The 230,472-nt window shown below is 40.6% G+C and overlaps 7 protein-coding genes and 1 long non-coding RNA gene across 19 annotated transcripts; 4 read left to right on the forward strand and 4 right to left on the reverse strand.

The window, feature by feature from the left end:
• Positions 1–2,176: 2,176 nt before the first annotated feature.
• MAPK12 (mitogen-activated protein kinase 12) lies at positions 2,177–40,605 on the forward strand. 4 transcript variants are annotated; one of them, XR_003527128.1, is made up of 13 exons: positions 2,177–2,378; positions 3,141–3,270; positions 13,344–13,402; positions 17,025–17,136; positions 25,829–25,858; positions 27,458–27,505; positions 31,620–31,734; positions 32,384–32,455; positions 34,492–34,571; positions 35,349–35,427; positions 36,967–37,140; positions 37,945–38,292; positions 40,575–40,605. XR_003527128.1 is itself a non-coding variant. In XM_027639923.1 (12 exons), the coding sequence occupies exons 1-12, from the start codon at positions 2,263–2,265 to the stop codon at positions 38,013–38,015; spliced, it is 1,086 nt and encodes a 361-aa protein (XP_027495724.1). In that variant the 5' UTR covers positions 2,177–2,262; the 3' UTR covers positions 38,016–38,614. The 4 variants fall into 4 exon arrangements, 3 of the variants coding, with proteins under 3 accessions (XP_027495724.1, XP_027495725.1, XP_027495727.1); XM_027639923.1 differs by lacking the exon at positions 40,575–40,605 and having other exon boundaries at positions 37,945–38,614; XM_027639926.1 differs by lacking the exons at positions 2,177–2,378; positions 40,575–40,605 and adding an exon at positions 2,969–2,986 and having other exon boundaries at positions 37,945–38,614.
• Positions 40,606–57,218: 16,613 nt separating this feature from the next.
• Positions 57,219–60,570, forward strand: LOC113945563 (secreted frizzled-related protein 5-like). The gene is made up of 4 exons (XM_027639886.1): positions 57,219–57,505; positions 58,013–58,182; positions 59,072–59,164; positions 60,260–60,570. The coding sequence occupies exons 1-4, from the start codon at positions 57,219–57,221 to the stop codon at positions 60,568–60,570; spliced, it is 861 nt and encodes a 286-aa protein (XP_027495687.1).
• A 1,664-nt stretch (positions 60,571–62,234) lies between these two features.
• TUBGCP6 (tubulin gamma complex associated protein 6) lies at positions 62,235–105,356 on the forward strand. The gene is given in 45 exon segments (XM_027639655.1): positions 62,235–62,464; positions 62,892–62,958; positions 63,783–63,917; positions 66,100–66,196; positions 66,866–66,963; positions 67,044–67,148; positions 67,331–67,399; positions 68,045–68,171; positions 68,657–68,722; positions 69,078–69,137; positions 69,442–69,531; positions 70,752–70,858; positions 72,330–72,397; positions 72,875–73,145; positions 73,781–73,871; positions 75,462–75,547; positions 76,522–76,575; positions 77,197–77,281; positions 77,728–77,913; positions 79,697–79,860; positions 82,564–83,371; positions 84,842–85,005; positions 86,359–86,569; positions 87,056–87,229; positions 88,290–88,411; positions 88,731–88,806; positions 89,250–89,359; positions 91,177–91,268; positions 91,361–91,500; positions 93,192–93,341; positions 93,963–94,044; positions 94,121–94,209; positions 94,392–94,507; positions 95,118–95,256; positions 95,349–95,465; positions 95,712–97,020; positions 97,426–97,481; positions 97,740–97,932; positions 98,193–98,361; positions 99,681–99,822; positions 100,766–100,960; positions 101,209–101,341; positions 101,576–101,789; positions 102,894–103,093; positions 104,873–105,356. Coding segments are annotated over 45 exon segments (7,401 nt in total). The 5' UTR covers positions 62,235–62,382; the 3' UTR covers positions 104,965–105,356.
• A 753-nt stretch (positions 105,357–106,109) lies between these two features.
• Positions 106,110–109,151, reverse strand: LOC113945474. Its single transcript, XR_003527099.1, has 3 exons — positions 109,081–109,151; positions 108,304–108,391; positions 106,110–106,250 (listed from the first exon to the last, which is right to left on the reverse strand). It is a non-coding gene; the product is annotated as an uncharacterized LOC113945474 (long non-coding RNA).
• A 1,864-nt stretch (positions 109,152–111,015) lies between these two features.
• SELENOO (selenoprotein O) lies at positions 111,016–124,715 on the reverse strand. Its single transcript, XM_027639881.1, has 9 exons — positions 124,166–124,715; positions 122,578–122,781; positions 121,459–121,639; positions 118,581–118,711; positions 117,955–118,235; positions 117,463–117,613; positions 115,641–115,826; positions 114,448–114,604; positions 111,016–113,538 (listed from the first exon to the last, which is right to left on the reverse strand). The coding sequence occupies exons 1-9, from the start codon at positions 124,708–124,710 to the stop codon at positions 113,344–113,346; spliced, it is 2,031 nt and encodes a 676-aa protein (XP_027495682.1). The 5' UTR covers positions 124,711–124,715; the 3' UTR covers positions 111,016–113,343.
• A 9,212-nt stretch (positions 124,716–133,927) lies between these two features.
• Positions 133,928–166,108, reverse strand: TRABD (TraB domain containing). 4 transcript variants are annotated; one of them, XM_027639736.1, is made up of 10 exons: positions 166,046–166,108; positions 153,716–153,778; positions 151,489–151,567; positions 148,634–148,800; positions 147,687–147,827; positions 142,606–142,716; positions 141,088–141,227; positions 139,174–139,346; positions 138,257–138,368; positions 133,928–137,166 (listed from the first exon to the last, which is right to left on the reverse strand). In XM_027639736.1, the coding sequence occupies exons 2-10, from the start codon at positions 153,737–153,739 to the stop codon at positions 136,992–136,994; spliced, it is 1,122 nt and encodes a 373-aa protein (XP_027495537.1). In that variant the 5' UTR covers positions 153,740–153,778; positions 166,046–166,108; the 3' UTR covers positions 133,928–136,991. The 4 variants fall into 4 exon arrangements, with proteins under 4 accessions (XP_027495537.1, XP_027495536.1, XP_027495539.1 ...); XM_027639735.1 differs by lacking the exon at positions 166,046–166,108 and adding an exon at positions 165,367–165,537; XM_027639738.1 differs by lacking the exons at positions 153,716–153,778; positions 166,046–166,108 and adding an exon at positions 148,935–149,071 and having other exon boundaries at positions 151,489–151,526.
• Positions 166,109–179,588: 13,480 nt separating this feature from the next.
• On the forward strand, positions 179,589–184,259 carry LOC113945638 (tetraspanin-7-like). The gene is made up of 2 exons (XM_027640038.1): positions 179,589–181,300; positions 181,675–184,259. The coding sequence occupies exon 1, from the start codon at positions 179,680–179,682 to the stop codon at positions 180,394–180,396; it is 717 nt and encodes a 238-aa protein (XP_027495839.1). The 5' UTR covers positions 179,589–179,679; the 3' UTR covers positions 180,397–181,300; positions 181,675–184,259.
• Positions 184,260–208,417: 24,158 nt separating this feature from the next.
• PANX2 (pannexin 2) lies at positions 208,418–230,404 on the reverse strand. Of its 6 annotated transcripts, XM_027639697.1 has the most exons (5): positions 229,973–230,404; positions 229,352–229,653; positions 212,128–213,579; positions 211,103–211,176; positions 210,159–210,266 (listed from the first exon to the last, which is right to left on the reverse strand). In XM_027639697.1, exons 2-4 carry the CDS (start codon positions 229,575–229,577, stop codon positions 211,145–211,147), a joined length of 1,710 nt encoding a protein of 569 aa, XP_027495498.1. In that variant the 5' UTR covers positions 229,578–229,653; positions 229,973–230,404; the 3' UTR covers positions 210,159–210,266; positions 211,103–211,144. The 6 variants fall into 6 exon arrangements, 5 of the variants coding, with proteins under 5 accessions (XP_027495494.1, XP_027495495.1, XP_027495496.1 ...); XM_027639693.1 differs by lacking the exon at positions 211,103–211,176 and having other exon boundaries at positions 208,418–210,266; XM_027639694.1 differs by lacking the exons at positions 211,103–211,176; positions 229,352–229,653; positions 229,973–230,404 and adding exons at positions 214,076–215,977; positions 216,035–216,815 and having other exon boundaries at positions 208,418–210,266; positions 212,128–213,632.
• Positions 230,405–230,472: the final 68 nt, after the last annotated feature.

Consider the following 230,472-nt stretch of genomic DNA (forward strand, 5'->3'; position numbering starts at 1 on the left):
TAAAAAAAAAAAAAAAAAAAAAAACAAACCAAAAAAACAAACATGTTCTGATACCTCTCAAGGCTTCCCTTTATGGAATGAGCATTGGAAAAGTGGGATTTTTGGACCATTAATGCATTTTTTATCTTTTATTTATGATGTCTGAAGAAGGTCCTTTCTTCTTCTACTAACTTTACAATAAACATATGCCAAAAGCAGAAACATCTGATGGCATTCCTTTCTTAATTTATCCTTTCAAGCACATGTTGCTCAGGAGAAGATATGGCCACAGTATCTTATTGGTCTCCTTGCAACAGACTGTCTTTGGGGAAACACATCTCCATATCTCCATGTATCCAGCTGACCCTAGCAGCATGCAGAGGCTCATGGGGTTTGTGACACTGCTGTAGGATCTAGCAGCTGCAGATGGATCCAAGTTTCTCATCTCAATCTATTCATAGGCACTTCGAACAGTTCATTAGACAAAGCTTCCCTTGTTATAACAGTGATGATTTCCTAATCTTTTCAGTAAGCTTATCAGTTCATCTCCCGTATGTGTGACGCAATGGGAAAAAGTGGTCTTTTGTTTGATGTACGCTGCTACCTCATCTATCTCTAGCTGTGTATACCTAAATAGTTACATTAAGTAATAACATGGGAAAACCAGCATTGGCTAACTTCATCAATGAATTTAAAATATCTTACAAAATTTGCTCTGCAATATTCTTAACTTCTGCACAAGAGTGATCTTGTCTTGGTGCTCCCTTAGTACTTTCATCTACTGTATCAAAATCTTTCTGCCCTGATAAAAAACAAGCAGTAAGAAAGTATCTCTTTGCCACAACTGAGTAAAGGAAAAGTAGGCAAGGGATCAAAAGCAGAACTAATCCTCACTGTATTAGAAATACATATATTTGTCATTAAAAGTAATTTAACTAGTGGACTGGCTCAAAACTGAGTGGAAGCTGCTCTATCCTTCACCTTACCTACACCACATTTCACTCCAGCCATCATCTGAATAGCAAACATAGCATTAAAGGGATGTCAGAAAATCTGGGGCAGCAGATTTTTAAAAGTAAACATCTACCATTGATCTAACACTTGTTAGACACAAGCTTTATGTTAACTGCCAAATGTCAGAAGGTTGCTCTCCATTCTCACTAAACCAGGGAGTCGAATAGGTCAATGGTCAGCAGAGAGCAGTGCTGGAACACAAGGCTGTTGGCTGAAAGATGTGTTCCTCCTCTATCCTGGGAGGAGAGAGGGCAGGGTGGCTCTTCCACATTCAGTAGTCAGGCACAAGAAGGGCTGGGCCCATGGCATCTACCAAAAAAAGCAAAGGGAACCAGGAAACTTGGCCAGATTGTCCCTTTATAGCTAAACCACAAACTGAACTCTATCAACAGCAAGTCAGAACTATCTAACCTCAGGGGCATTGCTCAGGGGTGAAGTCAGACAAAACAAAGGCTTGTCCTCCTTTGTTGAAGGACAAGAGTTTTAATTACATTCACGCAGAGAACACACAAAACACATTTTAAAACAGGTCTTTGCCTTACACATGGTGCCAGCCGAGGCCCATTTACTACTGAGCTACTGAGAAGGTCGCTGTTGTCCACACTTCAGCACTGCATTTGTTTCAAGCCACTGCTTGAGCAGTTCCATATCACTCCAGCCACGCGTGGGACCACTTGCTCTGAGCAGCTGAACCAAGTGTCTGCTTGTTTCTATTTAACTCTATGAAACACTGTTGTAATTTGGGGTCTGACCCCGGGATAATCTGGGGAGCCCCCAGCTGTTCGCCCCAGTGCAGAGGCCATACAAAAGCTTGCTTTTGTACTCCCAGGTCTACTAGCTGCAGCCTCTCGCACTCCTTAACGCTTTGATGCACCAGCCAGTAGCACCTCACCAGATCCTGATCACAAGCCTAAAACCGGCACCGGGTGAAAGAGGAGGAAGAGACGACCGGGATGGGTTTGCTCCCTACTGCGAGGACTCGTGCAGCCAGCGAGAGCCTCGGCACCTGCCTCCCTGCCCGGGCACCCTCGGCGCCGTCCGCTCTCAACCTCGGCAGAGCACAGCCCCAGGTGCCTGGGCTGGAGGGGAGGAAGGGCACAGCCGGTCCCAGCCGCGGCGGGAGTGATCCGAGGCGAGTGCGCGGGGCGGGGCTGTGCCGCTCGCCCAAGCCCAGCCCCTCTCCGCAGCCCGACTCGGCGGCGCTGGCCGCTCCCGCTCCCCCCCGCCCGGGCTCTTTGTCGGCGGGTGCCGGTGGGGGCCCGCAGCGCCATGTCCTCCCCCAAGAACGGCTTCTACCGGCAGGAGATCACTAAGACCCTCTGGGAAGTGCGAGACCGCTACCGGGACCTGCAGCCGGTGGGGTCGGGCGCCTACGGAGCCGTCTGGTGAGCGGGGCGGCGGGGGTAGCCCTGGGACAGGCGGCGGGGGCGGTGACCTCTGCCCCGGCCCGGGGGACGCGGCCCGGCCCGGCCCGGCCCTCTGGCGTGTTGCTCCCTGACAACTTTCCCCGGTTGTTGCGCCGGCCCCGGGCCGGCCCCGCGGGGGCTGAGGGCCGGCCCCGCTGCTCACCTGGCCGCCCGGGCCGGGCTCTGCCGCCGGGGAGCGCGGCCCGTCGTGGGGACCGACAGGCGCTCCGGGCTCCGACCCGCGGTGTTCTCGTCCCCGGAGCGAGCAGAGCCCCGGGCGCTGCCCCGGCCCTGCCCAGCCCTGCCCGGGGAGCGCTGTCCGCGGCTGCTGACCCTGGCCCGCGGCACCCCGGAGCGGCAGCGACCCCGAAGCCTGGGGTGTTGTAGCCCTTGAGGCGGGACGCGTGGTGTGGGTCAGTGTTGGTGGTGGGTTTGGGGGTTTGTGGGATTTTTTGTCTTTTTTTTGCCCTTTTTTTTTTTTTTTCCCCTTCCCAGATGTTCCTCTTTAAAGCTTTTGAAAATTTCTAAGTTTCATCACAGGGTCCGGCAGCCTTTTAAACGAATGAAACGAGACGGCTGCTACCGAGGTGCTTTGGGGAGGTGATCTCCCCCCATGGCACGGGGGGTTCCGAGCCAAGGGCCAGGCAGCATGGGGCAGAATGAAGCCGCTCCCCAGTGCCGGCCGGGTTTGCAGGCTTGCTTCGGTCCTCGCTCACAAAACACTTTGCTTCTCCCTTAAAGCTCAGCCGTCGATGGAAGAAGTGGTACTAAAGTGGCCATTAAGAAATTGTACCGCCCGTTTCAGTCTGAACTCTTTGCCAAGCGAGCTTACCGAGAACTGCGTCTCTTGAAACACATGAAGCACGAAAACGTGAGTTAGGTCGTTAGCAGATATCCTTCCCCAAACTCGCAGCTTAAGCATCCTAAAAACAAAGAAAATATGTAGATTTGGACAGGGCGGATGTGTAGCTGAATGGAATTTGGGAATCTTTCAGCCTGTCTTTTGTCTGTCTGTCCTACAAACATCAGTTCACACAAAGTAGAATATCCTGTGGGAAACACCACTTAATTTCCACCTGGGAAAGATTGGGTGGGAAAGGTTAGGACCACAGTGTTTATGCTCAGAGCTAGTGAGAGATTAAAGACCAGAAATTACAGTCACCATCACTACATTCCTGTGAGGTGCAGGAGAATGTAGAGCATGGGTCTGTGTGTCTCAAGTTGCCAGCATATATGTTTTGGTTTGTTTTTTATTTTTCTGAACTTGAATGAAGATGCACACACGTGTGCCTTTAAGAAAGGGGAGGGGTTTTGTCTTTTTTTTATTGTTCATGAACCATTTGAAAGTTTTGGGCTTATACTAATGTGAAACAGGAAAAGTTCATGAATGACCAAACAAATTGCTTTACTGGGAGGCAGAGAATAAGATATAGAGTTCTGCATGTAATTCCCATGTAACAGGAAAGAAGAATAGCTATAGAAAGCAGTGTTGGAAGTGTACTTGAGAGAAAGATACTTAGTCCCAAAAGTGTTTAGTGGTTTAAGAAAATAAAGGAGAAAAAGTTTTTGTGGAGTCAAACCATGGATTCTGTGTGAGAAGGGTCCCAGGGATGTGGGAGATAAGACCATAGATTGGGAGCATGTGGGAGATTCAGAGCACCTTCACAGAAAACTGAGAGATTGAAAGAAATTATGAGAGAAACTGGTAATAACAATAACTAGTCATTGCCATTTAACATTATAGTATTAATGTTGTGAGTACCAACAATATCTAGATTTGTTTGAAGAATAATCTGTGGGATATCCTGACTGTCCAGAAAGAAAACAGAGCTTTCTGTAGGCTTAAGAACCTATCTGCTTGTAACATTTTTATCTGAATCTTTTACTCTGATTACTTCAAAGTAACTGCCTCATAACCACTGCTATATATGTTAAAGAGTTAATGTTTGCAGGGAACTTCTGTCTCATGTGTGGGCTTTAATACTCTCAGCATTTTCTTTACTGAACATTTGGGAGCAGAGCAGCCTGTGCAGTTGCCAAGCTCATAACTATGTCCAGAATTTTGAGAATATTTTTCTTCCATTTCCCAGAATAATCTGTTGGGTAGCATTTTCCACTCCTAGGAAGTTTGATGTGGTGTATACCCTTCAGGATAATACTCTGAAACTCCACCATGGACTCATTTGGCAATTAAAGGGTCTAGAAGAAAATGGTCACTGGGGAACATGAGCACAATCTATACAAGTTACAAATTAATATTTTTGAAGGAAGGGAATGGTTTACAGTCTTAAACAGTTTGGGCCACAGAAAGAAGAGTCTGGCCTAAGGAAAAGGTTTACCTTGAATAAACCATCTAGTCATTAGAGAACAAAGACTGAATAAATGAGCCTTCAGGGATCCACAGCAACATGGAGGCGGAGGCTGGCTACTCCACCCATCCGCAGTGAGACCGACATGGCTGTACAGCCCATCAAGACAACATCTGTCCACCATCCCAGTCTCACATCCTTCTGTCAGTTGTGTTGCCCACGGTGAATTAGGAGCAGCAACAATGCCTTTTAGGAGTTTTAGTCCCTGAGATGATCTCAGGATACTCCTTTAGCCATTCCACCCACCCAAAATTAAACCAGAATGGCAGTATTGCTCATAATCAGGATTTTCAGCCCCACTCCTTTGGCCTACCACCACTCTGCCAGAGACTCTCTTTTTACATATTTCATAGAATCATAGAACCATAGAATGGTTTGATTGAAAGGGACCTGAAAGATCATCTAGTTCCAACTCCCCTTGCCATGGGCAGGGACACCTTTCACTAGATCAGGTTGCTCAGAGCCCCATCCAACCTGGCCTTGAACACTCCAGGGATGCAGCATCCACCAGTTCTCTGGACAGCATGTTCCAGTGCCTGACCACCCTCGCAGGGAAAAATTTATTCTGAATACGTAATCTAAACCTACTCTCTTTCAGTGTTAAGACATTTCCCCTTGTCCTATTCAATACATGTTCTTGTAAGTAGTCTCCGTCTTTCTTGTTTCCATAAAAGGATGGATTTACAGGCAGAAGGCAAGGTCCTTTCCTGTTCACAGCAGCAGTTCACACTGTGCTGTGCACACCTTTAATGACATGTAGAGTAGTGGCAGGAGAGCTGCCTGTTTTCTATCATCACCATTGTCGCTTCCATGGGTTGGGCTATGGAGTTTTACATGGGCTCCACTCAGATGGGCACCTATCTCTAATCCAAAATCTAATTCCTTATAATAGGAATTAGTAGAATAGAACAGTGATTGAAGAATCTTTCTTGATTTTTTTTTTTTTTTTTGCTAGCTAACATGTTATAGTATGCTTCTATAGATAGCAGTTATCTAGCTTTCTGGCTGTACTATAAATACAACTGTTATTAAAACATTTAATAAAACTGAAGTAATTTTTTTAAAGACTTCAGTAAAATAGCGATGTCACGGTTATCTCTGTCTTGGGTGTTAATAATCTAAGTATGTAGAGGATGTGGTACGTGATAGCCAGTCTAATGGTATTGCCACTATGGATTAGACTTGGAATAGTTTTCCAATGTCACATTAATCTGACAGTGCAAATCCTCATCTCACTTTTTTCCTACTTCAGCATATAAAATGTTTCAAGGTTATGTTTACTTGATAGTTAAAATTACATTACATCCAATTCTCTCTTCTTGTTGGTTTTTCTTTCAAAATTACTTCTGTAATCATGAGGAATTTGATGTTGGCTTTTATGAAAAGTGTGATATTTTGTTTGTTTCATTGTGATTATCTCTCAATAGACTATCTCTGCCCTTCATGGCTTTCAGGGAAGTGTTGAGTTAAGCATGTAGCAATACATTATCATAATTTGTTTAACCTTATGCTGTATTCAGAATGATGGAAGAAATTGTAATGGTCTGACACATTGTGTTAAAAATAGCACCTCTGATCCTCCATTAAGGTAGCAGAAGATACCATTAAACCCATACCACAGTGATATAATTCATTAGTGTGTTGTGCTTCAGGGAAGAAAAAAGGAGGAAAACTTCTGCTTAGTAGCTTAGATGACCTCCATTATAGACCCTTTGAGGAATACGCTCATCTCTTTAATGTGGAAGGGTTGTAGGATGACCAGGAGTCCTGTAAAAGCAAATATAGGAGTCATTCTACTGAATTTTATTGGAATTGTATTTCACTTTCTAAGGAAGCTAATTCACAGGTCAATTTGCTTGTCTATTTAGACATTTTTCAGGAGAAGGTGATTGGTTGCTGGCATGACCATCTTTCATTAGACCTTTGCTCTCCCTAATGTTTCTCAAGTAAATGCAGTGAGGAATATTTCTATATAAACCATGCAGACTTGATAGCATGGGACTTCTCATCAACACTTTGCAAACAAATCCAGAGGAGCAATGGTGTTGAGGGCTCAGGGACAGAGGCTGTCTACGAAGAGGATGAGACCTTGCTGTTAGGAGAAAAATCAGTCTGTAATGGCACTGACATCCATATTTTTTCCGGTAGGCCTTTTAATTCAAGAGGTTCTGAGATGTTTCCCAAACTTTATAAGCTACTTCTACTACCAAGAAGTAGTCTAGCCCAGACCAATTCCTAAGACACTGCCAAAAAGAAAAGTTCATTTCCAGTGATCCAGTTCACTCTGAAGCTGCATAAACAGCTGGCACAAGGGAGGGAATGGTATGAAAATGAGGAATAAACACAGCTAAGGCAGAATGAAGAATGCATTTCTTGGGGTTGTTTTTCTCATTCATTTAATCATGCTAGTTTGTAGTATTCATCCCACTACAGCCTTAGCAGCTCTTGATTATTTCTTTAATGTCTGCTGAATCTTGTATAGAAGAACAGACTTTTTACCTTTAGAAAGTTTCTTTTCCCAGTAATACTGCTTTTGTTCCCTGTTTCTTTCCATTTTGAGTTCATTTAAAGGGAGGACCTTTAGGACCTACCTATTATGGCTCTTAAAACCAAAAGCAGTGAGAATATGGCCAGCATTCCAACTTTGGCCCTGGCTTTAGCTCTCAACCATTTGCATAGCTCTGTATTTATGTATTCTTCTGAAGTTAAGAGATATGTTTGTGCATGCAAAGCTAAACCCAGGCAAGTAAGTAGAGGTGCAGGGCCTTTAGTTTCATTTGGCAAATAATTTTATTATGCATTTGGACTGGAAGTGATACCTTAATACCCACTTCAGTTGAAACAACTGCAAGTTGCTTGTAGCGGTCCAGCCCTGCCTTGCTCACCTCCCAGTTTGCTAACAGAAGTTTTCAAGTCGCCAGCAGGAGTGCAGAATAGCTGGTGAGGGGAGATGGCACTGGAAAGAGGAGGAAAAGAGCAGCAGCTCATGCTGGTGGCTCATGTCAGAACAGAGCGTGGATTTTAGCAAAGTGTTGTACGTGCGTGTGTGTACATGTGTTTATACCTACATGTACATATAGGCACCCACGGGAATTCTGACGCAATTCTACCAATTAAATTCTGAATGTGTTTCTGGCATAAAATTTCTGACAAATGCCCGTTAAACGTTTCTTGGGTCAGTTAATATTCTACAGATGTTTTCCCTTCCTGGAAACCCTGTGTGTAGGAGGCCACTGCAGTATTTGTTCAAAGGTACTCTATATTATGCTCTCATTCATTGCTCTGAGTGAAAATTATTCTCTGGTGTATTCCCATATCTAAAGACCAGTCTGTGTTTTGCATTAAGAGAAGCATGTAGTTTTTTCCCCTTTTTGGAAGGAATTGGATATCCAACAGACACCAAATTGTCTGTCTCTCTACAGTTACATTTTTGAGGATGATGCACTTTTAGGTTGGCTGTTTTTTAATTATTTATTTTGAAAAGAATTTTTACTTATACCTACGCAGTGTCAACCAGGGGAAGAATTGGTTCCAGAAAAAGTAGTGGGTCACTCTATGTTCCTGCCTGAGAAAATCTTAAATCTGTCACCTTTTGCAGTTCGTGTAGCCTGACATAAGCATTGGAAGAGCAACAGCGTCTGCCTTGTCAGACAAACAAGGGAGTTGCAGATGAGTGGTGACTTAACAGATGAGAGCTCACTGTGTTAGAAGAGGTTTCCCGCAGTAAGTCCTCCAGAACTGCACCAGCTAAAAATTCACATCCTTTGGGTACACATATGCTAGTAAAGTGCAATTCAGGAATTCTGTCTGGAGATGGCAAATTTCTTTATGGGTCCTTATGAAAGCAACAATACAGTTATTACTGGATAATTTATTGCTATCAAAATTTTGGAAGGAAGAAACACTCCTGTCTGCTTCTCTGAAGGCTGAAAGCTTAGCACAGGTAGGAAGATAACAGGACACCAGAGTCCTTTTATTTTGGTACTCAAAAGCCAATAAATCAGTGTAGGGGTATCTGTTGTAATTTCTGCTTGTTTTCACAAACCTAGTGAATAGGTGTTTTACGTGGGTTGGACTTCAGCTGATAGCCATTTGTTTGCACCCCAGCCTTGGGTACTAATAAAGCAGACTGACTTAGCTTATTTCATGAAATGAAAATAAGGAAAGCAGCACTGAAACCCAAACCTTCTCTTTGGTTTGCCATTCAATCCAGAGATAAAGATGAGTGTCTACAGGATTTGAACCTGTCTGGTATTATATATGAGTCCTTTGAAAGAAGAGTGTGCTGATGCTTGTGGGTACAGCTTGTGACTGCCAGTGTGCTGGCTGACTGCTGGTGTGTGGCTGCTGTACTTTCCTTTCAGAAAAGGAAAGGAGGTCTTGGTCCATCAGCAGGAGTCTTTCATGTCATGTATCAGTAATCTGTGAAGAAAAGATGGTGACTGTGATGCAAGCTTTGGCATGGATAGTTAAAATTTTAAAAAGTTTGAGAGTTCTTAATGTAGTAAAAGGAAGCAGGTGCCCATGATGTAGAACGCTGCAGGAACATGAAGTTGAAGCTAATCCTGCAGAAAATTTTATGCAGCTTAATATGTAGTACAGTGCACCCTAGCAAGGTTCTCTCTCAAATATCTACTTGCATGTGTAGCCTGAGTGCTAAAGCCACTCAACTTCACTGGGTTTTCATGCATAATATGTGCAAGAGAAAGCAGCACTTACTGTACGAGAGACATAACCTACACTGAGAGACATAACCTATCTTACTTATTAATTTATACAAGACTGGAGTCTTTTCTTGATGTAGTGCTGCTTACATCAGAAACTTTTGTTTGCAGAAATGTAGTAGCTCAGTCCTTGAACACAAGTAATCCAACACATGAAAGTACGAGGGGAGACAGAGATGAGGAGCTCTTCACCATTGCGCAATTGGAATAGTATTTGGAAAAGTAGGCAGCTGAGAAGGGAAGGGCAGAAACCACCTTGCCTTATTGCTGTTTGTTTGTTGACAGTAGTTAGAGTTGGTCAGGGTGGTCAGAGGACACACATATAAGCACAGTAGGTTAAAGAAAGGCTGAAGATGCTGCCACCCACCCTCCACTGTCTTCAAAGCAAATATATTGAGTAAAAGCATACCTGAGGAAAACAAGTTAGACTAGTAGGTAGGTAGTTTTGTGGTTTTGCATTTCAGGAACATGGAGCATCTCTCCTATGAAGAAAGGCTGAGAGGGTTGGAGTTGTTGAGCCTAGAGAAGAGGAGGCTCTGGGGAGACATAAGGAAGAAATTCTTTACTGTTAGGGTGGTGAGGCGCTTGAACAGGTTGCCCAGAGAAGCTGCAGATGCTCCATCCCTGGAAGTGTTCAACACCAGGTTGGATGGGGCTTTGAGCAACCTGATCTAGTGAAAGGTGTCCCTGCCCATGGCAGGGAATTAAAACTAAATAAGGTTTAACATCTCTTGCAGTCCAAGTTCTGTGATTCTGTGGGAGACACCCTCTTCTTCAGACAAAAGCGAGTAAGATACTTCAGTGCAGGCTGAAGAAATCCAGGTTATTTTTCAGTCAAATTTACAGTAGGAAATAAGATGCATTTCTGTGGTCTTACTTACTTGAGAAATTGCCTTCTGGCAGAGTTAATGGGGGTAAAAATAAGACCCTGAAAAAGCAGTGCTGCTGCTGGTTTCCACAAGTGCTTTTCATGCATTGGTTCCTCAGCTGGGCTTCCATCTCTGATGCTGTCAGTTACTGTGCTTATAAACACCAAAAATACATCAATAGAAGGTTTTGCAGGTATCTCTGTTACATTTCATATAGGTAACACTATGAAATATTATTGATTCTTGTAATTGTTTATGGTGGCTTACTTTTGTGCTGGGACATTATCTTTAAGTATCATAAAGTTTCTTTACAAATACTGTCTTTGAGAGCATTTCAGACACAGGATTTTCCATGATATCATAAAGGAGGGAGTTGCCTACTCTTTGTCCAGTTCTTTCCCTTTTCCTGAATAACTAGCTGCAGTTGTATCTTCCTCAGCGGATTTATTTTATCCTGTACCTCCTTGTGCTTAATATAGCTCCAGAAATCTCTGGCCTAAATGGAAATATAAATGACTCTGTTCCAGTATAGGAAAATAATCCCAAAACACAGCTATTAAATAAAGATCACTGAGGAAAAGGAAATGGGTCCTTTGCTTTTATTTTGGAATTGATTAACTATTAATATGTCTTACCATTTTGGATACTAAAATCTATCTCAGGATTTTAAGAAAACTTGCTTTGTAAAGCAAGGAAAGAAGTCTTGTGAAATCCTCGTCATGTTAAAAGTGCTTTCTTGTTCATTATTTAAAATTCCCTTCAGCAGGAGCTGAGCATTCATCTCAGTGGCATCCTTCACTGCAGAGGATTTGCAGCAATGATAAGTTTGTATCCATAAGTTTGCAACCCTACCTCGGAAATAAAAGTGTATCAGGCACCATTAAGTAACTACTGGAAACTCTGTTTACTTGAGTGGATACGCAGTAGGATGTTAGTGAACTTCATTAGTGTATTTGAGGGGTGTTTTGTTCTTTATGGAAACATATTCTTCATCTCTTGTGTTTCACAGAGGATACCTCATAATACCTTAGTGTGCCGATGGATGTGATACAGCAGCCACACTATTTTATCCTCTTCTGGGTCCCTTCTTTATATTGTGGTGTCCAAGTGTCTTTCACTGCTACATTCAGATGTGATGGGAGTTATTTTCTGATGGTTCTTGCTTAGTTATATGAGGGCATGGAAATATCTGCTTAAGGAGAACAAGCAGAACTTCTGAGAAAATGGGACTTGATAAGGAAAGATACATATTGGATAAGATTACTGCTAAAATGTTAACTTCCTTCTTTGTAATACCTAAATATGTGGAGAGAACACAACTTTTCTGGCTGTGTATGCTCTGTGTGTACACATGCTGCCTCAGGAAATGCCCATAGAGCTGCATTATGCTCTATTGTTGTCATGTACATCTTTGTAGTCCTGCCCCCCTCTTTTTTCTCCCTGCCTCCACAGAGAAATGGAAAACCTTATGTAAAATTGTCATTAAAAAAAAAAATGTTATTGTAATGTTAGCACTAAAGATATTACTTCAAATAATAACTACATCCTCTGTGGGTTTAATTATTGTTTTATGGTAGATATTCTTCTTTAATTGGTTTCATATAACAGTCCTCAGGAAAACATTATTAGTGACTATTTTCAGGGATATATGCGGCTACAAAGAAAGGGAGTTGTACTTTTCCGCCTTCATCTTTATTAGCTTTTCTGCCTTGTTCATCATTATGACATTTTGATAATATCCAGGTTAACTGTAGTACTTTGTCCTGAATGTGGAAAGACTAAAAATATGTGCAATACAAATTTCATCACAGTTGGGATTTTTATTTAAAGTTTTGCTTTAATGAAATATTATAAAAACTTTTCATTTCTTCCCTTCATTTCTGCTCATGCTTCTCTTTACTTTCACATTCTTTTTTATAAAGATATCTGTTTTGGACAATAGTTCTTGATGTATAATCTGATGTCAGTATGCCATGGAGAAAGGGCTGAACAAGATTATAAAGGTTGTTCATCTCTTAGCTTGCCTTCTAGCAAACCCCTGCACAACCTCACTGGCACAGCAGCCTGCACCATGAGCGCTCTGGGGCTTGGGAGGCTTCCTCTGAGCACACAGAAATGGTCATGAATTAGGGGCAGAGGTAGAAAAGAAGCAGCTCTAAAAGTCTCTGCTATTTAGGTACTGCCTGGATTAAGCAGCATGTAAAACTGAAGTCTGGCTTTAGACAATTCCAACTACTTCTTTTGGAGCATTGAGTTCTGTATATTTAATTTTCTAGTATTTAATGGGTTTGAAAGAAGCATTGGCAGCCAGAGTAATGCACTTAGTCAGTTTGTATAGTTTGTCTGAAAACCATAGTAATAGGAAAAGCTGTGGTGAAAAATCTGTTTTACTAGACTGTTATTTCTCTGTTGAGTGATGGAATGCTTTTGTTTGACAAAAAAAGCTCTTAAGGAGAACCTAAGGTATAAGCCACAGTAAATCTTGCTAATTTTTACCCCCTATAAAAGAAATTTAGTTCTAATTTTTTCTTCATACTCAATTATATATTGTAGTCTATGTACTAAATTACCCTGTTACTGAAATTAGATGATGTTTAAAGTGTTATTCATTGATAAGCAGCAGGCCCAGGTAGGTGAAGAGCACTTATGGGTGCTTCATGTTAGGGTCTGATTTGTCTGGTTTGTTTTCAACACTTCAGTAGTAAAAGTGCTAAGAATGCTGTCTCCCCTTACATAAAACTGTTAGCCTCTGAACTTTTTAATTTTTGTGTCACAGGGTCAAGCAGCCTGCAGAGTTATAAAATTTAACACATAACAAATCTTGGTGTTGCTAGGCACTACTTTAGGTATTATTTCTGCCATGTTTACACCTGTAGCTAATGTTTCACTGTGGAAATGTTTTTGGTTATATTTTTTCACTTATTAGATGATTCAGGATTTATTATGTTAAATCAGTTATTAATTTTTTTTCTGTCATTTTAGGTCATTGGAATATTGGATGTGTTCACACCAGATGTAACACTGGAGAAATTTAATGACTTGTAAGTTCTGAGTTGTTTGTATTTTGAAGCAGGGCATTGTTGCCTGTGTGTGAGGAAGGGTTGTTACTTTTTTAAACAGAGAATTTCAAAATTGTTGCTTCATGGACTTTTTTTCTGAATTTCATCTTAATATGACTCTTACATGCAACTTCCAAATTGGTAGGCTGGGATTTTCAGGGTGTTATTAGAACCAGTTTCCTGTCTTACAGGGTGTATACTTGTTTCAGCCCTTAGTAAATGGCAGATTGGTGTGTTTCCTAATCTACCTTTCAAGTATTGATTTTTTTACCCTAAGACCCAGGTTGCTCAAATGATAGGACAATTCTTAACCCAAACAGGTAGGCTGAAAGTGATGCCTATGACATTACATATCTCAGTGGGGTCTGTCTTAATTCAAGGATTAATTAAAAACTGCTGATGCTGCTCAATTTTTTAGTGATTATCTGCACTGTGTTGTGCTCTCTGAATGTTTTCCCAGTCCAGTGGTCCAAACAACAAGAGATATAGATTGCTTCTACCACATCTCCCTGATTTTTAGCAGCATCTCAGACACAAGACGCTTAGCAAGTCTGCCATTTTACTTGTGGATCCTGCTGCAATTCTTATAAATTAGAGTCATTAGAGAAACAGCACTCAGAAGTCCTGTTAGGTTTAGTGTAGATTTCCTGTGGAACTGTTCTGGATTTCATCTAATGTAGCTATGTTTCCAAAACAACCTTGCATATTTATATCTTAGCAAAGAATCTATCTGACAGAAAAATGTAGAAAATTAAGTACAGAAAACATAGAGCATGTGTTCATATTGATCATTGAGCCAAAAGGAATGTTGTCCATATTGCCTATTGTGCTAGCATTTTATGTAACATGTGTAATAGAATACACATTTATGGATTAGCGTTGAAGCACTGTGTTTTAAATGAGGTCCTAAAATCATCTTCCAAATTTTGGAGGTGCAAGTCAAGTAGAAAAGATATATTCATTACTGAAATTGCAACAAATGAGCCTATGGCAAAATTTGCTTTCAGGCCCATGGGCAAACTGTTAGAGGTGAACCAGAGGTAAATGCGTGTACATTTAAAACAAAAGTGAAGAAACAGCTTTTGTGATAAAGGTCAAATAGGGCATTTGAGGGATACCCTCTTTTTGATGACTAGTCACGAGATGTTCGTGGCTTCTTCTATAAAAATCAAATTCAAGTGGGTTTGCGTGTGGAAGCAGCAGAAACAAGGTCTGTGGTTTCACAGAGCCAGTCACTAAGGTTGATCTTGTCTGACGCTTGAGGTTTCTTAGCTGACTTCTAGTCCTCCTATCTAGAGGCGAGCATGTTCCTCCTTAATCTGCCACTCTTCTCTCCTGCTCCTCTGCTCTACCAGTCAATGTATTAACAAAGACTGGTTAACAAAGTCTTGCTTACTTTATGAAGAAACAGTCCTTTCCCTGCTCATGTTTGTGTTGAAATTCCTTCAGGTTTAAGTGTTCGGTTTATTGAAATGGTGTACTGAATCAGAAATGCATAAATCATTACCAATTTAAGTCCTTTTCTACCAGCTGCTGTTCACCCCCTTCATTGCTATTCCTTACATTGTCCATGCAATGAATATCATACACATTGTGCCAGAACGGGTTGCTGCTCCTCATTTTGTAAGAATTCGAGCTTTAAATGAAACTTACAGAAACATAAATGCATTAGGCATCAATTTCTCGTTGAAGTGAACTACTTATCATGTGCCTAACCTCCTCAGATTATTCAAGGACTCCAACTGTGGATTGTAAATATATTTTTAATAATAATAAAAATAAGATTGCGAAATTTTAAGTAATAGACAAAATGTTGAAAGGGAGTTTGTAGTGTTTGATCCCATTGTTGTCCTATTCCAATATGGTGCTTATAAATTATTACTATAGTTTGAACTTTCAAACTCAAAAAGTCAAGTGGATTTTTCCTCTCTTACATTTTGGTTATTTTTCCACCCACCTAGACTTCTCTCTATTTGACTGTAAGAGATTTGAAGTCATCACTTTGTAAACATAACAAATTGTGCATATGTAAAACTGCAGTCTTATTTCTTCTTCTCTTCCTGGTCTTTACAGTGCCTAATGATTATATATTGGTTTAAACTTCGTCTATTCACACAAATCACAACCCTTAGCCCTGCACAGGACCATTCTCAGGTGTCACACCATGTGCCTGAGAGTATCATCCAAATGCTTCTTGAACTCTGCCAGGCTTGGTGCTGTGACCACTTCCCTGGGGAGCCTGTTCCAGTGCCCAACCATCCTCTGGAACCTTTTTCTAATATCTAATCTATATCTCCCCTGAGACATTCCCTTGGGTCCTGTCACTGATCACCACAGAGAACAGATCAGAGTCTGCTCCTCCTCTTCTCCTCACAAGGAAGTTGTAGACTGCAATGAGGTCTCCCCTCAATCTCCTCCAGGCTGAACAGACAGGAACATGAACAAAGAAGTTGAACTCCATTTTCCAAGGCACTTGGTTTGTTGATGGGAAACATTTTGTGTGTTATTCTGGGAGAGAGATAAGAAATGTTCCCTTCTCTATGTTTGTGCTGCCCTTATATAGTCACAGAATTAAATTGCTCATCCTTTGTATTCAAAGGTTAGTGAACTTGTCAGTGAATGCTGGGGCTGGGAGCCTGAGTCCTGATCCCCAAAGTTGTGGGAAAAAAATGCTTGGTACCTAGGACATGACTAAATCAGTGTCTTTATAGTCAATCTCTATTTTGTTTTATAGATGCATTTCTAGTAGAATAAATGCACTTTTCATACAGGTTTAATAGTAGAAATCAGAATTATAATTTGCATGTTTTAACCAGAAGAAACCCATTTAAATCTAAATAATAAAATCTGTAGCTATGAAACAACAATCACATCTAATTCTCTTCATGAAAATACATCTGCTTGTCCTCATCAGAAGAAAACTGATTACTGTATCCTCAAGTACCAAATGTGATTGGTTCTACCTGTGTTCAGAAACTCTGAAGGATGAGTTTATTACATGCAAGGTCTGGATCTTAAGTGAAGATTAGATATGAAATATCAGCTTGGCATTCTGGAGCTTTCTGTTGCTGGTGTCCCTTACCATTATGAAGTATTGAAGATCCCAGTTTATGATCTGAGATGAAAATTAATGACAGTTATTGTTGCCTCCTAATTTGATCAACTTTATTTCTGTTACATCTGGCCTTGTCTGTTTGAATGAACCACCTAGGCACCTTGGTTACTGCGAATTCAAGGCTATGATCTTGATTGTGAGAGACATGGTGTTGCATGAATGTCTGTTTTCTGTGTAGCTGTCTTTGAAATATCCGAAGGCTGTTGTTAGTTTCTTGCTAAGCTAGTTCAGAGTCTGCACTCTTCTGATAACTAGCAACTTTCTGTAATTGGTGACAGGGTTGGGCAATACCTTTTCATGACAATCAGATAAAGGTGGAGAAACTTGGAGGGCAGGGGGATGATAAAGGAACTGTTTGGTAAATGGAACAATCTATAATTTAATATTGTCATTGAACTATAACATACAATTATGTTTCAATTTATATGACAAAATAATCAAGTTTGGTTTTGTTTGGTTTTGTTTTCTTTTTCTGTGTTCTGTTTTAAGCTACCTCGTCATGCCATTTATGGGAACAGACTTGAGTAAGATAATGAAGCATGAGAAACTAACTGAAGACCGAATCCAGTTCCTGGTATATCAGATGTTGAAAGGCTTAAAGGTTTGCCACTTCTACTGTTATTTTGATGTTCAAAATCTTTTTTCCTAGCAAACCATTATGGAAAGCTATAAATAGTTATCATTTGATAGCAGGATAAAATTTTTCTCACCTTATATAGGAAAAGAATACATAGAAAATATGATTTTTTAGCTAAACAATCCTGGCTGTCTCAGTTTATTCTCTTAATGGGATAACGAGGCATAATTTTCCCTTTTGTAAACCCATGCTGACTACTGTTGCTCAGCTTTTTATCCTTCTAACTATTGGAAATGGTTTCCAGAATTACTTGCTTATTACATTCCCAGATAATGAAGTGTGGCTGACTGATCCTCTTCTTCCTTACCCTCTTGAAGACATGAGCAATATTTGCTTTCTTACCATCATAAGGAGCATCTCCTAATCACCATATTAAGTGGCCTCACAATGACATTGTCCAACTTGTCTTAGACTTCATGAGTGCATCCCATCAGGGTATTTAAATGTTAAATTTGTGTGTGTTTAGATGTTCCCTAATCTGATCCTCCTCCACTGAGTGTGAGTTTTCCTTACTCCAGACTTTGCCAAATCATAGGTCCCCGAAATCACTGGAAAATATTACTAGTAAAGATGAATGGAAAGGAGACATATTGAGTACCTTAGGGTTTTTTTCCATGCCCCTTGTGCCATTGCCTGTGTTTCATTGGGGTTTTTTTCCTCCTGATTTGCATGTAGAAGCCCTTCATGTTAACCTTCAGGTCCCTTACCAAGTTCAGGACCAAGTGGACTTTACTTTTCCAAATTCCGTCTCTGCGCACTTGGACAGTGTCTCCACATTCCAGCTGGATGACCTGATTCTGCTTCCACCTCATGTACACTTCTTTTTCATGTTTTCAGTTTCCCTAGCAATTCTGCATTCATCATGCAGGCCTCCTGCCATCTTTGTTTGATCTTGCCTTCTGGAACCTGTTTTTGTTATGTGCTGACATTTTACACCCTGAAATTAGGAAAAATTCATAAAAGACTGTAAGTGACCATTCAGATTTGTCTAGTTTTGAACTGTGTAGGAACACTTCATCTTGTAGCTCTTCCAGTAAGTCTTGACTTAGCTGCAGCATGGTATCTTGGGAAGAATAATAATAATTTCAATATATCATTTTCTTATACTTGAACAAAAAGTACAACCAGACATAATCTCTAAGGTATCTTTTACCTTAGATCTCTTTTTTTTTCTTTTTTTTTCCAGATAATGATCCTGACTGTAAGCCTGTTAATCCCCTACTCCTTCTCAGAAATAATGTTTATGTTCATCTCTCTTATACTTTTGTGGACTGCAGAGCTTACAGCTATAGCAAAACAACAAAATCTTGAATTTCACTGACTCTCACAAGAACAATTCTAAAAATATTAGCTGTTGTCTACTTTGTATGTTTTTCTTCCTCATGATTTCCTAAATACTGTTTATTAATGCTACTCCTTTTTTCCTCTGTTTGACTTTTAAAAATTTGGCTGTGATTATTGAAGTTCATATCATACAACACAAAAAGAAGATATCTTGAAGCTCCCTGTTTTTATCTATAATGTATATTAATGTGATGTGAAAATGATTGTGGGTCTAAATTAGTACTATAGTTCTTAAATTACAGGTTTGCTTTTTGTGTGTACACAGCGGTTGATTGTGAAAAGGCTACTACTTCCTTATTACTTTTTTTTTCTTTTGGTGACACAATCCAAGAGAAGAAAAACCTTGACCTGGTTCTGCAGGCTTCAGCCAGGCTCTCCTTCAGTGATGGCTACTTAATTCACTTTGCTCTCTAAAGACACAGGGTGTAAGGAGGCTGTGGAACAGCACTGTTTGAAACGGAATGTCATTTCTTGGCTGCTGCTGGCACAATTTTGGTCTTAAGGTCCTCTGCCTGCAACAAACAACATAAGGGTGGGCTTTCCTCTGTGCTCATACAGAGATAAGTGAGGTCAGCATAGAGATGTGCTTGTGCAGTGGAAATACAGAACTGATTTTGGTACAGGAAAGTCTGGCACATCCATCAGAATGCTGATTCATCCAGATCTATATTTGCATTATATTAATAATATTAATATTAAAATATTATTAATATAGCAGGACAGCGTGCTATGCCTGGACAGGAACATCAGGAGCAGCAAGCCCATGATTCCGTTGTCTCTCAGTACTTAAAAGATCCAGAAGGTCACGTAAATTTTTTTACTCCTATCACAAAACTTTAAATATACTTTGTTGTTGAGTCCTGCATTATTGATTTCTCTTTGACCCTACCTTGGATTTTGTGTTCTTACTTTAGTAGATTTTTACTCACATAGCCTTTTACATACACTAAGTAATTTTCCTTTGTATTCTACAGTTGTGCGTTTAAGTGGTCCAATTCCCATTTTACAAATGCAGAAACTGAAGGCAGGTTTGAGGAAATTGATTTTATTTAAACTAGTGGGAATTCACCTCCAATCTGGACTTTGAATGTGGAGTTATGATTTCAGTTTTGTAATTAGTTCCCTGGTTACAAACTATGTCCTAGAAAGTGTTCTCTCAAGGACCATATAAGTGGAGTGGTCTGTTTAGTTACAGGTAACTGTCTGGGAAGCAGATTTCCAGGAGAGGCATGCTACTCACCAAAGATGAAAAACATCATTTGCAGTAACGTTACAGGCAAGAAATATATGAACTGTAAGTAATTAGCTTAAGTTGAGTGTAGTGGAAAGGATGAATAATTAATTTAATTTCAGTGAAATGGCTTAGAAACATAGTTTGGTCCTAGTGACGTACATTATCTGACAGAGGTTAACAAAACGGAGCTTGTGAGCCTCAAAGGCTGACACTGAAGTCTGTTGGATCAGTAAATATGGAAAGAAAGTGGAGCAACTGTGCATGGTTGACACACATAGGAAGAAAACAGAGCAGAAATTTAAGAGGATGTATTGGGTTTGTGTGGTAGGGTTTGTTTGTTAGTGGAGTGGAGACTGCAGGCATGGCTTCAGTGAGAAGACAGCAGGAACTGCCTCCATGTTGAACAGTCAGTTCCAGAGGGCTCCACAACAGTCCTGCTGATGCCTAAAGCTGAGCCCATTGGGAATGTTCATGGCACCACTGTGGTAACGGATTTAAGGAGGGGTAAAAAAATGCTGTGCAGCAGCTGTGGGAGGGGAGCGAGAAAATGAGAAATGGCCCTACAGACACCAAGGTCAGTGAGGAAAGAGGAGAAGATGCTCCAGGTGCTAGAACAGAGATTCCCCAGCCAATGGCGAAGACTGTGGTGGCACAGGTTGCTCCCCTGCAACCCATGGAGGACCATGACAGAACAGATGGAGCAACAGCCTACAGAGGATCCCGCTGGGACACAGGGATGTACCCTAAATGAAGCTGTAGCCCACAGAAAGCCTGTGTTGGAGCAGGCTCCTGGCAGGTTTTGTGGCAAGATCTGTGGCCCACAGGGGAGCCATGGTGGAGCAGTTCGTGAAGGACTGTCTCCTGTGGGAGGAATTCCACACTAGAGCAGGGGAAGGCTGAGAAGGAAAGAACATCAGAGACAACACATGATGGACTGACCATAGTCCCCATTCCCTGTCTCTCTCTGCTGCTTGGGAGGAAGAGGGAGAGATATCAGGAGTGAACTTGAGTCTGGGAGGAAAGGAGGAGGGAGGGGGAAGGTGTTTTAGTTTTGGTGTTGTTTCAAACTATTCTATTCTGTTATTAATAGGCAATAAGTTTAATTAATTTTTCCCAAACCGAGTCTGTTTTGCCCATGGTGGTAATTGGTGAGTGGTTTCCCTGTCATTGTCTCAGCCCATGAGCTTTTCCACTGTATTTTCTTCCCCCTGTTCTGCTGAGAGTGGAAAATGAAAGAGCAGCTTGGTGGGCACCTGGTGACCAGCCAAAGTCCACCCAGCACAGAGGAGAGGAGCAGGAAGTTCTTGATGTTCCCTGTTATTCCCTAGATTTAATAAAAATAAAGGCAGTGCTCATTGCAGTTACATGACAACCAGAGGGGATGCTGAGATAATCTTAGAAAATTTGTATCTCTGATCTCTGTAACTGTGTTACATCTTCTATAGGAAGTGGTTTGCCTGAATATTTTGTCTCTTCCCACATATTTTTTGAGAGCTTGTACTTTCCTCAAAATCACCCGTAGGAGATATTATTCAGCTACTAGCCTCTGTTTTGTCATTTCTTATTGCACAGCAAACATTGGAGAACAGTCTTTACTGTATCTGTTCCATTAAATTTTGGATTCTTCTTGAACCAGTTAATCCAGCCAGAAATATACACCTACCTGGAAATAATTTTAAGAAATAGGAGTGGTCCAGTACTTGAGGAACATTCTTGTATCTCTGTCTGTGCTAGGAATTGTGTTAAACTGAAAGCAGTGTTCCTGGCATGCAGAGAAAAAAGAGAATGAGAATGAGTCAGTAATTTGTTTACTCTTTTACAGGTATCTGTAAATAAACTGTTTTAGAAAGGGTTTGCCAAGCTTTGAGTGAAAAATCTTGTACTTTTTAAGGTCTACCATATCTGGATTAAAGACAGCCCATCTTTGTTTACTTTGATTGCTTTCTTGGCAGGGCAGGGAGAACAAACATACACTTAGACAGAGCTTAGTTGAAGCATTGTAAGGGAAAAATGCTTGCAACACCTGAGAAGGAGTATGCTACCCTGTAGATCTTTGTGGTAAAACTCTTTCAGCTTCCCAAGCTTAAGCTTGCATTTGTAAAATGCTTTTTTTTTTCCACCTTTTAACTTTGATGGACTCTGTTTTGGTGGGGTTTTTTGTGTTACGGATGTAACCTGCAATATGCATTTGTCCTTAGTGTAAAATATAAAGAAATTTATGGTATCTCTATTTATGTCTGGTTAAGGCAAGAAGGCAGTTCGTCACTTTTGTCACATTGCATATTCTACTGTAACAGCCTATTTACATGTGACAGTTAAATGCATGTAAAGAAAACTCTGCGTGACTGATGCATTGTAAAGAGATTTTTGCTAAGCCCATGGGTTGGTTCCTCACAGGCTTTGTTTCTGCATTCTACCTGTAGTCTGGTTCTGGGCTGATTGTATACCAAAATGCTCAACAGGATTGATTTAAAAAAATATGTATAGATTGAGGTCAATAGAAAGTTCATGCTGAGTTCAGGAAGATTTGTATCAAGCCCTCAACCTTTGCTCTGCAAACCTGTAGAGGTCTTTGTTTATCAGTTCTTACCATTTTACTGTCTTCTTTCTACAGAGAATGAAATATTCATTTCCTTTCTTCAGCGAGCTTTGTAATTTATCACAGTTTACCACTTAGAAACAGTGACATGCTTCTCCTTTGTCTGTTTACTAGTCAGACTCTACTCTGGCATTAAATTTTATATAAGTATGAGCTTGCAACTTGGAAGGACTTAAATTTCTTTGTTTGTTTGTTTCTTTGACAGAAAAGCTGTGTATTGTCAAAGAGTACAGAAGGCAAGCTAAACATAAGTGTCTGTGTGTAGGTGGAAAGCAGCTGGAGGTTCCAGCACTTTCAGTCTTGGGTCCCTTTTCTGCAGGAATGCCAGCTGTGTTCCTGTTTATAGGGATCTGGGGAGGTGGCTGTCAGTCCTCTTGCTTTATTCGTACAGAGTTTGAGAAGGAACAGACAATTCTTGGGCCATAAAAATACCTGTTTGAGCTTCCCTTGCCATACTTAATGATAAGATTTACCTGCTCCAGTTCTTTTCTCATCAATATTTACTGCCTTTTGTTCACATTTATGCTGGTCTTTTTCTGCTTCTCTCTTTTCCCTTCCCCCTCTCCCTCATTTCCTCTTCTGTTTTTCTTTCCCTGCCAAGTTGCTCTTCATTTTCATTTTGCATGTTGCCTAGAACACTTTCTCCTGAGTCTTTTCTAATTCCCTTTTGATTAGCTTTTTATTTTGTGTAGAGATTACATATACAGACAAGAATGCTTAAAATTTAGATGACTGTGCTTCCTAGCACAATCTGAAACTTGCATGCCAGGATTTATGCATACTACCAAAAATTGTCTTTAGGATAATGCATAGTGCTCCAAGGGACTTCCCTCATGTTAACTGGGTTCTTGAATCAAATATTTTTCATGTGAAGTGGTAATAACATTGTGAAGGGCATGTCTGCTCTGGTCTGGATCTTTTTGCCATGTTAAGAATGAAAAAGCTGTCAATAAATGGCTAGTTTAATGAGGAGAATCAGTAAGAACAGGATCCCATTTCAGAAGGTTATTGAACAGAAATGGAAAATTTTCTGAATGAAGTCTGGTATAGTTCCAGTGCTGCTACCTGCCAGGAGACAGTAAAACGCAGTTACAAAAATACTGCTGTTGTTAAAGAAATGCTGCAACACAGCATCAGTATTTCAGCTTACAGAAAGGCTGATGTGTACATTAGCATCAGGAATAAATGCTGTTTCATGTAATCTCAGTAGTGCTGTATTAAGAGAAGTGTTTAGAAAACAGGAACCCTCCCCAAAGTGCTAATGTGATTTTGGTGCTGTGAAGACACATAAAACCTTCAGTGGGGTAAGAACGCCAGCAAAATCACGTTCTTCCCCCCAAACAAGTGAGATGTACTTTAAAACTCTGAAGGGTTCAGACCTTTGAATTCCTGTTTCTATGTGCCACGTTCTTAGGTGCAGAATAACCAGCTATTTCCTACTGTGTACAATTTTATCAGAGAAAACAGCCTATAGAATATTTTAAGCATCTGCACTGGAAAATAAAGAGGCTTCAGTTAGAAGACATTGGAATAATTTAGAATGCAAGGAGATATTGTGATATCCTTGATCAAGACAGCAGAAGACAGAAGACTTCTTTTTCTTAGTTTCTTGGGAATCAATCTAGCTACTTACAGGTACATTTCTTAAAAAAAAAAAAAACATGTATCCTCTCTGGTCTCCGTGTACCATTGACAGACTTCCTCTTCCTCCTATCCCAGTCCACTTTTTTGCACATCCATGACAGATACAACATTTTGTAGTTTTTTGTTTGCTGTAGTGTTTTTATAGACTACATTATTGGGAGCAGCCATGTGCCCTCAGCTCCTTGTGTCTGCCTCAGGAAATCCTGGGAAGGGCTTTGGCATTTCCTATGGGTTATGTTAAACCATGCCTAATCTGCAAGTAATATGTAGCAGGAACTGTTCTACCACAGATGCCAAGACCTGCCTGGGCTCTGGCACAGCAATCAGTGTGACTGTGCAGCAACAGGGCCTTACCACGTTCTGGGCTGGATTGGTAAAGTTGTAGCCACAGGGTTAAGGGAATTGGTTTTGATTTCTTTTCCCCCCTCTTTTCAGAACCTATGAGACCACATTTGGTGCATCGTGTCAAGTGTAAGAGAGGAAAAAGAAACTGTCAGAGGTTTTAGTTTTTTCAGTCACTGCTTTAAAAACTTGGCACCTTAAACACAGATCTTGTGTTGCTTAGGTTGTATGGGTTTTGTTTAAGTTCAGAAATCTAAGTCTGAAATGCACATTGGATCTGACTGTAGAAGTTGGCTTTGTAGCTTTGATTTCTTTTCCCTGGTCCCCTCATCAGTTGGATTACAAGGACCCCTTTGCAGAGGGACTGTTGCATTCACAAGGTTAATTGCCTTTTTTGAGGGCTGTTGGGAAGGAAGATGGTCATTGCTGGGGCTATGGCTGCTTTGCGGTTATCCTGCAAAGTTCCTTCCTTCTGTGCATTTCCGTGATGCCATGCTGACTGTCCATGACTGGTCTTTCCTGACTCTGACAGTTGGTTCCCAGTAATTCTTTTCCCAGTTGTTGTCCCATTCTCCAGGGTGGAATAAAATGAAAATTCTCCAGGTGCACCTCATCCGTCTTTTCTGGAGTCTTTTTATTTAAAAGCTTTTTTTGTTCTTATGTTGATTAGTGTCAGTATTATGAGCTGCCAGCAGCTCATAATGTGTGGTCTGCAGGGTTTTCAGATCAGTTTCCCACACCTGAAGTGAACAGTAATAGCACCTCACAGATCGCCCTTGGAAAGCACGTCCTCAGTTCAGGACAACTTGCTGCATTGGTGATAATCATGCATTCCAACATCATGTAGTTGATCAGGTGTCTTCCCAGAACTAGTCCTGGGAGTCCAGTTTGTTGGTTTGGCTTTTGTGAGCCCTTAAATGGGTCACTGGAAGGATGATGAAAGAATTCAAGTAAAGGAGACAGTCTTGTACCTTGACCTTTCCATGTTTCATTGAGGAAATATTGAAGCATGTAGTGAGAATTCTCAGATAAGGCCTTGACTGGCCTTAATCCCGGTCTTAACGATCTCTTAAAAGTCAGTGCTGCTGAAGCATATGAATCTAAACTACAATGGCACAGTAGAGACATCTATTGCAAGAGATCATTTCTGATATATAAAACAACAGATTTTATTCTGATACATATATATATATATATGCCAAAAAATTAACTGAAAATGGCATTTTATGTATGGGAGGACTTAGAAAAAGCTATATGATCTATTGCAGTACTCAAACTGATTTAGTAGTTTCTTGTTATTGGGGGAGGGAAAGGGCAAAATGCTAGTTTAATTATGTGAACATTAAAACCATAGCTAAAAAGATCTGTGCAATAGGTAAATATTTTATAATTTCAATTTACTTTAGCAATGTGAAAAAGTACTTTCTCCTATACCCTAGGCAACTTCTTAAAGTTGGGACTTCATGAATAACTAATACTTTCTCTTTTTTCAGTATATTCACTCATCAGGCATAATTCACAGGGTAAGTGGAAACAACACTACAGATGTTTATATTTTGATAATGTGAGTGATATTTGTGTATAAGCTTTTGGTTTCTTCTTCAGTAAGAACAAAAGATGGCATGGCTACATCAGTGTAAGCTGGGCACTCAAACTGCACTGAATACAGCTTAAATTTGGACTTCTAAAGTTACTTTGTGAAGTTGAGTTGTAAGTCCCCACAAGTGTCTAAATTGAGATGGATAAGAGCTTTTTCTGTTTGTTTGTTTTAATGAAGATTAAACTTCTAAAAACAATATTTAGATTTTCTTTAAACATCATGTTAGTGTTCAAAGATGAGAGGGGAGGAACCATAGCAACTGAAAAAATTGTCCAAACTTTTAAAGCCTTGAGAACCTCAAATTTTTATTGCAATAAATTAGACATTTGAATATTTCTGAATTCTTTCTTTGTCCAAAGTCCGCTTAAAATCATTTTGCACTGTGAAGGAGTTCTGAATGATGCTCACGTGGTACCAAGTAGCATGTCTTCCCCCAAAACTGCATCAGAATAGTAGAAACTATTTGTTTCTACTATTGTCCATTTGTAATAAAATATCAGGAGCACCATAGGAAGTGTACATTGTAAAGCACCTTTAAGCTGGACATGGAAACTATGCAAACTGACAAAATAAAGTAATATAATTATATTTTTATTTTTGCAACTACTGTGATCATAGTCCAAATTTACCATTGCTTAGTCTTTTTCTAAGCTCCCTCTTGAAGGCCTTTGAACTTGTTGATTTCACTAGGTTCTTCACACCAAATTTCACTCTCAGGCCCCTCTGATCTTAAAACATCTTTGTATAAAACAGGCGGATGCCTGTTAAAAAGTTTAGAGATAAGATACTTTTAAACATCTTGTGCTATAGTGTATCAAACAAAGGTTTGAAAAAGCTGAAGGAAAATTTCTTTCTAAGTCCGTATGTCTGAGTCACTGCTGTTGCAATATCATCTTAGTCATTGCCAATACTCTTCCCTTTTGCTAAACTGAACAACTTTTGAAGATCATTAGAAGTCCCTACGGTAGCTAAAGAGACTTAAGGGAATACTTTTTAAATGTTGCAGTTCAATAGACTTCGTTAGGAACTTGATTTTCCCACAGAAGAGAGCATAGGATTTTGCATAAAATCTCATTTGATTCTTTCAGTAATCCTTCTAAGCCTATCAGGGTATGCAAACTTTATAAAGTATATATTGATATGCAATACGTACAATCCAGAAATATATACGTGAATTGTTAACTTTGTGGTGTTAGTATTAAATGCAGCAAATTTATGGCCAAACCCCACTCATAGAAAGAAAGATGAGTGACCTCCTTCACTGGCAAGTATTTTCCTGACTTATAGCAAACAAAATAGTTGATTTTTCTGGGGAAGGAAATATACTAGAAAAAAGCAAAATATATGCAAATTTGTCTCCTTGTTGATGTGATTTGTTATGACATTGTTTTACCTGTTGCTGTGTTACATGAAAGCTATAAAACCAGAAAGAAAGAAAGACAGAAAGAAAGCAGGAAAGAGTGCTTTATTGTGCTTGCTGTAAAATAAAAAAAAATAACATCCATTTGAAATCTGGTTACAGGATCTAAAGCCTGGAAACTTGGCAGTAAATGAAGACTGTGAATTGAAGGTAAGGTATGTTTATTTGAAAAAGCAGTCAGATGTATTAGAAGACAGAAGACATCAGCTGTAGACATGCTAACTGGTCTCAGTAATGGGCCAGGCTTTTAGTGCATAGGCTTTGAGGAGTCATCGAGAAACAGGGGAACACGGGAAAAAGAAATGGAAAATGATTAGATGGGCAATGGTAACTAACTTGGAAAAAAAATTACAAAACACTTCTCCACACAAGTATTTTTCCCATCTGTCTGACTTGCAATGTATTATCACCATAATAATTAAATACTTGTTTAAGAAAAAAAAACCCTAAATAGTGAGAATCTATTTATCCCCCATTTGTATGTCCTTGACTGACACAAATGTGCAATTCATGATAACAGCAGAGGTGATTATCAATTTCTGAGATCATTCTGGAATCAAGCACAAGAAATGGCTGTACCTGAAGCTAGAGGCTTTGCCCAGGATGTCTCAGCTGAAAACATCTAATCCAGACAGGATGTTCCAGGAAGCTTGTACCCAGTGCTAGCAGGGGAGAGATCAGGGTCATCTCCAGGATGTAGAGGATTTCTGATAAGGAAATCAGTGCCACAGTTTATTACATTCATGGCATCATTAGAGTGTTTGCTGACTTGAGTCTCTCCAGGGGGGTGACAGGCAGTGTAAGAACTGAAACTGCTCCTGTGGGTTTGGTGTTGACAGCAGACCATGCCACAGCTGTTTGCCCACACCAAGGCAAGGTGCATGTCAGTAATAGTAACCCTTTTCCTGTATAATGTGTATGTTGCAATGCATACTGGTATATTTTTTATGCAGTCACTCAACTAAACATACTTTTCAGCAAAAAATCATTGATGGTTGCAGTCAGATAAGAACTGTAATGGAGAACAGTGTTTATGATATGTTGCAGCTAATCACTTCAGGGAAGCATGAAAGGAATCACATACTGCTCACTGTGAACAAGAATATCTTATTTCTTTGAAAGTGTTTTCTTCTACATTGTTACAACTATCAGCAGTATCAATTGCATGTAGGCTTCAGTGTATTTTGTAGCAGGAATATATAATTTCTGCTTCATTTTTGCTCTTAACTGAAGTAGTAAGAAAAAAATTAATTAAAGGGAGACAATTCTGAATTCAGTCTCTTGTAGTTCACCTATTAGCTGTTTCTGCTGCTACACTGCAAAGAGGTGCCTTGGATGGCATTTTTCGTCTTACCTGATTGTTGCTTCTCTGGAGTAGGACAAGTATTGGTATGCAGCATGGCTCCCTTTGTCCTACCCATCAGGGCTTTCCTCCAAAGATGGGTTAGAAGGACAGTGCACACCCACACCCCTTTCCAGTATGGAAACTGGGCTTAGCAGGCATGCACCCTTGGAGACCAGGGCTGTAACACCTGTTGCAGGAAGTTATCTGTTTTGAAGTGTAGGTGTTGCCACTTCCTTGGAAATGTTGTCAGTAGAGTCCATCTGCAGTAGTAATTCTTCACCTTTGCAATATTTGTCACACCAAGCCTCATCCTGAATCGTTGAACTGAAATACTAAACCTGACCAGTTTTGGTTGCAGTTTCTGCCATGTACTGGAAATCTTCCAAAGCCTGATAGAAAGGATAATATTTGTACTTCAGAAATAAGTATGCAATGTACCCTGACCTAGCAAAAATGCATCTATTTGACTGTGTAGAATGACTTTGTTATAAAAAAACCCAAATATTTATTACAAAGTAGGATTCTGTAGTACTCAACACTGTGTATTTTAGGAATATAACTTATTCTGGTGAGTGTAACTGTAGTAGCCTCAGACTGCTTCCAGTCCCCAGTTAATTCTATTCTTGTATTTTAATTTTTTATTAATTTTCAGAATTGCTTTTGTCACCTATCTTCTCTCAGCTCTAGCAATCTCAAAGGCGAGTCAGGGATTTCATTTAATTACAAAATTGAGCCATATCTTCCATCCTGTACTTGAATTGAATCAGGATTGGCCTATACATCCTCACAAAACAACCATGAATTGGAATGGGTGCTTTTGTGTCTAGATGTGTAATTACATTTAGATCTTATGGCCAAGGTTTCTTCCCTAAAAAAGACACAAGACTTTATGGGAGTGGTTCAGTTATGTGAGAATTTCAGCTTTGAATAAAGATATGGGAAAAGTGATAGTAAAGGGTGCATGAGGAGAAATCACTGCCCTTTCTGTAGTCTCAAAGTTACAAGTTATTTTTGTTATGGTTACTGAAGAAAGTTAGGAAAATTAAGTTTGCAGAGTTGAAGGGGAGCTATCCTTGAGGAGCTGAGAGGGATTTGCTCTTTCTTTCATCATTCACTGATTATAAAAAGGATTTTCTATCTTGTTCTGAAAATTGCTATGTGAAGATAGTTGTTGAAGTGATACCATGTTAATATTAAGTACAAATAAGATATACTTGTTCCTGAGCTTAATGAATATGTAAATGAAAATAAAACATGAAGTTAAAACAGAGCACACAAAAATTCTTGCTGTGTTTTCTACTTTTATGAAATTACAAAACCAAATTATATTTTAGCTGTTTCCAGCTCTACATGTCATAAGCCTTGGTAGAGAAAATGCCTAAAAAACTGTGATAGAATAGATGGTACCACATCTGGGTTTTGATCTGTTATGTAAAACTTCTAATTTTTTTTCCACCCTCCCTGCCATGTTCCTGGGTAAATAATATGTGCTGAATATGTAGAATAAATTGGAAAGTCATATATAAAAGTGTATTTTGACAGTGCAAATATTTTGAGTCCAGTAAACTTTCAGCATCTAAAGAATCAGCCGTAATCAAATATATTTTATTGGTACGGTAAAAATGTCTCCCTTTGCATCCTATTCCTGGTTTTGAATGGATTGGTAATCAGCAGTTATAGGGAAAATATAGAAATGATATTTCAAGTATGGCAATGAAGATAAGCCATAACATTTTGTACTTTTAATCTATGAATGAAAATATAATTTTCCTTTCTGTTAGTGCCTGGGAATGATGAAATCATCCTGAAATATTTTAAAATGTTTGTCAGGGAATGATGAAACTATCCTGAAATATTTTAGAATATTTAATTGTAGAGAGCATTACAAAAACATCACTCTTGGTATAGTAATACCCAGGTGCTCCTAGTAAAAACTTCTGCCCCGTCTATATACATGTGACACCTGAAACACATGGCAACTAAGGGCTGTTCATGCAAAGCTGCATATTCTGTTGTCTGTGGGTGACAGTGATTTATTTTGAACAGACTTTACTTGCTCAAGCCCCATGCTTCTTGTTAGAAGCATGAATTTTCTGATAAATACAAACTGATTGTCTTTCTAGGAGTGGAATTTGCTTGCTACTGGCTCCATCTTTTGGCACCATCTCTTAGTGGTCCATGCAGGTGGGCTTTCTTAAGGCAAACTTGGTAGCAGTTGACAAAAGGCCATAACATTCACTTTTAATCTTGCTGCTGTACACGTTGCTGTATCTAGAGATAAATATCTGAGAATCTTAGAAATAAGCTGAATTGTACATAACCCTATAAAAAATTGCACTGATCTTGCATTTCTTACAAAAGTTTTTCTGTAGTTGACACTGGAGATTGGGAAAACTTGGTGGGACTAAATGATGATAACTCCCTACTCTTCTTGCAGATTTTCAGTGTGACCTAGAGGAAGTCTTCCCTTTGTATGATTTACTCATAGAATAGAAATAACAATACCTCCTTACTTCAGAATACTAGTGGAACATACCCTTGAATAATTGTGCCACCTGGGATATGAGAGCAATGGATACCATCTTAGACAGGCGCTGTTCTGTGGTCAGAGAATTTTTTGCATTGAATGTGTCCATTACCTTTTTAATTAATAATTGATTAATTTATTATTTTCTTTGCTGGATTTGCAGCTTTTGGTGTTGCTATAGGAGTATGTAACTTTAAAAAAAAACTGTGCAAAGCTCCTTTCTACCTCTGTCTTGATTTTTAAAGAAAGGACAAGACTCTTCAAAGATACAAAAATAAACCAATCTCTGCAGATTGCTCCAGTTTGTTTTTTTTTATTTTCTACAGTTGTAAAGTCTGGCTGAACTAGATAACTAGTGTCTGATCAGGATATTCTTTGTGCTTTCACTACAGATTCTGGATTTTGGATTGGCAAGGCATACAGACAGTGAGATGACTGGTTATGTGGTTACAAGGTGGTACAGAGCTCCAGAGGTCATACTTAACTGGATGCATTATACTCAAACAGGTCAGCATCTCTTCAGAAGTGTCTTAACAGAGCTAAAGCATTTGCTGAATCAGACAATATATAAACAACCACTTGTTTCTGAAATGAGTGGGAAAATAGAGGTGAAAATGATGATACAATTACGCAAAATTTCCTCGTAGATAAATTTCAGGTAATCATGTGGTGGTTGTGAGTTTGTGGTTTTATATATATATATATATATCTTCTGAGAGTAACAGAAAGTGCCAAGGTAATTGGAAAAAAGCTATTTAAATGTATACAGATATAACAGTTTGGTCACTGTTCTTGTGTTCCTGCAAAGATGTGCCGACTGTCACTCAGAGGAAAGTGGCAGACGGAGGGAATTCAAATAACACTGGGATAACTGTGGAAGTTTTTGAAAGCGTTGAAAATTTACTTCCCACATGCATCTGCCTGTTACTGAGAGACTCACTCTGCATATTATGAGATTATCTCCAGTTTGCTCATTAGAAAGTCTGGTAGTTCTACCTTTGCTGTTCATCATACTTGGCAAGGCACACATTTATTTTATAACAGGCTGTAAAGGTAATTTTTATACTTCTTTAAAATATGTTTTAAATTAAACTTTATGTACATTTAAAGGAACAAACATTCTGCAATTTAATGTACCTCTTGGTCTTTTTTTCAGTTGACATCTGGTCAGTGGGCTGTATAATGGCTGAGATGATAACAGGGAGGCCTCTGTTCAAAGGAAATGATCGTATCCTTCACTGAATTTATGATACTAATGTAAGAAAATTATGAGAGGTTCTTGTGTGACACAGTAAGTCTGTTAAAAAATTGATAAGTATAAATTGAAATTAATAGTAAAATGGTTTGCACCTTTCTCATTAAATGATTATTTCATATCTGTACCACTTTTGCACTTCTGTAAATTAAAATTTGTATTACTGGGTTTTTCAATAGAGAGGATCTTTGAATCACATCTCAAATCATCAGGTAAAAGGTTCCACGGTAGTAGAAAGGCCATATTTATTTTTTTAGCAACAGATTCTAGAACACTCACAGAAGATTCTGCTGTAGTATTTGGCTTATGTGCACAAGGTAGTCCATTTCATGCTTTTTGAGGCTTTCATCAAAAGTGTTATGTAAGTAACACCTAGTAAAATGTATATTTACAGAAAACATTTAATCTATCATTTCATTGCTGAGCAACGAAGAAAATTGTTAAGATTAAGCCATATTTCATCTTCAAGTGATACTTCATTGACAGTAGTAGTTGTAATACTTAATAGAAGACAGCAATAATTTTTGATCTTTTCTTTTGTTTGACAGCTCAGCCTAATCATTTTGCACTGCTTTCTCCCTTGTGGAATTGCAGTCAATAAATCACTTACCTGCAAATACTTGCAAATTGTTTACAGAATCAAAATTGCTTAATTTTAGTTATATTTGTATTTAAGTACTTACATGTAATATTGGGTCTTCACTGAATGGATCATATTATTCTCATTTTGTAAAGAAAAACATTTTGTGTTCACCAAAAAAATGGCAGGGACTATGGAAAAGTAGAATACATCAGATTTTTTTAGGCTGTACAGGTTTTAAGTATGCATTAGTTCTTAACAAGAAAATACTAAAATGCCTGTCAAAGAACAGCTGTTGGCTAACACAGCATTTCTCAACTGATGCAAACCTTGTGCATTCTGATATATAAATAAGAAAACAAATGAGTCAGAATTTTCATGGTGCACCATAAACATGACAGTGGAAGAGCTAGTATTTTAATCATACTGGGTTCTGGAGATTTCAGAACTACTGGCTGAAGTTCTGTGCTCTATATTACAAAGGAAATTATCCCAGTATAATAGTCATTGCTGGCCTTTGAGTATATGATTCAGTATTACCTATTGTCAGGGAAATGCTGCCGCGGGTTCAGCTGTGGGTAGGTGAATAAGAAAACACCTAACTTAGAGGATTTTTGTTTTAGAATTCTGAATAGGTTATCCTGCCAACTTGGTACAGATTTTATTTATTTAATTTCATTAGTGTTATCCACCATTGCCTTTTTCTGCAGAGGCTGGTGGAATCCTCATGTGCTCTGAGCTCTGATCTAGCTTCTATCTTCTCATCTGCTGTTCTTACCAGAGCAGCAAGCAAATCATATAGCTCTTCTCTGCAGCATTACCGTCCTGTAAATATAGTGTTTCTTCTTTGAACCAGCTAAAACTGTTGCTGACGAATCTGTGCTGGGTTAGGACACAGAAGGTTAGGGAGTCTTCTGATACCTCACCCCAATGTCTCCAACATCTCAGCATCAAGCTAAGTATGTGGGAAATAAGGAATAATTTTTTTCTTCTTGCTGTTTCTCAGTGTGGAGAAGAAATAATGCAGACCGATTTCCTCTGATTTTTGTTGGTTATCACACCACCTTATGTTCCCCGTGACTTTTCCTACCTCTATGTCACCTAAGTATTGGATAGACCAGAGCAGTGTGTGCAATACATGTGTTGATTGTTCACATCCTCTATTACTTTTGGACTGATTTCTGTCAAAATTATAGAAGAGACTTGATAACATTACAAAATTTTGAAGATTATTCAACTATGTGTTCCCAAATTATAGTATTATAGTATTTATTTCAGGTGCTTTCAGTGCCTTTGCCTTTTGCAAGAAAAATGGAGGACTTTCATATTTTATAAATCTTCTGTTGAGATTTTTTTTTTTACTCCAACAGCAAAGAAAAGCATTAATTTTGCAGGGTGAAAGGATTTGTTCCTTATTGCTGGTATTCAGATCTGGACCAACTCACAGAAATAATGAAAATCACAGGTACACCAACTCAAGATTTTGTTCAAAAATTGCACAGTCAAGATGTGAGTATTCTGCTTCATGCATTGGTTTTACTCGTCTTAATTTTACTTAAGCCATGTTCAGTTCTTAAACTGGTGGAGATAATATATACTGACTACTGAAATACCCCTGAAGGTACCTCTCTGCCTTGAAATGCTTTACACACCCACAATAGCTACTGGAGATGGGGGTAACACAACAAAAAATTATCAGAACAGCTGAAAAATCTGTATATATAAATACTTCTCCAGTGTGTACCATATAAACAGTTGAGCTGATAACTTACTGCTTTTATTGGAAAGGTACTGAAAGCATAAAGATATTCAGAAAACCCAGTTTTTGCAAATGTCTCTGACTGTCTTTCTTGTTCTTATGTGGGTGTCCTTCTAGAATCCTCAAGCCCTTACTACAAAGAATCTATAATTATTCTTAGACTAACTGTACAATTTAAATACTAATGAATTACTGTATAAGGTTCACTTCTAGAGATTCCCGTAAACTCACTATGACATTCTTTAAAATTATTCATACATATTTATTCTATTAATATATTAAATATAAATATTTATATTTATATTAAATATAAATAATTAAAGCTTTACATTATAATTTCTAATGGTTTTAAGGCTTGATTTTTTTTTTTAAAGTTCTGTTCAGCAAGTAGGTGAATATCATTAGAAAAAATGCATGCATACAGTGTGCTATCAAAGCATTATTGAGTTACCTATTAAGCATATAGTTGATGTTGTCACATTACAAAGGTGGCAATGGTCTAATTTAATATTCATGTTTCTTTTGAGGCAAAAAACTATATCAAAAGCCTCCCAAAAGTCCAGAAGAAGGATTTTGCGTCCATCTTGAAGTATGCAAATCCTTTGGGTAAGACAGTTTGTTCGGATGTGTACAATTTTGTCTTGTGTTTCCATTGGAGGCAGCAGCAGTATCAGTCCTGTGATAGATGATGGAATGGTTCTCGTGCTATTCTATCTCTTGCTTTCCATTATTTATAGTTTTGATTGTAGTGGCTGAACTTTGTGAAGTTTAAACCTTGCCAGGAATCAGTTTCTTAGAAGCACCAAAAAAAGAAGTATCTTGGGATTTAAGTTTCAATCCAGCACCTGCTTATTGGTTTTACTTGAGCAGCTTTCCAAGAGCCCTGGTAGATTAAAAAATTTTCTCTGTATTGTATTTTCCCTGTATTGTTTCTGAAATACAATTCTGAAAGCTCAATAGGATCTACAGTTGAAATACAAGGAAATAGAAAGCTGAGATTTTAGTAGTGGAATTAATACATCCCAAGAAACATCTGTGCATTCCTGAGAAGCACTGGCTTGGATTTGATATATATATATAAACAACCAGAAGAACATACCAAGTGTGCATAACTGTGATATGACCCGAGGCAGCCAGAGCTCTGAGATGACTCTACCCAAATCTTATCGATTTCCCAGTGACCTTAATACTCACAAAGCCAGTTTTATTAGAATATGAATTAGGATAATTGAATCTTTGCAATTTAAGAAGTAAAAATTTTAGTTTCAGATACTGTAGAAATAAACTTGATTAATAAACAGCTGCATGGTTAGCTCACTGACATTTTCAGCTACAGCAAGCTACACATTTCCATTTAGTTTTTAGGATGTCTCTTCTTATCACTGCTGTGGCCATCTGGCTGCTTCTGATCTGGAAGAGAAGGTTGGAGAGAATACACAACATGGCAAGCAGCAGTTGAAGCATTCTGTCCCACACTGCTGTCTCTACTTCCTTTCAGCTGCTCCACCCAAATCGGGAAAATCCTGTGAGGATAGAAAAACAGAAAATAAATCATTCATCATACCTGTTTACACTAGCCCATTTTGACAGTCTAACAATGGACCTGATCCAAAATTCCCTGGAGGGGAACACACAAGATTTTAATGGATTATTTTGGCTGAGATCAAAACCACATAGCAGATAAGGTCTGAAATTCTGTGCATGGACAACTGACTTGTCTTAGTGAACTTCAAAGTGTGCTTGGGCTTGGATTTGGTCACATATGGGGCAGTTCTCATTAGCTGTTTACCTGTTCATTCTGCTGTTCTCAGGTGGTGATGTATCTTAGAACCACAACATGGTGGCAGTGATGAAAGACACCTGGGAAAGCCCCAAGCTCAGTGGTCCTGGAGCCAGAAGCTGAGATATTATATATGTATTGCATGCAGAAGCAAGGGAGCACCTCTGCATTGCATCAGGCTTTGTACACATCCCAGCTTGCTCAAAGAACTATTTGTCATGCAGATGGGCCCCACTGGCTATAGAATGGACACCTCTGCTTTATAACTCCATGTATTTATTTGAAATACCTCCAGGGCGATGTTACTGTGTACAAGTGGAATCAGTTGCGTGATTTGAATACACTGTTTGTTTTCTGTGCAACAGCTGTAAACCTTTTGGAGAAAATGCTGGTGCTGGATGCAGAGAAGCGAATCACAGCAGCTGAGGCTTTGATGCATCCTTATTTTGAACCAATTCATGATCCTGAAGAAGAAATTGAAGCTGAGAAATACGACGACACATTTGATAACATGGATCTTCCGCTAGATGAGTGGAAGCGTGAGTTTAGTTTTGTGATGTTTTCAAAAATAACCAGATTGAAAGACCATCCAGCAATAGGAATGTTCCCCTTTACAAATTACCTCCTCTACTTTTGATTGAACAGAGTAAATAGACAGCATTAAGGTAGAGAAACACTACTTATTGAGTTCTGGTAAGTACCAAGTTCTCCTGGGATGATCCCCAAAGGTTTCTTCTCTGCCTCCTAACATAGGCTTTCCTCCTTCTCCTCCTTCTTCATGCATCTGTCCTCCCATCTTCTGCAACATAGAAAAGAACCTATTTCTGTAACATGCCTTCCAGTGGATAGGACAGGCAAACAGATTCTTTGACTGTTGGCTCTATTGGACTGCGATGGTTGCTGGCCTTAAAGTTAGGTTCTCTGAGGGAGAGAAAATGTATCTATGTCAGCAAAGATTTAAGTCTGAATCTTGTTTTCTTCTAATGCCTGATGTTTGTATTTTGCCTTTTAAGTGAGGACCTGACTTTTAAAGCTGATGTGCTCAGTAGGTCTTCCTGATGATATTGCCCACTATACTCTAAAGTCAATGCTCGCATCCCTTTGAAAGCATCTATACCATTTCAGTATGAGGCTGCTTCTTCAAATCTGAAATGGTGAAAAAATGATCCTTGATTCCCTTACTTTTTGTACTCTTTCTCTCTTTTTGCCTGAAGAGGTCTCTCTCTTCCTGAACTAGATCAGAGCCCAGTCATGCCTGGGGGTTGTACCTTGCTCATTCACTTTTGTACAGCTCCTTTTCTGATTGGACCAGCAACACTATCGTCTATTCTATTGTTTTCCAGGTATTACACATAAAGAGATACTGAACTTCAAGCCACCACAGACATCGGACTCAAAGGAGACAGCAGTGTAATTGTATGACTCAATCTTTTCAAAACTCTGAAGAAAGCAGGAAAGTTGTAAATGTTTCTGACATTTCAGGTGTATAAAACTTTATAAATAAACTGTACGTAATCTGTTTCATCTACACTGTAAGAAAGAGCAATGTTTTTTACTCTGCAAATGGAAGTCGGTGCCTTTTGGAGTAGCATTTCAAAAATATCGAGAAACTTATTCCTGCCTACAACTTCTTCCTTCTGCACAAAAGGATTCAGACTGCAATAAGCTCAGTGTTGTCCTCAAGAGAGCAGGTAGGACTAATTCTTCAACTCAGAGACCACAAGAGCACAAGTTACGCCCCCAAGCAAGCTAAGACACAGAGTGTGTCAGAGATGTGCTGTGATTGCTCTCCAAGGGCACTGAACCATCTTAAATGCAAGAAGTATTCATGTGATTTCCTCTGGAATATTTCACTCTCTTAAGAAGCCTGGGAATGCTAATCATCTTCTGCTACCTCAGCAACTGCAGCAACTGCAGTGGGTAGCAGAGACACAGCCCAAATTAATGCCTGTGTCCCCTGTCCTATGTGAGTGGAAGAGAACCTGATCTCCAGACAGATCTGGGCAGGAGGCAGAAAAAGCGGGGAAGTGTCAATGTGGATATAGTGTATCTGGACTTCAACAAACCCTTTGACACAATTTCTCACAGCATACTCCTGGATAAGCTGACAGCTCACGGCTTGGACAGGGGCACTTTGTGCTGGGTTAGGAACTGGCTGGAGGGCCGGGCCCAGAGAGTGCTGGTGAACGGTGCTGCATCCAGTTGGCAACCGGTCACTAGTGATGTCCCCCAGGGATCAGTGTTGGGCCCAGTTCTGTTTAATATCTTTATTGATGATCTGGATGAGGGGATTGAGTCCATCATCAGCAAATTTGCAGATGACACCAAGTTAGAGGGGAGTGTCGATCTACTGGAGGGTAGGAGGGCTCTGCAGAGGGACTTGGACAGGCTAGAGAGATGGACTGAATCCGGTGGTATGATGCTTGACAAGACCAATTGCTGGGTCCTGCTCTTTGGCCACAACAACCCCCATGCAGCACTACAGGCTGGGGACAGAGTGGCAGGAGAGCGAACAAGCAAAAAGGGACCTGATTGACAGGAAGCTGAACATGAGCCAGCAGTGTGCCCAGGTGGCCAAAAAGGCCAGTGGCATCCTGGCCTGTATCAAGACCAGTGTGGCCAACAGGTCCAGGGAAGTAATTCTTCCCCTGTACTTGGCACTGGTTAGGCTGCACCTCAAGCTCTGTGTCCAGTTCTGGGCCCCTCAGTTTAGGAAGAATATGGAGGTGCTTGAGCATGTCCAAAGAAAGGTAACAAAGCTGGTGAAGGGACTGGAGCACAAGTCCTATGAGGAGAAGCTGAGGGAGCTGGGGCTGTTTAGCCTGGAGAAGAGGAAGCTCAGGGGAGACCTCATCACTCTATACAATTACCTGAAAGGAGATTGGAGCGAGGTGAGGGTCGATCTCTTCTCCCAGGCAACCAGCAGCAGGACGAGAGGGCACAGCCTTAAGTTGTGCCAGGGGAGGTTTAGATTAGACATTAGGAAGAAATTCTTTACAGAGAGAGTGATCAGACATTAGAATGGGCTGCCCAGGGAGGATGTGAATTTGTGGTCCCTGGAGGTATTTAAGAAGAGACTGGATGTGGCACTCAGTGCCATGGTCTAGTTGACAAGATGGCATTGGGTCATAGGTTGGACTCAATGATCTCAAAGGTCTTTTCCGACCTAGTTGATTCCGTGATTCTGTGATTCAATGTCCTAGATTTTTTTTAAAGTAACCAGTGTAGCAGGACAAGATTTTACAAACACAGTAGGTAGTCACAGCATATACACTCATTGTCAAGGTATATCATAATTTTCTCTAAATACAGTGCAGTCTGTATAACAGACTAGGGATCAAGGATTTCCAGGGAGAAATTCTTCAGACTTTCTAAAATTTTGTAAGCTCTAGCATTTTTGTATTGAAATTATCATCTGGAAAATACATATTCCCAGAGTACGCACTGGTTACATAATCAGCAGTGCTGATTTTAGAAATAAAGCTGCATACAGGTCACATTATAGAAAATTAAATGAGGACCAAAATGCTGCACTGCACCTGTTCATTGGGAATACCTGTGCCAAATGGTTTTGGTCACAGTGTACAAAGCTGTTACCAGGTGCAGAGTAACAATTATTCTTTTTTTTAGCCTTTTGAACTCATCTTACTTGGAAAAACCTTCAGACCTTCTATTGTGAGGTACCTTACCAGAAGGAGTCAGCTTCCCGATGGGATAGATCAGTTACATGCTTCATGAATTCCTCGTTACTGTTCTCTTACTGTATTTTCCTAGGTGCTTAGTTCATAAAGGTCTCTGAGAGGTAGGAAAAAGCAACTGGAAAACCTTTCTGAAGAATTTCTATGAGAAATTTCTTGTCTTTCTTAAAGGAAATGTCTTTACAATTGACTGTTTGGATGTGGGTTATTCCCCATGTAATATGCTGGGGTGCACATCCACTGGTCAGATTATGTGAGCAATATGTCTGTTCTAGAACAAGCAGCAGTCACAAGTATTGAGGTCATGTTGCTGAGAACACAGCTGCTCTGGGCAGGACACGTCTCAAGGATAAAGGACCACCACCTCCCTAAGATCTTGCTTTATGGTGAACTTGCCACCGGCTGCTGCAAGAGAGGAGCCCCGAAGAGAAGATACAAGGACGCCCTGAAACAACGTCTCAGCCTCAGCCATATTGATCAACATAACTGGTCTACTCTGGCCTCCAATCAGGAGGTCTGGAGACACACCTTCTACAACGCTGCTGCTTCTTTTGAGAACGTGCACAGGATCACTCTTGAGGAGAAAAGACAACGCAGAAAGAATCATGCCTTGCCAATACCACCTAAGGAGTCTTTCTGCTGTGCCTTTTGCAATTGGACATGTCTATCTCGTATTGGCCTCTTTAGCCACCAATGCGCTTGTAACAAACGTGGGTAGAGCCCTTCCCAAATCTTCGTTCGCGAAGCCCAGCCATGATGATGAGCTGGGGTGTGTTACTACTAAGTGAAACATATGTGAAGGAAGACATTTGACCTTAGCAGGTAGTAAATGGAAAAGAAGTAAGAAATTACTTGGAATTTTTTGCTTTAATATCCAATATAAAACATAAGTTTAATCAAGGCATAGTTATTCTGTTTCTTTCAATGAATGTTTAAGTTAAACACCTGTAAATACTAGTATTTGTTTAAAAATTGTGATGAGCATTGATTAGCTGAGATGGATACCTAGAGAGACTAAATAGTAACAGAAACCCTGAATTCATGTATTTGACAAGTCATTAAAAACTACAGTTTCAGGAATGCATGAAAAAAGAACAATCATAGAATGTAAATTGAATCAAAACATTTTTCCACGCTACAGAACGTGGAGGAGGGCACCCTTAAGAGCCATACCCCATTTTGCCCTATGGACTTTCTGCTTGGTCTACACTTCTATTTTAAATAGGAGCTTTATTTTTTACAGAATATATGTGCTCTCAGGATTGTGGTCTGGGCTCCTCTTAAAAGTCATGGGAGAAAAATACCTATTGAAATTAGTGGGCTGGATAGAGCCTGCCAATGGAAAATATCAAAAACTTATTTGAAAATGTTGCCCCTATATTTTAAATGGAATTCAGTGTCCTAAATTCTAGCAAATGCCTTGAGTCTGGAGTTGATGCAGATGGCTCAAATGTTAGTCAGACTTGGAGGGAGCATTTTTTAATTGAAAAACTCCTTTGCTTTGTCTTCCTAAATGTCAGTGTTTCAGTGGGCATTTTCACTTCCCCACCTTCACTTTACTAAAGTCAAGCCCTAAAATCCTCTATTGGCTGAGGCGAACTTTTCCCTCTCTTAACTTCACATTGTAGAGGCAGCTAGCATGCATGAAAAAGACATAAGAAGGAAATGTTAGTTTTTCTAGATACTGGAGAAATACAGAACTCTTAAAATAACTGAAGAGAACACCTTGATCCATATGTCAGCAAAGCTGGAAGCACTGCTGTGCTGTCTTGTCAGCAAACAGTCCGGAAGGTAAAATAACAAATGTGGAAAGTTTGTCACATCATGACAAGAAGTTTCTGTGAAGAGATTGAAATCTGCAGAAATGTCTCCAAATGGCAATAGAGATTATCGGTATAAATAGCTCATTAAAAGAACTGGGAAGTGAAAGCAGAAATATTTTGCATGGGAAGCAGCTGCTACTCCAAAGGGAGAGACAACATTTCCTAAGTTCCTATTTGCTATTTCTACTGGTGCTAAGCAACTCAGGAGTAAGAATCCAATTTCTGTTTGCCTTATAGAGAAATGTAAATACATTCTGCATGGACTTGAAATATATTGTGACAAATAAAGTTGGGGAGTTTGGTTTTTGCATAATAATGGTCTTATTTTCCTCATATGTATTCCCAAATGTATAATCAGTCCTAAAAATATTGTTTTCTGTAAAGGGAACTGTATGAAACTAATATTGTAGGTACATTTCATGTAATATGAACTGCTGATGTAGGTTCTTTTGGCAGTCAGTCATATGCTAACCTTTCTTCCATTTTCAAAACTTGAAGGCAACCACAGAGCTGATCTGACTGTACTACTGCCATCTAATTATATCTTACAGCATCTTGGATTTTACCAGACATCTCTTTATTCTGAAGGTTGGGATTTCAGTCCTCAAATGCAGTTGTATTTCTCAGCCTGATTTTAAAAGACAAAGTCAGATTGATAGTCATCCAGCATATACATCTTTGAGTGGGAAGTTTGAGTTAACAGAGTTCCAGCAGGATATATGGGACCCACGTGCCCCCTGACTGTTATAGAGCACTTAAGTATTAGTCTCTATTGCACTGAAGATTTGTCATTCATGTTGAATTTCAATAATGTGTTATTATGGGTCAGATGTGGCTCACAACTTCACTTCTTGTTTTGTTTTGTTTTAATAAGATAAGACAAATGTGCTAATGTGTCCTGCAAAACATGCTCTGAAGATGTACTTTTTTCTTCATTTGGCATTACTGGGCACATGAGCTGGGTGGGATTCTTTGAGTTTCCTACTTTCTGATCCGCTCCTCAAATACAAATACCATTTGCTCCTGGTCTGCTTCAGCTAAGGTTATCAGAGAATAAAGCATCTGTTAGATGCTGTCATTCACTGAATCTTGGTATGACATACCATTGTATTTTGATGGTCCCTGCAGGTGCCACAGAAAAGAACAGAGGCTCAAAACACCTGCTGTCTCTCTGCTGATTAATTCTCCATCTCCTGCATGCACTGAAGGCAACTGGTTGTATAAGTCAAACAATAACAGAAGCGGTTTTGTGCACAGCAGCACCTAAAATCTCCTCCTAAGTCTTCTTAAGAATTCAGAAGTCTGAGTCGGATAAAGGGAGAAGGACTTCTATCATAGACACTCCTTGAAACTGCATGAATTACCACTTAATAAGCAGCTCTTGTGCACAGATTATTTGCAGCCTGTGGGATAGTAACATAATGGTCTGAAAACTTCATCTTCACCTAACAACCACCTGCAGCGCTGTGGCATGGGAGTGATGCATGTTTTTTAGCTACCAGGATCAGCATCCCACTGTAAGGAGTAAATGAGGACAAGGAAAGTGTTTTAAGGATTCAGAATTTTTGTCTGCTACTATCGTGCTCTGTAATGGGAGTTTCTCTATGTTTATCTTCATTATATTTCCAAGCTAGAGTTTTCTAGTTCTCTCCATGGTCTGCTTCATCAGTAATATAAAATAAATAAATATTTAATAAGCAGTGAGGTGCATTTCCCAGCTAAGTTAGAGTGATCAAGGCATGTGGCTCTTACACCTTACATTGAAGCATTTTTAATGTGCTGTTATCTTTGAGAAGTGAAAGAGGCAGCTGGTGAAGCAAACAAATGAAATGTAGGCAAAGAAATTGCTTGGGTCCTGTTTGAGAATGCTCTCAGTTTTGCTATAGAGTCCTGGGAGCACGCGCTCCTAGGGGGTAGGTGAAACCTCTTGCTGTGTTTGTGTGGTGCCTGCAGCCATGAGGCTCTTGTCGGAGTGACACAACACAGCTAAAGTGATACCAACACAGCTAAAGGCTGCTACCTAATCCAATTCAGCCTGATATTAATGAGCAATTAATTATTACTATAATGGTAATATTACCACAGGTTGTAACAATAAAATTATGCTGCTCAGAAAGCCACAGGCTTTTTGTCCACTGGGGACCCTGGGCTAAAGCAGCTTTTTTTCAGGCATTTTAAAAGGCCCATTTGTACACAACAGAGTTCCTGTTGCCAATTAGTACCACTTTGGCATGTGTCCTGCCATTTTGCTGTTCCTAGGGAAACCTCTTACATTTTTGGTTTTGAGTCATGTTTGAGTTTCCTTTTTCATAAAAACTTTAGTGTGCTACTGTAAAGAGAAAAAATACGGCCAAGAAACGTAATCAGCAAACCTCAAGTTTTCTCCAAAGCAATAGATGCAGCAAAGTGCTGCAGGCATGGTTCATTTACTAGCACTAGCACGGCCACAGAGCCAACAGTGCCTGGAAAATTGTGCTCAGCCCAAACTGGTGGATGCAGATGACAGTTGTTTCTTTGTCTGTTGTGCTCTAGCCATAAAAGAATTACAACGCAGCTTTTGTGAAGTAGTTGTTTGGGAAAGCGTGATGGTGATGGTGAGCTCTGTTGTAAGGGTTATGAGAGCATCCCCAGGGGCTCATGGAGGTTTGGCTGCTGTGGCTGGAGGCCAGCTCAGAGCTGGTGCAGCCAAGGGTAGCCCCTTCCCCATGGTGACTCTGGGGAGAGGCTCTCAGGCGCTGTGGGGCCAGACCCTGATGGGAGGAGCTGCTTCCAGCTGAGGCTCTCACCTTGGCCCTGCCTGAGCTGCAGCTCCTCACCACCCCACAGCCGTGTGACTGGCCATGGGTCCCACCAAGCCACCTCCACTCGCAGATGGATGTCTCAGCCTGGCCTGTCCTCATCCCCAGGGAGGTCCCCCAAACCCAGGGCTGGGGCTGTCCCTAGATGTCCTCTGCCATCTGTCTCAACATAGGTATTGTGGTTTACATTAAAATAGGATCAAGTTGAAAAGATTTATTGCCAGTGTTCCATAATAAATAGAATTAACTGTTGCCTAAAAGACAGAGGGGAAAAAAAACCCTCCAGGCCCAGTTAGGTGGGAGATAAGATAAGAAAGTAGAAGTTTTAATGAGCCACCAGGCTCTGGGAATACAACTGTCACACGTGCGCTTTCAATCCAGGTGCTACAATTTTATAACGATGTCTATCCGATCCCCACTTGTCCAGCCCCCAGTTCTGACCTGTTCTGCCCCTCAGCACACCACTTTGGGAATTGAGTCTGGGGGAGTTTGGAACCCCTCTTTCATCCTCTCCCTCTTCATCACAGCACGTACAGTCTTTGGAGGCCCTCCAAAGTCCTGGGTTTGAAGGTCGTTGTCTGTGTGATATCTTATTGTCCAGGCCAGGGTACAGATGTTCTTAAACAGAATGAAGGCCTGCCTTGAGGGAAGTCTAAACAAGCTAACGGAATTAACGGAATTTTGAGGGAGTGATGTGCAATGGGGCAACAGTGTTGAGAAAATGTGTAAACTACTGTGCTAAAGGGTGAGGGATATAATATGGCTACTTTAAAATCTACATTCACTACATAACTACTTCTAAAGTCTATAAAACTTTAAAAAATCAAAAACTCTAAGCCAAAAAATATATATTTCCCTGCAATTGGCAGATCTACTGTAAGTTGCTTTGAGTCTCTCATTTGGACCAAGTAAGTGTCATGACAATATCATTAATAAAATTTTTCATCCCTGATCTATTTGTAAAAAGATAATGATGAGCTAGAAAAGCAAATTACTGCAAGAGAACACAGATTTGCTGTAAGAAAAGAAAAGACAACACAGAAGGATTTTTTGAAGGCATTACTAATATTTTAAATAAACAGATACATCAGAGAAGTAAAACCACAGCAGTGAGAATGTTATGGATGCTGAGATCAAGTCCTGCCTGCTGGCAGAGTGGGAGGGCTAAGTCATCAGGGGTACAAATAACCCCCAAGTCTCATGTCACATTATAGACTTCAAGCATGACTCCCCTTATGGCTTCCAAACACTCTGGTAATGCTTTACATTCAGGTTGTTGAATTATCAGAACAGGTGGGAAACTATGGCCATATGAAAATTATATTAATATTATATTTAGATAAAATATTTGGAGACTCTGTAAAATTAGTGTGATTCTCTTCAGAAACAGCTCCTTTTAACTATCAATTTCTATAGCTACTCAGTACCATTGCAAGGCTTTAAAACAGAATATTAACTACTTAGGTTTCTCAATGGGTTTTATAGCCTTTTATACCTTATGGCTGGATTAGTGGTTTTGATCACCCGGATTCGATATGATTAAAGTTATTAACTTGCTGCATGTCTTCTAGCTCTTGAATTGCTTTCCGTAGCTAGTGTTTGGTACCATTAATTATTTATATAAAGGGAAAATTCACTTTATGCTGTAACTTCAGATCTCAGGAGTGGGGTAGAGCATGACCTCCCATGTGAAAGTGCTCAGGAAAGGCTGAAAAGCTGAGCCTAGCAAGCAGATAGCATCACTGTGTCCCAAACACTGGCTTGCCTTAATGTGCAAACTCATACCAGTGGATGCCTTAGTGCTCCCTTAGGGTTAATAAAATTTTCTCTAATATGTTGATATGACATCATCAGTTGGTTCATACATCTTTGCAGATCAATTAGTAGTTTTAAAGGTGGCTAAATCTCTTTCTTCTTGTCCTGGAATGTCAGGCCTTAAAAAACATGGGCATGACAATAAGGCTGGTTGTGAAGAGCCTGTGCCAGAAATGGTCCTTTTCTCTTGGAAAGGAGAAAAATGAAAACTTGGATGCAGGCAGAATTTGAAGCACTAATTCCCCTCTTTTTTTTTTTTTGTTTGTTTGTTTGTTTGTATGTTTGTTTGTTTTTTTTTTGTTAGTGTTGTCTACTCAAGTAGTGTTATTACCAAGCAAATCAAATGCCACTAATCCTCAGAGAAAGGAATAGCCAAGTGAATGTTCTCACATGTGTGGACATGGACTCAAGCTGGCTTCTCCCACTGGAGTGCTGGGACAGAAGTGTTGTGTAAGGACTCCAGTAAGCACAGGGACAAAAGTTGTTTGTTCTCTTTAAAGATTGGCATATGATTCTTTGCTGGAGCCAAGATAATAGGACGAGGTTGCTCTATTCAGCTAACCCTATGGCAGGGAAAGCACTTGCCATACTGAACCATTTTTAATATCATAGACCAAACCCAAACATTTTATAGAACATCCTGAAAGATAATTGACCAAAAGGAATGGAATGAGTGGCCTGGTGACCACTTTTGTCAGTCTTGCTTACATCGAGGTATGCCATGAGAACTGCACTGACATCAGTAAGATATATTCTAATACTGAGTATAAGCAAAACAGGTAGAATCTTGGCTTCCAGGGTATAGTAATGGGTTATGGAAACGGTCATTGCCTTCCTTGGGTACAGGATCAGTCTGCCAGTAACTCCAGTACTTCTGTTTCATTTTCCTAGAATATCAGGAAGAAAAATGTTACTCAGCATGAAGAGAAATACATAGCATTTTCTCTGGATGTTTCTAAAAATATTTTTCTCTCTCAGCAAGCAAAACAAAGGTCTCCTGGCCTATTACAATTAACATTAGTAATGCTGTAGTAGAGATGTAGATGTAACAAGGCAAGGTTTATGGGGAGTGGCAATAGCTTTTATCAGACAGACATAAGAGCAGAGGAAAAAAGGCTAAGGAAGCTGTCAGGCGAGCATGCTCCTTTTAAGGTCTGAAACGAGGACTGCAATCACAAATTCATCATTGGATGCCTCACAGCCCAATTTCAAAACACCTTCCCCTCTAAACTATTTGCTCGTCTGTGGTTTCCATAATGAAAAGAGCCTCCTGTGGATAGAGTTATCAATCTTTGATCACTGCAACCAGCATGAAACCCTTAATGCTATTTAGAGAATGAAAATGGATCCTAAGACTAAAAATAAATCAGCTTGTCCTCTCTAACCTTAAATTTAATTATTTCTCTGGTTGTGCCTCCCTGAGCTTCATAAACTAATTAGAAGTAAACCATTCAGGTACTGTTTGATTTTGAGCCATTTCTAAATGATTGCTCTACAGTTTTTCCTTATTTATTCAACCCTTTGTGTTGTGTAGCTATTTAGGCTGGATTAATCTCTGTTTCATTTCCCAGTAGCTCCACTGGGAGAAAATTATTGCCCGGGGATGAAAGTAAAGGGCTGTGAAAGTCAGGTGACCTAATGTTATGCAGGCAGGCCAGCATGGTCTGCATCCAGATTAGCAAATGGGTGCTGGAGTCAGGAACCTTCTAATCCTGGCCTGCTGGCTGAAGAGCTCTGCCCAGGTATTGAAATCCAAATAGGGTTTAATCATTGGGGTGGAGACTCCCTTATCAGCGAATTTCTCTTTGAGATAGGATAATAGAAACCAAATGTCTTTGATGTCAACAGAGGCGATGTGTGCAATACAAAGCAGCAAAGCACTGAGAAAGGAAAGGACCCTGCCGTCTGCCCAAAGGCCTAAAGAGAGAGTCTAGCTTTCTGTTCGAAGACTGATTTGTGGTTTGTTTTGGTTTGGTGGGGGTTTTTTTAATTGAATTCCCCCCCTTTGCAGAGGATTTAAAGTCTGTCATGAATACCGATGAGGCTGTCCCACATAAAGGAGCGGTGGGGATGAAGTGGTTGATTCCGTGACTGTCAGGCCTGCTGTGGGAATGATTGTGGCTACATGAATGTTCTCTATAGGAGCAATTGCTGAGGTTTTGCACATTTTGAAGGCCCAGCATCACAGTGTTACGAGAAGGCACTACGTAACCCTATTAGGTGCATATAAAAAGACTTGCTTTTACGTAACTGTTCTAACTTCTAACTGTTCTAACTGTTCTAACGTACAGACTATTTATAGAGATACCATCCCTGTATGACAACACAGAGAAAATCATAAAAGTTCAATTCAAAAAGTAGTGTCTGTGAAGCCATTATCACATTTGAAGTCTAGAGCTGCCCATGATGATCCAGCTAATGCTTAGCATGGTCCTGCCAGTTGCCTGCTACAGTACTGTGCTCCTGCTCTCTCTGACTTCCTTTATACAGAGGTCTGATTTGGCTAAGCATTTGTAATCAAAACAAAAGGCTGTTTGTGGCTTCATTTATTTAACCTTGAAAAATGTTTTGAGTTCCTCAATACACAAGAAATACTGGAGAAAAGTAGATTAGTGACAGCTGCAACAGCGTCTTTTTGCAGAATAAGAAGGTGCTTTAAAGGCTCCAAAGGGCTCTCTTTTGTGGTCCTATTTGTCCAGATGATGTGTATAAGGGAATACCTAAAGCAGGGAGAGTGAAAAAAAAAAGTATTCACATCTTCAGTGAGTACTCTTTACCCTTCGAGCTCATAGTTTATGGCACAGAACATAAAACAATTATTCCCATCAAATATTTGTATGGCAGTCAGGTAAAAATTATATACCATACCCCTATGAATAAACACACTAATTTGTAAAGCAATTACTCTTATAAATAATTTGTAATTGTCACAATTAAAAATATATTTTCTCATATTTTCTCAGAATTCCAACAAGTTTTGGAATATTGACTATACACACATTTGAGTTCAGGACACAATTACTACTTTTAATTAAAGTTTAATATGCACATTTGTACTTGAGTGAAGAAGTCTGCAAATGCTTTTGGGTAAAAAAAAAAACAAAATAATAAATCTCTTCACAAAACTATACTAACATAGAAACTTAAAAAGAAAGGTTAGGATTTAACCAGAAAATATATTTTCATTTTAAATTTTTTTGTCCTTAAAAACAAGATGAGTCATGGTTTGGAAAGCAATTTATAACCAAAAAAACCTGCCAGGATTCTAATGATCAGAATCTCAAATTCATGTCCAGGGTGTAACTTTGACTATTTCTTGACAAATATTCAGTTTTGTCTCAGTTCACCAAAAACATTTGCAACAGGAACATTTGCTTTGATTATTTAGATTTAGATACATTTTCAGTGCCTGGAAAGAGATTACATTCTACCATCAACTTTCACCATGGTAGGTTTACATTGGATATTATGAAATATTTCTTCGCAGAAAGGGTTATCACACGTTGGAACAGGCTGCCCAGGGAAGCTGTTGAGTCATCATCCCTGCAAGTATTTAAAAGATATGTAGATATGGCACTTAGGGACATGGTCTAGTGGGACTTTGCAGTGTAAGGTTTATGGCTGGACTTGATGATCTTGAGGGTCTTTTCCAACCTGAATGATTTTATGATTCTATGTTCATTATTCAAGAAAAAAACCCTGCTAATGCCAGGGGGAATTTTGCTTAAAGAAGATTTGGCCATAATGTCTAATTCAGATATTTGAAGCACATCTATGTATTTGTGAAACTTTACAGACATTATTTAATTTTGCTTATTTAACAAATTATTTAGGCCGACCTTTGCCTTTTAAACAGAGGCTTCAGGTTCGCTGATTCCCATGATGTTAAAGAGAAGAAAGCCTGGCCTGCTTTGTGCTATTAAAACCTCAGATGCCTAAGCATGTCCGCCGGGTGGCTGAGGTACATAGAAGCTGGATGCACAATACTGCCAAGTGACTTAAAAGGAACGGGCTCCAGGCATGCTGGAGTCAGCGGAGCACTCACACGGGGTTTTACTTGCTTAACTGATAGAGCTATCTCCAGTGGCAGCCAGAAGCCAGACATAATTTTCAAGACTTAATGTGTTTCCGTCTTATCTTGATGATGGGTAGCTGGCTACAGACCACAGACAAAGAAAGAATCGGGGAGGCGAGGGGGAGGGGGATGTAGGCAAGATGACCCTGTTTACTTTCTCAATGGACTACAAATAGTTGGTATGTGCTTGCTATTTACTTATAGCCCGAACGGCTGTTCCTCTGTCTCCCGGTGAAACAGTTAGAGCCGACTTGTACTCCCTTTTGTTAACAGAGATTTGGAAACATTCGGTGAGCTCTCTGTTTAACCTCACTTTTATTTCATTTGGAGCTACTTGTGACGGAAAATACATAAGAGGAGATTCAGCTATGATAAAAATTTGATAGAAAACCAGCATCAGCCCAGTTGCCAAAAGACTGCAAAAACTGTTCAAGTTTAAAAGAAAGGGGAGGAATTGTGCCTGAAACACATGAAATTACATTTGTCAAATGGTCCTTCTTCCACAGAATTAAATCAGAGCAAAATTAAATTGAAACAAAGTAAAACTGACTGAAAAGAAAAAAGAAAAATAGACAGTATTAGCCAAAGCAGCAGACCAGTACCAATCAAGGGGAAAAAGAAGCTGTAAGAAGTTTAATTTTTTACCTGGGGAAAGACAGAGAAGAGTGGTTGTTACTACTGCCTCTGTGGAAGGTGCTCATCTGGTACATGATCAGTAGTGTAAACCCCTAAATTCAGAATGTATTTTGCTCTCAACTGAAAGTTATCATTTGGAATTTGCTTACCCATGGAGCAAAAACAACGATGTTATTGATGCTGCCACACTTTTTATGAAGCAGAATTCCACTTTTTTAACAATAACCATGCCAGCACTTCACTTCTTCTTCTTTCAGCCACCTTGAAAGCAAACAGCTTCACACAGCATTTAACCAACGCACTGTTTACTGTGAGGCCCTTACTTGCAGCACACACGGGACATGGCCTAAATGCAATTTCATAAGTGTGCCACCAGTAAGTCATTACAGGATTTCAGTTCTTCCCCTAAAATCACTTTAGGCAATTTGTCCTGCTCTGCAGTGACAAGAATACTGCTGTGCAGGACCTCCAAATGCTGAAAGGGTCAATGAACAATGGCAAAGCCCAGAGTTGTATGCCTGCATTAGCTGCCAGCCGATTAGCAAGTCATCTTATTTTCCTGTGCCCTTTTTACATCCCTGACTGACTCGGCCTACTTAGGAAATGCTACTTACCCAGTGTTTGTAGAGTATTCAGCACTCCAGTGCCTTTGAGTGATACTGTTGGAATCTGTGTAGGTATTTACATGCCTCCTCCCTGCTCTTGCAACATCTGAACACTTGCAGGAGTACAGTGCAGCAGGGTTAAAGCTTCCACAGGAAACGTGGCAGAGTCAGAAACTAAGTTTGGGTCACCCAACGTATTGACTTTCTCTTTCATTATTTAAACAAACTTTTCTCTCAGTTAATCAACTGATAGTAAAAGGGCCAGAGCTCAACATGCCAGAGCAGTGAGCCTGTAACAATTTGCATTACAGATTTATAAGGACAGCATTTCTCTCCTTTAAAAATTAAAGCAATGCTAAAGTATTGTGACAAATAAATTAATGAGGTCTTTTCAAAGGCATCTATGACTCTCTGCTGTTTTACAGATACCATATGTGGCCTAATTATTTTTTTCACAAAGCAAGGGAAACATTATGGAATAAATCCTGCCCTGCAGAGTAAGGACGCTGGTCCAGCAAAGCTTTCATCAGAGTGCGGAACGTCTCTCTGCAGCCTCCTTTGGTGACTCAGGGTGCACAGTTACTAGCTTTGATCTCTGTCTGGAAGCCTCACATCTCTGTAATTGACTCCAGATAAAAATGACTCCAGCCAAATATTGCAACAAATGTTTAGATTAAAACCAAAAATCCCTTCATCTGCGAGTTTGCTCTCAAACCCCTACTTCCTTTGAAGAAAATTTCAATCCTGTTTCTTACTGGGCTTTTGTGGATGTCTCCTGGTTAATGTCTGTCTGTCTCCCTGGTAACAGTCAAAGGAGAAGACACAGAGGTGAGCAGGGACCGAACTCCGGCCACAGTTCCTCTTATCAGAGTCCATCAGCAGGTGTCCCCTGCTCGTATCCAGGAACAATAAATACAGCCTGTGGAATCACCACACAGCTTTCTTCAGAAGTCTCAAAGGGCATTAGCTGGACTCCAGATTTCGAGACATAAATCTCTCTAAACCCTCAGGTCCTCTATTTTATGCTGCCCCCTCTAAGAGTATCCAGGCACTGCAATTGTCATGATAGTTTGCTAAACTAATTTTATTTTTTTTTTAACTTTAGCCAGTCTTTATTCAAGCACCCTCTACAGACATATATCACTACAATTAGAAATACCATGCCCCTGCCAGTTTTTGTATAATCTGAATGTTAACTCGTGTGGCAACAGTAAATCACAGTTTACTGAGTTCACAAAAGCAATCTGTGTGTATATTTGCCTGATTTTTTTCCATGACATGTAAATGAGCAACTGAGTGTTTGCAAAAAAGGAGAATCAATGGCACAGCAATGTGAGTGCTGCAGCTTATGCTTCTGCTGAGGAGCCAACATCTGGCTAATCTGAAACTCTCCAAGCAATGCCAATCTACTCTGCATGGTTATTTTTATTATATCCTGCAAGACTCTTGCTAAAAATTATAAATTATAATGACTTGCTGTCAAACCAAGTTCAAAGGTAGCACCTGCTCATGAAGAACATCAAAATAATCGAGCCTGAACAGAAGCACAAAGTCTTTCCCTTGCTTAAAAGTGTCTTGTGAGTGTAGTGAAAAGGATGTCAAACTGATAAATTCCTTAGTAAATGATGACACTTAAAATGGCACAGGATAAGGAATTTGACCCCGCTAACATCATGAACCAAGTGATTTTCTAAAGAGAGAGAAATCAGAAGCTCCTGTAAATGATTCTCTTTCCTGACAGAAGATGGCTATAAAAAATTACTGAATTACGGATAATGCTCTGGCTTCAGATACAGCCCAGTCATAGGTACCCAGTAAAGGCATTTATGCACACTTTTCTCTTGGAACTGGTGACAGTTCTTCAGCCCTTGAGCGAGTTTCATCAATCCTGACAAATGCATAATGTCTTGCTACCTCATGGGTGAATGGCTACTTCAGTCTAAACAGCAAGAAATCAAGAAGAAACAGAAGCAAAGCATATGTCTCACCATTATTCTGGTGGCAAAACCATAGAGCTTCCTCCACATTCCTGAATCTTCCAGGTTCTCCACTGAAGCACCATGCCAGATGAGGCCAAGCAGTAGCGTGTAGCTCCTTTCTGACCCTCCTACATGGCTGGGCTCTCCACCTCCAAAGCTACCTCTGTACTCACATGGGGAAAAGTTATTTTCTTTAGCATTACAAAATGATGATCTACCAAAAGTTGGTTCTCCAAAAGATATCAAAAGATATCCAAAAGATATCCAAAAGATCATCGAAAGATATAGCCTTTGAGGCACAGCTGAGGCTAAAAGAAACCTTAAGGCACCGTCTGCTCCGGCTCAAAAATTACCTACCTACTGCAAAGCCCTGGCAGGAAACTGACTCAGAGGTACACGATTATTTATTTCAAAGACAGTTCCTATGGAGACTAAGTTTGCCAGGATAGGTATTAGCTCTTATTAGATCATCTTGGTATCACACATTCTCATTATGCCTGACTCTGTTTTGTCAATCAGTGGTGGCTCAGGGGGACCTCTCAAAATCAGACCCACTGACTCACAAGCCAGCACACATGGTCTTGGGTACAGCCAGAGCTTGGTCTGGCACAGGCCTGGCACTGGGCAGTTGTAAGGCATTCCAGTGGGAAGGGGCACAGCAACCCTCCTCCTGCAGAGCAGCACCAAGGGCACTGCTAGAGACACAGTAAACCCTTATTATCTGGAGTAACAGGGTTAAGTCAGGTTTTAGGATCAGTCAGGTTTTCTTCTAGGTTGTGAGACAGTCACAGAGAAAAACAAAGAGAAAAGTGTCTAAATATCTGAGAGACCAAATGCTCTTTCTTACTCTACATTCTATATTGCGAAATGTGCATGTAATACCATGCCCCACATGTAACAGGTTTCCTTCACCAGAGATCTTACCACCTACTTTCAGACCACAATTGGATGAGAGAAGTATTACAGAAGAATACTATTATACACAGAGAGGAATTTGATTAATTTCACAAAGTTATGACTTAGTAAAGACATCAGCAATATGGATAGGTGCAGAAGCCTGCTGGATAAGGGTGGCACTCATACACGGAGTCCAATTTCACTCCCATTGCTGAACGCCAAAGAGACACGTCGAGGAGAGAGATGTCGAGGTGTCTGCAAGACATGTCAGCTGAGCTCTGTGGATGGGGTAGAGGTGCCTCTGTATGGCAGGTGAAGCCTATGGTTTTGCTCTGAGCACATGTGGAAGCCAGATGGCACTGGGAATGTTCAAAGGGGCTGCACAGTTGGTTTGTCCTGCAGACTTGCCCTCTCCTGGTGCTGAGCAGCTTTGTGCTGTCATTTCATTGCGAAATGGTGGCAATGGCAGATCTGTGCAAGTGTGGCCCCCAGAGATACCTGAATAGATTTAGCAAGAATGTTACTTTTACTGACTTTTAGTAATGCTTTTTAACTTCTTAAGGAATACACGGAGCACCTGGCAAAAGGATGTTAATTTCAGGCCTAAATCAGCCTGCTTAGGTGTTCGGTTCTTTTGCTTTGAGGTAAGATAATGGATACAGAGAAACCACATTTACTGGAAAAAACCCCACCAATCTGGCAACAAAATATGACAAGAAAAAACTCACATTTCTTTTAAATACATTTTTAGTTCCTGGGCCTTTGCATGCTGTAATTTTTTTCCTCACTTATTTAAACAGATACTATAATTTTCCCAGTAGCTTAGAGTAAAGAAGATTTCTAAGGAGGAATCAGTGGGGAGTTGTCATTGGTTTCAAAGATATGAAGATTAATTAGCCTAAAATTTAGGTATAAACATGTAAATTATATGTAATATATTGTTTAACCTTGCTGCATCTCAGTAAAAGCACAAAAAGCTACTGTTTCTGAAAAACATGTTTCAATCAAGGATCAGTAATAATAGATGATACACTACTATGAACATACCTTTTTTAGCCTTATAATGAAGCCAGATATTTTGCAATAGATATTATTAGTTGCTCAGAATTTATGCTAAAAAATCATGTAATCAGATGTGGAAATAAAAATTAACATTCACTAGTTGGAAAAACTCTTTTAATCAAATTAAAAATTTCCACAAAAATGTTTTTTTTTAGATCTTTAACTTTTAACACTACTCTGACTTTCCTGTTCATAATAGGTAAGCTACACGTTACTCAGACTGGTTCCCAGCTTCTCTATAATGAAGAGCTGTCTATCACTACTATACCAACAGTAATGAGGTGCTCAGCAGTAATTCTGTTACTTTTAACGTAGTGAATTTAATACCTTTTTTTTGTGCTATGAACAGGAAAAGTACACATCTGGCATAATTTGCTTTCATACGCCATAATGTAATTATAATTTATTAATAAACAGATTAAATGACTCATTATTTGAGCAGTTTTAAAAGTGTAACCAGCTTCATTTGAAATAATAAAAATGTTTCTCTGTATGTGTACTGCCTTTTCACTCTGAATAAATACTGATGGCCAGCAAATTCCTACCCATACTGATGGTCCTACAAATTCAATTCTGTATTTTCAGGTGCCTATTAAAATTAATAGAAGTTAGGACCTTTAGCATAGAACAGGGATCGAAATTTCCAGGCAAAATACTTGCCTTAAGCGGAAGACTGTTTCTTTTTTAGTGCTTGACCAAAGAAAGTACCTCTTCTACGTTGTGAAACAGCGAAAGAGACATGGGCAATTAGCACAAGCAAAATATTTTCACTTGATAAGTCAATCTGGGCTGTTTTTTTCTACCATGTCAACAGTGTCTGAAAACAAAGGAGACACAGCAGCCCCAGGAGACAGCTTGTCTGCCCAACTCTTTTTCTGGATGATCTCTTAATTTGTTTTAGAAAGTGCATAGCAAGCCTTACAGGTGTCAAAATTTAATATGCTACATAGCATGCTGCAGCCACTGACGCCGTGGGACATGTGAAAGGCTCTACCAAATCAGCGTACTTAGGGAACATACTTCTATACTTTGTGTCCACCTCCCTGCCTGTCACAACAATCTCTTGATTAGGCAATAAGACCTGGTCTTGTCTCAAGTGATTTGATAAGCAGTTGATAACCAACAGTTCATTAAGCTCTTGGGATATATAAGCCACTAGGTTTTCAGCGTGCCTCTGCACTTGGGGGGTTTGACAACTCCCTGCTCAGCAGCCCAGGAGTCACTGGAAGATGTTATTGACTGCAAAAATATTTGTTTTTGCTGTGAATGGTTTCCTAAGAGTGGCAACAGGTTTTGACATTGGATTATCCACAAAATGTGTAGTGATACCCAAGGAGATGGGCATGTGCCACAAGATTGGATACTCTGAAATGAGGCTTCCCAACCTGATGGGACACACAAGCATGGCAGAGGTTATCCTAAAATCCACCACCTGGCAGCACCTTGTACACACAGACTGTCACTCTCACGTGAGGATGTTCCTGTGCTCCCTGTTTGCACCCATCTGTTTAGATACGTAAGTACCACAGCACAGTACAATACAGGGATGAAATGAAGTGCATGTTTATCATAATCTAAAAGCAATCTCCACGTTTTCTGAAGTAATTCTATTAGCTTTTTTATATTCATCAGAAAAAAGGTACTGAAATCTTGTACCACTTCCAACTTTGGGAACATGAATGCTGTTGTCAAAGGATACCATGTTTTATTTTGTTACAGCTGAAATTTATTCTTATTCATTTAGGGTTGAAGCACCTATTGTGAATAGAATCAGGTTCATATTGAAGCTTTTCTCAGGTTGTCATAAAGACATTTTAAAAATCATAACTTAATGCTCAGTCCAGTCCATATACAGACAACTTACTTGCATAGTTTGCACAGCTGCTGCTTCTGGAATTACATTATTATTAAAGGATGTTAAATATCAGTGAAGATGATGTATTTTGCACAGGAATCACTGTTGCAACGTTTTCTGTTATCACTGTGTGAGTTTGACTTAGCCTGGTATTTCCTCTGGCGACAGGTTTATCCATCCTTGTAGGAGTATGTGTGTTGCTGTCCGTGACAGCTGTGCCCTCGTCCTCCTCTGCCATGGACACCCCTGGCCTGACAGTCTGGACTGCGATCGATTCCCTGCCGATGAGGACATGTGCCTGGCCTCTGTTACTAAGGAATATAAACACTTGCACAAAGGTAGTTTGAAGATGGCAGAGGGAAGGGTGGCCTCCCTCTGTTCTGGGAATCAAGGAGATACAAGGGACACTGTTACCAGACAATCTGTGATTTTTTAAATGGAATTGTGTCTACCTCTGCTGCTTCACCTGTTCATGCAGATGGACAGGGAAGTGCTGGTATTTGCAGTGTAAGCTGCAGCAGATCTCAGATGATGGAAATCAGCATTACTTCAAAAAAGAAAAGTACAGTAGACCATGCTTAGATAGAGGAGGAAGGCAATTATGACCCTGCACACCTATGGGCAGTAACATACCCACTGCAGCCCACTGTGTTTGAATTATTTTAAGGTCTCTTTATAGACTTATCAATGGCCCTTATCACAGACAAATTTATGTATACAATGAGTTGGTTCTCAGATCAGCTTAGAAAAATTGGGAATACTCAGGGAAACCTGAGTTATCATTGCATTAATGTTCAAATCTTCAAATGCATTAGGGTTTTATTAACTTCTATGGAAAACAATAGGAATCAGTTGCTGCTAGGACACCCAAATTCATACATTCACAACCCTAGCACAGCTGCACCCAGTCACTGATAGAATCAGCCACCTAAACCCTTTCCCACCCACTCTAGCTGTGTTAAAAATAATTCTGTATTTGTTACTTTATCTGTTGCTGATAATTGAGCTTGTCAGTCTGAAAAATGACTGAATATGCATGGAAAATGAAACTCCATTTCATCTCTAGCCATGTTTTCAGAGAAGTGTGTTGATTTTTACCTATTATCACTGGTCAGTTGTGTATTTTGTCTGTCATCCCTGTGGTTAAACAGTGGGCTCTCAGCTTTGACAGCAGAAAACTAAAATTATTCTAAAATATAACAATGAGAATTTGTAATTTCATACCAGTCTTACCAAGGCCTGCCTGTCAGACCTGCCCAGCAGTGGAAGAATTCTTTACTCACAGAGGAGTTCTTGAAGTTTTCTGTGACAGTAACTTTGGTAAGTCCTTGCTAATACAGCTGCTGTTAAAAAGACTAACAACCTTTCTTCCGAATGCTTTAAAAGTAGGATTAAAATAAGTAACAGTTTCTGCTGGGATTTCAAAGGATTAAGAGTTTGGCTGCAGATTTAACTTTAGGTTGTTTTTCAGAATATGCTCCTTCTCATCAAAATACAAGGAGGATTTATTTTGCATGAAAGATTTATTAATGATCTAGTTTGCAACCAAATATCTCTTCTATTCTGGTTTAGTTGGCTACATTGCAGTACAACGTGTTTTATGGAAAGTATTTCTGTCAAAAGCAGACAAATAAGTAAGTTTGCCTTTTATTACTGGTTAAATTCAAAGTAAATCTTTGGTGTTTTACATGCGAACAGTGTATCCTCATTACTTGTGTGCATGAGTTTTTTGTGATACATAGCTTACTGAAAAGGAGACTCAGGAAATCACATCAGTAAAAGAAATTCTTACTGCATGTTGTCTTATTGGAGTGACAAGTGAGTGGAGTTTCCCCTAGAGACTTCCTGCAAAACCCTTTATGTCAGTGCAGAGACCCTCAGTGACTTTGGCTGGCATTAGATCAAGCAGTGTAGAGAAATTTCATATTAAAAAGTGTTAGTGGAGCCAAATGAGGTAGGTAGATGCCTATAATGAAAAGGGAATATCTAAAAGGGTGGCATCAGCAATCATTACTAGCTTTTTGCCAAGCGGTTTCCAACCTGGACAAAGTGAGTTTCAGGAGAATTGCTTGAGCAAACTGGACAGCCTTGTGATACAAGAACAACACCAACAGCTTAGAATATGTAATTACACAAAAAGTCTGACACACGGTGATAGTAAAAACACATTACTTACTTTCATGAAAATATTTTTTTCCTAGTTACTTAATTCAATGTAAAAAACTCATTTACTACATACTCTTTATTTTTCAAAAATGTTTTAAACTTTATACTGCTGATGGAGAAGGACTCACCATAGTCTATCAGCATAAATTATGATTCTATTTTTAAGTAATCATCCTTCTTTCATTGACAATGTTTCCTTCTGCATTTGAGAGATGGAATGACTCATGTTTCCTTTTCTTTTTTCCTTAGCAGTGAAAGTAAAGCTGTCCAAGAGGAGAACAGTATTTGACGACCAAGAGTATAACATTGAATGCCAAGTGGAATTCATTACCCAGGGCTCACTCTTGCCTTATGAAACTCAGAGTATGATACGACAGTGGCTGCTAATTAATGAAAAATGCACACAGAGGATGACTCCAACCCATCGGTCCATGGTGTATCTCCTTGTGGGGAATATTGAAGAGGGCATCATCTTAGTAAATCAGGTTTATCATTGGCAGAGGAAGGACTCCCAGCTGACTTTGGCCACTCAGAAGTGGAGATACCATAAATGCTTGTAAATATTTATCATATTATTTGTAAAAAGATTATTATAATTCTCATGCTAAACCTATCTTGTAAATAGGAGTGTATTATAAGTGGAATGTAAAGCTTTAATTTCCTTTTAAATTGTATTATAAGTTGAACTTTAACTCCAGTTAAAGGCTTCCTTTCTTCAGAATTACAGCCACTCACATCAAGTTTGAACTTGGACAGCCATGCATAAATGTTTCTTTGAGTTATGGTAAAAAAAATCATAATGTGTGCAAAACTGGCATAAACTAGTTTTAATCCAGCTGACTAATTTTCATGTATTTTTCCATACTACCCACTCTAACATTTTCTCTAGTTATCTAAACTTTCTCTTGCTTAACGTTTCATGAGTCCATCTCATTTTCTCCCGTTGGAGTATTTTGAAAGGAGGCAGCCCCCTGCTGGTCGCCTTTGCCGGATGGAATAAAGAGGAATATGTAAATACGGTATGATTGGTCCCAGTCACAAGAAGATTTGGTTACTGGGCATCACTTCAGAATGACAGAGCTGACAGCATCCCAGAGGTAACACCTGAGAGCATAGGATAAATGCAGATTATGAAACATTTTTATTCTTGTGTGACCATCTTGAACATAACATGCTTCAACTGGAATAAATCAGATCCTCACTACTGAAAAGTCCCTTTCATTTTCAGACACATAACAGAAGTCAATGTATAAATTTTACCGGTTGGCCAGGTGGTCTGCAGGGAACTAATGAAGTGACAATATTAAAAAAAAAAAGTGAAATACTGCAGCGGCCACATGATTATCAGAGCAATACACTAACATTGGAAGCTACACGAAGATGGACAGAATTTTACTTAGTTTTATAGATGTGTATAATAAACACAATAACATGTAATTGATAATACATGAATTAGAAACTATTTCAGTAATACAGCATCTATTATGGCCATATTTTCTTGAAACACATACAGGGAAAGTTTACAGGCAATAAATTTTTAGAAGTCGCACCTGTAATGATCTGGGTTCCCAATGTGTTCCCCAGAAGTTCAGGTTTGTATCAGGTTATCAGGTCTGACGACACCTGTTCCATCACTTTCTACCGGGAACTGGGAAACCAGTAGAAACCGAGGAAGAAGGCGGTCAGTGCTTACAGGAGGCTCTCGCTGCAGTACACACCCGTGCCGGCTCGGATGGCCTGGGGGGGCACCAGAGCCGGGCCCGGGCGTGCGGGAGGCGGAGCTCGGGCTGACCACGTTCCCGTCACTCTGCCGAAATGGAGCAGTAAATCCCTTTCGTTCAGGTTCTTACTTTATTTCTCCCTACGTCAGGAGACACCACACAGCCAGGGGCTGTGGGATGTTTAGTTCTTGGCTCAGTTCCACACTAAAACCCTTAGAGCGGTCGGACTCCCCCGGCCACGACCCGCCCGACCCCGCAGGCACCTCCGGCCGCGCCAGGCCCACGTCCCGCTGTGCAGGAGTGACGCGCACGGCGGCGCCGGCGGAAATCCCACACCGGGATTTAAAGTGCGCTCCCGGCACACCCGGGCGGCCGCGGGGCGGGGGCTCCCACAGCCGATCCCACCGCCGGGCTGCGGCCGCGTGCCTGGGACGCGCCGCCCTCTCGCTTTTGGAAGCCACAGGTCGGCCGCGAGTAGCGGAGCGGGCCCCTGGCCCAGGGAACTGCGGCCTCCGGGGCTCGGGTGCGGCGGCCCCGCCGCCGGCACTGCCCTCGCACCCGCTGTCCGCTCGTCGGCCTCTTCATCTCTCTTCAGTGCCTCGCTTCGGTTTTAAACGGGGCAGATCCGTGTAGTTGTTCTGTCCGTGGTGTATGAGGTCTGTTGTTCGTACTCTGTGGCTTTGTAACGCGAGCTTTCACACGCAGCTGTTTGGCTTCGCCCCAGCCGAGACAGGTAAGTCGGTGTGCGATGGGGGGAGGAGGCCTGTGTTCAGAGCCCCACCTGACTTGTGAGGCTCTCAGTGGGTAGGGGGGCTTGGCAGGTGGCCTGTACTCCCTTCACCCGCACCAGGAATGCCAGCGCCGAGTTCTTGAGCGCTCGGGTAATGGTGAATCCTGCCTGCCTGCATCCAATTTCCAGGTCGATGCCATCAGCTTTGCACTGCTGCCTTGCTCCTCAGTTGTGTCAAAATCTGAGTCCTAAATGTTTTTCTTTGATTTCGTTCTGTAAGTGCAAAGTCTAAAGTGCCAAATTGTCATGTAAGCAGATATGCTCTGTACTTACATTCTCACTAACTAGTATAATACTAACTGTTTTAAGATTAAGTTTACTTCTGGGCTGAAATATGTGTCTTGGGATTTTTGTTTTGCTCAGTCTGTAGCAATGGCTTCAGGAACAGTGCTGATTTATGATGAGGAGATGACCACTCACAAACTACTTTGGAGCGAGTAAGTCAATGCTGTTCTTTTTATGAATAGATTCCTACTAGGACTTGTGAGAAAAGTACCAACTAAATGCATTTTTTGTAAACGTAATAGGGAGTACCTAGTGATAGGTATTCTCCTTTTGGAGAAGAAAATTTATTTTACTCGCAATTTGTATCTAGATAATGTAATGATAATCTGAAGCTGGATTTGAAAAGCTGTAGCCTCCAGTCTGGGAGGCCTTAATAAGAAGCGTTAGCGTGAGGCATCTGAGTAGGCCCCTAAATTAAGTATTTTAAACTAATTAAATTGTTTATAAAGCTAAAGTATTATTGATCTTGGAAAAAGTATGTAGGTACATGCACTCAGCTGAAATCCGTCAATTAAATTCAGTTAAAAATTGGTATATGCCACTTAAATTTATGTAAATTAGACCGGTTCCTTTGCAGTGCTCAGGGTAACAATCCATTGTTTTCTTCTCTTCCAAACCTGCTTCTCCTCTGTTCACCTTCACTTTAATCTACAGCTTTTAATTTCAGCATTCCCATGTCTGTAGTTAAGCATTGCAACTTTCAGCAGTGGGAGAGGAAACAATAAAATGATGCTATTATATAGGTTGGATTTTTTTAAAAAACTATTTTTTTTCTTATATATTTTAGAATAAATGTCTAACTTGGTTCCAAAACAAAAAGTGTTTGAAGACTTTATTTTTCTTTTACTCTCACACATCCATCTTTGAGGGTAATGAATCTTCTTACAATGGGGAGTTGAAAGTGAAGCTTTATGAAGTGTATTTGTTAGCTGGGCTTGTATGATATTATAGTAATATGATTATTGCTTATTTTCAGTCCTGTTTGTGATATTGAAGTGCCAGAAAGACTTTCATCCTCCTATGAGCAGCTTAAATGTTACCACCTTGTGGAAAGATGTGTCCATGTGCCTGCCAGAGAAGGAAGCGAGGAGGAGATCCTGTTGGTTCACAGGTCTGAAACTTAACTTTCGTTACCATTCAGATTAACTCAATGAAACAGCAGAACTTGTCTGTCCAGGTCATATTTTGATCCATTTGAAAAGGGCTGCTCCAAAATTCAGTGACTTCCATTGATTTCAATGGAAAATGTGTCACACTGAAAATTAGTTGAATAATGTTGAGTATGGTGTAGGTGCTGAATTATGAATCTGCTATCCCACTAAATGCCCATTCTCACTCTTTGGGATCTTAGGCAACGAATGCTCATTTATACATAGGAATAGAAGTAAACTAAAAAAAACTGGGACAAGACCTTGAAAAGTGTAGAAAAATGGGTATTTCTTTAGAAAGATAATAACCTCTTCTTTCTTAAGCATCTTTGAGATAAAATGGACCGAACAGAAATACTTTGCAGCTAATTCTATGGAGAGGTGGATGTCAGAGGAACAGTAGCCAGCTTGTTCTGGGCAGTTGTGGCAATGAAATCTGCTCTGGCACTTGTCACCTTGGTGTGATGGTTCTGCAGCCAGCTGCAGATGATTCTGCATGTTGCTTGTGTGCTCATTTGCCCTTGTCAGGGAGTGGCAAGGGCAGCCTTTTCCAAAAGGCAAGGGGTCTGGAGCAGAAAGTGATGACAGAGCAGGCAGAGGCAATAGCTTTGTGGACGAGGCCACAATCCCACAATACCCAGCCCAGGTCCAGCAATGGTACCTGGATTCAGCCATGAGTTTAGTCTGCCCAGCGAGGCCATAGTGACACGACAGGTTTGAAGTCAAGTTGGAGAGTCAGTGCACAGGTCAGGGTCCAGGTCCAGATTAATGGGCTGCGTGGCCAAACACAGACTTTACTACACAACACAGCTGCAGTGTAGCCAAGAGCAAGAGCCTTATCTTGGAAACAAGAGCCAAGGGAAGGAGGAGCAGCATCTGCTGAGGCTTCTTAGCAGAGCTGTTTGGAGGGTGCCTCTGCTGACATTCCTTCTAGTGCTCTCTCTCAAGGTGACCAGCTGTACTGTCTCTGCTTGTTCTGGACACAGCAGCCAAACCTCAGGAGGGAAGGGATGCACTCAGGGCCCTGACACCTATGAACAGAACCATAGCTTGATCCTAAGTCATTCTTGAATTTTCAGGTTCCAAACCAGTATTTCTTCTAAAAAACATGCTTGTTAGACTGCAATTAGTGCTGTGTACCAATATAATTTATTTTCATGGTAAATACAGTGCTGATTGGGTATGGAAGAGGCTTGATCACTATTTTCAGTTGATTTGCTCCTACTAGATGACTGCAGCAAATCACTTCACTGTCTTGGTTTACATAGGTAAGGTAGAGATAATAGAGCTCTTTCCTCTCCAAAACACTTTTAGATTGAAACAAATTTATAACTCTTCTAGAAATATTTTATTTGTGCTCACAGTTAGTTATGAGGCTGCTGCTGAAGTTAAATTAGTAATTAGGTAGTTATTCATGTTCATATGGTTTTGTTCCTGTTAATACCTTTGTTTTGAAGCAACTGTTTATTTCCATTAGGCTGCACTAGCATGTCTCATTTTTTTGTGAAATTCTGGCTACTTTGGTGTTATCCACCTAGAGGAATGCATATATGGATTAGGTCACAGATGGGATGCCATCAGCCTCCATTTCCAGCTCACTACAGAAAGGCAGGAGATCAGTGACAGAGAATTAGGGGAACATTGATGTTAGTGCCTTAGTACTTACTGCACTCCTGAACCAGTGAAAAGAGGGAGTTAGTAGACACCTAATAAGGGATTCACTCAAAAGTTAGTTTTTCACAGAACAAGACAGAACTAGATGCATATTCTCAGAGTTGTAATTCACACTCTGATGACTGTCAGAATCAAAGTTCTTGTTGAGATGGTGTATATATGTAGCATGGATTACAAAATAGATTGCTGTGTGATGAACAAAGAGTCTTTTTTTGAAAGCGAGACTCTTACCACTGAAAAAGAGAGAAAAATGTTGTACTCCTAAGACATTCAAGAACCCTTGCTGTCATAGAGCTCCTTTTTTTCACTATATCCTACATCTAGCATACCAGAGTACCTGTTGGACTCCTGAAGCCTCACAGAAAGCCCATTTTAACATATATTCTGTTACTTCTTGTTACATTCTACATTAAAAAAAAAAAATTCTAGTTGCATAGTTAAGTGTTGTGTTAATCTCTCTCTCCTCTGCAGTTCAGAGCACTTGGAAGTGGCGAAAAGCACTCAGACAATGAATGAGGAGGAGCTGAAAAGAGTCTCTGAAAATTATGATGCTTTTTTCTTTCATCCGGTGTGTAAATTAAACTGCTTCCTCTCTTGGGAGTTACAAGTATTTGTGTTATCACATCTGAGTGACACTAAGATGTCAAGTAGGGGAAAATTGGCAATACAATTTTTGCTATTTAGTCTCACATTTATTTATGATGTTATTGTTATATGTTTCAAGTTTAGTATAATGCTGTAATTTAAATTGGTTAAGTGTCCTGTCATCTGTTCTGTAATTGTATCATGCCAGTATAGTGCGCTACTCAAATTTTAGCTCTATTTTTGTCACTTAATGTCACTGTAGACCATTAGTGACCTGTTAATCACATTTTGGTAACAATTGCTCTTAAATGTTGTGCCAAGTAAGGAAGATGAAGTCTTCCGTGTTTTGTTTCTGTGTGGTTTTGTTTCTTATTTTCAAAGATGCCATATTAGTCCGTTCAATATGTCCATCTCAAGTTTCTTAACTGCTCCACAGAGAACATCCTTATAAAGGTTATGGTGATCACATGTAATCCTAATGGAAAGCACATTGGAACCTGTGTTGTAAAGTCCTGTTTCAACTGTCTTCATACAGTTTCAGTTGGGTAGAATTATGTCAAGACAATTCACTGTTGGGATGCTAAAGCGTGTGATGTGTGATTAGTTTAAGTTGATGAGTAATTGATGACAACTATGAGTTTCTCTTTTTCAGAACACTTACCGCTGTGCCAGACTAGCAGTAGGAGCAACTTTGCAGCTGGTGGACACTGTGATGTCAGGAAAAGGGCGCAATGGAATGGCATTAGTAAGGTAGGAAAATGTGTGAGAAAGTTTTCACTTCTTGGCAGAGTTTCTTTCGTTGTTATTAACTTTATAAAACTTTGGTTCAGACCTCCAGGTCACCACAGCCAGAGAAATGCAGCTAATGGGTTCTGTTTGTTCAACAATGTTGCTATTGCAGCAGAATATGCAAAACTGAAATATGGTCTACAGAGGTAAGTGCATGGTTGACTCTAGAGAAGCCTTTCATATGCAAGTAACAGTTTGACATTATACTGGTTTAGATTATTGTCTAGAGTGTTCCTTTTGGTTCGGAAAAACATTTTTCATTTGTAACTTCTGTAGATTAAGATGCTGTGGTTCTTCCACTGAATGTTTTCTTTTGTTTTCTGTACAGAATCCTAATTGTTGACTGGGATGTGCATCATGGGCAAGGAACTCAGTATATATTTGAAGAGGATCCAAGGTTTGAAAATTTGTATATTTCATTTTTTTTAATGTTAGCTGTTTAAAGATTGTTTTGCCTCTGTAGCAAATAAGATTTTTTTTTAAACTTCTAAAACGAAAATCTTGCAAAACATTTGCTTTGCTATTTTAGTCACTCCAGTTTTTTACTTGTTATAAAATAGAGGGAAAAATTTAAAATCCAGTAGAACAGATTTACATTTTTTTAAAGAATAACAAATATAAAATGAGCAATATGATTACCTTGATTTGCCAGTACTCAGGTAATACATGAGTACTCTCTGTATTCAGGAATCTCTCAGATAAAGTCTTCAAGTAGTAGTTGGATAAAATACGTGGGCTTTATATTATTTTTGGAAAATCCACGTAAGTAGGTTCTAGAAACAAGTGTGCTGTTCTGAAAATTCCTTGTCTTTGATCTGTATGAAGTGCATGCATATAAGACATTTTTAGCAGGTTACTTTTTAGGTTAATTTTGGCATAGGACCTACTGTACAGATTTTCACAGTCCAAGTCCTTTAAGAGAACTAAGGAGAAAGGACAATTTTATTTTCTTGTTTTCAGGCAATACAGTCACCAGGTTCAGGATATAAAGTCATTTTCAGAATCTTTTTGTCAAATTGGACTTTTTTTTTTTTATTTTCAGCGTTTTGTACTTTTCCTGGCATCGTTACGAACATCAGGAATTCTGGCCATCACTCAAAGAATCTGATTATGATGCTGTGGGTCTGGGAAAAGGAAAAGGTTTTAACATAAATTTGCCTTGGAATAAGGTAAATATTGTTTACAGCACAGCAAAGCAAGTGTAATAGCTTTGTCTTTCGTTCTTTATGGAACACTTTCTTAGAGAGTGCACTGCTTCACTTGCTTGGTAGATGTCTTAGCTGAGTGTACATCCTTCCTGACAGTGGAATATCTGCTGAAAAACGTGGCTCAGAATGTGATAACATTTAAAAAATAGAAGGAAGAGAAAAACTTACACATCCATTTTTACTTGAATATCTTGCCTAGCCATCAAATTGGAAAGTGTTTCAGGACATGGTTACATCCATTCTTGTTTAGCAGAGAACTGAAGCTTATTCTCAAGATTAAGAATGGTGGATATTTATGTACTTTACTTAAATGGAGTTTATTTTACAGGACTTAGTAAGATTCCTTAATCTTTAGCTTTTACTATCTTTCCCTAAAGTCTGGAAGAACCACAGAAACTTTGTCATTCCAACAGGAAAATATAACCAGTGTTTCTCATATTTTTCAGATTGGGATGGGAAATTCAGATTATCTTGCTGCATTTTTCCATGTATTGCTTCCAGTGGCTTTTGAGGTAATTTTTTTCTCCCAAAGACCACTTCCTAAGTGCTTCTTAAGCAGGTACTGTTGAATATTTTATAGAAAGCAGTAACTGCCAGTAGCAGAGTTAACACATTATTTCTGCTGGTATGGTGTCCTGGTGAACTGAATAGTGTTATGGAATTTTAGCTTTTAAATATTCAATATAATGATCTGCAACTTCTCCAGCAGGGATGAAAATAGTGTAAAAGGGTAATTTATTCAAGGAGAACCTTTATTTGTGTTCATATTGTAACTGAAATAACAGTTGATCATGGTACAGTTGAAATCGGTACAAAATTGAAAATAGGACATAAGAATGTGCTATAACTGTCTCTGTTCTATAACAGTTTGATCCTGAACTGGTTATTGTCTCCTCTGGATATGATTCTGGAATTGGAGACCCCGAAGTAAGTAACTTATGGTTTTGTGTTGTCAGTCACAAATCTGTTCAGAAAATATTCCTATCTGTTTAATCTCCTGTGATTGATAAGTGAAATGCTGTTTGATCAAGCTACAAATACATGTTTGCATCTTTAAGCTGACCTGAGTTCATGAAACACTACAAAAATGTAAAGACATATTATCCTATAGATATGTGTCTGTATCTATACAAGCATGTGTGCATATATATATACATATATATATATATGGGTTTCATACCAATGTTTTTGATTCAAGGTTTCATTTCTTAAAAATTTTTCTTTGCCTTAGGGTCAGATGAATGCCACTCCTGAGGTTTTTGCCCACCTTACCCATTTCCTGATGCAGTTAGCTAATGGAAAGCTGTGTGTCATCCTAGAGGTAAAGACTTGTGAAATGTACTCCCATGGGAATGGTATAAGAGCCATTTAGAGCAAACTAGAAGCTAAGAAGCAAAATTTCGTAATTAAATAATTTCTGGTTTTTTTTAGTCTTTGTTTTGAGTATCAGGAATGCAAAAATGGCTAAGATTTGGCAGTGCTCTTACATCTTGAACTTTTGAAACAGAGGAGCCATATGCTTATCATTCAAAAAAATATCCTTCTCAAATCTGTTCAGTTTTTGTCAACAGTTACTAGTCTACTGCTGTGGACAGTCCCAAACTCATTAAAATGTATTTAGTGAATAGGCTGCATTACAAATGATTTAAAAAATATGTCTTATTCCAGGAGAGTTTAACCTAAATATATTCTTACTTAATAATGGATCATTTACAAAATTATCTTTTTTGATGAAAAGCCTCTATGGAAGCTCTTGAAGAGCTCTTCTTTATTCTTTTTTTTGAACAATTAAAAATGTTTTCTCCTTTTGAAATCTAGATTTGAACTAGATTTTCAGGTAAATAAGTGTGTGGAAATATTGCTGCCAACAAGGTCTCCAAGAGTGAACTGCAAATTAGTTGATTCACTTGACCTCTGTTTTGCATGACCTTTCTTCCACCATCCTTTCCAGCTGGTTATTATAGATATTTTTGTCTACTAGCTGATGTGCAAATAAGCATCCACTCCTACTACAGATGATGTGACTGCTCCATAGGTAATAGATTGCTTCCTGCATACCACCTAGCAGTCTAAATCCATTTTGTTCTCTAAATTCTGCCAAACCATTAGGCAACCACATCTCAAAAGTGTCAGGCCATATGAGATTTCTCTTATGCAGACATTTTAGAGGACAGTGATAGCATTTGCCTTCTAAGGAATCTTCCACAAGAATTGTTGAAGATGGCATGTTGCAAATTGGAGTGGAGAAGGCATACATTCCCAGGGTTTTCATGTCAAAGTCATGATTAATTTTTGAAGTTATTTGAACCATGATGAAGTGAGTTGAATCATGAGATGCCAGTGAAGTACAGCAGGTAGCCACTAACTTACTGTTTTCATATTGAAAGTCATTGACTTAGATGTACTTTCATATTATCTTCCGTTTCTGTAAATACAGATATATTTCAAAAGTATAATTTATTTTCTATTATGATATTCAGAGAGATGTTAAAAGTACTTGTCTCTTAGTTGACACAGGTTTTTTGTTTGTTTTTTTTTTAGGGTGGATACCACTTGAAATCATTGGCTGAATCAGTCTGCATGACTGTAAAAACTTTACTTGGAGATCCGGTACCTCAAATAACTGGAGAAATGGCACCTTGTCTAAGGTAAGCATATAAAGAATTCTAGAACAACCCATCCAAGGTACAGTTTTGTATACTTTTCTTTCTGAAATTATTTGAAGTTGTGATATCTTACAGCATAAAACCATAAACCATTTTATCCTTGGGCCTTGTTATCCTATAGAAATCCATCTCATTGAAGGCTAAGACAATCCTATTGTAATTAAGCCAATGCCAATTAGTGACAGCCAGTATGTGGGAAAGTATGCAATTGCAAGGATTAGTTCTTCAGACCCCAGGGCCACTTCAATTGCTGTAGTACAGGAAAAGCTGGAGCTAACCTTTCTCTCATCAGTGAGAGCTGATGCTTTGCAGAGCCAGACTTGGTGAATCCTTGTGTTTCTAGAATTTGGAGCATTGAGGCTTTGGGTGCAAAAGCACTTGATGGTGTAGAGCTGTACCAAGATAATTACATTTCAAGTCTAACTTCTTTTTGGAGACACTAAGACTGTGTTAATCTGACCTAGTAAAGCATTCTGAACCTTGGGCCTGAATCAGTCCCACATCACAAAAGTGTCTTTCTCTCTACCTGTCTGTACTACCTCCTCCATGTCTCCATGTTCTGTCCTCACTCTCTCTCCCACTTCAGTAGCTGCCCTGGGCTTTTTCCAGCAGTAATACTCCTCATGCACTTGGGTGGCAGCACCTACCAGTTGGCTGTGTTAGTTAAAACTCAGAACTCAGATCAGCCAGGGAGGCAGTGCAGATACACATGGGCTGTGAGCTGAGTAGTGTTCAGTAAACTCACAGAGCAAAGCTGGTTTTTTTGCTCTCAGCACATCCCATAGGCCCTGTGTGTCCTCTGTTTCTTCTCCAGCAACTGTGGTATCTCAGGTTGCTATCATCCTAGGTAATAAAGAGTTGGTTACATATTTATCCAGTATATCAGTCCAGCTCCTGAATACCTTAAAAATAATCTCTAAGTACACAGAATTTCTTCTGGATTTAACGAGTGGAATTATGTGTGATAGCTAACGTAATAGGACCATTTGACCATAGTGCTGCAAATACCAGTGGTATAAAAAGAAGATTTCAGCACAAAGAATAGCAGGGAACGTGATTTACTTGGTTTCTGAACAGATTGTCTCACATTTGAGTGAATCTAATTAAATCTTTACAGTGTGTAGATAAAATCTCTGGCAGGCGTGGACAGACAGGAGAACTCAGACAGGTGTGCTTGTTCCAGCAGCAGGGTTGGGATTTCACTCATTGTGTGTAAATGTGCATACATGCTGCATGTGTTCTTCTCTTTTCTTTTTTGACTCTTAAATCTAATCTTTCCAAGCTATCTGCCCACTGATTTTCATTCTCTTTATTTTTCTGTTCTGCATTCTTGGAAGAGACCAGAGCTTGTTCATTTTCAGTTGGATATTTTGGTTTTGCTTTTTTGTTGAGGTAAGTTATGTTTCCTCTGTTTTCATTATTCCTGACTCTGTTAATCCGGTTTCTTTTGTAGTGCTGTTGAATCTATTCAGAATGTGAGAGCAGCACATAAGCCCTACTGGAAATGGTTGACGTATGAAGGTAATTTCTCTTTCCTCAAGCAAATGTGATTGATAAATGGATTCATACATTCAGAAATTCAAAATTATTAAAATTAATACCAGCGGATTAAAATAATTGAACAAGCAGTTATTCATCAAGTGACTGACAAAGCAGTGTGAGGCTTCATTCAGGGCCAGTCTTCAGCTGGTCTGAAGAGAACTTCTGAAGCCAGCAGACATCATGTCAGAAACTACCTCTTTGTTTGAGGATGCCGTTTCATGTGTCAAAAATATGGACATAAGATTATTATTGTTTGTCACCTTTCACTATATTAAAACAAATGTAGTAGCACTGAAAAAATAACATCTGTGGCAGGAAACATTGTAGCTAGTGCATGGAAGTAAATATGCATACTATGAATGCAAATGTACTCTATTTTGTATACAAGCATATACAAAATTACCACATTGCTTAGGAATTAATACCTGTGAAACCTCTCTATTTCTTTTTCTCTAGACACATCATTTTTACAAAATTTGAGCACCAAATCGCATCTACTAAAGAAGGCTAATTCAAATCCCTCCACAGAACATGACTCTAAGATAACTAACAGCAATGAAACTGTCAAAGTAGAAAGGTTTTTAGAATTGCACATGAAAAATATTCTGTTTCCAGTGCCTCCCATCAAAACAGCAACAGCTGATTCTACAGGTTTAGCACATTTTCTTCCTGTAGCTGTTCATTTGGTGAAGGAAATGGACAAAACTGAAATAAAAGCTCTTGTCAGGTTGGTCCTATTTATGTAATTTTCAATATAATTAAGATGTTGAGAGGTGTCTGTACAGAGTGTCATCTAGCTCTGTGTCTGACACGGTCATCTTTTTGGCCTTAGTCTCCTCAGTTATGGCCAGAAATTCTTCCTTTGAAAAATTAAGGCATTTGTGTTGTTTGTCACTCATAGCCTTGAAATCCTTGCACTAATCAGAATACTTTTCTCTAAAACTCTTTCAAGAGAGATAGGACAGCTAATGCAAATGTATTCATTTAGAAAGAGATTTTGCTAGGAAGGTGCCTTAAAACTCTGTATTCACTTTTATCTGGAAAAAAAATCAAACTGCTCTGTTTTGAGAAACTCAACTTTTTGTCTTGTCTTAGAGAAAACAGAGTTCTATCAAAATTAGACTATCTTCAGACATTTTTGTTTTCTTTCCAGTGCAGAATGGAGACAGGTTTAGAGAGCTCAAGACTGTCAGCCCAACTGTGTTGTCATTTTCCTGCTAGAGCTAGGTTTCTGAGAACCAATGTGTAGCACCTATACAAAATGTATGACATTAATACTAACGGCAAAGTACTTTATCAGTGTCCTCTTTGAAGACATTATTGCCTCTAATCTAGTTTTTCTCCATATAATTTATTTTACAGTGGCTTTTATGCGGACCTTGTGAATGATGACCAAACTTTGCTCTCTCTTGGCAGTATGTTGGCCATCCTAGATAAAATACTTAAGAAGGAGGTAATAATACATTGCCTTGATCTTGGGGTTAGGGGTGGAGTTGGATTCCTCTGGTTTTTGCTTCTACTATATTGTTGTCCAGATATTGGTTGCTGTGTATCTCACAAGTCCACTAATCTCAGCTGGAATGTGCTTAACTATGAGAGTGATCATGCAAGATGAGAAAACAAGTATTTAGGGATAGCTGTTAGTCACAATACATCTTTCTAATGATCTTTGGACAAGTCATTGTCCAGACTTTTTGCAGGTAGTCACAGCACGTGAGTCACTAAGAACCTTCTCATTGCTCTTAGACCTACGTGTTAGCCAGGCATTTACTCTTCCAGTTGAGGGGAGCAGAAGTTGGTGTATCAAGCACCAGTAAGCACAAGTAAGCAGCAACAAGAAATCGGAAGAAATGTCAAAACTCTTCCTGTCTCAGCATGCAGAGTTTTGCCTTCTACCTTTAGGAGAGAGTTTACTTCGGCGTTACCTTTCCTTACAAGATGCCATGCTATGTGCAGCACTGCACAACAGTTTACACACAGTAAATCTTGATTAACATGTGTGCACACACCCCCCCACCATTTAGTGGTGGTTTCAACAGCTCTGCTGTATGCTTTGATTCTGAACAGAGTAATTCCAGTTCAGCATTTTGCTTCTTGCAAGGTCAGGAATGAAGAGAAGGCATGCTTAGAGGGTGCAAATTTCTATTCGTGTATAAAAACTTGGAGAAGCAAAAAAGAAAAACTGCAAACAAGTTAAAAATCATAATAATAAATCATCATAATAAAACACTTTCTCCCTTTGACTGAAAAGCTTTCTTTAAAGTACTAGGCCTGCAAGGAAGAGTAACTGCCAGAATGGCTTCTTTCTTCTGAGCCATCTTCTTGCTGTTGGAAGTCACATATGTAGATCTGTAATGTCAAATTTCTGGCATTACAGACCGCACATAGCTCCAGGAGAGCCTATAAATAGATTTTTGAAAATGGTAACTGGCAGAAAGAATAGAACTTTAATGAGTTACAGATGGAAGTTCAACTTTTTGTGCTGACAAATACAAAGAGGAGGAATGAGGAAGGGAAATGTGGTTTGTTTTTTTTTTTTTTGCTTAGCTTTCATGTAGAGTTCAAAGCAGTACACAACACAAATGAACACTGAAGGGTTGACTGAGTAATTCTGCAGTTATGTTTTCCAGAGAGGAATAGCTTGCTCAGGTTAAAGAAAGAGTCAGAATTAGAATTCAGGGACAACCTCCTTTTCATAGGGTGTATTTTTCCACTGCAGTCTGCCGACAGGCACACTGAGTGTATCCAATCTGCAGACTATCTAAAGAGCCAGTAAAGATGGCCTTCCTCTGCAAAAGCTATTTTTACAGTTCCCTTTCATCATAGCACTATACTTTTGAAGTAACAGTACAGCTTGTTGCATAATAATCAACTATGGCCTTTCTCTAGAAAATGAATTAATAGCATTTCCTTAACCCTTCTATGATACATCATTAAGATCCCTTGATACATATAAACAAGTAAAAAACCAGTTGTTACACTTAAAAAATGACATGTTCTCGTGCAACATTAACTGCTTCTGAATGAAAAATGTGTTTTGGAGGTACGTAATGGAATTGCAGCGTCACCCACTCCTGCTGTTTCTGCTGCTGTTGCACTAAGACATTCTGTTCGTTTGGGATTTCAAAGGTGAATTTGTATCTTTGTGTTTGCAGCCCTTTGACAAAATGTTAAAATATGATACCAAGTGTGTGAAATATGACAAAATGCCTGCAAAACCTTGATTTAAAAACAAATAGCATGTCCATTAGCATTGCATTTTCAAGGTGTAGTCCAGATAATACCATATATGCCAGCAAAAGCCTTTTGCCTCCCTCCCCCCCTCCCCCATCCCTGCCTCCCTCCTTCTCTACCCCCCTCCTGTCCCTCCCTCCTTCTCTTCCCCCTCCCTTCCTCTTCCCATCCCTCCTTCCTCCCTTCCTCCCTCCGTGATTCCCTCCCTCCCTCCCTCTCTCCCTCCCTCTTCCCTCTCTCCCTCCCCCTTCCCTCTCTCCCTCCCCCTTCCCTCTCTCCCTCCCCCTTCCCTCCCTCCCTTAATCCCACCTTCCCTCCCTCCCTCCCTTAATCCCACCTTCCCTCCCACCCTCCCTCCCTCCCTCCCTTAATCCCACCTTCCTTCCCTCCCTCCCTCCCTTAATCCCACCTTCCCTCCTGCTCTCCCTCCCCTTCCCTCTCCCCTTCCTTTCACCCACCCTCCCTCCCTCTTTTAATCCCTTAATCCTACCCTTCCTCCCCTCTCCTCTCCTGCCTCTCCCTCCCTCTCTCCCGTTATCCCACACTCCCTCCATCCCTCCCTCCCTTCCTCACCACTCTCCCTTCCTCCCTCCCTTAATCCCACACCCTCTCTCGCTCTCCTTCTTTGTCAGATTTCAATTGGTTTTGGCCTGAGGATGTTTTCTTGGTTGTGTCTTTCCAAGGGAGAAATGGGGTTCTTGAACTGTTCTAAATGTGTTTTCTTCATACTTTTAGTGGACCAAATTCAGAAACAATATACATTCTTTTTTATGCATCAATACGTACATGCAAACTCTTTATGAAAATTGCACTAATGGAAAAAAAATTACCTGTAGATGTAAATGTATGTTTATTCTCATATTCTACAGAGTGCTTTATATATTTGTTGGAGACATGCAGATCATACCGAACACAGAAGATGGGTGAGGTTGCTCTTAACTTCAGGCAGTCAGATCCCAAAGGCCTTATGAATGTTCAGAATTGTCTGTATGTGTGATGAATTCTGCAATAAGGAATCAGTCATGACTTGATATTCATTAAGTTTAGCTTGAGGCAAAATAAAGAACTTCTCCAAATACATCTCCAAAGACAAACTGCTATTTCTAAATGTCATTTTATGTTTTTAGTGGTAGGTTTAAATTATAATCCTATATTAAATGAAATTTAAATTGTTATTGAAAATAGTACAAAGTAAAAAAGAAGGCAGTTATTAATTATATAGGGTGCATCCCCCCTATAACTGAAGGAGGCATATACTGCTGATGCAGAGTTCCTTGCTGAAAGTCTTCTTTTCTTATATATAATTTTTTTCCACTTCCCCTTTTTCTTAAAAGTGATTTGCCCATACTCTTTAATCCTCTTTTTAAAAATGCCATAAAAAGGATTTCAGTTTTAATTGTTGCTTATATTTTGGCATGCAGTAATGAAAATAGTTGTTTCCTCCTGTGTTATGAATTAGTATTTAAAGAATGATGAAAGAAAATATATTTTTACCGCATTTGGGAGATGTTGGTTAAATACTGAGGTGTGGTTTTTATTTACAGAAAAGTGCTTATCATACATATCTGTGAGAAAGAACAGTCTGGAAAGACCAGTTCCAAACACTATATTTCTCTAAACTGGAAAGAGGTAAGATTCACTTTCTGGAAACAACATTCCAGAAGAAAAACTTTTTAAACAGAAATAATAGATTATATTTACAAATTCATAAAATGACACTGAGAATTACACCCCTCACTCCAGATTGGACCACTGAAAATTTTTCCTTTTCTTGCCCTTGCCAGGGTACTGCTCCCTCACCGAGCTTTAGAGAACATTAGAATCCGTAGGTTTGAGGAAACCTTCCATAGTTACTGCAGTTCATCTTCAGCAAGGCAGAGTTACAGTGTGAAGGCACTAAGGAAAAAATGAATAATCTGCATGTTTAATATAAAAACTGCTGGAAAAACCAGATCAGTATCCTGTTTCCTAGGTCAATCAAAAGCTTTCTGAGATTCACCTTTTTATTTTGTTTTATATCTGAGAATTTGAGACTTTACATTTGTGCTAAACAGTTTCTTGTTTTTGTGTTAAAGGGTGCTGAAGGAAATGACTTCTTTTCTGCAGCACTTGGATTCATTCTTCCTGTAGCATATAGTTATCAACCAAACTTAACAGTAATAGCTGTTGGACCAAACAGGAACCTTGAAATAAGTGGGATTTCTCTGCTTTTTGCTTTACTACAAGGATTAGCTGAGTCTCGAATTTTTGCTGTGATTAAGGTAAGAAGTGGTGCTGAGCTGTAGTACTTCAAAGTGTCTGGCACTGAACTCAAATCCAGCAGCAGCATGCCTGGTGTGAATTGCTTCAAGCTGCCCAGGAGAAAATACTGGCTGTGTCTGTCCTGTCTCTGGTACCCCAGAGTTCAGAGTGCAAACTGCCCCATGTCCTGAGAGCAAGGCAAGACACAGATGCATACTGAGCTTTAGGCAGCCTGCATGATGGAGAGGCTGGGGCATGAATGCAAGCCCATGGTTCTGTCTCTAGACCATAGATGTTCTGACAATTTGCCACAACTTCCATCCATCTGGATTCCCAGCTCAGAGTTGTCTCCTGAAAAGAGGCACTTACTGTCTGTTAAATCATCTGGCCTCTTTCCATCAAATGTGATTGAAAGCAGCCCATTGTCCTGTTCTTCATGGACTGCTACATTTCCTCTCCTCTCCCCCTTGCTGTATTTTGTCACAAACAACTTTCGGCGTGCAGAAGATAAATCAGAATGGCACATCCTTCAAGTGAACTTAATTGTCATAATACAGAATTAAGGGCCACTCTACCACAGCTTTGTTTCTGGTAGAGAACGTGGGAAAGAAAGAACATATGGATCTTTCCCTAGTCTGTTTTTTTCAATATGCTACCCATTACAAATATCTAAATTTAGGAAGTTGGAGGCTTTGTCCAGACCAGTGATCAGTGCCAATGAGTGCATCTTCCATGAATTTGTCTAATCTCTTAGAGAACTCAGTTTATACTCTTGGCCTCTCCAGCATCCTGTGGTTCTGAGTAGCACTGTTTCTCTGTGTGATCTGTAAAAGAGTAACTTTTGATTGCTTTTATGCCTTGTAGTTCTTCTTTAATGAGGAACAGCAAACAATTGTTCACATATGCTTATTCTCATCTGTTCCTCGGCAAGTATCCAATTAAAGCCATGCAATTAATTCAGCTGCCAGTTAAGTGGATTTTGACATAACATTTGAGAAAACTACAGAATAAATTATTTGTTTTAATTTACAATGCTGATACATAAATTATCTAAGCTAAAATAATTTATATGTTGATAAGTATACATAAATAGTGTATTTACACATTACTAATTAGGAGTATGAAATGAGAAAATTATTGATATTCTGAAGTGTAAATTCAGACATTAAAAGGAAGCTAGGTATACATATTGAAAAAAAAATTTGCTACTTTTATATTGTTATTCTGCAGGTAGCTCCATAACAGGATGGGGATGTGTGGGGATTTTTTAATGCATAAGCTTGGCTTTTTAGAATAACTGAAAAAATATTCTATCTCTTAAAAATAAAAATAAAATACGGTTACAGTCTTCCAAATATAATCTTCATTTACTATCAACATTTGAAAATACAGTTTCTGCAAGCAAACGATATTGATTTAGACTATGAGAAGTCCAAAACAGTCACTTCTTGATGAAGCAAAATATATCACTATTTTCCACTCAGAGAAAGTAAATGATTCATAAAGTAAACAAGCTCGTAGCTCCCCTCCCCTCATAACATTTTCTGTCCCTAACCTAGCATTATTTCTTTTCAATCATAAAAGGAAAACTGCGATTCTTTCTCTATTTGAAAGAAACAAGTTTTACCTTTTTCAGAAAAAACTCCATTTTGACACACTTTTATTTGAAAATGGAAAGTTGCTCATTCTTGCTACTAATACTAGCAGTTTAATTATAAATAATTAAATTGTTTTAAAATATTTCATGTATCACTGAAAAAAAGAGAGCTTGGTTCACAGGAGTGATTTTTTCTTCTTAATTAGGACACAGAGATAAATTTAATGCAGAGTGTAGCCAAAGCATTAGTGGGTGCTTCTCCACCTCACTTTGGAGTTTATGTACCTCCTACCCAAGAAAAAGTAAATAAAATAAAAACATTAAGAGACCAGTTTCAGCAGGAATGGAAAATGCTTCAGTGTTCAGGTAAGTTGTCTGGTTTTATCTTTAATTCTTATTAATATATGCAGGTTTCTGAAAATTTTATGAAATACAGCTGGGTCATGTAAGTCAGTGGGATATTAAAGTCAGTGGGACCAGACTGATCTAATGTGAAAATGTTGAAACTCTGAATGCTCCTAATTCTGCCACTTGATCCAGAAAGCACCGAATGTCATAGCAGAACAACAGTATGATTCAGACTTTGAATACTGTTCCTCCAGAATTTTGGAATGAAAGTACTAAAATATGTGCTTAAAGAGTGGATAACTGACTGTGCACTGGATCTGATTGCCAATGTGTTCTCTGAATATAGTGCCAAATCAGGTGATATTTTTATACATTTAACTTGTCCACAAATAACTTCACATAACTCAATAGAGATTAGTAATGCTGCAAGTGCAGTCACAAAGAGCTGAGGATCAGGAACTGCGTCTGTACAGGAATCAGGCTAAGCAGGGATGTGTGTTTTCAAGCATACTTGTCTAGTAATGTTTCTCTGCTGAAAAACTTCTATTTTTCAACAGGAAGAGCAATTATAAAGATGGTCATATCTCTCTAAAAGAAAATGCCCTTCTGTCTTTCAGAAGTGGCCAAGATCAGGGGTCTGGTTCCAATAAAAATGTTCTTATGGGGTCAGAAATTGCAGTATGAGCCTGATTAATAACTGGTTTTCTTACTGCTGTTCTTTTCAGTGAAGGATGGGATTTCAAGAAATTGACTTCAGAATCATTTTACAAAGCAGAAGAAAAGGAAAATATGAGGACTTCACTCTACCCTCCTTTCAAAAGTAAATTGTCTACATAATAAGTAAAAAGCCCAAGTCCCCAGAGATTTGGTAGTGGCCTAAGGGTACATCATGTAAATTCTCAAAATTAAACAAACATCCCAAGGCAATAGCTACAGTATGCCTCGTTTTGTAGCATTCCAGATATGATTTAGGGATCATTTCCAAGAGCACTTTTCTGTGATTGTGACTGCAATAATGTGACCTTTTGATTTCAAACACTTCAAATTATGTTTATACTGGTACTGCTACTGGGCTCAACTTTATATAATTCAAATAACTAAATATGGTTTTGCAGTTCTCTTTTTTTAATTGTTCCCAGTGCTTCCCTTCTCATTTGTTCTGGTTTTCAGATATTGCTGGATGGGAAATGATACCCATCCTTGAACATTTTGAAATTAAAATCTTTTTTAAAAGAAAAGCCATGTGAAACATTTTCACAAATGAGAGCTGAAGGACATGAAATGTTCTGTTTCAGTTCAGAATTTCTTTAAACTTTGAACTCCAAAAAAGTATTTACTTTTAAGCTGGAAATTGGGCAAAGGCCAAACTTCACCTTCAAAACTTTTCCTTACAGGAAATTTGTTGGTTCATTCTTCTCTCTCCTACTCTCTCCCCTGAATGCCTGCCTTTTTTTTTTCCCCAAGGAAAACACACTTTCTGAGAAGTTTCTTAAAAATCCCTTTTCCCTGACTTTGTTCAACTGAATTTCTAGTTGTTTGAATGATATGCTGTATTTTGATATGTATTTTTCTAAGACCTTTAATAAACGCGAATTAAGAGGGAGGGAAGAAAAAGTGTACTCGTGCTAGAGTTTGTCGGCAAATACCGCCAGAAGGCTGCAGTTACCTTCTGACGCTCGGGACAGGCGCGGTTCGTTGCTTTCTGGCACCAGTTTGCTGTTTTGTTTTGTTTTGTTTTGTTTTGTTTTTGGGTCAGCTGACCACGTTGTGAGTATCGCAGGAATGGTTTAAAAATCGTGACCTGCTCCTTGGGCGATTTCTGTTTCGGCGCTGACGCCGCTCTGCGGTGGCGAGGCCCGCAGGGGCGGCGCCGGTCCCTCCCCCAGCGCTGGGGGCTCCCCCCGAGCCGCGGCCCCGCTCGGCCCCGCTCGGCCCCGCTCGGCCCCGCTCGGCCCCGCTCGGCCCCGCTCGGCCCCGCTCGGCCCCGCTCGGCCCCGCTCGGCCCCGGCCCTTCCCGCCGGGCGCGGGGCGGCTCCGTCGCGCTCGGGTGACGTGGCGGCGCCGACGCTGGGGAAGGAGGCGGTGTCACCATCCCGCTCCCGCCGCTGCCCCGGGAGCGCCGCAGGTACGGCCCGGGCGGGGAGCACCGGGGCGGGAAGGGTTGGGCTTGGGTGGGGTGAGGGGACAGCCCCGCGGGCCGTGCTGATGGCGGGCGGCGAGGAGGGGCTGTCGCGCCGTGCTCAGGCCCAGCGGGATGCTCAGGATGAGTGAGCCCCGGCCACCGGCAGCTCCTCCGGGACATCGCCGCTTCTCCTCGGTGGGTGCTCCGGATGCCCCAGGGATCTCGAGTGCCCTCCGGCCGGCCCCGCACTGCCCCGCACCGTCAGCACCCGCCCTGCGCGGCTCCGCGGCTGCCGCTGAGGCCGCTGCCGGGGGGATGTCTCCTGGGAAAAGGGAGAGGTGTTCCCTCAGGAATCCTGTATTACATCAGGACAACCTTCTCTCTTCTATTTCAGTCCACCCAGCAAAATCAGGCATTTGGAATTAAGCTTCCTCCACCATCACTTCACTTGCGGATCAAAATTACAATGTGGTTTTTACAGCTCGTGTCCTAAATATCTGCTGGATCAGCTCACTCATTTTGGCCTGTTCAGTTTAAGTTAAAGCATATTCATCAATTTCTCATACACCTTATGAGTTTCTTCCTTTTCCTGATATTTTTCAGGTCTTCACATGAAATCAGCGACCCTGACTGTAACTGCTGAAACCTGACAATTTGATTTGAAATGGCGAGCATTACACAGTTGTTCAATGATTTGTGTGAAGCACACTTGACAGGTTTGCCATGGAAGGTTCACTTGGGCAGGCAGAAGATCAGCAAAAGAAGGGCTAAGCAAAATCTGAAAAGGGTTGCTTATAATGCCCTGTTCATAAACCTTTTTCAAGATGAGGCTCGTAAGCTGCAATCAAACATTTCCAGACTTCCAGTGAAAAACAAAATTTTGATGCTGTCTTTCAACTTGAGAGTTGGTGGCCTAGGTGCTCAAGCCGATAGACTGGAGAATCTTGTGGACGAACTGGAAACAGCTGAATGCTTACCATTTGCTGAAGTGAATTCTGTCTTGGATCTCTTAGTACAGCTTGCTGGAACAGGCCCTCCCCAGCTTGTACCACAAAAAAAGGACTATTTTATGAACAACAAATATGTTGGGAGAAATGTCAAATACCAGGGTTATGACTATTATGATGTGAGTGTGTTTGAAGCTGACATACAGTCTCTGATAACAAATGAAGAATGTCAGTTCAATGACACAATTCAAAAGACACTTCAGATAATGGAGTCGGCCCCTGGCACTGGACTCCCTGCCATAGGGCTGTTCTCACAGAGCTGCCCTGCTGGGGACAAGTTTGAGAAAGAGACACGAGTCTCACTGTTCGGTGCCCTTGTCCACAGCCACACATATGATATGGACATCAAGTTGGATTTGCCACCGGTGCCTGACAATGCAGATTTGTCTGGACTTGCAATTAAAGTACAGTAATTTGTTTTGGACTTATGAGTGTATGCATGCTTTCATTGTGCCACTTTGAAACTATGCGTTAAAATGTAGGTAGTGGTTTAATTTGCGATAGAAGCATACAACACTGGAATTTAAGATGGAGCAGGGATTCTTTCTTTTGCAGAGAAGCAGATAAGCTTGTTGGATACAGAGATGTATGATAACAAAAACCTTGGTCTTGTCCTATAGCTGTGTCAAAACCCATCATGTGGCCACAGGCTTTACTAATTTAAGCTATCAGCTGTATCTGTGCCTTCCCCACCCTAGCAATCTTTTGCTTGCATTTTTGCCTGCTTTGTCTGTTGAACTCCTCTGCAGTGTTACTTACTTGTTAGTGCTCAGACTGATTGCATCAGCGTTCCTGTCTGAATGTATGTGCTTTGCTGTTCAGCTTATATTACCTAACTTGCTGTATTTTTATCTTGGGTTGTTCTACCTTAAAAGATTTTTTTTCTGTTTTTTTTTTTTCATTGAATGTCCTAGTTCCTATTGTCCTTTCACCTTTTCAGTGTGTACAGTTTCTGCTGTATCTTTTTTTCCCCTTTTGCTGTCCATTCTAAATATTTTTGCTGGTTTATTTTCATAGAAGTACTGGATAAAGTTTCAGGTTTTCCTTCCTTCCATTTCTACTGTGTGTAGGTAGGCTTTTCTGTAGCCTACCTTTTGATCCTAATCTTATTCCCTCTACCTAACATACGGATAGATCTAGCAATTCCCTTAATTCAGGGTCTTAACTGAAACTTGAAGACAGACATGTTAAACAGAAAACTCCTGTTTCGTTCAGTGTGCACATATGGAGGCAAATTGTAACCTGGGGGAGGCAGAACATTTTTGACCTAGTGCTGTACTCTTTCCATCAGATGGGAAAATGTGCAATTTCTTGAGGAACATGATGCTTTTTATGTGGGTGTGATTGTCTTTTACTGAAATTGAGGACAATTCTGTACATGTGACTCCTGTTGTATGTACACTGTTTGGACACCTGTAGATGTTCTGCATATGAATAAGGGAAGAAACTATGTTAGTCATGGTTAACAAAATGTTTGCAGATTGGAAGAGTTAAGAGTCTGGATCATTTGCCTCAAACAAAAGGCAGAGCAGTATGATTTTATTAATGTTACATATTGTTGAATATCCATACCTTAGATTCTCATTTTGTAGAACTGTATGATTACTGAAGGAGGAAGTTTCAAGTTTAACACTAACAAGCACAGTATATTATTTTGATGGTGATTGCCATTTTATGTGTAGGCATTAATACCTGTAAAGAGTCACCAAATGAAAAGAGTGCTTACAGTGAAAACTTAAAATTGATATAAAGGGAGGGTAGGTAAGACAGGTTGGGTCACATAGAGTCACTCAGTCATGTATGATAGCAGAACATCTTTTTTATTAGCTTCAGTAAAGTATTTTCATGTCTAACATTTGAACTCTCTCTGACAGGTTCCCCAAAGTATAGATCAGTCAGAAGATGAGGGATTTCAGTCAGCATCCAATCTGACTCCTGATTCTCAGTCAGAGCCGAGCATGACTCCAGACATAGACTTGTGGGATGCAGTGCTTACATATGGACCCAGCAAACGAAGATGTTGGGAAAGAATTGGATAGTATGTGTCTGATCTGACTGGCAAACTTACTATGCATTGTATGCAAATTTGTGAAGGTGTATGACATCTTAGTTCCAAATGACCTCAGTATAAATAGAGAAATATGTATTTAATTTGCAAAATTCAATATACTGCATTAATAGGGATAAAGGAATAAAGGTGGTGCAGTTTCAACAAAATAATTCTTAGAGTGCAGCAGTTTTATAGGAAGAGAAAATCAACCTTGTCAGAAAAATGAAGGGATTATGAAAACACTTGCTGTTTATGTGAAATGCAGCATTTTTCTAACTATTCTAACTTCTTATGTGCTATGCAATTTGTCTCAGTCTAAAATGATTCCACATTTTCAGTTTAAAAAGAGAAAGTGGTAATTGTAGAGCAGCAGAAAAATTAAACCCATATCTTCCAGTATTGTACAGTATTGTATTCCTTTTCCCTACCTGTAACCAAAACAAATTATTGCAACAGATTTCTCAAAGGTCTAGGTAGACTTGTAGTTCTTTTGGCTGCTGAGTAGAAGATGCATCTCCTGAGAGAAGGCTCTATGCAGTCCTGTTAAGTCTTCCTGGCTTCCCTAAAATGGAAGAGAAAAAAAAAGACATATATGGCAGGTATCCTCCTTACATTCCTGATGGACAGTGGTGTGCCTGATTCTTGAAGAAACTTTATGTTTTCTGTAATTTTAAGTAGTTATCCAGTGATGTGCAGTTGCAGTGCAACTGCAACTGACAAGCTCAGAAACTAAGTGCCCTGATCTGATTTTTCAAAGCCCACTTTAGCTTTGTGCCTATTACAAGACAGTTTTTCTTGCTACCATTTAGACTATAAGGGTCTTAGATTCAAATATAGACCATATGCCTGACAGCTTTTGTGTAATACCTGCTACCAGAATTCAGAATTTTTGGAAGAATTGGAAAGAGAAATTGTTTTGGAGGGGAGAGTAATCTTTGCTAGGAAGAACTAAAACGTAGTAATAAAAGTTCATTCTAGCATTTTGAGCATATTTCTCTTTAATTTACTTGAATATTAGTATTAAATGAACTATGGAAATCTGGTATATATTGACCTCATTTTCCTAATGTGAAAACTGCGTCACGAAAGCAGCTGGTAGTTCTCTATCAAGGATTCTGTCTCTGAACTGATGTTCAAATTATCTACCTATTTCTTCACTATACTGAGTTTGAGCTACGGTTTCACAGACTGAATGTATGTTCCCTTAAAAATATACTATATTACAAGTAAGTTTTGTGTGAGGAATTCTGTGTAAAATTCTGAAATGCTTTATTTTTCTGTATGAGATATATTTCTTTCTTTTTGTATGATCGCCTTGTAATGTTGTTTCCTCTGACACAGCCCACCTGGTAAAAAAGAGGAACCGTATCTTACTGAAGCAGGGAGAGAAGCTTTTGACAAATTTTACAAACTTAGAGAAGGGGAATTACAACTGTTCAGTAATACTGTACTTCAGCTTCCTCAGCTTGTGCTGATGAAAGAACCTGAACTGGTTAAGGATGTCTTGAATGTCCTCATTGGTGTGGTATCCACTACATTTTCACTCAATCAGGTATGGATGATTTTATCTGTGCTTCTTAGTTGAATCTGCTTGGTTTTTTCTTCGTAGAAGTTTCCTCTTCAGTACATGTACTTCTGTTGAGATCTTGCAGTTGAGGATAGTGTTAAAAGGTTGAATGTTGCCTAATGACAATAAAGCAGTATTTATATATTGCAGTAATTTTGTTATTGCAGTGGGCTAGGAGTATTTGTAGTCCTATAAGTGAAAATAGGTTTATGAATACTTGAAAATAGGTGTGTAAATAGTTTTGTAAATTGGATTTTCTTTAAGGAATTAGATAATGAGTCACATTCTGTATATTTGAAGATACCATTCATACTCGTGAAATTTTGCTACAGTTTAACGTTTATCTCACTGTCCTAGCTATATAGTCTCAGTCACCACATTGTCTAAACTGAAAATTTGTCTGCTGTCATTTTTGCATGTAAATGTTTGCTATTTTAAGTCAGAATACAGCTATGAAATATTTTCTTCTAGGCTGCACAGACATTTGTGATAAAGGAGGGGGTATATGTATCTGGAACTTCACCAGAGACAATGCACAACCTGCTCTCAGAAGTTGCAGAGTATGGAACCTATTACACACGACTTAGTCGTTTTTCTCTTCAGCCAGTTTTGGATTCTTCGTACAGCAAAGGACTTGTGTTTCAGGTAAAACAATTGTATTAAATCATCTAGATTTAATGGGCCAGTTATCTTATGTATAGAAGGTAACTTCTAATTAAAAGGTAAATTAGAATTTCATGTAAAGCTGGAATTTCTGCATTCTGCAAAACTGTAAAGTATTTTAAATGTAATACTCCGTCCCAGCTTCGCAATGAACAGTGCCACTATATTTAAATCACAGCTCTCTGTGCCTAGGGCTTGCTTGCACTGAAACATGCAGTAAAATGTCTTCATTACCTGAAGCATGATTTGTTTAGTCATGTTGTTATGTTGTGGACTAAAGGAATATAATTTTTAGATGTTTTAAAGACATTACGTATTTATACAGTAAGATATATAAAATTAAAATACACAAACTTTATTAACACAGTATGTGTGTGTATATGTATATAAAATATATATTTTTTAAAATGAAAAGCTGAAGTAGAGAAATATGGTATTTAATAACTTTAATTACTTTTTCTTTGTTCAAAATTAAGTGCAGATTTTCCCTGTCAATTCTCTGTGTATTGTGCTGAGCTGTACGTACCCCATGTGTAATATCAGGTGATTTAATCTCTTTCCAATGCATAGAATTAAGTTAGGATTAGTTATGAGAATTTTTTTATTGTGAATATTTGATTTACGGAAATGTTATTCAATTTCTATTAAGAAGGTCTTCTTAGAAAAAGTTCTAGATGAGTTTTTTCCAGTATCCAATTTAGGCATAAAAATAAGGAAACAGGTTTCCCTAGGTTTGTGTTCTAGAGAACAGGGAGCTCCTCAAAGGGCAATGCAAAGAAGCTGAACCAAGATGCTTTGTTATACTGTGTGTGGGTACATTGGATGTGTAAAGAGTGTAGTGGGGTCATCTGGCTAATTGGAATGTCTGAAGTTACATGGACCCTCACTTTCCAGTTACTTTATTGTACAAGTCCCTCTTAGCTTCATATGCCAGTTCTTTAAGTAAAAGGTTTGTTTTCATGCTGATGCAATTGATATGAGACATTGATAAACCATTAACAACTTTCACAGGAACACTTTAAATATTTTCTGTTGATACTAGGCATTCACCAGTGGGCTGAGAAAGTATCTTCAATATTACCGAGCCTGTGTTTTGTCAACACCTCCTACTTTAAGTCTTCTAACAATCAGCTTTCTCTTCAGAAAATTAGGTCGTCAGTTGAGGTAAGAGAATGATATTAAATGTTTAAGCTTTTCGTAGCAGGAAAAATGCAATTTATTCATATACACTCTGAGTAGTAAATGGGCATTCTTACTTAGTCTATCAGTATTTTTCCTCTAATTTTAACAGAAAGGTTATTTTACGTCCAGAAGATTGGAGGGGAAATATGTAAGGTCTTTATATTCAGTTTCTTTGTTATCCCAGTTATCATTCAGCAAATATGGTATGATTGTGTGATATTCAACTTCAGCGAAGTTCATCATTATGATCTCAGAAACTTCTGGTTGGAATTTTTATGTGTGTTTTAATCCTGTTTTTTAGGTATTTAGCTGAACTGTGTGGCATAGGAACAACCGCACTGGGGATCAGTGGTGGAGCTGGTGCTTCATTTCCTACGGTGATTTTTAGTTTGATGTTTTTATGTTTGGTTTGTGTTACAGTGTTAATATTCTTCAAAGTTACATTGGATGAAATACTTAGTCTTGGTCTCTCTGCTAGCAAAGTTATGACCTTGGACTCCAGTTAGAATACTGTTATCCTGTGTTTTCAATTCCTAAAGAAAACACAAGGGCCCAAAATAAGCCTTTAGAGCATTTTGGTTTATTCTAGTGACATGAATCCAACTCTATACATACTTGTTTCTCTTTAGTGACTATAAAGTGAGCTTGAGGTAACTAGCTCAGGTAAAGTGATCTTAATTGCAGATAAATAGAGGAAGTGAGATGAATCCTACCTTCTGTGTCTAGTGGATCATGTAAAGCCATGTCTTTATGAGTCTTTTGTTAATAAAGATGTAGTGCAGTTTGCTGCCTAACATTAGGCTGTCTTTCAATTTTTTAGGGTGTTAAATTGCTTTCATATTTGTACAAGGAGGCTCTGAACAACTGTAGCAATGAACATTATCCAGTTCTTCTGTCTTTGTTGAAGACAAGCTGTGAACCATACACAAGGTGCGTCCATACTGTTCTCTGCATAATTTGAGTTTAAGAGTTACAAGTTGGTCATCTGATGTGTAACTGCCCATTTAACAATGGCTTTTAACATTTAAAAAAAAAAAAGTCTCTATCTGCAATATATATTAACATTAATTAATCTTGCTGAATCCTTCTTTTCCTCTTTTTTTCAGCTCAGTAACAATATAAGGGTTGTATATGTGACTAGATTAGTAAATAAATACATGTAAATAAGACTTCTTTCTTGTTGCTGGTCCTGGAAATTCATACTGGAATATAAGACTCAGATAAACTTTTTTTTTCTCATACCTGTAATAAAATCCTGAAAATGGCGACTGACAAGTTTCTCTCCTCATTGCACAAACTGGGAAAATTCATGCTTGTTTCCACTGTCTTTTTGTTGTGGGCTTTTTAGTAAGCAAAAATGAATAAAATATCTGTTGTAACCAAATGATAATAGGAAGTGGAGTTCCTTGGATTGCAACAGTTTTGTTAAGTAGTGCACATCAAATTAGAAACTATTAGTTTATAGACTTCTGAAGAGATGCTTTTTTTTAATAGCTGTTGGCAGGAACTATCGCTGTAGTCCATCATCAGTTTCCAGTGTTACTTAATAGATGTAATGATACTTAGTAAGAGAATACAGTCTGTCAAAACGCTCTAAATTTAGGACTCCTCCATGGCCACCCTTCTTGTGTTTCCTTCCTTTTACATAAAATGATCTTCGGAGAAATTTAATTTCAGATTTACCAGAAGACTCACTGAAATATCTTCACAGCTTCTGCCCTTCTATTTATAGAAGGAAGTCAGATTTCTGAAATACCAATGGCAGGATTTCCTGGCATCACAAGGAATCTAAAAAAATTTGAAAGTATGCTTACTAGTATGTGATACTTACTGCATTCATTCCTAAATTTGTTGCAGATATGTATCAAAGCATCAATCATATGATCAAGGCTGCCATGGAAGGAGGTCTCCATTATCTGCAGAAAGTGTTATCCCGTTCATTTGAAAGAAATTAAATAATGGAAGTTGTTGTTCAAGTAAATCATAGAAACATCAGATTTAATAATTTAAAAGTCATAACTTTTTACTTGCAACCTTAAAATTGAACAGTGGTTGCTGTGTTAGATGCTTTCTCTTTGTTACGCTCAACGTCTAGAAGCAGTGTTAGTAAGAAAAAAAAAAATTATCTTCAAGGAGCTCTGTCTGAGCCTTTTTATCTATAGCTTCAGATTGTGTTGTAAAAAAAAAGGTATTTTTTATTTCTTCAAAAGTTTGGTTTCACACAGCAAAAATATGAGAAAGCATGAATAAATATTCCAAAATAGGAGTTTTTATTATTCAGTGTATATTAAAAATGCCTCTATGTCCAGGGAGGAAGTGCTTGGTATTGCATCTTTGTTTTATATCCTTTTAGTTTTTCCCTGCAGAAATTCTCTCTCTTTAAAGCAAATCCTTTGTGCTTATCTCTCTCTGTGCTCTTGATGCAGTGTAAAGATTTCTGTACATTTTTTATGTATGCTTAGTAAATTGATATACAGAAATAAAAAGATTGTTTTAATTAAGGCACTGTTCTTTCACCAAAACTAATTATCAGTGAAATATTCTGTATAAAAATGGTTTAAGAAAAGTGTAGAACCACAGTCTCCTCTGTGTACATTTAAATATCAGTGTCACAGCACTTGTTTTTTATCCTGTCTATAGCTTGTGTCTTTTGGGATTTTAAAGAATATACAAATTGCTTGGTTATAATAAAGATGAGAAGGCAGGAGGTTTGACTTTCAATATTGTACAATTTTATTTTTTTTTAGATTTATCTATGATTGGGTATACAGTGGTGTATTCAGAGATGTTTATGGAGAATTTATGATCCAGGTGAATGAGGATTATCTTTGTTTCAGAGGTACAGTATATATATGGAGCATTTATAATTTATATGATTTGTATTGTTAATTAAATAACTAAAATATATGCTTTCATCTTTTTGTTATGTAGATAAGCATTACTGGACTCATGGTTATGTTTTGATTTCAAAAGAAGTAGAAGATTGTGTCCCTGTATTTCTTAAACATATTGCTAATGATGTATACATATGTGGGAAAACCATAAACTTGCTGAAATTGTGCTGTCCTAGGGTAAGTTTTGGGTTGGTTCCTTCCTATGACATTAAGAAAATCATGTCTCCTTAAAGGAAGTTTTCAGGTTTTTATCAAGTTCACTTCTTTATTGAAAACCAGTATTACATAAGTAAATGTTGATTCATGAAAGGCAATTACTTGCTCTCAGATACTTGTGAGCTGATTATCCACTCTACTTGCTAACACCTCACTGCAGAAATATAAATTTTAACAGCATCAAATTTATCATATCCAATGCACATGCTGTATTTCTTACTTTTCTTTGTATTAAAAGCAGAAATGTTTTAGGTGCTCAAGCAAAGGCCTTCCACTTCTCACACAACTCACACTACATGTTGGTTCACAGCTGCCTCACTTACCAGTTCTTGACTGAGTTCTGCACAGCTCTTGTATTCCAGCTTCATCATTAAGTTTCCAAGAAACCCTTAAATAGTTCTGTTTATTCATATTTGGAAAACAAGTCTTGTTCTTGATAAGAAAAACATGTTAAACTATTTTGTGTCTTCCCTCTTCTCTATATATGTCTAAAAAATTAAACAACCAGAGAGGTGTCCAAAGTCAATAGGCACTCTTTTTCAGGTAACTAATATTCTCTTTCCTTCTAAGACCAGAGTCTTGACAGAGCAGAGCAGCTCATTATCAGCTATCTAGTATTAGGTATAAGGATGATACCTCAAGTGAGATGTCCCTCTGCTAGTTCTGAGCCTGCTCTCATAAGCATTCCCAAAATATGACTGTTGTGCCAGTAGTACTGGGCTTTTTATAGAAGTGTCAGCCATCATTTCTATAATAATTTACAGCTTTATCAGTCACTAACACGGTATCTTAATAGATAGAACATTCCCCCAGGTTGTGTGGCACCCAGGCTCAGTAACTCTCCATCTGAGAGTTACAGTCACATTTCATCCCTTTTCAACAATGCCCTCAAGAGCTGGCTCTTCACTTCTGCTTAGTCTGATACATTCCCAGGAACACACCTCTGGGCATCCCATCTTCTGGCTCTTACCAGTAGACGGGGAAATCCAGTGTGAATGTGCTCGTGCACATCCTAATTTTTTTTTTCTCAAGCTTAGTTACCTGTTTTCTGCACTGAGTAGAGTAGCTTCAGAGATTTAGAGGTGTTGAGGTGGAGTAGAAAGAGCTAAGATACTTAAAGAATACGTACTCTGTGATGTGCACTGACTGTGTTTTTGAGAGTTACATCTTGTGTGGAGCTGTCTCCTGTAGATGTGTGTTAGTTCTATTCCAGACATTTCCTACTGAGTGGGGGTCTGTGGGGAACGTAAGTGAATAAAACCTAACTTTTGACAGGAGAGATGCATTTAATGCTGAGTTACTCATGCTCAGTTAATCTGAATATTCAGAAAAGGAAATTTGAGAAGTTTAGAACATGATTAGTATAAATGTATGTATTGGATTTTAGATTCCTGTCCAATTCAGTGGTAAAGACAGAACCCTGAGAATCTGACCTGTGATCTAAGTTGTGGAACATTGTACCTCTGTCTCCTACTTTGAATGATATAAATGCTAAAACCAATGCTTTTAGTAAAAAATTTTAGATCCTGTATAGAGACTTGTGTCAGTGTCTTGAAGCACTACTGAGTTAAAAGAAATATATAATATGAGTACATAATATAAAGTTTTGCTATTTAAAAAATGTATTTAAAAGGAAACTTCTCATTTTTCAGCATTATATCTGTTGGTCAGATATACCTGTTCCTCGGATTTCAGTTATTTTTTCACTTGAAGAACTGAAAGAAATAGAGAGAGATTGTGCAGTGTATGTAGGTCGAATGGAAAGAATTGCCCGATACAGTTCCATAAGCAAGGAGGAAAAGGTAAGTGAATAAAGGAATAAATACCTCATTGGGATTTTTATTTTTAAATACTCAATTTTCATTTTTGTTATAAGTTTTAAAGAATTTTTATTTATGGTTAGAATTTTTTCAGTGGTCAATTGCTGTTTTAATTGTTATCATAGCAAATAAACTTCCTTAATATAGCTTTTAAAAGTATAGGTGGTGTGTTGTATTTTGATATATTAAACGAGTGTTGGACTTCCATCTTAGTTCTTTGCAGCAGCAGATTTGTCCTCGTACTGAAGAGATTGTTAGATCCTAATTTAACAAATGTGACAAGCTAATTAGTAACCAGATAAGACTATTTATAATTTGCATAGCTAATCATTTTTTCAGAACTTTTTAGTTAGAAACTTCTGTCCTTCAGATTCTGTCATGTAATGTATATATCAGATGGATTTCGTTTGTTTTAAGATCTGGAGTATTAACTTTCAGTAGTAGTTTGCAGACTTTCCATTTAATTAATTGTTTTATTCATATTTCTGTATTATATTAACATATTAATAACCATTATAAAGTGTGTACCTGTCTGCAACAGTGTATTTTCAAATCTAAAATAATAGAAAAAATTCCACCAGTAGTTTTGTTTCTTCTTTTCAGGATTTGCGCATGGAAATAGCCAAACAAGAATTAATTGTTCATGCTCGAGAAACTGCTAGCAAAGTACTAAAAGCCATTAGTGGTAAGTTGCAGTGGTGTTTCATGTATTTTCTAGTGGGTTTGTTAATGTAAACTGACGATGTCTTCTTTTAATACAGATCAGCAAATATCAGAACGAATGGCTTTGGATGCAAAGAAACGGGAACAGTTTCAGAAGCTGAAAGACCAGTTTGCAAAAGACCAAGAGGTATCTCTGTATGTTTCTAAAGGCCAGCTGTATTTCTTAGGCAAATAAACGAAAGAGTATCTTGATTTATTGTACTGAAGTTGAATGAATAACTCATGGGGTACAAATAAGAACTTCTTGCAGATGTGTGAGTTACAGCTGGTATTGAGAGTGGCTTTTAAAAGTATTAAATATTTGTGCAGCGTCGCCTTGCAATGAAGCAGGAGGAGATTGATGATGATTTCAGCTATGCCCGAGAGCTCAGAGAGAGAGAAAAAAGACTGAAAGCTTTAGAAGAGGAAATGGAAAAAAAGGCAAGGTAAGTGTATCCGAGTAGTCTCCAAAACCATCATAAAGACCTCAGGAAAAAATTATTGTGTATTAAAGTTTATGGTACTAGTAGTTCCCAGACACTCTTCTACAAGGGTAATGTTTGCAGTTAAAGGTGGATTTTTGGTAATCTGTGGGCAGTTTTGTTAGGAATGGTTAGTGGCCCAAAAATCTGGGACCCACTAATTTCTTCCAACCCTATGCAGTCTGGGTTTTGTTATAATCAAAATTTCAGGAAAAATATTTAACTCCATCTTACAAGTAAAAACAGAGCCCACAGCAAAAACAGTCACATGTATATCAAAGCAGAAGTAAAAAACAGATGAAGGAGTTAGATTGATATTTCACTTTCTTCTGCTACATCTAAAAATACCTAAGATAAATAAGTGACCTACTAAGAATAGGTATAGAAATACATATTGACTAAGAATACAGTCCTGTTTTTTCCACCTGTTTATTGTCTGTGATTGAAGCCTCTGGCTTCTACATTTTAAAAACTATTCAGTTTTGAAGTGCTAAAAAGCCTTATTCTTTAGAAGGGAAGATGAAAATCAGTATGCAAAAATCTATAACTTAGCTTATTTTTTATCTTCATTTAGGCAGGAATTAATTGACCATTATAGCAAACTTTCTGATGATGCAGCTCGTAGGGAACAAAGAACATTATGGAAAATCCAGCGACACAAGTTGGAAACAGCCCGTCTTAAGTTTCTGTTAGAAGATCAAAAACGCATTGAGGTATCTTCTGAAAATATTTAAGAAATGTAATTTAGAAAATTTGATATTTGGTACTTAAAGACTTTTGAGGTTGTCTTTTCTTTTACTTGTAGGAAATGCTTGAAAAACTTCCAGATGGAAACTACAGGAGAAAATTAGATATTATTCCTTATAAACAGTGCCAGTTGGCTTTGGATAAAAACTCTGTTGAGAAAGATCCACCTTCACAGGTGAGTTCATTTTCTTACATAAACTCCAAGTTACTGTTTCAGATTTCCCTAAAGGGAGTTTAATTTCATTGATCATTTCAGTTCAGTAAACACAAGGTTCATGGTAACAACAGGGTAAGTTGTTATCACTTACTTATAGAACGTATGAAAAATCGGAAAATTTTAAATTCTATAATAAAGCAGTACCCTAATTAGTAGCATGATTATGTGACTAGCCATACAGTGTAATAATTATTTCTTTTTTAGGTGTCTTCTGTGAAACCTCTGCATTCTAATGAGACAATTGACAGAAAAGAATCTGAGCCCGAACAGGAATATGCTCCTTCTGCTGACAAAGCACTGCCTATGCCAGAGACAGCAAATAAAGATGCTGATCAGCGTTTTCAGCCTGAAGCAGCAGGATCTCAAAGCAGTCTCCAAAGTTCAGAGAAAGCTTGCAGTCCTCCATGCTGTGCTGACTCCCTACCTGAATCCAATGTGAACATAGAAGATTTCTTATCAAAGCCACAAGATGAACAGTCTGTTGCCATTAGCATACAAGGATCTTCGCTAGATGAAGCATTCAGAAATATTAACTCAGATCTTTCTGAGACTTCTCAAGTAAGTGAAAGTCAGCCTGTCTTGGGAGGAGCACCAGAAGGAGAAGACAATGTGCCATTGCATCAGCAAACAGAGTATGATTTTAATACGGTCCTCAGACCATCTGCAACTTGGCGGGGACATGTTAGAGTTGGAGAAAATGTATTTGACGTGGAATACAGAAGGCCTCGGTGGAATATGCATGGACATGCATCTGATGCCAGCATTAGAGTGGGAGAATATGTACCTCAAGTGGACACTTACCAGCCACATTCAAGCCCTTATGGGCATTCTTCAGACTCCCATATAAAAATCAGCAGCTATGTTTCTGAAGTTGAATCTAGCCGACCTCGATGGAATATTCATGGGCATGTTTCTGAAGCTCATATTAAAATTGGGGAATATACTTCAGAGATAGAGCCCTCAAGGCCTAGGTGGAACATTCATGGACATGCTTCAGAAGCCAATATTAAGATTGGAGAGTATGTGTCAAATGTAGCTCCTGCAAGGCCTCGGTGGAGCATCCATGGCCATGCATCTGATGCCAGTATCAAGATTGGTGAAAACGTGTCGGAGGTGGTCTCAGCCAGACCTCGTTGGAATATCCATGGGCACGCGTCACAGTCACACATCAAAATCGGAGAACTGGTTTCAGATACAGAGCCTTTGACATCCCGCTGGAGCCCATTTGGACACGCATCCCAGTCAAGCATCCAAATAGGGAAGTGGGCCCCATCTACAGAAAATGATCCGATACCTCATCGTAAAGCCATTTCAGGTTCTTCATCCGACTCCACAGTACAGACACTTCTGTACAGTGAAGAGTTACCTCCTGCTGAAGGGAGCAGAAAGGAAGCTAAACTGTCACAAGTTAGGGAGGAAACTTTGCCACAGTCACAGATGTCTGACAGTGTTACAGACTTTCCTGATGCTAATATTAAAGATGATAAAGAAGAAAATGAAAAGAAACCAGAAGGTAAAATGAAATTAAATTTATTCAGTCAGCATTTAAGGGCTGTGAAGGTAACTGTAAATGTTTGTGTTCAAAATGGGTACTTACTACTTAATTCCTTGCTTAACTTTTCAGATACTGCTAAAATTCAGAGGAAAGAATAGAGCTTAGTCTTGCCTTCTATAGACAAGAAACAGAGCATTAAAAAATTCTAGCCTGAAACTTTATGAAACAGGACCTTGTGGGTTCTTGAGTAGAGAACATGCATAAAAGTACCTGAGTGGGGCTATTGGGAGGGACTCTTATTGCAGTTGTTATTTCTGTGATGGTTTGTAAAGAGATTTTGAACAACATCAGGAGCAGATCTGAAGTATGAACTAAGTATTATAAGTAGGTCTAAGTAAATGCTGGTTTTAATTGTATTTACAGTAATTGCAGACGTGGTCAACAAGGACCCTTCTCCAGACTCCTTACAGAGCATACAGGTAAGAAACAAAAGTAGTTGTTGAAAAGATTTATTTTTCCTTTGAAGAATTAGACATACTGGTAGTTCAGGTAATAAGTTTCTCTCCTAATCTAGTAGTCATTGTAAAACCATATTGTTTTCACCTGTCTGAAGTGTACAGGTGAGTAGGCACTTGTATTTTCAGTTGGAACAGCTGATCAGTTACCTGTAAGAACACGTTAAGCCTGGGTAGACAAAGCCAGCATCTCTCATAAAATTGTCCATTTATGTGTTTTAGACAGAAGAACCTGAAAAAGCCATTCCACAAGATACTGTGCCTCAGGAAACCTTAATTTCTGAAGCTAATGCTTCCAAGACTAAGGAGGAGGAGGGGGAAGAGGAAGATACATGGAAGAAAGAACAAGCTTATTTGAAAGCCTTATCAGATCAGTATTGTATTGAAAAATACCAAGATAGTTATGATTTGATGTGTAAGTAGAACTGTTGGAACAGTAGATCAATAGAAGATATGGTAAACCTGATCAAGAAATCTGAGTGCCAAAAAGAGCCCCCTGACTTACCAGTAGATTATTGATGTTATGAACTGCAATAGCCAAACAATTTGCTCATAGGCACAAAGATGAGATGTTATGATTTTCTACCCTAGAGGTGTTTGTAGAGTTTAATAGGAACATATTATCAAACTTCTTAAATATAATAACTTACACTGTTTATGTATTTTTAAATTTAGCAGAACTACCAGTTTCTCACCTCTTGCATCATGTGATACCAAGATCGTATACTTTTCCTGTGGATCCTACAGTGCAGTCGGCAACAGATGAAACTGCTGTACAGCTGAGTGAGCTCTTGTCTTTGCCAGTGCTGATGAAACGTTCTATTACTGCTCCACTTGTGTCTCAGTGAGTATTTATTAGAAATTTAGCAATTAATTTAGATTTTAATGTTGCGTTCTGTTTTGAGACAAGAGTTGCACAAAGGTGTGTTCTCTTAAATTTTCTCTTTACTCCTAGAAGTGGTTCAGTGGATGGTCCATTACTAATTAAAAAGTTCAGATCTACGTGATAGATAGTAACATAAACTTAGATTTTTATGTGTGAATTAAAAATTTGAATGTCTATTTGAAATACAAGGGCTTAGAGGGAAGTGTTTGCTCTCCAGCTTGTGGATTATGCAGGAGTGATTTTGACAAGATGAGTTTCATTGTTCTTTTAAAAAGAAGGTGCATTCTTTATAATGTTTGTGTTTTTATTTGGCAGATGAAAACTAAGGGACTAAGAAAAGAAAAATCTTTTGATTATGTGAATGCTCATGCACGTTGATCAGGGTATATTTCATGTTTCTATGGGAATTCCAGCTTCAGGGCTGTTTTGAAGTATAATAGAAGCTGTTCTTGTTACAGTTGGGATATATAGGGAAACCACATATATGTTGGACTGTTTTGTGAGTATATCTAATGGTGTTTTAAATAAAAGTTTTTGTTATTATGTACAAGATTAGCTTCTGTCACGAAAACAGTTGTTTACAGATGCGTTAATTCCCCTTTTGCAATCTGCTTTCTTGTAGGTCTGAATTTCCATTTACTAACTCTGAGTATGCTATACTCCCAAGTTTGGTGCAATGTAGAAAGATATAATTATCTAACTTAATTTTAAACATCCAGACCAGCTCCCAGAATGATCTGTGTACAGATTCATGCATCTGGCAAAGCAAAGTGAGCAAGCCAGAGCTGCGTGCTGGCAGAATTAGCCAATCCCTGATAGACAAGTTAAATTATTTAAAGCTAGGTTGAATACCTGCACTATACTGTAAACTGTAGTGTAGACCTACCATCAGTGTCTAGTGACAGAGCATTACCAACTAGTATATTCTTCTTGGGGATTTAATAGTCTTTCTTAATCTGTTTTTGTAGATGACAGAGATAAGAAGGTTATTGATAAAATATTGCTCCAGGCCCAGCAGCATGTTCTAAAGGTCATTATACACAGCTGGTCTTAAAATACATCCCCAGTACTGTTCAAAACTCAGTTACCCGAAGTGATAGGTTTTAATTCTGGTAAATTCTAGATGAAGATTTTTTTGTCTCTTGTTTTTTTGCCTATGTGAATATCATCCTGTCTTAAGTTCTGGAGCATTAATCTGATGTAGCTACAGCTGAATGTTAACAGTAAGGAAGGAGTTGCATGTAAGTATAATACCTTTTCTGTGGTTTTATTCTTAGTGTTTCTCTTGTGAACAAAGCAATAGTTGATTACTACTTTGTGGAGCTGAACGTAGAGAAGCATTTTGAAGCACTGAGACATTTTTTGTTAATGGAAGATGGGGAGTTTGCTCAGTCACTCAGTGACCTGTTGTTTGAGAAGGTATTTGCTTTGTTGTCTTAATCGTTGTGTTTGAGTTGTCTGTTTTGGCTTGATGTCTCTGAATTAATTTGGATGGGAATGAGGGAATGGTGTGAATTAGAATCCTAGCTTTTGACATTTTCCTCTTTTGTACTGTGTTGAGAAGTCTTGTAGCAAGAAACTGTTAATATTGTAAGGACAGAGGCAAAAGGAGGTCTTTGGCAGATAAGGAGTCATGGAAGGGTGTTTCACTGTTTACTGTGAAAACTGCTGCATTATTGCTGTCCCCTCCCATCTGCTGGCAGCAGGGCTGGAGAGCCTGTAGCCATTCGCTAAAATCCATTGGAAAGCCCTGTGTTGCAAGATACCTACTCTTACCTTAAATATAGTTAAACAGAGAGAGAAGAGTGCTGGGCCCTCTGATGAGACAGTATTTTCATGACTTACTGCTGTATTTGTGGGGAAGACAGCAAGGTAGGAGGGATAGCCTGGGTTAATATAGCTGGTTGCCAATGGAGATATGCTGTAGGGGAATTAAGGCATTTCTGTGAATCCTAAGAATGCTTTAGACCCAACTGGAGAAAGCACTCAATGAATAGCTTTATCTGTAAACCTCTGAGAGTGTTGAGTTGATGAAATAGGCAGATTCGAGTCAGATAAATACCAGTTCTGTCCCTGGCTTTCTAAAAACTGTATTCCCTGCTGGAGGAATGTGTAGCAGCTCCTGAATCACAGCAGACATAGGAAAATAAATCAGTGCAGGTATGAGATTACCTTCATGCTGTGAACAGCAAATAGTTCAGAAGTTGCTTCTTACGCTGTTCATGCATCCCTACAGCAGAAGTAAAAATTTCCAATCCAGGCAGGGTTGTCACCACTTTACCATTCTGCTTTAATTCACCTGTGTTCAGGAGCCAAGACTCTTTACTGTGTAATTAGGATTTTTTTTTTTTTTCATCCCTAGCTTGGATCAGGACAGACACCTGGTGAACTGCTGAATCCACTGGTTCTTAATTCTATTTTAAATAAAGCATTACAGTACAGTCTTCATGGTGATACCCAGCTTGCTTCCAATCTTTCTTTTGCCCTCAAGTATCTTCCAGAAGTGTTCAAGCCCAATGCACCTGATGCTCTGAGTTGCTTAGAGCTAAGGTACAAGGTAAGAAAGCATGCAGAAAGGTAGAACAGTGCAATTATGCCATGGCTCTTATGTACCATGGTAGAGTGAATATGTTCTTAAGAATGGAGTAAAATAGTTGTGTAATGGAAGTAACAGGATTTATTTAGCCTGGCCATTGCATTACATTATTAAATACATACATTAAATTGTTGAAATACTTGTATTTTTAATAATCTTGTAATTTCTAACTAAAAATGTGGTATGATCAGCACTGTTATTTCTTTTAGGTTGACTGGCCTCTGAACATTGTCATTACTGAGAGCTGCATGAATAAGTACAATAAGATCTTCTCCTTTTTGCTTCAGCTGAAGCACATGGTGTGGACTCTCAAGGATGTTTGGTTTCACTTAAAGCGTACTGGTAAGTATAAGGAGTGAAGTAGAGAGCATGCTGTTTAAAATGCCTTTAGCACCTTCTGCTAGACAGTTGCTTATAAACAGTCACATCAAGCTTCAAAAGCCACGATTTCTTTAAGAATCTTCCTTGGCATTTTAGACAGACTCTACTAACAGAAACCTTCATTACTTTAAAAATCCTGGTTTTAGATGGTGTCTGTGGATGCTGATGATAATGTATTTCTGATTTTATTTTCAGCTTTAGTGAGTCACGCATCAAATTCTGTTCAGTTTCGACAGCTCCAGCTGTATAAGCATGAAATGCAGCATTTTGTGAAAGTTATTCAAGGTTACATTGCTAATCAGATTCTTCATGTTACATGGTGCGAATTTGGAAACAAACTGTCTTCTGTGGGCAACCTGGAAGAAATTCACAGAACACATGCTGAATACCTCAACAAAGCAATCTTCAGGCAAGCAACCATTCTTATTTTTACTTCAAATATTTAAGTTAATGGAGTGGCCAGTTCTAGCCTAATGTATTTGTGCAGAACTGACTTCTACCTGACACATTAAGTAGTCTTTACATATGAAAGTGTTTTTATGTAAGGAAAACAAACTTCATGGCATGTTGTGAGGTCTATACTTTGATGCTTCTCCTCATCTATCCATTGTTTTCATTTCCCTGGACTCCTTGAGTTACCTCCTGCTCCTGTTCACTGTGCCTCAAGAAGTTTCCATTCTACTCAGGACAGCTCTGTCCTAAGAGCTCTAAACTAAGGCTCTTGCCACAGTTCTGTTTTTCTTTCAGCCCATCCTTGTCATACCTTTGTAAATTACTGCTCTTCCATTCAGCATGAGTAGTGTGCACAAGTAAGCCTTGCTGGAGGATGTAAAATGCTTCTCCTGTACCTTTTATGTGCCTTTAATATATGTGCAGTGACCAGGGCTGGGCTTTGAAGGGACAAAAGGATGCCTCTGTCTACATTTATGAGCAGTGCAAGAGACACCTGTCTTTCAGGAATCACAAGCTTTTAGCTCCTTGGTTACTGTATATGAGCAGAGGGGTGGTGTGAACAAGAGGAAAGAAGCCTAGAGTTTATTTGGTTTCTTCTTGAAGAGTATACACTGGAATGATAAAGTGGTGATATGGAGGGAGAAGAGATGATAAAGAACAGAAATTATAAACTAGAAGAAATCTCTCATGTCTCTTTCGGTTTTAATCAGAAACAACTTGTTAGAGCTGCTGTTTGGATACCAGGGGGTGGAATGAAAGGGGATTAAAGTTTAAAGAGACCAAGAGCATTATGTTTTTAAATGTCATCTCTTTTGCAAATACAGATGTAATTCTAGAAATCAGATACACTGGGGCAAATATCAGTTTCTTGGAAGTGCAAGCAAATTATGTTAGTTTTAGGCACCTCCTTTAAAATCCCCATTACAGTTGGCTGCAGTCTTGTGGATTTTTTTCAAGCAATTACCTTTAAACTAGAGGATTGTCATCCCTTTGTATTTTTAGTCTTACAACCAGTAAATTATGTCAACTAATTTCTAAAGTTGTTTTTGTTTTCTCTTAGGGGTCTGTTGACAGAGAAGGCAGCCCCTGTGATGAACATCATACACAGCATCTTCAGCCTTATTTTGAAGTTCCGCAGCCAGCTCATCTCTCAGTCATGGAGCTTCGATGCAGGGAAGCAAATGGCTGTTCATCCCAACTTTGGTCTGATGCAGCAGTCATACAATACCTTCAAGTATTACTCTCACTTCTTATTCAAAGGTGAGAAATTGCATAAATTTTAGATAGAAGAAAAAATAACTGATAACTGAAAAAATTACAAAGATATTTTGGTAGTATAACATAAAAGTAGGAAGATGTGTGTACTTAGTGTTAGAAAATGTAATTCCCAAATGAAAACTGCGTTATTGTGGTTTGCAAAGATCTGTATATCCATTAGTTAAAATGTCCACAAAAGAAATCTAACAGATATCCCAAAACTGTCTGTAAGTTTTTGCTAAACTTAATTTACAAAATAAGAATTTGGTATTTAGCTCTATATATGTGCCTACATTTTTATTGGCAGCAATGAGAGATAGGTAGATACCACTTAGAAGTAATTTTAGATATATATGCACTAGTTGAATGTTACCATGGGTATGAGATTTGAAAATTCTGATTCCCATGTTGAACTAGAGCCTCCTAGCACTAGTTGGAGCTTAAAGCCAGCGCTCCAGGCAAGTGTTTTTCAGCTACACAGATCATTTGCCAAATGTACTTTCCTTTAACATGATAAAATTTTATCTCACTGTTGGCTTAGGCTGTAGTGTGAAGCAATGGTTACCTGTCTTTCCTCTCCATTTCTCTTTCAGATCTTGCTTTTGTTTTTAGTACAAGTTCCTTATAATTCCTCTAGTACAAAGGTTTGGGGTTTGGGTTCCTTTTTTTAGAAAATCCCGAATTCCTGAAGGAGATGCAACTGTTTTTCTTAGATCTATTTTTCTAGAATATTTTCTAGTCAGACTATATTCTTCAGGAAATGAGCTGCCCTTTTTATTCTTTAAGGGTGTCCAAAAATGGTGTCAAAGGACCAAAAACAGATATTTCAGGATGAGTTAGAATGGCTGCTTCCAAATTCTACAGGAAGTCAGAACACCTCTGGGAGCCGCCTAAGCCCATACTACGAGATCTATGGTTGCTTCATGGACAGAGATTAATAGACCATTCCGTAAGGAAATTCGATGAGTGACCCAGTTCTTTACACCCTCATTATTAAGCACTACAAAGCAAATGTGTGCTTGTTCATCTCCACTTGTACCTTCAGTCACCATGTATTGTAAAATGTTCTCTTTCCACAATGGGTTGATCCAGAATCCATTGAAAGCCAATACAAAGTTGTCTGGACTTCAATGGCTTTGGCTCTGGCCCTAACTTCTAACAATACACTTTCCCTTCTTCCTTGCATGCTCCTGCTGCTTGCTAATTCCCTTTATATTAGTGCATGGGATATTTGTGAGCTCAGGGAGTTTCTATTGGCTTTTTTCCTTTGTAATGTTTAGATGTAAGGATGTTTAGAGCAGTCAGTTTGTTCATTCATAGCGCCTGAGGAGTTTGTCCTAGGAATTTCTCTTTGGTTTTCTCTCTCACAATGGACTTTGCTCAAGAAAACTTCAGCAGAGCTACTTCTTTCACAGAGGTCACCAGACGACCTAAACATACTTCCTGGTCAGTTGAAATTATGATAAGAACATACCACCTAACTGTGAAAGATTCTATGATCTCTATGTTTCTGTGAATGCAACTTGATAAGGAAACGCTTTATTAGAATAATACACTTTCACTTAGAACTGACACATAGTGTTTCTTTTGCATCTTTTTTGAAATAGTTTATAATTCTAGAAAGAGATACTGGACTTACGTTGAAATGTACATTTGTTTTTATTGTCCTCAGATTTCTGCATTAGGCTTTTTTTTTTAATTAAAGGCACATTTAATTAATGTCAAGGCTGACTTTAGAATATTAAGCTTAGTTGAAGCTTATTCTTTTTGTTTTTCTTCCAGTGGTAACAAAGCTTGTAAATAGAGGATACCAACCCCATCTGGAGGACTTTCTGCTGCGAATCAACTTTAATAACTACTACAAGGATAACTGAACTGTATATAGAGTAAGGATCACTGATAACATAGTAAAACAGAAAAAAAATATATATGCTTATGATTTGTAGAAGCTTATGCAAATGCCATGCAAGGGGCATTTTTCTTCAGTGAAATAACCCACCATCTAATAGCATGAAGAAAATAACCACCACATACAGAGCATGATGATGCTTAAAATCCACCAAACCTGCCAGTTGTTTGATCTGCTGAAAATTGATGTTGTCATTATTGCAGAGAGAGAAAAGCTGAATGCCTGATCTTAACACAGGAGAGAGTGCAAAACTGTATATCTGTGAATGTGTAAATGTTGTATTTTCAGTGGTGTGAATTTCCTTGAATGTAAATACATGTATATGAAATAAATTAACAGATACTTTCTAAAACTGCACTTGGTAATTGTTGGATAACTTGTGCCAAATTTAGCTTCTTTATACCTAATTTAAGCAGTGCATCTTATTTTGTGGTGATTATGTAAAACACCTAAAACAGAAATTCAGCATCACTAAAGCAAAACAAAACTGTAATTCCCAATATATTCCAGCTACTGCTTTCAACTGAAGGATCACATTTTCAATTTGCTAATAATTATCCTTTTCCTTCTTTTTTTTTTCTGTATTGTGAAAAGAAACAACTGAACTTTCAACTTCATGGTATGAGAATGTTTTAGAGAGGCAGTCAGCTTTGAAATGTGTTGATTTTGAGATCCTGGAGTCACAGTTGCTTAAAATGTGGATATATTCATCAGGAGCTGTTCGTCTGATTAGGGAACACTTATTTAAAGGTACAGGCCTGGCTGGCAAGTTAACAATACCATGGAATATTGAATAAGATTATTTTCTGATGATGTATAGGTAGTTTTATGATTTTTTTTTCTGGAATAGAAATAAGCATTAGAGCGAAGTTGACTTCACATACCAATGATGAAGTTGACCTGAGTGTTTCTGCTCCTGCTCTGATTCCAAAGTCAGTGTAAAAATGTGGTAATGCATAGTCGTGACATACATCTTCTGTGCTGTTTATCTGTGATGTATTTAATTGACTAGCTGCTTTCTGTTCTGCAGAACAGGGGATTGAAAGAGCAAGTGGCTTGCAGACTGAGCTATTTTGTTGCCTGGGCAGGCAGAGAGCTATTTTGGGAATTTGTAGGACTGGGTGTGTGTGTACCTTCTGGTGCAGACTGATATCTTGTCGTGAAGCACCTAGACTTCCCAGTAGAGAGCAGCCACACAGCTTCTGTGGGGAGCAGTATCTGGTGTTTGAGACTTTGGAGCTTGGCACTGCACTGCAATTGTAGAAAGACAAAGTTTTATCTTTCCCATGTAACTCCTGGAGGAACAGCACACATACCTGCAGTCAGCTCTTCAAAATGCCTGAAGGCCTTACCTGGCCACTGACATGGGCAGCCAAGAGAGGGTAAGCAAGAGGGAAGAGAGAAAAAGGGATTCAGAGCACCTAAATTAAAAGTCCTGGTACAATTACACAAGAGGAGCAGCCTTTTCTCCCTTGACTTCTGAAGGAGTGCTCCCCAGTGAAGAAAAAGAAGGGCAAGATTAGTAATAGCTAAAAACTTCTCAAATGCAAGCCCTGATGAATACTGCAAAGTTAGGACTTTTAGGTGCAATCTTAGAGGGATGATCTCCTTCTTTAGAGACAAAAGTCTTCAAGAAAAAAATGAGAGCAAAGTATGGAAATTAAGACACATACCCCCCCCCACTCCCCATTTGCATTGCCAAGCACGATGCTATAGGGCATGGATTAGCCCTTTGGCCAGCTCAGGTTGTGTCCCCTCCCAGCCACTGGCCTGCCTCCTGGGCAGGGGCTGAGGGAGGGAAGAGACAGCCTTGACACTGTGCAAACAGGGTTCATCAACAACCAAAACACGGCTGGTTTAGCTGCAAATCCAAAACACAGCTCTGTAACAGCCTGCTAGGAAGAAGATTAACTCTGTCCTGTCCAGACACTGCACAACGGAAAATTAACTTTGATTTGGAAAATACTGCTTGTTTAGAAAGGGCAGTTAAGAAATACCAAGAATGTCCTCAAACTAGAAAAACTAATGCGTATCTGCAACTTTTGTGGTGTTATATGAGCACTTCATATAGAAGTGGTTGTATTAGCTCTTGGCTTTTCTGCACAGTAAAACTTTTGAGTGCAGGGGAGTGAAAATCATCTACAAATCAGAATTCTCATCCACACCTCGGCACTGGTAACTCCTAAATACAGGTGGAATGGATCACCTTTTGTTTTCTGGCTGCAAAAGGAACAGAGGAGAAAAGCCACAGTTTACTTAAGAGGAGCATGGTAATGCCAGTCCTGGTGCTGAATTAACTCAGGGCAAGAGCATTTCAGATGGGAGGTTTCCTGTCTGACAAGCTGAGGAGGTAGAAGCTGCCTATTACTGATCCTCATCACTGCCCACAGTGTCAGCCCAGGTCCTTTTCATTTCTGTGTGCAGCTGATGGACCACACCACAGCCTGCTGCTCAGGGCATGGAAAACCTGTTCAGTCACCAGCCAGGCCTGGGAGCCAGCACGGCTTTGCTGTCTTCACCAAAATCACCTAATCTCTTGGTGCTTTAGATTTTCCACCTGAAAATGTGGTAATAGTATCCATCTTTCTTTGTGCCACTTAAAAAAAAAAAAAAGAGGAAATGCTACTTAACAATGCAACGATCTAATGTTCTACTGTATAAAAATGCCAACTTCTAAATTGACTCCAGAATAGAAAACCCATGAAGTAAGCTTTGTAAGTCAGCTTTGTCTACAAAAAAAATGTTTTCTGTTTATACGTGCCCGAAGTATCATTAAATCTCACCTCTAGGTTTACCTGCTGAAGGTGCATGCTCAGCAAGAGCTCTGCAGTGCTGCAGCACTGTCCTTGCCCAGCCAAAACAGCAGCAGGGGAGGAGAAGAGCAGCAGGGAGCTTCAGATTTTTTGCATGCCTTGGAGAGACAGATAAGCCTGTCTGTTCCCTTTGCATTTCTGCTCCCCTATTAATTATGCATCTGCTGCAAGAACTGCATGAACAGAAGAAGGTAGAGTCTATACTAGTGTGTCTGGAGCTTTATCACTGCCCCTCATGTCCTTTGATCTATATGCCATGGTACCTGCCCTGACACAGGGAAGCTCCATCCTTCAGTTCCATGGCTGATTTGGGAATGAGGGAAAACAGAAGTGTTAAGGGAAGGTGGGGGGATTGAATACAACATTTTTATACAGTTGAGAGGAACTGAGAAATGTCACTGCACACAAAAATGTCCCACTGTAAATGCAGGAAGAACAAAGTCAAGTTAAAAGATGTAACAGAGGTAGTGGCTGCATTATTTAGAACTCACCCATAACCGTGATCTTACACTGGATGTGACAGCATCCTGAAACCCTCCTATTGGATTCACATCCATTACCCCCAGCTGTCACCCGGCTCTGGAGGGGTAAGTGCATGTTACTGCCTCCACCTGTCTCATCGACTCTGGTCAGAGGTAAAGCTGCCCAAGTCCCACCCACCTATGTTAACAATGCTGAAGGATCAGCTATGGAGGGGCATTGGGGCTGCCTGGACATTACTGAGCACAAGTGAGCAGCCAGAGCATGTGGCAGTGTGTGACCTGATGAAGGGTGCTGTCTGGAGGGAGATACACAGTCAAATATGTGAAGAATTGAGCTGACAAAGTAAATTCAGGATAACCAAGGCCTGAATTTGCTCTTTCAGTGGACCATGTCTGGATGCACTCCATGCAAAGGCACAAGCAGCAGGTTTGGCCTAAACCCACTTCCATCACAGACAAATTCAAATGCAGAATACCAGAAACCAGTCTGTTCAACAGATATTTTGGAGTGCAGAGATTTACCCCAGCTGAAGCACCCCAAGGATCCACATGTGTGTTTAAATAATTTGGTTTTATTAAATAAACTAATAAACAAAATACAACTTTACTTTCCACCCAAAGGCCTATTTCTGTGAGCAGAGTTAAAATCCCATCCTGAATCTGCTGACATCAGCTGATGCATTTAATTCCAGTGACATAAGGAAGAATAAAAGAGGTGTCAGCACAGGTCTCATGGCCAAGGAAGTGGGAGGGAGGTTTCCCTTTGAAAAATGTGAGGGCCCTTACCTTGCTTCAAGCATATCACCAAAATAGCTGGCAAGGCAGGAAACCTGTGAGTTCACTCCTCAAAAAACACTGAAAAAATATAAAGTGAGGTTTCTGTGATATGACCTGGCCATCTGATACTAACAGAGCAAAAACTTCTAAAGAAATGAAGTTGGCAAACAGTATGGTTAACAGCAAAACTGTTTCGGGAAATAGGCATAAACAAGAATATTAAAATTGCAAGTTTTATTATTTTTAATAAAAGAATCAAATCTGTAGCACTTATTGGGGAAAAAAACCCCACAAACAAACAAAAAAACCAAACCCCAAAACAACCCACAAAACATCCTAAGTAAGAGCTGACAGTAAAACATTCCGCAATTGTAGATTCACAAGCTCAGGAAGCAGAGTTACAGTGAAATCTTATCAAGTCATGAGAGGAGTCGCCACTACCACACAAGACTATCCAGAGACACATCTCCAAGAGGTTCTCATTTCAGTTTTGCAATCTGGGTACCACTTGCTTTTATGCAAGTTCAGGATGTATAGCCACAGGCTGAGTCTAAATCAAGTATTTCCACAGAAAGCTGTTGATAAGAAGAGTCACCACTTCATTTTGAGCACAGCTCAGAATCACAGAATCAACTAGGTTGGAAAAGATCATTTAGTCCAATCTATGACCTAACACCACCTTGTCAACTAGACCATGGCATTAAGTGCCACATCCAGTCTTTTCTTAAAGACCTCCAGGGATGGTGACTCTACCACCTCCCTAGGCAGACCATTCCAATGCCCAATTGCTCTTTCTGTGAAGAACTTCTCCCTAATGTCCAACCTAAACTCCCCTGGAGCAGCTTAAAACTGTGCCCTCTTGTCCCGTCGCTGGTTGCCTGGGAGAACAGACCAACACACACCTGGCTGCAACCTCCTTTCAGATGGCTGTAGAGTGATGAGGTCTCCCCTGAGCCTCCTCCTCTCCAGGCTAAACAAAAGCTCCCACAGCCACTCCTCATAGGACTTGTGCTCCAGTCCCTTCACCAGCCTCATTGCCCTTCTTTGGATACTCTCCAGCACCTCAACACCCTTCCTGAACCGAGGGGCCCAGAACTGAACCCAGTACCTGAGGTGCAGCCAAACTAGTGCTGAGTATGGGGGAAGAATCCCTTCTCTTGTCCTGCTGGCCACACTGTTCCTGACACAGGTCAGGATGCCATTGGCCTTCTTGGCCACCTGAGCACACTGCTGGCTCATGTTCAGCCTGCTGTCAACCACCATTCATCACCACTCTCTGGGCCCTGCCGTCCAGCCAGTTCTTAACCCAGCAAACAGTGCACCTGTCAAACTCCATGGCTTTTATACAAGCAGAATATTTGACCAGTAAGAAATATAATTTTCAGGTCTACCTATTGCAAATACAAGCTGTAAAAATAAAAAAGCAATTTATGATTAAAGTATTTAGACTCTCAAATGCTATAAGCTGTGTTCCCTTCTCTCTGAAGAACTGATCTTACCTGGACAAAATTTGGTCTAATTGTCCTGAACAACCTCCTGCTTCCACACTGCTCCAGGAACAAGAACAGAAGAAACTATCATCAGAGATGAAACTATGACCTGCCTTCTGAAATGAGAGTGCTGGAAGAGCACAAGCATTCCACTTGGCTTCAGATCATCACACTTCTTCAAATACAAAGCACTGATGTTATTGCATGCACTGGGAAACTGAGCAGTTGGATGTCAGTGCAGTTAGACTATGTGAATACACTCCATATTTCTTTCTGTTGGTGAACATCTTATGACAAATACAACTTTAGTGAGTGGCACACCAAAGCAGCCACACCAGAGTACTGCATTCAGCATTCCAATCTTGCTAGACCTCTTGCATGTAAGCAAAGAATCTACATGTAGATCTTGATCTACATGTAAGCAAAAATCTATTGAACAGCAAACACCACCACATTTTTGTTTCTCACTGTAGTATTCATTTTCCTTTTTAAGGATAACATTACTAGTAAGTTATTTCAAAGTATCTCCATGATTTTGGCATTATAGGTGACAACAATTTGCTAGTTAATTAAAATTCTCCTATGTTCAAACACAGAGTTATAATATTGTTCTCCTTCTCCATACCGCTATTAATACAGATCTACTCAATGTCCCTAAATTATTATCAGGATGCCATTAAAAAGACTTGATCCCTTAGGTATGGTTAAGGATCATTACATGTTAGACCATTCTGTTAAGCCAAAAGCTTGGACAGAGCTCCTCTAAAACTCTGTTCCCCTTTGCTTCCCACAAGGAAGGACGTAAACTGAGAAGCAAAATCAGCAGTTATGTCAATCAGCTTGGAGCAACTTCTCCCCACTCCATTACTCCCCTTCTAGACCAGGCACACCATAAGAGACCACTGATTCCGCAGGGAAATGTTTGAAGCCTCTTTCAAACTGCTGGCACACTTTCCCTCTCTGGTGCAGTCCTTTTTAACCAGCCCTCACTTTCTGCTAGAAGTTTCCATTAAATGGTTTGATTCCAGTACCCCAAGTTTAGAGGAAGGCTAATCCTCAATAAAAGTCTCAAACTCCCACAAAAATGCATTATTCCTAGAAGATGATCAGCTGCACTGGCTGGCATTAGTTGCTGCCTACTTCTTCGAGGTGCTTCCTCTTTCAACTGCACCATTCTTCCATGGGCTATGTAAATACACCTTTATTTTGTCCTTTTCTGCAAGAACTCCAAAACCTCACAGAAAGTGCTGTACTTGTCAGAGATTCTAGTTTGTCACAAATCAGTTTCTTCAGCTTAAAGGCAGGACAGAGTGAATGTTTACATTCAAAACATAGTCTGTGTACTGCAGCACTAAGGAGGACAAACTGATTATTAGTACAGACAGATAAGCAGCAGTCCAACTGTTCTTCCTGTTTTTCAACAGCTCGTATTGAGGAAGACTTAAAAGAGCACAATTCTACCTGAGCTAATACCAAGCTTGCACAGGAGTAGTGGAAGAATTTACTTAAATACACATAAATCACAGTGTAAGATAGTGGTCTCTTTGGAAAAGAGAAGCCTTTGCATTAAAACAAACTTTGCAGGTATCTGAACCAGTAACACAGCCTTTTAGAAAGAAGTTCAGAAAGGTAAGTAACAACTGATTACAGAACAACTCTCTTTTGCTAATGTGGCAATAATGGCAACCAACTTTCCCCTGAAACCTCAACAGAAACGTTACCAATAAGTAACCCGCAAGCAAGTCAGCTCCTGTTCTCCTCCCACATCCTCCATCATCTTTCACACAAGTTCAAATAGCACATTTCTGAATGGCAACTTCAAACTTAAAGATTTTTCAAAGACCATGTAAGTAAACTAAATGGTGCAAGACCAGACTGGGAATGGAACAACCCCACTGACCAGTGTGATGAGCAGGCACCCCACATACACGCTTCTCATACAGCGAGACTTAGAAGCACAGAAAAAAATACACAGTGAACATGGATTTGAGTGCTGGGGTAGTTTAAGGTTCACTAATTTGGCTAATGGATCCTGCCCGAGGCAACTGGCTTACAAACTGCACTCATGAGTTTAGTAAATATTTACACATGTTGTATGCAACATCCTGAGCCTGAATAAACTTCACCACCAAGTTTTCAAGTGCAAATGTATATAAACTCCCTTAATTCTGCTCTTAAAAAAAATTTGATTCCTCCCCCCAAACTTGAGCCTGCCCTGCACAAACTCTCTGAAAATAGATAATGATTAAATACCAATCTGAAGGTTCACAAGAAATGAACTACTTAATTAAATGAAACATAGCTTCAAATAAGCAACACTGAATTTGTTCCTCCATTAAAGAAGACTAGAAGTTCCTGTATAGAGAAAGCAGTAAATAAATATTAGAAGTACTATTAGTTAAGACATCGGACAAAAACAGATCAGATTCCTGTCTTGCTATTTTTGTCTTCACATAACAACAACTGCATTTGGATGTTCAAAATTCAGCCTGCCTCAGCATAAAATATTGCTTTACACTTGTGATGTAGTATGGATAAAGGAAATACTTTCAGCCTCAAAACACTGAGATTACTGATGTATAGGAACTGTTAATTGTCATTGGTTTGTTCCGCTGATCAACAATTGCTTCAAATTAAGCACAGATGAAGAGTGCTGCAGATGCATCCAAATGTAGGGTTGCTTCAATAACTTAATAGCACTTTGATATTTGCCTTGCTGAATTCTTCACTGCTGAAGGAGGATCAGAGTCTTCAGTTTACAGCAAAAAACAAAACAAGGCAGTTATGAAGATCATGTAACGCACAGCTCTGAAGCCCAAAGTGGAGGTTTGCTGCAATATGGTAGTCTGCTTCTGGTCTCTTCAGCACAAGCAGCTCCTGTGGCAGTTGCTCCCTCCTCTTCTGCATCTTCCTTTACCTCCCTGAAACCTTCTGCTTCTTGGAATGGATGCTCTAAAAGTTTCAGTACATTTCTTACCTAGAGAGAAAACATTGCATGGTTATGAGAATTTAGAAAGTGAAGGAAAAATGATGTGGAGAAGAACTTCACACCAAATAATCAGTATATTGTATTTAATACATGAACTCCAGACAAGCCAAATATTAAATAGGTGAACAATATACATATCAAATAAGCTGAAATCAGAAAATCAGTAATTGTAACTGGGTTTGTATCTGTATAGGACTCAAGCTCAAAAAACCTGAAATGCAAGTACTTTTCTCAAAACAAATTAATTTCCCCATATTCTGCATGTAACATTTCCTGTGCTGAAGCCCATAGGTGAAAGCCATAAGTTTTAAAAGATAAGCTTAAGCTGTGCCAGGGGAGGTTTAGGTTGAATACTAGGAAAAAATCTTTTACAGAGAGAGTAATCAGGCACTGGAATGGGCTGCTCAGGGAGGTGGTGGATTCACTGTCCCTGGAGGTTTTTAAGATGAGACTGGATGTGGCACTTAGTGCCATGGAATAGTAACCATGGTGGTGTTGGATCAAGGGTTGGACTTGATGATGTCAGAGATCTTTTCCAACCCAGTTGATTCTATGATAACACTTAGCACAGCAAGAACAAGTATAAATTAATCCTCAACTGCCTCCCAAGATAAATACCACCTTAAGAAAGAAAAAGCAAGGGTAAGTGTCTTGTCCTGGGGTCAGCCTACAAAAGCTGGTGAAGTAGAGAGTCAGATTTTTGATTCAGTTATTTGTTCTGCAGTCATTAAAATTACAGTCTCCTCAAAAACAATACAGACCTCCTGAACAGTGAATTTCCAATGCACTAACTGCCCAAGATGCCAGACCAAATCTTGGCAAGCATAATGTCAGTCATCTACACCAGCACTACATATCCAGGCAAACCTAGAGAGGGTGTAAGTAGTAATAGCATACCTCTGAGAAATCCCCATTTTCAGCTGCTTCTATGGCATTCTGGGCAATATAATTTCTCAAGATATATTTTGGATTGTTTGAATTCATGACCTTCACATGATCAGTGTTCCAGGCATCAGCATCACCAACACTTTCTATTTCTTTTTGCAAACGGACTCTGAAATTAAGCAAGTGACAACAACGGGTTTGGATCAAGAATCATATGTGGAAGTTGATATGTTTCCTTGCTTTGAGATCCTTAGTTTGCAGTTCTTAATAAACATTACGTCATCTATAATCCTCTCAGTTTATAAAATGCAGCATGACAACAGAATATAAAACGTCACTTCATTCATAAAAGCAGCACTACAGACCGTCAGCAGGTCCTGACAAGGCTCAAGGAAGTGGCACACCACAGCTTTTGTGTTCTCTCAAAGTCAGATCAAGACACTGGTCTGTTCTGCATTGCTCCACAAAGACTGCCACATTCAGGTCTTGTCTTTTAAGTATTTCTATGCTTGTTTATTGGTTAAGGTTTTGCTGTTCTGATAAAAGCAAAGGGATGCAATACAGCTGAGGCAGCTTGATCTACTTTTTATCAGTAATACTCACTAAAAGTGAGCCCCACTGGAGAACAAGATCAGCCAGGTAAAGAAAGGACCTAATCCATACAGTACAAACAACTAACGCTCTACTCAGGGGTTTTCTTTGCAAAAAACCCTGCTAACACTTAGGTTTTAGAAGAGTCTGGACATTTTTTGCATGGCCACGATTTCTTTTACAGCTACTCTTTGATTAAGAATAATTCTACTTGATTTCTATATTAATACATAGATTTTTTTCTTTCAGAAAAAAAAAAATTCGAAGGATAAAATGTTTAGAGGTCAGTCAGTTGTAGTTACTGAGCACTTAAAAGTTCACAACTGAAATTAGTCTCTGTTAGAATCAACATCAACACTCTTGAAGCACTTTTAATACTAGATTTGATGCTAGGTGATTTCTACACCCTCAACCTACCACGAAATCTAGCAAACAAAGTACAAAGATGCCTTTGAACTTTCACAGCAACAAAGACACTGAAGCAGATAATATTCTGAGCTGGATGTCCTCCCTATTTCTCCTAATCTATGTTTGAGAGAGGGTGCCTTTCATGAGACAGGCACATCGTTCTCAAAATGCAAAAATATAGTGCTATGAATACTGAGAAACTTTACCTGTATTTCTCCAGCCATTCCTTCCAGTGTCTTTTATTTCTGCTGAGTAAATCAGCAGCTGTTAACTGCTGCAGTTTAGAGAATTGTTCAATGCGTTCTAATTCTTTATTTATATTAGCTTTTGTTCCAATTAATGCAAACAGCTGCGGATTAGACTGAGCCAACATCAGCATCATTGACAGTTGTCTAGGAACAAAAAGAAAAAACACATTAGATATTGAAGTTGAGCTGCCTGTCAAGAAGCAACTCTTAGCAATCAAACTAGATATGAAAACGTTCACAACAAACTATGATTTAGAAATAACAGAAATTCATAATTAACAAAACCATTTTTAAAATTATAAATTATCCTACTTTTATTTTTCTTTCCCCCTGGTATATAAAGAGCAGACAGTAGATTTTCAGAATTATCAGTTGAGTTTAGTTGTGCAGGTCTTATCAAAATACCCTTGGAACTTTGAAATGAATTTGGAATAAAAAATTTGATCTTACTTAGCTATCAAGATAATACAGAATTCACAAGTTTTGTTGTTTGGGGTTTTCTTATTTCTTTAACACCTACCGATTTTATCAGTACTAATAAAAACCTAAATGATATGGGGAAACATACTTCATTTAAATTGCATGAGACAACACTATGTTTAATATTTTCAGTTCGTCAGTTTAAATCACAGAATGAGAACTGCTTTTTGGTAATAAATTCCTAACAATATCCAGACTGTTTTGTTGCAAGTTTGATTAGGACTTATCTTTTCACATTTTATTGTGTTAGCTGGTGTTTCACCTTATTTTTTGATACCATGTTAGCTAACTTTTATTTTTCCTGGATTAATAACTAAAGTACAGCATAAAGTAAAATAAAAAACCAGAGTCACAGCCTATCAAAATACACTAAGTATGTTTATCTCCTTTATGAAGGAGAAAATAAATATTATTCCCTGGCCTCAAAAGAAAACTCATTATAGTTGGTTATACTTTCCTACTTTTAGTAAGCAGAGCTAAGTTGGGTGCTTTAATTTCTGAGTTTATATAAAGTACTATGCAAATATGATTTATACATCTGACATGCCTACCTCTATGATATCCAAGAGCTGCAATTAAAAAAATCAGTTATGTACTCACCCATATCATGATGATTTATAGCTGCTTTTCATGTTTCTCTAGACCTGAATGCAGTGTTTAAAAAATACTGTCTCATCTCTATTACACAAACTATATTCATATTGTGGTATCAACACAAAGAAAAAGCTGAAAAATTTGGTAGGTTCATTACCTCCATGGAGCACTTATTAAGCAAAGTGGGGGGGAGGGGAACATACTGAAAATACCTTTATTTTTTCCCTCCTCTGCAAGAAGTGAAAAACGGATGCAATCACTGTTATAAGCAGCAGTTGAACATGCTCAGAGTAGTTGGACTGCAGAACAAATCAGACATGGACTATACCTAAAGTGGGCATTTAGGTTATACTTAGGCCAGAACATTGGTGGCTGAAAGTGACTTTTTTTGCTGACAGTACATTAGCAGAAGACAGTAGCATTACAGTCCACATCCATTTCTTCTGTAAAATTCTTTTGTATCACTTCATTATTTGGCTCTCTCATTGCCTCAGTCAGCAGAGACAGGGGAGGGAAAAAAAATGGGCCAACTAAAGCTCGGAAACTTTAATCCAAGAGCCAACTGCTGCAAGTCATAGATGATGTATCTACTTGACAGTGATATTTCCAATCTTAAAATTAGTCAAATATTACATGCCATGCAGAGTTCATTATGGTTATACTGAAACTACAAGTAAAAGCTAAAAGCATTTAAGTGGGATAATACCTTGGATCCATCTGTGGTTTGAAAGCAACTTTCAGTTCTTCCACAGAAGCACATTGACTTGTAAGCTCTTCTAAGAAATCTTCAAATTTTGAAGGATCAATGTCCACTGAGAATGAACTCAGCAAGTAGAAAATATTTGTGAAGTCTCCACCTGAAAAAGTGTGGTATGAGTAATGCAACTAATAAATCAGCAGGACAACTGGTCCCATACCTCCTTCCTACCTCCCTCTACAGCAGTACAGGTCATCACTCTGAAGAGGCAAATAAACTGTTCCCTCAGTGAGGGTGCAAATGTGAGGCACGAGTCCTATATAAGGCAACAACTACTCCACAGTTCACAATAAGGTAATTATTTTTCAGTCTGTTGTTGTTCTCTCAGATGACAATGTAGTTGCACAAGGCTACTTTCTTGTAAGGTCAAGCTATAAATTATATTTTGGGTTGACTATAGATACTGATGGGCTATTAAATAATAACCTCCTCTTCACCAACCTGTGAGATGCATGGTTTCAAGGAGTTCAGATACTAGCTTACTATCTTCTTCTAATTCCAGCTGGATTAGGCCTAGTTTTTTCCTCATCTTCTGCAAATAATGTTTCTCAAATTCTGCATCATATTCCTCTTCCAGGATGAGTTCACTTATTTCCAAAGGCAGCTCTGGAACTAGAGCTTCAGCAAGTTTCCCCAGGTTCCACTTGCAAATCTCTGGCTGTTTGTTGTAAGCATAGCGCCCTGTATTATCAGAACCATTGCAAATGTGCTCAGGGTCATACCTACAAATGAAGAAATAATAAGCATTCTTCTAGTTAACTAGACACCAGTACTGTGAGAAGTAGTACTTTTATTATTTTAGTCTGCTCTAGGAACTAAAAAATTTGAAAGGGAACACTCCTTGATTCTTTTCCCAAACCCATGGGCTACAGCCTAACAGTTAGGGATGCTGTGAACAGTTAAAAAGAAGTTGAAAAGAAGACAACTAGAACTAACTTAACCTTCTTTGCCATAAAGAGAATTAATAAAACTACTTTAGAGTTAAAATATTAGAGCAACCATGAATACCAGGACTGTTCTACATAGCATGTACATATGCACATTTCAAATAACGCTGCCACACTGACCTGTCCATGAATCCAAACGGGCCATAGTCAATGGTCAGTCCAACGATGCTCATGTTATCTGTGTTCAGCACACCATGGCAAAACCCAACACACTGCCACTCAGCCACCAACCTTGCGGTTCGTTTGGTTATCTAAAAACAAATATATTTCTCCCATTTTTCGTCACAAAGTATTTCCAACACATTTATGTATTTCCAAGCATTTCCTAGTCTGAACTGATGTTTCTACAGCTCTGATGGAAGCAGATTCTGGCAGTATGTCATACACACAGACATCTTAAGGACAGCTTGCCTCTCTCCTCCTGTTAGTGACTGCCCTGTTACTCTGTCTCCCATTTCCATTTGCCTCCTATTCTCTCCTTCCATGCTCGACTTGCAAGTCAACAGAATAGCTTTAAAATGCACTGGAGACAGACTTGAGTACTAATCTAACCATTATACAAATATATTCTTTTGCCTATTACTAATTTTAAGGAGTAACTACAGGCAGAAGAACACATAAGCAAAGTCTAAGAAATAAAATTAACTATATGCAACAAAGCCCAGTATGAAGTTATTCTTCTGGTTTACCTAGTACGTAGGAGTGATTTACAGGAAGTTAAATGGTTTACACAAAAAAATTATTCCCTGCAAACAGGTTTTAGTGCTGATAAGCACTTACCTCGATTTGCTGAGAGCAGAAAAAAGCTACAAGATTAAGTAAAAATATTCCAATGATAATTTTATTTAAATGCAATTCTTTACTGAAAGCATGCTTCATCAGAGGTATTTCTGCTACTTAGCTGAGAGTTATTTTTTGGAATCCTGCAATCACTGCATGTGCCCCATCCACCAAATAAACAGTGGAATATTCTAAAGTATTCATAGTTATTTAAATATATTAATCCACCTGTCAGAACTACTGTATGCTATGAAATCTAAAATTCAAGAAGCTAACCTGTTTTTTAAATAAACCTAAGTGGTTTTAAATACTTTACTAAATTACTGTAAGTAAAAATTTTATGTAGCCATTAGCTAAAACTTTTAAATCAAATTTATTTTCATAGTTAAAATCACTCATCTTCCCGAACAGCTATCAATGTACAGAAATTCAAAGCAACTATTTGCTCCAGACTGCATTGTAAGTGTATTTCATTAAGGTTCAAAAACCTATCTAGGAATTGTTTCTCCTTGAACATTTCTATGCCTCTGTCTTTAAACCCAGAATTTTTCTATTTTTTTTTTTATTTAAAACATGTGCAGTCAGATAAAGAAGAAAAATTAGACAAATCTTGGTCTGATAGGTAGTGAAAACCACAAATGATGCTTGGAACATAAGCTTTTGGTTCACCTTGAGACCCCATGCTTCTACTTTTGACAACATTCTCATGGGAGGTACTTTACCCATTTTTCCTGAACATTTCCTCGTGGGGCAGTTGGGAGCCAGCAGCTACATGTGTCCAAAACAGATTACTTAGGCCCTAAACCAGTAGGAGAGGCACACCCTGCACAATGGCTCTGTGCCAGGAAGATGGTAGAAGTTAAAAATAAAAAAATCCTGGCCACCAGGGTTGGAATGAAAGCACTCCAGCGGTAAGGCAGTTCCTTACTGCTGGATGTCTTTGTATGAATGCATCACATACCACCAGCGCTGTGGTAAAAAAGAAATTCCCCTAGTGGGAATGCCCAAAAGCAATTAAAGCTTGGGTGCCACTCAAAGATGGGTAAACTGATGAGAAAAGATAGAGCTTTGCACTCAATCTGGGCTTTATTCTTTTTGATCAACCTTTTTCTACTGCTAGACAAACTAGAAAACAAGTATTTTGTGTATATAAATAAGAGCACTATCTGAAGGACACATTCATTTAAATTTAAACAACAGTTACAAATTATTTGAGAGGTACAGATAATGTTGTTTTCTAGACAGTGCTGTGAAATGCTGTCACTTGTACTTTTTTTTCCCCATTTCTTTCACAGTGCAAAAAGAAAGATAAAACATGTTAGAGTTGAGCTGACAGCACTTCCCCGCTACTAAAAAAGATGGATGTGTTTGTCAAACTAGAGAAGAGACTGGGATGCTTTTCAGGTGGAGAAAAGCCTGGAAAGTCTCCATTAAGGATAAGAGAAAACACAAAAGGCAGTGCTAGCACAGACATGGAAAGCAGACAGGCAGCGGCAGGAGAAGCACAACAAATAAACAAAAAAACCGGATGTGGGGCAATGAGAAAAGGATGGGGTGGGAGGTGGCCGGGCAGGGAGTGGGATGGGGCCCAGAAGAAAACCAGTAGTAACTGGGCCAGGAAAAGCAGCCAAAAGCAGGAAGAGGCAGGACTGGGCACACAAACGCATCCACAAAGATCTCCAAGTCTCATGACTTTTCTGCCATCAGGAAGTAAACATGCCATCAACTACAGAGTTGGACATGCACACAGTGGGTGACAAGCTATAGTTCTCATCAAGTGATTTGTAGCAACATTCCTGTTTGTAATTTGGAAAAATGAGACACAGGAAGTGACTCAGCATTCTCACTATTTTATAAAACAATGCTTTTCAAGCAATGTTTCAGTACTATCAACTCATCATCCAACAGTCACGGCCAGAACTTTCTCTCACAGTCTAAGGCAGTCTCAGCAAACAGAGAGAAGTCTTGGGATACTTCCCCAGAGTAGGGAAATCATGATCTACTATTAAGAAGGTTAAATTGCTTTCGTTGGTTAGATCAGTATCAACACTGCTTTCATCAATAAGCAGGTCTATTTAAGACTGCTTTCTTCAAAGAAAAGAATAGTTCAGACAAAGAGATGATACAAAGTATTAACTGACTCCAGTCATCTGTGCTGGCAGATGAAGTTCCTAAAGACAACTGCTACGGATTATGAAGAGACTCTGATCTTCCTTACCTCTTTGAAGAAAGCAGCATTCCTCTGAATACTGTTATCTGAATAAGCCTCCTGGATTTCTGGGTAGAAAGTGCGGATCACATAATCAAGCATCTGTATTCGAATATCATTTCGGTTAACGCTGGGACCCTTGCGTCCAGTGTATTCATCAGGAGGTTTAAAAATTTCAAACGAACCAAATCTGTTTCAAAATAATAAAAACATGTTTTAGAATTATCTGATACTATTAACTTCATTTGACACTACATGTAGTAAAACCATTTACTGTTGTTGTAATAACAGCACGTTATCTCTTGAGTTTAAGGCCAATCCTTCAACCGACTGTGAGAAAAGACCTCCAAGATTCCTACACTGAACCCAATGAGGCTCGGTGGCTCAGAGTAAGGAAGCACATACATCCACTGAACCAAACTGACAGATCAAGACCCTAGCCAGTACTGAACACCAGTTCAATAAAGTTTCTTATGACCACTTCTACAGAAGAATTCTTATCCCAAGTAAATGTACAGAAATTGGACTTTAATGCTAGACTGTATATCAAGCATATGTTAGGTTTTTCCACATATGTATACACACAGAAGCACATATACACATATATGCATAGATAGGAAGGCATATGTTCCTCATACCTCACTTTCCTCTAATATTGTGTTACCTTACAGGCAACCTCCTGAAACACTGGCTTCTGCTGGAGCAGGAACCTCATACGCTTATCAGGCAGGGAAAGTACAACCAAACTTTGACAGTATTACCTTAGAATTGGAATTAAGGGTAGAGCTACAATCCATCACTATTATCATCAAAAAAGAACTGGTATTCTGTGCAGGCATAAACATGAAAAATCTCTTAATAAGTCTGCAGAACTTACTTCTTTCTATCAGGTTAGCATTCCTAGTGTTTTATCTGTGTCTGTGCAAAGACACCAGCTCATCCCATCTGCTGGGCAAGAAAAACAGCTGCCTACAGCCCAGCAAAAGAAGTTCCAAGCCTCCAGAACAAAAAACACACAAACAGCACTGTCAGGAGAATACATTTAAAACGGTATTTTAAAAGACTGCTGTGCTTGGTTTTAAAAGAAAAAAAAAACCAAACAAACCAATCAACAAAATAGGTTTTTACCTTAAAAATGTGGAGGCTATTCTCAGAACAACTGTACACCTCTCATTTTTTGGATTCCCATCATAAAATATGTCACGGACGACTTTTGAGTCAGACGTCACACATGTCCCAGCCCTTGTTGTTGGTATTCCCAGGTGAAACATCGCCTCGCTGCACAGGAACTCCCGTATGCTCGACCGCAGGACTTTCCGACCATCAGCTTGTCTGCAGCAAGATGACATGGACAGTTTTTAGGCTATATAGGCAGGAACTCCTGTCTCCTCTGTAGCAGTGGAGAAACAAAAGCCTGAAAGTGTCATGCTCTGTCCAAACAAAAAAGTAGTGGCATATCTGAAAACAAAAGCTGGATGTTTAAACTTCTGTTAAAGTTCAATTAGATGGGCAAAACAGCCTTGCAATGAAGACCGCACAGAAGAAAATAAACCCTCCAGTTACACACATCCCTTCTAATCATTAACTCTGTTGGTTTCATTAATGTAATAGTCTTTCCAAAAAATGAAAAAAAATTGGACAAGTATAGCTATTTTATTGTATATCAAGTGAATGGTTTCCTCTTAATAAAATGAAAAATATTATTTTGTATCTTTCTGGGTAAGTACTCTAGAAATGAGGCACTAAATATGGGTATGCATAGCAGTTGCATTAAAAAAAACCCCTACCTGAACAGACAAAAAAGAGCAAACTAGTGTATTTAATAGATATTAAGTAAAGAGAACAGATGCAGGTGGTTCTCAGCCCACACTCCCAGAACTTCGAAAGCCACGAGCAAGCAGAGGAGCTGACCAGGGCAGATCTATGATGCTACCACCATATCTGGGATTTTTACTGTTATTTCCTTAATCTTCACAGACCTGAAGAAGGCCGTCAGAGGACCATATGCATGAAACTAAGGTGCTACCAAGCCTGTGCAGAGCTGGAACAAAAATATGGAAAATGCAAGTGGGAAAAATTACATGAAATATTTAAAGTAGTGCAGGCTCATGCAACTAATGAAGATACACAACCCTTGCAGGAATTTGGTCAGCATGCCATTCTGGGGGCTTTTCCACTATTCCCTCCCACAGCCGGGAAGAATGGGGGAGAAGAACCAGCAGCACAACCAAACACCCACATTTAAATACCATTTGTGTGGGCCATAGGGCAGCAAGCAGCCAGGTAGGTATTACACAGCGCCATCCCCACTGTCATCACGGTCTCTTCTCCCAAAGGGGGAAAACCCGTACAGGATAACCAGAGACTGAAGTAACGTGCCACCTGAAGGAGATGCCGTTACACTCGTTTTCCAGAGGAAAAGTTTGCCACCTCCTGGTCTGGCATTTAAGTATTACACTTGCTAATGCCAAGATTTAAAAAAAAAACGAAAACAAAAACAAAAAACACGAGGGCTTACGGGACGACCTCTGCCCGGAGAACGATCCCCAGCACGGAGACAGCCCCTTGCTAACGCGATCTGCGGGCCGGCAAGCCGGTCCCGGTCCTGCCTGCACAGCGAGCTCGCCCCGCAGGGGGCACCGGACGCTGCTCCCCCAAACCCGCGCCCCGCCGGGCTGTTCCGACACGGTCCCGCCCCGCTCCCCCCGGGCCTTACCGGGAAAAGGGGGTGACGCCGGCGCCCTTGAGCTGGATCTCCCAGCGCTCGCCCCGCGGGCCCAGCACCTCGCCCAGGTACATGGCGGCGCCGTCGCCGAGCTGCCCCGCGAAGCTGCCGAACTGGTGCCCGCAGTAACAGTGCGCCGCGGGCTCCGCGCCCGCCAGCACCCGGTTCCCGCTGAAGTACAGCGCGGCCTCGGCCTCCGCCGCCTCCGGGTCGGCCGCGGGAGCCTCCAGCCCCAGCAGCGCCAGCGCCGGCAGCGACATGGCCACGAGCCGCGGGTTGTGCAGCGGGCTGGGCCGCACCCGCGCGAAGCAGGCGCCGGGCACGGTCCGCGGGCCGCCCTCCTCCGAGGCGTCCACGGGCAGCGAGCGCAGTGCCAGGTTGTCAAAGCGCAGCGCGCCCAACCAGCCCCCGCCGTGCTCGGGGCCGCGTGGGGGCTGCTCCATGGCCGCTCCCGCGGAGCCGCGCCGGGCTCGGCCCGACACCGCCGGCAGCAGCCTCGGGGGGAAGCGGCGGGCGTTGCGCAGCGCCGTGGCCATGCGCCCCCGCCGAGCAGGCGGGCTGGCCGGGGGCGGTGTCGCGGGGAGCCCCGCCCGGCCAGCGGCGAGCAGGGAACGGGACTGGGCAGTGGGTGCGGGGAGGGGCCATGTATAAGCCCTGGCCGTGCGGCCCCGTATCCAGCCCGTCCGGGGGCATCGCGAAGGGCGGACGTCTGGAGCCACCACCCTGTCGTGGCGGGCGCTGCCGGTGCTCTGTCCCGGTGCTCTGTCCCGGTGCTCTGTGCCCGAGCCCCGGTGCCGCTGTGCCCGCGTCCTCGGTCGGCGCCCGGCCCATTCTCCTCAGCTGCGCCGGATCCGGCTGGGCAGGGACAGCCGCGGGGGCGGCATCCGTGGTCTCGCCCGAGGCAGTCCCGGCTCGGCGCCTGCCGGTGCTGACTGGCACTGAGATGTCTTGGCTGACGAGAGGGGGGAAATCGAAGGAGAGGGAGGAGCCGGAGAACTCCCCGAGCCAGGAGGAACGGGGTCTGCTGGTTCAAGCCATGCTGGAGCACGGCGGGGACCCGTGGGACTGTAAGGTGGTCGGGCAGGACCCCACGCTAGAAGCGGCGGAGCGGCACTGGCTGAACTACGTGTCCCTGTACCATCCCAAAGGGGAGAAGAAGTGCTCGGCGCTGCAGTGGCTGCTCTTCAACCTGGCGCGGGCCTTGCAGGCGGCGCTGGAAGAGAAGGAGCAGAGCATCCAGAGCCTGCAGGATAGTCTGCAGCTGGCCCGCGACGAGGTGCTGGCGCTGCGGTGCGACAGCTCCCGGCTGAGCGAGCAGGACGAGCAGCTGCGGGAGGAGCTGCGGGCCGAGGCGGCCGAGAACGCCCGGCTGAGACGGAAGGTGCAGTGCCTGGGCACCCTGCTGTCCTTGGGGAAGGGTCTGGGTCGGAGGCAGGTGGCGGCTCTCAGTAAGGGAGACTGGGACCCAGAGGCGTGGGGTGGGGACGGCTGGAGTTTGGAGATGCGGGAAGAGTCGTCCGTGCAAGGCGTGTGTGCTGGGGCTGCGAGGAAAGTGAAGCCGGTGGAGGGAGATAGAGGCCAGGGAGAGGGGGATATGTCCAGGAAAGAGGAGGTTTGGAGGAAACAGAAGGAGGGGTGGCCCGTGTGGGTGAACCGAATATGGACCTTGGAGCAGTGCACTCCCTTCACGCACGAAGCGGCGAAGCGGGTGGTGACAGCCATCGGGCTGCCCTGGCCCAAGGTAGGGGCCATTATCAGAGCCCTGCCTGCTAATGAGATATTGGGAGGAGAGATTTTAAGGCTGGTGATCAGAAATCTGGGAGAGTATGAGCCTCTCAAAGACAACATGGAGGGGGCACCCTGGAGAGATGTCCAGGAGGTGTCAGCCTACGTGTGTGGGAATGTCTTACTCCGAGCATTAAAGCAAAGGGAGAAACCGGTGACCCCTGACTTCGATATCTTTGAGGTGCACGTGGAGCAGGGGGATGTGGGGATGCTGGCCTGCCGTGTTCCTGAGCTGCACAAGGGGTTTTTCATCAGCATGGGGTCTACTTTAATTGGCCGCCCCCTGGGTGAGTGCATGGCTACCTTGGAGAACATGGGCACCCTGATGGGACCTCAGGGGAAAGGGATGGCGAACAAGGACAGGATTGGGGCAAAGGGGAGGAAATACATTCCTAGACGGACAATTTGGAGATATTTAATAAGCCAGGGAGTGAATGAAGGAGAGCTAGATAGTCAGCCCACAGGAGTTTTACTTGCCAAAATGAAGAAAATCCTTCAGGAAAAGGGGATGAAGCAAGAGGAGATTTGGGAAAAACTGAAGCAGATGAATCTATCGGCTCCTCCCCCTGTTCCAAAGAAAAAGCTATACCCACCCTCAGGGGACCCCAAAGATTAGGAGTCCCAACCCCTGGTGTCACTGGAATTAACTTCCATTGCACTGACCTGATGTGCAGGGGGAAGGGGCTGCGTGGAGGTATGAAGTCTGTTGAAGGGGGGTTGGAGGAGTTGCTTTCTTAATTGCTATGTGATAAGAGACAGCATTATTAGATTATCAGGGTCCTCTGCTCCTGGCTAAATCAGTCAGGATATTGGGAGTAGGAAGGGGTAAAAGAAAGGGAAAAGAAGTAGAAGCTTAATTGTGGGTAGGGTAGGATAAACTGAATGGGTGGATTATTCTGGTAAAAGCAGGTGCAAGCATTTTAGGAATGAATCTCCTGGTTTAGTTCAAGGTAGATTTATCCAAGGGAAAATTGTTCTGCTACTGCCTCAGAAAGAGAAGTGATCGCAGGAGTTCTGAAGGCAGTGAAGTGCTGATCTAAAAGTAAAAGAGTAATAAGTGTAGTAAATGAAGAGCATGATGTGGTTCCAGCCAAAGACCTGCCTCTTCCTATCCCAGTACCCATATGGCACAGAAATCCCTATTTTCACAATTTCTGTGGAAGTCCAGGGACGTGGAGTACATGGGTGTTGGAAACCCCTTGCAGCCCTGGAGTTTGGACTAGATGGTTTTAAAGGTCACTTTCAACCCAAATCATTCTGTGAATTGTAAGGCTGTGTTGGGTAATGGCTTTGGCTCCTGGGAGTGGGCACCACTTGAACAGTTGCAAATTGATTACATGGACCCCTTCAAGAGGCTGAAGGAGAGTTTGTGTCAGTTCACATTTTTTGCCATTAACAGAACAGCAAGCTGGACAGAGGCAATGGCAGTGTGTGACTACTGCCTACATCATACATTGGTGTCTATGTGAAGTATTGAATGGATGTGGTCCTCCAATCTTAATGGGTTCAGATAAAGGAAACCACCTGACAGATGCACCAGACCAGAAGTTCCTGGAGGGCGTAGGGGTACATCAGTAAACTCACATCTCCTACCATCCACAGTCCTGCAGGGTGCTGGAGAGAGCTAATAGGTTCAACACACAGCTGAGGAGCAGCACGCTGATATAAAGCAATATGAAAATCCACCCCCACTGGGAAATGTGGTCCTGTCCATACCACAGGTACAAGGGGGAAGGCCCAAAGAAAACTTAAGAGCTGATTGTGTTTTGTGGGTTGGGAAACACAGAAATAATTGGAGACAAAGAAGAGAGGGTTTCATGGATAGATGAGGCTCACTGCCAGGAAATCAAAGAGAATGTTTCTGTCTAAGGTGAAGCAAGATTGGTCTTCAGGAAATGGCTGTGAAATCAATCACAGGTGTGAACCGTGGAGTGCCTCACTGAGAACAGTTGTCTTCAAGATGCTTATTGTTGTTTTAAAACAGCATCAGGAATGTTGTTAAAGCACTTCAGATGCTGTTCATTGTGTTCAGCTGGCTTCTAGGTGTAAGAGCAATGGTTTGGATGGGAGCATCACCACTGCTGTTAATAATTTTATTTCCTTTGGGAAATATGTCAAAGGAATTTTAATGAGATCTGGATATGACCTCAGATGTTTGGTTTCCCAGTAATAAGCATTTGTTAGTTCTTCCAGAATTATCTGACTCCACGGGTAAGACGGCATGGACTGTACAAAAAGACTGAACTGATAGATTGGATCCTAGTGTGGGTCAGCCACAGAAGTTGCACATGATGCCAGTGGTACGTTTGAAAGCAGTGTGATGATGGGGATGCAGTTGTATCACCTGATATGCTCTTAATTGTTCAGGTGGTGCAGTTTTAGTTTTGGACACTGAGCACGTCTAGAACTAAAATCACACCATCCACAAGTATCCACAAACCCTACAGTATCCATATTAATCCTCTAAAATGGGGAAAGAGATGGAGAATTGATATGTGAGGCATGTAACTCTTCTAGAATACTCTGAAATGTGACATGAGTTGTGCATCTCTTATGATTGCAAAGTCTGCATCCTTGGAGATACTTAAAAGTATCTGCAGACAGTCCTGGGCAACCAACTCTAGGTGACCCTGCTTGAGCAGTGGGTTGGATCAGATAATCTCAAGAGGTCCCTTCCAACCTCAACTGTTCTGTGATTGTCTATGGAAATTGGCAGTAATTTTGAATCATAGACAAGGTAAATGGGTAACAAACTTGCTGTTTAATGCAATAGCAGTGATAACTACCAAATATGGCATGTGGTGTAAAAGCAACTGCCAAGTTAAAAATCCCAATCAAACAAAACAACAAACTGTAAGGGATTAAATTAAATATCTGTTGTACTCAAACTCAATTTTTAGTTATTAAAACAGCTTTTTCAGATGGATCATCTCTGTTCTTATGGATAGTACAACAAAAAGATCCCATATTACAAGGGAAGTGTCATCAACTGCTGGTGCAAATGGACAACTAAATGAACCATATGTACTCGTTCTGTACAGTCAGTTGTGGACTGCTTGAGGATGTTGCTGCTCATCAGTGGAGCACGTTAGCCTGGCATGGTGTTTGGTAACAGTACAGGCTGTGTTTGTGTTGCCTTACCTGTAATGGAAGAGTGGGAAGCTCACATGGACCTATGGCTCCACCAGGAGAAGACCAAAGACGTGATATTATATCCATTGCTGAGGGACTAATGATGTCTGTCTGGGAGCTGAGAGGCCTTGCTGGGAAGAGGTCAACGTGACAACACATGGAAGAGAGCCAAGAAAACAGAGAATAGACAAGAAGTTGCAAGCCTGAGACCACCTTGGCGGCGAGTAGGGAACTGTCAGAATTGGGGACTGAAATTGTGAACTGTACATTGCTGGCATGACATATCCATGGGTTGGTTTCCAAAAGTACTTCTACTCAGCACTTAATGCACTTAATCCTGTACTTGTTATTAGTTATGATAGAAGTCACATTGTTCTTTATTTTTATATACTTTGTTTCAAAAGGAAAGAGTGTGGGTAGGTGCCCAGTTGAACATGTTGCCTGTGTTGCTAACAGCTGTGGTGGCTTCCAGCCAGAAGGGATTGAGCTTTCTGAGCACCCAGAGTGGTCTGAATGTCCTTGGAGGAAGGCAGGCAGACCAGGGGGTGGCTTGTGAGCAAGAGGTCCTGCTGGAGCACACAGCCCCACAGAGCTGAGGCCCCAGCAGTGCTGGCAGAAGGGAGACAAACAAGTGCCTCTGCTGCTGTTCTCCAGTATGTAAACTGCCAGATAAGATCCTGCTGTGCTTGGTCAGCTTGCATAGGGATCAAGGCTAATTTGGGTAGTCTAGTAAAAGCAGGAGATGAAATAAACGAAAGGGGACAACCAGGAGTCTTGGGAAACCAGGCTGCCTGCATCTGGTATCCCTGCCAGTAACACCATATAAGGCTGGAACTGCCTGGGTAAAGGCATCAGAAATACCACAGTTAGGTATGGCTGTAGCAAAACCAGGACCAATGGGGAGGAGGTAACTGGGGGCAGTTTGTTTATTTGGGAAGGATTTGAGTGGAGGAGAGGAGGTAGCAAAGGTGGGCCGTGATGCTGAAGAAGAAAGGATGAGGTGTGAAGTCCAGTGAATAAGACCAGAGGGCTCCAGCTGATGGTAGAAGTGTGGACATCTATGGCCTGTAACAATGATGACCTGCAGATTCCAGGCCTGGGAGGCTGGAAGGTATCACCTAGGATAACTCACTGGACTCACTCACTCCATTAGGTCTATGGCCATATGTTGTGGCATGGAGGAATGAACCTGCACCTTGGGACTTAAAAAGCCTGCTATTGACTGTTGGCTGTGTGTGAGAATTATTAGATCTGAAATTGAGAGTTTGTAATTTCATAGCTGTGCCTTACAGTTTTCATAAATATGTAACTTGATCAGTGTATGGTACTTAGGTTATTTTTCTGTTTGTCTGTTTTCCTTCTAGTGTGTTCACCAGTCAATAAACAGCATGCCTCAGTTATGTCTTGGGTAACTGGTCTGAAGAGGAGAGCTGCACCTCAGCACAGTCACAGAGCTGTGGTCCATGGGGTCCAGCTGCCATGGGAGTGCTGCTTGACACGAGCCTTCCTCTAACAGGCCTGAGTGTCCCAGAGAGCACTTAATCCTGTACTAACAGGCCCAGAACCAGGTCTGACCATCACTTACCCAGGAACACCATTATTGGCCTGCCTGTGCACAGTCAGAGAGGCAGAAATCCATGTATGTAGTGGCCAAGCAGAAATTGCTGATAACCATGATAAACCATCAAGGCTGCTACGGGTTCCCCAAGTTCTCCCACTTTGCCCAACATTAAAGAGCAGCACCAACAGCCTGCCAGGGTGGTCATGGTAGATGTGGTCTTGGGTAAGATGCCCACAGCCTCCAGTTGCTTTAGAAGAGCAGCAGTCACTCAGTGCAACAAACAAAAATATGTTAAAATTTTTAGAAGAATGAGAGTAATGGTCTGCTGAGGTGTTGGGTCTTACATGATGGGCAAATTAAGTCTGTCCTTGAAATGGGGTAAATTAAACAATTCACAACAATTTAAGTAATTTTAAACCCATGATTCTTACAAGAGTAAAATGATGGTGTAATTACCAGTGTAATTCCTTCTTTTCCATGAAGTACCCTAGAATCAATATAATTATGGGAGATACTTTTTTTTTTTAAGGGAAGACTAAAATGGTATTACTGATTCATCAAGAATCTGCCTCTCAAGCATCAATACAATCACAAAAAGAAAAAAAGATAAATGAATGCATATCACAAGGCATACTTATTCAGGATGTTCCTGTTTTGTGTCATTTCAGTTAACAGCAGGTACCACATTGGTGGGTCAATACTAAACCTCTCCAAGTGTGCACACTTACCTTCTTCTCTAGAATAGCCTCAGAGTCCATTAGCTACTTCCATCTAAAACTGGACATACTGGGTAAACCATATGCAGTCAGTAGATGGCACCAAATCATTACTATTACCTGTACTTTACAGCTAAATGCAACAGTGTGTCTCAGCTCCAAAGAACTCGGGCTCTAATCATGAGGTGAGAGACAACAGGGGGATGGCAGCAGGGAGGTGGAGAGAAGATGCTCAGTGGCAGGTGGTGCACACCCAGAACCCTGCTGCACTCCCACAAAGGTGAAGCCCTGAGCAGTCTTGCCAGCCTTGCCCACACACAACTCCAGGGATGGAACAAACACTCCTGCTGGCCCTGGAGAAGGCAGATGTGCAGTTTAGTCACTGCAGAGACACATCACATTAATAACCACCACACTGTAATCAAGTACCACTCTTCATTACTTTGTTCAGTTTGTGAATCATCTCTGTAGCCTAAAGCAGGGACATCTTACCACTGAAAGAATGTCACTTAGCTGGGAGGAGACACAACCTATTGAAGCTGCAAGAAGTACATAATAGGTTTTTGATTTTTTTTTTAAAGTCTGATCCTTCCCACTTTCCCTCTTGCATCAGTCATGATACATCAGTACCAAGTATCTTGGATAAGGTGAGTGTTAAAGTGGCTGTTTATATCGTACCCCACCAAACTAACACCACTAAAGCTTTCCTGTGTAGTACTGCACAAACTGACAAAGCATCCAGCAAAAGCGTTTCCTCACTTTGCAGCACAGCCATCCCCAGCAGGGAGCTACCAAGGAGTCAGAGCCAGGCCAAGTGTCAGAACCCAAAGGACAAGATCTTGTGATGGAACAGTGCACAAATACTCCCACCTCCCCCCTTTTCCCAACAGGGACTGAGGGTAAAGGTAGCCCCACCTTTGCTGCTGCTGCCTCCTCAGAGTAGAGAGAGAAAGCAAGTGACAAGGGAAGGGATATTGAGACATCCCCCTGCCAGCTTCTTTGGACAGCTGCTTCTGCTAGTCCTGGTGTCTCATGTACAAACTGACACACAAGACCTGGTGCTGTGGGGACACGCACAGCTGGTGCATTTTTTCACCTGAACAGGCAGTAGACCATTTCAGCTTTGTATCTTCGGAGCTACTTTTGTCCTGTGTTTGATGTCTTCCATGTGCTTTTCCACAGCCAACTGCAAGGGCTCAGCACCACCCTGAAGTCTGTCCATCAGTCAGACCCTTCTGCAAATATTTAAAAGTTCACATATCTTACAATAATGTCAGTCTCAAAACACTCAAGTCTAAAATTAAAGTTTATTTCAGCTGTAAAAAGAAACAGGGAAATATGTACATAAGTATCTTAAGAGTTACACAAGTGATAATGTGCCGTTTCTTTTCCATGTGTAATTCCCACTGCCTGGCACTTGGAGATAACTTATTTCTCAATGCCTTTTAGATGTTTGACAATACACACAAAAATACAGCTTCCAGTGGAAATCCCAGAAATTGTAATCCACCTCAGAAGGTCAATTTTTAAATTTTGTTCAGTATTTGGTATAGAAAAGACACCTCAAACATGACCTGGGCCAGCAGTGTGCCTGTAAGGCTGGTGAGTGATACTCTGAAAGCAGGCAGCTGCCTTCCACCTGCACAGAGCTGGCAAACTGAGGCTGCCGGACCCAGCACTGCTCGAGAGCAGAGGTGCTGTGCGGCCTGTCGTCCATCAGTCCCAGGAACAGCATCTGACTGCAGGATTTAAAGTTGTTCTTTCCACCTGAATGGCTTACCCAATACTTCTTTGCAGACGCAGCTCCAAGTGCAACCAAAGGGAACTTTGCCTGATCAAGGAAAACGGGGCTGCACTTTGCTTTACATACAAGCAATCAAAGAAGTACGGACCACTGATCGACAAAGGGTACAATCAGGGGGCTATTTAGATGACACATTATCTGTATGGAATACAGCTTATCATATACTTTCAGTATGAATACAGGGTCTTTGTATTAATACTTTTTTTAAAAAATGGTCATATTGATTTACCTGGCTCAATTTGAAAGATTAAACTCTTTGCCACTCATTCAACATCTTTTGCACTTAAAGGGTCTTTAATTCCCATGTGGAGAACAGCACTTTAAGCACATGTGACTGTGCCTGATGTCAGGCCAATGTTGGAGCTCTTTACTGGACTGGGACTAAGGCCAACATCTTGCATGACTGAGCACTGGAGACATTAAAAGAAAAGCAATAACAACAAAATCAACTCACTGTGATTAATTCTGGACTCTGAATTTAAGTACTCACATTGAGCAGTCAAGTCTCCCTGCGTGTTCAGTAGGGGAGAGAAACTATTCTTTCTTCTCTTAACCCATTATATGTGGTAGGTAGGAAACTAGTTCCCCTACTTCAGCATTACACTCAGATGCCCCTCAGCAGGAGTTAATTAGTTCAAATAATGTTCTTCATAAAAATGTGTTAGTGAAATTAACCTGTACTAGCTCTAGCTAATCAGTGTTTGCTCTCAGTAAAAATACTGGTTAATAAGTAAAACAAATGCCTTCAACAGAAATGGTGGTTAAAATATTTTATTTTTTTATATAATAGAACATACTGCTGTTTACTTTAAATCACTTTAGAGTAAAGGCACACATTGTTAAAAATACTTCAAATTTACATCACATGTACAAATGCATAAAACAGATGTACATGTCACCAAAAAAATACAATATGGCTTCATAAGGTTGAGGCGGGGCTGGGACAATTCAACATATATTTAAATTTTACAGGATGCTGTCAACACTGAAAGGACTGACTAGAACAGAAGAGAATGGACCTAAAGCACTGATTATGTTATATAAATGGAACAACACATTGAATATACAACATCGAGAATTTGTGTATGGATTCATAGAATTGTTAGTTCTGCAAATTCATCACTTTCCAGTGCCACTGAGTAAACAGTGCATGCATATGATCTGCCAATTTGCAACAGTGGGAAGATAAATTGCAAATTCTCCATGCACAAACAGGTTCCTTGAAGAATCTGCTGATATGCTTTGTAAAGAAAAAAAAATGAAACAATAGACTAAAGGTACTGACTGGAAAGAATAACTGAATAACAAACAGACAACTCAGATGATAATCACTTCTGGCTAAAAAGCATAAAACATTACATCTGCAAGAATGCTCCATGACAATCATTTAGCATTAGTCCCACCCAAGTTTAAGGCTCCTATCTAAAATTTACCTTAGATTTGTTTTCCTTCTTGTAAAAGTACCTGAGCACAGATATCAAAGATCTCCAGAACTTTTAAAATATCTGCAGATACTTTAAAAATCTGTAGATAACTTAAAGCAAAAACATCAATATATTGAATTCTACCAGCTAAATATTCTCAAAAAAACAACCAACAGAACAACATTTTGGTAAGTCAGTAAAGCCAGGAGAAGAGTAAGCTTAAGCTTTTGCTTTCTTCTTTTAAAAATGTACATAAAATGTAATAGAATTATTCAAATAGGACTGCTTCATTATAAACAATACATTAAAATGTTTTTTAAAAACAGGAATGAAAATTCAGGCAGTCACTCTACTCTTCTATAAATTGTTTACAAATGCTGCTTTTCCTCTTGCGAAAAATGGCTGGTGGTTTCTTAAGCACTGATAGATAGAAAATAAAAGGACCTGCCCCCACTGTATTCTGTATTATCATTTACATTTTGTGTCCAAGAACCATGAATTGCATGAATTGCTGTCATTCTCATTTGCAAAGGTTTATTCCCCACACAACTGTAAGGCCCAGAAAAGCACCTAGCATCATCTTAAGAGCTCTGCAGGATCGAGTTAGATTCAGTAAGTGTAAAGATAAACATGCACTTTAATAATTTGCTGCACTGGAACTCATAAAATTTTCAAAGTGTCAAGGCAGAAAAGCATCAGGTTGCATGGACAGACCAGCTCCCAGCAAAGTCAATGCCATCACAGAGAGGAGCATCAGACCCTTAAGTTAATTTTAAAAGGTCAAAAAAGACAACACTGCACAGAAGATACAGGTACATACTTTCAGCAAACAAAAGACTGTACAGGACCATTTCCAACACATAGCTTTGGAAATACATCCCACTGAAAGTGGTCTGTTGATTTTATTGAGCCAACTGAAAACAACAAAGAAACACAAAACACATCACCTTTTCCTCCTCCTGCCTCACACACTGGTTCCCATCTTTCATTCCCAAAAGCAATTAATACAGATAAAAACCTCACTTTAAGCAACTGTATATGAGCCTGAGAAGCAAATGGGACTTCCATTCAAATACATCAGGTTAAAACTTTGATATGTCAATATTATCTGTATTGTTGAACTGGGACTAGCTGATCGCAGAGGGCACTTTACAATCACTGACAATCCTGTATAAAAAGAGGGTACAAAAAAATTCCTATAAAATATTAAATTAGAATTTAAAAAAAATAAAGAAAGAAATAGATTGATGATGGATGACTGTTCTGGATAATTAACAAAGAAAATAACAGCAGTCTGTAGTACCCATAATTCTATGTATAAATAGCAGGTAATACAAATCAAATGCTACAGCTAGTTTGAAAAACTAAATTGAACATTGCTTTCCTATTAAATAGATTCAAATATTCATCCACCGAGAAATTACATTGATAAATAAAATATTTTCATGTATCAAAAATGAGGGGCAGGTACTATCAATTCCAGACTTCTTACCCAAATATGAAAGGTCTGAGAAACAAAAGTAAATTGTACAGTAGTTCTAGCCTCTTAAATTTACAATACTGAATCCAGCAGGATGTGGCTAAATAATACAGTTTAAATAAGCTAATCTAAAGGAACAGAGTGTCCTGTAAACATCTGACACAAACCACATTGCATTCTGATGGGGTGGCTATTCCTTCTCTATGCAGAAGAAAGACAATTCAACTGATGATGGTAATGAGGGATGCAATCTAAAGGCAACGTTCCTGTTCTTCAATAAGGCTTGTAAAAAATTTGAGCAGTGTACGTATGACAGCCTGTACAACTCTGAAATTCCTGGAAAGCTCTTGAATTTAAAAAAAAAAGCCTAAATGTTTTACGTATAAAACACACATTGAGAAGATGTCCTTTTAAATTATGTGTAAAAGTGTCTGGCACCAGAAACAACCACTTGGTATTATTATACCTAAGAAAATAAAAGCAAAGAATCACTCAAGACAAGTGTCCCTGAACTTCGGCAGAGATGCAGCTGATTTAGGTTACTTGGTGTTGTTCTGTTCCTCTGGAAAAGAAGTCGTGAACACACACTCTTTAAGCTGCCTGTACTACATCATCAGTAATATATATATTATATATACAGTATGCATATATAATATATATATCTGCATACACATTTCTTTTAGCTCAATCTGGAATCATCTGGTTTCATGCAACACACTTACCAGGAATCAAAACTATTAATTAGGTCATAGCTGGTGTGACTTTAGTATCAAATCTTTTACTATATAGTGATTGACATTGCTCAGCATCAATCAGCTCTGACTGGAATCCTCATCTTCTTTCAGTCCAGTTCACGAGTTGCCTCTATCACCCTTTTTTCAGCCCCTTTCTTCACACAGTGCCTCCACTGGATGTTCAATGCTGAGGCACCTCTGTCAGCCTCTGAAGATAGCTCTGTGCTGCTGGCATTGAGAGAACAAACTGAACTGTCCTGTGACCTATTCGGTAGCAGCCGTATCCCAGCAGTCCAAAAACTGTTGCTTTTAAGACAAATTTGAAAATCTTACTTGAAGTTGATGGAGGAGGCACACTGAAACAAAAGATAAAAAACAATATTAATATTTGCATGGCTGGTAAGAGCAGGCATTTTCCAATCAAAAAAAGGATCTTTTCTCTCCCTTTCCCCCTTATAGTGCAGGAAATTTTCAGGTAACAGATGCATCATGCATTAACAGTGTATTCTTTCATGTTCAAGGGCTACCTACAAATTAAATAACAATAATAAAGCCTTTTCTATTTATGTATGATGCCACTCTTAATGGTTAGTCTCTCTAAATCATATTTTAGACACCTAAATACACCATCTAGGCAGGTCACTGTTTTTTCTGATTTTCACAGACTGAAGAGATGGGTGAGTTGGTTACATAAACACAGTAAACACATGTGATAAGGTAAAGTGTCAATATTTGAAAGGCTCTATTACCCTAAAGCACCACAGACCAATACTACCAGGTCATATTATAATACCTTCTGTATTTCTGAAGTCCTGACCTTTGTGGCTTTATAGGATACGCAGTCTGAACATTTTTGTTCTTCAATTCTGCCTTTTAAAAAGCACATACATCTATTTTAATAGGTATCCGGAGCAAGAGTTCACCAGATACATGGCTTAAATCAGCCCATATTTAGGTATACACATTAAAACAAGTCATTGCTTACATATACAGTTAAGAATAGGCTACAAGCAACTGTGACACTAAGCTTGCCAGAGCCAGCAGTGTCCTGACACAACAAAAGCTTTAAATCCAATAGTTTATATTTACCTAAGGTAGACTGGCAGCCTGGTTTTGTTTTCACCATCTTCTACAGCCCCAATTTGAATTCTCATTTTAAAAGACTGTAATGAGGACCAATTAATTTACTTTCTAGATAAGGACATTCTCATCTCTACTTCCCTCCATATTCAACTATTGACCTTTTTCCTTTGATATTTTTCTTTGCTGTAAGCACAGTGTGCAAGCACTGCAGAGCAAGTCAGTGAGCTGACAGGGTAGAGATGACAGCAGTGATGTTTCTTCAAGCCATGACGACCAACCAAAAAACCTCCAAAGAAACTAATTACTACTGGTTTTTAGCAAAAGAAGCAGTTACATCAACATGTAGGAAAGGACGACTGTTACCTCATTATTTCCTGGATCTTTAAGTCAGAATTCCAGTTCTTCTCAATTCCAGGTACATGACCCATGCCAACAACACCAACTACAACAGCTGGGATATACCTTCTAGGCTCATCTGAGACAGAGAGGTGGAGAAAAGGGAACATACTCATAAAAGAATTTCAAGCCAGAAATAAATAGCAATGCGTGAGAATACAAAATTCATTTTTCCAGGACACGGGGACTCTTATGACCAGATACTGAAACCCTGTTACATACTCATCTCACCTACTGCCTCTTTCACTGAAAGTCTGAAAAAATCAGCACAGTTTTTAGATTTTCAAGAATCACTTGTTTTGTAAACAGACATGGTTGGTGCTCATACTCCAGCCTCAGGGTGAAAGGCTCAGCAGATGCAAGGTAAATTAATTTCTTTCTTTCTCTGGGTAGGTCATGTTTCTTTACTGCTTATCAGGAACAGCCCTGGTCTTTGCTGTCTACTGAACAGAGAGCTTTCTCCACCACTATGGACACTGGCAGCTGGCACACACCCAAACTGTGACAACACTTGGGCTAACAATTTGAGAACAACGCTCAAGTCTGTGAAGTAGACCTGGCCTCAGCAACTGCAAAACCCAGACCATTGACATGCAGCAGTTGACCAGTCATCCTTAGACCACTGCAACATGTGCCAACTCTCACCCTCACCTCCCAGCTACCATCCAAATTTCACAACACCCAGTGGAGATCAAAATATTGTTCCTGCTCTACATGGTATCAACTGAAGAGATTAACATCCATTTTTAACTTTTTTAAGCACTGTATCTTATGTGACATGTGGCATTCATTAATAGAACATCCCAGATTTCCTGAGAACTGAACTTTGGACCAGTACACAGAGAACACCTTGCTGGTTATGATATCTGTTTTAAAACAATTACTTTCTGAAGCTCGAGGTAGTTCTATCTGCTTTGCTGCTTGCTTCAGCATGTATGTCAAGTAAATATCTCGTTCTGAGACAATCGTTCGATGAAGATCAGGGAATTCTCCAATCATTTCTGCCATCATCTGCTCCAGTAAATCCTTCTGTTTGCATTTCTCCACATCATCTTTACTGAAAGAAAGGTAAGTTTTCTCAGTATCTGTTATGTTTTTAGAGGCCAACACAGACAAATCAATGAATAAAAACAATTGGGCATTATACACATTATTTACCTAAACACATGTTCTACAGTTCTCCTACCTCCGTTATCCTTTCCAAAAGGGAAACAATCTCCATAAACCTGTAAAACTGGATACCTAACAATGCCTCTACAGTGAGGCAAAGGGAAAGAAGAAAGGTCACTTGCCTTTAGCCAGTTCAACTGGATTTTTCCCCTTCCCACTTTAAAAGCTGACAACTCAACTCAGCAAGACCACTAGGGCTTCAAAAGCAACACTTATGGTGCCCACTTTCAGTCTGTGTTAAAAGCTTAGAAGAGCCAACACAGAGCACTTCTGAGGAAGCAGATCACTGAACACACAGAGGCTCTACTTAAGGAACAAAAAAAGCACACCATAAGGGACAGTCTGAGGGGATGGAAAGATATGTGCAGATTCCTAGTGTCAATCACAGGTCTTCAGCAAAGAAGTCAAAGTTTTAACTCAATTCCCAGAACAGAATAGAAAATGGGCAGGAAATGAAAAGTAAGAACTGCAGGAGTAAATGTAAGGAGCTTTTCTAATTTTTGTAGGTGCTGTAAACCCTTCTGCTTGCACCCACAGCTGTGGTACAGCCATAGCTTGCAGCAACAGAATTATCTGGTTTTGTATGTCTACTGAAGAATTATGTCAAACACACTTCCTTTAGTTTCCAAGATGAAAAGGACATTACAAATGTCAACAGAGGAACTGAAAGCAGAAATGCACTGCTAGCTTCCAACAGATCACAGAAACATCATGTTGAATTATTACTCCATTTTCCACAGAATCTCGTGTGCATGGCTGGCACAGTATTCCTCCCCCCACCGCATGCTCCCCAATGATTTCCCAATTATAAAAACCTTTCCTTTTCAACCTCTATCCACATGTTATGTTTAAAAATCAATTGTATGACAACAACTGAGATGTTACGGCCAAGTTTCAGTGGGAAGCTGGCATGTATATACCATAATTATCTTAGTATTGCAGTTGAAAACCAAAATGTTCTTAGGATGGATGAAGAATGGGAGAAAATGCACAGGAATATACCCTCTGATGTCCCCCAAAAGCTTGGAATGAGTCTCATGCTGGTATTAGACCAGTAGTAGTAAGAAAGTGAAAAGTAGTAAGAAAACTTACTTCGTGCATGAACTATAGTTAATGGCTTGAAAGAAAGTCAAACTCATTTTACAGATTAATGTAACAGCAAGTATTTACTGGAAATCACAATTAAGTAAATGATAAAACTGCAAAACAGGTCTGACTGACACGAATACAGTTTGAACCCTGGCCCAACTTTAAAAGCCTGTAAAAAAATGCCATATATCACTGCATGAGCTGTGCAGAGTTCCAGTCACAGGGTATGAGAGAGGCACTGAGATTCAGGGACCAAGAATTTTAAGAAGTTTTTTGTAAGTTCACCAGGAACTCTCCAGCACCAAATCTTTCGCTTCATCGGGAAGTAAGGCATCAAACAACAATTAAAGAAAGAGCTGGAACAAGATCAGGAAAGAAGCTTTCTTTTCAAAAATACCTGTTATTGCAGGGTAGTTTGTACATTTATCCTTCTTGCTAACTTCAAATTTTATTGCATCAGGCTGTGTACCCTTATACTAAAGTCAAACTGAGGAACTGAACAATTCACCCTGACAAACATATGGGATGCTTATTCATACCTGATTGGGTCAGACAAGAAGCAAAGGCCCCAACCAAGCTTGACTTTTTGCCAGAAGGAAAGTGCAGCAATTGCTCTCTTAAATGTAACAGGGATGGGTCGGTCACCAAGATGGAATTTACAGAAGGGTACTTTACTGGCCTGAAAGAGAAGATATAAATCACTAGTCAACATTTCATACTGCAGCACAGTATATCCTTATTAATGGAATGTTAACGTTTTATTGTGTCATACAAGGTACCTTGAAAAAGAGCAAGTAGTGTCATACTTCAACATAAAAAAATATTTTGGCTTTGAAGTAAATAAAATTTACAAAATACTACTTCATAAAGGAATAAATCAGCTACACAATATAGTAGGTATTACAGTTAAAACACTAAGTTGTAATGCCACACTCTTTAGGTTAGTTTTACTGAAGCAGAAAGCTTCTGCTTACCACTACATAAGGTGAGCAATGGGGCTTGATATCTATCTGGGTCTGAATAAAGTTAAGGTGAAACAACTGCAATCATTTCACTTTTACCTAGGATTTGTCAGGATCATTAATTTTTCAGTTTGTCACGGTAAAATATATTCAAGAAGGAGGTTATGAAACAAGAACTGATACCACGAGATAACGTGAGGCGACACTTGGCTGTAGCTCATACTGACAAATTTTAGTGCAGCACAGACTTTCTAGAAAATTATTTCCTATGCACAGTTGTTTAAAAATTTCAAGCAATCACTTTAGAATAGGACAGAGCTATTTTTTTCTTCTTTCCCACTTAAAATGTTGCATTCTGGTCTAGAATGTTCAGGAAAATACACCTGGAAAAAGTTTTCTTTTTATTAAGAATAAATACACTAAATTATTCCAGATTCTTTATCAGCAATGTTATCTCAGATTTTCCTATTAATACATAATTTCCCTAAAAACAGCAAGATGCATTCTGCAATGAGGATATGTACATGGAAAATAGTGTCCCAGTGCTCCCAGACAAAAAAAGAAAAAGATTAGCGTGATACATAGCTACATTTAATTCCATGTATCACAGATGACAGTAGTACAAAAGGGAAAGTTAGAAGACCAGATAGGAGTAACAAACCAGTCAGATATTTCACTTCCCCAATCCTTCTGGATTAATGTGTTAGATCTCATTAATACTTTAGAGCTGGTTTTCACAGTCTGAAATCCTGACACCACCAACAGTGGGACCACGATCAATACTCAGAATTCAAAAACAATTACTTTAAAGGAACTAAATTATTATTGAAAACAAGTGCCATCAGAAATATCATCGAGAAAAACCCTTATTGTTTGAAGCCTTTTTGGAGTTGCTTTCATACCACTTACGGTTACAAACTTTTGTGCCTTTGAGTACACTTTGAAGCTGAAAATGATTCTTACTATTTCATTGGCTTCAGCAGAGCTATGGCCAGAGTGCTCTTTTGAGTTAGTGACAAAATGATTTTATTTAGTTCAACTCTGAGAGCAAAAGGCCAGTAATCTGACCTCAGAAAAGCCATTTCAAGTTCACACCTCTTTGAAAGCCTCCCTGAATTCTCCTCCTGGGGCCATTCCCAGCTGTTCTGTGATGTGAGCAGAAACCTTCAGAAGCAGCATTTGCATCAATCCAGACATGACTCCATTCTGGCAGAAGAGGAAGAAAAACAAAAAAAATAAATCAATAAACTGTGTGGATTTCTAAGAATGCACTATTCACAGTAATGAAAAAAAATCATTATTTTTATGAAGAAGCAGCACTGAAGCTATCTTTGGAGCCAATTCACTGATCAATACAGTTCATATTTCAGTTTTTATCAGTTTACCTCACTGTGCAGCCAAAGTATTCTCACCTTCAACAAAAACGTATGGCAGAGTTAAGAAAAGAAAGGAGGACAGCCAGACTTAATTCAGTCTATATTTACTCTGCCTGCTTGAAGAAACTATCTGAATAACTTTTCTGGATACAAAAAAATAAAGGGATCACAAGAGTATATTCCATTGAATGCACAGTGAACACCACGTCATACAGATAGTGAAGTGAATATCCAGTGGGCTAATCACAGACACATCCATAATCCTGGAAAACACTAGACTGAGGACTGGTTAGGTTAACAGATGCAGAAACAGAGAATCTAGCATTGTACAAGAAATTGCAGTTCATGACTGGCATATAAGACCTTAGAAGAGACCTCACAGTTCTGAGTATCACTAACTCCCACAAGCAGATTGAAGGTTCTCTACTACTTTTTTGAACAGAGACTTAAAATCAAAACTATTATTTTTAAAAAGAAAAAGAATTCTCCTGTGTATACTTATGCAAAATTTTTCTTCCCTGACCTTTTACAAAAAGAATGAAAAAACATCCATTCAGAGATGTCCCTTCTGTCCAGCTCTGGGTGTCCTCAACTCAATCCTAAAACTCAGTGGATGAGTCCCAAAATGCAACCTGCACCTTGGTTACACACCTCCTCCAATTTGGCATCAGCCCATAATGCTACCAAAAGGGGCACTGCCCCTTCTCTCACCGAAGGTTTATTTCCTGCGACATCACCAGCTTCACGCAACTGAAGATGAGGCTGCACAGGACAGCCTGAGTTAATGCAGCTGCTGGAATTTATCAGAGAAAGGTCTTGGTCTTCATTCCTTGCTCAAATGACCCACCCCGTGCCAGATTTAATGCTTGTGTGACCTCTCGAAAGGCTGTAGGCAGTTTCTGCAGTTAAATGGACTCAAGTCACTGAGGACCAGAACTGGAAAAGAGAGGGGCTATTTTCAAAGACAACTGATTATCTGCTTTATCATACTACAAACTAACAACCATGGCAGAAAGTCAGGTGCTGGGCTCCTGGGGGGAGCTGAGGAAGAAAGAAGGCAGTGAGAAAAAGTGTTTTCAGTATCCCTGAGATCAAGCTAAAAGTGCCTGGGGAACAAGGGTTTTCAGAAGTTCAGAGAAGATGTCCACAAAAAAAAAAAAAAGGATAATGCAGCCTGAGGTTATTTACTGGCTGATCTCCCCTTCAGGATTGGTGCACCTGAAGTTGCATTTTTACATTGTGACAGAAGATTCATCCTACTGGCTAACAGAGGGATGCATCTATGAAGTGTGTCTGAGTTGTCTGTGCTCTTAACCTGCATGAAACTCAGTGCCTGCTGTATTTGTTTAGCATCAAGGAGATAAAAGGTGACAAGCAGCCATATGTAGCAGCAACCAGCAATAACTGGCCAGCCAGATACTGCTGCGGGATAAAGAGCAAAATGTACAAAAAAATTATGAGAACAAAACAGTAAAGGAGGTTGTTATCAATACCAGATTATTCAGTGTCAGATAAAGGAAAGTTGAACACAAAAGAAAATTAAATCCTCAGTGGATGGCAATAATTTTGTAGGTGAGATGCAATAGCCATAAACACAAAGCAATGCACAAGTATACAGAAATTTAAGTGCACAGGCAGAGGGATGCAAAGCTATTAGCACACAGGAAAGAGAAAGCAAAACACCAGTTTTATCAGCCCAAAGTTCAACAGCAGTCAGAAAACAAGAAGAGTAAGAGGGATTATCAGGAAAGGAACATTATGGAAACATGAATGTGCTGCTGTACAACCCTGGGCAGACTCCTGTCTTGAAAGCAAGATACTTCAACTAGAAAATGTGCAGAGAAAGACAAAACATATGAGAAGAGATTAAACACATTAAATACTCATGAGGCTTGCGAAAAGATGACTGAGGAAGAAACACTGCTGGACACCATGACTAGCATGGAGACAGTGAAAAGGACAGGAAGAGGGAGGAATATCCAGGCAAAGTACAGCTGCAGGTTTCAAGGCCTTTCCCCACACATCTGCTACTGGCAGCTGCCAGGGGGCTTCTGAAGAACATAAATCTTCCACTGGACTCAGCACAGGAACACTTATACTATGTATGGGAATGTAGCCTATGGAGGGGGCCTTGGAGGTACTCTCTGACCACATAAGTCACAGATCCAGCACCAACTGCAAAAACAAACCACCTATAATTTCATCCACAATTCTTTTAAAACCCCTAATTTCCATGGAAGAAGCCATAACAGCCTGGACACCCTGAGCCTGGAACTTGTTTTCCTACTGCTGCAAGTGCAATGGAGGTTAGACTTTAAAACACAGGTGAAGGTAGTAAGTGAATAGCAGTCTGCTCCTGTCCATATGGATGTTCCCATCACCTACCAATTCATATTATATCCATTTTATTTAACAGGACAATACTGTGGGTTACCTAAACATGGAGGTCTATATAACAAAGTGCAAAACAAGCTTTTTTCACTAGCCAGAAGCATTATGAAAACCAACATTACAATATATTGCTCCACAAGGTAACTTCAAACAAAAAGAAAAGGTTAAGCTAAGATTCTTCTGTCACTAGCTCACTTTCTCTTCTGCCCCAGAACAAGGTTTCTCAACTCCTCCTCTGTGCCAGGACTAGCAACCTTAAACCACAGGGAGATGATGCAGCTGAAAAACAAGCCCTGTTCAGACTAACACAGGGCCACTGTACGGACACAGAAGGGATAGCGGAACCAGGAAGCCCGGGAGAAGATAAGACAAAACCTGTCTTACCAGTTAGGTTCAAGCCAAGTGTTACTGTGCAACTTCAAGTTATCCACATTTGAGCCAAATACCAGTTTGCACGGTGTTGCTTTCCTTAATGGAAAGCAGATGGGTAGTTCTCTGCAAACAACTGTAACGGTTTTGAAATTCAAGGAGGGGTTAAAGGAAATCTGGTTTTAACCAGCAGCAATAACTTGATAAACTGTGGATGCCAATGATCCATTGCAAGTATGTTTCTTTCATGTTAACATTCTGCTCAGTTTCCATCTTCAGGTAAGAGCAGTGAAATGCAATTTTGCTGCTTCATATTTATGTAAGTGATTACAAAAAGACAGTTTGTTTAGTTTTTTTTCCTAATTCCCTAACTCAGGATGAAAGTTGCAGCTGTTTTGACTTTCAGTGCAGCTTTTGGGCCTGAATGAATGCACATTTCAACGTGAGGAGGCAACTAAAGCATAACTAAGCAACTTACCAACTGTTCTGATTCTTATGAGAGACAAACAAAGTCTTTCAAATGAGACAGTTGGACTGTTCTTCCTGGTTTTCCCTATTATAACCCATGCTGCTAGTGAATCAAAGGGAAAAGGTTGGGGTTTTTTTTTTAATTGAGACTATCAATAGAGAAATATGTTCTTTAAAAGGCCCAATGTCCAATTTCTATTATTTGCATTAACCCTGGTGACAAAGGAAACTAAGATTGAGCTGTAACAATAGGAAGGATCCTTGTATTGTCGTCTGGCTTTGAAGCCAACAGAGTCTGTATTTCCTACTGTCTGCACACAAGATCACTTCAAGAACTGGTAGGAAGAGGTGATTACAAAGCTGCCAGCATGAATTTACATCACAGAGAAAAAAAAAAGTCTGGTGTTTTATTTTCATTGTCCTTTTCTTCTTAACAGAGAAGCACAGTAAGAATTGTTGCATTTAGCTTTGACATTAAAAAAAACAACTTCTGTGCCTGTTTACAAGGTCAGAAGATCCTCAGCTATGCTGCTATGGTGGTTGTGAACATGCATTTTTTGGCTACATGCATCAGAATAATCCATCTTACCTAAAATAACAGATGGATGCAGCAATTCATGCAATATGCAAGTGTTTTACAATGTTCTTTCCTTTGATACGGCATAAATAAAGAAAACAGGAACGATGCATTATTGCCTAACTCTGAGTCAGAAAGCCTGCTCTGAAACACCGTGTGCACACACATAACCAGCCCCAAGCCACTGTAAGTGCTTCTGCAGATTATATTTCTATTGGGAGTGCAGTCCTGGAAATTCCCCAATTACACCAATAAAACAGTTCCAATATACAATTACCACACATCCAAAATAACAATCTATGAATTTCTTCAACCAACCGGACTCAAGTGTCCTGTCATTTTTAAGTCAACTTTGTGGTGTTTCATTGAGCCTAACTTAAAATTAATTTAAATACAAGCTAAGTGAGTGAAAGTGAAAAAACACAGGACAACACTTGTTCTGCAAATACATGCCAGACATGTCAATGTCAAGCTGTCAGGGTAGTTACAATTTGAATGGAATCCCACACTTTTCAGTCCAGATTTTTCAAAAACCTCCCTCAGGATCTACTGTCAATTAGAAACTACTCAAAAGACAAGTGGATAGGAATTAAAGAGCAACACACTAGGATGAAGAAGGAATGCAGCTAAACAAACAATACCAAAATTAAGTGCTCCTTAAATAGCTGTGATATAGATACAGACTGCAGGAATAATAATTGCAAAGTTAAACTTGTGTCCTGCAAATGGAGCAGCTGTTAAACACAGTAGGATCCCTGCCAAGGTCAACAACTGCCCAAATGATCCTATGAAACAACCTGCCAAAATGATGTTGGGAAACAAAGTCCTTGATGCTTGGAAAAAAGAAAATACCCAAACCTAACTTTGCCACTGTAACAGTATTCTCACTTAGGTCCACAATATTAGGTTCCCAGCTGGTGGGAACAGTGGTTTTGGTTGCAACTTGACAAACTGCTCGTAACATAAACCTTTATTTTTCACTGTAGGAATCATACCTGCTTTATAGCTTGTTGAAGTTTTTCCAAATTTATTTCTTTGGCTTCTTTTAGTAATGTCTTTTCATCCATCTTTAACATAGAAACTCTGTACTGGCATAGTTCCACCACAACTACATCAGGCTGCACTTCTTGTATTGTCTGAAAAAAAAGAATTTATTTACACTGCTTTAGAAAGGAATAAACAGAAATGCAGCCAATATCAATATAAAGAGAAAAGGGACTTAAAAAGCACATTCCAACAATCATTTTCAATTAAAAAACCAGTGGAATAGTAAATAAGACTTCTCCAAATATCTATGTATTGAGAAAAATATTAAGGAAGCAAACTGCCTTAGTTCCTGGATGCTGTGGGACAGGAAGATGAAGAACACATTGTGCTGGGGAGGGGAGCAGGAAAAAAACACTTGATGTTAAACTTTTCACATTCACAAAATTAATTTGACCATACTCTGTGATTATTTGCAATCTGAGTAAGAACCATGGTTGATGATTCTGGCACAAGATTCCTCCCCCTCTAGCTCCTGGATAATAAAGCCACTCTAAACTGCAGATTTCACATGAGGTACAGTATGAAATTGTTCCTACTTGCACCATTCTTGAGACTGGATCCAAGTTTGGGACAGCATGGTTTTACAGCCAAGTATTATACAGGCAACGTAAGTTTCACTAGTGAGATTTCAACTTGCAACACTGACACTGTATTGGCATTTTTTTTTTAAGGACAAATAAAAATATTTGAGATGGGAGAGCAATGTATTGCATCAAAAATTATTATTATACATGTCTGCCTCTCATCCCACAGTGCTGGTAGCCTTTCAACTAGAAAAAACAGAGCCTGAAGGTTACAGTACATAACCAAGTCAGAGAGCTAGACTTTATTCTACTCAATGCTAAGTTGACAACATTATAAACATACTGCTGAAGGGCTCACACTTAGCATTTACCTTTACTACATCCTTTTTGCTGCTGTCACTGAAGTGAGCTGTTCCAACCACATACACTTTAGAACCATCCTCAGTGTCAAGCTCAGTCACAGTGCTTGGTAAAGCAGGCTTTTTCTGCCTCTTCTTCAACTTCATCTCCAGGAGAATTTTAAATGCATCTGCATCAGCTATAAGTGTAAAGAAAAACAAAAGAAAAGCCCACATGATATAAAGTGCAGGTAAGTAAAACAGAAAATAAAAATGTCGCCACTAAACAGCAGAGCAGAGCTAAAAGGCCATTGATTTACCACTGTAATCTTACATTCAATTCTGAGGCTACATCATTGAGAGTGCCATCACTGGAGAGGCTGCCTCCAAGCATGGGTCTCAGTCCAGGTTTCCTACCCTGTGGACACTGGGACAGGTTGTCCACGCAGTTCAGTAAGGGAAAGAGAGAAGCTGTGTGGCAGGTGAGGTGGATAGAGAAGCAAAGAATACTTAGAAAAGGTATACACTAAATTAGGAAAAAAAAAAAAAGAGCATTTTTTAAATTCTAAAACAAAATTGTCCCCTTTTGGGATTTTATCTATATAAAAGATAGCAACACACGTACACTGGTGTGACTGTGCTGGCAGTCAACTGCACATATTGGCACACACAGGATACCTACAGTACCAACCTTAGCCTTTTCCGTGATTAACACACCAGAGATCAGTACACAATTAAAAATTAAACCTCAAGAGGTAGTTAGGTCAGGAAACCGATCATTTTTCCCTAGTTTCAACAAACTATTTAAGATCAAAACGGTACAAGGTGAGTTTAGCTCATCTATGTCAAGACTGCCATATGGAAAATAGGAGGATCTATCAGTTCTTGTTGCTTGTTAAATGCCAGATAGCCTCATTAACTGAGATAGAGAAGCTTCAACTCTACATCACTGGAAAATATAGTCACTTTGAATGAGTATCTTAGAGCTGTAATGCATCTTAGAAAAAAAAGTATCAAGCAGGAAAGCAGAGTTTTGTTTCCAACCAACTCTCTTTCTCTGGCAAGCTGCTGTACAAGTTAGCAGAGGTCTCAAGTGGTCTCCAGAAGCCTGGAATAGGATCATAATCCCAGGGGAAAAAAAAAAAGGTTAGTGAACAGTTTGCAGGCAGGATGTCAAAGATGCAGATAAATTAGTCTCCTACCATACATTCATTTCATGAATCTGGTTTAACTGTGTGGTTCTGGCCCCAGATCTGTCCCACAAATACTTATCTCATAAGACTTTACGTAAAAAAAACAACAACAACAACAAAAAAAACCAAAAACACCCACAAAACCAAAACCAAACCAAATCCAAAAGCCCCCACCCAAATAAAAAAAACCCAACAAACAAAACCCCCCACAAATTAAAAAAACCCCACTCAAAACAAAAGCAACCTTTCAACATCCTTCTCAGTCAGAATTTCAGCAGCCTATGACTTCACACTCAATACCCAAGAACATGGTGTGTTGCAATCAGTACTGTCTGAGCTAAGACAATGTTGCTGCCAAAGCAGATGGTGATGCTAAGGAGAAGGTAGGGAAAATGACTGAAAAAGGGAGAAGAGGTAGAGCTGTTGCATTTGTAGCACTCTCAGTCACGTAATAATAAAACCAGCCATGGTAGGTCAAACAAAATCTACCTAAGCAAATATCCTGCCTCCCACAATGGTCAAAAGTGGTTGTCTAAGGGAGAATATGATAAATGGGGACGTGTGCACATACTTGCCCCAAATACTCTCCTAGCCTAAAGATATTTATGGTTCAGATTCCCCCAGGTGAAAGCGGTTTCTACATGTTCGGTAACTTTTAAAGGATGTAACTTGTATTTATTTTTCAAGCCTTCCCCTCATATATGTGCTCAGAACTGGACTGAACAATGTTTCATGTGAAGAAAAACTGCTGTAACGGTGTAGTACTAGATGTTATAATTTAAGGACATAATCAAGGAAAACATTCTCAGGAACAGCAATGGTTTTTATTTAAACCAACTTCTATATCTGGAGGAAAAAGTAATATAAATTAATCTGCTTCTTTATGTCTGAATATATTTCCCATAGCTTTAGTCAAGGCTCTGTTTGCTCCCATGAAAGCTGAGATCCCTGGGGATTATTCAGCAACTTCAGCATTATAGTAATTTTGCTGTTACTAATTTGCCCTAAGGCAGTTCAGAGCCTATTATTTGCCAGAAAGCACAATCTGAATGTTACTATTGTTATAAATGAGCACTGTATACATTAATATCACAACAGTATATCAATATATATACAGCAAATCCTAAGAAGCCTTTGTTTTCTCCTCCAGAGAAAGAAATGCCTGCCATTATTTGATCCTTACCAATGACAGGGGAGGATTGATACACTTCCTTGGCTTCACAGGACAGTTTTGGTTGGAATACTTCTGTTCTTAAATCCTGCAGGATTGGCCTTCATATCAAAACATTATCATGCTAGCATGGGCAACGCATTCCATTTGGGACAACTGATCAACATTGAATCACTAGATGCCAGACTGCTGAAGCAAACCATACTTATGCATCAGTGGCTTAGTAAGCAATGACTGAGCTCAAAACAGTATCTGAGTGTATGTATTAAATCTTAAAATATTTACTTTCTTTTTAAAGTATGGGATCAGCAAACTGACAATCGATATGTCATTACTCTTTCTAAATTTGATTTACACAACTGGGCCTTGAAACAAATCATGAACAGATTAAGTCAGATGTGACCTTATTCACACCTCCCTTTGTGCTAACAGCCACGTCCATATTAGGTAAGGAAAAGTTAAGGACATTTAGTTTAATACACTTCCAACGTGATACACCCTCCCCAGTCAAACCAGAAACATACAGATATTCTGCGATACACTGGACGTTTCCTTTGGGCCATCTTCTGGTGCATCAGAGGAGGACATTGGATCTGCAGCAGCCTGTACGAAACAAATTCAAAAGGAGGCTGGGAATTATAATGAAATGTTTTAATACATCTTTCCCTTTGTGAGTTTGTTCAATTTGAACCTACATATAATATTCAAACAAGTAAATAATTTAAGCAGTGTCACAAGTCAAAACATCTGTGGTTTTACAACTAATTTTCCCAGCTGCATAAGTATGAGAACGAACATATTAAAAACTACTTCATGCCTATTTTACAAGATAGTACTTATACCTGATGTGGAGCTTTAAAATAAATTGGATTCTAAATAAAAAGAACAAATTTATCTATAACACTACTATAGCATTTTCTGTGTTGGAAACTAAAATGTGCACTGATTATTTTAATACCATTTAACTCAACTACCAGTCAGCATTAGTCTGTCAGGAGTCTGAAAGTTAATCAGCACTCACAAGACTAAATACATCCATTCCAGAAGAGTCAGGCCAGGTATTTTATTTGTTGGAATAAGTGTAAGGCAATTACACAAAATGTACACCCAACCTTATAAAGTTTAAGTGCATGATGACTTTATAGATATATATTAGAAATCAAAGTCAAAAAGAAACACAGCATCTGCATAGTTTTGCCCTCTAAAGGATCAGCAGGTAACTGAAAAGATTCCCTAAGACTGACTCTTACGTATTATCACTAGAAGGACATGATGTGGGTCTTTGGCTAACAAAAACCTTTTTTATTTTTAATTAACAGGCAAGTTTTAAAACCTGTGCATAGAATCCAATCAATCCTAGTCATTCAGCCAGTGTCATCCAAGCCAGAGAGGCAGAGTTAGTGCAGAAAAGAGACATAAGAATAAGGGAAAGCTAAACCATAAATTATCTTTAGGCACCTACATTAATTCAAAGTTTAATCAAAACGATTATTGGGAGAATTTGGAATTCCTGAACAACATTGAGTCAAAAAGTTAGAGACTGGATGCAAATCCATCATTATTCAAGTACTTTCCAAGTGAAAGGCAGTATTAATGAGTCAGCAAGCAGGCAGCCAAGCTCTCCTGAAGGATGCCAGCCTTTCAGCTAAAATGACTGCTTTATTTACTTTGTACTTAACTTGGTAAGATTTAAAGCAAGACTGTACAAAGTACATCCAATTGTTAAGAGCTTTCAACAAGAGTAATTATTTTCTTCTTGTATTCCACTATGCCAAACAGGAATTTCCAGAAAATAAAGCCTGGGTGTCTTACCGTGGCCCCACTGAATGCAAGAAAAAATTTACGATACGTTTCATGGAGCAAACTCAAAAAGTAGAACAGCTTTACAGTGCAAAGATTAAAATACAGCAACAGATCATCCTTTCATTACAAAGCAAAAGTCTGTTCATTGACAACTGCAAACTGCAATTACACTGCAAACTGCAATTACATTCACAAATCCAATTTAACACCAGCTCAGCTTTTGATCACAACATATGGCTTGACTCTATTGCTTGCATACGTTAACTCTAGTCACAGAAATATTTTGGAAAAATTTATCCATCTGTAACATATGGAATTAATTCTCTCACTTATGCTGGCTTTGTCATTGTAGGATCACAACACTGCAGAGAGAAAAGCACTAAGCCACCGCATGAGGAGTCTGTTGTTCTTTTTTTTAAATTAATTAACAGGACAAAAGAACTGACATTCTTATGTCTCATAAGATAAAAATTTCCTGAACTTTCCCTATTATATCAGAAAAAAGTTTTGAGATGTATGGATATGAAAGGAGAAGAGAAGGAACAGGAAGGGTAGAAAAAGCACGTCACTTTAATGTGGCAAGGAACTTAAGCCATGTACAGTGAGATGATTTGTATCTAAACAATTTCTTTAATTTACTCACAAAACATTTTTTCCTCCTAAATGTTTAATCTCATAGGCTAGGCTATTTTCTGCAATTCCCCACTTGCAAGTAGGTTAATACAAAATACCCTATTTAGCTTTTGCAATTGATGGGAAAAGAACCTAAATGTGGTAAAAAATAGCACTCATCTCCCCATCTCCCTGTTTTAAAAGGGGTCTCACGCTGGTATTTTCAACCCTACAACTCTGCAGAACTTGCCCAAGGATGAGTGGAAGAACCTGGCTGATTCAGTCTTGACATTCCCTGCAATTATATTGAGAAACAGACTTGTCTCCAAGCCCTACCTCAGGCTGTTGCTCCTCTTGCATCCCTGCAGCGGAGGCTTATTTTCACCAACCACACAAGAACTGCAAGAAGTAAAGGTAATGAGAGAGAATTAAAAATTAATGGCATCACTCAGAATACTTGCTTAAAAACTGTAAGGGGGAAGAAAAAAGTAAATGTGTCTCTATAGTGTCAAATAAAGGTTGAAGTAATAAAAGTGGCAAACTGAAGAAGCACAAACGTCACTTACTCAACTGTCCTGCTGTTAAAATAACCACATCAAACAACAAAAACAAACCAAAAGCAATCCCTCCCCATCAGTAGGGTAGAACTAGCCTGTTTCAGTATGGTTCTTGAGGTGGCTCTAAATCCAGAGCACAGTCCTGTTCTCACACACACTGAGAGTATCTTAATAAACACAGGTGGATTTCATGGGAACTTGGAATTTGCTTTTTTTACTGTCTTAAAAATGCCTTTTTCCTCCAGAACAGTTCATAAGTAATTGAAGATATAGTTGTCAAAAGGGTTTTTGCAATAGCAAAATAGTTCTGTCTTGTAAAACTACACCAAGACAGTTTTTATGCAAATTTTAGGAATCATCTGTATTTCTAGGACTTCACCCCTACACAGAATAGGAGAGCAGCCACAATCTTAATATTCAACTAGAGCCACATACATTGTTTGATCAGCATCCTGTGATCACATATATTTACAAATATGCCAGGGTCAGAACATCAGTAAGATTGTGTCTGTGTGAAAAACCCAGGAAATTTGGTTTTCAAACCCTTAGTGAATGGTTTCCATGTCTTAGTTTAACAATATGGATGAAAGAAGGAACCTTAAAAGTCCAGAGTTTTTCCTGAAGCTGGAGAGTGCTATGTTCTGACTTGGGTGGTACTCTAAGGAGATTGCACAAGGCACTGAATGCATGACTAGCACTAATTCTGCTTATTCTCACTGCTATCCCACTAAAATTGAAGCGCTCAAAGAAAGTGCTGCTTCTTTATTACAACATTTTGGGTTATCTCCCTTTGACTTGTTTCACAGTATATGTGAACAGTGTTTTATTTCATTAGGCTGCAGAGCAGTCCTGACCAATTTAGTCATACAACACATTTGCTCTAAAGAGTGGAGGGACAAGTCTGGCTCCTGCCCTATGCTCAGGTGATGCTGGAGGAAAGCTGGGTGGCTGGCTATCTGTATATGACAGTGTATTTCAGCACACAAATGTGATGGGAAGCCTCCCCCTTTCCCAAATGCAACAGTCTCCTGCAGTCAGATTAGTGCTCTGCATCCTGGTTTCTAGCCTTTACTTTCAAGTCAGCTGTTCTGCTTTCTAGCTTTGCTTAAAAATACGTTTCTTTAAAAGAGCATTTGCCTGGGCAGTGTGAAGTATGTGAGTGTAATTCCAACCACTGGCACACCTCCCTCCATGTGTGCAGAGGGATTTGAGCAATTCCTGCCTTCGCACTGTCCACTGCTAGCTGTCAGCTGGCAAACTGGAGATCACAGCTGCAGGCTGGGCAAGAAAAAAGTGAAGCGACCAAGATCCTGGCTTCTGCATGGTTCCTGCAGCAAAAGCCCCATGAAACCCAACAGAGCCCCACACCTCAAGCAGGCAACAGCTACAAGACACAGCTCCCAAGCTAAGAGGCAAATACCTCATTAAAATAAAAATACCAACTGCAAACAGTGCCAAGAGGTTCAGTAAAACAAACTATTCAAAGAAATGAGAGAAGTCTGCACAGGCAACATAAGCACTCCACTGGTTTTGCATAATTTTGCATAATTTAATTTTCAAACCAGGACCATGCCTTGCCATCTTCCAAGGAGTCAGGTCAAGGAAACTTGGATGTCAGAGTAAGCTGAAAGGGCAGGTGAAGCTGATCTGCTCTTCTGTTTAAGTGTTTCCACAATTTACACGTGGTGTGCACAAATCTAAAGAAGCACAGCAGAAGGAAACCCCTGCCAGGAGACCTGCGACCTGAATGGGACACACAAACCCAACCTCCCTCCAGACAGTCTGGTGGCTTTGTGAGTTTAAGTGAGCCCAGAGCCTGTTTTTTATCCTGTCCTGTCTCCAATAGACTGGTTTAACTACTTGTTGACTTAGGTGCTAAACTAGACTGAAGAGCAGATTCAGATTAAAGAACAACCTTCTTTTCCCCCCTCCTATGCTACCAAGGCATTTTAAGCTCAGATAACCAAACAGCTGTAGGAACAATTGCAACAGCAAAACTGGAGGGACAGCATGAAGCAGAGATGCTGAAACCAAATGCTCTCTGAGAACATACTTGTCCAACTACATCATCACCCAGGGTATACCAATACTCTGATGCTCAGCTCTGGACTTGGTTCTCAACTGGTTTATGTGCAAAATACCACAGGGTTTTTCCGCCAGTGAATCAGCTGGTCCTAAGCACAACCTAAAGTTCTAAGCTTGGTTAAGGCCTTCTGGTGTATGAAAACTTGTCTCTTATCTACAGAGTGCTCTTAAAAATAGTAAACTGCAAGTTTTGGTTAAAGAACAGACTTCTATACAGAAGCACTGAGTGGTATTTTTTCCCAGCAAGTGACATTTTAGAAAACCTCATCCCATTCTCACCACTGACTAAATTATATATCTGATACTGGCAGGGGGGACACAGGGAGAAAAAGTGAGATATCTTTGAAGTTTACTCATGCTAACTAGCACTGCTTTTCAACTGACCTGTACAACCTTTGGAAAAAGCAAAGCTGTTTGTTCACTGTGGTTCCCTGCTCCAGCCTTGCAGAGAACCCATGGCACAATACCTTGAAGGCCAGATGAGAGACTGGGCAGCCACAATAACAGGCAAGTCTGCCACTGTTTTCTTCTAGGACAAGCTCAAGAAGTGGGCCCATAGGAATCTCATAACAAGACTAAGTAAAAGGTGCTACACCTGGGTCGGGACAACCCCTGGCATCAATACAAGCTGGGGGATGAAGGGATTGAGAGCAGGCCTGCTGAGAAGGACTTGGGGTGCTGGTGGATGAGAGGCTGGACATGACCCAACAATGTGCACTCACAGCCTGAAGCCAGGTAAAACCTGGAAAGCGAATTTAGTAGAGCAATACAAGGATTAGAGAGCTAAACACAAAATACGGGCTTTAAGCAAAAACATAGAGAACTTAGTATTAAGAAACAGCGGAGGTAATAAATCCACTAGAATACAGGACACTGACATGAAAGAACATAAGCATGAACAGAAAGAACTAAAAATGCTAGCACACACAAAAAAGGACATACAGAAGAGAAACAAAGGGAGATAAGAAGAGGGACGAGCCAAGAAATCAGGTACTCTTGCCAGACACTGGAAATCCTTGCCAAATGCACAAGGAAACTATCCAAATTAGGGAAGGTTTAAAAGTTTATGAAGATGATGATGGAAGGACACTGAGTTCATGAAGACGAAGAACAGCAACGACCACTGAAGTTCTCCCCAAATTGAAGACCACACCTCTAACTCCGCCTCAACTCCACCTGTTATGAATATTAAAAGTAGATGTTGCAATATAATGAATATTCATAATGTGTGATGTAATTGCTTGGCAAAAAGTGTATAAAAAGCTCAGTTGCAAGTTACTCGAGTGGAGCAGTTTGTCCAGGGTGACCTGGGCTGTTCCCCGGCTGTAAATAAATACCTCCTGCTTATAGACTGAAAATTCTGTCTCTGAGCAGTTTCTCCGTGCCTTCTTTGGGGCACAAATTGGCATCAAGCCCAGAAAGACAATTGTGTCCTGGGCTGCATCAAAAGCAGTGCGGGGAGCAGGTCAAGGGACAGGATTCTGCCCCTCTGCTCTGCTCTGGTGAGACCCCACCTGGAGTGATGCATCCAGCTCTAGAGTCCCCAGCACAGGAAGGACATTGACCTGTCACAGCAAGTCCAGAAGAGGTCACCAAGATGATTAAGAGGGAGAGAGCATCTCTCCTACAGGGAAAGGCTGAGAGAATTGGATTTGTTCATCCTGGAAAAGATTTTGAGGTGACCTAATTGCAGCCTTCAAGTACCTGAAAGGGCCTACAAGAAAGATGGAGAAGGACTTTTTACAAGAGCATATAGTGACAGGACAAAGGAGAATGGGAATGGCTTCAAACTTAAGGAGATTAGGTTTAGATTAGATATTAGGAAAAAATTCTTTACTGTGAGGGTGGTGAGGCTCTGGAACAGGTTGCCTAAAGAGGTTGTGGATGGCCCATCCCTGGAAATGTTCAAGGCCAGGCTGGATGGAGGTCTGAGCAACCTGGTCCAGAGACAGGTGTCCCTGTCCACAGCAGGGAGGTTGGAACTAAATGACCTTTAAGATTCCTTCCAACCCAGGACATTCTGTGGTCTTATTTTCAGGTGCTCAGATCTGCTCAAGTTCCACTGGAGGTGAAATTTTCCATGCAGAAGACCTGTTTTTGCATTCACCAGAGTACAGACAAGTCTGGCTATGCAGCTAGCCAGCATCCTCCTCAGCAGCACTGGCAAAAGTCCGTTCCCCCATATTTGGGGCATTAGTCAAATACCTTGGACTCCAGGCTGACCCAGCTCATCTACATTGAAAAGACACTATCCCTGTACATCCATGTATTCATAGAAGATTTCTGTATGCCTTGATACTTGAAATATAATCTTGAAACCTTTGAGAGAAGACTGAACATACCTTGCTGTTACACAGATAAACTGAAGCACGTGAATCTGTAAGCACTTCCTTCCATCACGTCCAACAGCAAGAAAAGGTGCTGATTCAGATCAAATCCTGGCAAACATCTCAACAACTTAAATCCATGCCTTTCCAAATTTCTTAGAGCTTGACTTCTCAACCTGTGTTTTCTTCTTTTTTCTGAAAGTTTAACTTCCTAAAGAAATGATGAAGGTAACGAGGCACTTATTTGTCTGTGCTTGCTAACCCATACGTGAATTTTAAACAGACTTGGCAGGGAAGGAAGAGTCTCACAGTCATTTAGAGGTGCAATGCTCAGCACTGCTCCTCCAGGAAAAAGAGATGACTGAGGATTACAGGGGGCGATGGATGTGAAAAAGACGTGGTCTCTTAAGACACCTAGGCAACCAAAGAGGAATTTTTGAGACCACCAAAAGAACTGCAAGCCTAGAATTTAGCCATTACTCATCTCTACTGATAGGCACCTATTTCCTGTCAAGGTCTTCTTGTGTGTCAGCACACACAAGACAGCCATTCCACACTAGCAAAAGCTCTGCTGAAGAAGAGCTGCATTTTTGCCATGCAGATGGGCCTTATTCTCTTCCCCCCAAAAGAACAAGTTCAATATCTTCTAGCAATGTTTATCCTCCAGAGGCTGATCAAGTAGAGTGAGAAAGACCTCCCTGCCATGCTTATGTCACATCAGCCCTCCAGCTTTCCTAATATAAAACAGCTTCAGCAGCGCTTCCTCTTTGCGTGAAATATGCTCATGAACTACTGGCTCATTTTTCATACTTGGTAGTCTTAGCTAACCAGAGTGTTTCGGTTCTAGCTGCATATTTAGGTATCTGAAACTCTCTTAGCTTGCAGTCTCAAGAACACAAGAGGTACACACACTCACAAATCAGGGGTTCTAGCAAGGCAAGTAAAAGAACAAACGTTCTTTCCTGTTTCATTTCAATTATGTAGTTCAGTGAGAAAATTCAAGCACAACACAGGGAATGGACAGGCAATTCACTAAGGTATCCTACAGTAGGGCAGCATTTCTTCTTTTATTGTGTTGTTTAAATTTGCTTTCTTCAGACAGTGATTCAACTGAATCGATAAAAAAGTTCTCAAAAAGCTCTCATGCTTCAACCCATAAAACAACCTAGTCAGCTACTCTTTAAAAAGAAGATTTTTATTGAATGTTTTTCTCCTGCTGAACTATAAAGAAATTCAGAAGCAGCATTTGCTTTCCTCAACATGTTGACGCTGCAAGAGGGAAATAAAGTTCTCTGTCATCTTATAATTGGTCTGTACTTCCTATGAGCTGCATACGTATCAGAATAGCTGGAAAAGAAACTAGGAGCCACCTAACTACCACAACTTGTTTCACCCTTTATTGAAAGGGACAGGCAACAATTTTTATGTTTGATCCCCCGACGAACAAATCTAAATGCATCTATTAATGCTTTTGATAGTTACAATATTCACAAACATTGCAGAAGGTAACTACATGTCTTGGTACTCAAAGTATTAATCCTGTAGCCTCTGAGATCAGATTATATGTACTTCCCTGTTTTACAAATGAGGAACTGAGGTGTATGAATGCTTAAATGCATCTACAAGTGTCTAAGTTTTACTTGGCTCCCCGCCAAGTCCCAGACTCAACACCAAAATACCCCCAGCTCAGTGCTAAGGAAAAAAACTATGAAAAATCCAAACTGGCCAAACTTATATGAAAATAAATGTATTTATGACATACACAGCTATGTACAGTTGAATACCATGCACAACTCCAAGGGAAAAGGGAAAGGGAAGGGGGAAGGAAAAAAAAGGAACAAAACCAAAATAAAATATACACGATCAATAGCCCAAGATCTAGCAACTAAAAGAATTAGCAAAAGAATATCTTACTACTCTCCTTGGGACAACAGAAAGTCACGCTGGAACGACCGCCGGCAACCTCCGTCTCCCAAGGTCAGCAAGGCCTTACCAGGCCTCGCTCCCCAACACGGCAGACTCAACAGCAGGGAGTCCGCACCTCCAAAGCCGTCGGAAGGAAAGAGAGCGAAGACCTCTTCTCCTTTCTTCTTATACTCCTGGCTTACGTAAAAATCGTAGGGAATACCGGGTAATCTGGGCACTTCCTTGGTTACAAACTGGTCACCAAGGAAGGCCTAAACTACTACAACAAGCCTGACCTCTGGTAGCTAAACGAGCAGTTAGAAGGCTGCTGGAACTTTCAAAGCATTTCAATTTTGCAATCTGAATTTTCCTTTGTTATTACTCATTGGTCCTTCTTCTAAGATCCCCACACACCCTGCAGGATAGCACTTCCTCATAGAACACATCAGCACCACTCATCCTTGTTCCTCTAAAGTTGTTGTGGGAAAGACGAGAGGTAGGCTAAGGACAGAATTTTGGAGCAAGCTGTTGAACAATTAAGTAAGAGTTTTCCACAGAAAATACAGCACACCTCACACAGGTCATGCTACAACTGAGATAAAACTGACCTGAGCTGGACATACGCCACTGGCTCACACAAAAGACTATGTCACAAACAGACCTGTGTGCCAGCTCTCTAACACCAGAATCCCTGGCCAGAACACAGCTCCCATCAGCTTGGCATGAGATGCAGCAATAAAAATGTACGAGCATTAAGTGTGCTGTGTTTCATCCTCTAAACCTGCAGTTTCACTAGCAATGGATATTTGGTTTAGCCTGGTATATATTGGTATAGCCTGCACACTTCAGATTCATATTATGCACTGCATAAGCATAAGCACATCTCATTTGAATGCTGTTACCCTTTAAAAGGACCACGTACTTTATGTAAACAGAAGAGACATATTCAGAATATACAGACCCAACTTTTCTCTCACTGACAAACTGTTGCAGTCATTAATTACTTGCTGTCTGGAATACCTAACAAAGCACCTTCCATTTTTAAAGTTTAACGTAGTAAGAGGCAAAACCAAATTAAAAGATAGCCACTTAGGTCTCAGCACCATCCTCTGCAATGGAAGGAGAGGATTTAAGATTGATGAGGTGTTTTCCATACTTACACACTGAAGTCTTACAAATGTTTACAAACAATCATCTGCTCCAAATGGTGTCTTCTCTGTTGATAGACTGCTCATACCCAGAAGGATGAATCAGCTGAAACCTGACTGCCAATTAATGCAACAGCCACAAATTCAGAAATTGGAACGTATTTCAAAACTATCACTAAGGTGACCTACTCCACATATTGCACGTTATCTCTTTGACACAACCCACGCCTTTGAAACTCAACTGAGCAACTGGTTCTGTAATCACAGATGGTTGTAGAGCATGGCTCTGGTTTCTCATAACTCAGAAGTTCACAAATTTCAAAAGAGAATTTTACCCTCTGAGCATCAATGTTCCTGCAAAATGAACTGTGTAGCTATATGCAGTCTAAACTCAGGTACCTGCACACTGGAGTCAACATCCATTTGCATGCTTCAGAAGCTAAAATATAAAAGTCACAGACAACTACACTAATTTTGTTTGAAAGGAGGTGTTGGAACATGAGAGTATCTGTCCTGGGACACTGAATGCACAGAAAACACGTTTAGCAGTGAAAGACAAGGCATTCTCATATGTTTTGGGGTTTTAGAAGCTATTACACTGACTACTGATGAAATGAATAAGTATGAGGTGAATCAGGATGCTAATGCACACCAGAATTGAGAACAAACATTTGCCCAAATCCTTCCTGTTTTAAGTTTGTAAAGAGATTGCTAAATTTAGAAATGTGGGACAGAAAGACCACAATGACAGGCCCAAGTCTGGACCCAACTCAGAAACTGACAGTTTTAGAACATCAATCCAAATCACTTTTCTATTGTATTCCAATATGAATCATATGATTTCAGGGAAGATCTGGAACCAAAATAATTTTATTAGACTTTGCTGCGATCAGCAGACTAGACTAAGATATCAGTACATCTCCTCCCTCCAGGTCATTTAAAGCTATGAACCAAGTGATACTTCTGATTCTGGGAAACCCTCTACAAAACACTCTCATGCAGAACAAAAGGAAAAGAGCACAGCTGCTGCATGTGTAGTTTCTACGGAGTTCTACAAAAAGCAGGTTTTCCACTCTACTCACTACTTACAAGCAGCAAGCAAAGGAGAAGGGTGAAGAAGTTCTGCCATGGACAACTAAGTATTGGCTTGGAAGATATTGGACTGTGGTCCACAAAACTTGGAGAAGTTGTCTTAAATTCCACATACACACTGATATTTCACATGTCAATGGCTGTCTGTTGAGATATGCAGAAGCTGGGTCTCAAGAGTACTGTCAGACACACATTTTTCTTACAAACACTTTTAAATGCAATCCTTATGAAGGTAAAATTGGGATTCTGTAGGACAAAATAATTTTGCCCAATTGCCAAGCACAATATTTTATCAGTCCTGTCCCTTCCATTCTAGTCACCAAACAATAGCTGGGAACAAGCTGATCTACTCTCAGAATCATTAGGTGATCACAAAGCTGAAAACAGTTACATGACACGGGCCCAAGTGCTGGCAACAAGCAAAGACACTCAGTTCTACTGTGGCAGGGAACTGAAGAAAGAGGGTCAGGTTTCAAGATAGACCTAAGAGAGACAAAACTCCAGGAAAGCAAATTCCAGCCTATAGACACAGGAGCCCCAGGATAATGCTAATCCATCAGTACTACAGACACACTCACATAACCAGGAAACCTGTCTTGCTTCAAAGTCCATCCAGCTGCTGCACCACTCATTTAACACATAAAGCACCCCGTACCTGACAAATTCAGTGTTTAAAAAAAAATAAAATCTTCTCTCCAAAGATTATCTCTATTTCCATGATTATCTGCTGCCGTCCAAAGAAATGAGAAAATCCCCCAGTAACTCCTGATAGGGGTTCCTCAGTCACAGGTCTTCTTTGTGGCCTACACTGTAACTAGAGCTGTATTCTTGTCCTTCTGAAGGACAGCTCCCAGCTGTGCAACACACCAGACATGCACCCTAGTGAGACAAGATCTGGATCTCCAGATGCACCACGCAGGCGACTGGAGATTTTTTTCAACTTCATCAGCCATCATGGTGGTGTTCAGCTGTGGTGCAGGTTCTTGCTCCTTCTCACAAGCATGCACACCCTTCCTGCACAGAGACACAGACCTCTCAACACACATTCATCAGGTTGCACTGTCTGTATAAGGTTTTTTTGCAGACAGCTTGTAGGGCTTAGCCACTTGAAAACATGAACTAGAACTCCAGTGTAGTCTCTCCTGCAGCCTGATATGGGGTGTCATCAGGACACTTAAATTCTTGCATGTGGATGTGCTAAGTATCTGCAACCCTCAGTGATTTCGATCAAAACTGCTGAGCAGGTCAACTGAAGACAGAAGGACAAAACGGCTCCTCTACTTTTTTTGAATTAGAAAAAGAAGTGTAAAGGAAAACAACTTGTCTCTGAGTGCGTGCATGTTTTTGTACAAATCTATAAATTGTGTAAATTATGGTTAATATTGAAGTTATATGCCCCTGAGTCCTTTTTTAGGAAGGAAGATAAATATTCACTGCAAAAGTTTTAAGTTCAAATACAGAATGACAGTATTAACTAATATGTTCATAATATCTCAAATTTGAGTGGCCCTTCACAAAATCCTTCAATAATTGTTTCTGATTTCAGAAACAATTCACATAGGCATTTGCAAATAGCTTTCCAATCTAGTAACAACCCTCATCAAGGAAATATATTGGTGAGATTTTGTACTAAATAATTTATGACAGACAATCAGTACTGCTAACCAGTGTGGACTTTCCCTGACAGAAGAAGGAGAGCTGCAGAATCCTTCTTTCCTACTGGTACTGGCTGGCAAAGCTCATGCTGTGATATCACTTCAGACAGACACAGTTATGCACCACTCCCATTAAATCTGGAACACACATATCTCTGGCCTGCTCTCATTTCAACATTTTCAAAGGCTGCCCCAAATCTTTTTCTTCACTTTTTCTGAGTAGCAAAAAAAGGAAAAAGGAGATGCTTTCCAAAAAGTGTTATTTAAAAAAAAGCACTGTTATGAATCTCCAACAAGTATATGCCAATACCGCGTGTTTTAGTCACAGCTGTAGTGGCAGCAGCAGCAATGTTTCATCATATTTACCATATGGAAGAAAGAATAAACTGAAAAATAAACCTAACTCTCCTAGCACCACCAAATTAATATCTAAAGTCTACAGTTAAGATGCAAGAGTGCCAAACACTGTGATAGCTGAAATTTACAATCAGCAACTCAAGTTACTGAAACTTGAAAGTCTACTGAGAGCCACAAACAGTAGGGTGCAAACCAATGCTACAGCCACAACCCAGAATTTTCAATTAATTAACTCAATTAGCTTAGGATAATTAAATGGAAACGTGTTTTTCCCCTACTGTGCAAGTGAAGCCCCTGAAATCTGTTGGGTCTGGGTTTTTAAAAATTTTTTTTTTTGCTTTAATCTGTTAGCTTTCCAAGAAGGAATACCTGCATTAATGAGCTAAACAGTAGGTGAACAGACACATATCTCTACAACAGGGAGAACTGAGGTCACTCCAGGCACCTTCGATATTTCTTGGGACTACTATTGTCACCATATATGCAAAATAGCATCTAACTTGTAAAAGCCTATCCCATCCTCTCGCTTTTCCAACTCATCGGCTGCAACCTGCTGCAAAGTTTTACAAAAGAAAAATACTCTCTTTCTTCCTGAAAGCTAGAAAAACCATAAACACCTCTGTTGTATGGATACCTGTATCAGAACATGTATTTTCCTCAAGAGAGAGGCCTAGGCTATGCCTGGGACACGAGTTATGTTCGAGCCCTGGGTTAATCAGAACTATTTTCAGAGGTGAATTCTGAGAAAGCCAAAACTGTTTAATGAAGAGGGAAAAAAAAAGAAAAAAGAAAAACTGAATCTCGGCTTTTCCGCAGCTCCCCGTCAGAACCCAACAAACCCACGCCCTTATCCCCAAACACCTGGGTCAGGAACAGCAGCACGGAGAGCTCTGTCCACATCACGCTGCCACCTCCGCGACGCCCCAACCCAGGGAACGGCCGTAACGAAGGTGCGAACCCGACACCTCAAAAACGGCCGCAAGGGCCGCGTTTCCCCACAAGTGCCGGCAGGGCAGGGCAGAGCAGTGGGGGCCTCCCCGCGAGAGGCGACGGGCAAGGGCCTCCCAGCCTCCTCCTCCCCTCCGGAGCGGGGCCGAATGCCCCAGCCCGCCCGCTGCGAGGCGGAGCTCGCCCGCCCGCCTGCCCAGAGGCCGTCCCCGCCCAGGAGGCCCCTCGGCCTCGCCGCCCGCGGGGTCACCGGCGGGGCAGCGCCGGACCGGCCCCGGCCGCCCTTCCCCGGGGGCGCCGAGCGCCGCCCGCAACTCTCCCGCCAGGCCCAGGGAGCCGCTTTCAGCGGCGGGAGCTCCCCGGCCACCTCCCCGCCCGAGGGAGCGCTGCCCGGCGGCACCGCCGGGCTGGCAGCTGGACGGGCAGAGCCGGGCGCGTGCCCGGGGGGCGCATAGCGGGACGCGGCCGCACCGCTCGCACCCCGCTCCTCTCCCGCAGGGCACCCGGAGAACCGCGGCACACCCTCCCCCCGCGCACCCGCCGCGACGGGGCTCGGCCTCGGCGCGGCCCCGCCGCCTCCGGCCCCGCTGACCTGCCGTGCCGTGCCGTGCTGGGCGGCGGGAGCGGCGGGGCCGCCGCTGCCGGGGCGCTGCGGACGGAGCGGGCGCGGGGCGTGTTCGCGGGACAACGTGCTGCAGGAGTCAGCGCCGGGGCGGGGCCGCTGCGGGGCACCCTGGGCGCTGTAGTCCCTGCTGTCTGCCCGGGCGCGGGGCAGCGGCGGCAGCGGACTACAGCTCCCAGCTGCCGGTTCCTCCTCCCTCTCTCGCCCCACGCGGCTCCTCCGGCGGCGGCCACTCCGTTCCAGCCCCGTGTCTGCCCGGCTCCCGGCGGCCGATCGGGGCTGTACCCGCGGAGGGGCCGCCGCGGGTTATTGGGTTTTCTGCGGGAGCGGGTTTCGAAGCACCTTCAGCGTCCCTGAGGGACAGGGGCCTTCTGGCCGGGAATTGAGCCACGTCCTCTTTGAGGCTGCTCTCTCTGGCCAGCTGAAGCAGCTCAGCGGCCGCTCTCACCCGAGCCCAGCTCGGTGCAGGAGGTCCGGCTTGGCACCGACCTTCCAGTCCTAGACTGGGAGCCAGCAGCGCCTCCCCGCCGGCGGTCCTGCCGTGGCTGCCGGCGGCTGTGCTGTGCTGGCCCACGCGTGGCTGTCCTTACGAGTGCTTTGGAAATGTGTAAAGATGTGAGGGAACCCGTAGGTGTGGGACTGCACAGGGTGTCCGTGTGAAAACACGCCGTGGTCGTGGGTCTAATGGAGATTGAAATCGGAGGGAAATCACACTCAGTCGACGTCATCTCCGAAGCCATCCGTGACTTCCTCGATGTGCAGTCGTGCTCTTGCCACGGCTGTTCTGGCGGTTCACTTTCTCTCTTTGCAGTGGGCCTCTCTCCTGCTGGAGAAGAGTTAATGTTTCGCACACGAAACCTGAAAAATCTGTGTTGCATCACCTGTTCAAGCACAGCTGGCATTTACTCATACTTCAAATTACCAGGCTGACACATACAAGTCTTTTATTGGTCAAGAAAACATTTTTTTCTGGAAAGATGTGTTGAGCTGATTATAGCGACTGATTGTTGTCTCTATCCCTTTTCCTTCTTTTTTCTGTTTCTGGTAGCTCAATGACAGTATTGCTAAAGCACCTATTTAGTCTAAGCACACATCTGTTGTCTTAATACATTTTCGGTAGAACAGATTTGAGGATATGTTTTCTGATCTTTTCTTAACTTTGCTTCACAGCCAGGGTTAGTTTAGGATTGGGCTGAGCTTTGGAAGTATGTGGTATGTAGAAATCAAGTCCAGACATGTTGAGACAGTTGGGAATTTTACTTCCCATTTTGTGTAGTAATAGCTTCAGTTTGCTGTAAAAGCACAGAGCAGGCATTTAATCTGTGAAAATAATGAAATCAAAACACACCAAGTAAGGTCTAAGCTATGCAGACCTTCAATTCTGGGGAAAAAAAAGCCATCCAGTGTCTGACAGAAAAGGAAGAAAAATTTGCTTTGAGCATTTTAATCTAGTGCTGTTCAACCAATTCCAAACACGTTTGTTTGGGGTTTTTTTCCCCACAGCTGGTCACTGAAGGCCACTGAGAAAGATGGGACACTACTAAATAAAAGAACAAATTGGTTGCTGCTTTTGGGGAGCATGCCAGATGGCTTTCTTGGTATCGAAGGACATCTGCCCTTTGAATAGTGCCATTTCTAGATGCAGCTGTTCCCTGCTGACCACAGCTGCTTTCTTCTGAGTCTGCTTCTAATCCCACCTCTTCTATGCATCGGCCTTGCCCTACCACAAGCTTTCCACGGCATCGGATCCACTGTGGGGCTGTCCCGTAGCAGGTATAACTCTGAACGTGTGCTAAGCAGCATGTGAGAGGCCTCACTGCTCAGCAACCTGGATCTCAAGTTGCAGTAGTGTCTCTTACACAGCTGACTGCAGGTTTTATTCTCTTAGATTTGCTCAACTATCAGTGTGTGCCAGGCTTACACAAAAATTGTTATTTGCAGTAAAATATATTTGGTTCAAACTGTATGTCCTAAGTGACTGTTCTGCTTTTTTTTATCTGCAGCTCCTCCTGCTGCACACCGCTGGTGTTTTGTGCAAACTCTGTGAATCCCATGATAGACTACAGATGTGTTCCCAAGCTTCCCACTGCTTCAGCTGCAAAGGTTCAATGATTTTTTAGTTAGAGCTTGGGGACCACTCCCCTAGTCTGCAGGAAGGACCTCACCTGATCTGATCTGATTGGCAAGCCCTGTCTGTGTGGGAATACTGTGAACCTTGCTGACCTGTTTTTCCTTTAGCTCATGATACTGCACCCTGCTTATGAGAACAGTGTTGGTGCTTTCATGTACGATTACTTCAGGCAGTGTTTCCTTTGCTGGCTCAGCAAGAACTGCGGTGGTTGAACGTGCCTTTACAAGGACCAAGGCAAGATACAGGTCTCTACTGACACAAAACAGTGTGGCTGGAGATTCTGCCTGTGCTATTTCAGCCTGGTCTGTGGTGCACAGCACTTCTGAAACTGGAGAGGGAGTGCTGAGATAAGAGGAAGTTTATCAAACAGTGAAGACCTCTGCCAGCACTATTGTTAGAGGTGCCCTTGTGCTAGGACTGTGCTAGGGATCCTTCTGAAAGCTGTGATGTCTCTGTGGGAGCCTGTGTGACTGTACTGGTCTGTACTTAGAGAGGGTTGTGGTAATTAAACTATCCATTTATTAGCAATTGCAGGATGGGTCACTGTTGTCTGCTAAGTGGCCTAGTGTAACATGTAAATTCTTAATATTTATTTTTAATACTTCAAATGTCTTCTTTAAATGTTGCCATTGATGTAGGATTGTTTTGAAATCAATGGCAAATGCCAGCAGTGAAGAGAGGGCTTGGTAGGTGATTCATGGATTTCTTCAGTGTTTCAACTCTACTGGAAATGCCCTTTTTTTTTGTATTGAGGCTAAGCCCCACTAAATGATTGCCAGCCACTACGCAGTATATCTGAAGTAGTTTTATTGTGTAGCGAGTCAGAAAGGCTCCTCATGCACATGCCACTGTTCTTAGGCATAGGTGTTTCCAGGATGGGGTAGGAGCAAGGACAGGAAGCTAAGTGCACTTCTGCCTGCCCTCTCTTCCTCTCTCTTTCCTTCTTTCCCTTCCATCCCTTTTTCTCTCTTCTCTTTCCTTTTCTTGACAAGTTATTTTTACATGAGGTTTCTAGAGAACTGATAGCAGTGATGGTGACATTAGCTAGAGTAGCTCGATTGTCTTCAGTGATCTCTGGTTTGTAGACAATAGAGACCCGGTGCAACATTAGCATCAGCCCCTGAACAGATTGCCAGGGAAGTCACCAGGCTGTTTCCTGGATGGCCATAAGTCTGTCCCTGTCACAATAAGTTCTTAAGAACTTGTAATAACAAAAAATTCAACACTACCACCAAAACAACTCTGCCATTAAAAATTGAGCATTAGGAAGGTTGTTCCAGCATCTGACCTAAACTGGTGTTTGCTTGCATCCAAGTCCCATAGCTCATGCCCTGCTCTCTGTGGGTCTGGAGGACAACTTTCTTGTCACGTCTCCTCTTGCCTTTGCTACATTAGGGAGCCTTACGATTTTCTCCACAAGTCCCACCCTCATGGACACTTGGCTGGGGGCCGTACTGCACACTGCCTGGAAAACGCCCCTGGGCCCATCCTCGCTGAGTCCTCCCCATTCCGCAGAATCCTTCCCACCACCTCCGCCGTTCCCAGCCCCGGGCCCGGCCCGGCCCCACTCGGGCGGGCGGTGGCGCTGCCGCGGGGCTGCGGCGCCCTCTGGCGGCCGCCCGCCGTCAGCGCAGCAGCGGGGGCACCCCCGCCTCCCACCGCCTTCCGCTTCATTTTCCTTTCCTGGCGTGACTGTGGGAGAGACCACCCATCCATTCCAGACTGCGAGGCAGAAGAAGAAAGCAGAGGCAGAGTGACTACCAGCTCCGCTGAATTTATTTGACCGTCCTCCCAGGAGGAGACGCAGGTTTCTGTCATTTCGTTCCCGTTCGCTGCATGTTTGTTATCGCTCAGCAAAGCACCCGGGGCCCAGCTCCAGCGTGCTTCACTCTCTCGGATCGCGAGTACGGTGTATGTTCACGTTCTCCGAAACAGCAGCATCTAAACCGCGCACAAGGTGCTGAGAGGGAAGTTGGAGTGCGGTTCTGTGCGACCAGGAGGGATGCAGCCCTTCTGTCCCTCGGGCAGTGCAGAGATGGCACCCTGCCATGGCAAGAGTGCCAGACAGACCCAGTGCCTTCTGCGGCACCAGTGTATCTGCTCCCGAGGCTGGGAAAGTCTCGGAGTTGTTCCTTCAACACTGCTTCAACAACTAAGCTGCTGTATGTGGCTGGAACTGGCTCCAACAAAGCTGATTTGGTGAATCAGAAGAACCAAACGACACACTGGACTAGCTCAACCGCCTCTGGACTTTACAGTTTACCCTTAAAATTTACATGAGGCTTAGGGCCAGTTCATCATGAGTGGTTGCTGCGAAGGGAAACTCGGTGGTAAACTGACGACTGTGAGCAAGGCTTTGGTAGCCCAGGTCCAGCCCCAGCTGCTGTGCTGGAGAAGCATCGTGGGCACAGGCAGGCGTGCAGCCCGCCTTCCCATGCACGTGGAAGAGGATGGTGCTGCTGGCAAAGGGTCCAGAAGGGCTGCAGCTCCCTTGTTCTTCCTCTGCTTCCTACTCTCTGCTCTCCCCCTTTCCGTTAGCTGACCTGCAGAGCACAGTGCAATGTAAAGGCACTCTAGTAGTTGTAGGTAACACAGCTTGGGTAGCAAAAGCTGCATCAGCACAGGGCTGTTTGTGGGATTGTTTTGTGTGGGAGGCATGTGGAGCAACCAAGGTGGCATTGCTGTGACAGCAAGGTGGTTGTGAGACGTGGGCTTTCCTCGTCCAGGAGGCAAATCAGAGCTTCTGTTTCTCTGCAGGAAAGGCTGGAAAAGAAGGCAAACTGGAGATGTGCCTCTGTGAGGGAGTCTAGGATTGTTCAAATTAATCTTTCTGTTCACCAGAGAAAACCACAAGTCCCACAACAGAGCCTAACCCCCATAAGGTTTAGAAGACAAGTAGATACAACAGAGCTATTATATATGGTCTTGTTCCTACACATGAACAATTAAATCATGCAGTGCTTTCTTCAACTAATAACAGACTGGATTAGAGCTACAGAGCAGAAAATCTCGGCTAATGCCAGTTTGCAATCCTGAACACACACTTGTCTGCCTCAGATTTGAAAGCTGTGTGGCATTACGGGAGACTTTGGGTGTAATCCCTGTAAATAAGTAAACAAATGAGTTGAAGATAAAGACCAGATAATGAAGTACTGAAAATCATTGCTGATGTCAATGTGAGATGTGGACACAAGAAATAAAATTATGGGTCCAGATCCTTGGTTTAAAGTTGTACTGAAAAGCTGTTTTAGCACTGGTACTTTTTCTGTTAAATTCCTCCCTTCTCACAAGCCTTGAGGCATACATAAACATTAACAGCTTGTTCTACAACAAATTGAGCTGGTGATTGAAAGAGACAGGTCCTTTCTGCTCTCCACTGTTTCCCCAGGGGATCATTCAAAGCAAAGAACAGTAAGTTAATTTGAGCAGGTGGTGCAAACGTTTCCCCACGTACAATGTCCGTGTGGGAAATCAGTGAAAGTGGTGTAATCAACCTGCCTGCTTATCAGCTCCTCTGTTTGCATGAGCTGTAAGAGTCCTTATGTGTACATGCATTCTTTTAAGGACAAGGCTTGCACAACTGAAGTCCCTGGTAAAGTTCTTTCACACTTCAATGGCTACAGGACCTGGCTCTAGGAGCTTGCTGGGAGTCAGCTAAGGCTGGAGAACCTCAATACTGCTAGTATTGTATTCCTTCATTTATGTAACTTGATTTTTTAAAAAATCAAGCCTGTCACATGATTACAATCCATTTCTAACTGATATCTAGGAACACTCTGATTGACAAATCCCAGCTGCTTTTGCCTTCATAAATTGTATGGAAAAGTGCTGAACTTCCCATAGGCCCCTTCATAATGCCTTTCTCCTGAAAAAAGTAAATTACTAGTAAAATTATTAGGCCACCTTAATGTTACCTTGAGTTTGTGTACATGTTTCAGAAGTAGGGAATAGTACAATGCAGAACCAGAACCTAAAATCCAAACTTATACCTATTACATATCAGAATATTCAGTTACCTCCCATGGGTTTGAATCAAAATATCAGTTCTCATGTCTGTGTCCTCTAACAGACCTTGAAATGAAAAGGTGCAGTCTCCAAGAAATAAAATGCTTTCAAATTTTCTGCAGAAAATCCTGGCTCGTACACCTAAGAGTGAAAAGAAGGAGTGAGACATCCTCAAGACAAATAAATGCTGCTTATTTGCTTTTTTGAGCTTAAGCTGAAGGTGTGGAACAGGGGGTTCTTAAACATACTTGTGATCTGGACACAGCAATTTCATCTAAAGCCAAATGTTTTCTGAGAAGGTAGAGAACTTACTGGTTAAACACAGACAACAAGTTTGAAAAGGACTCTGTTAAAGAAAAGAAAAAGGTTAAAATTATCACATGATCAAAACTAACAGCTTCCATTCACCTGCTCTGGGGCTTGTGGTCCCGGTAGAGTGGTTTAAAGAGTTACCACCCTTCAATCAGAGTTTAGTGCTCCTAAAGAACTTGGAAGATAAAGGGCATGTGTTCCCCAATTGTCTTTTTCTTTTAATGAAATAGTTGTCTACAAAGCTGATGGAGAACAGGGAAAGGGGTGAATTAGAGATGGGGCAGATAACAATAGCATCTAGATATTTTGAAGGATGATAGGAGGTAAGATAAAGCTCCTATGAAAGTTTACAGGTCTTGTTTCCTGTGTTTACTCTGGTTTTGCATCAGCTCAATACTGCTCTACTCAAATTTGGGCTTGCTTTTAATGAGTAACCTTTCTATGCAGGGAAGAATCAAGTGTTGTATGCCTAGAGGTGCATTCTGATGTTTCTACTTGCTTAGGAAGAATAAAGTTATTGTTGTGTAGCAGAAATCCTCTTTTAGCTCAAAGATAAGGAGGCATCTTTTGAATATGTAAGATTCTGTAAGGATGGTTTACTGTATCTTTTATTTTAGGGAGGAATTAGACACTCCTGAGTTGGCTACAATAGTCCTTGTTCCTCCTCAAGAGTAAAGAAAGAATTATGTATAGTTAAGAATCAGTGAAAATTTTTAATTAATAAGTTATGCAAAATAAGAACTCTCTTTTTCTCCAGCGTTGGATATTGTAATGTTCTTATCCCTGACAAATTACAGAAAACCACCCCCCCAATTTTCTAGTCTTTTACCAGTTTTCAAGTCTGTAGTCCAAAGTCTGGAAGTGCTATAAGGAGGTGGTTAAAATACTATTTTTAAAGGAGAAAAGCAGTATCTTTTACCTTAACCTTTTTCAAAACAGTTTTTGAGGAACTGTAGTTGCTGGAAGTTAAAAAAATTCTATTTCAGACTCAGATAAGTAGCTGCCCTGGAAATTTCAGCTTAGGTAGTTATGAGTCATAGAATCATTGAGTATCTTGTGTGGGAAGGTACCCAGAAGGATCATCAAGTCCAACTCCCTGCTTCTTATAGGACTACCTAAAAATAAACCATATTGCTGAAAGCATCATCCAGATGCTCCTTGAACTCTGACAGTCAGTGACCTACCACCCTCCCAGTGAAGAGTGTTTTCCTTATGTCCAATCTGAACTTCCCTTGATGCAGCTTCATTCCATTTCCTCATGTCTATCTCTCCCCAGAGAGAGGAGATCAGCACCTCCCTCTGCGCTTGCCCCCCTTGAGGAACGTGTCAACTGTGATGGGGTTGCACCTCAGCCTTCTCTTCTCCAATCTGAAGAAGCCAGGTGACCTCAGCCTCCCCTCACAAGTCATGCCCTTTAGGCCTTTCATCATCTTGGTCACTCTCCTCTGGACACACTATAATGGTTTGATGTAGTTCTTATATTGAGGCATCCAAAACTGGACATGGCACTCAAGGTGAGGCGACACCAGTGCAGAGCAGGGTGGGACAATCACCTCCCTCAACCAGCTGGTGATGCTTTGCCTGATCCACCCCAGGAGATGATTGGCCTTCCTGGCTGCCAGGGCTCACTGCTGACTCATATTTCAGCTTACCATTGACCTAAACCCCCAGATCTCTTTCTAAGGGAGTGCTCTCTAGCCTCTTGTCACACAGTGTTATGTATAACGAGGATTACCCCATACGTGGAGAATCCTGCATTTGCTCTTGTTAAATTTCGTGATTGTCAAGCTCTCTAGTCTACCTTGATCTCTCTGTAAGGCCTTTCTGCCCTCAAGGGGGTCCACAGCTCCTCCTAGTTTAGTATCATCGTCATACTTAATGTAGATTCTATTCCTGCATGTAAATAATTTATAAAAACATTAAAGAGAACTGGCCCTAAAATTGAGCCCTGGGGCAACCCAGTTGCTTGGCTGCCAGCCCGATGTAACCCCATTTACTATAACTCTTTGAGCCTGACCCGTCAATCGTTCACCCAATGTATTATGGACTCATCTAGCTGTGTGCTGGGCATTTTGTCCTGAAGGATACTGTGAGATGCAGTATCAAAAGCTGTGATGAAATCAAAAAACCCCCCCATCTACTACCTCCCCTCGGTCAGCTAGATGGGTGATCTTGTTATAAAAGAGAAATTAAGTTAATTAAGCAGGAGTTTTCCCTCATGAACCTGTGAGATCAGTAACTTTAAAAGTTCATGAAAATTGTCTCACAAAAAAAAAAAAAAAAAAAAAAAGGAAAGTTTTCAGCAGTCCTTCATATAGGAAACTCCAGGAAAATTACCTGTAGTTCTCACAATCTCTATCACGTTAATTAATGCTTTATTGCATACAGACAAGCTATAGAATGAATAGTGCAACAGGCATTTTTCAAAGAAAGTTATAGTAAGAATGTTTAAGGTTTTACCATCTCAGGAGAGCTAAACAAGATTCTTCATATCTGAATATCAGAGAAGACCGGCAGGCTGACAAATGATTGCCCCAATTAAAGCAACAATGCCAGTGTGGTGTGTTGTTTGCACATGGACTGTTTCCTTTGAATAAGCTTTTTCTGACCTTTACAGCAGTTAAGAGCAATGCTTGCTTGAGGACAGTGCACTTCATGTGAGCAATTCAAGGAAGCTGTAAACGTCCAATGGATCTGGACCCCAAGGCTTGGAAAATCCTCTGTTGCTCTACTGTTGTTTTGTATGCTCTAACCATTCACCTCAGCAAGGACACAGGTTTCAGTGACCCCAGGATAAGAGTCTGTGTCTCATGGTGCTCTTTAACCAGTCACACAGAGTGTGTGTGGTCACCTTGTCCTCTATCTGTGATGGCAATATCTGCCAAAACACAGAAACACAGCAGAGACAAAGAAGATACCTGTGCAGGTGGGAATCAGCTGGAATACCTACCTTTTCACTGGACCTCAGTTTTCCACTAGATGCTTCAGCCATGGCAATTATCCATGGGATTTCCCAGTTCCTCATTCAGGGACCCAGAATGCATAAAGATTGCTTGTAACCAAATATTGCTTTTCCCCATCAACCTTGTGTCAAACACCAGTAGGAAGCAAGGGACTACTGGTAGATATTTGTTGATACAAACACATTACAGGCAACATATTGATCATCTCTACACATCAGGCTGCATGCACTGTAATTTTAATATAATTGGCAATGACAGATGTTCATTCTATAAAGCTCCACTGAGAATATTACTAAAAATTCTGCTGTCCATTGATTACATATAAAAATAAAATTACATGGTGTATTGTGGTCTATTGTATGCATCCAGGGAGGAACGGTCTTCTCCCTTACACCACTATCCTGCATCGGCATTTATAAGCTGAAAGCCTCCACTGTTATGATAAAACTAGGCAGAGAAGTGGTCGTGCTATGCAACATGACTCCCTAATTTACCCTAATTTATTCTGTTTTGGATTGGCTACTCCACAATTGGCATCATGGCATTTGTTTAAGATAAGATAGGAAAAGAAAAAGGGTTTTAAAGAAGCAAGGTCTTTAGCTTTCAAACTCAGCAGAGGTGATAAAAAATTACACCAACCAAGTGAAAAGTAGAAGAGGTTTTTGCTATGGCAAATCTTGAAAATCTCATTCATATGTGGAAATCTGCATTGATAAGTGTACATAAGTATTATACGAATGATGCCTTGCTAAGTACACTTAACTGCTGTCAATATGCACATTATGTAGATCCCATTAAATACTTGATACCCTCAGCTCCTAATACAGCAAGTGGAAACTGAGAATTAGTAGAAATTCAAACCTTTTTAAGATCAAGTGTAAAATTTGGCAGTGTTTAATCTTATCTTGTCTTCCCGTGGCTTCCTGAAATGAAAAGTTTAAAGATCTACTTCTTTTTTTTATTCCTTTGACGTGGTATTTTAATACTTTGCCACGAACCTAGCTTGCATAGCATTTCGATATAGTAGTGTTGAAACATATCTGATGTCCAGCACATAATAATTTCCTGTGGGGTAGCTGGAAAGTGCACTGAATTTTCCGTGAGAGACTTGCTCGAGGCATGGATCATATTTTCCTGTAGTTGTGGTGAAGGTACGGCTAAAATAAAATTTTGTACTCTATTTTAAGGTTAAAAAACTCATTAGAAGTAAATCATTAATCCAAAGAAGATCTGATCATTGCTATTAATAGTAAAGTAGATGCCCATATGCCCTATATTTTGACTATTTCCACCTGGTGTAATGCATCCCAAGATACCTGTACAAGACTGTTCTAAAGTATTTTAGCCGTCTGCTTTCACTGCAGGGAATTGTAAGGGTAACAGGGAATACTGGTTCTGGTGTTGAAGCCTGTTGAAACTGAGACAGGCTTCAACAGTGTCTGGAGTGAGCATTCACAAGTTTGTACTATGAAAAGGGTCTGTAGCCCGTCATTAACACTGCCCAACATAGCTAGTCTAGCCCTTCTCCTGCGGATTTCAGCTGTTTGTGATCCAAGACCTAGTTCTGATAGCACCAGCTCTGAAAAACTTCTGAAAAAATTGCTCCATCATGAGAAAGTACAGTGACATGAGATAAGAAACGCAAAACAGCAGCTGGTAGTTGTGAGATATGGCTAGTTGGCAGTTCAAGGATTCAAAAGGAAAAAACACTGCTATAAAAAGGTGTAAAAACCTAAGAGAGAAAACAGGTGGCTGGAATATGGCAATCCATTTCAGGGACAGCAAGGACTTTTCTCTGCATGGCTGACAGATGGCTGGCCAGCAAAGACTCACTGCTTCAGAAGAAATACAGCTTCAGGAATGTCACCTTCAGAACTCCCAAAATGGAATGTTCACTTAGGTGCGAAGCTGTGAAAATTATCACCTTCTAGCCTTTGGTTATGAAATTCCACACCTGCAGACCTCTAGTTTGTCTTTGCCATGAGCTTTTATTCTTCACTGTCTATATAACTCATATCATTCATAGTGCTAAAATGAGTAATATTATGCAATGTACTGGGGAGCACTTCTATAGCATGGAAATCATCATTCCTAAAACATCTTGACATGAAGATCTGGGAATCTTTAGAGAAGATTTGAGAATCTGAGGAATTAGTTCAGACTTGATCTGTCAAGAAGCTGATGAAGAGCCTAAAGTTGTAAAATGGTGAAAGAGAACCTGCAAAACACAGGAATGATAACATCCTCCTGCTAATTAAATTATGAAGGCCTCTAATAATTGGAACAGGTGATGTTCCAATTATGATTATTTTATGTTAATGCTTTGGCAACTATGAGTTTCTGGTTGTATGTTACACAAGTGTATTAAAATGTGATACATAAAGCAACTCCTTTCCTTCCCTAATTCCGTAGCAGAAAGAAACCAACCAAATGCTACCAGTGAAACACAATTAAACCTCAGAATTCAGTCCCAAAGGAGTTTGACAGAGATGTGAACCACAGGGTACTCTGACCTGGTTTTTTGGTCTGACTGTTGCATATACAAACTAAACCTCTCAATCTCACTTGAAGTTGTATCAGTGGAAATTCAAACAAGTGTAGTATTGTCCCAGGATAAGGAATTACAGGGAAAAGAAAAAAAAGACTGACAATTTGAAGTGCACAGTGATCCAGTAAACTGCAGAGATTAAAGATCTTTCACCAACGAATGGAAATGAAATAAACATTTTATCAATATAAACATTATAGAACTTTGATAGTATATTAGCATATGACAAAATTAATTCCTTGAGCACTTGAAGACATACAAAAGTCAGCTCTATGTGTTTCAATGCTTTGAGTAGTTTCTGTATTCAGTGCAAAGACCCATGGTAAGGAAGATGACACAAAATCTTGAACTGAAGAGTGCTACATACCTCTTGTGGTGTTGTCAGGAAAGGCTAAAGAGAAACTAGTCTCTTAGTATGGTCAAAGGCTCATTAAGCAGTGAATTACCAGTGGGGATGCTACTCTACCTCTGACTCATTTCTTGATTTTGGTGGGGGTTTTTTTTGTTTTGGTGGTTTTTTGTTTGTTTGTTTGTTTGTTTTTTTCAATCTGGCTTGTAGGAGTAGCATATCTTTTGCAATGAAACTGCAACGATGGTGGAATCTCTTCTCAGACCTTCCTGGGCCGCTTGTTACATAACAGTGCCTGGCCGTGCTTTAATGCCTTCTCAGAGGCTCAGTGTTATCAGGGGCTAAATCAAATGAATATTTAACAGGGTCAGGTCCCCGGAAAAATAGTTTCCATCTGGGAAAATCTAAACTGACTGACTGACTGAATGTGTAGTTAGTTAATATTCAGGTACTGATTTATGCTTATTTCTACCAAGTGTCCTATTAGAATGACTTGATGCAGTATAAGAAATAAACCCAAAACCTGTCGTTTCATAGATTTCTTATGCTTCCTGCTGGTTATTTGTGTGTTGTTTAGGTGTTACTCCTAATGCTTACAAGAAAAAGCGCAGTCCCTTGCCCAGGGCTGCAGCATATTCCACTGAAGTTTAATCTCGAGGTTTCCGCCGGCAGAATCTTTTCAGCTGAGGGTCTGCAGTGCCGCGGGCAGAGGGAGCTGCCAGTCCACCTACATGCACCCATCTACTTCACCCCAAAGCTCGGGAAAGAGCCCTAAGGAGTGCCTGTACGGGCTCTTCCCTGCCGGTACCGCTGTTTGCTGGGTACGCACTAACCTGAGGAGGCTGCTCGTCTAAAAGAGGCTGGGGAGAGGAGAGGAGTTCCCGGGAGCCCCCGGTGCGGCACGGGGAGACGAGAGCGGACCCTGGCCCGGCAGGCTGCCCGCTGGGGCCGGCTCGTCCCGCTCCGTCGAGCCCCTCAGGACCGACAAGCGCCTCCGCCGCGGCCGCGCCCCCACCCGGGCCCTCAAAAAGGGGACGGGGCGGAGGAGAGGTGCGACTGGCACCGGCTGCCGCAGGGGAGCTGCGCCAAGCCCGCACCCACGGCTGCCCGGGGAACTGCCGGGACCCGCCTGCACCTCGAACACCGCCGAGGCTCCCGCTGCTCCGAGCTGCTCGGCGGCACCGACGGCCCCGGGACACCCGCCTCGCCCAGCGGTACCGACGGCACCGACAGCCGAAGTTGCCCCGCACCGTGACCGCCACCGCCCACCCGCCGGCACCAGGGCCCAAGGGCACCATGACCCTGCTCAAGCTGTCCCTCATGGCCTTCAGCTTCGTCTTCTGGGCAGCGGGGCTGACCATGCTCATCATCGGCCTCTGGGCCAAGGTGTCTCTGGGCAGCTACCTGGCGCTGTCGGCCAGCGACTGTCCCAGCGCCCCCGCCATCCTCTTAACCACCGGCGCCGCCGTCATCATCTGGGGCTTCCTGGGATGCTTCGGCGCCGCCACGGAGCACCGGGGGCTCCTGCGCGCCTACAGCGCGTTCCTGACGGCCGTGCTGGCGGCCGGGCTGGCGGCCGGGCTCTCCGCGCTACTGTACCGCCAGACCCTGGCGCACGGCTTCCAGGAGGGGCTGCGCCAGGCGCTGCTGACATACGGGGAGGACGAGCGGGTGGCGGACGCCCTGGACGCGCTGCAGCGCACCTTGTCCTGCTGCGGGGTGCAGAGCTACCGCGACTGGCTCGCCTCGCCCTGGGGGCTGGAGCAGAACGGGTCGGTGCCGCTCAGTTGCTGCCGGGCCCGCCGGGGCTGTCAGCGCAACCCGCCCGACCCTCGCAGGCTGCACCGCGACGGCTGCTTCGCCAAGGTGTCGGCCTTCGTCGGCAGCAACATGTCTTATGTTGCCACCGCTGCCCTGGGACTGGCACTGCTGCAGCTCATCGGCATTGTGCTGGCCTGCTTGCTGGCTGCCCGCGTCCCTGCCGGCCTGCTGGGCACCACCACCCCTCGCTGAGGTCCCCCCACTCCTGTCCCTTGTCCTCTCCAGCTCCCTTCTTTCCCCCAGAACTGAGTGCACCCCACCGGGAAAATCCTCCCTTCATATACACCACTTTCACCTAAGCATCCTTCTCCAGGCTCCATTTCTCCTCTGGAGCCCATGTCAGATGTGTGTCAATGCTACGGGCATCTCCAGCCCTTCAGAAGGGAAGGTGCTGGGAAGACATCTCCTGGCCTGGCCATGTCCCACTGCTCCCCTGGAGCCTCTGGATTTTTTCTGCAGAGAGTGGTGGCGGCACGGACAGACAGGGCTCTGGGGCAGCAGGGACACCTGGGGTAAGGCTGACTGGTTTTCTGGGTGATGTAAATACCCAAGTCACTGAAATGTGAGGCAGGAAAGAGGAGAGGGTTTGGGAGAGCAAGAGAGATGTCTCTCAACATTACACTATATGAGTATTCCTTGGAGACTGGAAAATGGTGTTACTGGAAAACTGCTAGAGTGCACGAGGGGCAGGTCTGGTTCAGGGGCACCTAGGTAGCCATGCCAGAAGCTGACACTGGGAGCTGCTTGAGGGACTGTCCAGCATCGTGCACCTCATTGCCGCCAAGATTTTCCACCACTGCTGTGAGCGGATTCAAGCTGCCACGGGTGCTTTTCCTGCTGTGGTGTTTCCAATGCTGATCTCGATCTAAAGGTGGAGCTGCAGCTCTGTTACTCCCTCCTTCAGGATGTGCCGTCCTCTCAGCCAGTGCGTCGCCGATTATGCCTTTGCAGGACTGCAAAGACCTTAAACGCGGGTCCTTGTCATTCAAGGAGATGGCAAAAGCTGTAGGATCAGATCTAACGAGGGGTGGCAAGAGAAGGGAAGGGCTCGTTGTCCTTCAGAAGTTTCTTTTGGACTTTTGAAGTGAACTTCAGGGTGAGTGGAACAGACTTACTGTTTTATAGAAGGGTTTCTACAAACAGCCCTCAGACTCTGACATTTTTCCTTTCTCAAAGGATCTGTCTCTGAAGTGTGCCCCCACCTACATTTTTGAAGCCAGATCTATATAACCTGAGAGTAAATGGAGGACCCCCAAGATTTGCTATCCTGGGTTTGTTCAGATCAGATAGCAGCACAAATCTACAGGATTTTGGTTTTTTTTCACAACAGTTCTGGGTTTGCATTTAGAGTTTGAGAAAAAGCAAGCCCTGCACTTGAGAGGGTCCTGAATTTTCAGAGCTTCACTCCTGCTTCTTCCCATGTCCTTATAACCTTTGAACTCGACTTTTACATGTTTCTCTACCACGCAGCACAAAGACATGCCCCTCTTACCCAGCAAACTGGGGAGGAAGAATTTCAGAAAAGAGCCAGGAACCACAAAGGAACTCCAGGATGTGGCATCTCTCAGAATGTGACTAACAAAGCTGTGTAGAATGGTCAAATGCCAACAAATACAAGCAGGGCAAGAAATCTTGAGTGAAAAAGATGACTAATAGCTTCATGGGAGGAGTGGTGTAACTTTGGGGGAAAGAGGATTAACATCATCCCTTTTTTCAGATATTAGGTGGCTGTTTAGCTATGAAAATCACATTCCAGATAAAGAGTGCAATGCGAACAGCCTTCTCGGTCATTTGGGTATTCATCTGCACAGGTGAACCCTGGAAATTTATTGAAAATCTCTCTTTATAGAGAAAACAATGCTTCATTTTTAGGACTGATGTTTATTGTTTATTATTTACATAATGTATTTTTTTTATTTTTGTTTGTAAATGTCCCCTTTTTTTAATTATGCACTAGTGGAACTCCTGTTATTTTCTGGAAGTCAACTTTATGTTGTACAATTTTAACAATGGACAAAAAGTACAGTTTGTGTAGGTACTTGAGAAATGGAAGTTTAGTAAATGCTAAGAGCAAAATAAGTCACTGTTTCAACTCCAATAAAGTATTTACATTTCTGTATGTCTCCACATGGTTCAACTAAGTGCAAATGAAATGAAGTGGACATTGAAATGTAAACATAGTAGAACGTTGTAGTTTTTGTTTTTGTTTTTTCCAGAAATCCATTATAGAAGCAATAAAACAGTTGCTGTGGAGAGTATGGGAAAGGGACATGGAGTTGCACTGGGTTTATTAAAAAAGTATTCTTTATTGGAGTCAATAGGCTCTGAAAATTTACAAGAATATGATATTACTCTTTTTTTACTCCACTGATTACTAAAGTTATTTCTGATTTTGACCCTTATTGCTTTGTATGACATGTAGCAGTCAGTCAGAATGAAGTACACTGTTAAAACACATTCAAGCAAAACCCTTGTGTAGATATGTAATTCAGTGAATTTGTCGTGTTTTAAGTTGCTAAGAATATCAAAATGGGAATGAAACTAAGTTTCAAACGTAGAAGTGTATGTCTGTATGATAGTCCAGTCTGAATCTGAGGACATCAACTTATTGTAATGAATAATTAAAAATGTAAACCATCACTCTGCACTCTTGGCCTCACTGAAATAGGATAAACCTTGGCAGTGACAATGTAAATGTGAAGTATACTTATATCACCAAAGATTTCATGGACTGGCTGTAAGTGTTAGTTGAATGTTTATTGCCAGTTCCTGGAATTAACAATATTAACTTTTGCAGATGTGTGAAAGAAGTGTCATTCTTCTCTAATTAATTCCCAAAATAAGAGACTCCCAGTAGCTCTTGGAGTTGTCCTGAATTCTTTGTGCCCAGTGCCCAAATCTTACTTTACTTTTAAAATTTATCTAGATTCAGTATTATTTTGTTCTGGATGGCCAGAATGACTGTAACTGGAAAATGTTAGAGTGGACAGCGCTACCTACTGCTTGCTGGAATACGTATTCGTTTTCTGTAATTCTTTCAAATTTAAATTCTCTCATCAAAATGGCATATTACACTAAAAGATGAGTCCATCTTTTTAGAAAAGCCAATATCCATTTTAAAATTGGTGGTTATTCAAATTAAGTATAGGAGCAAGCTGTGTTGCAGTTGTAGAAACAATAGCTCTGTTGTTTGGACAAAGTGAGATTTAGGATTAACAGGGTGGTAAGATTAGACTCTTGTTATGAAACAAGGACTATTTTATAACATTGGTCTAGAATGCCAAGAATACAAATCTTTCAAACTTCAAAAGTGGTTGACATTTTGTCCAACGTGAATTATTTACTGTAGCTGAACTCCGTGTTACAGATAATCAGAACTTAAAATGGCCTCTATAACTGATTGTGAATTTTTAGATAAGAGATGGCTTTCCTGGAGTTAGAAAACTTAAACAATAACAGTAAGATTGGGTAGGTCAGAGAAGAAAAAAGGTTACTTTTGTTAAAGTGTAGTTTTCATGTTTATTTATGTATTCATATTCTTTATCGTTATCTTCTTTCTTCTGGGGAAAATACAATCATGTGCTATCATTAAGCAGCTGATATTGTATAAAACCATTGACAAGAATAGTACTCATCTAAGATTTCCACACATAAATTACAGTAAAGATGCTCTTTTTCTTAAATACAATAACCTAGAGGAGATTTTGATAAATCAGGTGGCATAGGAACTGAGAAGGAAATGCAGTGTTTTCCCAGTTGAATGTTTTGGCTTCCAATAAAAAAGGCATATCTATGGAAAATTTGGGCACCTAAGAAGTCTTACTGCAGTCTTGTTCTGAAGCACCACAAAATATTGTTCAGGAACTTAAAATATATGTCACACAACTAATAGAATTCAATACTTTCTTTTAATCTGAAAAGACTTTTGACCACTGTAGTTAATACTTAATTGACCATGAACCCATTATGCTCCAAAATGGTAAAAATACATATTTCTTCTCAACTCTATTTGATTCAAACACACAAATTTCACTCTGTTCAATATGCAATTTTAGTTTGCTGAGAAACTGATTAAAATATCCCAATTTGACCTTGTTTTCTTGTGCCCTCTGCTGTCCTCATCTACTTGGGCCAGTAAAATTCAAATATCAAAAGATATAGTTCCCATGTTATCAAAGGGAACACAATCACGCACACATGTTTTTCAGAAGCTATGTATTTATTGGTCAAATATGTGGATTTGCTTGTGGATGGGACAGTGACAGAAAAAAAAAGAAGCAATCTAAGGAATATAACATATTTTATCCTTCACATTAGCTTTCATTTGCAATTAACACTCAGTATTCTATTGCAGAGAGGAAATCTTTTGTTAATGATTTAAATCTATGAAATAGAATTTACTAGAGAATCTCATCTGGGCTACAGAATTAAAATTATCAAATTAAACATTATTTCGAGTGCTCTAATTCTGTAAAGATTTCTTTAATCTGTTTGAAGCGATTTCTGTGAAGCTTTGCTTCTCCTGTTCTGTCATTCTCCTGATGTCTAGAGTCACTCTTAGAGTGGCTGCAGAGCAGCAAAGTTTTGAGCTAAGTAATGTTTGAAGCTTCAATTTTAGACTATTCCCATTTTGTAGACTTTCCCAGTTTGTCACATTACGGTACTTAGAGTGATACATTGTGATTTTAACATTGTTGGTTTTGAACAGGATTTTGAGTCTTAGGCAAGACCACAGCAAAATAAAGGGAGATGCAATGTTCATATTGACCAAGACAGACAACTCCTTGGAACTGGCAGTTCTTGGAAGACTATAATAATATGTCCTAACACTGCAACAAATAGATCAAATACTGTTTGGTAATTCATGTTTCTAGTTTTTCCAAAATAACAGTTCTGCAGCTTTACTCTGTCTACATGAGATGTGTGCGTCTTAAGGTATCAGCACTTCAGAGCAGTGAAATTGGAAATTCATTAATATTGCAAAACTTTCCACCAGTGTGGCATGTTCACACTTTCTTGTCCATTTTGCCCTTCCACCTACCTCTGTAACTCCACTTCTTATGCCTGGAGTGTAATTATCTGTAAGTCTCATCTCAGTTATTAGTGTTCTGCTGCCTTAGGAGTTCCCTTGAATCAACTCCTCTTTCTTTTCTAGCTTCATATCCCAGGAGTCAATCAGTCCTTCCAGGTCTGAGCTCCTTGTTGGATACGTTTTTGAAAAGAAGTGTTTTGATCTGCCTAGTTTTAGTAACATCAGTTTTCTAGCACTAGTAGTCACCTTTATGTTTTTTAATCATACTAAAAATTTGGCAGAAAGGTATAATTAAATAATAATTTCAGAAGTTATTGTTCTTGTAGATATTTGTTTCTTACCAAAGCAACACCCCTTCCTCCCCACCCTGCATATATCATCTTTGTTGTCTTGATGGCATTGTTTGTAGTTGGTGTTGTTTCGTTAGAATGATAATACTCAGGGAAACTTAGGCAGAAGCTAAACTAATTACTTTACAAGGAAATAAGTGGGTTTGGACCAGTTCTAGTGATTACATTAATAATTTAGTTAATAAAGTTTAGAAGGTACCATTGAGCAAAGTCATCAGAAATTAAATATGTCATCAGATGTTTTCTGGAGAGAGTAGAGGTAGAAAATCAAGCTCCCAGAAAATGAGCCCCGTAGTTTGAAAGCGGAACAGAGATTAATTTTAAGTCTCCTGGTAAAGGCCATTGAGACATATACCTGGTTAATACAGCTGTCACTAACAAGTAGAAATGAAGATGTGAGTGCTGTTTCAAAGCCAGCTTTCTAGTATATGTTGTATATGTCATGCTTCCAGTGTGTCAGGGATGTCATCTTTTATTTCCATTCTGTGTGATGTTCCTTGTGTGCTTATGACATTCACATTTATTCATTACTCAGTTTTTGGCTCAAAACACTTTTTGTTCTTCTGCTTTTTCAGGAGGCTTAGCAATGGTGTTGAAGCACCATTCTGTCCCCGACAGTGGAGCCAGTAAGATTTCTCCAGTGCTTCCTACATATTTCACCCTTAAAAAAAACAGGACAGCACTATTTTTCTCAGAGTTTGCCCTGTGCAATATCTTGTTTGCTTCTAAGTTATTATATGAAACACAGATTAATCAGCTTGCCCACAGAGACTTCTATCATAAAAAAGCATTGCTTGCCTTTAAGCTATTTGTTTTTCAGAGTTTTCTCAATGGTACCATCTAAGCTTCATTAATGTAATTCCCCTGATGCTGCTTCCTCTCCAGCTTTTAATTATGACATTGTAGTACAATGGTCAGCTCCTTATTAGTTGTTACATTTTTGTGAACTTAATTTTTTTTGTTCTTTCCCCTGGCTTATATCACATTGATTATTTCTATCCTGTGTATAGATGTTTTCAGATGTTTTCAATGCTTACTGTTCTGCTTCAAATGAGATTTAAAAAGCATTTGACACCCTAAATGTCATATTTAGCTTGATCCAAATTATTACAATACTGAGTCCTGGGACTCTTTTCCAGAGCTGGTGGGCACAAAGCTGTAAGCCATCAGGAACTTCAAATAAAATTTATTCCACAAAAGTAGGGTCCTTAAGTTCTTTTGTTCTACGGCACTGTTAGTGGAGACCTATACACATGAGCACAGAAAGCATGATTGTGCATGTGTACAGTAGTGTGTGCACATACTTTTGTATATCACTGGCCCCAGGCTCTGCCATTAGACATTATGACTGAGATGGCAGAAACACAGATAGCATCTTCCAGGGTTTCAACCAGGGCTGTCCTTTTTCCACAGAAAGGGCCAGGACAGCTACTAGAAAATGAACAATTTCACCAAGGATAGTGCAGATGAAAGCACCGGGAATCAGCCACTATTGTGTTTTCTTTGAGGGCACTCATCCTTCCAAAGCCTGGAAAGGCCATGCAGTGAAGGGTTCATGGTCGAGACATCTGACACTAATCAGATGTCAGATATCAGTCCACAGAAAGTTTGTGGTGTACTCTGTTACCAATCCTCGTGCCCTGCTGGTGGCAGAAAGGTCAGACACTGCTTAAAGAAACCATGAAGCCCAGGGCCCATGTGAACCTGTGTGGTGGTTTGAGACCCCCAAAATCCAATTCCCGAGTCCAAGCCCCCCTCCCACATCTCACCCCAATGTGAGATGGGTTTTCCAGACACTACACAAGACTCAATACAGGGGGAAGGGAATTATATTACAATCACTATACAAATAAATATTATAATACATCATATACATAATCTTAACTATTTTTCCTATGATGAAGCAGTATTTACATTGGATCAAATCTCTTCTCCCTCCAATAAAAGTCCAGAAGGGAAGAAGGAAAAGATCCTTTCCACATTCAAGACAGCAGTCTCTCCTCCTCAATGCAGCAGTTGTAGTTGGATCTCTTTCCAATACACACAAGGGGGTCTCCTCTTGCCCCTCTCAGCCCTTCGACTCCAAGCAAAGGTTTCTCTTCCGTGGACTGCGATAGCTGGGACAAAAGCTCGCTTCACCACGTCATATCACGAAGTGCAGGGGTCTTTGTGACGGTCCCTTTCCTCAGGGGGCTTACCTCTGAGTCAGAACGTCTCGGGCAGCTTTCAGTTGAAAGTCTTTGCCTCAAGAGTTCTACCAGAGCTCCTGCACTCTGTCTCAGGCTGCCAGCTTGGCAGTAACGGGGGGGGGGGGGGGGGGGGGGGGGGGGGACCAGGCCACTTCCCCCGCATTCCTTCTGGTCGTCCTGGTCCAGCTTCCAGGACATCTGAGCTTCTTAGCTTCTCTCTCCGGTACTGCTACATTCCAAGACTCCCCTCAAGTGGGAGCCCACCATCCCTCCTCTCTAGAAGGTGTCTCAAAAGGGGTTTTGGGGGTTTTTGGTTCAGTTCTTACCCCAAAACTCTGTCCGTAGATCTTAGTTCTCTCTCTCTCTCTCTCCATTAGAGATCTCTGTCTCTCTGCTTAGCTGCATGCTTGTTTCTGCTTCTTCTTCTTATCTCTTGGCTTTCTGCCACAGTTCTTTGCTCACTGCTGCTTCTGCCACTGCTCCTGCTGCCCACTCACAGTGGAGAAAAACTCCCAACTTCTCAGTTACAGACCTCGGTCCAGTTTAACACTGTTTTCGAGTTTCTGCAACCGCCAGCTGGGGGCTGGGGGGCCGTGGCTCCCCAGCAGGGCTCCTGCCCCTTCCTTGTGGCTTCACAACATGGCCACTCTCCTCTTCAACTACCTCATCATCCTTCTTTTCCAGTTTGGTGTGATATGTTTCAATTTTGCAGGAGCGCTGATTGGGTCAACACCAAGAGAGACAACACCCCCTCGGGGGTTACCGTTTTTTTTAACTCCAGGGGGAAAAAACACTTTTTTTCCCCACCACAACCTGTTAACTTGGGTATGGGAAGAGAGAAGGTGGCATTAATATCTTATATATGATACATATACAGGTAGATGTTGATATATGGCTGCTGATACATTTGCCTGCATAGTGTGCTGTGGAAATCTCTCTGAGAGCCCTATGCTCTCCTTGCTCAGACAAGCCCTACTATGGAGAGAAGCATCTTTACTGCCTGGCTTCATCAAGTTGCCTGGTTCTGATGGGGCACACACTCTGCATGAGAAGCAGTTTTATCAGGGTGGGTGTCAGTCTCTTTTCCCAAGTAACAGCGAGATGATGAGGGGAAACGGCCTCAAGTTGCAGCAGGGGAGTTTTAGATTAGATATTAGGAAAAATTTCTTCATCAAAAGGGTTGTCAAGCATGGGAACAGGTTGCCTAGGGAAGTGATTGATTCACCATCCCTGGAGGTATTTAAAAGACATGTAGATGTGGTACTCTGGGACATGGTTTAGTGGTGGGCTTGGCAGTGTTAAGTTTATGATTGGACTTGGTGATCTTAAAGTTCTTTTCCAACTTAAATTATTCTATTACTGTATGTTTACAGTCAAGGTGTTTAGCAGAGGGTGGTTTCATACAGTGCTGAGTTCCCAATAATCAACACAACTTAGCACAGCCACCTGTGCAACATAATCAGCTGGAAGAAATTCTTGCTCTGTTCTGACCCAAAAGAAAAAAAAAACCCCAAACCTTAATGTTTAATACAGAATTTCAAATATTTATATCCATCCTGTTAATAGTACTAACTCCTGCAATTTGTGAGATGCCTTGCAAGTCTCATTCTTAGCTATAATATACATCCCAATCCAAGACAAATTTGGATTTTTTCCCAGTTTTGTTTAAGATTAGAAAATCTATATAAAATACAGTTCTAGGGTTTACTACACCTTTTTTCTTTTTTTCTTTTTTTTTTCTTTTCCCCTATTCATTACAGAAAACATAATTACAACCTCACAACCATCAGATTTTCTAGTTTCTACTCCTAGTTGGTAAATCATCCCTTTGTAGTTCTACAGGATACTCTACTCCCAAGAGTATCTTATGATAAGGCTGTACTTTTATTGAAAATGCCTATTTCATTAAACACACGTTAACTGAGGCCAAAGCCTTCATGTTTTTTGACCTCAGTGCTCTTGTATTAACACTTATGATCCAGAAGTCCAGAAGTCATTAGTTTTTACAATATTAAGAGGACTGCCCACATACTTTTAAAAAATCAGTTCCAGGGCACTTCAGGTTTGTACTTTCTGTGGAAGACCGAGACATAATGTGACAGCTTTTTGTTCCACAATTGAGTTCATATTTGGCAAGACATTGGGTAAAACAAGAGATAAAAAGGCAATTTTGAGAGATTCTGGGGACTGGGTGTGTTTGAAGTAAATAACCCGTATCTTGATGCTCCATTTCCTATCTGCCACTTGTCATCGTTTCACAACATGATGGTTCTTCCATGACATACCACTATCCCACTCAGAGATATTAAGATGTTTTTAAACTCACTGTTGGGGAGAGTTTGAGGTCTGTGCAGAGCGAAAGCTAGAGAGGGACAGAGGCAAGTCAGAAGGGGTAAGCACATGGCAGGAGAGGTCTGCAGAACCACAAAAGCATTTAAGGGAGATGGCTGAGTTCAGGGTGTAGAAAGTAGCAATGTAGGACTCTCTGGTTGTGACACATGCCATTTTCTGGGATGTTGACTCCAAGCAAGCCACTTATGAGAGCAGATGTCAGTCTGACTAACTGGATCAAACTGGTTTCATTTTTTTTTCCTTCAGGGCAAATTTTCCAAAGTTAAAAGTTGTAAGAGTTTCCCTACTCTGACAACCACAGAGAACTGTAGCCAGTAGGACCAAAGAGAAGATGAATTGTTTGTCTCTGGCACTCATGAGGTTGTGTTGGGAGGGGTGTGTCCAGTTTTGGACAAGAGATGACAAACTGTGACTCATCTGGCTGAGGATCAGCAAGCTTTGTTGAGGAGATGGAGAGCATGATATATGAGGAGAGGGTGAGGGACCTGGCTTTGTTCAGCCTGGAGAAGAACAGGTTTGGTGGGGCATCAAATTGCTGTCTTCACTTGTCTTGTGGCATGATTTTAGGATGCCCAATATGCAGTTCTCTGGGTATCAGAGTTGTCTACATTTGTAGATCCTGCACTCCTGTATTTAATCACACATGGTCACTTGTAGGAACTGAAGCACATGATAGCCACACTTTAGGTCTGAGCCAAAACTGAGGGGGAAAGAACAACTACAGGAGCAAACACGGTGTGTGGGGTATTGCCACTGGGCAGCCACTGCATTGCAATCTGTCTTTGTTTGCAAGGAAGGTGAATACTTAATTTCAGTCCCACTATGTCAGAGACAAAACGCAGTGATTTTTTTCACTGCTTTATCCAGCCATTTCAGGACAAGTCAGCTAACATTTGTACCCAGAGATTTTGTACATCATTCATCATCTATTCCTACTCTAAAGCTGGACTCACTGATTTGAAGCTGTGCCGAGTGGAGGCACTTGGGATGAAGTGGTATGAGTTCCTATTGTGCAGTTGTCCTTCCCTCACCCATTCCTGAGGTTGTTTTCCACTTAAAACGGACTGAAGAACCATGGCATAGCCAGGAGCAGAAACCCAGAGGAACCCAGGACAGACATCTCAGCTGGTGAGTCCTATATAAATCTGTCTAGCTGGGGAAGAGAACAAGCTGGCGTCGCTAACCCTGCTTCTGGTTGCAGTGATGGCTCCCACAGAGCTGACTGAAGCATCTCTGCATGCCACTTCTGGGGTTTACTCACTGTGGTTACCAGCTTGGATGAGTCTGTACCCATTGTGGACACCAGTCAAACCACTGTTTCATAGAAGGATTGAATGAAACCTCTTGAAAAATATAACCAAATGTCAAACAATAGTCACTGAGTACTAACAGATGTGACAGACCAGTCAAGTGTTCTTAAGGCCTTGCCTTGGCATGCAGCAGCTTTTGTACTAGAATATGGCTAAACACAATTATGTATTTTTATTTTCTGTATCACGGGAATGTGTTACACACTCCGAAGAGGTGAGGGTAACTAACTGCTGATTGCAAATGTGTTAGAAATTCTGACCTGTTAAGAGAATCTTGGTCTTGAAAGTATGCTACCATGTTTTCTGGAACATTTCAGCTATATTTTGTTTACAATAAGCTTCAGTAGAATTATTGGATTCTGCATTAGTTGTCCTGCATTTACTGAATAGTATGCCTTAAGCTTATAGTTGTGTGCTTTTATTCATGTGGATGCATTTTAGAAAGCAGAAGACCAAAGGTCTCATCTCAAGAGGTACCCTTAGGCACTCTGCTGCAGTACACTGCTTGCTGGGGCAATGCTCTTTGGGAAACAGGAATTTTACGGGCACAGCAAGAAGTTTTCCTTTCAGTGAAATTCTTTGTGCAGCAGTAGGATGCAAGCAAATTCAAGGAGTAATGTTGTTGAACACTGACTTTAAGCTTGACCCTGAGAGGACAAACATTGCTCTGGAGAGATTCATATATTTCATGTACTCATTTGTGTACACAGAAGAAATAGGAGGCAGTGATACAACCACCTTTTCTCATGTGTTCGTTGTTAGGCAGTTTAGATGGCTTTCAAATGCTCAGGGAAGACTACTGACTTTACAGGGGCAGTAAATTAACATAAACAAATAAATAAATAAAAATCATAGATGTCCAGAATTGATCAGTCATTTCTAAACCAGTTCTCATCTGGCAAAAGATTGTACAACATGAGAATGGCAGCCTGCACAGACCTGGTCTTTCTGTTTTTCTAGTAAGGCAAGTGGCAAAGTTCTATCTCTAAGACAAATGAGATTAGTGTCTAGAGGAATTTGTGAATTGGCAAATACTTGGAAAGACAGCAAATACTAAGTTACTGGTACATTGTTGGTTAGTAATATCTCCTTTTTGGGAAAAGGATTGGTAATATGGACATTTTCTACCTCATTCAATGGTCTATGCCAGAGGAAGGGAGTAAGAGACATTTTCTATGTCAGAAATAGCAGATCAGGCACATGTCCATGTCTCTATGACTGTTCTTTGACTGTTCTGGGCTGAAGAGAAGATACTGAGAATGCAAGAAGGAATGATTTGGCCATTCTGGGCCACAGTTTCCCCTGGGAGTGATGAAGAATTTACTGGAAATCAGAGTTGTTCTGATACGTGTTCTTCTTGATGACATGTCATGAAAATCAGGGATGCTCAAAAATGAAACCAGATCAAAGTACAAGGCACCATATTTCTAATTTCCTTACTGTCTGACAGTGCCCTGTTGCATTCACTGAGCAGGACTAAATCTGAATTGTGAAATCCAGTTAGCACTTTTTTGGTAGGAAATAAGAATCAGGAGAAGATAAATACTTTAGATCACTATTTAAAATTTGGAACAAATAGAGTAATTCAATAGATTAATGAAACATCTCTGTGAAAACATGATTATAAAGCACCCAAGAAAACATCAATATCATATAACTTAAGTTTATCTTCTTAATGCCAGAAACTTTTCAAAATACCCTTATGTAAGGATTTCCTGGTTTATTGCTTGTATTTTAAACAAACATCTGCAATTAAAGCATGTAATTGCCAGCTTCAAAAACCATTAATTTTACTTTTTTAATAAGTAGAGCACATAAAGCCTCTTATGTAAAGAACAGACAAGAAGCCAGTTGTTCACCTTGCTCCCAGGCATCTCATTTCCAGGCAGATTATCTTATGTGTTTTGCAAAGCTTGACTGTAACAAAATGTTTGCACTTTAACAGCCCAGGTATGTCACTACTATTAATGCCATTTCTGGCAAAAAGAACTGTACTATACAGTTCCTTGTTAAATAGCTTTTTCCTTCTCTTTCAAATCTCTGCCTTGTACTGTGGGATGATACCATGAATAAGGCCCCAAATACCAAGCAGGTGTGGTAGGTTGGAGAAATCACTGCTTGCAACACTACTTGTCATTCAGATTAAAATTGTACATGGGCATGTTTTCATAGAAGGCCCTTTTCACATGATAAAAAGTTAGTGCTTGACATAATTGTATCAGATATTAGAAAGCTGACATGAATTTTTTCTTGATGCAAACATCGGTCATTTCTTGCAGATTCTGTGTTTGAAAAGTAATTCTTTTGTCCCTTTTTAGAGACTATCAGGCTGAACAGTTTTTAGTCACCTAGTGGCTGCACATATTCATCAAATGGGCAAGTTTGGGCTGTTAAATTTTGATGCTGTTATATTGATTTTCTGAAAATGTATTGATTGTTATTATTAAAAAGACAGAAATGCCTATACAGCTGGAGATACTCCAGCAAGTTTTTAATAATGCAATGGACATATCCAAAAACTAGTAAGGGGAAGGTCAATTGGATACCATGTCATATCCTTTGGGATTTCTGGGAGGCCCCTCCCAAGTCATGTAGAACAGAGGCAGACTCCAGCTGTCTCATGTGGACCCTCACTCAGTGCATTATCAAATCTAGATGGTTTCAGATTTGGAGGGCAGCAGACTTGTGTGCCTCCAATATCTCACAGTAAACAGCCTTGGACCACATACTGAGGGGAAGTGTTAGAGGATCCCCTCTGTGACAACAGCTGTAGAAAGAGATGATTCCTTGCAGGTTGGTCCCTCCTCACAGTGACTCAAATTCTTACCAAAACCTAGGAACAGACAGATCCTTGCAGAACCCACAGTGCTATTGTTTGATACTCTTTATAAGCTGCTCTAATCATCGATGTTGTAAGGTTTCAGTTCCTTCAAGATTTTAAGGTATAGCACATCTATAGGATTATTTTTGTTTTCTTGTTTTGTATCTTGTTCTCTGATGTGAAAAAAACCTGAAGCTGAAACCACCATCACCACTTTTCTGTTTCATTGGACTCAACCTACACTCTTTATGTTTGTGTATTTTTACTTCAGGTATTTCTTCCACCTACCAGTGATTTTTTCATTCTAGCTAGGACTTTCCAGGCTGATCTACCTTTGGGAAACTTGGGCTGTCCTGAGTGAATACTGGAAAATGTCCTTTAATTTCATGGGTCACTTATGCTTGTGCTCAGGCACGACATGATCCAATATCCAGCATTTCAGACTGACCTTGCCCATCAGATAATGTACAAATAAAACATGTTTAATCCTTGTTGCAGACAGAGACACAGAACCCTCAGGGAAAGACTGGCTCCAGCAGCAATGTGGGTGCTGCACACTGCAGCTCCATCCTGCACGTGGGCTGTGCTGCCAGCTGCACTCCATTATACTACCTGGAGCCACGTAATTCCAGTTGTGAAACTGCTCTCCTAGCACATTGGTATAAATTTTACTTACGCAAAAATAATATTTTCCAAAAAGGAATTTAGCTTTAGACTGATTCAACAAAGCCTGTCTAGAAAGAGCAGTTTAATTTCCCTGGGAACTGTTGAGGTCCCTGGATATCTATGAATCTACTTATTCAGATAATTTAGAGCATGAGAATGTGACAGATTGTGTACAGACATGTGGAAACTCCGAGTAAGTGCTGGCTTGGGCTGACGTGGGCAAGCAGGGACCCGTGGGGCCACACAGAGATAGGCTCGGGCCCCAAAGCAGCCCAACCCACGGCTGCAGTTTTGTGCCTCAGTGAGCAGTTACCCTGCTCAGCGTTTTGGAGGTAGCTCACACAGAGCCAGCCCCAGTGTCTGCGTGGCTGGTGACTGCCCAAATCCTTTACATCATCTCTGGCCCTTCAGCACATCTGCTCTTGTCTCTGTTTCATGTCATCTGCTCCTATCCTGTGTTGGGAATTCTCTGCTGCCTTCAGTCCCTGAAGCATTCCCGTGGGACTTAAAAAGAAATGTTCTATTAGCCTTCGGTCTGGGTAATTTTCACCAGGTGTAATTACAGCCTGACTTCTCTCCATTCTCCCTGAAATTTTGCTTCGAAATTGTCTGTCAGTGCTTCCTATTAGAAAAGCCATTTTACTTCACTCGGGGTGATTGCACTTCAGAAATGAGTAAAGTGGTTTCTAAATGCAGCTTGAAAATGCTTGCAGCTGATGGTTACTCTGGCTTTCTTTTTTTTTTTTTTTCCCCAGAAAGAATGCAGCAAATTTGTCAGTCAATGAAAGAAATGGAAATTTAAGCTTTGTATGTACACATCAGAGAGGAGTCTGACTGATGAAGGGAAAGGTGAAATAATTTGTTCTTCTTTGAAACCTGACCTTTCCTCCGGCAAGGTAAATCCAATTAAAATAACTGCACAGATTTCATTGCAGTACCACTGGGAGTACTCTAAATCCATAAAATAAATTAGCATAAACACAAAGCACATATGATAGGTATATTGGAAAATGTTCTGAGTTCTTTCCGTGCAATATTAATATGTTATTTATCAAAGCTGTGAGTGAAGGCTCACAAGGGATGAATGATTTTAGCTACATATTACTTGTGATAGTTAAAGAACAAACATTGCTGCTTACTGCTAGGAGGGTGTCCTTTCCAGACAGCTTAGTAAAAGAAGAATTTCTACTCCCTGTCCATCATTGAGGTTAATTCAGATCCTATTACGTAAGCTTTTTGGAAATGTATTTTCTCTATTTCTGTCATCTGCACTTGTGATAGTTTTAGATTTCATGCTGCAATATAAACATTTAAATTTCTTCTAGAAACTAATTATAAACCTCTTGATAGAAAAGACTTTACAACGTATGCAAAGATGTGTTTTCCCCTTGGTTGATGACAAATAACAAAAAATGGGTATGTATGAAAAAAAATTAGATAAAGGACTGTGTCTGCAAGTTACTTGCCAGACCAATACTATGATTATTTCTTAGTAAGAAATTACATAAAAGGCGATTTTAGCTTTAAGCTGTTAAAAATGTATTTGTCAATTTCTGAGTCTACCTTCAGGCAAGGCTTAAATTTTAATTGTTGCCACTGGGTGAACATAATTAATGCCATGTGCATTTAAGGTATTATCTGATTAATTGTTCTTATAGTTCATTTAGGAAGCCTGTTATTGATACTAGTTACCAGGATAATGGCTGAATTGTTACAAATACTTGTATTAAACAATAAAATGACACATAATCAAGTTTAAAATGATAATATTTTATCTTTTCTAATGATGTTAGTAATGGATTCTGTGTGAATATTAATTAGCAAAACTGGACACTTAATGAATCTATTGAGGACTGGTTAAATCATATACAAAATGTCAGCTTTCGGATTAATTTATCAGAGGGAATAGAAAGTAGTTCCTTTTTGCATCTTTAATTTCCAGCTCAGATCATGGTTGTGATCAATGTCTGTTTTGAAGTTAATGGAGACACTTCCATGCGTGTACTGAAGGCAGTTCCTGTCAGCACTATTAAAGTCTCCTGGAGAGAAGGGGAGAGTGGGAGGAGCTAGCATAAGCTAATTAGAAATGCTAGCTGTTCATGTAGGAATGCTGCTACCTGCACTTATCACCTGCACAGAGCATTGGTCAGTCAGCCTGAGGTTGGGCAGAGCTGTCAGGCTCTCAGCAGGCAGCAAGGGAATACTGAACAGCACCTTTCACCTAAATACAATTCAGGTACAAGCAGATCCTCTGCTTGGTCTCTGGTTTAGTAAAGTGTCAGACTTACTGGCTAGAAAATCTTTCTTACTGCAAGATTCTTAACAAACAGGACAGTTTTAACAGTGAAGCAGAGCTGGTGCTGAGAGGAAGAAGCTCATTCCACTTCAGAGCACTGCACTCTTAAGAATAAAGGGGAGAAAATCTGTCTACTTCAAAGTTTGTATCCACTGATCCAAAATTGCTAAGTACATTTTAATTGTATATTTTTCTATGAAATGTAAGAGCTGAGCTGAATTCCTCATTTCATATCTGCCATGGGAAGGGAGTGGAATTGTTGCAGCTAGTGGATAAATCAGTGTACCTGCCTGTACTCACATAGTTCACCCTGAAAGTTCCAGAGGTGCAGAACTGTAGCTTTTTTAGTGCAGCCTCAGATAGTAATCAGAACATTGCTGGAACAGTTCCTGCAGGTGAGACAGGTACGGAATCCTGATCTGGGAGCCTCAAAACAGCCTGGCAGGAACCTGATGTCTGCAGGCTTGTACATGCCATTGGAGGAAGATGTTTCAAGGATCGGGATACAGAATGTAGGTATGTTCAGACTGTGTTGCTACCTTTGAATTAAAAAATGTGAAACCCCTCAGAGAAGGAGAGGTTATGCTTGGTCAGATGAATTTCTTTGTGTATGGGAGCTCAGCTGGCAACAGACATGTGCTTTTATTAAGCAGACAAGTGACAATCTTAATATCCCAACAAAACCCATTGGAGCTTCCACTCCCTAACCCCATTCCCAAAAGCAGCATCTATTATCTGCAGTGTTCATCAGTGTGTTGAAAGGGGGACAGTAAAGAGAGGTGATGCAGGAAGGTCTATGAAAACTTAGTTCATAGAGTAACGTGTCACAGTCTGAAGAGACTGGAATGCTTACTAAAGAGGATGAGTTATGAGATAGACCAAACTTCTCTCTCTCAGAAATTGTAAATTCAAAATTAAGGGGCTTTAATCGAGGAAGTGTGGAAAAAACAGAAGAAATAACAACCCTTTATTAAAAGATATATGTATGTTGGCAAAAACAGTAACAGAACACAAGAAGACTAGACAGTAATCCTAGAAAACAACAAAAAAAAACACAACAAAAAAAGTCTGAACGAACACTTCTCTGTCCTTCAGTGCAGTCCTAACCGTGGCCAGCAGGGGGCGCTGTTGGATCGCTGAGGGTGCAGAGCCTGCAGTACCCTCTGGTGGTCGGCAGGGGGCGCTGTTGGGCTCTGGCGGTCACCACGTGAGGGGGTTGTTGTTCCCAGATGACGGTGTTCCAAGGCTCTCCCCTTCTCTCCCAGAAAGCACAGACCTCTCAGATGAAAAATCCAATAGGTCCCGGCTGGAGTGAGAGCCGACCGAGTCCAGTGGTCTGGCCTCACCAGGACGAGAAGCCAGAAAAGACAGACTTCCAGGCCTTCTCTCCAAATGCCCGTACACAGATCCCCGTCTCTGTCCCAGAGAGTGAACTCCGCTGTCTGCCCCTCTCCCCTCCTAGCAGAGCCCGCCACCCCCTCCCTAAACTCCTCCCCTCTCCCCTCAGCCTCTGATGGGCCATCAGCGAGGAATGTGGCCTGGTTAGCTAGTTCTTTTGTAAGGCTAATTAACTCCCTTCCCCCTTTCCATTCAAACTCTGTCTTTCCTAAAGGGGGGGGGGGGCAGAGGAATGAAAAATTCTCCTGAATTTCTAACCTATAACAAATGTTACAGCGTGGCCTTTCACCCTGGCATTTAGTTTGGTTATGCCACATAGCACTTCTGTATTTTACCTCAATGATCTCAGGTAAACATACCATTTTGTACAGGCTGCTTGCCTGTACAAAATTGCAAACCTGTTTTTGTTATCACTGAGTTTTCATTTACTAATTTCATAAGAGTACCTGCTGTCCTCTCTCTTTCCGTCTTGTACATTCCTTTTTCTGTATACATCAGGTGTTTTCATCCCAACGTTTTTGCAGGAGACAGAGAAAAAGCACTAATTGAGAAAATATTTCACAACGGTGTTTTTATTTTTTTTTTAATTTTTTTCTCTGACATGTACTAAAGTAATGAGCTCTCAGATCTCTCTGGCTAACCTTAATAAATAAATTATGACAATAATTTAGATTATAAAAATGGTCCAGTGCCAGTTGTGTCTGAATAAAGCAGTGTATATTAAATTCTACCTGAACTGGCTTGGTTATACCACTGAAGTACAGGCTTCAGCTGACCAAGTTTGATGTGGTGGAGGGTACTCATGAGGAAGGTGGCCTTTCAGTCACAACCTTTCTGAGGATGAAGGCCAAGGCATTTGCTGCCTCTGCCTTGCTGAAGACAAGCAAGCCCATCCTGACTGTCCAGCAGGACTCCCAATACAGCGGGAACAGCTCTTGGTCCAGCCCAAGTGATTGCAAAATAAATGGTCAGGGCTGATGTAGAAGAGAGTTGACTCAATTTAATTTGTAAAGCTTTGGTCTTTGAACTATCTAATTAAAAATATTTAATACATAAACAAAAGGGCAGATACATATTAACATTTCAGAAGGCAATTAAGGGAGCTATCAAGCGGAAGATATTTTAACAGAAACGTTTGGAGGTAACGTATCATTGGAATAAGAGTTCTGCTAAATACTAAGAATTATTCTCCACGAGTAAGAGATAATTGGACTAGCACATATTACCTAGTGCACAAACTAAGTCGATTAGCTGATTGCCAGCCCACTAAGAGAAACAATGTTATCTTATTTATACATTTGCTTCTTGATTAACATTCAGGGTGAAAAAAATGGAAATGATACTACAAAATCCTCAGTTTGCATTCAGGTGTGGCAACTCCTATGCCACAAAATTTGTGTGTATCAGCCATCCATGCTAAACAGGTCTTGCCTGTGATCCTTTGGAGCCAAATGCTTTGGAGCTTTATTTCTGCTATAAATCTACAGAGGAAACATCATTAAAGCCAGTTATTTGTGTAGTCATTTATTACTCTGAATCTGATAGATTGCTCAGTACAATCATAGCTTATTTGGACACATTTGGTATCACTTATCACATGGTCTCTGGCTTCCAAAGCAAAACTAACAAATGAACATTTACAATTTCAACATTACAATGAAGACATTAGCGTTCCTGTCTCTAAGGAGTTTTCTAATGGAGTCAGCTCCAGAGAGCACAGGAAACTGGTGCAGGAGTCTAGGAAGTGGACTTAGGAGATGTTAATTACTCTGGGGTAGCCAGTCTTGCATGTGTTCATCTTATGGTAGAGCAAAGCTTGCTCTTCAGCAACAAGTGATTTATTTAACATTTAGCATGGGTCAAGAGAAAACGCACACACATAGTTGCCACACAGAGGTAGTAAATATACTATAAATCCATAGTCTGATTTTACTTCACAGTAGCTGAATGTTACCACATTCAATGGGCAAAGCTGAAGATGAAGATGGTGCATACGTATAATCCTACCCTTCAGGCAGAATTCACCTTGCAGAGGAACTGGTAAATTCCACTGCACTTGGCTTTCCAGAACTGGTGAACAATATTAGTACCTGCTGGTTCTCCCTGTTTTCTTCGTTGATGGTAGGGTTCTGCAGCCTTTCCTGTACCAGCTGGGGTGGTGAGCTCAGCTGGGCAGCTGCTCTGGTGAGGCAGAGCAAGGTACTTCCCAGCCAATACAGGATCTGTAGCTATAGGAGTAAAGTGTTGTGAGGATGGCTGAGGGAAAGAAGAGAGTATAACAGAAACAGCATCATCTTTGGCATTTTGGCTTGGAGGAGTAGTGTGATTTCAGAGAAAATTCCCTGATGAATCTCCCAGCTGTGCGCTGGTTCATTTTGCAGAGTGTGTTTGTTGTGATTGCAGCTTCTCCAGGAGAGAACAGCCCTGGAGATTCTACCTGAGGTACAAACCAGCTCCTGGTAGAGCAATAAGGGTCCAGATACTTGACAACTCTTACATGCATGCCTGGCAGGAATGTTTGGTCCACGACAGCACACTAAATATCATCTGAATTTAAACTCCCAGACCACATATGCTGGAGCAGTGAGCAAATCAGCACTGACTGCTTCAATTTACTGATCTGCTCCTGTGGCACTGCATTAATGGCTAATGAAGAAGTAAAATCTAGGCACAGTACCACTAAGAATTGCTTTGGGAAGAACAGTTTTCTGTGCAAAGAGATATATGATAGAGAAACAGGGCAGAATGTCAGAGAAGGGCTTAGCAGGCAGGGATGTTACAGACTGTGGACTTCGGATGAAGGGGGGTGGAACAGAAAAAAGTCAGTGACCTGCCCAACAAAGGACAGGCACTGTCTGCATGGCCTTTGGCTGTCTGACTTCCTGGAGGATGCCTGTTGCCTTTGGCAGCTCTGGGCCCTGACTCACCCGTGTTCTGCTCATCGACAGCCCTCTTGAGAAAGTCAGCAAGTCAAGTGATCCCTCCAGTGTCCTCATGCCTTGTATAGCCAAGGCTGCAGATCCATGGGCTCTCATTTCTCACTGGTAATGGTTTGGCCTGCAGAAACAAAGTGGGCAACCCTCCTGAACAGAGAGTGTGTTTTAATGACCAAAATGCTGAGGCTGCTTAATGCTTGCCCAGGACCCCTCCAAGGAGGGGCAGCTCTAAGCCCAGGCAAGCAGGTAAAGCCCAACTGAAAGGTTAAAGCTGCATTTTCACAGGCTGTGGGCTTGCTGGCTTATGGGTCAGAACTGCCATTCTACTGCTATGACAGCTCCCACACATTGCTGCTGTCCAAACACTAGGAAGTAACATGTGCTAAACTAGCAAGTTATCTCATCAGAAGTCTTCTGCCTTGGTTTTGCTCATGAAACCTGTCATCAAGTATCTTGCAATTTACTGTTGGCCCAAACAAGAAGCATTTATAAAAATCCAAGAGATTTACAGATCTTAATTCACTACACAACTCACAATACTTAATTATACTACTTAAGCTTGCAAAAATTAGATAATCTTTTATGGATTTTGTTTTCAATGCTTAGGGTAAAAATCAAATTCCCATTTGTATTGAAAATGACATCCCTATTTTAACATGTATTTGCTGAGGAAACAGTAAAACAAAAAGCCATAAAGTTTTAATTATAACTGCCTAAAGTCCAGGACCAGAACCTCCAGAGGAGACACTTGGTCTGCTGGGAAAAAGAAAAGCGTGCCTACAAAGGACATTTTATTTCCCAGTCCATATTTCCTCTAGTGTTTCCCAGAAATTCAATGTAACATAAACCAGCATTTAAATGGTAAAAGGGAAAAATAATGTAAAGAAATAGTTCTGGCTTTAGGCCCAAATGCCTCTTTCCAACACTTTACTCTTGGATCTGCCCTTTGGTTCCAATCCTGTAGTTACTTTAATATGAGACTGTGTTTAAACAAAAGGACTTATGGCAGGAGATCAGGCCTCCCCAGTACTTGAGTAGAAACTGATGATTAAGAGCAAATTAGGTAGTGGCAGGCCAAGCCAGCAACTTTATAAGTAAAGACAGGCTTAAAGACAAATACTTTGACTGCTGCTGTGGGGCATTCTGAGAAACCTGTGTGAAAAAGAGTTAAGCAAACTTTTGCAAAGATCTTGAATACAGAGGGGAAAATATCTATCTGCATATATACTGTATTGCTGATGTTTCCCAGGCTGATGCTCTCTTTCCACAACAGAGAATCCCTTGACTCTACATGGTCATGTGGAGAGTTTTCTAGGGAGCTTGGTGCCAGGGGTCTGCACAGGGACAGAGACATTAGGTATGCCCAATGCCATGCCTTTGACAGCCACCACCTGTGTAGCTGAAAGGTTATATTCATTGTCCCAGCTCTCTCAGCTTTTCCTTATAGGAGAGATACTTCAGTACCTCCATCATCTTTGTGTCCCTTCATGTCTTCTTCCCAGGCATTAAAATATTCTCTGTCACTGCCTTGGAGTCATTCTAATGATATTTAAAGCTTTTCCCAGAAGCTCCTTTTTCTGCTGTTTTTGTTGTCATGTGAAGCATCCCTTTGCTCTGCTGAAATACCTGGTTTCTCAGGCTCTCAGTTTTGTTATTTTGAACTGTTAAGTCTTTATATCTAGTCTGAATCTAGATATATTCTCTTCTAGTTTAAACTCTCCTTTGAACCCTCCTCTAGTTTAAAACCATTACTCCTTGTCACATTGCTATAGACCCTATTAAAAAGTCTGTCTTCATCTTTCTTATAATCTCCCTTTAAGTACTGAAAGGCCACAATAAGGTCTCCCTGGAGTCTTCCCTTCTTCCAACTATTAATTTATTCTAGACATCTAGTCACTCCTTTACATTGTGCAGGCCCTTCCAGTAACAATTTGCCAATGTGAAGTCTGCAGGACTGTACTTAGAGGACAAATAGTACATAGTTTTCTTAGCCCCCATTGTGGTAAATCCTTTTTCCAAGTTTGCATGGATGAACACATCCATCACTTTGCAAAAGAAGTTCCTGAACTGCTCTCAGAAGCTCTTTTCCTCAGCAACAAAATGTACCCATCTGTCTTCTCTGCTGTGCACCCCAGGGTCTGGGCACAGGCTTGTTATTCCAGAGCAGTAACTGGTAAACTGCCATGGGGTTATTGCCATGGTATAAAAGCTCTAAGAGCAAAAACTGGTATTATCTTTTAAGCATGTGATTTTTCTTTGTAGGCAACCATCTGCAGTGCAGTGGGTTATGGGGTGATTTTCTGTCTCATTTCATGCAAGACATCAGATTTTGCATGTGAATCATGCATTCCTATTTCAGGGATTTACTGTAGTCTGTGCTCTCCCTGGATGTGCCTGTGGAAAGCTAGACTAGTGACTGCTATGAGCCCTGTGATTATAAAGAAAAATTAGTTAAGCAAGAGTCAGTAAACATCTTTGCTCTTGAGTGCAGCAGGAGGCCCAACAACTTCTTTCAGTTAAAGCTGGCTCTGACTCCAGGCAAATCCATTCTGTGAACAAATAGCAAGTCAGTAAAGCATTAAAAGTCAGAAGCATCAAAAACCACTGAGGACAACAGGATTGTCAGGCCAATGTTTCCTTGAATCTGACTCATGGAGCCCTGAGATCCTCACTGGTGTGGCAGTAATTCACAATATTTTTGTTTGTACACTGTTGCAAAACAGTTAAAACCACTTGAAAACTGTTTGAAGAATAGCAAAAACTGAAGATTTGTGACTTGTAAATAAAGTACATAGAATGTTTTGCCATTAGTTACAGTCTGTTTACAGACAGAGTGAAATATTCATCATTAACAGCCAGAAAATATTGGAAGGTGTCTCAAAATTATTGTTCTGTTTAAAACTCCCAATGTGCTCTGTGGCATGTATTTTAGCAGAATGATTTTAATAAGAAAACACATTGTTTCTTTAAAGTGAAACATTCCTTGATCAATATTCCACAATATTGATAGAATTAAAAAAAAAAGTGTTTTCTAATAGGACAAGAATTCAGAAACCTTTCCTGCAGCACCCAAAACCATCCTGACTTGGCTATGATGGCAGTAGGACATTGGCATGTTCTTAGCTTTAGATTAGATAGTTTAGACATAGCTTGAGTAGCTTTGGGACAAACTATTTCACTTTCTTGTGCTTAAAGCTGGATTTTCACTATTCCTATTAATATTCTTCTATGACTGTGATATGAAGGCAAGAATTTTCCCCTATGCAGTGCTAGGTCAAGTGTGTTTGAGGCTGTCTCCAGTTCTCATTCAGTCAGTGGCTTTAGGAGCCTGGGCTCATGCTCTCAGACTTAGCTTTTCATTAGTGCTCCCTTTGATGCAAGCCTGAGAGGGCAGTGACAAGCTTGCTTAAAGCTGGAGATGAAATTCCCTCAGTGCAGTCTCTATTACAGCCTGTGAGCTCTAATCCTGGTGTACTTTTAACTGGCAGATAACCTGGTGGCTGGGACACACGAAGAGAAGCTTCAAATCTGCTTCACTTGCTTTGGGTCCAACACTGGCTTTGGGAGACAGCTCGGGAGATACAAAGGATGTACAAAATAACTGTCAGCTATACTGACTGCATCCCCAGCACAGAGATAAATTCTGCCCTGGGATTTGGTGCCAAGGGGTCATAGGAAGTACAACGCAGAGAACAGCTCAGCTCCCAAGGTCAGGGCCTGACTCACTGACAGTATCAACCCAGCAAACCTAACTCTGCAAGACCAGAGCGTCCTCACAGGCATGCTGAGCATCAGAAAATCCCAGTGGAGTCAGAAAGACACATAATGTTGATGGGTTGGGCCTACTGCATGATAATGGAAATGAAGGGAAAAGAAATGACTAAGTACAGCTTATTTACAAAGCAAAGTACAGAAGATGAACATTTCTATGCAAGATGCATATTTACACGTATATATACAATTTGTAGGTATATAGTTAATATATATAAATCTATGTGTGTTTATCTGTACATTTACTCCGTAGAGCTAAATGTTAGTAACAATAATATTAAAAATCATTATTGCATTAAAAAAGTCCCAACAGAAGCACTTCTCTAGCTGCTGTGAGACAGAAATTGCTGATCTCCTGCTCTGGGTTCGCACAGCCTAAATATAGCTCAAAAGATGCTTCTGACACACTTGACTCTCCTTTTTGGTTGTCAAATGTAGTCTGACTAAGAGTACCCTGAAGAAAAGGGTTTCTGTGCTCTCAACATGCAGTCCTATTTCCTGTGAAATAAATGGGAAAACAGCCTTGAAGAATGTGAGTCATCGGATCTGTCAAGCTGAAACCACTAGGAAGAGACAAGGCAGATGGAGATGTAAATGCAATTCAGGCTAAAGAGACATTTAAAAATGAGGCCTTATCTCAACTTCCTTGTCTTTGGTCATTCAGTTTAGGTAAGTCCCTTTTGGTGGGTAAGACACAAAAATTTTCCTTTCAGTTCAGCAAGGCAGGGTTTGCTATGTGCCTGCATCAGATATTTACCCCACATCAGCCAAGATGAAGCTGCAGTTGCTCCCTACTTGTTTGGTCGTTGAAACACCGTGTCTAGGCCACCATCCTGCCCTTATCAAGTAGTTACTTGTGTTAACAGTCAGAGCTGAGTGCCCGACATCCACCGCCTTATGAAAGACGATGGTGTAAATGCTCCTGTAACAGAACAGGTAAAGATGAGTAAAGTGGGTGTTCTGTGAGTTCAACTTGTCCCAGGGATGAGGAAAACTATATGGTTTCCTTTCTTTCTTTAAGTCAGTCCAGTCAAACACAATATTGATTTCTACAAGGGCAGCAACAGACCCTAAATCAATAGAAACCAGCAACCAGCACTATCACAGACAATGACAGTGACTTGAGTCCTGCTCTTGAATGAATACAGAACACGAGCACCTTAGTGGGCAACTCCTCTGCCTCATCAGGTCATCATGCCTGAGAACCTGGCTCTGCATTTTCTGCATAATGAAATTCCCTCCAATTATTGAATGTAGCTATTTTCAAAGTACATTTCAACTTGAACATTTTCAAGTTCAGATCCGTAGTTTTGAGACAGTCTGCTTTTCCTGATACCGGTATGTACATATATTGGTATATCACTTCAACTACAGACCTGCATGGTTGATGCAGTGCCTAATGGTACCAAGTGGATAGTGGAAAGGCAACCTCAAGGATTCCCCTATACATTTGTAACATTGTCAGCTGAGCTGCTGCAACCAGGAAGAAATTCACCACACTGCCTTTGGCAATTGAAAGTACAGTGGTATAAGGGAGTTATATAGCTTTAAAACTGGTCTCCAGGTCCTATTCTTTCACTTTGCCTTTATTAAGAATTTCATGATTGTCATATGGCAATTTTCCATATTTTTTCTAAATATTTATTGGTGTTTAACTAAAGTCCTGAACTATAATGGTTTTAATTTGTCTAAAAAATGAATTCTAACTACAGTATTCATCTAAATGAATAGGATGTAGTGGGGCATTTTACTCACCTCCAGACTCCGTGCCATTGCTTTCAGATGACTCTGAGTGACTGGTAGTAACCCATCAGGCAGCAGAGACCTTGCCTGCAGTCCCACCAGCGGTGATGCCCCACTCCTTGGCTGTGGAAGCTTCCTCCTGTACCTTGGGTAGAATAAGACCCTGACTATGCAGGTGCAGATTTGTTATTTAAAAAGTCACATGGGTGACTTTTCCCAGGGTTGAAAGGAGACAAGCCAGTAGGAGCCATTGCAGTCATCATCTCCCAGCTGCCCTGGATTGAACTCCATGTCCCCCATTAACTCCATGCCACACTGCTCCAAGACCTCAGGGTGTTATTGCCAGGTCCTCTAGCTGTGCCTAACCCCCCTTCCCTGTCTGCAGTATGCATCCTGTGCCTTGCTGCTGTTTAGGTATTGGGCTGTTCAGGCCAAAAAGGCTGGGCACAACTGATGTAAGGGGGAATGGTGGCTTTACATTATATGAATCACATGTCCTGCATACTGTTTATCATAAAATCCCAATTGTATGTAACTAAGTGTGATGGACAGAACTTTGTTTGGATGGGCTGTTTGAGCCCTGCTATCATTTCCCTGATAAACCAGGATTGATGTTTTAAACAAAGTGTTTTCCTGCCACATATAAGGGAAAAGGTCAATAAGAAGCAGATCCTGTGGAGGAGGGGTAATGCTTTTTATCATGCCAATTCCCCCTCTCCTGATAAGGCTGACAGCATAAAACTCCCTCCCAGGGGAGGTACTGGGGGCATTCACATGCCAGCCTGAAGGTATTTCTCCCTAAGGAAGGAGGCACAACTGGAACAGTTAGAAGAAGGGCCAAACAGTGGTCATGTCATTAGAAGGGGCCACAAACCACCAAAGATTGCTGAAGAAAACCCCTCCCCTGGGGAATTACTGGGGCATTCCCACATGAGCCTGAAAGTATGTAAGCTGTCGAACTCTTTGTTGTGTGGGCCCTAACTCCAATGGATCAAGACTGCCATGACGACTCTGACACAGACACTGAAATTGCACTGATCAAGTCTCGCTACTGGATCCATGGGTGGTGACATCTTTCCTCTTCACTATCTATTTTTGTCCTTTCCTTCTCTCTCTTTCTTCTTATGTATTTTCTTCATAATTTTATAGAAAAGAACCCAAATGGCTACCTACCTCCTTTCCGTTGCAACCAAATTGTTTTAAAATAAACCTGCCTCATAAGTATACACAGGTCATTCAGTGTCATTTCACACTAATCCAGCCCTAGGGATCTACTGACAAGAATCTCGGTTACCTTGCTTTAGAGGTGTGTTGTAACACTATGCTAGGAAGTAGTACACATTAAAATATTCAGAATAATAGGTATTTATTTTCAGTGCTATTTTCATTAAATATTGGTATAATATATGCATGTCTGAGGTAATAAATTAAAAATAAACTCAAGATTTCAGTCCCATATTTGTGCTGCATATTTTTTTCTACCATTATACATAATTTTGAAGCAAACACACACAGTCTGTAATTCTGAATGCAGCTAGGAATATTATTTTAACACAGTCACTTTTTGTTTCACTATAATTTTGCTGAGAATGGTTATTGCATGACACACTTTTAATAGATATTTTAGTTATACTATAGTTTTCTATTAAATCACACATACCGTAATTATAGGAAGATGGGCATGAAGATGTGCTTTGAGCCAAGGATGGCAAATATTGAATCAGAGTGATAGCACATACCGCAGGATTATTGTCTGCCTGCACTAGAGCCAGGATCCAGCAAAGCCATTTCAGTGTGTGCTTAGCTTTACACGAGTCATTTCAGTGTCACCCATGGCCTTAAGTGTTTGCTGAATCAAGGACTAGCCAAATCTGCAGAACTAAATTCATAGACTTTAACTGTGTGTTATTTGAAAATAGGTTTGCTGGTTTCATATTTTGTAAAATATTTTGTAATGACCTCCGTAAGATTTTTCGTATCAGTGAAGCACCCATGAAAGTTTCTAACCTGGTTCATAAATACACTATGAAAAAATAAGCAGCTACAATGACTCTCTTCTACACATTTTGTTAAAAGTAACAGCTGGTTTGAAAAGTTAATAAAGTAATTTTTTCCATGGTAAAATATAGTTAAAAAAATAAACTCTTAATTTAATCATCTTCCATCAAACATATAAGCATGTTAAAGGGCGGGGCATACTTCAGGTATTTTCATTTATAAATGCAAGAGATTGAGTGTATCAATCTTTTTGCACTTAAATGCTGGTGGTAGTAAGGCCCTTTCAGCTAAGTCTCCATCAAGCCCAACATCAGTGAGCTAAAGAAACAAACAAAACCAAATTTTGCTTGCATATAATTTTTTCAAAATCCTGAATTTAAAAAAAAAATCCTCTCTGCTTAGAAAAGGACTCTTATTTAACTGCTTCCATTAAAAAAGTATACCTCACCTCCATGTTGTTTTAACTTTAGTCAGTAATTCTGAATGCAAAGGATTTAAACACTCACTAAAATTGCTGTGGCAAGCCATCAGAGTCCTAATGTTCATAAATTGTGCTAATTCCCATTTAGATCAGGAAGCTATAGTTTAGAGCTAGAGCTAGTGGTTGTCTTAGTGTTAAAGGTCTATTTCCACCAGATTTTCTTTATTCTATTTCGCAAATAACTGACAGTGCTCATGAAGTGATCCTGAAAAACTGTTTGGTGTTATCAGCAGAAGCTACAGTCTGTGTGAAAACTCTCCATGCTCATGCAGTGAGTTGCATTGCTGGGGGGACCATGTTCTGCACTGCAGTGGTCTCGGGCCCAGCCACAGGGGCCAGCTGGGCAGCCTGGGGCCTTCAGTACTCCACCGAGCTCACGATTGCCATTGGCTCGTCAAACGTTGCCAACCTTATCTGCTTTGGGGTAGGGATGGAGAGAATTTCCCCCGTGTCAGTCGGTGAGTGAATCCCATTGTCCATTATGTTTGAAACCTCCTCCTCATGGTCCTCGTACAGTGTGTTGATGTGCAGCAAAGGGTGGGCTGAGTTGCAGTTCAGTGCAGGTGTTGGCTCTGGTTTGACCTGGTTCAAAGCCATACTGGTGGCAGCAGCAGTTGTGGCTATATGGTTGTGGTTACACGTGACAAAAGCTGCAGCAGCAGGCACAGTTCTGCATGTCTCAGATGAGTATAGGATCTCTTTTGCAGGATGAGGGGTGTCTAGAAGAAAACAAAACAGCCAGTTAAAGGACAGGTAGTCTGTCACCCTTCCAGTCCCTCAGTCAGGAGTGTCCTGAACCAATAAAAGTCATTGGCAGGTTTGCCACCAATTTCAGTGGGATCAGAAGTGGACCCTGAGCTGAATTTTCTTGGGAACCCTTGAGAAATCCAACAGGACTGTTTCAAAACAACAGGGTTGTACGTTCAGGGAAAGAGAATAAATAACAAATGGGGTTTGTAAATCTGGCTGATTTTACGCATGCTCATGCTTTCTTATGTGAATGATATTTTTGTAAAATGATGAAAAAAACAACTGAAAAATATATTTTATCCCCCTCTACAGTATGGCCGGTGTTTTATAAATGTTGTGATTTAATGTTTTGACAAACATTATGACTATTGAAATCCACAGGATGGAATACAAAAGGCACTGGTACTTTCAATGGGAAAAACTAGTGGTTACATATTGTAAGCCACTTGTCTTTAGAAAGAACTCAGCAATTTGACATTAACTGATGTCTCTTTCCAGAAATTATAAGTCTACCTTACCTGACGGACTGCAATGTAGGTCTAACTCAAAAACAAAGCTGAAATTTTTTAATGCAAATGGGGAGTCACAGAGCCCCAAAACTCCTGTAATTATTTTTTGCCCTTAAAATATTAAAGCACTAATTTAGATAAAGGTAATTGAGACCAGAAAACCCCAGTAGTTTTGAGGAGTTGAAATCACAGCAGGTAACTGGATAAGGAATGCTGTAGAATAGCTCACATGCATATTGGGGAGTTGGAGGGCTCTAAGGAGCATAGGGATTCGGAAGTGACAGAAACTTTTATACCTCAAATCACTTCTTTGCTGGGCAGTGGGGTGACGGTAGATGTCAGTCTGTCGAAGCCCAGAGGGAGGTCTTAGCTTGTAATGAGATGAGAGCCATTGCTTTAAGTACATACAGATTTTTCTGTAACTTCAACTGCATAGTGCTTCTTTCTTATGTCAGTAGCTTACAAAAATAAACAAGAAGATATCTGTCTATCAGTTTATCTACTGATCTATCACTTTTCTTAATGTTCAAATGGCTTTCCTCATCACTCTAGCACCTAGCAATTATTGATATATTTGAAACACTCCTTTGAGTTAAGACAGGGACAGGCTTTCCAGGAAACACATAGGAAACTGAGGCACAGAAAGAGCATCTCCTGTGAGGCCACACAGGAAGGGAATGGCAGAAATCCTGAATCCCTGACCAGCACCCACACTTCAGACTATCAATCTTCTGGTCCACATGAGACACAGGACAATTTAAAGTATCTCTTGTGTGAAGGACAATGTCAATGAGCTGAGTTGTGACTTCCTAGGTGACAAACACATGCCAACTGGTAAGAGTTGGTAGTTAGAGATTTTTGTTCTACAGGCAGCTTTAACTGCCATTACTAGTCTCCCACATGCTCCTGAGGGGCTATTACTGATCAGAGTACTGCTCATCTACCACGGAAGTTTCCATATGACTTGAAAATAAGGCATGTTTGAAATGTGCCAGGTGCTGGTGGAGAATGAAGGGTATCATGGGGCCAAACACTCATTTCCTTGGCAAGGCATGACCACATTTGTAGTGGTCATGCTTACATTTAAAAAACTACCCACATCAACAGCCTGCATCCTGTTTTGTACAGCTCTACTGTAATAATCCTTACCCTCCACATAGCTCTTTAAGAGAGAGAACCTCTGTTTCTGAGACCTGTAAGCCCTGAGATTATTAGCTATCCCAAAATCTAGCAAGGCAAGTCAAACCGTTCAGATAAACTTTGAGTTCCTGAAGATTGCTATGGTCTGTGGAGGTGGTATGGGCATTATGGCATACTGTACCTTTGAGAGAAGAGGTAACGTGAACTACAACATTTTCTTCCTGGTTTAAAAATCCACCCTCTTGGCTTTTTGATGTAGGCATCGAGGGGATGGCTTGAACCTCTGGCTTGGGTTTTTTGCTACTAAGTATATATGGATGAACATCCAAGGAAAAGTGCCGTGTGTGCTTTTTTTCACTGCTTGTGCTTGGGATAGCACTTGGCTCGGTTTTATGAGCGGACGATTGCTGTGAGGTTTTTGCAGCAGACTCTAACAAAGGAGCTATAAGGCTGTCTGTTGCCGTTTTTCTCCTCACAGGCTTCGGTTTATCAGGTTTATGGTTTTCAACCTTCATAATGGCTAACTGTTCCTTGAATGGCTGAGGAAGGGGATTGGTAGTCGGGATCCATTTCATCTTCTTCCTTGGTCTCTTAATGATGAGCTGTTCATTAGCATCAATGTCTGCTGGATCAACACTTGGGTCTATTGTTTGGATGCCTGAATCACGCATAGTTGGAGTAGCATCATGATTGGATTGGGCCAACGCTGCAAGCAGCTGGCGTACCACATTGTCGTACATCAGATCGCTCTCATTTGTAATAAAATCCAGACGGTTCAATGACTTTATGTGGTCCCTATTTTCATTACAAAACATGGCTAAAATATTGATATCACAAAACTGGGACTTCTGCCACTGTTTCTTGGTCTTTATTCCAACTTTGTTCAGTTTATCAAATATGAAGTTAGACTTCCGAAATATGAAGAGGTGAATTAAGTTGATGAGGATTATCAAGTTCATGAAGCACAGGAGAACAATATCTACACCAGCAATAATCCGCTGGAGCTGGACAGACGGCAGCTTACAGTTCACTCTGATGTGCAATTTGGAGCTGCTAGTTTTGTCTGGAGGCTCTCCTAGAGCACATGTAAATTCATTTTGCTTTTGTGTAGCATAGTAGGTGGATAAGTATGTGATTGGTATGATGCTTAAAAAGATGATGAATAGGTGCCTTGCAAGATAAAGCTTAGCTAAAAAGTTACTTCGTCCTCTTCTTTCCAGGTATTTCTCAAACAAGTTCTGTTCAGGGCTTTTCTCCTTCTCTGCATTCTCAATAATTTCCCTTTTTTCTCTCTCGGTGATCCCTGGGCCTTTGGACTGAATCTGTTTCTCTATTTTTGGTGCCCGCCCTTCAGCTGCACGGTGGTAGCAGTTATCAATCTCCTGAAGCAAAAAATTAAGCTCTGAAGTCAGCCGGGTGGAGGCAAGAAATTCCCAGCCCAGAGCTGGAATGTACATTATCCCAGCAAAAGCCAGCAGTGCATAAGGTAGGAACTTATGCTCAAACAAGGAGGGCCAGTGGCTGGCATCAACTCCTGGCAAGGCATCTTTTAATTCTGTCCAACAATATCCTCTGGCATACAAGGCTTGATCGCGGGTGAAGTTGTGTGGTGTATAACAGTATATTGGCTCCTCTGTATAACAGAGAGAAAAGTCACTGCTGTGCATTTAACCTACAAAAGGAGCTCTGGAAAATAAACATTTCAAATTATATCGATTTTATTTTACCGTATCTTTACATGAACATTAAGCCCTCCATGTCTATTAACCAGCTTAGCCTGCACACATCCTTGCAAAGCCCAAGGCCAAACTTTTTACCTGGAAGTTTTAGAATAAACCTGAGCTAAAAATGTCAGCAAGAAATTTGTCTTTTGGTTAATTAAATCTCTGGAAACAATATCCTAACCAACTGCGACCTGAACTCTGCAAAGCTAAGAGACCTGATATTCACTACACGGTCAGTAGCTGAGGATGTTCCATGCAAATGCTGAAATTTAGATGAAATTTAAGGTTCACCCCAGCTAAATATTCTTCCAAATAGAAAAAGTCAGATGTAGCCGAAAGCAATGTTTTTAATACTTATTAACAAAGTCCATTCGTTTGATATGGTAAAAAAAAATTGAAACTTACGACAAACAAGGATTTAGTCAACTGTATCCCTCTTAGGTAACATTCTTGAATTAAAGTGTGATTGATCAAGACAGAATCTGGTGTGTTACCAACTTCTTGCTATGGAAGTTTAATTCTACATGAGAAACTGTAACACTGGTTTTTTTACACAACATGTAATTAAATGGTGGAACTCACTGTCATACAGCATTATGGAAGAAACAAATACTGTGGATCAAGAAAGCAATCAGACAAAGTAATGGGAGAAAAAGTATAGCAAGGATTATTAAATACACAGTGATGCAATTTTTCTCTCAAGAAATGTTTAATCGCAGGCTGCTGGAGGGTGGAAGGGTTTATCAAAGCAAATTACACTGTATGCTTGTTTATTTTAACACTTCTCGATAAGTATTTTTTTTTTACCATCATCAGCAGGATGGTGGGATAAAAGGACTTTTGTCTTGACCTGGTAGATAAATTATGTTCTTATACAATCAGATTTTTCTAGCAATACGTGAAAGAAAGATAGAAAACCTTGTGAAAGCTAGAGCAGCATTAATTGCCTAAACAACAATGACCATTATGAGGAAACCCTATTCAAAGAGGAAGATCATGTTTTTATGTTTTGGCTGGTAGAACAAAGGGACTATATTTTACAGTGTTCTGGTATACCTTTAAAAAACCTCCCAAAATGAGACCCATAGGGAGAAGGCATGTTCTCCTGACTTGAAAATCACTCAAGAACACCAAGCCTGCTCCAGTTCTGAATGTAGTTTACAATTCAGATCAAGAACAGCTCACTGGAAGAGAGTGGTGGTACTGTTCTCTTAATCATAAAAATAATAAAAAAAATAATAAAGCATCATGTTGTTTGATAACAATAAATAGAATATTAAAAATTAATATGCAGGTAAACCCCCCTAATCTTTCTGGCTTGACAGATGACTCCTTACTGGACCAGTTGCTTTTTACATGTGAGCAAATCAAAAGCTAGTTCTTTGGTGTGGAGGTATAAACCTCTTCTGTGACCTACAGAGATCTACGTGCTGAGAACTGCACAAAAATTCTGTTGTTTTTTTTTTTTTTTTTTAAAGTGATTCAGTGAGAATTCTTTTCTAAAAATACTACCAATTAAACCAGAGTTGACAGAATAAATGCTGCTACCCAAGACAGCATGCACAGTGAGTAAGCCCTGCAAATTCTTTAATATCACTTCGGAAGACTATTTTAAAATGATCTAAGTTCAATCTCAGAGGATAACTTAAAGCACTCCAAAGTTACACAGCTTCCCATTTAGACTATTTTGTGTATTTACAGACGTGTTACAAGAAAAATGCTCACTGAGTCCCTTGGTTTGGGTAATTTACATGCCCTCCGAACCCTACCCATGAAGGGATGCATACAAAAAATTTCGTCTCCTACTATCAAAGACTTATTGTGGGATTTCTCAGGAGACCAGACAGAGTCCTATGTGAAAATGTTCCCACGGGGAAATAAAAAAAGCAGCATGCTACATTTCTCATAAGTAGAAATTTTTTTAATTGGGTGAACTTGCCAATAGGAAACCCAGTTTCCTGTGGTATATAAACATGGGTTCATTTCTCCTAGGTCTCAACATCATGAATACTTCAGAAGACAGCAACAAGTATTCATACTAATCACTCATAAGGATTATTTTTTGATTGATGTATCAGTTGCTACTATCAAATAAACTGAACAGTTCTTCCAGTTCTGTTCACTGAGACCTGAAAGCTAGAGTGACTTTTGCCAAAATTGTATATTTATACAACAATTCAATATATATTTATTTTATAAATAAAAAAAAAACCCCAAAATGTCTTAACATTTACATTTACATTGAACAGATACATTAAGAGATTAATGCTGCACCCTATCCATTGCCACTGCTTCAGAGAAAAAAGTCTGAAGAGCTTCACAACTCCAGTTTGGACTGACCAGCTGCATTACAGGCTACAAAACGGAGCTGTCCCAACCAGTAGAGACAGCAATTGTCATTTTACATTTTGCCACTAATTCAGGTAAAGTTATTTCATAGGGATATTTAGCTTAACCCTCTCAGCATAGGACTTGATTTACAAAACATAGCATTGGCTTTAAGAAGCTCACTCTTCTAGAATATGCTCCAGACAATGGAATTGAGAATTCCCTTCCAAGCTGATTCAAAGCAAAAGACTCATTTAGGTGTTGCCAATAGGAAGAGCTCGTCTCTCTCTTCATTGACAAGAAGCTGCCAAGCCAGATCGACACCAAGTTTGAGTAGTTTTTGTGAATGTTACCTCTTAGGTGATGGCAGCATTTAATCTGGCATTTAACAAACACCCTGAAGGTGTTTGATCCCATTACAGTACGGTATGGAACTGTTTCTCCTCCACTGCAACCTGTGTCAATCATGATTAAATTAAAAAACAGTATGCCAATAACTAATCTTGTTTGTTATGAAAGTTGGCAAAAACATACAGCTGGATCTCAATATGCAGATCTGATGAGGACAGCAGAGTAACAAGTTTTCCTCACACGTATAACTCACTTAGTAGTGAGCGCCCTTTCTAATACAGTTTCAGGAAGGCACAGCAGATAATTTTTTTTTTTAACAGTGTTCTCCTGATATGTAAGTAGTATGAAAAAAAAGATTGTAAGACTGTTAAAATCATAGCTCTCACACAGGATCATAGAATCATAGAATCAGCTGGGTTGGAAGGGACCTCCGAGATCCTCAAGTCCAACCCTCGATCCACTACCACTGCGGTTACTAGACCATGGCACTAAGTGCCACATCCAGTCTCTTTTTAAAAATCTCCAGGGACGGAGAATCCACTACTTCCCTGGGCAGCCCATTCCAATGGCTGATCACTCTCTCTGTAAAGAAATTCTTTCTAATATCTAACCTAAACCTCCCCTGGCACAACTTGAGACCATGCCCTCTTGTCTTGCTGATAGTTGCCTGGGAAAAGAGACCAACCCCCACCTGGCTATAACCTCCTTTCAGGTAGTTGTAGAGAGTGATGAGGTCTCCCCTGAGCCTCCTCTTCTCCAGGTTGAACAGCCCCAGCTCCCTCAGCCTCTCCTCATAGGATTTGTGCTTGAGTAATATTAAAAAATGTATTTGCTTTCAACTTTCATAAATATAGAAAGTTCTATATTCATAAATATAGAAAGTTTCAACTGATACTCTTATTTCACCCTGAAAATCCTCAAGCAGTTTGGGAAGCTTCTTTATCATATAATCATTCTAGTCACCATGAAACACAGCTTTTTCCTGAGACTCCGCAGTTGAACTGCATATGGCATGGCTGTTCAATTGTGTAGGAAAATACAATAGAGTAAGGTCCTGTAAAGAAATTTTTTTAAAAGCTTAGAGAGCATTATTATGGCTGAGTGGATTGGTCATCCTCTCAATGTTGTGTAGTCTAAAGCCTATAAAAATAATCTATTCCTCTGCTCCTTGAAAGCTACAGTCCTGTGAGCCTAAGGGACAGAAATTCCTATAAGAAAATCCGGAAAGCAAGGTCATCATCTCCCAAATAATCTTTTGCCAGTTCCAAAAAATTATGAAAAGGTGGTTAAGGGTGGACATGAAGGTATGATTTGCCCATATGTGCATTTCTAGCAAAGGCAAAATAAAGGTAACTAAGCTGCCATTGTTGTTGGTGGACGGAATACTAAACTTAACTTTTCCACAGTAAATGTGATGGTTTACTGCAAAACTTTTAGTTCTGATGCTCAGAGTAAAGTTTCAGTAGGTTCAAAGTCTGAAGGTGCACCTACAGAAATGTGTTAACTGCATGCCAGAATATGAAGTTCAACATTGACATACATCGAGCTCAGGCCTCAGTACTGCAGCTCAATTGAAGGGAAGAGATACCAGAAGCACAGTTTAACAAGGAAGTTGAGAGTTGTGTGCACGTATATGTGTGTGTGTATATTTGCCTATTTATAACATGAAACACCTTGCAAAAAATGTGACCTGGGTTATGGTATGCTGAAATGACACTGTCAAGAAAATATGGTGAAGTCGTAGGTATGTATCACTCTCCATTGTCCATGCAAGTTTTTACAGGTCTTCCCGGGAAAGTGAGTGAATTGCACCTAACGCATTCACTAGCCCCTTAAAAATAAAGACAACAATGGCAATCTCTTAGCATTCAACAGCATAAAAAGTAAGAACTGCTCCTAAAAAGACTTAAGTTGCTTCAAGCATTGGGCATTTCCCTTGAAGCCAATGGGATTACTCACAGCGCATAAAATCTGGCATGTGCATCTCTCTTTGAAGAACTGATGCTGTAGTGGGGTCACTTTCAAACTTCTAAAATATTATTATGAGCAAAAGTTATTTAAATAAATATGGACAACAAATTTAGATGCTTTGGTAGGCACTACAAAGTAAGAAAAGAAAATATTAGTAATAAACAGTATATGCCCCTATGTAACAGGGCAAATGACTTTTTACACCTACTGCATTCCCAGTGGAATGAAGTATAGTTACCCAAAGCAAAATATAAACTGTAATAACAAATTGTGTATGTCTCCTGTGGCCTCCAGCTTTCAGAATTTACTCTGGAAAAAGAAATCACACCTCATTAATCTTCCAACTGAATTGCATAATTTCAGGATTCCAGTGCAGTAAATCAGTAATGCAGAAGAAACAGTACAATTTTGTAATCACAGACAGAAAAAAAAGAAAGTTTTCAGAAAATGTAATTCAAATACGAAAAAAATATGAAAATTCTTGTGCTTGCTACACCAAGGGAAAGGTAAGTATGACTCTTGTGCAAAAAGTTCTTCAAGGACCTAGCAGTAAATACTCAGCCTGACCACCATGGCCCTACATGGGTATAGGCAGCAGAACTGGTGCTTAAAGGCTGTGGAACAGGCTGGATCTCCTAGTCCCATGACAAGTGCCTAAACTCTCATACTGGAGATCCGAGCTAAGTATCACGTAAGTATATTGATAAGTGCACTTACTGAGTCAAATATACTCTAGACTCACCCTAGCCTAGTGCTTCCTAGCAACTGGCATCTGTTTCTTGAAGAAGGCTGCTAAATATCCTCAGACCTGTGCTCAACCTGCTTATGAAGAAAAGATGGCAAGCCAGTCAAGATCTCTGAAGCACTCCTTGTACTCTCCACTTGTCTCTAAGGAGTAATTCAACATTTAGGTAGTATTTCCGAATCTCCCTGCCCATTATTCCCAGTGCACAAGTTTCTAACAGACAAAATAATTTAGAAACTCCCTGAATTCAGCAATAAATGCCAGTATTTGACAAGGGTATTCCTAATCATACTGCTGTCCTTACTTTGTGTCACATACATCTAAGCAATCTTATATGCACGCCTTATTCATCTTGGGTACTAAAAGGCACAAGAAAGCAGGTAGCAAACTGTTTATTTTAAGAAACAGAAATAATTTATTTAGTAGTTTCTCAGCAATTTTTAAAAGGAAAAGAAGAAATGTCCTGGATCCTCTTCTCTCTGAAAAAAAAAATGGATAAAAAAATTCATGTTACTAAGGCTGCAAATGTAGTCTAAGAAAGTAAAACATTATCTAAGCAGTATACATGTTTTCCATCTCAGTTACATAGTCCATAGGGAATATGTAACTCTGCCTTGAATGTGATTTTAACAAATGGTGGCTAATACCCAAATTAACTGACAGCAAAAGGAAAAGCTCCCTTAACTAGTTTATTTCAACTACTTTATTTAAAGGTTAGAAATTAGTACAGCACAGGGATGGATCCTTGACACTACTTTTGTGTATCAACTGTAGTCATACAGTCCTATTTAACTAAGTTTAGTCATATGAATAAGAAAACATCCATCAAAGTAAGCCTTAACTCAGCAAGCTAATTACTAAGAATTATTACTTTTATCAAAACAAAAAGACAATACCTTTAGCCTTCTTAGGGAATATTCCTTCCAAATCTGAATACAGGTTCCATGACCATGAAGTCTTCCTAAGGTACAAATTTCTCCATGATCAGCAAGGTAAGGTATAGCCTTTTTTGCCCAATCTCTGAAACCACTTGTCCTGTTTAAGAAAAAAATCTTGAAAAGAAAGTCCCTAAAGAAATGAGATAGGAAACCACTGCTCCTATTAAGTTTTACTGGCCTATACTCTACAAGGATTGATCATAACGAGTAAGAAGTAAATAAGCAGCTTCAAGGATGTATAGGTATTGGGTCACCCACACGAGTAACTGCAGTGCAAGCGCTGCAGCAGGTGTCCCTGTATTTCCAATTTGGTTTTTTTTTGCTTGCAAGGCTGTTGCTTGAACTGCATACATTTTAGATCTGCAAATCAATAAATTAGCAATGCACTTTCCTAGTGTATATATAAATTTACAGAACTATATTCCCTGTATGTAATAAACACTGGCTCTTCTAAAAGTAGCTGGTACACTGAAGTTCCCTTACCAGCAATCTGAGGCTAAAAGACTTGTAACACCTGTCCAGGTTAGTCAGGAGAAAAAGGTATCTACTCCAACTTGATATGTTGAAGGCTGTTGGAGAAGGTTATTCCAGAAAACCGCAACTATTATGCAGAAGGTGCAGAGACACCTAAGTGAAATCCATTCGGCTGCTCCTATAGAGGAATTTTCCTCAGTGATGAACTACCATCCACCATGTGATGGCCACGCAGGATAGTGGTAACAACACTGGAAAGAGACCTTATTTATAGTGACTGTACTGTTGAACTTCACTAGCAGCATTTCTTTCTGTGCTCAAAAGAGCTCTGTGAGCATTCAGAAAACACCTGGAAGGAAATGACAATGCTTGTGATTGTACAAAGAGCTCTGTATTACGCCAAGATTTGAGGGAAGGTTAGATCTGAACCTAAAGGAATGTATTCATCAAAACATAATTAATGAAATTCAGCCATGCAGGCAGTCCTACAAAAGAGATCTGAATAACATTTACTTCTAAATTTAGCACTTACATGAGGAGGTGAGAGGAATTCTGGTGATGTACAGATCTTCCGCATAGTAGAAGTAGTAAGGTGTGAAAATAATGTTTTAATGTTTTGCAAAGATTAAAAAAATGATGTTGGCCAATCCAAAAATTGTCCTCTAGAGATGGAACTCCAAAGCAACTACAGAGACATTATGGTAATGTGGACTACAGAAATACCTAAAGTAAACTGCAAGAATAAATGCCGAAGTGAAAGGAATTATGAAAATCCAGTGAAACTGATAATACATAGACAAGGGTGGCTTCCTAAACCAAGGGTCAAATGCAAAATACAACCACAGGAAGTAACAGGAAACAGTAGGTTTGTTCTATTGCACCACAGTTATTTAATGACTAGAAATAAAAAAGATGGCTTGTATTAAGTATCTCTTGCCATAATCACAGCATCCAGAAAACTTCATATTGAAAAAGATGAAAAAGACCAATAAGTTTGCTCATTAGGTAATAATATTATTTTAATAACATAGTATTTATAGGGCAGAGGTGGCCAGTCTACTGCTTTTTGGAAAACTGGTTCCTCCATGTGTAGAGAAATTGGATTTTGTAATGTATCACAACTGTTTTGATTCATCACAGCAGAGCCAGGAGAACTGGCAGCTCCCAGGGGCTCTGCCAGTTCCAGCATGAAGGTCTCCTGACCTCCTGAAGAGATATGGATCTTTCAGAAGATAAGGTACCCCAACCTCAAAATGTGAAATAACTATCTGAGCATTTAACCCAAATGCTCCAGAAATAGTCACTGAGCTCTATGCTGCAAAAAACACCATACATCTCAGCACCTGGCTGCAGCACTGCTCCAGCAACCGTGAATCTGCATGACAGGCACGGTGCCACTGAAGGAAAGCAAACAAATCCCCAAACCTTGCTATCATAATGAACTGCTGCATTTCCCAGTTCAAATGCAAGAGTATAATACATGCCTGGGACAAAATCCCCAATGATGTAAATATCTGCACTGAATTAAATGTTTTTCTTAGAACAAATCCTGTATCATGTAAAACAAATGGCATCTCTACACAAATCATGCCGGCCTACTGCGAAATTATTCTGCTGTTGTAATTAAACATGTATACCTACTGAGGGTGCCTACTGCAGTTATTTTTAATACTGACAGAACCCAAGTAACTCAGTGATGATGCAGATTTTTCTTGAAGAGTTTTACAGCTCTGAGTTCTTCTTACAGTTAAGAAACCACACAAGCTGAGATTTCCTCTGCATCATGGATGTATGATTTCTATCTAGTTTAGAGACAACAGAGAGCTTCAAACGACTCAGGGTAGGTTTAAAAAACAGACTCAACCTTACCCTTATTTATTCATAAATTTTCCTCTTTGACAAAAGGTGAATAAATTAAGTAGCTCTTAAACAAAAATATTTTTGACCATCTGTTCAAATTGTTGGTTATCTGAAAGGATGTATTAAGATAAAACTCATCCACATTTTGGACCTCTTCACATATATGACACTTGAAAAAATGAAGGAGTTAGTAGCACTAACAGGGTCTTTAAAGACTATATAACAAAACATGATGTATGTGTGTTGCTGAAGTTTGAGAAACAGAATTTATGACAGGAAAATATTTGTAGCTGCTAGGAACTGCAGTTCAGTGATTACACATGTATTGCTCATGCATTTCCTCAAGAATACTTTCTATCTACCATTCACCTGCGTAACTGCAAATCTTTAAATTATCAAAACTCGCAAAGTCCCAGCACGTATATCTTGTGCACACCTCGTATTTGTATGTGAGTAAACTGCCCTTACTCTTCAGAAAAATCCCACCAGCAATGCAAACAGCAGCAGCTGAACTGTAGCCAGCCCATGCTTGTATCATTTAATCCTTTTTAAGAATACGTGCTTAGAAAGCACTTAAGGGTAATGAGACACTACTCAAATTCTCTTTTCTCTGCTAATATCACCTCACAAACAATTTCTGCACTGGTGTCATCAGGTACACAAAATATTCTGGCCCTGTACTCTTAGCACTAAGAATAATCACTTGGAAAAACTTTGTCTTTACTCTCTTACTGTATGTTGTTTTAAGTGCAGTTGAAGAGAAAAACTGAAAAACCAGATCAAAAGTCATCTATTAGATAAGTCACCTAAGTAAGGATATGAAAATATCCTACCACAACTTGAAACAGGAATACAAATTAGAAAAGCTAACCAAAAACACAAAATAAAGCTCTATCTCATAATACAGAAATCTGCAGCATATACTGTTTCAACCATACTGTAGTGTGAAAAGCAAAGAAGACATTGAACTCATGCATATACTGTACTACACAGTGAAGTAAGCATTGCTTATGTAAATCATTACAAAACAGAAAATAAAACACAAAAACTTGAACTGACCCTTCAGTCATTTAACTTACTGTCTCTTTCCATTGCTTTCTCATGAAAATTTTTTAGCAGAAGGATGGTAGAGGCTGAGCTATGTAACTGCTAAGAGACATAGAAATACAGTATTTTTGAGCAACTTTTTTTGTATTTTGTAGGCACTGTTTTATAAACCTAGCATGGAAATCAGTGTCACAGCTTGGCTTTTGACTAAAGTATAAAAATCAACTAGATGACTGCTTTGCTTTATTTTAATAAAGTACTGGTATTTAACAGCTTCTGAGAGAAAAGCAAACATGACTGCAACATGGAAAGAAAAATTCACTGTAAATAGAAAGCATGAGGCAAGAGGGATATTACTTAGCAATGCTTTGACCACACCAGTTTTGAAACCAAAATACTTCAATATTGTGGAGGTAACACATAACAAAAGCAGCAATGTATTCTCCTTTAGGGCCCACCACTCTCTGGTCCCTTGCACGAAGAACTTCCCACAGACATTACTGATGGCATTGCTTCTGGACCCGGCACAACACTGAACTGGAATATTTAAATGCCTCACTAAACACAAAGTGATACAAACAAATTAAGCAGCACATCATGAAAGTCAAGTATCTCTTAAACTACTGGATTGTAGAACAGTGTCTTGGAAGTTCAGCAAATACCATGAGACACCTCACTACAAAAGGCTGCCACCTGTAGCACTGTTGCCAGTCAGGGAGGACAGAACACAGCACTCGCTGATCCAGCAGCATCCTACTTGTAGCTGTGGCTTGTGCGTACTAGTACCATGGTAAAAACAGGGAGAGTAAAGGATGAAAAACTCATGGCACATCTAACAGACCCACTTCAAACTGGCAATGAATGTTGCTGTCTAATACTCCACATTCTGTGCATTTTGGAAAGGAAGTGAAAATGGTAAGGCAGTGTTTTAAAGGACTAATCCCTTTTTATCTAGATCCATACCACTCCAGACTGATCATGTGTTGACAGGAAATACTGAAACATTATAACTAAAAACCACTGCCGAAATCCAACACAAACTGTAGGTGGACTAGAACTACATAACTGAGATCCTTACCTACTAACATTTAATTAAAAGTTTGGTGGTTTACCATTTTTTTCACCAAATATTAATGTAAGGCTGGCTTACATTAATAAGGAAACACTTTAAATAAAAAGAACATAAAAACTTTTATCATAGGAAAGGGAACAATCCAGCAGGCTCCAATGCAGCTAAAATGAAGAGACAAAAGTGACAACCTATACTTACAGGCTCAAAATTTGCTTCACCACCAGCTAGTACTTGGTATAATCACCTATTTATGCCCTGGGACAGCACAGTACTATCAAATCTGAACTCTCCATTCACAAATGTCCACTCGGTCAGAGAAAAATGCCTCAAAAACTTTCCTTATTATCCCTGAGGTCAACATACATTGGCCCTAAATAGAGGATGTGCAGGTTTTATATCAAGTTTGTTCACAGGTGAGTTTTAGAAAGGGAAACAATATTCATTCTTCTCTTGTGTGTGCTCATGTGGGCTTTCTTTGTGTTGGGTAGCTGAATATTGCTTCTAAATGATGATCTCATGATGATCTTACGCCCAGTATAAATATGGCACATGGATTTATTTTAATTAACTTTCTAGAGGTGTCCTTTCTGGAATCACACTTGTTTGCTTGAAAAACATTAAAGGAGAATTGAGAGACTCAGAAATAACAATGTAGGAGGTTAGCTGAGTGACTTTCTTTCCTCTTACGAAGAAGGTTTAGGAAGTAAGGGCCACTGAAAGAATCATGTTACTTCAGCCATCAGAGTGAACTCCTGTCCCCATTGAAACCAGTGGTCAAACTCTTACTGCCTCCTTTGTAGCCTGAATTTAACTTTCAGGAGCACATCCTAGAAGTGTGTATGCCCTTCACTCTGCAGAGAGCTCAACTGCACCCCAAATGCACTGCCATCTAGAAGTGAAGTTTGGAAACAAAATCTTATCTCCCAATAAAATTTGGTTATGTTACAGATTCATTTATAGGGCTAAAGCGAACCAAGGATGACAGCCCTTTTCTAACCTTGAGTAAGATTGTAAAGACACCAAGCATCCAGGGCTGCATAACATGGAGCATGTCCAGCAGGTTGAGAGGCCCTCTACTCTGTTCTCCTGAGACCCAACCTGCAGTCCTGCATCCAGCTGGGGCCCTCTGCACAGGAAAGCTCTCCTAGAGTGAGTTCAGACAAGGTTCATGAAAACAATCAGAGGGATGGAGTACTTCGATGGCAGGCTGAGAGAGCTGGGGCTGTTCAGCCTGGAGAACAGAAGGTTCCAGGAAGACCTTACTGCAGCCTTGCAGTACTTAAAGGGGACTTTTTAAGACAGACTTTTTAGCAGGTCCTGTATTGACAGGACAATGGTTTTAAACTGGAAGAGGGTAGCTTTATATTGGATTCACGGAAGAAATTCTTTGCTGGGTGGGGGGCAGGTAAGCACTGAAATAGACTGCCCAGAGAAGTTGTGGATGTCCTTTCCCAAGGCAAGGTTGGACAGGGTTTTGAGCAATGTCGTCTAGTGGAAGATGTCCATGTCCATGGCAGGTACTTGGACTAGATGATCTTTAAAGACCCTTTCAACCCAAACTATTCTATGATTTTATGATACATGTAATAGAAGAAAAGCACAATACCTAATTTAAAGTCTTCTGTAAAGCATTACGTTCAGATGGATTGTGATTTATTCAAAACATCAGCATAGTATCTACTAAACAGTTAGGTCTTGCTTTTTATGTTATTAAAGCAGTAATTTGTCACTTAATTTCCCAAAAGAGATGTAAAGATCAGAACACTCCATTTGTTTGGAAGGGCAAACAAATCACTTTCATGAAGAGCATATGAATTTACCTAAACAATGATTGCACTAAACCAACAAAATTAAATAAATAACTTTATCTCTGGCCTATAGACTACATAATATATTGTACTAGAGACATAATGATTTTTAAGGTTGTTAATTACAATCTTTTAAATAAACAACATGCTCTTTCTTTGTCCTCTGTTGCATGGCTGAACTCTGCTTTCAAACATGCTTCACTGCAGCCTCTGGCAGCAGAAGACTTACTGCTGGCCTGGGATGCCCAGGCTTCCTGTGACGATGGGGTGCCTTCTGCACACCCCCAGGGGAGGACACCCACACTGCTTGGCCAAGCAACTGCCACCACACTTGTGGCACAGACTGTACAGTTGCTCTTGACTGCGCTTTAAGCTACACTTTTCACTGACATAAGCTAAAAGGTAGATCAGAGAAATAGGAGGCTCTTATCTCCTCTACCCACTCATTATGCAGGTTCTTTCAGTGCTCAGCAAAAAAAGTTTTGTGAGAAACCACTGCTTTTAGACAACTACACTTTTATGTCTTGAGTGCATGCACCATAGTTCCAAAAGCTTTACCAGTACTGATTAAATAGGATGGTACAGCCCCCAGAAAAGGGGGTTGTTTTCAGTTTAGTGGCATGATGGTATCTTCCCACTGGACATCATTAACAGAATGAGGAATAATAGTAAGTATCTGATAAGCATACAAGTGCCCAAAGGAAAGTTTGGGAAGCTACTATGATATTCACAACAAAGGGGCAGTAGATACCTTACTCAATTTTATCAGCAAAGTTTGAACTTCCATACCTATTATTTAAGTTGCACACAAGGAGCAGTATCCAAAGAAAAGTTAGATGTTTTTTAAGATCAGTGGCAGTGCATGGGTGAAAAATCACAAACTGCAGAATCAGTAGTAAGCATGTATCCAGCTGAACTGTTATTTCCAGCGTCAGTGTGTCTGGACAAGCCTGACTTATTAAAGAAGGCTGAGTAAAACTGTTCTGTTAAAGAGTGACATCTGATTCAGATCACATTAAAACTAATAGAAGTTTTGCTCTTGAACTCTGTGGAAGCAGAACTGAATCTACTAACCCCAAACTCTTTGACTCAACCCTGAAAAAGAATCTATTTACTTTTGTCAGACCCTTAGAGTTTTTATATTACATTCTCTTGTATTTGCAATTTTTTTCTTTTTTTTCTCATATTATTTTTCTAACTGCAGACCATCTGAACAAACACATGACATCATATGAGGGAAGAATGTTACCCACGTTTTCCCAGAGACATAAGGGTGTTTTCTGCGATGCCTTATAAACTTTGCCCTGGCAGGATACAATAGGCTACTGCTCTTACTGGGTCAAACCAGAATACACAGTCCATAAGTAGACATAAGTGATATTGCCTTAAGCCCTTCTGAAAAACAAATCTGGAATGCAACTGTCACCCTAGAGAACAGTCTCCCACAGCACAAAATAAACTCAATTGCAGAAATATAGGCAGATGCGAGTAAATTCAGTAGACTCCCTTTCTTCCATGTATGTGTGAGGACCACAGTTTAGCCGTGCAGAGCGATATCCACTGTATAAATGTGAGTCTCTTAGACTTGACACTTCCTCCACAATCTGCAGTCTCAGATGACTAGTTCATATGGAGCAAGTTACTGCTGTCTGAACAAGCAGTGAGTCATTGAAGGGCTTCTGCTAGGAAGCACTATGTAAAGGAACACACATGAAGGGGGACATAACCTTGCCTGCACCCAAGGTTGAGTTTAGGCCTACTGAGGTTCAAAACTGTACATCTCAAACAATATGAAAGCACATATATAAGTAAGGATGCACTCTATTAGCTTACCTCTCTACAGAGGAAAGAATCACAAAACTTTTGCATTCCACAGAGTCCCCAAAGGTGACCTTGAATCCTGTCTTTCAGTTGCTATGAAGAGTTGGTTTTCACGTGCCCTGTAAACTTGGTTTCTCCAAGATACCCCCAGACGACCATCCAAAAAATGAGGCTCTTATTAAGTGTGGCTGATCTAAAACTTGATCTAAATAACTGTATTTTTTTAAAAATTGAGGGAAATTGAAAAAGTTTTAACTATAATTAAGAAAAATCTCCAGACTCCATTTGCAAGCAGTTATTCTTCTAGGTGATTTATCTCATAAAGAAAACAAGTATTAGGTATATTAAGTGTTGGAAGTCAATCCCAAAGCAGGGAGGTTCTTACCAACCTCACAAGGTACAGAGTGCCAGGTCCATCCCATATATGGATGGAAATTATTATACTAATAATTTCCCATGGATCTTCAGTATGGAGCTTTAAGGGACATTAAAAGCAGTCATGAGCTGGCAGCTACACTCATCAAGCCTATAATTCACAAAGCAAAACAATGTTTACATATGTGGTAGTGGCCCAAAAGGTGTCATAACAGTTTACTGGATCAGTAATTTTCAAGGCTCATCAAAATGTGACCTTCCAAGACTGGTGGTGATGGGCAATCAAACCAAGCTTTTTAAATTGTTACTGGGTGTATGCAAGATGTAGGCCCTCAAGAAGAAGAGACACCGGTGATTTCCACTGTGATAATATGGCAAAGCACATTGTGCATGTGGCTCCATATACAGTATCGGCCTCTCCCTAGCAGGCCAGTTAACACTCATGTTGAGACGACTGAAGTAACAACAGGACAATGCTTGACGCCAGCCAGGGTCCAGCTTAGGACCTGCTCAGGATCCACCTCAAGGAGCATTAACCTGCACCCTGTGTCACCCACGCTGGCTCCCAGCGGCTGCCCGGCAGCAGACACCTCCCTGCAGGTCAGTGCCCTGGAGGGTGGCTGGGGACCCCTGCCCACCGCTCGCCTGCGGCAAGGCGAGAGGCAGCAACTGCCCCCGTCAGGGAGCGGCCACCACGTCGACACCGCTCCCCTGCCCGCCAAGGCGAAGGGCAGAGGCCGCGTCCTGGGCACAGGTGGCTCTCAGGCAGTGGCTGCTGCCGCCCTGCCGCCGTCCCCGCCTGCCCAGGCGAGGGCTGGCAGACACCTCCAGCACCAATGGTCCCGCTCAGCAGCCACTGGGGCACGGCCCTGCCCGTCCTTCCGCCCTTACCGGCAAAGTTCTTGGTGAAGACGAGGGTGACGAGGAGGATGGGGATGAGGACGGTCCCGATGGTGACCACGCGGTCGAAGGGCAGCTCCAGCTTCAGCTGGAGGAGCAGAGCCGCCAGTGCACCCGCCTTGTCATCCTGCTGCCCCGGCAGGATGAGCTCCTTCAGCTTCTCGCCTGCCAGCAGCGCCGTGGCCATGTCGGGGTGGTTATCGATGATGTGTTGCATAAGCAGCGGCGGCGGGCGGCCTCACGCCGCCGGGCCTCCCCGGGGACGGGCTGGCTGCGGGCGGTGCCCGCCCGGCCTGCGGGGACAACACCGACAGCGGTGACGGCGGCGCCCGGCCGGGCTGCGCTGCCGCAGCGGCACCGAGCGCTCCCCCGGCCCCGGGCAGCGCGGGGCGGGCGGGCTGTGCAGGGCACGGCAGCCTCCGCTCCCCGCAGCCCTGCGGGGACGTGTCATGACAGACGGGCGGCGACATGAGCTGTGCCGGTGACAGCTGTGCCATTAAACGCTGCCTCCGCTTCGCAACCCGCGCTGTACAACAGCGGCGCCGCAGCCATGCAACCAGGCAGACCGGAGCCGCCTCCCTAAGCGCTGCAGAGAAGGAAGGGGGCATTTACCTGGCAACTTCGGTTCCCTCGGCTCCCGGAGGATGTTGAGCGAAACTGATGGCTGGTACAGAACAGCGGACGCCGCAAATAAAGTTACACTGGACCTTCCTGCCGAAAAAATGTCCCTGCACCTCCAGGAGTAATAAAATCGCCCCGGGTGCGGAGCGGGAGGCGTATGACGTGCTGATGCTGGTTACAGCAGCGGGCGGCTGGCGCTCGCATGGAAATGCTCGCCTGCACCGATCGGCGGTAACACACGGAGCAGTTCAAGAAGGGGCTCGCAGCGGCTGAGGGGAGGAGAAGCAGGAGGAGGCGGCGAGAGCAGCCCGGAATGAACTGCAGAGGTCCTTTAAGGCATCAAAGCGAGCAGCTGGAGCCTGCGGCGCCGGGAGCGGCCGCAGCAGGGCGGCCGGGAGCGCCGCGGCCGCGCAGGCGGTGCGGCACAGGCAGAGGCAGAGGCAGAGGCAGAGGCAGAGGCAGAGGCAGAGGCAGAGGCAGAGGCAGAGGCA

This window comes from Corapipo altera, unplaced genomic scaffold (genome assembly GCF_003945725.1).
Source record: "Corapipo altera isolate COAL_440 unplaced genomic scaffold, ASM394572v1 1b, whole genome shotgun sequence".
Classification (NCBI taxonomy): Eukaryota; Metazoa; Chordata; class Aves; order Passeriformes; family Pipridae; genus Corapipo; species Corapipo altera.

Excerpts from the sequence above, each read along its gene's own strand:
- MAPK12 (XM_027639923.1), top strand. The coding sequence starts at position 2,263 with ATGTCCTCCCCCAAGAACGGCTTCTACCGGCAGGAGATCACTAAGACC. Across the intron at positions 3,271-13,343 it reads AACACATGAAGCACGAAAAC|GTCATTGGAATATTGGATGT; the intron begins GTGAGTTAGGTC and ends CTGTCATTTTAG. Across the intron at positions 34,572-35,348 it reads AAAAATTGCACAGTCAAGAT|GCAAAAAACTATATCAAAAG; the intron begins GTGAGTATTCTG and ends GTTTCTTTTGAG.
- LOC113945563 (XM_027639886.1), top strand. The coding sequence starts at position 57,219 with ATGTTATTGACTGCAAAAATATTTGTTTTTGCTGTGAATGGTTTCCTA. Across the intron at positions 57,506-58,012 it reads GCACCCATCTGTTTAGATAC|GTTTATCCATCCTTGTAGGA; the intron begins GTAAGTACCACA and ends CTCTGGCGACAG. Across the intron at positions 59,165-60,259 it reads TTTCTGTGACAGTAACTTTG|CAGTGAAAGTAAAGCTGTCC; the intron begins GTAAGTCCTTGC and ends TTTTTTCCTTAG.
- TRABD (XM_027639736.1), bottom strand. The coding sequence starts at position 153,739 with ATGCAAGAGGAGCAACAGCCTGAG. Across the intron at positions 142,717-147,686 it reads TTCAACAAGCTATAAAGCAG|AATGGAGTCATGTCTGGATT; the intron begins GTATGATTCCTA and ends CTCTTCTGCCAG. Across the intron at positions 141,228-142,605 it reads TCAGGGAGGCTTTCAAAGAG|GCCAGTAAAGTACCCTTCTG; the intron begins GTGTGAACTTGA and ends CTTCTCTTTCAG.
- LOC113945638 (XM_027640038.1), top strand. The coding sequence starts at position 179,680 with ATGACCCTGCTCAAGCTGTCCCTCATGGCCTTCAGCTTCGTCTTCTGG.
- PANX2 (XM_027639693.1), bottom strand. The coding sequence starts at position 229,577 with ATGCAACACATCATCGATAACCACCCCGACATGGCCACGGCGCTGCTG. Across the intron at positions 213,580-229,351 it reads CTTCACCAAGAACTTTGCCG|AGGAGCCAATATACTGTTAT; the intron begins GTAAGGGCGGAA and ends TCTGTTATACAG. Across the intron at positions 210,267-212,127 it reads CGTTACCTCTTCTCTCAAAG|ACACCCCTCATCCTGCAAAA; the intron begins GTACAGTATGCC and ends GTTTTCTTCTAG.